The 203,516-nt window shown below is 32.6% G+C and overlaps 8 protein-coding genes and 1 long non-coding RNA gene across 11 annotated transcripts; 4 read left to right on the plus strand and 5 right to left on the minus strand.

Moving 5' to 3' along the window:
- The first annotated feature begins 8,384 nt into the window (after positions 1-8,384).
- LOC124537942 (alpha-N-acetylgalactosaminidase) lies at positions 8,385-84,973 on the plus strand. Its single transcript, XM_047114916.1, has 10 exons — positions 8,385-8,554; positions 44,410-44,780; positions 46,549-46,723; positions 77,259-77,352; positions 80,923-81,098; positions 81,574-81,735; positions 82,301-82,498; positions 83,572-83,736; positions 84,220-84,292; positions 84,671-84,973. The coding sequence occupies exons 2-10, from the start codon at positions 44,611-44,613 to the stop codon at positions 84,769-84,771; spliced, it is 1,314 nt and encodes a 437-aa protein (XP_046970872.1). The 5' UTR covers positions 8,385-8,554; positions 44,410-44,610; the 3' UTR covers positions 84,772-84,973.
- A 9,173-nt stretch (positions 84,974-94,146) lies between these two features.
- On the minus strand, positions 94,147-95,715 carry LOC124537962. Its single transcript, XM_047114956.1, has one exon. It carries the CDS (start codon positions 95,681-95,683, stop codon positions 94,481-94,483), a length of 1,203 nt encoding a protein of 400 aa, XP_046970912.1. The 5' UTR covers positions 95,684-95,715; the 3' UTR covers positions 94,147-94,480.
- A 10,600-nt stretch (positions 95,716-106,315) lies between these two features.
- Positions 106,316-109,949, plus strand: LOC124538060. The gene is made up of 3 exons (XR_006966959.1): positions 106,316-106,551; positions 107,797-108,140; positions 109,896-109,949. It is a non-coding gene; the product is annotated as an uncharacterized LOC124538060 (long non-coding RNA).
- A 381-nt stretch (positions 109,950-110,330) lies between these two features.
- LOC124537816 lies at positions 110,331-114,718 on the minus strand. 3 transcript variants are annotated; one of them, XM_047114737.1, is made up of 6 exons: positions 114,399-114,718; positions 114,153-114,208; positions 113,311-113,389; positions 112,733-112,901; positions 111,587-111,680; positions 110,331-110,789 (listed from the first exon to the last, which is right to left on the minus strand). In XM_047114737.1, exons 3-6 carry the CDS (start codon positions 113,373-113,375, stop codon positions 110,452-110,454), a joined length of 666 nt encoding a protein of 221 aa, XP_046970693.1. In that variant the 5' UTR covers positions 113,376-113,389; positions 114,153-114,208; positions 114,399-114,718; the 3' UTR covers positions 110,331-110,451. The 3 variants fall into 3 exon arrangements, with proteins under 3 accessions (XP_046970693.1, XP_046970691.1, XP_046970692.1); XM_047114735.1 differs by having other exon boundaries at positions 114,153-114,425; XM_047114736.1 differs by lacking the exons at positions 114,153-114,208; positions 114,399-114,718 and adding an exon at positions 113,483-113,717.
- On the plus strand, positions 114,192-136,973 carry LOC124537815 (WD repeat domain phosphoinositide-interacting protein 4-like). The gene is made up of 8 exons (XM_047114733.1): positions 114,192-114,380; positions 115,018-115,092; positions 116,918-117,095; positions 129,200-129,374; positions 129,936-130,147; positions 131,260-131,420; positions 133,461-133,546; positions 134,494-136,973. The coding sequence occupies exons 1-8, from the start codon at positions 114,326-114,328 to the stop codon at positions 134,521-134,523; spliced, it is 972 nt and encodes a 323-aa protein (XP_046970689.1). The 5' UTR covers positions 114,192-114,325; the 3' UTR covers positions 134,524-136,973.
- A 7,366-nt stretch (positions 136,974-144,339) lies between these two features.
- Positions 144,340-146,063, minus strand: LOC124538027 (gastric triacylglycerol lipase-like). Its single transcript, XM_047115027.1, has one exon. It carries the CDS (start codon positions 145,954-145,956, stop codon positions 144,424-144,426), a length of 1,533 nt encoding a protein of 510 aa, XP_046970983.1. The 5' UTR covers positions 145,957-146,063; the 3' UTR covers positions 144,340-144,423.
- A 2,186-nt stretch (positions 146,064-148,249) lies between these two features.
- On the minus strand, positions 148,250-158,319 carry LOC124537983 (GDP-D-glucose phosphorylase 1). The gene is made up of 7 exons (XM_047114984.1): positions 158,274-158,319; positions 152,358-152,681; positions 151,693-151,831; positions 151,117-151,264; positions 150,346-150,448; positions 149,305-149,602; positions 148,250-148,396 (listed from the first exon to the last, which is right to left on the minus strand). The coding sequence occupies exons 2-7, from the start codon at positions 152,526-152,528 to the stop codon at positions 148,287-148,289; spliced, it is 969 nt and encodes a 322-aa protein (XP_046970940.1). The 5' UTR covers positions 152,529-152,681; positions 158,274-158,319; the 3' UTR covers positions 148,250-148,286.
- Positions 158,320-158,921: 602 nt separating this feature from the next.
- On the minus strand, positions 158,922-160,291 carry LOC124537875. The gene is made up of 3 exons (XM_047114826.1): positions 159,816-160,291; positions 159,440-159,544; positions 158,922-159,284 (listed from the first exon to the last, which is right to left on the minus strand). Exons 1-3 carry the CDS (start codon positions 160,089-160,091, stop codon positions 158,958-158,960), a joined length of 708 nt encoding a protein of 235 aa, XP_046970782.1. The 5' UTR covers positions 160,092-160,291; the 3' UTR covers positions 158,922-158,957.
- A 3,719-nt stretch (positions 160,292-164,010) lies between these two features.
- Positions 164,011-183,135, plus strand: LOC124537943 (probable cytochrome P450 301a1, mitochondrial). The gene is made up of 8 exons (XM_047114917.1): positions 164,011-164,530; positions 178,288-178,481; positions 179,150-179,351; positions 179,910-180,072; positions 180,810-180,979; positions 181,464-181,542; positions 182,089-182,286; positions 182,932-183,135. The coding sequence occupies exons 1-8, from the start codon at positions 164,055-164,057 to the stop codon at positions 183,043-183,045; spliced, it is 1,596 nt and encodes a 531-aa protein (XP_046970873.1). The 5' UTR covers positions 164,011-164,054; the 3' UTR covers positions 183,046-183,135.
- Positions 183,136-203,516: the final 20,381 nt, after the last annotated feature.

Raw genomic sequence — 203,516 nt, forward strand, 5'->3', positions numbered from 1 at the left:
TTTAATATATTCTCTCAGCCCATAAACCCTACAGGGTACCATTGAAAATCAGCGTTGGGTTCTTGGAACCCAACTTGGAAGCTGAATGGTACACTTTTAGGGCACGTTAAATATCATGGTTTTGTTTTCTTTCACGTACTTTTAAAAAGAAAGCTTTTATCACAGTAGTATTTTCAGATTTAGGTTACTTTAAAATTCGTTTTATAATGCTTTAGAATAACAGCAGTTGATTGAAAAGTATATTGTGATAAATATTTATTAAGGGGACTACATGAGCTAAATGCAAGTTTTAAAATGCCAAAAAGTATATAATCCAATGCAATAAACCAAATGAAAAAAATATATGTTAATCTTCAGGATAGATGCTAGTTATTAATTGTGTTGAAAACATGATGTAATTAATTTGGTACGATAGAAAAAAATCGCAAAGTTACCTCTAAAAAAGTCTTTTTTTGTTTTTTAACTACACTTATATACCTTCAATAATTTTGGTCTTTTGTCAGATTATTCTACAAACAATATACTAAAAATTTATTATGTTAATTATTTAGTAAAATCAATAGATTTTTTTTAAATCAGATTTTCTTATTTTCGACCAAAATGCGTAAGCATGTGTGCGTGAGCGCCTCGTACAGACACTGCCGGCCGAGGCCTGTTGCTAAACAGACGTGTCGCTCTTTTCACCGCATCGTTGCGAATAAAATCTCGTAGATTTTATTTTTGTGTAAATTTAATTGTAAATTAATTGTCGAATATTATTCTTTTATGTAAATAAATATATTAAGTTAAAATAGTCTAGTTGTAGTTAGCCATTTATTTTTTTGTTAAGTTATTTTTTATAAAGTTTAATTTTGTAAACATGGGAAATAAAGTACAATCTGTGAGGAAAACTAAAAAACGTTAATATAAATTAAAAAGCCGAACATATGAAAGATAATATGAAAAGGTAAGAGTATTTAATTAGTAAACATATATATTTTATAAATAATGATTATTGGAAACATTTATTAAAAACAATGCAATTAGTTCGCATAGAATCAGATTTTTCGACAGATTTCTTACAGTCACCATGGAGTATTTGGTCAATGCAAGCAAGTCCAAGAAGAATGTGCAGGTTCGATCCCCGCACTCTGAACTAAAATTTTATTATTTTTAAAGGACTATATTTAAAAATATATATATATTTTATAATTATTAAAATTTAATTCCTAACAACTATGCATTTATTTTTTCAGAATTAAGAAAATCGAAAAAAAATAACACGGAAGCTATTTCTATTACGTTAGAGTTTAATTTTATCAATTTTGTGTATAATAGGAAATATAGTTATGTATGGATGAAATTTAATAATAAAAAAAATAAATAAATACAAATTAGCACATCACATGAATATTTAGTGGTGCTTGCCTGGGTTTGAACCCGCAATAAGATGCGCGCGTTCTACCCACTGGGCCATCTTGAAATATGTAATTTTTGTGAACCAAAGAACTAAAATATTTAGAAGTGTCATATACGTAATTCAATATTTTTTAAAGATTGGAAATAGTAACAATTGAAAAATTTTAGCTCGTAGCTTCAGTGAAAGTGGGTGAAATATTGATTGCAAGTATCCAAGATATTTTAATAACGAACGACGACGAACGAATAATTAAAAAAAATATTTTAATAAAAAAATTGAAACGAAATTTATTTGTTTTTTTGTTAAACCAAAAATAAATAAAAATATTTGAATTTAATTGAATCAGTTTTATTTCAAATATCAGTCAAAAACAATACAAATAATTCTAATATCCAAACTATTTTTATGAGATTTATGACTAAACCCACTGTGATTGACCGAGTTAACCAATAATTCTACTAAACTGACTTGACGATATTATTTTTATAGTAACTTTTTGATGCTGACTTTTTTAACATAATTTTTTTTCTTTGTGTACCGATATTAGTAAAACGAACAAACTCTACGCTTTTTGTCAGTGTACAAATTACGAACAGTTCCAATTTTATTTAATAAATCGCTTAACAAACTTACAAAATTTAAAAATAGGTACGATTTAATATTTAGTATTACAACTAATTGAATTGATACAGTAAAAATTAAAGAAAAAAATGTTTAAATTAACTATTTTTTGTACATAAAATAATAATAATTTAAGTTTAATTAATTCTGTTTAATTTTATCATAATTTTTTAAATGACACAAAGAAAGTAAAATAATTCTGTTGTCCTGTCTATTTTTATGAAATCTATGATTGATAGAATTGATAGAATTGACTTCGCTTCGCTTTCGCTCGGCGCGGCGCGCGGCGGTTCGGCGCCATCTATTGGAATATTCAGGCGTAACCTCGCCGCCTCGCTAAGCGTAGTGCGCGGGGGGACATGCCGTTTTTGTCGTTAGACCCGTTAGTGTATGTATGTGTGCGCGTGATTCTCAAGGGCAATTAGCTCCTGTAGTCCCCTTAAACCAGTTGTTTTAGGAATTTCTTTTATTAAAAAATAATATGCGTTTATAATATGCATCACAAAATAATATACATATGTTATTCCAGAGGTCGCATAGTGGTCGATTGGCTATAACGCCTTTTCGACGGAACTCGCCTTAAGTACTGTACCTATGTGTGGTAGTAGCATATTAATGAGTATGCATTTGTCGTAGTGTGCGTTGACTTACCAGCGTATGCGTGTTACTTCCGATAAAATATTTTGATTTTTATTTTCATAAATTCCATAATTGTTTGTTGTGATAAATATATCGATACAATGTATCATAATATTGATACAATTTCATTATATTTGAGCATCCTTGGTGGTAGGGCTTTGTGCAAGCCCGTCTGGGTAGGTACAACCCACTCATCAGTTATTCTACCGCCAAATAACAGTACTCAGTATTGTTGTGTTCCGGTAAGAAGGGTGAGTGAGCCAGTGTAACTACAGGCACCAGGGACATAACATCTTAGTTCCCAAGGTTGGTGGCACATTGACGATGTACGGAATAGTTAATATTTCTTAAAGCGTCATTGTCTATGGGTGATGATGACCACTTACAGTCAGGTACCCCATATGCTCGTCCGCCAATCTATAACATAGAAAAAAAAAATGATGAATTATTTTGGTTTCCAAGCACGTGTGCTTAATATCGTAAGTGTGTTTGTGTGTTCGTATGATTGATCACGAATTTCTCGAAAACTAAAAGCCGTATTGAGATGATCACTTTGATCTAAGTTAGATACACCTCATTGGGGAACTGTGTAAGTTGCATCAAAATCGGTCTTGTAGTTACATTTTTTTTAATTTTAACGACCTCCTTGGTCGAGTGGTGCGAACACCGGTTTTCATGGGTACGCCACTCCGAGGTCCCGGGTTCGATTTCCGAGCGAGTCAATGTACATTATAATTATTTTTCTATGTTGTTTTGGGTCTGGGTGTATGCAGTACCGTCGTTAGTTCTGATTTTCCATAACACAAATGCTTTAGCTACCTATATTGGGATCAGAGTAGGGAATACAATCCCGATCCCGCGGGATTCCGATCTCGCGTGATCTCGTGTAATTTTTCGGGATCAATCCCGACGATTTATATGACGAGATCCCGTTCGAGATTGACGGGATTGGGCGGCAGTGGTCAGCGTAAAAAAGAAATGGATTTGTTTGAGTGTGGAGGAACAAGGGGGCGATTTTTACAGTTTGCATATAATTGCTTCGCTACGCTGTTGCCAACCAGCGTTGAGTCGGAGAGGGCATTCTCAGCAGCGGGATACATTGCAACGGACATTAGATGCCGTTTAGCAGATGATTATTAATACCCTTTGTTTTTTAAGGAGTCATTTTCAAAATCACTCTTTTTCCTAATTCCCTTGAAATAAGCTTATTGTTTTGATTACCTAATTTACCTTCGTTAATTTCCTTACAACCTGATTATTATTTAGTTGGTAAGATTAAAGAATATAGGTTTTTATTTTCTTTCGAGTAAAACGTAATTTTAGTTAACTTCACTATCACAAACAAGCAGCTATTAGCTTTTTCAGTTATATGAATTTGCGATTGCATTCCCTAGATCAGAGTAACGTACGCGATGTTGTCTCATATTTATTATTATTTATATTATATTTATTCACATGAGGATTTTAATCACACTTTCATAACTCGTCTTTTAATTCTTCTGAAACATTATTAATTAGTTTTATTCTGTCTGTTATTTAACACATAATACATAGCGAAAGCAATTTAATTAGAATCGGTTTTTCCAAAACACTTGTTTTTTTTGCTTGTTATGAGTTGTATCTACACAGAATCGTGTCCGTGAAATATTTTGAGCATTATTTTTTTGTTTTATTTCGCTTCGTCAGTTGCATAGTTTATAATAATTCATCAATTGTTCCTCTTAATAATATTAAGAAGAAATAATATTTGTTGTCGAAACGCTTGGCTTGGAGTAGTGGGGCAAAACGCTTCATCAAAAGTATTCCTTGAGAAAGGTAGCCATGGCTGATGTCTGCTAAAAGGATTAAATCATATTCATTAGAATATTAAAGGTCTAAATATTCGTGTCTTATATCAAATAACTTTTTTGTTCCATTTGCTGTCGAAACGTTTGGCCCTTGGGGTAGTGGTGCAAAAAGCTTCATCAAAAGTATAACACCTCGCCTTGTTGCCTCCACTGGTGACAAGGGGGTTGGCTCGGGTTTTTGCCCAGAGGATCGGATTTGCGATTCAACGGGGCAATGCTGCTACCGCTGAAACCGGAGAGTACCTCCCCACTTTCCACCACGTGGGGGAAGCGCGTAAATGGATTTTCCAGCGAAAAAAAATAAAGGTAAGTGCCTATAAAAATTAGCGTTTTAAGAAATATTAACTTATTATTAGTCTATTTAATAGGTAATCTTTTTATGTTTATGTACTCCGTAAATATCACGCGAAAAGTGAGGCTGAAAAGTCAAAAGGTCCAAAATCGAACTAGCCTTACTTTTATGTTAGGTAAGTAAAGTAAAGTAACAGCCTGTAAATTTCCCTCTGCTGAGATAAGGCCTCCCCTTCCATTAAATTCCATTGCGGGTTGGTGGCATGCAAATGTGGCAGAATTTCAATGAAATTAGACACATGCAGGTTTCCTCACGATGTTTTCCTTCACCGTCGAGCACGAGATGAATTATAAACACAGTTAAGGACATATATATAGTGGTGCTTGCCTGAGCGTTCTAACCACTGAGCCATCTCAGTTAGGTAAGTTAATTACAAATTAATTCGCAATTTATATGAAAAGTGAGTTTAATCATCACATCGTCTTAAAGAAACCTCATGATTACTCAACCCGATACTCATATTTAGCACTATTCTGGTCTGAATTGCGTAAACAGCCCGCAAGCGTCGGATATGTCGTGGTGTGCTTTACCGGATATCTTACGTGTTAACTGTCGCTATCACGGATTGTATAGAGTCATTGACATTACAGAATAGCAATAGCAATTGAAATTGTCAAAAGAACCTGTCACTGTTATATAAAATAACAAGGGTTCTTTCACTGTGTGAATGTGACCTAGATGAAGGTTTCACAACCCATATCCTGTTCCTTTATCCTAAACTTCTAAATATATGTATACATTGTAATAAAACTAAGTTGTGAATAGTCCAATTGAGTGATATATCTTAGTATACGTAGTTTAGAATACTAAAAATTACTTGTTTTTTTTTGTTTGTTTTATGTTATGTTACAGACCGGAACACAACAATATTGAGTACTGTTATTTATTTAGTAGTGTATTACCAAATAAATACAACATTTTAGCACATTGACTTACAAGTACATACATAATCCAGTCCAATCAAGTTTTCAAGGTTGGTGGCTGTTGATGATGTGAGCTATGGTAACCATTTACCATCAAGTGGCCTAGTTCGATCAAGCGAACAGGCGTTCAAGAGGCATTGAATATTCTATTTCTGTGATAGGGCAATGTCTATCTTACCCAACTCATAAAAAGCAAGGTCATGTGTTAACGTTACAGTTTCGTGTCGAAATTATAAACATTTTTATTTGCATACGCAAAACGTAAATACGATGACCTGTATTCGTCTTTCGTTCGAGTTTTATGTAAAGTAGGTATATTTTGTTTAAGATTATATAATTTGTTTGATGTTTATTAGATTATAAAATGGTAACTTCGAAGATTAGTTTATGAATAAAAAATATTTATTACCTTGGAGTAGTGGTGCAAAAAGCTTCATCAAAAGTATAACACCTCGCCTCATTGCCTCCACTGGTGACCGGTGGGCTGGTTTGTTTTTTGCCCAGATGCGATTCAACGGGGAAATGCTGCTACCATTCTTTCCACCATTCCACGCGGTCAAGATTTATACAGTAACTAGTTTTAGTTCATTTTGTTCATGTACATATGTAAGCATTTAATGTTATTAATTAGTATGTTAATAAAATAAATATAAATTTATAAATAATAAGGGGCCCCAGTTTTATGTCTGTCAGGGCCTTCAGACCTCTAAATCCAGTTCTAGAAATTATAGCCTCACAATGCTAATCACTGAAACAAACATGTCATCCACACCGATCATTTGCACCGTGACGAATAATCACATTATGTATTATAACTAACGGTCTGTGATTCTAAATTACAGGTACAGTCGGGGTAAGAAAAGGTTCGTCACCTTAAGATCTATTTTCGCGTGCTCAGTATGAGCGATAATCTGCTTTACCGATTGAGAATGACTTATTGCGTCGCAATGATTTGATGTTTAGATTCAAAAGGTACTAAGAATTTGAGACTTGATAAAGGATGAATTTGAAGACTGATGAAGGTTTTCTTACTCTGACTGTACATTACAGTGAGTCGAGATGGCCCTGTGGTCAGAACGCGTGCATCATTGCGGGTTCAAATCCAGGCAAGCACCGCTGATTCATTTGCTTAATTTGTCTTTATAATTCATCTCGTGCTCAGCGGTAAAGGAAAACATCGTGAGGAAACCTGCATGTGTCTAATTTCATCGAAATTCTGCCACGTGTGTATTTCACCAACCCGCATTGGAACATCGTGGTGGAATATATTCCAAACCTTCTCCTCAAAGGGAGAGGAGGCCTTTAGCCCAGCAGTGGGAATTTACAGGCTGTTGTTGTTGACTGTACATTGAGTATAATTCAGAATATTAATCGTTCTATTAATATTTTAATCGCTGAGAAACAATTTACAATCGTATTATTACGAAGGATATAAATTAATTTTTAAATAAATCGTAGACGCGGATCTATGGTTTTTGTGTTCTTATTCATTATTTCCTAAAGAGATAAGCCACGGAATTCCCAGAAATATGTAAAAAATTGCTTTAATTTAAAATTACAGTCTTCTTTTATTACTCAATATTTTGGTTGGCTGGTTATTAATTGGCTGAGGTTAGTAAAGTAGAAGATAAAAAAAGGCCGTTTATATCCCACAGCTGGGCTTAATCTTGGTTTGGATAAGGTTAGGACAATAATGTTTTAGTAAACAGATATGTTATTAACGCGCAAAAAGTGAAGACTAGAAAACGTCCTAATTGGGACGTTTGCCTTTAGTTGTTTTACGTAGTAATACCTTATAATACATCATAATTACGTAGTAATACGTTTTGCGTAATTAAAACATCTAGTTATCCCTTTTACTTATTGTTTTTATCAAGCTATCCTTTTTACTTGTAACGAAATGTAAAAATAAACGGTCCCCGGCGCGGCACACTTTTTTCTATTGTTTAGTATGGGTATAACATATCTGTTTATTAGAATATCATTGGGTTAGGATTTCAAATTCGTATTCAAATGCCTTATCTTTATTCAACACATGCATGGTGATGTGTACCCACACTAGTTAGCACGCGATGGATCATAAACACATAGTAAGCTTATTATTATGATAATATACAGTTATTATTCTGATATTGCAACCCTGATAAAAAGAAACTTACACGCTTTGACTTGACACCGAATAACAACAATGACATTTCGATATGAGACATATTTCTGAACCGAATAAATGAGCGAAAAATAAAAGAGAAATTACTCTCATCTTGTATTTACTTAATAAATCTTTTAAGACAATGCAAGACATGCTAAGAAAATGAACGAATGCATTGTAAATATATTTCCCTGAAGCTATTTATTGTCGTTCAAAGTATACGTTAACATCTCGTGCGTGATCCGATTTACGATCTTTGTATAATAACTGCATAATTTATATTAAAAAATTACGATATACATTGCTCGTTTTGCTTGTAAAATTATTAACCATCCAATAGATAATCGGTAATGGTAAGTTTGTTTATTAAAGTTTACGAAATTCGAATGTAAGGGAACGGGTTCAGTCGCGACCTGCGTTGACCGATGCGCGAAGAACTCGCCGCGAACGATTCGTCGATCAGTCGACGTTTCGTACGGAACGCGACTGCACGCGCCCGAATTCATTCGCAACCGTTCATTCAAAATTCGAACGGTCTTTCAAAAATCGAAGTGACGAATTGTGTTTAAAAAATAGAACGGATTTTTTTTATTTGATAATCTGCGTATTGTCGTCTCCTATACGGTAAGTGAAAATTTATAAAATATTAACACGATATTGCGTGCAATTATTGCGTATAATAAAAAGTTTCGTTTTCGTACGTATCACGATTATTTATTAATTCATTATATTTTAAAATGATAGAAATGTTCATTTTTTTTTATTGTGAAAAAAAAGTAGACACAAGTTTGCTATCATTGGTCTTAATAAAAAAAAACCAAAAAGTTTTTAATCTGTGTATTTAAATATAATAATATGTTTTAATATAAAATACATGCTTCATTCTTGCGACCATTCCACGCGGTCAAGATTTAGACAGTAACTATTTTTAATGTATATCTATATATATTTAAGAATTTAATGTTAATAATTCTTATATAAATAAAATGTATATCATCTATAATATATATATATGTATTAGAGAATATTAAAATATTGAGAGCACTAAAATGAATTGCGGAAAACATTAAATATCTTTCACGGAATACGGAACAAAAAGCTACTTAATGGATTAATTAATATATTAAGTGTATAGTTTGAGATAACATTAGCAAAATTAAATAGAAATATAAAATAAATATATTAAAATGAGATAAACATTTAGTGGCTGTCGATGAATTAATTAAAATTAATTTGTTTAAATATATTTGACTAAATTAACAGAAATATGTTTATAAAATATGATTATTTTATAATTTTTTTCATATGTATAAACAACTCTGGTGGTGATTTGTGGGTGGTAAATAACAATAAAAAAAAATCATTTTATTGTTTTTTTTAATATAGTTTGAAATGAAAAGGAAAATATTTATAAAGCCAAAAGGTTTTATATATAATTCATTATATTACTCGTGTAATATTATGTGCGATAGAAAAGATATCAACGCAACACGCATGCGCGTTACCTAACAATCGCACGAGTTGTCGTTGCTACTTGTATTTTAATTAAAATGTTTTAATAATTGCATATTTATTTATGTAACTTAGATATCGTTCGCCGGCTTCTAGATCTTAATTTAAAAATATGTCTGTTATGTAATTCGTTTAAGTGTTGACATACAAATAATAATTATGCTTTTTTTTTTTAATTTGACGTTTGTTTTGACGTTTACCATCAATGTTTTCAGACGATCGAGGAAATACATGTTTGTTAGACAATTACTAAACGTATGCTTTAGAAAAAGAGACAAAAATAAACTGATCAATAGTAGGTATTTTGGTACGTTTGATTATTATTTAAACAAAATTAGGATTTTGTATGCGATCCATTCAAGGTTTTTTTTTTAAATTATATAATATAATAATGTAGCTTATAATGAAGAGATTATTAAATGTCTTTTCAATAAACATTTATGAAAAAAAAATTGAGGCGTTCGATGGTATCGGATCGCTTTATTATTGTTAGCTTATATATATGTTGATTTTGGCGGTTCACGCACTGTCGGAACTGAAGTTTGGGAAATGGAGTAATTTCAAACGAAAAGTATCGTGAATGGAAAGTAGTGTAAAGTGTATATAAATTTTAATTAATGTATTAATATGGAACGTGCCAATGATATTCTAATAAACAGATATTTGCAGTGTTCGTGGTCACGGGTAGACTACCCGTGACCTCGATAATAGTTTTATTTAAATGTGTAATAATCGCGAAAATTTAAGACAACATTATATAAACAGATATGTTATATCCATACTAAACAACAGAAAAAAGTGTGCCGCGCCGGGGACCGTTTATTTTAGTTTACTTTTACATTTCCTTAAAAGTAAAAAGGATAGCTTGATAAAAACAATAAGTAAAAGGGATAACTAGATGTTTTAATTACGCAAAACGTATTACTACGTAATTATGATGTATTATAACGTATTACTACGTAAAACGACTAAAGGCAAACGTCCCAATTAGGGCGTTTTCTAGTCTTTACTTTTTGCGCGTTAATAACATATCTGTTTACTACAACATCATTGGAACGTACACTAATCGTAGGGACACTAGCGGCGCAAGATCGAATCTTAATATGGGCAAGATTCAGTTTTCGAGGCCCTATTTTTTGGTGGCCCACACCACCCACGCCTTACGCCGCCTCTGTGTAGACAGAGGCGGCGTAAGGCGTGGGTGGTGTGGGCATCAGCCGTGCTCTTAGCCCTACGTGTAGACGTAGGGCTAAGAGCACGGCTGATGGCTTTGATTATTTTCTAAGCAATTAACTGAGTATCTACACGTGCTGAAATTAAGGCTATTATAAAAGCTTTATTTCCTTACATATGCAGAGCAGTTTTTGATATCACAAGTAGGTATATCACTGTTTACACTGCCGAAATATTCTGCTTTTGTTTGTAATTCAAAAAAAGTCTTAAGAATTTACATAAAATGCATAAGATATTGTGAGTTTGTTTATCTATAGCTCTTTTTGTTTTATTCATAAAATAAAAAAAATATATACATTTTATTCCATTGTGATAAAAATAATAATGAATTAAATGAGATGGAATTGTTACGTAAAAATTTAATAAATTAGATTAGAATGTTGTGTCGTTTTTTAAATTGAGAGATTTAGTGTCAAATATGCAATAATTTTATTTTTATATAAAACCTTATTTTGTGTTATTAGGACTAGCAAAAAAAATAGCATATAGCATATTTACATATCACGTTTTAAAACGAAATGGTGTCACACAAGGTTGACTGTTAAAGTCAGAATGTCATAGCGCGTCAAGTGTAAGTTGGCGTGTGGCAAAAACATGTACTCATTTTTTTTTGTTTATTTATATCTTATTTGTTTTATTTACCCTTATTAAGAAAACTTACCCAAAACCTATTAAAAATGAGACGTAGAGAATTATTTTCTAGGGAGATATTGGTAAAATAAACAAAAAAGTGGCAAGACAAAGGATGTAGCAGGTGCTGCCACAGGAACGCCAACTTATACTTGACAGTCTATAATATATTGTGAGACAGAATTTATTCTTTCTTTAAAGTATAATTTGAGTTCAATAATGGCCGTCTTGTTATTGAAATGTCCCATAATATGAGTAGATACACAATTATTAATAGAAAAAAATCTCATTCATACTGGAATAAAATGTAATTAATTTTTTTATTATTATTTGGAACACAAGAAAAGCACTTTCGATACTGTAAACAAGTTTTTTTCTTCTTCGTAATTTTCATTTGATTTTTTTTTTAAATTATAAGTTAAGCCTTATACCTTTAATCATCCGTCAAAAAAATCTGATGTTATACTGTAGGTATTAAATATTCTGTTACGCAAATAAAATAATATTTTGACAATAAATAACAGTTTAGAAATTATTAAAGAAGCAGGTTGAATAACATTACGAAGTTCTATGTAATTTATAATCTGTGCAACGCGGGAAAATGTAAACAAAAAAACGGTTATTGTCAACGGTAGATTTCTTTGAATACAATTATTTCCATTTACAGAAATCAGATGATTTAAATAACAGAACTGGGAAAATTCATACAAACGATGCATTTACTTATAAATTGTTGTTTTTGTTTTGATTATAATTTAAATTTTTAATGGTCATAATTGAGAAAATCAATTCGGATATTTTCTGTAAATTATATACATTATGTTATTAGATACAATAGCTAAAGTTAGTCGCTAATATGTACAATTTATAATTGAATTTATAAGATTAATTTATTCAATTTTAATTAGTTTTTAATTTACATTTATTTTTAAGTAGTTTTAAAATTAAGAGGCTTCATTAGTTTAAAAATTGATTTTTCTTGTGCATGCTGTGTTGTTCTTTTAGTAGTTGACACTTATAATAGAATTTGACTTCTGTTATTTTATATTATTTTATCACTTTACACATTGACGAAGACCCAAATAAAATAAATAAAAAAACAACTACCTATGCGTTGACACATAGCTTTTGCATTTTTGTATGTTAACTCACTTATCATACTAAGTGATATCTGTATACGTGAATTAATGACGAGGTTTTTTGTATCGCCCAACTTAAAAACTACTAAAGCGCGTTTCAGAAAAGGTTTTCATTATATTCTTGTCATATGTAGTCTTTTCCAGTGGAAGTAGGTAAAGAAAGCTTAAATTACGTATTATCATTAGCTAATAACTGAGCTATATTGTGCACTAATAAAAGTTTATGATTCATCTTTATTTATAATACAACACTATTGCACTTTATTTATAAAACTAACCCAGGCAAGCACCACTATATATATGTGCTTAATTGTGTTTATAATTCATCTCGAGCTCGGCAGTGAAGGAAAACATCGTGAGGAAACCTTCATGTGTCTAATTTCATCGAAATTCAGCCACATGCGCATTCCACCAACCCGCATTGGAACAGCGTGGTGGAATATATTCCAAACCCTCTCCTCAAAGGGAGAGGAGGCATTTAGCCCGACAGTGAGAAATTTACAGGCTGTTACTACTTTTACTATTGCACTTATTTCCACTTTAATATATCTTTAGTTTAACAAAAGTTTTGTCGAAGTTCAAAACGCCATTTTTTCGCAAATCCATAGAAAATATCATAGATTAATCAACCTATCAACCTCGAATGATATCGCGTCAATCTGCTGACAATTATTGTTTATTTGACATTTTTCCTGTAATGATTGGAATTGAGTATAAGTAGTTGTGCCATGCAATTTTACCCGTCTTAAATTTAGTTTAAATGTAATCCCATATACATATATGTCTGTATGTATAAAGCATATTTTATAAGGACGTGTTGCCTTGCATTGAAATTATGAATAACAAGAATATTTATAGATATAGTACAAAAATTTGGAGGTAAAAATACAAAGAAAAGTGATTTTTTAGTGTCAATCTTGGTCAAAAGTCATTTAAGTATGTCGTTAACCTTCCAAATCTTTATAAAGGTTTCAACATTAAAACCTCCTTGGTACGAAAAAATTTCGCTCACCTTCAACACGTTCGGTTTATTCAAATTATTTCCTTTGACAAATTACGTATATATTAACATGTTAACGAATCATTGACGGTTTTGTTTGAATATACAATACTGTGCACTTGGTAATGAATGCATGTTTAGGGTACATTTTTAATCAGTTTTTCGTATGCGTGCTGTGTCGAACTTTCTAAATATGCTTACGGAAGCGGGTGGCCGGAATTGTTTGTTGTACAATCATTTGAGCAATCGTAAAATTTTCTTTGCAAATTTATACTATAGTAGGCATTATGAAAGTTGCTTAGATATACTTAGTTTTTCAATCAATAAAAAAAGGATATTGTTCGATTTTTAAATTCATTCAAATCATCTGTAAATGTCAACGTCCTTTGCGTGTTGCAGGAGAAAAATAATGATTCATTTAAAGTGAATACATGTAAAAAGATTGGTGTTAAATTTCACATGCGACTTAAAATCGTATGGTACAACAACGAAGCTGTAGCTATTATATCTTTGTAAAGATCACCGCGTCGAGAGTTAGCATGTTTATTTTTAATTAAGAACATAACTGTTAACTTTGGTAATAAATATTATTAAAAAAATATTTGATGAACAATTTAAACTTCTGTTTTTATTGTCGACTAGGGATCAGCCTCGGCATTACTCGTGTACAATTTGTTTATAAAGAAGGTTATACTATAGATTTGTATAAAAAATATATATAAAAACATATAGATATATATAAAGACACCGTTGCAGAAGTCCATGGGCGGTAGTGATCGCTTTCCATCAGGTGAGCCTCCTGCTCATTTGCCCCCTATAACATAAAATTAAAAAAAACTCGTTATCAAACATGATGAGAATCAATATAGAAGCTAAGTCGATCACCTTCGTAATATCTCCTTTTTGAATAATCCATCAAATATGTCTTTTCGGTCACTCGTTCTACGTCATACTGACGGTGCCATGTACGATTTAATTAATATTATAGTGATTTTTTTTAATAATTGTCTGTTCCACACAGAGACAATTTTACCCCTTTATGATATGAGTCGAGATGGCCCAGTGGTTAGAACGCGTGCATCTTAACCGATGATATCGGGTTCAAATCCAGGCAAGCACCGCTGATTCATGTGCTTAATTTGTCTTTATAATTCAACTCGTACTTGGCGGTGAAGGAAAACATCGTGAGGAAACCTGCATGTGACAAATTTGATAGAAATTCTGCCACATGTGTATTCGACCAACCCGCATTGGAACAGCATGGTGGAATACGTTCCAAATCTTCTCCTCTAAGGGAGAGGAGGCCTTTAGCCCAGCAGTGGGAATTTACAGGCTGTTGTTGTTATGATATGAGTATATATTCCTCGTCAGTCTATATCCCGAACGGCTTTACATAACTACGTTGGTATAGCCTTCTTAAATGAACTGGATATCATTTGAATATTATAACTAGGCAATTTATGTAAATAAAAAGTTCAAACAAACGTATTAAGACTCCAATTTAAAAAAGGTTTTGGTTGTGATGTTAATCTTAACGAGACCTCGTTACGTGTTGTATTTTGATAAAGTTTTAAAGTCGCTGATAAAAAAAATCACGTTCGAATTCCTAAGATATACGTATTTTTAAATATACATATACAAATAAGGCTGTTACATGGTATACCTCGCCTTTTAGAAGTCGTCAGGTTATGTATAAAACAACGTCTTATTTGAAGTTTGAGATTGAGGTTATACATCAAATTAGGTTGTGCAGGTCGATTCTGTAAAGATTCACTTCGTATTTCACTTGAAATGTTGACAACTTAAAGTGATACAATTTTGATATGTCACATTTAAAGTTCTGACATTTTACACTCGTGTTTTCGGTGAGATTCGAGTTTCTTGTTACAGAATAGACCTGCAGTTTTTTGGCCGTGAAAGGACAGGACATACAGAGTTACTTTCACATTTATTATATTAGTAATAAATGTATTATTAGCGTTTATTCCGGATTAATCGTCACGACTTTTCTAAAGCGGACTGCGAGCCAAATATTTATCGGCTACTTAATCAAAACAGAAAAAATATATTAAATTCAGTCTCTCTATATAGAGTTACTATTAATGTAGATAACAATAATAACTATTAAATAGTGGGTCTCACAGAACTTGGTGTTTATTCAAAAGATTTTGTAGTATTTTTATAACATTTTTCATCTTTCTAAAATTAATGCTTTGTTAAATTGTAACAATTAAATAAATTGCAATCAAGAATCCTCTTTAACGTTATGTATATATGGCTGGAACTCTTCAAAATCAGACCATAAGCGATTTTCTATGTGGATCAATCGTCCTATAATCACTGGGACAAAAATTCCTACGCTATTAATATTGAGAGCTGGATGCAAGTAGCCGAAGAACGATCATAGTGCCGTAGAATTGGAGAGGCCTATATCCAACAGTCAGTGGCGGATTTACCAGTAGGCTAAGATTTAGAGGGGGCGGCAAATTTAGCTACATAATGGGTTGCAAAAATAAACTAGTAACTGACAGGTATATTACCTAGTTCATAATCATACTAATAACGGGAAAAAGCCGATGTAATGAGGACTATAGAAAACAAATCATAAATTTTCATTTTCATAATAAATTGTGATTGTGAACTAAACAAACGTATCGAATATTGAAAGTCAGTAGGGGCGGCAAAAATCGAATAGCCTACTAGCGGCAAATTTGTACATTCACCACTGCTAGCAGTGGACGAACATAGCGGTTGATGATTAATATATAAGATATCGTCAGTTTCCTTTTGGTCGATTTATCTTTGGTTTGATGTATCGTTCATATATTTTCTCACAAGTACGACCTTTATACGGGCAATATAATTGAGAGTCTCGTATTACATTGTCACCGCAATTTACTAATCAAGAGCTGTAATTAATACATCACGTTGGTATCCTTGAAGTGTCGTTTCATTTGATTATTATTTGAAATGCCCTTTTGACCGTTTCCGGTCATAGACAAACGGATCAGATTTTACAGAGAACTAGGCAAATTCTAAACATATTTTATTCAAGGAGTCTTTTACGAACTCTTTTAGATTACTCGGTATGTGTATTTAAAAAAAAAAAAACTAACTAGTTTTATTTCACCGATTTTTCTAAGTAAGGGTCTAAATCCCGAGACATTCGACAAGTTAATGCTGTTTTTATTTTAAATAATATAAATAAATAGTAAATAATTTTATTTATTATGATCTGTAAAGCCGGTTCGGGATATAAATATGTATATAGTAACATAGAGTTCGACTCAAATTTGAACCCAAGAACACGTATTTTGCAGCCTTACAATGTCACCAGAACAATGAAATACAATAGAAGTCATATAAAACAATCAAGAGCGTACTCCTTCCTTAAAGGCCGGCATCGCACCTGCAATCCCCTGGTGTTGCAGATATCCATGGGCGGTGGTATTCACTTTCCATCAGGTGTTGCCACTTGTTACATAAAAAGTTCATATATATATGTATATATATATATATATATATATAAAAGTATTATAATCTATGGTCGAAAATTATTATTTAATAGAATCATAGCGTGTGATCAAAGTAAAGGGCTGTGTGAACTTAATATTACTAATACCTTTAAATGCGACTGCGGTGTTTTGATATTTGTTGCACAAATCGCGTTCAATCGACTGGACGAATTCTTACGAAAGACAGAAATTTATAAGTCCATTATATCGTAGGACGTTAAATACTGTTTTATTTATTAAGCTTCTAAATACGAGCTCATTCAGGTAAGCCTTTACAATTGATCTAATGCTCGGCGGTGAAGGAACACATCGCAAGGATTTTAATTGATATTAGGCATGCGTGCATGTCTAATATCAATTAAATTCTGCCACATGTGTAGTCAAAGGTAGAGGAGACCCTAGCTTGGCATACAGGCTGTTACTATTGTTTAGTTAGTAAATAAATTACATATAACAGTATACTACATTGAATTAACTAAATCATCCTGCCATATGCTACTCGAAGGACTATGTAATCCATGATTCATATACATATCCAGTGGTAGTCTACTTTCCATCAGGTGAACTTCTATGATCGTAACATAAAAACATACTTCTGTATTCCTTGTCGGTTCTGATCGTTTGAATCTGCATTCCTTCATTATTTTAAAATTAGATTAATCTTGTTAAATTATTAGTATTTTCACTTGATTTGAATAAATCTCTCTACTCTATATAATGACGACTATGACGACCTCCGTGGTCGAGTGGTGTGTACACCGGTTTTCATGGGTACGCCACGCCGAGGTTTGATTCCTGGCCGAGTCGTTGTTGATTATAATTAGTTTTCTATGTTGTCTCGGGTCTGGGTGTTGTGCTCGTTACTTCTGATTTTCCATAACACAAGTGCTTTAGCTACATACCTTGAGATCAGAGTAATGTATGTGAAAAAAAAAATTATAATATGTACGGTGTAACTAATATAGCTATTTATATCTAATTATAAATGTTCTGTTTCAATAAACGTGACTATGTAGGAGCGTGCAATTATTTGTCTCTTAACATGTTATTTAACAAGACAGCGTACATTTTCATCAACAGTTAACATCTACAAGATAATACGTTTATATCAATACTAGATAAAAACACAGCTTCGTTCGTGTAAAATATAAAGAACTAAACAAAATCGGTCACTCGGGTAATATAAACAAACACTAAACAATGACGGTTTATTACTTTTCAGATACCATAACTTTTTCAAAATAATAAAAACGGGGAAATGCAGCTAGCATTCTTGCTAACATTCCACGCGGTCAAGATTTGTACAGTAGCTAGTTTTAGTTCACATTTGTATATATTTAAGCATTCATTGTTATTAATTCTTATGTTAATAAAATATCTTGAAGAAAAATATATAATATATAGAGGCGAGAAAATTATCGTATAAAAATTAGCTTGAGTATAAAAATTGATATCGATACATTTCGATTATACGAATTTTGGACACACTTGGTCGACTTAAAATACATTATTTTTTAACGATAAATAATGTTTATTGTAGACCTGCACGAAATTATTTATATATATAAATATTGATTAATGTTTCTGAATGAGTGTTTCTAACGTTCCTCATTATTAAAGTTAATTGTCATATGATGAAAATGTATGAAGACATTACAAATAGAAAATTTTCGCTACAGAACAAATTAATTTCAAACTTTAATAACACACGAATTCGAGACTATGCATAAATGTCATTGCCGTTCCATTTTTAAATTTTGTATTATTATTTTTTTTTAATGATCGAGGGACAGTCTTGACTTTTTCGTTTAGTTTTATCTAAAAAGTTTTCATATGTATAAAAAATTCGAATTTAATGCTGTGCTTAAACAAATACATAATAAATGATATCAGTTTGGTTTTACTATTTATTTGTTCAGGAGAAAGTGTTTCTAATGTATCGAAATGAATGAAACTGGTCAGAAAGTTGGAATAAATCATTGTTATCTGATTTAAAACACTACGTCAAGTATTGGTTTAACAAGTACAATGACTCCACAAATATCTTTAATTAAACGCAACTAAAATAGCCACTTATTAAGCCGAGTAATCATGTGTGAAATTGTATTGCAAGTGATTCGTTTATTTCGTTTAAATATCGACTTAATTGCTCTAAACATAAGGTACATTATGTATATCACCAAAACTTTTCATTCAATAAATATTCATATTAACAAAGCGGATGTATGGGAAATGTTTTGTTGCAATTTAGTCCTTAATACGAAGATAATTAGATTTAAGCAATTTAACTTTATATTAAATTTATTATTAGTTAAAAATTATGTCGTCAATGCTTATGCAATGATACACAAGTGATATGACTGATAGTTTCGATCACGCTTTTAAGTATCATTTTGCGCTTACTTGAGCAAACCTTTTGCGCAGACATGCGATTTTGAAGATTTTGAAATAAATTCTCCAAGGTTCCCAATATTATATTTGGGTTGGTTAACAGTTAAGGCGGTTAGTACTCTAAAATACAGTGTAGTAAATGTAAGTTACAGTAGTATTTATTAGTACATAAATATACTTACATATTGTATAATGATATTGTGTACCTACGGAGACTATATTAAATAAACAAAATTGATAAGTTACAGAAGTTTATATTATTCATTTATTGCCTTCATTACAAATTTTGCGTCTTTTTGAAAGACGTGGATTTCTCGTCAAATTGGAAAATGTAAAACATAAAATTCTTGACGTTAGTTTTTACTCAGTCATACGCTGAAATGTCTGAGTATTTCTTAGCCATTCAAGTAACAATCGCTTGCGTTATTTGGAGCAATTGCGGTAAAGTTCACTAGTATTATTACAAATACATTTAAAATATAATTCTTAAGAATGTAATTGCGCAAACGTCAACATCCATAAATTTATTTACTCAATGAAACGATTGTACTTTTACTTTCACATTTATTTTCTTAACGTTTATTAAATAATATTCTCATGTTAATACATATCCTTGATCTTTTTCTATTTATTTGATATGTTTACTCGTTATATACGTCAGATTTTACTCGGCGCTGTAATTAATTAATTGTGTTGTATATTTTTAAAAGAGATAAGAATCATTTGTTAACCTTACCAGTTACATATTGAATGTATTTCTAATCAAACGAATTTTTCTTTAATAATATATGAGTGTTTATATAATATATTAAATACATTTATTTAATATATTAATAGTTCCGGAAATTAGCCAGAACAAACAGAAAGATTAACAAAAATTGTAAAAAATATGATATTTTGGTATATTTACTTTGTACATAAGTATTTATTATAAAGCGGTTGTTTTAATATGACAAACAGACACTCTAGTTTTATTGTATGTATAGAAGATATAGAGTAGGAGTGTAGATTATTAATCATACTAAGCAAAACGTTATAACGGCCTTGTAACAAACTTAAAACAATTAATTTGTAAGCCTCTGATGGTGGGCGTCTGTCGGGAATCTTTGAATAATTACTGAGACCAGAACAATATGATGTAATGTATGTGTTTCGCAGTCATGTTTTTATTTTGAAGTTTATTGAAAGTTTAAAACACCTGACGTAATAATAAAGTAAAGTAAAGTAAAGTAACAGCCTGTAAATTACCCACTACTGGGCTAAGGCCTCCTCTTCCGTTAAAGAGAGGGTTTGGAATATATTCCACCACGCTGTTCCAATGCGGGTTGGTGGAATGCACTTGGCAGAATTTCGATGAAATTAGACACATGAAGGTTTCCTTAGGATGTTTTCCTTACCGCCGAGCACGAGATGAATTATAAACACAAATTAAGCACATATATATAGTGGTGCTTGCCTGGGCTTGAACCCGGAATCATCGGTTAAGATGCACGCGTTCTAACCACTGGGTCATCTCAGCTCATTTTACTGTATCCTTATATGAAATTATTATTTGTAATATACTGAACGCATCCGTAAACGTCAAACATGGCCGCCCGTTGTACTGTCATGTGATAGAATCAATTTATAAATTTATTATTCAAATATCTCGGCTATTCGAATTTTGCATTGACGACTAAAATTTTATTATTTTTTAACGATTCATAATTGTGGAAAGGTTTCGATCGGTTCTATCGTAAACGTTCACGTAATTAGTAGCTGAAGACGTGACAAACCATCAATAAAAAAGAAATAAATTTAACGACACGTGTCGCTCAGTGCATCGTAACGTATAAAAAAATTATTCCAAATTATCACTATTTTCTACATTTTTTTATGGTATATGTTGGCGGACGAGCATATGGGCCACCTGATGGTAACTGGTCACCATTACCCATAGACAATAACGTTTGGTACCTACCCAGACGAGCTTGCACAACGCCCTACCACCAAGTATGAAGATAGAAGTACATATGTAGAATTATACAGATCTATCGTAACGTAAATACAGGAAGGTTATATATAATATTTAAAGACGAAAACCGAATACACATATTTTGTTCTAAATATATTTATAAAATATAATTAAATCGCTTCATAATCAACCAGCTTAAACCAATTTCTATATTAATTCAATGGTATTTTAATCTTAAAATATATAGTTATTAATTATAGATACAGCTATCATTATATCCTAATTATAACATTATAAAACCAGGTAACAATTGCTGTGTAAGAACAGTAATTAATAAAAATCTAGGTTAGAATAACAAACGATTTAAAAGCAAAAAAAAAAAAACAAAGAAAATAGCAAGGCAAAGGAATTGAAGACTCTAATCAGCTAAATTATAAAGTGCTAAATGAGGAATGTGTTTTAATGCTAATGTTTTTTATTTTATTTAGAACTTGCATTTTATTTCAATGGCGCAACGGTATTCGGACCAATCATATAAATATATATATATATATACATATAAAGTCAAATAATAGACTTTTCACTGAAAATTAGTTCACATTATTTAAAATCTCAAGTTGATATCTAATATTCTTTTATTGCTTGTCATGAATTTTTCAAATATTAGTTTTCGTTACTGGCAACACTGAAGGTAAACAACTAACAAAAATAAATCTTGAACTAAATAGAATATGCCACTATATTGTTTTGTCTTGGCCTTTTTAGTATAGATATTTAAAAAAGTAATCTATATCCTTTTGCATAAAGTAATCGACTTTTCATTGAAATTTTATCACACAAAGTTTCATATATGATATTAGTAAGTTAAATTTACGGTCAAATGTCAAGTCATTACAGTGTTCCAGCAAATAAATTTCGATATTACATTATTATGGTCATCATTAAAATATAATCAATGTTATAATGATGTAAAATTCGAAAGGCGACTTTATATCATATTAATAAACGGACTATACCTACCTCAAAAATTGTCCAACTAATATATTTTTTAAATTGATTTTACATAAGTCATATTTTAAATAGCTTTATTTTTTAAAATATGATATAGGTATATGTATATCAGTTTATTCAAATGGATAAAATATCGCCTGATCGCAAAGCTAGCAACAAACATACACATATGACGTCATAATGTTAACGTGTTCAATCATACGAACTGTCTGTCAGACTGAAATTTTACATTGTGTGTGACATATGCATGGGAAAAATAATAATAATTGCGATGATGATCCATTGGTAACAATGTGAAAAGTGACTCTTATTAGACGGTAGAATAACTGATGAGTGGGTGGTACCTACCCAGACGGGCTTGCACAAAGCTCTACCACAAAGTAAAACCTTTTTTCGAGGAGAAGTAATCACAGTGTTTTAATTTGAGTATTTCTGACAAAAAAATATCAGTATAATTTTCTTAGCTATGTAATTACGATGAAACATAAGTGAACATGATAAGGTAATTTAGATTTGTTTTTAAAATTACACATTCAAATTAATGTTATTCTGATATAATGTTATGCTAAGCTAAGCATGTAGGTTTGATATAATTATATAACAAGAACTAAGTTTTTTTGTATAAAAATATGTACACATTATTATTATAAAGACAGTTATGCAAAAAGTTTTTATATATTATTACGAAATCACTATTATTATAAATGCGAAAGTATATTTCTTAGCTTATCTTTCTTTGCAGCATAATAAGGTTATCGTGATTTTTTTTCGTTTACAAAGTTTATGAGATAGGTTATATATATTAAACAGATCTGCGCAGGATCAGATTTTTTTTTTGTTGTATAGGTTGGCGGACGAGCATATAGGCTACCTGATGTTAAGTGGTCACCATCACCCATAGACAATGAAGCTGTAAGAAATATTAACTATTCCTTACATCGTCAATGTGCCACCAACCTTGGGAACTAAGATGTTATGTCCCCTATACCTGTAGTTTTACACTGGCTCACTCGCCCTTCAAACCGGAACGCAACAATACTGCGTACTGTTATTTGGCGGTAGAATAGCTGATGAGTGGGTGGTACCTACCCAGACGGGCTTACACAAAGCCCTACCACCAACTGCTAGAGATTTACGTATTCCATGCAATTTTCCATACAAATATCAAATAACTAACAAATCTTGATTTGTATCTGTATTTATAATACAACACTATTCCAGTAAACTACTTACTATTTACATACATTAGATTTACTAACTTATAAAGTTCTGATAAAAATTTCGTCCACATTCAAAACGCTATCAAATTAAATCAAATCGAAATAAACTTTATTCAAGCAGGCTTTTACAAGCACTTTTGAATCGTCATTTTACAATTAAGTGAAGCTACCACCGGTTCGCAAAGTAGATTCTACCGAGAAGAACCGGCAACAAACTCAGTAGTTACTCTTTTTTCGCAAATCCATAATTAATATCATAGATTATTATAGCACTCGGAGTCTCTCTCTTAGGATGGACTATTTGGGTCTATGGTTACAGTCTTGTGGTTAGGTCTCTTTGCATATAAAGGCAATACCTACATCGTTTTTTTGAATATGTAGGTGTTACTTTTCACTGTAAATCTAGAACTGAATGTATGGGATTTTATTGTTGTGTACAATGTACAATTATTATTTCGTATTGAATATCAAGTTAATTTCACTGTTAATAAATAAATAAATAAAAAGTCAGTTCAGTCCATCTTACAATTCTAAAGAAAAAGCAAGGAACAGTTTTTAACAAATTGTAAGTCGCACCAATATTGACCCTATAGTCCACGCCCAAAAAATGAATTAATGTCGGTTTAATTCCGTTTCGCGCGCATTTGTTTTTTTTATTATTATTTTTTGTTCTAGCCAGTTGTATGGGTAAAGGAATCCCCTGAATATATAATATGAGGAACTGCCCTGTTTTTGCACAGGTGTAAATTATGAATATACTAAATTATGTGCTATAAATAAAATCCTAATAAAAAACCTATAATATTTAGGAGTAATGCAACTTTCCTGTGAAAAAAAAGAAAAGATATCATTTTCATTAGTTACGGATTACCCAATACTTACAAAGAGATACAATTTTATAATATTAGTAAAGAACCATAGCCTGACCTATACTTGTATCGGGAATTTAATAATTACAAGGTAACACACCAAGGCAACTGAACTTATTTACCTCGTGTTCAGTTCGGAAGGAAAATGTCGTAAGGATACCAGCTTATAGAAGGAAATAAATGACTTCAAAACATTTTCCGAGATAGGTGATCTTAAATCAGTAATCGAATTTAATTAATCCTTGGTAAGGCTTGATGCAAGCTCTACGTAGATACCATATTATATATTCTACCACAAAACAGCAATACTTAGTATAATACCACTATTTATAGGCGGTAGTGACCACTTACCAGCAGGTGGCCTATTTACTCCTCTACCTTTGTATATGCATGTAATAAACAGGTTTTTGACGAGTGTGATAATGATTCATATTCTAAGGTAAATGGCAAAAGCAACGGCTTTATTCACAGGGAAATTAGTGCGTACAGAATTTAACGCAAGTTAATTAAATTAGGTTGAATTTAACAAGGCAGAGTTCTCATAAACCTGCGTATTACTGAAATGCAAGGAAACGTTTTAATGTAAGCAGAATTTAAAGCATAATATTTGTTCTATTTTTAAGTTAAATTTCTTTAAAGATCAATTTCGCGCTTAAACCTTGCCTGTTTGTAAGAAATAAAAGCAAATATTATAAAAAAACAACCACTATTATATACTTATTTTACGAAATGAGTAAGTTTTATGTTAAACTAGTTTTAGTCCGCGCAATCGCTCGCGTTTAATTCTTGGTTGTCATGTCATAATTGTGTTAGCCAAAAAAGTAGGCTATGTCCTGTTTGTATATGTATGTAGGTTGTCTTGGAGCTCAATTTTGCTTCATAAAGAATTTCATTAAATTCGGTTATATGGTTTAGTAGTGAAAGAGTAACATACAGACAGATAGATAAAGTTACTTTCACATTTATAATATAATTGATATAGATTTTGATTTGTATCAAAGAAATCAATCTTTATTAGGCTTGCACACGTCGTTAACGGTATATAACAAAAAACCAATTAACATAGTGTTAGAGTCATCCAATTAAATATATACTATGAGTTATTTTAACTATTCATCTTGCTTGCGTTTTATAACAGAGCAATCAAAATAAACAATCATATTTAATGAATATGGCAACACATAAGCGATTTATAATTCAAAGTTATTCTTTTGTTTTGATAAAATGCATTCAAATGATAATTTTATTCAGAGGATGAAATAAAGTAACAAGGAAATGTCGTTACAAAATTGTTGACCTTTTAACAAAAAAAGTGCAACTTTATTAGTTATTAAATAACGAAATAGGTAATAACACTTTTGCTTCAATCTTGAGAAATAAGAGCTTATCATTTCATTTGCTTGTCCTACTCTGATTTAAATAATTTATAATCATCTTGCATTATATTATATGAGTTACTAGCTGTTACCCGATTTGCTCCCGTAGAAAATATGAATATATTTACAAATTAACTTACAATGTGACATTGATGTAAGACCTCTCTAATCACAATTCTTTTTTTCAATTAAAAAGTAGCCAATGTCTATTCTCTAGTTCAAGACTATTTGTGTACTAAATTTCATTAAAATTGTTCCAATAGTTTTGGCGTGAAATCGAGACAAACAAACAGAGTTACTTTTGCATTTATAATTTTAAGTATGGAAGTATAGATTTTTAAGAGACTAGGTCATAAGCTATTACAACCTACGTTCACTAACGACGCGCCCCTCCATAGTAAATCAATTAATTCTTAATATTTTTTTTTTACTTGCCTTAATCTTAGGTGTCTCACACAAAGACATCTTGTTAGCACGATTGTAACTCGTACTCATGCATACGAATAATAATGGAGGGGAGGAATCGTGAAGGGGCGCGCCTTGACAAAACGAAATCGCGTATAAATAAAGTTAAAAATATATGATTATTAAAAATGTGTTTCTGTTTGTGTCCATCGGCGATTTAAGATCAATATTGTTAAATAAATAAATGTCTTACAGCAATAATACCTTAAGGCGGTGATGGACAAGAAAAAAAGCTTCGTTTAAAAGTAGTCATTAGTATTAGTATACATTTCTTAAAGTGTCAATGTTTGGGCAGAGGTGACCACCAGGTCAAACAATCAGACATTTGTATATGTTGGTAACAACCAACATATACAAATGTTTGATACATAAATATGCCAGTTATCGTATGCAAAACAGAAGACGTAGAATCGTATCAATATACACCATATAAGATGTTTTTAACAAAAGAATGAAAAAAAATTACCTAACAAATTCAAAAAAATAACACATTTCGAATTAAAAAAAAAATGTCACTTAATTTATAATCTACATTTTTGCGATTGCATATAAATGTGAACGCGGTCTTATCTCGTAAGAATGCGTCACATGTAGAGTAGAGCGGTTGCGTCACATGGCTTTGTTTTCACCGCTTTCGATTTTATGCGCTTGCGCCGATCGCACGAACTAATGCTCACAACTGGAAACGTTGATATCGAGATATATCACTATCGTTCCTAATTAGTTCTGCAACATTCATACAAATTATTCGAGATATTATCATGTAATAATACATAATTTAATTTAAAATCTTTACTTAATCAATTTATCAATCAACGTCTTTCATTAATATTAATAAAAAAAACTTTAGACACAAAGCGACGTCGCTTTAAAACAGGAGGACGTCGGAAACTATTCAGACTGATATAGAGGGTTGTAATGCTCTTTTCTACCTGAGGTTACGTAAATGTGTTCTAATACAAGCTGACAGATGACTAACCAACATTCCACCACCAGGTAGAATTCAAATCTTCTCCGCAAGAGAGTATCAGGAATAGCAGCCACAATTACGAAAACTTGTAATCATCACATAGTATAAAACAAAGTCGCTTACCGCTGTCTATCCCTATGTACGGTTAGATCTTTAAAATTACGCAACGGATTTTGATAAGGGTTTTTAGTAGATAAAGTGGTTTGAGAGGAAGGTTTTTGTATATAATATAATGGATGGAAAATTTAGTGCTGGTCGCTAGTAATTAATAAAAAAATAATAATTACTAAGAATATCAGATATGCGATCGTCAGATGTTTTGGAATGCGAAATATTTTAATAAGAACGAGAAATTCTCGTTATAGAAACTTATATAACACTATGACAACTTATTCAAGATAATAAAAAGAACAAGTTTGATTCTCTTCGTACGTAATCGTCAGCACTCGTTAGGAAAGCCTGTCAACAAACGTACATATACAGAAAGGCGGTTCACGTTTTATATATATTTTAAAGAACTTCCTACATGGCATGTATACATGTAGCTGAGATAGCCCAGTGGTTATAACTCGTGCATCTTAACCAAAGATTGCGGGTTCAAACCTAGGCAAGCACCACTATATATATATCCTTAATTTGTATTTATAATTCATCTCGTGCTCGGCGGTGAAGGAAAACATCGTAAGGAAACCTGCATGTGTCTAATTTCATCGAAATTCTGCCACATGTGCATTCCACCTACCCGCATTGGAACAGCGTGGTGGAATATGTTCCAAACCCTCTCCTTAATAGAATAGGAGGCCTTATCCTAGCAGTGGGAAATTCACAGGCTGTTACTTACTACTACTTTACCTTTTTTTTCTACGTGGGAGTTCTTTAAAATGTATTTAGAACTTAAAATTATTTTAATACCTATATTTTGATATCTTTGCACAATAAAAAAAATGCGTGTTAACAGTGATACATCTCTTGCTGCCGTTGCAGGTTAAGAAAAAAAAAACTCGTGCAACTATTTACTTGACAGTGACATCTGCGATTTGACAGTTACACGATTGAATACATATAATTTTTAATGCAAATTTATACAAATGATTTGTAAATTACAATCGTCGTGTGAGTTCATTTGACAGAAGTGCGTATCGCGTGCGAAATATACATGTACAGATTCATATTATTGATAATGAGATGTGATCGTCAATTTTTATTTTAATATTTAGTGTTATTGATCGAAGGTATATATTTTTTTAAATATTTATAATAGCTTATAAATATTATACTATATACTAAAGAATGTAAGGACTTATACAGATACCAGTTATATTTTTGAAATATATTTGTAAGCAATCATTAACAAAAGAGCTCATTTAAATAAATATAAATAAAAATGTTAGCTTGAAGGTGTGTGTCATAATGGAGGGGAAAACAATAAAACAAATATATGACATTTTTTATTAATTAATCAAATGACATTTTTAAATTAAATTTACTTGATTATCAACTAGCTGTGCTTGCGACCACGTACGCGTTTGAATTTAACAAAAAAAAATTATAGTAGCCTAAGTTACTCCTTATTATATCAGTTATCTGCTAGTGTAAGTCCCATCAAAATTCAGACGTTCCAGAGATTAGTCGGAACAAACAGACAGATGGACAAAAATTGTAAAAAAATATTTCGGTATATGTACCGTGTATACATATGCATTGATTAAAACCGCTAATGTCACTTCCACCGGGGACAAAGGTGTACCTCATGCGTCTGTAGTTACCCCTGTGTAACTGTCATTCAAATCGAAACACAAAAAAAAACAAACAGTAGACTGCGTGATGAGACTCGAACGAAGCTTGCATAAAGCCCAAAGAAAACAAACAGTGAAGCTTATAAAAAAATACCCGAAAAAAAAAAACAATATTAATGTTTATACTATGAAATTAGTTTTCTATTACAATTTGCGCATTAATGACATGATTCGTTAAAAATGAGGTATATAACTTTCGCTAGTATGTTTTCTATTGCGTGAAATAGCGGAAAGCGAGCCATGAGACAGCACCTCCACCAACTACGGGTTATTACTTAACTGTTTACATTAAATATCGATAAACACAGCCTTTGCAACTTAACAGTCGAGTATCATTATACAGAATTAATGTTTTCCTCAATTTGTTAATTTTGTTAATATTTAGCGACAAAAATCCTGTTCAAGATTTGTCTTTTAATTGGATTATATCGGAAATGAATCATACCCGTTTTCTATATATAAGTGTCTGTTCGTTTTGCTTACGGATACAATTGTCTATCATCGGCCTTTTATAGTACGACACAATTTAGATGTATCCCAAATTACTAATATTTATTCCTTATGTGAATACGATCTTTACACAAACGCAATAACTTGTAATATCATATGACCTAATATATTCGTCAATTTGACACGTCGATTTACATGCACTTGCTTTCTCGGGTTGAACTGACGCGGGAATCTATAGCGACAAATAGCGTCGAATGGCGCGATAGGGAAATATTTCTGTTGGTTGTAAAAAACGGCAGTAATCGGTTTGATTGAATTTGCCGTTTCTACATCGAAGTTGTGTCGTACTATATCCGCACCAAAATTAATTGTAGTTTGAATATAGTATTCCAGTTTTAAATTGTGATTTTAAATATCAAGTAGCTTAAATTTAAAACCGCTCAGAAATCTTAATTCAACACATCAGTCAGACCGCTATGTTGCCTAACCTGTCGTTGATAAATTGCCTTAGAATATATGCCTTATCAATTTATAACAATCAGCGTCTACAAACTACAAACTTTTGCACATAGTAATCAAGGCCATGACGTAATAGATCACTAAAGTTCATTCAGTCTTTCGTTCATTCAAATCCTGTTAAGCTTGTACGTTATGTTTACAAAGGTTTTATTAATACAAGATATTCTAATTTAGATACGGTATACAAAGTAGTTAATGCAAAATAAAATAAATGTATTTGATATCTTATTGAACAGTTTGTTTACTGATCACGGCTTATGTTACTCATAAGTAATAAAATAATAACACATTCGATTTAATTTAGTGTTTATATATGTTAATTAACATACTGCCTTAATTGAGTTAGGAAGCTTGGGACTATTCTACGTAATTATGATACGTTCATGATTATAGTCCGATTTTTCGATTATTTCTGATGGAATACCTTCAACTTAAATGTAACTAATAAAAAGGGGTTAATGGCAACGATATTCTAATAAACAGATATGTTATACCCATACTAAACAACAGAAAAAAGTGTGCCGCGCCGGGGACCGTTTATTTTACATTTCGTTACAAGTAAAAAGGATAGCTTGATAAAAAACAATAAGTAAAAGGGATTAGTAGATGTTTTAATTACGCAAAACGTATTACTGCATAATTATGATGTATTATAACGTATTACTGGCATAATTATGATGAAAACGACTAAAGGCAAACGTCCCAATTAGGAGGTTTTCTAGTCTTTTGCGCGTTAATGACATATCTGTTTACTAGAACATCATTGGTTAATGGATTGTGTTTCAAATCATCTTCGAGTTCAAACGCAATTGGTTTATTTTGTTAATAGAATAGAAAAATCCCTGAACAGAAACAATTGCGCTTCGATGCAATTGCGCTAAACTTGCAATTTAATAGTAAAATTGACGCCCTTATTTATATAACTCAGCTTCTTCCCAGCGCTTTCAAATATAACTACTTAATGTCTCTTTATTTCATGTAGCTCTAATTAAGCGCCATATTTTGTTTTTTGGTATCTAGTTATTATTCATTTATTGTTGTAGCCTAAGTTACTTATGTCAGCTATATGCCGGTTCGACAGTTCCTTTATATATATATATTGTATAGATTAAATAACTTAATAAGACATTATCAAACCATTCTTAAAGGATATTATAAGATAGACCGATACACATGTGATTGTACAGTTAAATTAGTTGCCGTCCAGACTTCGGTTTTGGTGTTGGTCCTCTTGTTTTAGATTTATAAAAAGTAACTTCCAGGAATTTGTTGTAACTTAGTGTATGTTACACATATAAATTTAGTTCTTAGAGGTTCAAACCAAATCAAATCACAATATACTGTATTTTATTCATGTAGACTTTTACAAGCACTTTTAACAAACTACTAAGTGAAGCTACTGATTTGGAAAGCAGTTTCTAACGAGAAGAACCGGCAAGAATTCAGTACTCCATCTTTCTCAACATTTAAAAACTTGCTTGCATCATAGCAAAAATAGAAATAATATAGCATTCAGAATACTGAAAAAAAACCTCAAAACATTATTTAATGAAGTAGGCGTTTATAAGCACTCAGCCATTTCATAGAACTTTACTTTAGTGACGCTATCAATTTTCGGAATGTTAATACATATAACAAGAAACAATTTTAGTTACAATTAATTGTAAGAAATATCTTTTCAATGTACCTTTTTGTTAACAGACGTAAAATGAACATATGTACAAGATTTTATCGGAACCATCACTTCACTACATAGTATAAAACAAAGTAGCTTTTTTCTGTCCCTTTATTCCGGATTTTTATGCGTTTTTTTTAATAGATACATAGATTGATTCAAGAGGAAGGTTTTTGTACATAATACATGGACAATATAGTAAAGAAACACTGATAACTTTTTTTTTTTTAGTTTGTAATATTATGTCGAAAGTAAACTAATTCTATAGTATATTTTCGTATGAGTACCCGTACAAAGTCAGGACTGTAAGTTTATTGTTCATAATATACTAAACTAAAGGTATTTGGTATGTGTTAGTAATACTGTATAAAAGTATACCTATATATATATTTATTGATAATGTAGTTATTAGTTGAATGAAATACGCTTCGGTATATGGTGTTATAATAGTTGGATCTGACAAAGGCATTTGCAATAAATCGTGGCATACATAATGATTGCTTTGTATAATATTTTATTGTAAATTATATAATAATACATAACGTAATCTATACTAATATTGTGAATGCGTTAGTTAATCTGTTGCCTATTAACGCTAGAACAGCTAAACCAATTAAGATAAAATTTAGAATGAATATAGTTCTAGGAGTCGAGATGGCCCAGTGGTTAGAACATGTGCATCTTAACCGATAATTGCGGGTTCAAACCCAGGCAAGCACCGCTGATTCATGTGCTTAATTTGTCTTTATAATTCATCTCGTGCTCAGCGGTGAAGGAAAACATCGTGAGGAAACCTGCATGTGACAAATTTCATAGAAATTCTGTCACATGTATATTCCACCAACCCGCATTGGAACAGCGTGGTGGAATATGTTCCAAACCTTCTCCTCATAGGGAGAGGAGGCCTTTAGCCCAGCAGTGGGAATTTACAGGCTGATGTTTGTTTAGTTTAGTTTGTTGTTGATAGTTCGAGTCCTACTTCTTTTAATTTCATTCTAGGGAGTTTAATGGGAAAGTTTATAATTTTCAAATAATAAATAATAAATATTGGACAACATCACATACATTACTGTGATAACAATGTAAGTAGATAAAGCACTTGTGTTATGGAAAATCAGAAGTGACGACGGTACCACAAACACCCAGACCTAAGACAACAAAGAAAACTAATGATCTTTTTCTACATCGACTTGGCCGGGAATCGGAGTCCGTACCCATGAAAACCTGTGTACACACTACTCGACCATGAAGGTCGTCAATTTCATAAATTTTGCGATCTTAAAGTCACAGGTTGAACTAGTATATAATAACTCTATAGTCTACATGAATTTAGTTTGAAACGTGACGTTATTGTGAGGCTCTTAATGTAATAATTATCTTTGATAAATTATTATATTCATTTAAAATAACCTATATAATTAAACGATCAGAGTATTTATTAATTCATAATTTATTATAGTTAAGTCTTGTTAAAATTGTTTTAATTATATTATGTTCCTGATTTTTACTACACACGACACAAACTGTTTTGTGGTTTTTCTCGTGTTTTAGGGTTAGTTACCAAGTGTTATGTATAAAGGCCTTACCTTACGGGGGATGGGGATGGCCATCAAAATGTAACAGATATACAGAGTTACTTTCTTATTTATAATATTATATCTATGTTGTTTTATCATTTTAATTGATACAATAAGGCAATTTTGCCAATATTTATTTTATAAATATGTTTGCCTCAATGCATATCTAGTAAGAATGAGTATCGAAGAATCAACTATATAAGAACCATTCAAACCATATATACACATAAAATATATAGAATGTTTGACATTTAGTTCTGATTTTGTGTGAAAGTGCAAATTAAATAATTGTTTTCAGTTATTTAGTAGCTTTTGCCCGCGACTTCGTTCGCGTGGACTTCAGGTTCGTCCCGTCTAGTCTAGTAATCGCTTAAAATCGCTTCGTAAATAAGTCATTATTTCTCGTACAAAGTAAAGGATAAAAAATGGTTATTGTGGGTTATTCCTAAGAGATAAACATATACCATCACGGACTTTTTTGTAGACCTTTTTAAGTTGTACAATACTGTAGTACATTGTTTTGATCTATCTTGTAGGATTCAGTCAGCGTTTGCAATGTAAGCGCAAAAAATGTGTTTTTTTACGACCTCACATTAGAAACCTCAAAATTTGTAGCCTATGTGTTATTCTGATGTATAAGCTATATTGTAGTAAAGTTTCATTCAAAACCATTCAGTAGTTTTTACGTGAAAGAGTAACAAACATCCATACATCCATACATACAAACTTTCGCCTTTATAATAGTAGTAGGATAGGTAGATGCATCGCAGACTAATTCCAATGAGCTGGAGTGCAATTTCGAGAAGCTAAGATAGTTACTCTTTATACCACCGAATATATAAGATAATGTTTTAATAAAATACAATTTAATTTAAAAAACAAAGAAGTATCTATGTATATGTATCTTTACATATACGTATCTATATGAACTACATCGATCATAACCTTGTCTTGAAGTTTGATAGTTCTAAATATCAAGACTATTCTAGGTGCACTATTTGATAAATAACATGCTTTAGAAGTCACGATCAAGTAATATACGGCTAAAAAATAATGCACCAATTCCAAATAAATCGGGATACTGACATTATGGCATGATGCGATGCCTATTTGTTTTTGTATTATTATAATCAGTCGTTTGGTAAATAAGTTAAAAGTTAATATGCATTCTAAATTTAAAATGTAGTTTATGTTCTATAAAATAGAATTGTTAAACGAATAAATTAAACAAAATATAGTATACGTCCTTTCTTGATCGTATAAGCGCGATATCAGTTGGGCAAAGTGTATATTGCAAAATGACATTGTACAAAGGGAACGGTCGGTGAGGCAGAAAGTGTACGAGACCGGTTTAATTGGCACATATAAATAACCAGTTCAAAACATTCGATAAAATTTAGTACGGTCAGCATAAAAATATTTTTTTAATATAACTTAAATTTACGAAAAGAACTTCACACAGTCTGATCTTTTTAGTATATTGTATGTATATATTTATAGTATCTTTTTAGTTTATTGGCTAATTTTACAATTATTAAATGCCCAAATATATACAAATATGAATTAAAACTAGTTACTGTATAAATCTTGACCGCGTGCAATGGTGTCAAGATAGTAGCATTTCCCAGTTGAATCGCAATTCCGATCCTCTGGGCAAAAAACGAACCAGCCTCCTGTCACCAGTGGAGGCAATGAGGCGAGGTGTTATACTTTTGATGCTTTTTGCACCACTACCCCAAGGGCCAAGCGTTTCGACAGCAAATGCAACAAAAAAGACACGACTATTTAGATCTTTTATATTCTAATGAATATGACTTAATAATGATAATGGTGTTGATAATGGTGTCCCCCTAGCAGACATCAGCCATGGTTACCGTTCTCAAGAAATACTTGACAAATTGAAGTTAAATGGATTCCACAGAGCGGCTGGTTCGTTTTTTGCTCAGAGGATCGGAATTGCGATTCAACTTGAAAATTCTTGCCAGCATTCCACGCGTTCTTGACTTGCACACTTACTATTTTTTTTTAATATAGTGAAGGAATTAATGATAAAAATTCCTTTGTGAAATAATTTGATTTGATTTTGATGATTGCAACATATATAAATGTACATTATTCTTGTACATGAATGTTTATATACTGATTAAACGAAAGAGGTTTTAATACCTTTCGACGACGTCCATGGTCGAGTAGTGTGTACACCGGTTTTCATGGGTACGCCACTCCGTCTACGTCTACGTCCGGGTTCGATTCCGGGCCGAGACGATGTAGAAAAAGTTTATTAGTTTTCTATGTTGTCTTGGGTCTGGGCGTTGTGATATCATCGTTACTTCTGATTTTCCCTAACAGTGCTTTCGCTACTTACACTGGGATCAGAGTAATGTATGTGATGTTATCAAATATTTATTTATTTTATTTAATACTGAATTAGGCGGTTTATTTTTGCGACAAAATTATATAACTCTATTTACTTGCGTACGCTCTTTAAAAGAGCTATGAATAAAATCTTTGACCCTCGATTATCGGCATATACGAAGCTTTATATGACTCATGCACCTGGTACATAAATATTGATCTCGAATCAACGTATTTTTTCGTATTAAATATAATATGTATAGCTGTACTTCAAACTAGTACCAGTTTTACGAGCGTTGATTTCTGTTTTGGATCAAGTGTTATATATTTTATTGTATACTAGTGTGCGCCCGCGGTTTCAAGAGACAAATATATATATGAAATAAGATACTCAAATATGTGAAAGTAACTCTGTCCGACCGCTCTTTCACGACCAAACCAATGAACCAACAACAACAACAGCTTGTAAATTCCCACTGCTGGGCTAAAGGCCTCCTCTCCCTTTGAGGAGAAGGTTTGGAACATATTCCACCACGCTGTTCCAAACCCTCTCTTTATTGGAAGGCGAGGCCTTATCTTAGCAGTGGGAAATGTATAGGCTGTTACTTTTCTTTACTTTACTTTACTAATGATGATATGAAAATTTTGCTTTGGTTATTTAGGTAATGATTCTCTGTCTAATTATTGTTATTGTATAACACGTATAAGATAAAAAGTCACCGATCGCTTCAATTATAGGCTTGAAAAGGAAAGCATCCTATTACATAGGATACAAATCTGTCAATCCAGGATTTCCACGTGTACGGGCAATCATCATTATAAATAGAAATTTGTATTTTGATACTTATTGCTCGTAGGATAAAGAATAAAATAGCATGAATGAATTAATGTATCGTATAGAATTGCCGAGTGTACGGTGTTTGGACGTAACAACTGGACCAAGCAACATGTTGGCCGGTTTCTTACATAAAATTACGTAAACCCGTGGGTTGAGCGCTCTAACGTCACGTGACTCTGTAATTAATTATTGCAAGCAGCTCGTTTTTGTATATTGAAGGAAATGCGTTTTTTTCTAACATGGCCAAGGTACATTAGCGCTTTATTCGCGTATAAGTTTGTGCATGATTTTTGACACTATACGTGGAAAGACGGTTTAATATGTCTGTAAATTTCTCGTTGTTAGGCTATGGCCTCATGTTCCTTTTTGAGGAAAAGGTTAGAAGAATATTCGATCATGCTGCTCCAGTGCTGGTTTGTGAATTCACATGCGGCAGAATTTGTTGCGTTGAAATTAGACACATGCAGGTTTCCTCACGATGTTTTCCGTTACCATTACGATATCAATGTGATTGTAGGTACCCCGCTGTTGAGCTAAGTTCTACTCCATTTCAGAAAAGGTTGCAGGCTAACTTCCGATATTTCACCACCGAGCACGCGATGAATTATAAATATTAATAAAGCACATGAAAAATAGTGGTGCTTGCTCGGGACTAAACTAAAGTATATAGTATAATTACATACTTTGGTCAAATTTTTGGATAAATTTGTGGTCTAACCTAGTCTGTTAAGTCAAACCGCCACTGAATCAGAAAAAAATTATTACATAGTATAAAACAAAGTCGCTTACCGCTGTCTGATCCTATGTATGCTTAGATCTTTAAAAATACACAATAAATTTTGATACGGTTTTATTTAATAGATTGATTCAAGAGGAAAGTGTATAATACATGCACAATATAGTATAGAAACACAGATCATTTTGTAAAGTGATGTCATCAGACGCAGCGGTTTGTATTATCTAATTACTGAAAAACTGTGAACGTTGAAGGCATTTTGAGTCATAAGATTTTGAATTAACATGATTATCTTATAACGACCTCCATGGTCGAGTGGTGTGTATGCCGGTTTTCATGGGTTCGCCACTCTGAGGTCCCAGGTTCGATTCCAGGCAGTCGTTTTTTCTGATTTCTATAACACAAGTGCTTCATCTACTTACATTGGGATCAGAGTAATATATGTGATGTTGTCTAATATCTTTATTATTACAGTTATTAATTACGGGATATTTACCATGTTTCATTGTTTAAACATGGTATATATCCTGTTATTAATAACTGTAATTCTGTGGTATATTTAGTATCAGATTATAACACGAGATTTTTATATCGTAAACATTGGTTTTATGTTTAAAATGATATCCATGCAAATGTTTCATGTAAATCAATTAAATCAGTAATATAAGTCAATCAAATATAATTTACGACAACGGATGGGCAAAACATTCATTTTAAATAGTAAATTACACATACTTTTTAGTATGACCGATTTGATTGACATTTATAGGTTAATTTTCGAACATGCAACATCAAATGTAATTACGTGACGTAATGATAATGGTTAGCGATGCTTTTATTTTGTTACTGGCAACACCGGTCATGCGTTGTTTTGGCTGTTTTACAATGAACTATATTGTGTGAATGTTCATGAATAATATCTGAAACATGCTGAATATAAAGCCCATTACACAATAAAAAAATAAGGTATAAGAGATAAGGAATAAGGAATAGCGGAATCCAGCGATATAGCGATATTTTATCTCAAAATATTGAAACGTTTAGAAAAACTATATAGAGATGTTCTTAAATTCAATTTGATTTTTATTGGATATTATTTTTATGTCATACATTCATTATAATTTACTATTACATTCAATTAAAAATTAATTAAATAAATAATAACAACAGCCAGTAAATTTCCCATTGCTGGGCAAAGGCCTCTTCTGGGATTGAATCCGCATTCATCCTCAACTCAAGAATTAATTAGAATTTATTAAAATTGAACTTTATACTTATTTTGTATTATGATGTAGAGCCAAATGAAGTCAGATAAAAAGAGAGGCTTCTCATTGGTGCGGCTCGTATGTGAGAGCAACTAACGCACGTTCCTGATACAACTAATCCAACCCTGGGATACCGTTTTCCTTCAAAACATCTATGATACCTGACTATGTCACCTTTCAAAACCATCACAGCTCGTTAGATAATGAAATGGTAAATACAACAACTTTTCAGGTCATACCTACATAACCATTGACCTTATTTAACTTTGCAATGTGTTATACTTATAAGATCACAGATTAAAAATTATGATTGTACAGCCTTGGATGGTTTTGCAACTAATATTGCGGAAGCTAACGAGAGTTACATTTGAAAAATCGTAAATCAAAATGATTTATTGTATGATAAAACCTTCGATACTAAAAATATGTTACAGTTGAAACCGCAACTAAATTTAAAAATTAAAAAAAAGAAAAAAACAAAATAATTATCATAATTTTTTTTTTATTTTGTTGTTGTATTTAGGTAAAGAACTCTTTGATTGACAAGCTAAGGTATTAAAGTTATTTCAATATTAGAACTGAAATTATTATTCTTAGCTAAGACTAAAGTAATTTCTTAGTCTATATAAGTAATTGAAAAAGGGAGTGCATGGAAGTTCATACAAAGCAAATTTGACATTTTTAAGCCGTTAAATGTCAACAACGAAATCATTATAATTTAATCTGAATTGTTATTGGTCGATGACAGTGGATGACGTGATATACGACCAATGAGCATTCACCGATCAATCATGATCAGTATTTAGGCAGATTAGTAAATTTAAAACAGTTAAGCTGTTTAATTCAGAAGTCGATATACGTATGAACCATTAATGATTACTTAAGTATCGGACTGTATTGCTTCACATATTACCTTGCACTACACTCAGCTATAAAATGTATTCAATAATAATCCTTATTATTATCATCGTAAGGATGGAACTGCCATTCACTTCTGACTGCAATAACTTTAAAAGGACAGTCTAGTAGGTTTATGACTGTTTGAAATTTCAGTTTTAAATTTCGAACGTCCGTTATTAAATAGCGTAACGGTTTTACCTACAAATTATGAAGGTGATATAACGTAAGCAATTTTGTCTCATTTTATCTAATGTCAAATCAATGATGCTAGAAAGAGATAAATATATTTAACTAAACGCCGCTGAATAAGGTTAAATTAAGTCGAAAATGTATATGTATTGAATGGAAACTTGAGATCGGGCTGGCTGTGTTTACTATATGTATAAATTTGAAAATCCGATTTACAAAAAATTAATTTCCCTTTCGTGTTCAGAACGCATTTGTTTTCTATCTGCCTTATCTATTTACTTGGTGGTAGGGCTTTGTGCAATCCCGCCTGCGTAGGTACCACAAACCCTATAGATATTCTACCGCTAAACAACAATACGCAGTATTGTTGTGTTTGGGTTTGAAAGGTGAGTGAGCTAGTGTAACTACATGCACAAGGGCCATAACATCTTAGTTCCCAAGGTTAGTGGCGCTTTGACGATGTAAGGAATATTGAATATTTTATACAGCGTCATTGTCTACGGGTGATGGTGACCACTTACCATCAGGTGGCCCATAGGCTCGTCCGCCAACGTACTCCATAAAAAAAATATTATGACATATCTGTCAATTTGTAACACTATAAAAAACGAACTAGTAAAAATATCAGTACTTAATCTTTTCCAAACATTTTATGTATTTTAATAATATATAGTAATAGAAATAAATAATTTACACTAAAATCGATATTAGTGGAATTATTATATACTTGATTAACATGTTTTGAATTTGCATCGGCTATAACACTTCAATCTTAACCGTCAGTGTGCAAAGGTCTTAGCCCAGCTGTGGGCTATTTGCATGCGTTCACCCACTTATAGTTAAAAAAACAACTTTCCAGCAACTTGAACTACATATGTGTTACCTAAAATTCAGATTAAAAATTGAATGGTATTAATATTTCAATGTAAACGACTTATCCAATGTCAAAGCGCGAATATTACACATATATTATATAGTTAGTAGCAAGACAAAACATAAGATCACTTTTAACGAGGTCAAAATTTATTGCAAACTTAACAATTCATAGCCAGAGATACTATCTATACTAGGTACTCAAAATTTTACATATTTTTCGATTTGAAAGATTAGTGAGGTAGCACATGTTATGTTATATGTATTTACACAAACATATATGTGATTGATTAATGTTTGTTGTTTCGTCAATACATATTATTTAGTGTGATAGTGCATGGTGAGACTACCTGTGTATGTAAATTGCCAAGATAATTTCGAAAAGTAATTTTAATGCCTTTTTGAAAATAAAATAAAATGGCCAAAAGCAAGACAACAATATTATATGTTAATATTGAGTTTGTACGATAGTAACAACAGCCGGTTTTGTTTTTATTAGTTTCTACTAGCAATCTGACGGTAAGTGGTCACTGCCTATAAAATTGTTACAGTAAGAAAATTCAACCATTTCTTACTAGAGCAATACACTGCCAACCCTGAAAACCAAGATGTTTTATCCCCTGTTATTACATGAACTCACTCACACTTTCAAACCGGAACACGACAATAATAACTATTACTGCTTGGTGCTAGCTATAAGACGAGCCGAAATATATAATTATATCATTATGCACAGAAAAAAAATGTAACCGAAACTTAACCATAGAGTATAAATAACTACAAAAAAAAACCAGTTTCTGATTACACAGATTAGTCATCAATCGCATATTAGATTATATTTCTTATAATGTTAGTAATCCGTTACAGTTCTAAGAATACGTCAAATTTTCGTTTTATTTTGAAGAGATATTGAAATATGATCTCTATCAAAATATTATAACAAAGAGATTATATATCATGATCGCAGGAAACGAAATATGTACTTTAAATATCATATAAATACTTCAATATGAACAAACAACAACAACAACAACAGCCTGTAAATATCCACTGCTAGGCTGAATGCCTCCTCTATCTTTGAGGAGAAGATTTGGAACATATTCCACCACGCAGTTCCAATGAGGGTTGGTAATATAAATCTTGAGTCAAAATATAAACTGATAATTTCAAATGCATAATTTAAAATTATTATCTAATTGTCTAATTGAAAACTATTAATAATTCGAGAAAAAATACACTGAAAAAATACTAGACGGTTTTTTCAATCAATCAGTATAATAAAGAATCTCTACATATATAAATTCAATAATCCCATCAAAAGTTTTGCGCACAAGCGCACCTTAGCTTCTCATAGAGTTACTGACTCTATGCAATCGAGTAACAGGACTAATTAGCTTTTGTTTGTTCGTTGCACTAATCACATTTTGTTACATATTCATAATATAAACAGTTGAACAACGCTTCAGTATAAGTGAGTCTTTAGCGAAGGTATATTTAGTATAATTATTAAAAAACATACAATAGGAAAAATGTACTTAAACAATAATATTTACTCATTAAAAGTATAGCTTATATATTTGTTATAAAGATTAAAATCTATTTTCGTTAACAGGTGTACAATACACGTGTGTTTAAGCATCTACTCGATTACACGCCCTCTGTAGTTTGCTTATTAATACTCTAAAACGCGTTTGTTCATAATTTTAATGTTATGAAATCAAAAAGATTGTTCTTACAAATAAATAGAGTTAATACATTACTCTTCACCGTTGTCGGATAATAATGTATTCAAAACTCTTATATATTACAATAAACGAACATAGAAACACAATGGCATGTCATAATATGAACTACATAAATCATACCATTATAATTATGATAAGAAAAATATATACATAGAACAAATTATTCCAGCACATAAAAAGCATAGTATGAATGATTTACGTACTTTAATATAATTATAATTGTTTTATTGAAGTCTCTGTATTTGTAAAGGTCCGGTTATACGCTCGCTTTACGCTTATTTGCGCAAACCGGTTTGCGCGGGTAAGCGCTGTATGAAACTGAAAGAAAATTCACACACTCATAGTTTGAATTTCATAACTCTTAATTTTAATAAAATAAGCTTAATAAATAAAATCTTATTTGTATTGCAGTCTTTACTCGTAACCGTCTCATGCAAACTAATACATTTTCCTATAGCTCGCCTAATATAATCATTTTTAATATAATAATTTACAGTAGACAATAGCGCCTTGATTCATAACTATATACAACCATGACAAAGCTACAATAACATTAAATTGTAGGAAAAAAATTACATTAATATTCTTATTTAAAAAACACAAAGTCAGCACGTGTAACCGGACCATTACATAAGTTTTTTTTTTAATGGATTTAATTCTACCATATGTTTGATGGAAGGAAATCTGATAACTATAGTTGTTATAGATGAATCATAGACAAGAGCTTTTAAATGTGATATTATTATCGATATAAAATATATTATCGAAATATTTCCATAGAAATTATTATTGTAATGTTAATAATTTATTTATATACGGTATAAAGAGTATATAATGTTTTATCGATACATTTCGTTTTTTAGATTTTATAGATGATAAAAAAGCGTGGAGTTAATACCTGTTGACTTCAAAGCAGGATATATTAATTTAAATAATTGTATTTAACTAACTTGACTTTGTATTTTTTAAATTTTGAAAAAGTGTAACTACTGAGTTTCTTGCCGGTTCTTCTCGGTAGAATCTCCTTTCGGAACCGGTGGTAGCTTCACTTTATTGTAAAATGACGATTCAAAAGTGCTTGTTAAAGCCTACTCGAATAAAGTTTATTTTGATTTATAATAATAATTCATATATCTTAAAACAAACATTATTTCTTTGAAGTAAGTCTTGTATCAGCTTTTCATGCTGTTTATTTCCTGTGTTATGATATTTTTTTAAAGATATATCGATATAAAAATTCAAATTATAATTAAAAACATCAGATAAAGGTTTACGAATCTATATATCTATATATTATATATCTATATTACGTATACGTTATCCAAACGTCTTAAGATATATATTTTACATAAACTATTATTATTGGAATTTAAATTTTTCTTAGCATTCGACATAATATCGACACAGTTATGTAAATATATTATATAACCCGTACCAATGCCGTGGATGCTGTATTCGTAATATGATAACACAATTGAGGTATTTTTTTATTTTGGTATATACTTTTACATACGGAGTATAATGTATTGCGCATATATTTTTAATATAAAAAATATATATTAATATATAGGTACCACATATGAATATAACCACATGACGGTTATTACTATTAGCGAGAGATTTTAAACATTTCTCATTTTTTTGTAATAATAGCTATAATACCCCATTACAAGGAATTCGTTGCTCCTCCAATCCAGCTTAAAGCCACTACAATAACAAATACCTAAGGGATCAAGATCGAACCTACGACTTTTTATATAGCTACATAATTAAACCACTGAACAATTAACATCACTTCTATTTTACTTGATCTTATTGGTATTCCAAATCATTTCTTCGTATTTAATATAATTTTTTAAGATGACACAAAATTCTTCAGAAATTGCTTGAATAAAATATCTTATTTTTTGCAAGACTTTTGTTGATTCTTTTCACTACAGGCAGCTATTAACAGTAACTACAGTTACTGCTGTTCCTTTGTGTTTTGGCATAAAATCTTCCTCAAAAATGCGTCAAAATTAGTAAAAATAGTTATTCTGCTGTCTAGTTAGATAAGCAGACATACAAATACCCGAACAAAATTCTTGTAATATAGTATAGTATACATACATACGTTCATGCAAAGGTCGAATCGTAACTATGATTATTAAACGTAAACATTTATTAATAGATAATTGCATTCGCGCCATTGACATTTGTAACAGGAAATAATATCTGACCCAAATCGAGTTCACGAATTGTTTACAATTAATAACATTTACTTTTATTTGTTACAGATAATCTCTGAACTTCGCATCACAGATAAACTATTTAGAGGCAAACTCCTTGCTCCAACCTCAAAGCGATGACAGTACAGTGACGAATAGTGACAGTATCGTAACGTACGGTATCATAAAAAAAATTCAATAAAATTATGTGTATAGTTTCCTTTAAAAGGTAGTGATTGAAAATTTATAAAGTTTTCCGTTGAATACAAAATGGCGTCGTGGAAATCGTGTATATGGACAGTTTTCGTTGTGGTGTGTCTGTTAGGGAAGATATCGGGGTTGGATAATGGGCTGGCTCTGACCCCACCGATGGGATGGCTGGCGTGGGAACGCTTCAGATGCAACACTGACTGCAAGAATGACCCTGACAACTGTATAAGGTAAGTTGGATATATTAACTCATTTCAATAATACTATTTTTTCTAGCATACATTGAGTTGTGTATGTTTACTTAGTATAAAACAAAGTCGCTTTTTCTGTCTATGTCCCTTGCTTAAAAGACTATTTTTTCTAGGATACATTGAGTTGTGCATCTTTACATAGTATAAAACAAAGTCGCTTTGTCTGTCCCTATGTCCCTTGTACGCTTAAATCTTTAAAACAACGCAACGGATTTTGATGCGGCTTCTTTTAATAGATAGAGTGGTTCGAGAGGAATATTTGTGCATATAATACATGAACGATATAGTAAAGAAACACTTATCATTTTAGAAATTTTCAATGTGATGTCGTAAATAAACAAATTCTGTAGTATATTTAGCATTAGTATTGCACCCGTGCGAAGCCGGGTCGCTAGTTATTCTTATTAATAATGAAATCATCAAACTAATAAATTATTTAGCATTCACTAGAGAAAATTATAATCAATTTACTGATCGTACATGTAACAAATTATTCGTTTTCACTTATAACAAAAGCGATGACAGTTAGAAATGGTTACCGAGAAATATGTATTTCATGCAATAATAGTACTTTGTGTCTTATTAATAGTATTGATACTTTAAGAGTTTATTTTAATTATTATCTGTTTTCATCTGTCATCAGAGTGTTATTGATAAAGATTTCACCTGATAAAGTTTGTAACGAAATACGGATTCCGTAAATTTTTGTTACCAGAATTTAACCAGTGGTTAGAACGCGTGCATCTTAACAGATGATTGCGAGTTCAAACCCAGGCAAGCACCGCTATGTATATGTGCTTAATTTGTGTTTATAATTCATTTCGAGCTCGGCCGTGAAGGAAAACATCGTGAGGTAACCTGCATGTGTCTAATTTCATCGAAATTCTGCCACATGTGCATTCCACCAACCCGCATTGGAACAGCTGGTGGCATATGTTCCAAACCCTCTCCTTAATGAAAGAGGAGGCCTTATCTCAGCAGTGGGAAATTTACAGGCTGTTACTTTACTTTATGTTTAAACTAATAACAGTTGTAAATATGGCAGATAGATAGAGCATGGCATTCTCTTTCTTTGAGTAGAAAAGTTTAGGAGATAATTGTCGTGGCTCCAATTTAATTGACATACAATAAAATGACGTACAGGTTTCCTCACGATGTTTTCCTTTACTGCTGAGCATGAATTTAATTATAAACATTCAAAAGCATATCGCGATCAATTAGTGGTTGAGGTTAAGAAAAGGGATACTGTGCCATATTTCTAAGGGCCTTTACTAAAATATTCCAATGCTTAGTAAAGACTTTCTCCCACACAATTTGTCACACATATAATTTGATAAGCAGTATCGTATCGTATGGTTGAAATTTGTTTTAAACTTTATCGCTGCAAATACGTTTAACAATTAATTTAAGACCAGTGACGTAGCTGGGTGAGGAAAGGCCCCGGTGCATAGAAAAAAATCGGGCCCTCACCCCCTCTTTAACCCTTTAAAATTATAGATACCAAATAAGAAATTTTGTGCGCAGGGTCGTGATTTGTGACTAACTACAGAAGTTTAAGGTTTAGTTTTGAGGGCCCCCTGAACTCCAGGGCCCTGGTTCACTGCACCTTTTGACCCCACGATAGCTGCGCCACTACATTTGACCTCTTCAAAATGACTATAATTTTAAGCTTCACTTAAGGCAGATAGGAAAATAAGATTTTATAAAGTGTTCCCATTTAAGGTCTCATGATGATATATTTTCCCAGTGATCGTCTGTTCCGTACGATGACAGACATCCTCGTCAACGAGGGCTATGCGGCTGCTGGCTACGAGTACATCAACGTGGACGACTGCTGGCCTGAAAGGGAACGTGACCCCAGAGGGCGCCTGGTGCCTGACAGGGAACGATTCCCCTATGGAATGAAGAGCTTGTCTGATTATGTGAGTACTTATTTCTTTATTTAATGAATAAAGGGGATTGTGTTCATATTGTGGTTGCCAAATCTATATCAAGATCAAAATCAAATAATTTTATTCAATATAGAAGTATTACACTTTCTTATTGATGGTCAATTGAAACAGTACCACCGGTTCGGAAAGAAAATACCCTGACCTGAGAAGAAACGGCGAAAGAAACTCAGCGGGTTTTTTTTGTCTCATATATCATACTCGTATAAACAATTTAATATGAAATGAAATAGCCAGGAGGCGATCGTTTCATTCCCAAGGTGTGCTATCGATCATAAACTCATTAGTTGTATAATAATCTTTTGCACACAAGTGTTTTAAAGTAATAATTCACAGAGCCGGATTTAGGGAAGGGTAACCCGGGCAACTGCATTGGGGCCTCCACATGAGTTGGGGCCACAATAATTTTCAGCGAGTTAACAAATACCGAGATATAGTCAAATTATAATAATGTTACTACTTAATTAAATAAATCATAGCTTACTGATTGAAATAAAAAAAAAGCTTATTAATCTAAAATATAATTATTAGGGTCTCCACGCTTTTGTTGGTCTAGGGCCTCCACTGATTTAAGGCCCCAGGGCCTCGAGAACTATAGATCCGACTCTGATAAATCATATGAAATAAAATAAAATTGTTTCAAATTATGACGAGCGTGTCATACAATCAACTTATCATATTGTTGTGTTGCGTGTGCGCAGTTATTGTCTCCGTATGGCATTTAACGATCATTATTACGAGTAAATCACTTAAAGAGATGCATTTCAATGACATAATAAACGTACGTTGATCTTAATCATTCGCGACGATAAAATCTCCATAATTGTATTTTTTTTTCATTTATAAATTTGTACCTAGACTACAGTTTGCACTTGTAAGTTACTTTGCGTTTTTTTGTCTACAGAAGAGTGTATTCTCATTCTATTTTTAAATCGATGTAAAACAAACATTCGCCAATCACCGTATCGCCGGTGCGATGCTAAAGCATTGCTCGATATACATTGCGTATTTATTTAGTAATCAGTTAATATTTCTAAATGTATTTCTTTTTAAGTTTTCAATTGTGGTTGGTTGGTTTCAATGGTTTTTGATCAATTAAATATATCGTCACTCGGTCTATTTCAAGTCTTCAAAATTCTCTGTTCCCAATTCAATGAGCCATGCGGTACACTTTTTACTATAAATGTTAAATCAAGGACCCTTTAAGGTTCATATTTTTTGTTGTATCAGCATCTATTTCTCTGGTGGTATGGAACCCTTCGAGTCGAGATGGCCCAGTGGTTAGAACGCGTGCATCTTAACCGATGATTGCGGGTTCAAACCCAGGCAAGCACCGCTGAATCATGTGCTTAATTTGTCTTTATAATTCATCTCGTACTCGGCGGTGACGGAAAACATCGTGAGGAAACCTGCATGTGACAAATTTCATCGAAATTCTGCCACATGTGTATTCCACCAAACCGCATTGGAACAGCGTGGTGGAATATGTTCCAAACCTTCTCCTCAAAGGGAGAGGAGGCCTTTAGCCCAGCAGTGGGAATTTACAGGCTGGTGTTGTTTGTTTGTTATGGAACCTTTACTACACGGGTCTAACCAAGACAAAACAGGCGGTTTTTGTCATATATGTATATAAAATATAAGATTATATAACCAAGATTACATACATTTTCACTTTCAACGTTCAATGTCAAAAGCAAACAGTAAAACTTGTAACAACGATACAATTTCTTTTCTGCCATCCGTGAGAAGTGTTCGCAACAATAAGATTCTATGAATCGACACGACAACAATGATTAGGGTTAAAGACCGAATCATTCCATTCCGTTCAGTTCACTTGAATGAGTGATGTAACTCTAATATTGACAACAATGGAAAGAAATAGGTACTTTTTGTAGTGAATGAATTTGTAAAGTATTTTTGTTTGTGTTTGTATTTTTAGTTTAATTATGCAAGTTTTGCTCACGGTTTTTTTAGCGGAGAGGGGTAGTGTGATGGCTTTTGCAGTAGTTAGGGTTAACCTTGTATTCCAGGCATTATATATTATATTATATCTGGATCTGTTTTGCTATACTTGTGTGGTTGCATACCAATAACGCATTCAATGTTACGAATTTATAATAAAAATAATAGTAAGATATATATATATATATATATATATATGTTACTAGCTGTGCCCGCGACTTCTTATGCGTTTGAATTCAACAATAAAGATATTTTGGTAGCTTAACTTACTCCTTATGACATCAGATATCAGCTATTGAAAGTTCCATCAAAATCAGTTCAGCCATTCCAGAGATTAGTCGGAACAGACAGACAGACAGCCAAAAATTGTAAAATATATTATTTGGTATATGTACCGTGTATACATACATATGCATTGAGTAAAATAGGGCTATTTTAATATTACAAATAGACACTCCAATTTTATTATATGTATAGATTAAAAAATAAATTATTTCTACATATAGACCTAAATGATACCTATTTTAATGATATGAGTATTAGTTTAAAAAATTTAAACGTATTTTATATTTAAAATATACATATATACGTAGCAAAATATAAACCAGTTTATCGAAGCTAATATATATAATATGTATATTAGCGATTAACGAAGTATGTTATTTTGTTTTATTATGTTTTTATTGCTCAAAAATAGACATATAATGTTATGTCTTCATAAAACGTAAATTTTATTTGATTATCTTTTAAATTGATGATAATGAGGTAAATTTGTCATTATAAGACTATTATTGGCTACATCCTTGTAATATTATTTAGTTTATATTCTATTAGCTAGCCTATCGTAGCTTGGCACGTGTAGAATAAAGGTCTAAAGAAAACAAAACTGAGTAGCTTCACTTAAGATAGTTGTTAAATGATCAGAAGTGCTTGTAAAAGCCTACTTGAAAAGTAGATTTTGATTTTGCACCAGCTTATGTTTCATTGATCGTGATAGCTAGACACACTAGTGAGTCGAGATGGCCCAGTGGTTAGAACGCGTGCATCTTAACCGATAATTGCGGGTTCAAACCTAGGCGAGCACCGCTGTTTCATGTGCTTAATTTGTCTTTTTAGTTTTTTTATAATTTGTCTTCATCTCGTGCTCAGCGGTGAAGGAAAACATCGTGAGGAAACCTGCATGTGACAAATTTCATAGAAATTCTGCCACATGTATATTCCACCAACCCGCATTGGAACAGCGTGGTGGAATATGTTCCAAACCTTCTCCTTAAAGGGAGGCCTTTAGCCCAGCAGTGGGAATTTACAGGCTGTTGTTGAGACACACAAACTTAATAAACAATGTATTTCCGTCGCCGTCATCATGACAAATACTAAAATCTTTTTTTGTATAGAGATTTTGACGTTTTTATACATGGTACGAAAGCCTTAGCCTGTTTTATTATGTATAACAGTGGTGTCTACTATAAGTACTCGTTTCTAATGCAACGTTATACAATTTTGAAAGCTGAGGAATCGCGGAGTCGATAAAGTTGACTGAAAATGTTTCCGAGAGCAAATAATTTCATGTTAATATTTAATCGTACTCGGCTATATTATATTTGTCTAATCACTATATAATATAAAACAAAGTCGCTTTCTCTGTCCCTATGTATGCTTAAATCTTTAAAAGTACGTAATAGATTTTGATGCAGTTTCTTTTAATAGATAGAGTTTTTGTATATAATACACGGTAATATAGTAAAGCAACACTGATAATTTAAGAAGTTTGTAAAGTGATGTCGTAAGTAAACAAATTCTGTAGTATATTTAGTATCAGTATTGCACCCGTGCGAAGCCGGGGCGGGTCGCTAGTTAGAAGATACAGATCTCGCTTTATATTCATTGCTGGGAAAGTAAATTTTTAAACTTCTACAGTTAACTTGGACTGATTGTGTTAATGATTTCGGTGAGTGTATATAAACGTTGTAAGTGAAAATTGTACAAGCTTAAAAACTTTTACTATTAATGACGCCTTTGTTACTTCACAATGGTAACGTGGTACCAGCTCTAACATTGTGTAACGGAGAAATTGTGTATTACGTCACGACATTTTAAACTGGCAATTTATTATATTCTTTTTTTATTTAATAGTAATTTAGGCGAACAAATGAGCTACCCAATAGCAATAGGCGCTGAAGACTTTTTTATTATTCCTTACATATCCAATACACCACCAGCATTGGTAACTAAGTTATTACCTATATCCCTGTCTGTACACTGGCTCACCCATCATGCCGGAAGACAACAATACATACTATTCCTGATTATATAGTAGTTCAATCAGTGCATTCTCCACCCACGCGAAAATCAGAGTTTACTTAGAACACAAATTGTCACCCTTTATTTTACCCCTACGAGGGATGAATTAAAAAAATACCCTATGTTGTTCCTTGCGACTCAATTTCTACGCCAAATTTTATCTAAACCATCACAGCGCTTTGCTTTTCGCACGTGACATCGATGAAACAATCTATGCCCACTCGGCATAAAAAACCACAATTAAAAAAAAAAGAATAATTTTATACAATACATGAGTTAAGTTAACGTTTCGATGTTTAAGTAAACATTAAACGGTTATCAGAAATAATTTGAATTGCAATTTTTTTAATCAATATAAACATCTACAACTCGTGCGCATAATTGATCCTTATACTGTAATAACGGTATCGAATTACTTTTTTATTAATTTATTCTAGAAAACAAATGATAAATAATATTACGCAATGGCGTTACACAGCTATAGTACGACACAAACTTAGATGTAGCCTCGGCAAAATTCGTGAAACCGATCACCTACGAATTAAGTACGCTATCCCAAATTAACAATATTTATTTCTTATGCGAATATAATCTTTACACAAACGTAATAACTTGTAATATCATATGAACTAATGTATTCGTCAATTTGACAAGTCGGTTTACACGACTTGCTTTCTCACGAGAATCTATAGCGACGAATGGCGTCGAATGGCGCGATAGGGAGCTATTCCTATTGCAAAATAAAAATAAAAAAATCGCGAATCGATACGGTGAGTTTCGTCTGCAAAACACGGGATCGAGTGTCGAGTGTACATAAAATAAATTCAACTAGTGACAATGGTAGGGGTGAAAGTGACAATAGTAGCGGTGACCGGTGTTTACGTAGCAAGCGTACGAGAAAGGAGGTAGTTCGATACGGACACCTCTAACATTATCAGCATCTACCCGCAAACTTCAGTCTCGTGAACAAGACATTCGTAGACAATGTCGAAATATCGAGCTCCACCGAACAAAAATAAAAAACATGGTAAATATCCCGAAATTAATAACTTTAATATTCCTATTGGTTGCGTAAATCGGCAGTAATCGATTTTATTGAATTTGCCGACGCCACATCTAAGTTGTGGCGTAATATACACGTGAATATACGACGGAGGGATAAATCACTCGCATCATGGTCAAAGGTCGAGAGTTCAAACGGTAGCAGGTTCTCCGATAAATTAGCCAATTACGAAAACGCAAACCCTATTTAGGTAAATATTAAACTTTATATTAATATATTATAAAGAATGTAACAAAAGTTTGAAAGATCAAATACAATGTAATATTTAAATTAAACTTGCGACCTGGCGAAGAAAAACATCGTGAGTAAACCTGCATGTGTCTAATTTCGTAGAAATCCGACCACATGTGTATTCCACGAACCCCCATTGGAGCAGCGTGGTGAAATATCGTATAATCCATCCCCACAAAGGGAGAGGATACCCTTAGCCCAGCAGTAGGAAATTTACAGGCTGTTCAAACTAACAATCAGTACCGTATCCAAATACTTTCACGGCATCAGCGGTTGAATGTATATGAAGTACGGTTAAAATCTATTAACTTGAACAATTTGCGTTTGCGGTTTGAATGATTTAGTGCATCAAAGCTGAATCTAACGGAAATAATTGCTTCCTAGAATTATCGTTAATATTAAAATTCTTTTCATACAATCTAAATACCTTATTGGGGAAATCTATCGCCCTATTAACACATTTTCATTCACTTCGTTCGTGAATGAAAAATTATGTTTGTGATACTATGTCGTAAAGTAGTTACAGTCGTTTTTGGTAGCGTTGTAAGGGTTGGGCATACTAAATCAATGAAAATAAACTATATTCAAGTAGGCTATTACAAGCACTTTTGAATCGACATTTAACAACTATTTTAAGTGAAGCTACCACCGGTTCGGAAAGTAGATTCTACCGAGAAGAGCAAGAAGCTCAGTAGTAAAGAAGTAGCCGTGTCCTTCTTAGGATTTCAATCATGCTTCATATCAAATTTTATTGTTCAGTGGTTTGGTCGTGAAAGAGCAACAGACACAAACAGAGTTACTTTCATATAAGTATAGATAAATATATTTACCTTTTTTTTTCTTTAGGCGTCAATCACTTGAATGTATACCTATGTATGAAAATATGAGGTTTCGCCTGTAAATGTTTATTTTCAAATTTCAAATAAATTTATTATTAATATAAATTACAAACATCAAAGAGGCCCTATACTTAGAACTAAGTAACTAGGTATCTTAGGGGCCAATATATAATATAGGTTGTTCATTTTATTTCATACCCAACAAAGCGTTAGTTACTAACGCTATATAATGTGTACCGGTAGTTTTTATGTTATAAACTAACGGTTAGTTTATAACATAAAAAACTACCGGTACACATAAATATTCGGTTTTTGTTGTTCGAAGCACAGAAGGAGAGATTTAGTCAGCTATAAGTTTTTAGTGTTTACAACGCGTTGTCAGTTTGAAAAGCTGTATAGTTACCTTAGTATTGTGTATGGGCGAAAGTAAGAAAGTTAGGAAAATTAGCGTTTGATAACAGTTCGCATGTGAAATATCAAGAGAAATATAATATGTTTATTGTGAATTCTACGTAATAAAATTATTTAGTTTATTAAATATTGTATTTATTAATTTAATTATTAATAAGTAGTTGTGTTATTTATATTATAACATATAGGCCACCTGATGGTAAGTGGGCACCATCACCCATAGACAATTGCGCTGTAAGAAATATTAACTATTCCTTACATCGTCGATGCACCACCGACCTTGGAAACTAAGATGCTATGTCCCTGGTGCCTGTAGTTACACTGGCTCACTTACCCTTCAAACCGGAACACAACAATACTGAGTACTGTTATTTGGCGGTAGAATAACTGATGAGTGGGTGGTACCTACCCAGAGGGGCTTGCACAAAGCCCTACCACCAAGTTTGTTTGTGTTATATATTAGTTCTTTATTTCATAATGTAATAATAATACATATTCAGGATATCGAAAATTATTTTAGTAATTTTCATAGTTCACAATACTCATCAAATAAAATTAATATAATAATTAAATGAACAAAACCGCGAGTAATACATCGTTAAGACCGCTCGCCGTATAGTAAGTCAATCAAGAAATTAGTCCGCAATCGCGTTGAACGCCCAAAGCGTTTTTCAGTCCAATTTTAGTGAAAGTGTGTTTAATGTTGTTACGAAGTAGCAATTTGATAATACAAACTTATGAGACTCACAATCGCACTCGAACAGTTTACACTAGACTACTTTTACTTTTCAAGTATTAATCGTATTAAATTAAGAAATTCATCGAATCCATTGTGTTTCGAGAAAGTTCTAGAATTATTTTGTTTTTTTTTTCTTCCCGTTTTATTTGACTTTGAAATTGAGGCTTGGATATATTGTTCTTTTTTTAAAATGTGTCAATCGATAATTCCAATAAAATTTTGAATTTAGACTATTGGAGGATAAATGTTTTTTGATATATTTTTTTAGACTGGCAAGTATTCATAAATTGTTTTCAAGTATTAAATAAATAAATACCTAGTTTAATTCATAAGTTGGGAGTTTATACCAATCAATTAATTCTCATTCAACCGTTAATTATTAAGTTGTTTGATAAATCATCGAATGAAAATAATTATGTCAAATATAATCTGTATTCTATGATGACTGATATTTTCTTTCTCTGTCATTTAGTATATCGTGAATGATCTCTTTTGATCAATCGACCGTTGTCCGTTGATGAATCAATCATTTTCGACGGTCCCGTCACTTATGACTGACGTTATTGGCTCACGATTATATAAGATGATGATCAATTGATAATTTATCACTTATACGAATTTGTATAGGTCTTAATAGACACTTAAAAATTGAAAACGCGACGAAAAAAATTGTGCTCGTTACAAATAACGCACACTAGTACTACACAACTTAGATGTAGCATCGACAAAATTCGTAAAACCGATCACATCCGAATTAAGTACGCTATCCCAAATAATCAATATTTATATCTCATGCGAATATGATCTTTGCCCAAACGTAATAACTTGTAATATCATGCGACTTAATATATTCGTCAATTTGACACGTCGATTTACATGCACTTGCTTTCTCGGGTTGAACTGACGCGCGAATCTATAGCGACGAATAGCGTCGAATGGCGCGATAGGGAGATATTTCTATTGGTTGTGTAAATCGGCAGTAATCGGTTTTATTTTCATTCCATTGCATTTTCCGATGCTACATCTAATGTGTGTCGTACTATAAAGTAGTATGACGTTTGGCGAGTGTCAAACGTAGCTGTCACGCACACCAAAATAATAAAGTTGCATTCGTACATGACAGCGGCGAAATAATCGTTGCCTTTTTGGGACATTTAAAAAAAAGGTTTACTTATTTGATTTTGTTAATGTATGGCAACAGAGTCGAGATGGTCCAGTGGTTAGAACGCGTGCATCTTAACCGATGATTGCGGGTTCAAACCCAGGCAAGCACCGCTGTTTCATGTGCTCAATTTGTCTTTATTTCATTATTTGTCTTTTGTTTTTATTCATCTCGTGCTCTGCGGTGAAGGAAAACATCGTGATGAAACCTGCATGTGACAAATTTCATAGAAATTCTGCCACATGTGTATTCCACCAACCCGCATCGGAACAGCGTGGTGGAATATGTTCCAAACCTTCTCCTCAAAGGGAGAGGAGGCATTTAGCCCAGCAGTGGGATTTACAGGCTGTTGTTGTTGTTGTTCTTGTAGGGCAACATCTCATTAAATATATGAATAATCTAAAATAAAAGTAAAATTACGAATAATGAGTACCTATAGTAAATTGCCTAATTAACGAGTAAAATTTTTTTGTCATCTTTATGCACTTACTAGCCGTTATTGGTAACTTTCTGATTCATAAGTAGCATAACAATGAACTAAATAAGGATTAGTAGACACTTCTATATACATATCTTTAAGTAAATGGAACAATAATTGGACATTAATCAAGTTAATTGACAAAGCACAAACGATTCTTCACGGTTAATTTGAATATAATTTATCTCGTGTTTAGTTAAAAGAAAATATCGTGAGGAACTATGTGTGTCGGATGAAATGGTGCCACGTGTGTATTCCCGCATTGCAACAGTGTGGTGGCACGAAGAGCAATTATTCCACAATCTGTAACTTGCATATCTAATATACATCGCATAAATCATATATTCTGTACGCGTTTATCTTGCGAACATATAAATTGATTCGCAATATCGTGATAACTAATGCATAATATTAAATAGTTAATTACGTAATTATCTTTGCTTAAGAGACGAGATGGTCCAGTGGTTAGAACCAGTGCATGGAAATCGAAGATTGTGGGTTCGAACCGAAAGGGCACCGCTGAATATTCATGTGCTTAATTTGTGTTTATGATTCATCGTGAGAAAACCTGCATGTGTAATTCGATAGAAATTCTGCCACACGTGTATTCCACCAACTCGCATTGGAACAGCGTCGTGGAATATTTTCCAAACCTCCTATAAAGAAGAGGAGGCTTTAGCCCAGCAGTGGGAAATTTAAAAGACTGTTGTTATTGTTGTTGTATTTATCTTTAACGCTTTTTTGTAATTAATTAACAATGAATCTTGAACCTTGAACTTAACAGTTTCGAAGGTGAAGAAACTTTGCCGATGGTACACGATTCACTTTGTTTTGTCAACACATTAGCGCTAATAGGTAAACGACCATCGAAGTATTTGTCATTTGTCACTCGATATGTTTATTTATATCCGCTCTTTCTAACTTACTATATGTAACGGTATTGACGTAATTTTTTTTATGGTATAGGTTGGCGGACGAGCATATTGCACCTGATGGTAAGTGGTCGCCCATAGACAATGACGCTGGAAGAAATATTAACTATTCCTTACATCGTCAATGTGCCACCAACCTTGGGAACTAAGATGTTATGTCCATTGTGCCTGTAGTTACACTGGCTCACTCACCCTTCAGACCGGAACACAACAATACTGAGTACTGTTATTTGGCGGTAGAATAACTGATGAGTGGGTGGTACCTACCCAGACGGGCTTGTACAAAGCCCTACCACCAACTATATGTGTATTTTTTTATATAGTATATAAAATCGAATGAACATATGTCTGTTTGAAATGAATATATTTCGATATCAACTACATAACATAAAAAGTTATTAATTTCGGGATCTCGTGAACAAGACATTCGTAGATAATGTCGAAATATCGAGCTCCGCCGAACAAAAATAAAAACATGGTAAATATCCCGAAATTAATAACTTTAATAATAAAAATAACCGTGTTAATTTAAAATCTTGACTATATAGTTGATGATTGATTGATGATCGGTTACCATGAAAGTTATTAAATAATATATACCAATATAGATGCGAAAGCATGTATGTCTGTGTTTCTTTCACGGCCAAGCCATTCAGACGAATTTGATTAGATTTGGTATGAAGCAAGTTTGAACTGCAAGGTTGAACAATTACCATAAGTTACTTTTTTAAATCAAATCGAATGTATTTTATTCAAGTAAACTTAAAAGTAAAGTGTTTTTATCGTACACAAAAAAAAAAACGAATATCAGATGTTTTTAACAATAAGTTTTCAATAAAATCTACGTTTGTTATATAGTTACTCGTTAAAGCATATGTACTTTTATTTACTGTTGTCGCTTAAAAGTTAGAGAGATAGTTTGAAAAAACAGAAAATTTACCTAAACTGTCGAAGCATTTCGATAAGTTGGTGCTTCAATAAATTGTTTGATTATGTAAAAGAAAAGACTAAAACCTCCTTTCTTTTTTAATAGTCAGATATTGCACCTTCGACCACCTTTATAGCAGACATGTTTAACATTTTAAAAGTCGATCTGAAGTCTGAACTAGTTGTCATAATCATGAGTAATGCTGGCTGGAAAATCGTTTCAAGAAATTTTTAACAATAAAACAAAGGAAATAAGCTATTTTTACTATCTATGATTAAACCGCAACTTTGTTAGGATGCGATTGTAATTATAGACGGTGATTATGATTGTTTTCGTTCTGTAAATATGCGACCTGGAGTTTAATCAATATTAAAGTGAAATTTTGCAATCAAAATTGACAACTTAAATTATATCTATTTTTTTTTTTAATTTCCCCTATAGAATGTATTGTAACAAGAACAATTCATTCAACAACAATCCATTAATTATAAAAATAAAATTATGAATTAAACTGTAAAATAATATATGTGTAAAATGAATCCTTTAGTTTTCATAATACTTTCGCTTTATTTACGAAATTTGGATACGGATTTTGGTTATTTTTCTTCTTAATTTAACCTTTTATATGTTTAATATATATATAATCAGGAAACTGAAAATAAATTACTGATATTAATATTGCTTCTAGCAATATAAAGCCTATTCTGAACCAAACGTCATAATTATTTTAATAAACGTAATCTTATTTTTATTATAATTATCATAAACATACATTAGCGACTGGCACGAAATACGTCTTCCAACCGGTTTCCGCGTGACATAAAAATTACATTCGCTTACATAAATTTTATGGCTTCCTAGATATTACTGTGATTTATGTAAGAGAATGGATACGAAAATTGTTGTGTATAAATCAGCTTTGGAACTGTTTCATTGATGTTGATTAATAATTTGGAACACCCGTTATTAAAATTTATTAATGCTAGTTTTTCATATTTTTTAGAATTAGTTGAACTAAACTATGTTATTACTAGTAGTTTTGCCCGTGGCTTCTCTCGTGTTTTAGGGTGTTGGTTGTCATGTGTTAGGCAAGAAAGTAGCCTGTCTCCTTTCTTGTGGATCAAGTTTGTTTCATACCAAAATTTCATCAAATTTTTGTTGTTGTTTGCGGTCTTGTCGTTGAAAGAGCGACTGACATACAGACAGTTACTTTCACATCTATAAATAAATAAATAAAAATAAATATGGGACAACATCACATACATTACTTTGATCCCAATGTAAGTAGCTGAAGCACTTGTGTTATGGAAATCAGAAGTAACGACGGTACCACAAACACCCAGACCCAAGACAACATAGAAATCTAATGAATTTTCTACATCGACTCGGCCGGGAATCGAACCCGGGACCTCGGAGTGGCGTACCCATGAAAACACACCACGGAGGTCGTCGTTTATAATATTAATATAGATTTACTACTCAAAAATCAAAATCAAAATATACTTTACTCGAAAAGGCTTTAAAAATCACTTTTATTCATTTTACAAAATATATTAAGTGAAACTAACAACGATTCGGAGTGTAGATTCTATCGAGAAGAACCAGAGAAAAACTCAGAACTCATTACTCATTTTCAACATATAACACTCTTTTATGTGTAAAATTGTAAGGGAAGGAAGGGGAAGATATCGATCTAGGAAGACATGGATCTTAAGGGTGTAAGAAATGAAGGAGGAATATGATAAAGATGAAAGTGAATAAGAGTGAATAAAAGTCGAGATGGCCCAGTGGTTCGAACACGTGCATCTTAACCGATGATCGCGGGTTCAAACCCAGGCAAGCACCGCTGATTCATGTGCTTAATTTGTCTTTATAATTCATCTCGTGCTCAGCTGTGAAGGAAAACATCGTGAGGAAACCTGCATGTGACAAATTTTATAAAAATTCTGCCACATGTGTATTCCACCAACCCGCATTGGAACAGCGTGGTGGAATATGTTCCAAACCTTCTCCTCGAAGGGAGAGGAGGCCTTTAGCCCAGCAGTGGGAATTTACAGGCTGTTGTTGTTGTTGTTGTTGAAAGTGAATGATCAGACGACGAATAGAGGAGAATGATGGGGAAAAAAATACTACTACTCCCTCTAATATTTTAGGACACGGGCTGGAAGAAGTCGAATGCCTAACTTTAACGACAAATCCCAAGAACCTGTTATCATTTTCTTGGTGGTAGGGCTCCGTGTCTTGGTGGTAGGGCTCTGTGCAAACCCGTCTGGGTAGGTACCACCCACTCACCAGTTATTCTACCGCCAAATAACAGTACTCAGTATTGTTGTGTTCCGGTTTGAATGGTGAGTGAGCCAGTGTAACTACAGGCACAAGGGACATAACATCTTAGTTCCCAAGATTGGTGGCACATTGACGATGTAAGGAATAGTTAATATTTCTTACAGCGTCATTGTCTATGGGTGATGGTGACCACTTACCATCAAGTGGCCCATATGCTCGTCCGCCAACCTATACCAATAAAAAAAAAATATATCGTTGGCCAGACCAATGAAGTATTATTGAGTTTTTCTGATAACAAATAGAAGCAACCAGAAATTTGGCAAGGTGCACACTCTTGTGCTTTGGAACAGTCATCGTTCCAGCCTGGGAGTTGTTGACACATTGTATGAGTGAGCGGGTAAATGTAGCTGTGTTCGAACACAAACTTGTGCATTATATATTATCCTGTGCGTGTAACATTATATGCAATTAAACATGTGACCTTGATTTATTGTATTCACTTTATTTAATTTATTCAAGAGTTAGTTTTAATTGGTCATTATGATATGTACACAATGTAGTCATTGATTTTCATACAGAATATATAAATTTAATTGCATATAAAATATATAAATAACATATATATTTTAAATGATCGATGTAAGAAGATTAAGTAGTGAGTGTCTTGTCGGTAGGTCTTTAATTTTTGCTAGAAGGTCATTTTATATCATTGTAAATTAATAGAGTCGAGATGGCCCAGTGGTTAGAACGCGTGCATCTTAACGGATGATTGCGGGTTCAAATCTAGGCAAGTACCGCTGATTCATGTACTTAATTTGTCTTTATAATTCATCTCGTGCTCAGCGGTGAAGGAAAACATCGTGAGGAAACCTGCATGTGACAAATTTCATAGAAATTCTGCCACATGTGTATTCCACCAACCTACTTTGGAACAGCGTGGTGGAGGCCTAAAGGCCTGGGCCTGAGCTAAAGCCCAGCAGTGGGAATTTGTAGGCTGTTGTTGTTGTTGTAATGAAACCTTTTTAATTTTTTTTAAGTCAATTCATTAATTTTATATAACCGGCTAGTAACTTTTCGCCGTTCTCTCAAATTAATCCTTTATTAAATTTTTAACAATCAAGAATTTTCTTTAATTTTCACATCGCTCATCTTCAGCTGGAACTTTTCAAAATGAGACCATAACCATAAGATTTTACCACCTCAAAGACCATACTAGAAACATATCATATCACTATAATGTATGTTAGTCCATTTGAATGCGATGCAACACCACTTAGAATTATATTATGTTACAGATTTACTTATAAGGATCATTTCCAAGTCTTCTTATAATTAATTAAAATAAGAATGACAATGGTACCTCGTGGTACATTTCCATGAATACTGTCATCATTTTCTCTAGTAGCAACTGTATGCAAATCTTTAGCAAGTCTCCAACAATTACATAATATTGATTTAATGAAATAAAGATCTTTTACGCAGCTCACAGAAAGAGTGAACTTGCAGTCGTCAAGTAAGGAAAATGTCCCTTACAAACTTATCTAACCTCTCTTTCTTCTTTTCACTTCTTTTTTTCTCTTTGTTTCTGTCTCTTTCTATTGTTCTAAATAATGTTATTCGATCTATTTTTTTAATATTGATCTTCCTTCCAACCGCGTGTCCCCCGCTTTTATTTAACTTGAAATATAAATATTATATATCTTGTAACTCAATTTAGAAGTTAATATCTTTAACCGATTAAGATGAAATTTTGTATACACTTTTGGTTTGGATGACAAAACATGATGAGATGTCATTCTGAATCCAACATGGCGGCATACCCAAGATGGCGGACCAATTATTTTTACTGCACTTCTACAATATGGATATCAAATAAAAGGACATACTAAGAATAACTCGAATATTTTTCGAGACGTATTTGTGACGTCACAATATACCAATATGGCGGACTACATTTTAATGCTTGCTTATAATATGGGTTATCAAGTAAAATGGATTACTGAGAATATAAATGCGAGTTCAAAGTTACGTTTAACAATTAATTTTCAAACATAACATGGCATATTTATAAAATAAGTGCATAAATAGAGAATTATATATAATTGTCTTTTACGAAGTGTTTTCTTACACGTGTTGATTTGAAATTCTCTGCGCGTCGTTTTATCCGGTATTCAAGTCAGCTTTTAAAACGATAAGATAATTTTAATTCTATTGTGAACGTTCTTGTATTTTTAATTCCTTTTATTGTTCGTTTTTTTTTTTATTTATTTATTTAAAGAAGGCAATGGTCCACCTAGAGGTCGCCCTAAAATGTTGATATATTAAAATATTTTTGCAAAGACGTGATAAGTTAAAGATTATGTTTTAAATGTAAATGTGGAAAACTATCGGAACAAAAACATCTTCGTTCCGCATTATGGGTTCGAATTCTTTATTTATTTATTTCGAATTAGCTGAAGATCTGGCTGGCTTTTCTTAGGAGAACTCGGTTTCTGAATCGCACTAACGTTTGGTTCACCTAACTATATATAGGTTCTCGTCTTTTTAAATATTGAATATATATCTATCCCGCCCAGTGAAGAAAGGTTATTAGGACTAACAGCAATTCTCATTTAAACGAAAATATAATTTGAATTTTTAGAGCGTGGTTTTTATAGCAGTTATTATGCGATATAACTTAGTAAGTAATAGTAAAAGGTTTCAACCGGAACTACCGACTACGGATGTTGTCTGTATATCGTGAGTGTACAAGAGTATGAAGCTGGTGTCTATTAAAGAATGAAACATTAATTTTATTTTATTAATATATCTGAAAAGAAAATATAAATTATTAGTCGTTTGTATTGTTTATAAGTAACCTGCTTTCCATCTAATCGAGCGTGTTGGTTCCGAATCTAGAGGTTTCCGAGCCCTCGTTAGATACGCCGAAGGCAAATTGCGTTTTGTGGGGAAACTTTCTTCGTGTTGGCTGGATTGTTATTGTTGCAAAATAAATGCGAATGATGAGACGGAACTGGCCTATTTAGCGGTAGCTGTGCTGTGCGTTCGTGTAATGATTCTTTGTGTATTCGAAAATAGAAACTTTTTTTTGTTTATGCTTCATGGAGTTTGTTAAAAATGATTGCGTTGGTTATCATTTAAGTGACATTTCTTATTGTTTTTTTTTTTTATATACGTAAATAGAAATCGGCTGTGTGTGTGTAGGTAATTGTACTCTTTAATGGTTGCAAAGATTTCGATTATTTTTTTTGTGTCTATTTGAGTGAGTTTCGAATGGTGAGAGTACTATCGGGAAATAAATAAAACTCTTAATAACTTCTAAATCGGGATGAGCAGTTTTATGACAATGTTTCATTTTTATTGTTACCCCATTACAATTAAACATTGTAAATTGTTGCGGGCAGTATACACAATATTTTTTTTTTCTGGAACGTGCGAATGTTTTTTTGTTTCTTTTTTTAAAAATCTCATCTTAATAAAACAGTGTTGTTCAAACAGATACAAAATAAAAAGTACATTTCATACATGTTTTTGGGTTATTTAACTCCAAAGTCTTTGTTTTTTAATTGTTACTATGTTCAAAAGCACTCTATTTTTTTTTCAATTTTCAAGATTGTTTATAAATAATACCTCCTACACGTGTTACATTAGATAGATATGCAGATAGATAAGATAAAGTACATAAAATGAGACCTACATTGCAGGCGACCCTGACAGTTCACTAAATCCGTAACACATTTTAATTTTAATACAGCCGAGATGGCTATCGCCGTGGGAACGTAACGTAGGCGTAGGCGTTGCGATATTACATACACCTTCAAACGTTTCAATAGCTTGTATCAAAGAGGGCGTATATTTAATCTGTGTAACATTTATAATCTGTTCTATTATTAAGTACGATTTGTTAATGAATGAAATGATCATTTAGAATTAGCATGTTGATCTTGTGATTAACTTGTTGTTTGTCACTTTTGAAATTTGAGTTACCTTTTGATGAATGGAAATTGTATTGGTCAGGAAAGCTGCATCTGTTGTTTGAAATGCTGTCACATATAGGTGACTATCGAAGTATATGTCTCGAATATATCACTTTTATATACTAATATTATAAATGTGAAAGTAGCTCTGTATGTATGTCGCTTTTGACTACCAAACCTCTGAACCGAATTTGATGATATCTGGTATGAAGCAAACTTGACCTCCTGGGAAGGACATAGGCAACTGTTTTCCTAACAAATGATAACCAATGCCCTAAAATGCGAACGAAGCCGCGGACGGCAACTAGTACAAGAAATTTTAGATAGATAGTAAATCTACTCACTTACAATAGGAACAAAATTTTATATGTGATAAAAAAGCGTGGAGGCTAATACTTGTTGACTTCCAAGCAGGATATATTAATTTAAATAATTGTATTTAACTAACATGACTTTGTATTTTTTAAATGTTAAAAAAGAGTAACTACTGAGTTTCTTGTCGGTTCTTCTCGGTATAATCTACTTTCCGAACCGGTGGTAGCTTTACTTCATTGTAAAATGACGATACAAAAGTGCTTGTAAAAGCCTACTTGAATAAAGTTTATTTTGATTTGATTTGATTTATAAGGCGTGCCCCTCTACTGATGTCACGTAAAGAGACTTTCTTGCTTACGACTAAGTATAGATAAATACAGAAATAGCATACAAATCGTACATGCTGAGTTAATTTTATTAAAAAAAAAATAACATGCATTTGCCTTCGTCAGTGAATATATTGGCTTAATAGATTTTTTGGTTACGAAAAAAACGTCTAAGTTATTAATACTAACTAAGTTTAGCGAAATTCTGCCAATCAGCCAACCCGCAATGGAGCAGCGTGGTGGAATATGCTCCAAACCTTCTCCTCATAGTGTGAAGAGGCCTTAGCCCAGCAGTGGGAAATTGACAGGCTGTTAATATAAAATATATGTTATAGATTGCAATTCAATGACCTTGATTCTATATAGACTGTTTTGTCTGTGACCGAGATCGTATCGACAGCGCCGGATATCACACGTATCATTCATTCATTGTATCGATACGTTCGGTATTCCGGTGCGAATTTAATTCACAGCTGTTTTAAGTTCAATGTCGAACCCGAAAATAGCGTGAGAAACGAATCCGTTCAGTAGAGCCGCGTAACGAAGGTCACGTCCGCGGGAAAAAGTGTAAAACATCTAAACTGTATCAGTGTTGCCATGAACAAGGAAAATTAAAAATAATATTGTAAAATTAAATTAAAGCAACAGCCTGTAAATTACCCACTGCTGGGCTAAGGCCTCCTCTTCCATTAAGGAGAGGGTTTGGAACATATTCCAATACGCTGTTCCAATGCGGGTTGGTGGAATACACATGTTGTACAATTTCGATGAAATTAGATACATGCATCTTTCCTCACGATGTTTTCCTTCACCGTCGAGCACGAGATGAATTATAAACACAAATTAAGCACATGTATATAGTGGTGCTTGCCTGGGTTTGAAAACGAAATCATCGGTTAAGATGCACGCGTTCTAACCACTGGGCCATCTCAGCTCTTAAAAATAATATTGTGATAATTTAAAATTGATATTTAAAAGTCATACATTTATTCATATCCATTTTACAGTACATTTTTTTAGGAGTGTTATTACAAGATGTGGTCGGAATTTTTAAATAATTGTGTAATCATTTCATATTCGATTACAAAAAATAACGTAGAACACACTATATAACAAACCATAGGGATGCTTATTGTTAATAGCATTTATTATCTGTCAACCTTAGGATGTCTGTATCGTTTGTTTTTTTTTTAATATTTATTAAGTTGCGCTCCAGTTACAGTGCGTCGATGACGTCAGTGATCTTTACGCGTTAAGTATTTAACTCGTATCGAATACAAATTGTTAATAGAAATCGAGGTTAATATGCGGCGCGTTAAATAGAGATAAAATAATATTTCCAAATTAGCATCGACAATCAAATTGGCAACACTGCATTTGAGCCGCCGAGCGCCAAACGGTCGGACAGGTGAACTAGGTCAAGTGCATTCTCCCGCCATATTTCGATTCGATAAAATTCAATATTGGAATGGAAAGCATTCGTTCAAAAATTTATATGAAATTATTTTTTTAATTGTGTCCCAAAGGTTTTTTGGCTTTCCAATTTTCAAAAGTTTGGAGAAGTCGTTGGATTCGTTTACATTCGACCATTCCGACATATATATCATCTTTAGCCCCGTTTACACTTATCGTATCGAACATTTACGCCCATTATTTAATCATTGTCGTCGACCATTCGACTGTATTATTATATATTCGATCTTATCTAAAGCAAACCTACTGTTAAATCGAATACAGTTCAATGGAAATGTTATTATACATCAATAGACTCATTAATTATTATTGTGAAAGATCGTGTAAATTGAACAAAGTTACAACTCGATGTTAAACAAATATTTCTATGTGTAGTACGACACAATTTGATGTAGCATCGGCAAAATTCGTAAAACCGATCACATACGAATTAAGTGCACTATCCCAATTTATCAATATTTATATCTTATGTGAATATGATCTTTACACAAACGTAATAACTTGTAATATCATATGACCTAATATATTCGTCATTTTGACGCGTCGATTTACATGCACATCCTTTCTCGGGTTGAACTGACGCGAGAATCTATAGCGACGAATAGCGTCGAATGGGTGCTATTTCAATTGGTTGTGTAAATCGGCAGTTATCGGTTTTATTGAATTTGCCGATGCTACATCTATGTTGTGTCGTACCATACTTTGTGAATACTATTCTACAATTTATTACATTTAGATAAATATGGATAATGTATGCAAATAGATGCTCGTTATTTATGCCGAATTTGGCATCAAAGTGTTTAGATAGAGTCAATTGTTTTGATCTGTAGACAAGAGGTCTTGAGAAATCTGTGCACAAGACTTTTGGTCAGTCGTAATACGTAAAATTTAACCGATGTTTGCGTTACTGCCCTATAGTTACTCAATTCCGTTTATCAACACTTTAAACGCGGAGCGAGGTCTAATACGCCCCGTATGTACCCTTGCGGTGCGATTAAGAAAAATATGATTTCTCCGTCCTGTGGAGATATCATCTATTTGGTATATCGCAGGAAAGTGATAAATATATGTATTTATATGACGCCTATTGAAAACAGAATGCTATGGTGCACCTAAGGTCTTACGGGGTCTCTTTGACCACGTACCGCACTGCAATAATAAAATTCGATCACATCATATCGAGTTTTAGTTTCTTAAACGTTACTGGGTCTAATAAGCGCCGTACCGGTATTATGATAGTTTTCATACGAAGTCTTAAAAAACACGTACTGCAGTGTTGGAGCAAAATTAAACTACATATTATGCAAGCGTCAACGTGTTAATCCAAAATACATAAAATTTATGACAGAAATTTCAAATATTCTTTAGTATCTTTCATGGTCGATAATTCATTTATTTCTTTATTGATCTCCAGGAGGATTTTATCGTAAATCTTTCATTCAATCTGAACTAAATATAAGTAATGAAACTAATTCTGATCACTCGCTATTTTTTAATGAACGAAACTTTCTCAAATCGATGACCAATACAGATTAAACGCATTAAATGTAAACAAAGAGCTCATTCATTTACGTTCCATTCACTATTTAGATGAATGGTGAAACTGTTGCGTAATAGTCTTTATAATATTTGAAAATGGAACAGCATAATATTTGAATGGCGGCCTCATAAATTTTTGTAATCGAATAATTTTCTGCTCAGAAATTAGAGCCATAAAAGCAGGGCCGTATTTAGGGGAGGGCAACCGGGGCAACTGCCCTGGGGCCTCCACATGACGGGGCCACGTCAGTTTTCAGCGAGTTAACATTTACCGAGATATAGTCAAATTATAACAATATTACTACTAAGTATTTTAAAAGTTACCGATACAAGTAAATAAATCATAGCTTACTGATTGAAATTAAAAAAAAAAAAACTAATTAATTCATAATCATATAATTATTAAGGTTTTCACGCTTCTGTTGGTCTAGGGCCTCCATTACTTTGTGGCCCTGGGTCCTCCAGACCTTTAAATCCGACTCTGCATAAAAGTCTATATAAAAGATTATCTAATCAACGCAGGATATTATAGTGCAAAAGTTTGCGCAAACGTAATAGTGAATTCTCTATTCCCGAAAGTGTAACATAAGCAAAATTTTAACTTGGCACTTGATATTACCTACCAGCAATTAGCAATTATATTTTATCTAATTATGATTATTGTATTGTTTTAGGTTATAGGTTTTCAATTCGTCTGCTACTAATGTATCTTCAAAATTAAATTGAGCCTGTAATTTTGAACGAAGCGATCATTCTCTATCGTATCTTCTCCATTGCAAATGACTTTGCCGAAATATCTATGCCTTCTTGGCACGAAAAAGAAAAAGAATTTGACCTGAAATTTAACACAGTAAAACTTTCTTGATATAAATAAAACTTCTTGACTCAATCTTTTGAACTATTGAGTTCGAATGATAAAATATAATAGCATAACGATTGAATGATGAGTAAAAAACTCGATTCCCGCGCCCGTCGCGCCGTATATCTTTTCTTTCTCGTTTCTTACAACCTCATTATATCACAATCGTGTGTTGAAACGAGCCCTTGCTATGCGAAAAGTCAGACAATGATAGAACAATATGTATAGTTTTATATCTTTGAATGTATCGCGAGATTTATAACGACCTTCGCAAAGGATCGGGCGTGGGAATATCTCGTAACAGCAAATACGTTGACATTTTATGTGTTATACATTAACGGTACGTAATTGTAAGGATCTAGATTATATGTATTATAAAGTATAGAAATATTAATATTTATTAGTGTTTATTTAAAGTTTATTAAACAGATCTATTTAAGTTAGATTAATTTAAAAAACCACTAATTCATTGCGATGATAGCGCGTTGGTCCCTTTTGAAGATCTGTTTTGTCATATAGCTACTCTAATTGGCGATTGTGTACGTAGCCTATGAATTCACACGACAGTATTCCTGATTCTATAAAAAAAAACAAATTGAAATAATGTACGATGGATTGCTTGTCTGGCTTACAGCGTGAAGCTCATTCGTGTGATTCGACAAAATTGGATTAGTAATCTGCCGAAAACCATTTAATCCAAAAACGTCTAAGCATTTTAATGATAAAAGGTCCTTTGATTATTGTTTTTTTTAGCCAAATTAACAAAAGTATCGTCAAAAAATTTTAGCCAACAATAGCCCACTACGTATACGAACACAAGTAAAGTAGTATGACGTTTGGTGAGTATCAAGCGTAGCTGTCACGTTCAACGCTATATTCCGTGATCTACAGACTATAATATTTATCAGTAAATGGGCTATTTAACGGAAACATATCAAATCAAAGCCAAACCTTGACATTAACGTTTTCAAACGAATTCCTCAGCTCTATAGCGTATGTATATAATCTTTCTACACAGCTATTCAGTATTAATTTCTATTATACGTTTTACAAAATTTACATAAGCGTTAATGAATAGATCTATTTCCCACACGTTTTAAGACAATGTATGACATTCTCTACTTGATTGGTTTATATGCAAAGCATACTGTTTTTGTTTCATTGTATACAAATATATCCTTATTATATTATTAAGAGACAAGGTTTAAAAGTAATATCCATATCGACATATCTCCATAACCTATGTGTGTTATATGTCAATGTATGTATTCTGTGTAACATTAGATATGCAGTGAAGAGTTGAGCTGTGATCAATTAAATATATCCCCCCCCCCCCCCCCGTGCCGAGATGGTCCAGTGGTTAGAACGCGTGCATCTTAACCGATAATTTCGGGTTCAAACCCAGGCAAGCACCACTATATATATGTGCCTTATTTGTGTTTAAAAATAAATAAAATAAATATGAGGCAACATCACATACAGTACTCTGATCTCAATGTAAGTAGCTAAAGCACATGTGTTATGGAAAATCAGAAGTAACGAGGGTACCACAAACTCTCAGACCCAAGACAACATAGAAAACAAATGATAATATACATTGACTCGGTTGGGAATCGAACCCAGGACCTCAGAGTGGCGTACCCATGAAAACCGGTGCACACACCACTCGATCACGGAGGTGTTTATAATTCATTTCGTGCTCGGCGATGAAGGAAAACATCATGGGAAACCTGCCTGTTTCTAATTTCATCGAAATTCTGCCACATGTGCATTCCACCAACCCGCATTGGAACAGCGCGGTGGAATATCTTCCAAACCCTCTCCTTAATGGGACGCCTTAGCCCAGCAGTGGGTAATTTACAGGCTGTTACTTACAATTAAATTCCAATCATTATTATTAGGGGGGCGTTACCTAAAGTATTGGCTAAACTTTGTGGGGATGGAGGAAGTCATTAAGTGTTACTACAGTGGCAGATAGCTTTGCTTTCGTAAGCCAGTCGCAACCAAACGATTCTCACGCGGTTGCGATACGCACGGGGCTCTGTGCCTACGATCTAGATAGCGCTTGTTTATTTAATTTAAATATTAAAGGCCTTATTTGTTATTGTTAGTTGTTCAGTCAAACGTTGGTTTATCTCTTTCTATCTTCATTGATTTTACATTCGAATGAAGATGACAGGGCATAAAGTAATCATCTCTCTCCAACCTCATTTATGGCTAAGGCTAAAGTTATTTTAACTAGAGGGAGTTTCTATAAACTTCTCGTTTATTCAAAAGAGATATAAAATTAAAAAAAAAAATAGGGAAAAATGTAACCTCTTTGTCGATATCTTATACAGCTTATAAGGCTCTCATGTGTTGTTAATAAAAAAAAATTTTTCTTTTTTTTTAGATAAAATAATTATTTTCAAGATTATTTAACAATTTATATTGATCACCTCACCTCACATCACCTTAAACATTAAGTATTATTCTTTCACGAAGGCGGCGAGCGTCTCTCGTTTATTCAAAAGAGTTTTTAGGATTTTGGTACGATTTTCCCTCCCTCTAAAATTCTTTGTTAAATTGTAACAATTTAGTTAATTTCAATCACAGATCCTCTTTAATTTTATGCACATGTATAGTTGGAGCTCTTCAATTCGATTTTTTATGTGCAATTGTCGTCCCATAATGACTTCGACAAAAATCGCTTTACGCTATTGATGTATAAATTATAGCCCAAAAATCTTGTGTATTAAATCTTAGTATTGTTGTGTTCCGGCTATAATGGCGTGAGTCTATGTCAATAGATAGTAAGAGATATGTCATCCTTTACGCGGGATAAGATGTGATTAATTTTAATTAATAGAAAAAAAGAAACCAAACACTTCTACATATTCTTAATTTTATGTTTATAGTTCAGTTTCAAACTAAGGTAGGCTGGCTAGGCTAGGGTCCAAAGTATACAAAGTAAGTAGATTTCGAGAAATATATTTATATTTTTATAGAAATATTGGAATAAGAGCACATTCACATGTCTCTATTTATCTTGTAATTCGATCTATTCACTCATAAAGGAACCCCCCTCCCCCCTCTTCAAGTTTAATTATTAGTATGCGTGAGTGACGTTCGTTTACAAGATGTCTTAGTGGGCGTGAGACTAAGAGTAAGGACAGCAAAAAAATACAAATTGGATTTTATTTCATCGGTTTATTTTATTAAAACATTGCATTTAACGTTGATTGCCGTGTCCTCTTGAATGAATAGATCTATCTATTATTATCTATGGATCTATTTACATTTGAAAGTAACGAAAACGTTCGACACGGTAATGATCCGGTTTTTTTTAAAAACGTTCTGTTTCAGCCACCGTGTCTAATTTGCTTTTGAAATTTTCAACAACGTCACGAATTAATAACAACAGCCTCGTTTTAATTGTTTGATAAGATTTGAATCTTTTATTTTTTTTAAATGTATTTTGGTGAAGACATTGTTTAATTAGACATTAGGTTTTTTTTGTTAGGTAATGATGCTTATTTCATAATTGTTTTTTTTTAATATAAATATGATTTAAAGCTGTGCCCGCGACAGTTAGTGTATATAAAATAATTCAGTTGAACGGTATGGAACTTAGTGAGCAACGCCATCTAGTGGCGAGTTGTAACAAAGTCGTTAATACAAAAAACTCAAATACGTGTCCTCTTTACTACTAATCTCAAACTCACTTAAAAAATAATAATAACTTAATTCCGGAGGTTGGTGGTGCATTGGCGATGTAAAGAATGGATAATAGATCTTATGACTCATATGTATATGGACCAAATTAGCGTCACAACATCACAATTTATGTATAACATTTACTAAAATCATTCGTTTATTCAATATATCTAAGTTAAAAAACGACGTAAGTGCCAATAACAATAGTAAGAAGTGCCTCCTTAATCGAATGAACGATGCTTGACCGTTTACTTACAATAAGAACGAAAACAAGCAATTATTTTCATATATAATATAATTATATGCTTTATTATTGATTTACTAAGTTCTTCTTTAATGCTGTAATCGAATGCATCAAATTCGATACGATGCGTTTATTTTGAAAATGGAATAACAAAGAAAAAAATCCTTTTTTTTAAATAGTCCGACAGACGTTGAAACAGGACAATTTTAAAAACCAATGTAAACTGCTTTTACTGAATGAATGTTTTCTGAATATTTAAATTGAATGCATTTTTCGTTCGCACCATCGACAAATAATAATTTGTGAAAAAGAATGGAATCAATAAAGCGGTTCTCAATATATGGTGTTGATTAATTTGTATACATATAGATTATACTTTTACCAGTAAATGAATGAATGTTCAGAGATAATTATGTCAAAAATAATAACAAAGGTTTTCCTCGAAGAGATTTCTTTACCGATTATTATTTATATTGAATATCGACTATTATTTATTTATCTAATTATATTTTATTACACTATGGTTATTTTTATGCTATCCTTACCAATAATGTACTTGAAAAATTATAAGTGTGCGTGTTTTTTTATAATATAAATCATTATATTATTATTAATTTTGATTGCATATTAAAAAAAAAACAGTTTATTTCCTTAAATTAATTATTAAATAAACTCAGAACAAAAAAGGATATTGTAACTTACAAAATGTTTCAATATAATTGTCGTTCGAGTTAGAGAGTAGAAAGGTTTCTTCAATGAAATTTGTTATAATTGTTTTTATTTTATAATATATGTAACCTTATTATACATTTATTATTATATATTAAAAACTTTATTATTGCAATAATATGTGCAGACAATGATACGTTTTTTCGTTTCGTAACACTTAACCTTGGGGCGGGCAAAAGTGAATGACTCGCGTTTCGTGTATCGAATTAACGATTTTATGATTTTTTTCTAATGTTTCTCAATAACTCTACTTAGCATCGTTTAAAGTATTCAGGGTTGAAAATTTTAGATGTATTTTATTTAGAAAACGTAACAATATAGTGCAGTTTATTTATAATAAATAAATCGATATGAAGTACATATAATTTATAATCTGTAGCGCTCCGGAATTATGTAGCAATACCAGTGAATAAAAAAAGAATTGTATCACTAGTTCGGGAACTATATTACGTCCAACATACAAACAAACATTTTATTTTCAATTTACCTCCTCATAATATAAGTATAGATTAATAATTCAAGTACAAGCAATATTGTTTTTTTTTATTACATTATTTCCCGTCTCTATCTTTGACGGTATCTGCTATCAAAATGACTGTTGTAAAAGCGGTACTAGTTTCTTGCCGGTCCGGTTCTTATCGGTGATTATGTGTAGAATAGATTGCAAACTTTACCAAGTTGTACAATCGAAAGGTGCTTGAATTCAATTTATTTCAAGTATTATTATAAGCCTAGTATATAGTATATTGCAGTATTTTAGTAATACTGCCATTGCAGTAAAATATTTACTAAAAATATTAAAGTATAAACTCTTGTTACAAGATCCAATCAAAATCAAAATATGCTTCATTCAAGGAGGTTTTTACAAGTACTTTTGAATCGTTATTTAACAACTATATTAAGTGAAGCTACCACCGGTTCAGAATGTAGATTCTATGTAGGCAAGAAACTCAGTAGTTACTCTTTTACAACATTTAAAAAAACACAGACGTGTTAGTTTATATACCATTATATATGTATGTAATATATCCTGCCTGGAAGTCAACTACATTGCTTTGTCATTACCCTCTGTTGGACTATAGTGATGGCCATTCCTGGGACTATGCCCTACCTACTGCGGTGTCCTGTTCGTCGTCTGTTACTAAGGACATTTTAACAGCATTGATGAGATTGTCACTACACATACTTCTGTTAAAATTGAATAAAAAGGCTACTAGCTGTGATCACTTAAAGGGCTAAGTAACTTAAATATATTTTTAGAACCAGAAGTAGGAAGTAGGCTAAACTCTAAAACAATTATCTTTAATTAACAATAACAAACAACCTACCACTAAAGAAAACCATTCAGTAAACAACACAAATAACCATCAATAATCCATATTACACAGTGATAATCATAATGGCGATCCCAATGTGTCAGCCGCAAATCTCCCGCCTTTTTTTAAGGGATGTTGTACGACTTGACGCAGATGTTGCTTGTTAATTCCAATAATATATATAACTATATATATACATAAATCACCATATAAATAATAAAGACTTCTTAATTTGACAACCTTGTATACAGGTTATGGTTGCTACAATAAAAAGTTCCATTTAGCTTTTGTGTATATTATAATACGAGCCATTAAGATGTAACAATGATTTGATAAATTACACGGAGCGATATTATTTCGTATGATATGATTATTACGTCATAGTTATTTGAAATGACAGAAGAACAAAGGGAACGATTTTTCTCTCATCTAGTACGTGTATGTCGTTATAATTATGTGACGTCATACTAAAATGATAATTTGTTGTATAAATTATCATGATTAATTATCGCGTGTAACCTAAATTCCCCACTTTTATTTTGTTTTGTTTTCTTGTTAAGGCTGATTCATTGTTCGAATTAAACAAGACTAAAAAAGGGTAAAGAAAAGTATTCTTGTCTGATTCTAAAGAATTTGCTATGAAAGCTTTTTCCCCATGGACGAATATAGGCTAGTCTTTATGCCTTACACCTGAAGTGTAACCCTCAAAATGAGTGCGAAGCGACGGGCGACTATTCTTGTTGAATATATGTTTGTTGGTCTCGTGATCTATGTATTATATAATTGGTTTTCATACATTAACAGTTCGTAAATTTCTCACTGATTGGCTAAGGCCTTTTCTCCCTTCGTAGAAAAGGGTTTTTACTTTTTAGCGTTCCAACACGCTGCTACAATGCGGACTAGTGGATAATTATGTACGATGATTATTTAAAAAAAAAACTATTCTTTTTTATTATGTTAAAATTTAAAATACATAATAATAAGGATTACTAAATATATGAACGTATAAAGTCAATTATGTATTTTAATGAATTATATATAATTTTAACTTTAACTTTCTCTACGCGATGTTATAAGATTATCTCAGATAAAATAGCCGAAAGTAAAAAAAAGATAAAGAGTCACTTGTTTAAGATTACAGCTCTCTGTTGCGTTTTTATCTTATTTAGGAAATAACTATAAAAATAGCCATAAAAGTGCTTTAATTACAAATAGAGTTGTATGACATTTTGGTGACATTTAGTCATCGTTTGATTCATCGGCTGTCACTTTTGTAGCTACAAATATCAGATGTCATCCGCATTCTTAGAAGATTCTTTAATTGAATCACCAATCACATCTTTGATTTGGTTTTAGAGAACTGTTATCTTAAAACAGCTGTTTACTTGGTTGTACGGCTTTGTGCAAGCCGGTCTGGATAGGTACCAGCCACTGATCAGTTATTCTTCCGTCAAATAACAGTACTCAGTATTGTTGTGTTTCGGCTTGAAGGGTGACTGAGCCAGTGTAACTACAGGCACAAGGGACATAACATCTTAGTTCCCAAGATTGGTGGCACATTGACGATGCAAGGAATAGTTAATATTTCTTACAGCGTCAATGTCTATGGGTGATGCTGTGAACTTATCATCAGGTGGCCCATATGCTAGTCCACCAACGTATACCATAAAAAAAACGCTTGATACAAACATTCGCCATTATTTAGTACTAGTTGTCGCCCTCGGCTTCGCCCGCGTTTTAGGGGTTGCCTGTCATATTTTACAACGTCTTTGTCTATGGGTGATGCTGACCACTTATCAACAGGTGGCCCATATGCTCGTCCACCAAACTATACCATAAAAAAAACGCTTGATACAAACATTCGCCATTATTTAGTACTAGCTGTCGCCCTCGGCTTCGCCCGCGTTTTAGGAGTTGCCTGTCATATTATGTCAGGCAAAAATAGTAGCGTATGTCCTTTCTTGGATTTCAAGTTTGCTTCACACTAAATTTCATCCAATTTGGTTCAGCGGTATGGTCGTGAAAGAGATACAGACAGTCAGCGTTACTATCACATTTATAAAATTAGTATAGATGTATGTCGGGTCGACCTGTAAAAGAACTTTGAATTTTTCATTGCCGAAATAAGTTTGAAATATCATATTGATTTTTAATGTGATATTATGTATAGTGGTAGTAATCTAGTTAAATAAATAAGTAGGCTTCAGTAAACTATCGGACTAACAACTTTAATTTTAAAGACGCCGTCTTATTCTTTAGTTTATTTTAATCTTAAGATTGATATCTAATGGCAGGACCGTCGTACACTTACATCCTCATGATTATGATACGATATAATTGAGGTGGAGCTAAGATGGCCCAGTGGTTAGAACGCGCGCATCTTAACCGATGATTACGAGTTCAAGCCCAGGCAAGCACCGCTATATATATGCGCTTATTTTGTGTTTATAATTCATCTCGTGCTCGGCGGTGAAGGAAAACATCGTGAGGAAACCTGCATATGTCTAATTTCCTCGAAATTCTGCCACACGTGCATTCCACCAACCCGCATTGGAACAGCGTGGTGGAATATATTCCAAACCCTCTCCTTAATGGGAGATCCTTATCCCAGCAGTGGGAAATTTACAAGCTGTTATTTTACTTTTTTTTATAATTGATGTGTTTTTAATATGAGGCTAATGTTATCTTTTCTATAACTTCAGGTACACAGCAAGGGTCTCAAGTTCGGTATCTACGAGGACTACGGTAACTTTACCTGCGCTGGTTATCCGGGTGTTGTCGGCCATCTTGCTGGAGGTAAGTTTGTCAAAAAGTATTCGTCTCAATCAAATCAAATCAAATCAAAATAAACTTTATTCAAGTAGGCTTTTACAAGCACTTTTGAATCGTCATTTTACAATTAAGCGAAGCTACCACCGGTTCGGAAAGTAGATTCTACCGAGAAGAACCGGCAAGAAACTCAGTAGTTACTCTTTTTTAACATTTAAAAAATACAAAGACATGTTAATTGAATACAATTATTTCAATTAATATGTCCTGCTTGGAAGTCAACAGGTATTAACTCCACGCTTTTTTATCATCAATGATATACTTCAAGCATCTATATTAGATATAAATCTATATAGACGATTATAGATATCTATTTGAGATTATTAGACTATGATACCGTTGAATCGATTTAAATATATATGTATAGTAAATTTGTTAGTCGTTCTGGTATTATACTATATTCGACTTTATAAGTACTTAGTAGTTATATAAGCTCACTTCTTGGTATATATTTTTATTATTCTACAATGAACGAGCTGTATCTATAATAGAAGATAATATAAATCATTAATAACATATATTACGCTGGTGCGAATTATAGCTTTAATTAAATAAATTATTCAAAATTTTATTGTAGTTTTCATCCCCTTAGATTAATGTGATGTCCATTTTAACCATTTCTTAAATCGCAAAAGCTGGTCACCTACCAAATCAGAACCTAATAATACTAAGCATTACGATGAATGGAACTACCTCTTGTGTGTGTTTACGAGATATGGGATTTTAAACAGTCGCAATTAATGAAAAAATCAACCTTTTACAGCTATAATTGTAATACAAATCCAAAACTTCGAAAAACACAGCCCTACAGAAATTGCATATTAAATTAAAAGGTGACAACCCTAATTTATATACATTACAAGTGAAATAAAATGATACTGTTACATATAAAGTGTGCAAAAGACTATTACAAATGTGTCGAGTGCGGTTATGTGCAATGTATCTAAGCAATGTTGAAATTAGCGATTGAATATGCGGTAAATACGTCAATGTAGTAATAATTGCAATATTACATTTTATATTCACAAAACATCGTCGAGGAAAAAGTGTACCAAGAGTCGTAATGATGGATGTGATGTAAAAAATCGCATCGAAACTAACATTGAAATGGCTTCCCGACCTCGTAACGCCCGCTTCGCCTACTAATGCGTATTTGATTATTTCGTACGATTCTAGACGGTTGACTATAAATGTTATATCAATCTTAGATAAGAACAAAAGTCAGTTTAATAGGGGAACATCAAAATTCTACTATATTGTTCATGTATTTTATACAAAAACCTGACTCTGGTATTTGTGAATGACTCTATCTGATAAAAAAGGTAACATATAGGATATCATAAATGATTCATATTTTTCCAAATTCTAATTTTTCCAATAAAAAAATCAGACTAAGGCTATTTTCATATAACACAAATTGAAATGTATATAAAACAATTCTTCTAATATATACATACAATAAAATTGGAGTGTCTGTTTGTAATATTAAAATAGCCATTTTTACTTACACGGTACATATACCAAAATAACAATTTTTACAATTTTTGTCTGTCTGTTTGTTCCGGCTAATCTCTTCATCGGCTGGACCGATTTTGACGGGACTTTCACGGGCAGATAACTGACATAATAAGGAGTAACTTAGGCTACAATATTTTTTGTTAAATTCAAACGCGGTCACAGGTAGTCGTAAGTAAAATTAGTTTAAATCGTTTTGTTGAGTAAAGTAACTATGCTTTAGTTCTGAAAATGTTTTATTATGATCTGTCAAAATAACGATTAAGATTACAATGAAACAGACAAATGATAGAAAATGTAATGAAATCACAGGCAATAAATAACAATACATTGTTCTCATCATAATTTCATTTCTAATTATAATCAATTACAAATCATTTATTGATTGATCTATTATCATCCATTATTTATTATTGATTCACTTCGATTTTATACTTATTGTATTTTAATAGCTGTGTGTTGTAATATGTAAACGCATGGGACTGTTATATAGAATTATTACTACATAGTTGTATTGCCATGAAGTAATCATTATCATTAACATTACATAGTATAAAACAAAGTCGCTTACCGCGATCTGTCCCTATGTATGCTTAGATCTAAGACGCAACGGATTTTAATGCGTTTTTTTTAAATAGATAGAGTGATTCGAGGGGAAGATTTTTATGTATAACACATGGAAAAGTAAAGTAACAGCCTGTAAATTTCCCACTGCTGGGCTAATGGCCTCCTCTCCCATTAAGGAGAAGGCTTGGATCATATTCCACCACGCTGTTCCAATGCGGGTTGGTGCACTGTGGCAGAATTTCTATGAAATTAGACACATGCAGGTTTTCTCACGATGTTTTCCTTCATCGCCGAGCACGAGATGAATTATAAACACAAATTAAGCACATACATATAGTAGTGCTTTCCTGGGTTTGAACCCGAAATCATCGGTTAAGATGCACGTGTTCTAACCACTGGGCATATCTCGGCTCATAATACATGGACGCTATAAAAGAATTAATAGAAAAAAAAGTATATTTAGTATCACCATTGCACCGTGCTATGACGGGGCAATGGTGATACTAAATATGTATATCGCTGTATAATACACTAATATGTCGACATAAACTAATATGTCGCTATTATATTATAATTACTACATGCTATACATATATGTATGTGTGAAATCGTTGGTTTAACTATGTACGAGTATGTTGATGTGCTGCACTATCTAAGGGTGATATATAACACCAACGACTCTGTAAAACATTAAAATATTTATATACGTATTTATGTAACTATTAAACCTACCTACGAATGTCTTGTTACGTAGATAATGTCGAAATATCCCGAAATCAATAACTTTAATAATAAAAATAACCGTGTTAATTTAAAATGTTATGTAACTGTTGTGCGTATATCACTTCATAAATGTTTGAATCGATTTTGAAGGTTTTCTTTTGTTTAAACGTGTTGATCGGGCTATAGAAACAGAATGTAAAATAAATAAAAACGTTATTTCACTCGTATGAAGATGGAACGAATCACAAGTAGATAAAATACACGCATAAGATCTACTTTAATGGGATTTTCTAACTTTTATTGTAATCAAATGGTGTCTAAGTCTATTAACCCCAAATAGATATACCTACGTCCAATAAACAATACTTCCTATGTACCTAAAATATAATTTACGGTTTATCAAATTTTTAAATACGAACGGTTCTAAATTTAAAAAAATCTTTGTTTATATATAAATGAAAGAGTACATATAATATATATGAAAGAGTACATATATACATATACTGTTTCTTATCAAACAACCTAATCCAAAATATCTTTAATATAAATATTGCAAACGTCACTTATGGAATAACTTAACGTACATTGATAAAAAAATAGACCAAACTTTGTTTCCCAAAAAATCGTTAAGCAAAAAAATTAGTCAAAAAAGATCTAATATTACAAATAAAAAATCGGGCGTAAAAAGCAATGGCCTGTTTTAAATATAATTCTTTTATTATTGTTGTCTAGACGCGTCAACTTTCGCGTCCTGGGGCGTGGACTACGTCAAGCTGGATGGATGCTACGCGCTGCCAGCTGATATGGACCACGGTTACCCAGAGTTCGGGCGACAGCTCAACCTGACCGGTCGGCAAATGGTATACTCTTGCAGTTGGCCGGTCTACCAAATTTACGCTGGCCTACAGGTAACAGCTAACACATAAACTATAAATTACCCGGTTGTTTTTATAGAACGCAAAATATCCACTCAAAATAATATTAGTTTTCTTAAACTTAAACGAACAAAAATGATTAAAGAATAACTACATAATATTATTGATAATCATCAGATAAATGTGTACGAACAGAAACGCTTTTAAGTTTATCTTTCTCATAATTGATTGATTAATTAAAAACTGTTTGCAAGCTTTGATATTCAAGCTTTAATTCCCCTACTAAAGCTTTCGAGGATTTAGAACCTATTATAAGCAATTCCACACATTCATCAAAATCATTATAACATTTACTTCTTAATTGGTTAAGTTGTTTTTGATATATTTATCGGAAAACATACAAATTAATAGAAACACATCGCTCTTATATATGTATATCCATTGAATACGTAGCTTTGTATTTGAACTCTTATGGAATTTAAATATGGTATTTTTTTTTTCGAATTAGCCCAACTTCACATCGATCATCGAGCACTGCAACCTGTGGCGTAACTTTGACGATATTCAAGACTCGTGGGCCTCCGTCGAGTCTATCATAGACTACTACGGAAACCACCAGGACGTCATCGTGCCCAACGCTGGACCAGGACACTGGAACGACCCAGACATGGTGAGCTACTTTACTTATTTAAACTTGGTGGCAGGTCTTTGTATAAGCCCGTTTGTGTTGGTACCACCGACGCATAAGATTGTCTATAGCCAAACAACAGTACTTAGTATTGTTGTGTTCTGGTTTGAAGGGTAAGTTAGCCAGTGTAACTATAGGCACAAAGGACATAATATCTTAGTTCCCAAGGTTGGTTGCGCATAGGTGATGAAAGGAGTGGTTAATATATCTAACAGCGCCAATATCTGTGGCCGCTGATGATCACTTACCATCAGGTGGTCCATAGGCTCGTTCGCAAACCTATAGCATAAACAATATTCTACAATAGATGTCTCTATATGTAACTAGGGCTATAACGATAATTAAGAAATCATGTTCATTGCCCATAAGAATTTACGTTTTAAAGGGTAAGCGAACCAGTGTACAGGCATAAGGGCATAACATCTTAGCTCCCAACGTTGGTGACGCATTGGCCCTGTAAGAAATGCCTCGTATTTCTTATGGCGCCAATTTCTATCCGCATTGGTGACCACTTACCTAGCTTTACATAAAAAATGTTTTGTTTCAGCTTATCATAGGCAACTTTGGCTTATCATACGAGCAAAGTAAGACACAGTTCGCGATATGGGCAATCCTAGCGGCGCCGTTGCTCATGAGTGTGGACCTTCGCACCATCAGGCCGGAGTACAAGGCTATCCTACAGAACAGGAAGATCATTGAAGTCGACCAGGATCCTTTGGGCATACAGGGAAGACGGATATACAAAGTGAGTTTATTTGATCGAGTATTTGCAACTACGAAGACAATGATAAAATATAATCCTTACCCATCGAAAGCTTATTAAAAGCTAATCTTGATCATATTAGATCTACCTGAGTAAGTGTCGATAGGTAGTTTAAATTAGATATTTATTATCATAATTATCCCTTTAATCCCGCTGAGTTTCTTTCGCTGGTTCTTCTCAGATCCAATATATTAATTTTTAAACCGGTGGTAGATGCTTGATTGTCAATAAGCAAGTGTTATTCTATAGCGATTAAAGATTTTTAACTTTAAATAGTTTACGTAGCACTGTTGTGTTTTCGGTTTGAAAGATGAGTGGGCAATTGAGCTAGGTACCAGGAACATAACATTTTAGTTACAAAGGTCGGTGGTGCTATGGTGTTTAAAAGAATGGTTATATTTCTTACGACGCTGATATCCATAGACGATGGCGACTTATCAGACGACTTATCTGGCAATACATTTTGTCAATGGCTAACTATTTCACAAAAAAACACAGCTGAAACTAAAATAGAGCAATTCAAAGCGCTGATAACGTCCTCTTGACCGATTTTGTTCGTGGCGGTCAAACTCAAAAACTTCTGAGGATATAATAGTGGGTGTAGCGTGTGAACAAACAAAGATACTACGCTCTCTTAGTCTGTGGCAACTGGCAGTATTCATGTTGCATACTGTACACGAGGAATCCATGAATTATAGCATGACACAAATTAGATGTAGCATCGGAAAATGCAATGGAATGAAAATAAAACCGATTACTGCCGATTTACACAACCAATAGAAATAGCTCCTTATCGCTTTACTCGACGCTATTCGTCGCTATAGATTCACTCGTCAGAGAAAGCAAGTGCATTTAAATCGACTCGTCAAATTGACGAATATATTAGGTCATATGATATTACAAGTTATTACGTTTGTACAAAGATCATATTCGTATGAGAAATAAATAATGATAATTTGGGATAGCGTACTTAATTCGGATGTGGTCGGTTTTACGAATTTTGCCGATGCGACATCTAAGTTGTGTCGTACTATAATTACGTCTTGTCTTTTTAGCATCGAGGTATCGAAATCTGGTCGCGACCCATTCTCCCCATCCACGGACAGCACTATTCGTACGCGGTTGCATTCGTCAACCGCAGGACCGACGGTACCCCATCCGATGTGGCGGTCACTCTACGAGAGCTCGGACTCAACAACCCGGCTGGTTACAGGGTCGAAGTAAGCATAAACAATATAAATAACAATCTCTTTATGATTTGTACTATTTGTCCAAAATTTATTGGTATGTAGCAGTGTCTCCAGAAATAATTGTTTTTTTTAACGAGCATAACTTCATTAGTTGTCCTTCTAACTAATGATTAAATAATTGATTATGATTTGAGGGTAACCTTAAATTTAATAAATAACAGCCAGCAAATGTGCCACGGCACTAAGGCCTTTTAAAGAAACTCTTTGTAAGTTTTGACACTTATTTAACCACGCTGCTCCAACGCATGCTGAGAGATAAATTTGTGCCAGATTTTTTATTCGATTTGTCATTAATCACTACTGTTAACCCTTTGGTATAATAAATTTCAACTATTAATAATAGACACTTGTTAAAGTGCTGTATATACTGCTATATTTTAGTTAAACTTGCAATTCTTATTTTAAAATGTAGGTTACTAAATATGTACTAAATGTTTTATTATTATTTTATAGGATTTATATGAAGATGTCGACTACGGTGTGCTCTCTCCCCAAACCAAGATAAAAGTGAAAGTCAATCCATCAGGTATTAAAACACGATTAATTTTAAATGTTTAATTCAGTAAATGGACCAATTGTTTCAATGTTTAAAGCCCAATAACAAATTATTTAAGAAAATATATGTATGCTTCTAATATTGTTAAGTAAATTTAAAGGATTGCATTTTATTTTAATTTAAATAATCAATAACAGTAATTGCATTCTTCTAATGTCTTTGAACCTAAGTACCGTATATGGAACAGTACCTTTGAAATTGAATTAGTTTCTTTCTGAAAACTTTATAACTATTCCTTATGTTAAAACTATATTATGTGATTACTCTTATTTTGCTTTGTTAACTTCGTGTTTATATTTGGAATATTAAGTATAAAAGCAGCCGTTAAAGTGTGACGTCACTCCGCAGGCGTGGTGATCCTCCGCGCGGACGCGCAACCCGCCTTCGCGTACAACGCCATCCCCACGCGGACGCCCTACAACGACGTGTTCCGACTCGCGCGCAAGTAGCGTCCTCTAGTACGATACATACTACAAGTACAACGTAAACGTCGCCACACTCAATCCCATTGATGTCATATACAACTAGATCGTTTAAGAGTAATCAATATATCTTGACAATAGGCTATTTGACAATGCGAAAAATAAATTGTGAATTATTGTAATCACTGTATATTATGAGTTTAAAAATGGTTATTTACTAACGAAACTTGAAAATAATACTTAATTTATTCAAAAATCAATAAATAAAAATTCATTTTTGACCCCTTTGCAGAGCCATATTGTCCAAGTAGCGTTTTCGCGCGTTATTTAAATATGGAATTTTTAATATGATATTTTTTGGCAAATATGTACTAGAAATAAAAAAATCAACTTTTGCTGGGTTCCTTAACTTCTACTAAATAATATAAAATGGATTTTAAAAACCAGTCAAATAGCCTATTTTTAGCCTCAAGCGGGCTACGACCGATTGTGACTATGTAATTATCTAGTAGCGCCATCTAGCGAACGAACGAATATGCAATGTAATTGTGAAAATAATGTTTTGACTGTCATTGTTGGTATGCTTTAAAGTTATTTTAATATTCAATTAAAGTAATTTAAAACGTTTTCAGTAGTTGCAGAGGATATTAAATAATTATTATTTAATCTATGAAATCTTATTTATTAACAAGATTCAGTGTAACGTAGTTTGTGAGTATAAATTATTTTGATATAATACATCCGACAACGCCATCTAGTAGAGACTTAGAAAAAGATAACGTAAGCATAATATAGATGTCGCTACTTGTCCTTATCGTTATGGAAAAGCCAGTCAAGTAACAAATTAAATAACAATATTACATCTTAACTAAATTAGTTATATTTTAAATGCGAATATGAGTTTATTTGTTACACCTTTCGTCTGAACTACTCAACCGATCATGAAATTATACGTATTAGTATCAGGAGTAGGTACATCTTCGTTAAAAACGTAGATGAAGCCGAGGGCTGAATCTTGGAACTTAATTATTTAAAGTCTTCACGAAAGAGTATCCGTTTATTCTTTCCAAAATACAAGAATATATGACGTTCTTCTCTCTCTCAATATTTAATAAGCAACACTCCTTGTATTTTATCAATATTTTTTTTCGATGTCTTTCCAAATATAAATTAACCAACAATATATATTTTTTAAGAATAGTTTTAGGGTAACTTCTTGATAACATAAAATCGAGTTTTTATGACATCGATGTTCCGATGAAATTATTAGTAGCATTAACTTCAATGTATATTTATAATACTTGAAAGGGATGGACCGAATAATCGTTTTTTACGATTCAAAACCTTGAATGAATGAATGAATAAAGTGGATTTTTGTTTTTGTTTTGCCAAATATTTACGTCAATTAAAAAATTTGCTCCAGATTAGTGTGCTACACATTTTTTTTGTATTATTTTATTTCTGATAGACATAAATATTGAATATAATAATTAGTCTATTGATTAAAAAAATCGATATTCGGCCCATCACTAAAATACCCATGTATGTGTTCGATCTCAGTTCACTGTCTGAATATTTCTAAATAGAAAAACTTATATTGAGATTTAATTAATGTTCGAATGTATTGTGGATCGTAAAAGTTACCAGTGTTTGTCCATTCGAGAAGAATATTTTAAAAAGTAAACAAAAATATGACGTCACAAATTTAATGATAACAAATTATATTGAACATTGAATAGTATCACTTTTGATTACATTTTTCATGACTTTAAACGAATCGGATAATAGTTTTCTAACACTTGCCTTAGCTAACATTTTTTTATTTATATTTCTCTAGTGTGATCGGTGGATAGTTATATGATAATTGATTTTGCCATTATGATTTACCTAGGATAAGGATGTACATTTTATTTGTCTCTAAATATAAGATTTTAGTAAATAAAATAATTTTATAAATACTTGGGTCATTATTTATTTCCTGTAACGCTCATTTTCATATAGCACCTACCTACCTTTTATAAAGTACCCACTAGCGACCCGCCCCGCTTAGGTATAATACTAATACAAAAATACTACAGAATTTGTTTATTTACGACATCACATTAAAAACTTTTAAAATTATCAGTGTTTCTTTAATATATTGTCCATGTATTATTTATGACCGCGCTAAGCAATTTTGGTTTAAACTATGTAATGATAGTGATGTAATTGTTATATAAAGTTAAAGGATAATCATAGTGACAAGCACGGTTAGAAAAATTGTATTCGATAGCTCGATTATTGAGAAATTATTTTACTTATTTATTTTAGTTTGCTATGTGAATATTAAGAGAATTGTAATCATAATTGTCAAGCGTACGTCATATTGTGCGTAACCAAAAAACAGATAAAATATATTATGCAAATGACGCTGACGGTTACAGAAACCCTGGCCGCAGAATATCCAGACATAAGAACGGATGGCTTGGGAATATAACATATCTTTTAAGAGCTGTGGTCCGGCGACTCGTACAGAGCTGTCAAATTTCGAAAGGAAAAACGATTCAAAATTCAAATAAAGAAGACTCATTATGTCACAATCGTTTATAAATATAATCCAAATTTCAAGCTGGCAGCACAGTGGAGGTCAACTGGGGTTTAAATAATTAACATTATACAATTTCGTAAACATATATAATTAATAATTTGTGACATTTAAATATTTATACAATAATCAAATAATTTGTAAAATCTCTGCGACATAAAAACAGAATTAACAATAGCATAGTAACTTATGATTAATATTTAATTATGTATATTTTTATAAATAAAATCGGAATGTATTGAGTTATCTCGTCCAGTGTATCTGAAACCTGATGAAGTGGTCGCAATACCTTCCTCTTCTATAATGTTAACGCTTCTGAAACAAAAAATTACCACTGAATAATGCTTAAATGTTATTCTATATTATTGAGTCGAGATGGCCCAGTGGTTAGAACGCGTGCATCTTAACCGATGATTGCGGGTTCAAACCCAGGCAGGCACCGCTGATTCATGTGCTTAATTTATCTTTATAATCCATCTCGTGCTCAGCGGTGAAGGAAAACATCGTGAGGAAACCTGCATGTGACAAATTTCATAGAAATTCTGCCACATGTGTATTCCACCAACCTGCATTGGAACAGCGTGGTGGAATATGTTCCAAACTTTTTCCTCAAACGGAGAGGAGGCCTTTAGTCCAGCAGTGGGAATTTACAGGCTGTTGTTTTTGTTGTTGTTGCTATTTTATAAAATTGCCTCAATTACATATTGCTAACCTATTGTAAAATCAATTTAACATTCTGTCAAATTAAATTAATATTTTTGCTTTCAGTCATTAGAAAGTAAAATGGATCGTCGTTAGAGATAATTCCAAAAATTTGTAAGTAATTAAGATTTTATCTATCATTATAAATAAATATAAATATTGGACAACATCACATACATTACTCTGATCCCACTACAAGCAGTTTGTTTTATGGAAAATTAGAAGTAACGATGGTACCACTAACACCCAGACCCACAGAAGACTAATGAACTTTTTCTACATCCACTCGGCCGGGAATCGAACCCGTTGGAACGGCGTACCCATGAAAACCGATGTACATACCACTCGACCACGGTCGTCGTCATTTCGAAACGTACACTTTATTTCTGAATTTCTTTTTGTGTACAAAAATAAAAGTTTATGTTTAAAAGCTTTCCTATATTTTCCTATATCTCCAATAAGGCTCCGATCTTAGAAGTGAGTTGTTATGATCATTGTGCTCTTATTTACACTGGCTCACTTACTCTTCAAACCGGAACACATCAATACAAATACTTTTAATGACTGCTGTTTGGCAGTTCAATATAATTATGCGTACTTAGTACCTACCCCGACGGGTACAATATTATCAAGTTAACACATAAAACTACAAATAAATTTAAATGAAATACCTTTTAAAGCGTATGCTATCTATAGCTTCATCGCTTTTCAATCTTGAGTTTATTTTAATTCTCTCATTCTCTATAAAACTAAATATATCCGGAGTTATTAAATTGATACTAGTTGTAGACTCAACTCGATCATTTACAGATGTTTTATTTCTTTCTTCTAAAGATAATTTTATCGGTCTAGGATTGCCAGTATCATTTATAAATCGAATGATTCTATTCGATAGATATTGGCTTCCAAATCGTTCAAACATAGAATGAAAATTATCTTTTTTAAATATTTTTTTAAGCTTGCAACACCTTGTGAGACATTTCATGTATTCTCTTACACCTTTGATCAGGATGCTTTTAATTTCCAAACGTGTATTATTTCCTGTTAATTTCTTTGTATTATTTCTATTTGAGTTATTTGTATGGTGATTCAAACGTGTTTTATTGATGTGTTTGTCAAAATTATTCCTGATGTTTATATAATTGATATGAGATTTGAATGTATAATTATTAGTTTTGGTTATATTTGTATTATTTGCGTACTTTTGCGGTTTTCTCGTTGGCTTTGTATTCTGACCGCGTCGATGGTTGCGGTAATTGTTTAAAGGCGCTCTAAATATTTTCCGTCTATTAACAGAGTTCTTGCTACGTCGTTCTATTCGATGTATCGTTTTATCTGTTTCAATAACTGATGCGGTATTTGATTCCGACACATCAGTCTCAGCTGGCTTACATTTTATTATAGTTATTGTAGATATCAAAATAAGTATCTGAAAAAGAATATATAACAAAATAAGTTATGTTATTATTATTATTAATATCTGTTCATCTTGCCAGTTCTTCTCAGACTTGAGATGTTTCTTTTAGAACAAGAGATGTAAAGATGTGACAGATGACATATCTATTCAATACGAATAGATATGTCATCTGTCACATAAGTGATTTTGAATTGAATATGTGAACAGTCGAGGTTACAAATAAATTTAATTTATTGGAGGACAAAAAGACATTATTAAAAAATTCGAAATTTAAAATTTGGATTTAATTTCGTTGATAAAAATTAACTAATTTCGTTCACATACGTTATTAATCCTAATAAACTAACTTTTTTGACTTCAAATTGCATAAAAGGTTACCAAGTATGGTACCTAAGGTATTACTGTTTCAAGAGACAAACATATTTAACTTAGTATATAAATAGTCCATATGTGACCCAAAGCGAGTTGTCTGTCTCATGTTAAAGAATATGGTTTTGTAGCTCATTGAACTAAGCTCTTTGTCAATCTACATATTTACCACTCTGCAGTTTAGTTAATTAATACACAAATATAATTAAATGTGAGCAATTTTAAGAGGCGTATGATTGTTTTGTTAAGACACTATCAAAAGAGATTATACTAGACAGCTTTTAAAACTAGAATAATGTAAGTAATTATACTGACATTATCCTGACGATAAGTTCATACATAAATTAAAGATATATATTTTTTTAATGTTATTAGTTGGCGGACGAGCATATGGGTCACCTGGTGGTAAGTGGTCACCACCGCCCATAATCAATGCCGCTGTAAGAAATATTAACTATTCCTTACATTCTCAATGTGCCACCACCCTTGGGAACTAAGATGTTATGTCCCATGCGCCTGTAGTTACACTGGCTCACTCACACTTCAAACCGGAACACAACAATACCAAGTACTTTTGCTTGGCGGTATAATATCTGATGAGTGGGTGGTGCCTACCCAGACGGGCTTGTACAAAGCCCTACTACTTTATAATATAATTTCTCCATCGCACGTGACATTGGAGAAATAATCTGCGCCTTCTTGGCACAAATAAAAGCCATGTATAAAAATATATATATAATATGATTAACATAATTAAAAAAGATGCATAACTGTCTTTCTGTCTCATTACTTTTCTGCCTCTCTATCTTGCAAGAGCAATGCAACGTAATTATTAAAATATTCCATTATTTTTTAATAAAAATCACAAAATACTTACCCACGCTAATTTCATAGTTATAGTAAAATATTTAGTTACGAAACAAGCTAACACAAGCACACAACTCGACGTAAGACATAATATTGTAAATTAAACTTAGATACACATTATGATTGATACATATTCCATATCTGCTTCTAATAATGAGCCATTATTTACAATCATTAATTTATTCGTGGAATCATATTGTCTGTTTGATGAGTTGTACGAAAATGTCGTTATAAAGATTTGACATCATTAACAACTCGACCCGACTTCACACGAAACCATTAATATGGATCGTGAAACGTTTATAACAACAACAACAGCCTGTAAATTCCCACTGCTGGGCTAAAGGCCTCCTCTCCCTTTGAGGAGAAGGTTTGGAACATATTCTACCACGCTGTTCCAATACGGGTTGGTGGAATACACATGTGGCAGAATTTCTATGAAATTTGTCACTTGCAGGTCTCCTCGCGATGTTTTCTTCCACCGCTGAGCACGAGATGAATTATAAAGACAAATTAAGCACATGAGTCAGCGGTGCTTGCCTGGGTTTGAATCCGCAATCATCGGTTAAGATGCACGCGTTCTAACCATTGGGCCTGTCACTCAACGTTTATAAACAAACATACAAAGATATGTCGTGATATTTGAGACTTCTTTGACGAGCACGTCGTCAAAGTTTCATCAAAATCTGATAAATAAGATTTTAAATGAACATGGTTATTTTGATCATCACAGTTATTAAAAACTGAATGTTTACTTTGTTCGTTATTTAAATACATACAATACATCGTAATTATATAAAAAACACAGTAAATATCCCATTTTTAATAACCTATAATCTGATGAATAGTTTAAGAAAGCATAAATGATTATAGCATTAAGTTATTTAAATGTAATACGAATTCAAATTTTAATTTTATATATTACATTTATTTTTGATACACATTAATTGTTTATTAATAGTCTGAAATAAATGCTTATTATTATTATTATTTACTTATTAAACGAAAACAAGAAGTGTTTTGATACATCCGGTAGGAACTAATTTGCTTATTGTATATACATATAATGTAATGAATATAATAGTAAATATAACAATAGAAAATAATTAAATGACCATGATAACATTCTTATTAAAAAATCACGTGAAAGAGATAGACAGAAAGAGGAAGAGAGACGAGACGATTTCTGTCAGTTCAACCTAGTGAAAAAGAATTTCAGTCCCAATATCTATTTTTTAATTAATATTATATATTAATAACTGTAATATTAGATTTTATATTAACATGGTTATTTTTATTATTAAAGCAAACTTTCAACAAAACAAAAACAAGACATTCGTAGACAATGTCGAAATATCGAGCAACACAGAACAAAAATAAAAAACATGCTAAATATCCCGAAATTAATAACTTTAATAATACTGTAATATTATTTTGTTAAAGACTTCGTTGCTTTATAGGCTAACTTGTCAAGGACAGTCAACACTGTGGATTTAGTGCCTAGGAATCTGAGATAATACGGTTCTTCAACCCCCAGGAGTATTAAAAAAGATAGTGACTAAACTAATTAGGCTACAGACCATATGTTCAGCTTACAAGCTCGGACAAATCAGTAGGAAATAAGTCCAGGGTTTGGGCAGCGATAGTAGGCATTATACTACGTAAATTGTTGGTATTGTGCTGAAGCATTCGCTCGGGATAGATTTATCGCTACTTGGACGTGAGGGAAATGAGTATCTTGTCCACTATTATGTGTATGTGCATCTATAATCCTTTGAAAATGCCCAAATATTTCATACATTCTGAATAAACTACCGACCAGTCCCAGCTTCACACGGGTACAAAAATATGTATATTTACGACATCACAATAAAAACTTCTAAAATTTGTGTTTCTTTAATATATTGTCCATGTATTATACAAATACCTTCCTCTCGAAACTCTCTATAAAAAAACCGCATCAAAATCGTTGCGTAATTTAAAAATTTAACATGACGGCTGCTGCGGCATAATGTTTTTATTTTTTTCCATTCCTGCTGTGCTGGGTGTTTAAGGACGCGTATGAAAACAATCGTAATACCGGTATGGGGCTCATTAGACCCCGTAACGTTTAAGAAATAAAAACTCGATGTGATACTGTTCTAACGTAATCGAATTTTATTTCACCAGTGCGATACATGGTCGAAGGAGAGAGGAGAGGAGTATACACCATAGCATTCTGTTTTCAATGGGCATCATACTAAGAATATCACTTTCCTGCAATTTGACATCTACATGACAGAAATCTATGTTTTTCTATACGAGGCTAATTAGACCTCGCTCCGCATTGAAAGTAATAAGGAGACATAGGAACAGATTTCTGCAACCGACTTTTTATACTATGTAATGATAATGATGATGAACGTACAACACGAAAAATGAATTACTGTGAACTAGAATTGATAATTATTTATGGTTATTAATAATTTAAACGAAATTGTTTGTTTTGTATACCGTCTTTAAATACTGTTTTCAACCAGATTTTTGAGTTAAGATCCGTGTGCTGAGTCGAGATATCCCAGTGGTTAGAACGCGTGCATCTTAACCGATGATTGCGGGTTCAAACCCAGGCAAGCACCGCTGATTCATGTGCTTAATTTGTCTTTATAATTCATCTCGTGCTCAGCGGTGAAAAAATATATTTTTAATCTTTATAATATACCTAATATGTAGTATGTTAGTATTGTTAAAATGAGCGAATAATATAACTAGCAACTGCTAGTTTATAGTCTATAGACATTGGGACTATACTTCATTATCTTCTAAATAAAATTTATGGTATATCTTGTAAAATAAAATTACGTATATAGTAAAAAATAATATTTATTTAATAATTAAATATGATAATAGGTATCACGATATATAAATGTGATATTAAAAAATGCGGAAACATTAAAAAACTACCATAATTTATTAAATCAATTTCTTATAGTATATACAGTTTACTATCAAACTCAAACAAGACGCTGCTAGTTATAGTAATTATTAAATGTGAGTCAAAGTTCACACTGACACGTCCGGTCTGATAGCGCTTTGCATCGAGGACATTCACCTCCAGTAAAGATCATGAACCAAAATACATTATTTAAAAAAAAGAACATTTAATAATTAAAAAGGAGGCGTTTTTATAAAGTACCGGAAAAAGTAGCACTGACTATACATAATATATATATCAGAGGGCAAAAGTCAAATAAACAACAGACATCGAACTGACGCGATATAATAGGACAATTGAATGATCTATATAGTTTTAAAAGACAAAAGTGCTTTTTTTTTCAGAGGCACCTGATTGTAAGTGGTCACCCATAGACAATGACGCTGTAAGAAATATTAACTATTCCTTACATTGTCAATGCGCCACCAACATTGGGAACTAAGATGCTATGTCCCTTGTGCCTGTAGTTATTAGCTCACTCACCCTTCAAACCGGAACACAACAATACTGCGTACTGTTGTTTAGCGGTAGAATATCTGATGAGTGGGTGGCCTACCCAGGCGGGCTTGTACAGAGCCCTACCACCAAGAAAAGTGTTTGGATCTTTGAAAGTAGAATTAAAAGGATATAAGTAGTTAAGTGGAGTAGTGCTCAACTATTTGAACAAGAACTGATAGTGGTGTCATTATGTGACCTATTAACGAATTTGATGCAATAATTAAATCTAAAGTTTGTACATCTGTATAATATCCTCGATTATAATTGGCTACAAATACGTATCGTAGTTTCACCCAATTTCAATTAGCATCGCGAACAGAAAATTTCAACTCAAAACACTCACAACTTCAAAATCTGGTAGGTGTTGAATTGTATTCCTAAAATCAGGTACCGTACAACAGAAGGCATACCCTTCACTGCTGCTATCCGGATGCCATGATAACCAGCGAAAATTATTCTTCCTGCAGATATCATTACAAAAGAACAACTCACGAGCTTCATTCGCATTATAATATGGATTATTAATGCCGATAAACGCGATTCCTTGCTTCGTAACGCGCTCGTAAACAACCTTATAATAATACATTGGCACTGGTATTACAGGATTATTATTAACATCAGTGTGTAAATATAGATCGACTCTCTGATTCCTGTGATCGAGGAGCTGTGTCACACCAAATGTACCCGTGTATACTATCGTATCGTAACCTGCGACGTGTATGTGATTCCTCAGATCAACTTCCAGTGTATTCCAATTACCGCCATTGAAGCCCGTCCATTGAGGAGCGCAATTCACGTAGTGGAATGTGGCTCGCTCACCAAACGCAAAGACGAAATCGGTTTTAGCGGCCAAATGACCTCTCGATAAATGCTGCTGTTCATTAAAGTAATTATCGACCAGGTTACCGACCAATTGAGCGACAGCTCGCCTTTGTCCCTTTGGAGAGAAAATGGAATTGACCGGTGCGGATCCAAAGTGACCATCGTCTATGAAGAACGGACGATCTACCTTAGTTTGGTACAAGGCGTTGTATGGTTTCTGAGTATACTTTGAGTATATCGCGTTTAGGTTGCCATGATTGAAGCAAGACTCGAATACGGGATAGAATTGATTCTGTATCCTGTAGCCGACTTCTATTATTTGATTACCTTCGAAGCAAGTTCGGTTAGTTCGTTGACTCGTGTAATTAGGGGGGTACGGACATTTAAATAAAGAAAACCTTGCGGGAGCTGATAACCAGTCGTCGTTTCTAAAATTGTCGCCTCCTCCACACATGATGGACGCAACTGCATTAGCTTGTATAGCACTTGGATGAATAATCGTTCCAGCACCTTCGCAGCTGAGGATCATACTGTCTCCGTAATCCAGTTCCACGTTGCCATTGCCATCGTCAGGTTCCAGCAACATACCATTTCTTAAGATTACTGGAAGCGGTTCTCCGAAATGAAATCGAGTATTAAGTATGCACTTTTGATTTTGTTGTATGTTAAATATACACAATATCAACCAATATATGATTTCAAACATGCTGTTGTAAATAGTTTTTTTTTTTCTATTGATTTTTAATTGTAACTGATAATTTTTAGGCGTGTCATCGAAACGTGTAAATATTTTTGCGTCATTTTGACAGTTCTTTCTGTCAAACCACAGACTTAACGGTCTATTTTGGAAATTTATCACAGCGTTTTGGTGTATGAATAACGCCGATATTTTAGCAGATTTCAACATGAAAGAGGTTATTAATTCAGCGGTTTTTATTTAGATTTGACGAAAGTTAAATTGATTTTAATAATTATTTTTATAAACGTCAATTTAAAGTTTTTATTGGATTAATATACTAAGTGGAGATGGCCTAGTTGTTAGAACGTGTGCATCTTAACCGATGATTACGGGTTCAAACCCAGGCAAGCACTGGTGAATATACATGTGTTTAGTTTGTGTTTATAATTCATCTCGTGCTCGGCGGTGAATGAAAACATCGTGAGGAACCCAAGCATGTGTGTAATTTCACAGAAATTCTGACACGTGTATTCCATCAACCCGCATTGGAACATCGTGGTTTAATATGTTCCAAGCCTTCTCCTCAAGGGGAGAGTAGGCCTTAGCCCAGCAGTGGGAAATTTACAGGCTGTTGATGTTGATGATGTTGATGAGTTAAGTTTGTAGCGGTCGTAATCGTAAAACGTAAAAATGTATAAATGTAGCCTTCATGCCTATAATCATAATTCAATTAGCTGTCGGTACCGAATAATAGTCAATGCTAATAAAATATAATTATGGTATAAAGTTATACTGAATTCATACAGGCAGTGCGGGTAATTTCTTAATATTATAAGTAATTATATCATTATATTACACAGTTATATTCTTCATATTTTAATTTTATCACGTCGTAATAAAATAACACGTACAAACGTAAGTTAATTTACTATAAACGTGTTATTCAGTAACTTTTCTACAAGAAATTACAAAGATATCGACATATTTTAACTTTATAGTCTAATGAAAATTGAATTAAGAGATTGACTCAAACTATTGTTTTAAAATAAAATAGGATTTTTTATAGGTATCGTAGCATTTGTCAAATCATCATCACTATACATACATAGTACATTGTACAAAACAAAGTCGCTTTCTCTGTCCCTATATCCCTATGTATAGAGTGATTTAGGGGGAGGTTTTTGTATATAGTACATGGACAGTGTAGTGAGACACTGATAATTGTAGAAGATTCTAATATGATGTTGTAAATAAACAAAGTCTGTAGTATATTAAGCATTATATGGCCTATTTCGTTCGATTTTCAGATATTCTACAGCCAAACGGCAGTACTGACTATTGTTGTGTTCCGGTTTAAAGGGTCAGTGAGCCAGTGTAACTAGAAGCACAAGGGATATAACATCTTAATTCCCAATGTTGATAGCTATTTGCGATGTAAGGAATTGTTAATATTTCCTTCAACGCCATTACCTATGGGCGGTGGTGACCACTTACTATCAAACCCATATGCTGTTCCACCAACAAATTTCATAGTAAATCTGAAATTATCAGAATAATTCACAGAAATAATTTAATCCCCAGTCAACTTAACAACTGCAATGTTCATTCTCTTGGCAGGAAAACGACTCGACACGGGGTCTGAACCCAGAATTCTACGTTCTAGCCTACGTTCTAGTTTAGCCAGTATACCAATGACCACTTATATTCGTACATAAAATATTAGTGACTAGTTGTGGTCTGTTTTGCTTTCTTTTTACGGGATAGTCGTCAAGTATTAAGCATAAAAAAGAAGTCACACAGATACACAACCTTTTTTGTTTCAATCTTGCCTGAAAGAGTAACAGCGTTACTTTGTCATCAATAATATTAGTATAGAAACGTATTAAAGTATTATTCAATAATAATTGTAAACGTAAGTATGAATACATTAATAAAAATGTAAACAAATATCTCACGTTAATCGTAGAGCTTCATAGTATATACTAAACGCTTATACACACAGAAATGAAAGGGTCTCAGTGTTTCATTTTATTTCCTTATATCATTTAATTGAGCTGTCATTCGTTTCATGTCTCATAGTCATAATACATACTCATAAGTATGTCAGTTGTCGTGTCGGACGGACGTGGATTTTTTCAAGGAAATCATGAAATGACATTCCAATAAATTAAGTGATAATACCATGAAAAATATTCGTTGTAATGTGATATTAAAACACCATTAAAATGTTGCGAATGGTAAGTGTTGTTATATTAAAAAATATATATTTCATTTCATTATTTCATGTACCCGGTTATTATAACCTCTTTGTAGAATTAAATTTAAATTTATTTTTATTTGTAATTAACTAATATTGTTCTGAAATTAGTTAACGTTTATTTAATTCATTTATTAACCATTAATTAATAATTTAACAATATTTATTCATTTAAGTATATCTTAATAATTAATTAATGGGATGATTATTTGGAATGTTGTTGAATTATACGTTTTTGGATGATTGAGTTAAGAATTTCTTAGTCATTCCATTTAAACTAATTACGGCACTTATTCTGTGTCCCAATTTAGATCTAAAAATAGTTACGTATAAGCATGTTTACGATTATTTTTTGTCAAACATGATTCGAACAAATTCGTGTAACGATTTGTTATCGTTCTAATATCCAACAATATTCGTTTATTTGTAATAACGTTATAATGACGATATATTTATAACTATGTAGTGTTTGCGTTTTAGGGAGTTGTTTTTCGTATGTTATATATATATGTATGATCGACAGCACACCTTGGGATTGAAACGATCGCCTCCTGGCTATTTCATCTCTTATTAAATTGTTTATATAATATATGAGTAAACAAGAAAAAAAAACCCGCTGAGTTTCTTTCGCCGGTTCTTCTCAGGTCAGGGTATTTTCTTTTCCGAACCGGTGGTAGTGTTTCAATTGACCATCAATAAGAAAGTGTAATGCTTTTATATTGAATAAAGTTATTTGAGTTTGAGTTTGAGTTAGGAATAAATGTAGCCTGTATCTGTTTTTGTAATTCAAGTTTCATTCACACGAAATTTTATCAAATTAGTTGCATTGATTTGGTAGTGAACGAGCAATAGACAGGCAGAGTTGCTTTCAAATCTATAATATTAGCATAGAAGTATAGATTAAATATCTAAATATCTACTAAATGATATTTTAAAATGTCTGACGTCCAAGCAAGACAACTTTAACTAACTAGGTAATATGACGAAATTTAGCGCAGGCATTTCTCATAGAATGTAGATTAACGTTAGGATTTTTTTTTAATTTGTATGGAATTCCGAATGATGTTTAAAATTAATTCGATAATTAGGCATATAATGAGTTAAGCAGAGTTGTTACAATTTTTTTATTATTTATAAATCACCAAGAATTTTAATATTAAAATGAAATTAATATGTAAATTTGTACAATGGCTGTTTCTCAATGACAGCTGTTTAAGTGTTTTTGTTTGTTTTTTTTTAATATAATTTCATCACCCAGGAGATGAAATTGGGGATGAAAGTTTGTACAAAAGTACGCCATTTTACAATGTTTGAATAATGTATCGTTGTTTAAACTTTTGTTTATAAGTAAACAACTAACACGACATTGTTATTGAATGTTCCGTGGAATAGGTATATTTGTTTCATAAAACAAAAACAGTCACGATCAAAAACATACTATGCTCTTAAATGATGTCACAGACAGTAAAATCCAGTATAGTTATTTAAATTGTTTTTTTTGTAATAGAATATATGAGGAGGAAATTTTTGAAGTCACATTGTGTTTTTTGTTTGAGGCTATAGGTTAGTGTCAATGACACACTGTTATGTCTGTAGTTAGTGAGTATGTTGCATACGCTTAAATTTATTTTAAGGCTCTCAAATTATCGAAAAGAAAACTCAGTATGAAACGTTAACAAAATAACAATCAATTCGAATGCAAATTTCCGATAGTATTTAGCAATTGACAGTTAATTACTTTAAATAAATTCAAAATGATCTTTACATAGTATAAAACAAAATTGCTTTCTCTGTCCCTATATCCCTATGTATGCTTAAATCTTTATAACTACGTTTTTTTAAATAGATAGAGTATTTCGAGACGAAGATTTTTGTATATAATACATGGACAATAAAGTAAAGAAATACTGATAATTTTAGAGGTTTGTAAGGTGATGTCGTAAATAACAAATTCTGTAGAATATTTAGTATCAGTATTGCACCAGTGCGAAGCCGGGGTCGGTCGCTAGTATTATATAAATACGAATGTGTTTATCGCGAAACTTCGCGTTTAATCAAAATATTTTTTAGGTATTTCAAATCCTATGACATATTACGTTTTGATTTCATTTCATTGTGAACTGCAAGTCATTCATCTAAACAAAATGATAAAACTTCTTTTAAACTTTTGACGACCTCCATGGTTGAGTGGTGTGTACACCGGTTTTCATGGATACGCCACTCCGAGGTCCCGGGTTCGATTCCCGGCCGAGTCAGTGTAGAAAAAGTTGATTACTTTTCTAGGTTGTCTCAGGTTTGGTTGTATGTGGTACCGTCTTTACTTCTGATTTTCCATAGCACAAGTGCTTTAGCTACTTACATGTGGATCAGAATAACGAGTGTGATGCTGTCCAATATTTATATTTATTATATATATTTTTTAAATTATACTTTTGATATCAAACAGTAGATATAGTTTAGTTAGTATTGGTGTTTGTCGAAAGCAATTTACTTTAATTTTGATTGCGTTTTCCATTTTTTCTTAAACATTCATAAAGTCTGTCTCTAACCGGACTGTAAACTTTTTAGAAATAAATTCTTTATAAATTCATAAAAAATTAGTAAAACGACTACAAGAATCCTCTTTCATTTTCTACACATCGACGGCTGGATCTCTTCAATATGAGGCCATAATCGATTTTTTACGTGCAGCTATCGTCCCATAATCACGGGGGGAAAAAAATCGAATAAGATTCGATTTAATCTTAGTATTCGTTTTTATTATTTTTATGTTCCATACTCCCCATCTACCTTTTGTTTTATAATCTGAGATATTGGTATAATATAATAATTTTTATATTGTATATCATTATTTAGTATAAAACAAACTTGCTTTCTTTGTCCCTATGGGATATAGGATAGCTTTCTCTGTCCCTATAACCCTATGTATGCTTAAATCTTTAAAACTACGCAACGGATTTTGATGCGGTTTTTTAATAGATAGAGTGATTCGAGAGGAAGGTTTTTGAATATAATACATGGACAATATAGTAAAGAAACACTGATAATTATAGAAGTTTCCGTTTGGGTGTCATATCATTGCAACCGTGCGAACTCGAGGGTCGCTAGTGTACTATTTGAAATTTTAATTTTGATACAACAATTGTTTGCTAATTTAAAATATGAGTTCAGTCGGTTAAAGATATTTACCATCTCAGCTCCTAAATCGAGTTACAAAATTTCAACCTACATTTAAACAAACATTTTTTTTTAAATTTTTATGGTATAGGTTGGCAGACGAGCATATGGGCTACCTGATGGTAAGTGGTCACCATCACCCATAGACAATGAAGCTGTAAGAAATATTATCAATTTCTTACATCGTCAATATGCCACCAACCTTCGAAACTAAGATGTTATGTCCCTTGTGCCTGTAGTTACAGTGGCTCACTCACTCTTCAAACCGGAACACAACAATATTGAGTTCTGTTATTTGGCGGTAGAATAACTGATGAGGGGGTGGTACCCCTACCCAGACGGGCTTACCTACACAAAGCCCTACCATCATACTTACATTGATAATTAAATAAGATCATGTAAAAACACATTGATATATTATTTAGTAGGTTTAAGATAGCACGGTATCTATCGGTAGACTACGTAGCTATGTTTTTTTTAAAAAATATATTTTGTCAAAACTAGTCTAAACAGTAAGAGCCGTAATGGCCCAGTGGTTAGAACACATGCATCGTAAACCATGATTGCGGGTTCAAACCGAACAAGCACTGAATATTCATGTGCTTAATTTGTGTTTATAATTCATATTGTGAATCGGCGGTGAATAAAACATCGTGAGTAAACCTGCATGTGTCTAATTTCATTGAAATTCTGCCACATGTATATTCCACCAAATCGCATTGGAACAGCGAATATGTTCCAAACCTTCTCAAGGGGATATCGGGCCTTGTAGTCTTAACACAGTTAAAAATAAAACTGATAAATAAACACCTCATTTCACAGTTACTATCAATTTGTGAATTTTGTATGTTCCTTAAGCTAATAAATATTGTTTGTTTCAGATAACTTGGATTATATTTGCCGTATTACTATCCGACATCGTAATTTCATCCATCTTACCAACGATACCAGACAACATGGCGTCCGATGAGAGGACAAATATGACAGATGATTACAAGAAATATAGCTATATCATAACGACATATTTATAGTGAATACTTTCCTATATATTATTAAAAATATATTTATAGCCTTTTGTACAAAATGTATATAATATAAAATATTAGGTTTAAGTTAATAGATATATGACTGTTATTAATTCGTAATAAATATAAATACTTTTTTACTTGAAACAGTGTTTTGTTAACCTTACATTTTAATTATAGTTTATAAATATACTCAACATGTACAGTCAGCTTCAAAAATATGTAATTTTTCATTTATTGTTATGTAAACAAATGTGCTGTGATCGTTGTTAGTGTAGTTGTCTGTACTTAAGTATTATCTAACAAAAATTAAAATAAAAAATAATAACATATAAGTAACATCGATCGTAAGCGAAGTTCTATTTTAAAAATATATAAGAGGTGTCACCCACGGATTCGCTCGCTTTTTAAGCGTTGGTCAGCTCCTATATATAGTAGCTTAAGTCCTCCCTAGAAGTTCCAGTTTCATTCATACCAAACTTCATCAAAATCGATACAGTAAAACCGTAAAAGAGTAAAAAAACAGTCCGACAGTGAATTTCTTATTTATAATATTAGTACAGATGAATCCACACGTATCAAATAACGTTCAAAAACATATTTGCGATCGACAGATTAAATATAAAAGTTTTTATGATGACATAGTATGTTCTAGAAAATTGTATATTTTTGGATAAGTGTAATCGCACGAATAATATGTACCCTACTTACTTTAAACTAAGCAGACGGGTTGATAAGAGGTCATAGAGTTAGTAGTTTTGTGGGCACATACGGTTCTGCGATAAAATCCCAGAAAGCAATTATGTATCCGTTGCTAAATAAAAAAAAAATGTTAATTAGTTAATTATTTATTGTTTATAGGTAATAGTTTTTACGTATATTGGGAATGAAACGATCGCCTCCTAGCTATTTCATTTTGAATACAATAAATAATAAAAATGACAAATAAAATAAAAAAAGACCTGCTTAGTTTCTTTCGCCGTTTATTCTCAGGTCAGGATATTACCTTTCCGAACCGGTGGTAGTGTTTATTGTGACAATCAATTAAGTGTAATTTTTAGTATATCCGGTGAGGCATATGACTCCACTCCACCTGATGGTAAGTGGAAATGGAGTCCAAACGCGAAGAAGACTAGTACGCAGAGCAAGAATGAGCTGCACTAGTCACCCTCGCCATGCCGGCCCGCAAGATGCCTCTTCACTCCTCGTTTGAAGGCACCCAGGTTACAAGAGGAGGGGAACACGTGTGCTGGTAAAGAGTTCCATATAATGCTTAATAGGCTATTTGACTGGTTTTTAAAATCCATTTTATATTATTTAGTAGAGGTTAAGGAACCCAGTAAAAGTTGTTTTTTTTATTTCTAGTACAAATTTGCCGAAAAATATCATATTAAAAATTCCATAACTAAATAACGCGCGAAAACGCAACTTGGACAATATGGCGCTGCAATGGGGTCGGTAACGTCTCTTTGCTGTATTTTAATCTGTGGTACATATAGTAGAAAAACAAGGTTTACGAGGAAGTGACTTCATCATAAGCCCGGCCAATCAGGAGCGTTTTGTGTCACGTGACAAACGTTTGAAAAAATGCATTTTTATTTATTGATTTTTGAATAAATTAAGTATTGTTTTCAAGTTTCGTTAGTAAACAACCATTTTTAAACTCATAATATACAATGATTACAATAATTCACAGTTTATTTTTCGCATTGTCAAATAGCCTATTATATGGTATTATATTATATGGTAATGCTTCTATTATGATATTTTTATAATAAGATACAGAGAAATATAATCGATTTACTATTTACAAATTTTAAATAGTTTATTCGGACTAAATCAATAAATAAATCGTACTTATTATTCATTAAAAGAGTAGCTTCTTTTTAGAAAGAAACCCACTGGAGTTAGGCTCTCTCACTAATTACTGTAAATAACAGTATTGTAAATCTGTTTATATGAAAAGAACAACTATGTGAGTTTCTTGCCAGTTCTACTCACTGGAGGTTGCTTTCCGAAACGGTGGTAGCTTTTAAATATAGACAAATCAAAAACGCTTCATTGTGAAGTTGACTTAAATAAAATGTATTTGTTTTGATTTGAATAAAGGAATTTGAGTTTGAGGATACAACCACAACAACAACAGCCTGTAAGTTCCCACTGCTGGGCTAAAGGCCTCCTCTCCCTTTGAGGAGAAGGTTTTTGGAACATATTCTACCACGCTGTTCCATTGCGGGTTGGAGGAATACACATGTGGCAGAATTTCTATGAAATTTGTCACATGCAGGTTTACTCATGATGTTTTCCTTCACCGCTGAGCACGAGATGAATTATAAAGACAAATTAAGCACATGCATCAGCGGTGCTTTCCTGGCTTTGAACCCGCAATCATCGGTTAAGATGCACGCGTTCTAACAACTGGGCCATCTCGACTCTCCTTGAGGATACACACAAAATATATTGTGTTAAAGTATATGTACATCTAAGGCTGACTGTACATAATTAAACATGGCAGAGCAATATTACGACTTTCACGTAATATAATGGAAGCTGCGTAATTTTATTTTTTGTCGTCGTTAAAATAAAATTTCTTAGTATAATATTATTTCTTTAATATAAAACACGGGTAATCTTGTTTATATATTCTTTATCAACTGTGTTTCTAAGAATTAATTCATATTATTGTTTTTATTTAACTTCTGTTTATAATTTTACGCATGGCGGAATTGGAAAATTTCGTGAGAAATCCTGCACATGTCGAATTATATTTAAACATCATTTAAATGCAATTTAAAATTGTATGTTGTTGTTATTTTAAAATATATGAAGAATTTTCTCGAATAGTATATATTATGTTAATAATATAAATGCTAAATAAACTATGTATGTTGCTGTTTTACAGATAATCTATACAGTACAGTAACAGCCTGTAAATTTCCCACTGCTGGGCTAAAGCCTCCTCTCCCTTTGCGGAGAAGGTGTGAATATATTCCACCACGCTGCTCCAATGCGGGTTGGTGGATATACATGTGACAGAATTCCGTTGAAATTAGTCACATGCAGGTTTCCTCACGATGTTTTTCTTCAGTACCGAGCACAAGGTGAATTATTAACACAAATTAAGCACATGAAAATTCAGTGGTGCTTGCCTGTTTTCGAACCCGCAATCATCGGTTAAGATGCACAAGTTGCAACCACTGGGCCAACCCCGCTCTTTACAACCGAATTTGAATTGAACCTAGTTTAAACCTCAAGGAAGAAAACAGGGTATTATTTACCTTAACTTCCTCTTAAAGGGCGGGCGTAAACTAATTACATTCATAAAAGGAATATATAAGATAAAACTGTTCAATATATAAGAACAAACTGTTCATATAACAAAATATATACCTTATGTATTAATATATGTATATGACAAAAAATAATGAAATGTATGTAAACAGAAATGATTAAAAAACCATTATAGTTCACCATTCGCAATCTAGTTCAAAAATTATGAAATAATGACGCTTAGTATTAGACTCATTCTCAGTTGAATGAATGAATGGCAACACTTAATAGCTAAATTATAATTATACAGAACTAGCTATTCCTCCTTACTTCGTTCTAGTACGTAGAACTTTGATATCGTAATACTTGTAATCATTGGTTAGGAGGCGCCATTAATGTTTCTAAGTAACATTTCTGGCAATTTATAAAAAAACCCTAATGAGTTATAAAGTTATTTAATACGGGTTATTTACCATGTTTTTTATTTTTAGTTGGTGGAGCTCGATATTTCGATATTATCTACGAATGTCTTGTTCACGAGATTATTAAAGACGTATTAAATAACTTTAGGAGTGGCGTAGCTATCTTAGAGCAGGTGGTAGTAAGTATTAGTAGTAGTGGTAGTGTACTGCAGTACACTAGGGCCCCGGAGTTCAGGGGGCCCTCTAAACTATACCTTAAGCTTCTGAAGCTGGAAAAACACAACCTTGCCCACAAGATTATTTGGTATCTATAATTTTAAAGGGTAATTATTCGTAAAAGAGGGATGGGAAAAAGGGGGCGAGGGTCCGATTTTTTTTCTATGCACCGGGGCCCTTCCTAACCTAGCTACGCCACTGAGGTTTAGTGATAAAAATAACCATGTTAATTTAAAATCTTAATGAGGTATTCATCTAAATCTATTTAGTGAATCGCTTGGTGAAGTAATGAAAAGCGTATGAAAATAATTGTGACGGAAAATAGTTTTGGAGTTCAAACAGACAGACAGCGGCTAATTATTTTATAACGTGTAGTGATTATCGGAATTCCCTAACGATCACTAATTATACAACTGTATAAAAAGAATTGCTTATTGTGTTTTTTATTTAATACGTCACAGACGAAAAAACAAATGCAATCTATTCAAACGGCTTCAAGAGTGACGATAAAAAATGTCCTTCCTGACGGTGAGTGTTGATTTTTATTTAAACATTCTAAAAGTTAAATATATCATGCTTTTTGTCTAAATATATCTGTCGACTGTGCTTTCGCTTTCTATTTTAGGGTCAAAGGTCATATATGTTCTTCCTTAAAGTTCATGCTTGTTTCGTCAAATTCGATTCAGTGATTTGGCCGTGAAAGCGCTACAGACAGACATACGTTGACTAACATGCTCTTTGTCTAAATATATCTGTCGCCTGTGCTTTCGCTTTCTATTTTAGGGTCAAAGGTCACATATGTTCTTCCTTAAAGTTCATGCTTGTTTCATCAAATTTGATTCAGTGATTTGGCCGTGAAAGCGCTATATACAGACATGCGTCCACATTTATAATATTAGTATAGTTTAGGTTAGTATTACAGTCTAACACTGAACCTATTCATTAAACTTTTTTGTGTTCCTTTGAATAGTCATGTGTAGTTAATAGACATTTCCATTGTTTCGAAATGTTATGCTTTTTTTTTCTTAAAGAACTGACAAGCACTCAAGTCATATAGGTAGTCATATATAGTTTCATAAAACAATGATCAAAGCTATAACAATATTAGACTCTAAAACAGGAATAATAATAGCCCAAAGGTACTCAAAACGAGCTTTGTATTAATAATTTATTTAATAATTTTCTAATATCTATTTAAATCATTTGTTAATACAAGACTTGACGTAGTTTTAATGCCTTATTAAATAAAGCTACTAAAGCTATAGCTGTCTATATGTCAGAATTTGAATTCGCAGAGAAGTATTTAATAAATATTATTGTTACATGATGCTGCGCTTCGCTGGTTAACCCATTTTTAATCCAGACAATTGATCTGAAAAGTGACTTGCTATCAATGATGTTTTAGTAAACAGATATGTCATTAACTCGCAAAAAGTGAAAACTAGAAAACGTCCTAATTGGGACGTTTGCCTTTAGTCGTTTTCATCATAATTATGCCAGTAATACGTTATAATACATCATAATTATGTAGTATTATACGTTTTGCGTAATTAAAATATCTAGTTATCCCTTTTACTTATTGTTTCTATCAAGCTATCCTTTTTACTTTTAACGAAATGTAAAAATAAACTAAAATAAACGGTCCCCGGCGCGGCACACTTTTTTCTGTTGTTTAGTATGGGTATAACATATCTGTTTATTAGAATATCATTGCTTGCTATAATAACTCCTATTTTCTACTACTTATATTATTTTGTAATTAATTTATTACAGATTCTCATTCTACTATCTATCGGAGTCAACCTTGGTAATGCTTTAAGCACCGGCAATACAAATTTGAATCCAAACACCGGATATATAAAAGATAATCAAAATTCACACTTAGCTGTAACGCAAGAAAAACGCAATACTAGTGATGAAATGACTAAGCAACATAATTTACTCGATACTTTAATGAACACGGTTGCTCATTTGATGGAAATAATAACGTACAGGATGTCAAAACAAAGTTGGAATGTACTGTCAACGATTTTTTCGTTAATAGTATCGGTAGTCTTTGGACCCTATATTAGTATACTTTGGCCAATTTTCACAAATGTAGTTGTTGTGTTTCTAAAGTAAGTATAACATTTCTATACATTTTTTATATTATATAGACCAATGATATTCTAATAAACGGATATGTTATACCCGTACTAAATAACAGAAAAAAGTGTGCCGCGCCGGGGACCGTTTATTTTAGTTTATTTTTACATTTCGTTAAAAGTAAGAAGGATAGCTTGATAAAAACAATAAGTAAAAGGGATAACTAGATGTTTTAATTACGCAAAACGTATTACTTCGTAATTATGATGTATTATAACGTATTACTACGTAAAACAACTGAAGTCAAACGTCCCAATTAGGACGTTTTCTAGTCTTCACTTTTTGCGCGTTAATAACATATCTGTTTTCTACAACATCATTGATATAGACGATCGAATCATTGCTGCTGATCGTATTTTGTTTTAGAGAGTCTTAGGATGACTATAGCTACTCAATTTAATATTAATGGTTTGAATATAATTGATTGTATGACTTTTTTGGCATTTCCATTAAGTGTTGAAGCTAGAGCATTGTATAAGTTAGCTAACAAGTATTTTAGGTTAAGAAAATAAATATGTAACGTTAAATAACAGAGCGACATAGTCGAACATGGTGACAAAGGTCTTTAAATAAAGAAAAATAAAAATTAGTAGAGTTCGCAAAGCCATTAGTCAATGAGAGTGAAATAACAGTAAATTGGATCAGGAGAACATTAGCAAATTGTTGATTGTTGTTGTTTATAAAAATACAAAGCAAAGTACCTATGAGTAAAGTCATAATACACAAAGCCCTTTCTTAAGTATATATAATTATAACACTTATTGCGTAGAATGAGGTTAAGTAAACAAAGTAACATATAGAACGAAATATTTACATACAATAAATGGCACAATACTGCATGCGTTTTATCAATGTATTGCTTTTAATTACTTTATCATATGTGACTCAATCATTACGTTTACTTTATATGATTAATAATTATATTGTCTCAGAAAAGTCTATCCATAGACACGTGAATCTTAACCCATGATTACCGATTTCAAACCAAACATACACTGAATTTTTATGGGAGTAATTTGAGTTTATAATTCATCTCCATCAGGGCTATTCTGTAACAATTTAATCGAAGTGAATCGTTTTGTTGAAAATGATATTATTTTATCATATAGTTGGGTGGACGAGTAAATGGTCCACCTAATGGTAAGTGTTCACAATCTCTCATAAACAAGGACGTTGTAAGAAATATTAATCATTCCTTACAAAGCCAAAGCGCCACCAACTTTGGGAACTAAGAAGTTATGTCCTTATGCCTGTAGTTACTCTAGACTCTTCAAAACGGAACTGTAGTAACACTGTCTCATTTGCCCCTCAAACCGGAACACAATAATACTCATTACTACTGTTTAGCGGTAGAATGTCTAATGAGTGGGTGGTACCTTCCCGACGGACTTACAAAAGCTCTATCACCTTATAAGTGACATTTGAAAGGCGATCCCTCATAATGAGAAATATTTGCCCAGCTGTGGGACACTTTCTGAATTCTATGGGACTTTATAGTGACGTAGCATTTGGACATATATAAGAAACGCGTGCATATATATAATCTAAAAAAAAAACCAACATCAGGTCGACCAATCGAGCCCGGCTATAACTTTTGATTTCTAAGAAAAATAAAGAAATAGATACTAGGTATATTATGCAAAAAAAAAGTTAATCATTTCCATATTTGTGGTATATAGGTTTCAATATATATTCAAATTTAATGAGTACTATTATTTTAATTACAGATTACTGACGTCGTGACATCTCATAAAGGTTATTTCCATAAGCGAAGATACTTCAGTTGAAGCTTACCAACACAATTTATAATATATTTTACAAAAATAAATTAATCTATAATATAAATATTAAAAAAATAATTATAATAAAATTGGAGTGCCTGTTTGTAATATTACAATAACCGTATTTCACTCAATGCACGGTACATGTATCAAAATATCATTTCCTTTTAATGTTGTGTCTGTTTGTTCCATCTCTGGAACTGAGCCGATTTTGGAGAGACTTTCACTGGCAGATAAGGAGTAACTTAAACTAACAATAACTATCTATGGAATCGCTGAGGTGATTTTGACGGAATTTTCACTGGCAAATTAAGAGTAACTTAAGCTAACCACAACTTCTATTTCAATTCAACGCTAAAAAGTCATGGGTACAGCTTAATAATAATAATTCAAACACAAGTTATCTTCCCTTACTTTATTGAAATTCCACAATCACATTGTTAACTGAACGAAACAGGTTCTAGATCTTAGATCTAGAGACATGGCTGGAAAGATCCCAGGTCTAAACGCATCTATCATCTGCCCTTCTCCTAGTCGAAGGCATTGGCTCCTTGAACCGCTGCATAGACCTCCAACAAGCCTTCGCTGCGGAGCTATAGGTGTCCATGTATTCCGTTCTGCCGGGGAACTCTGTGAACCATCTCTGGACAGACTTAGGAGCCACGCCAGTATGAACGGCACCTGGGGGATTAATGGTGGGACGGACTGTCGGTGGCTGTTCCGAGAAGTGAGTGGGATCCTTGTAGCAACGCAATAGACCCAGTTTATGACTTTCCACTGGTATTGGAGCACTTGATTGCGCAGCCGCCATTATTTTACGATAATCCATTACTGGGAATGCTGTAAGTAATAGTTACATTAAGATGTGTTAGTGTATATAATATAATACCACTAATATTTTGTTTGTAATTGAAGTATTGGGCGATGAAAGAAAATATCCTAAGGAAATCTGCATTTGCTAGATGAAATCATATGTGTATCCAAAATTGGAGCAGCGTGATAAAATAAATTAAAAACTCCTTTTCTAAATTTGAACACAAATTTTGATTTAAAAAGTTCCCATGCCAAATAGAACCCAGAATCTTCTGTCTAGATACATATTTTCAGCACTGGGTCATCTTCATCGTACTTCATCTAAAGGGTAACAACAGCCAGAAACAAACTTTGAAACATACAACATAAAATACAGGACCAAAGTACTAATTTAAAATGGTAACGATACGTCCCCGATTCTACTCCTTACAAAAATAAACTTTATTGTAATATGGATCTTAGCAGGGGGCAATTCTACTATTTTATAATTCCAATTTCGACCGAACCACAACAAAGAACTATTGTCAGTAGAATTGCAATAAGTTTAAATAAGTAGTACGATTTCGTTTTTATTCGGCTGCGATATCGTGACAAATTATTAGCAGAATAGAGCCCATTTTCATATCGAGTCCATTGTCGATGGTTGTAAAGAAACACTAACATACAATCCTACAAACAAAAAAGAGCAAATGCAATCTACAGGGTAATTGTCTTTCGCAATCTCGACTGCATTTATTTTTAGATTGTTTTCAATTTGTGATTGCCAGTTGCGAGGCAATTAGCCTGAGAGTGACGCAAGAAAAAGAACATATATTTAATCTTACATCTCTTTTGATACGTGGCTTGATACATAGTTGTCATCTTGCTATCAAGATCGTCACACGGATGATCCAGTATATCATTAGTAACGTCTACCATCTAAAATGAAAGTTTAAATACATGTTATTTAATAAATAAGTGCAGAAACATGTGATTAACAATATGATCCCTGATAATATGTACGCCTCGTATGTTGATTCTACTTTAGGGACATATCATATAGTTCTGAAACCCGGTTTCCCTCATATTTTAGGGGATGGTCGTCAGGTGTTAGCTATAATTATTAGGCAACCTTATTTCTTGGAGTTCAATCTTACTTTATAACAAATGTCATTAAATTCGTTTTAGCGATTTGGCCGTGGAAGAATAACAAACAGACAAACTAATTATAATTAGTAAAGATAAGTAAGAAGTATCAATTTTGTCTATGACTAAGTCTCGTTGTCTTTGATTATATAAAATACAGATAATACAACAATTTATACAATATGACATAGGCTATGTTACGAGTGGTCTCAGTAGTAATAAACCAGCCTGTGTATATATAGACAACCGTGGCGGTTGAATAATACATATAGACATTGATGTGTTGAATGAAGAATTTGATACTATAAAAATTAAAAACCTCTGAGTCACACCTACACATGAATCTCGGAAAGACATTTTTTTGGTGTCAATAATGACTAGTGTATTATAATATATGTTGTATTAGTCTTTTTGGAATACTGGATTTTTCAGCTGGTCTGGATGATATTTGGCCAGTCAATCCATAATCTAATAATCTCTATTATGGATCGCATTTTGAGATTGTAACCCAGAATCCCAAACAAATATTGCATGTGCGTGAAAATACACTTTATATTTTCATAACCGATTCAGCAGCGATCAGACAAGAGAGTTCGTCTAACAGTATCTAAGTAAGTACGAACAATGTCAACTAAGTTTATTATGATAGAATCATAAATTGTATTCAATATCTTTCGATTGGGTTGACACAAAAATTAAAGAAATGTTTTCGATTAAAAAATTTTTTTTGGAAGCCTATTTACGCAACTGTCCACGTTCATTTATATATGTATATACATATTTAATATTTAAATTGACGTTTTAAGAGCGTAAAGTTTTAAAAATAAACATTATCGTCAAATCACCTGCTTCCTCAGCTGTTCATAATCTTGACACAACTTCTGTTCTTTTTCAAGCAGCTGTTTGTATTGCTCAACGCGCGGTGAATAGGAATGCGCGTCACAGTGGCAGTACGGGGCGACTGGGGCTGGCCGAATATTTTGTCCTGCATCTGGTACTGGCGGCTGGCATGGTCTTTAAAATATTTTAAGTAAAGAACACGATATTAAAATATTTGCATTCAAGAAATATTATTTCGTTCCATTCATTCAGTACATTCTTTTTGCATTGTGAAAGAGTATACACTTATACAGCCAAAATAGTTGTAACCTAATTATTTTGTTTTATTAAATTAAGAAGTATAATTATCAGTATCAGCACTTTGATCATAATAAATATCGAGTGTTATTTTATATATTATTATTATTATTTTTTAATTAATAGTCTAGTAAAGGCACTAGCCATTGGGAATTGACAGGATGTAACTGTTTCTTGTGGGGTCAAAAATTGTGAGAGAAAAATATCATATCATATTTTTTTATCGGTAGCTTATTTTCATAGGTAAAATAATATGGTGAAATATTTAAAACTTAGGTATACATACTTTCCCACGATTGGTTTTGGAAATGGCCAATGATAATCATTATTCGTTGTCGTATTAAAATCCATTGTGTTTAATTAATCTGAAACAATGTATATATAGAGTATTTCAAACACATTATTTATTAATACGTAAAAGTATTAAAAGTCAAATGAATATTATGACTGACGTATACCTTAGCTTATAACGTTAATATTTTTTAAGTTTAAAATGATTAATTTTGCTAATTGACACCCTACATAATTTAAAACAGCTTTAGATACCAAAAATTTGACCTGTAATATAATTTCTTCAAAGAGGGAAGATAAAAACATTTTGATGTTTTCTTTTTTTTTTCTTTACTTTACATTGAGGTTGAATACGAAACAAGTAATGTAAAACAAATGTACACTGAGCATAAGATGAGATGATAAATATAAAACCTTGAACAAATAATTATTCAATTAATAACAAATTATTTAATGAATGATTTACTTACAATTTTACATCATCTTTTTACGGAGATTTGAAATAATCTTTAAGATTATTAAATTTATAATTTTCGTGTTTAATTAAAATTAATAATTGTATCCCACTAATGATATATTTTATTTTTAAAAGGTGCTAATAGTAGTTTATATGCTAATAAATATTTAAGAACTGTTTTCCCTTGAAACCAAATTTGATAACAACACCAACACTGCAATCTTAACTGGCGAGCATATATTTTTTGTTTGTGATGATATTACAAAGAAAACTTACTATTCTTAAAAAAGCTTACATGAATAATACAACATTAAATAAAAATAAATAAAATTATTAAATAATAAACGCTTGTAAGTGGCAATATATTTGTTTTATTATACCTGGCAGCACTTATGTTTTTCTGTCAGCAGTCATCAAATCAGCTGTGTATCACACACTGGGAACATGTAACATAACAAATGTGCGTATTTAAAATTTCGATGTGAAAATGTCCACTGAGACAATTTTTAAAAAAACAACTCAATGTTTATGATAACTTCGTTGTTGAAGAAACATGGCGCGCCGGAGGAGCAGCGGTATCACGAGCCTGGGATTTAACCAGGATCAAGGTAAGGTTTGTTACTTACTTCCTAGTTCGTCAACCTGAGTTCTTTGTTCTCGTTGGCTGGTATTATTCATGATTTGGATGATCTAATTGTCCCTACGGCGCGTTATTCGACTCGAGGGTGATAGCTTTGACGCGATATTGCTCGTAATATGCGTGAATTGCGTTTCGTGATGCCCAGTTGCCACGCTCAGCGCGTTCGTCATAACTCCACGTGTTGTTTATATTTATAGTTGTGCACCCACGCAGTTCGCATTTCACGAACACACACTATTGTTTGGCCTTTTGATTTAGCCTTTGTGGTTACTAAATGCTTGTTAGTAATTTTGCAACCTATTAACAATATTGTTATTGGCATTTTATTATTCTTTGCACTTTATGACTCATCAATTAGCAGATCTTAACCCATTGAGTTCATCTACATTAATACAGTTAATAAAACAATATAAATTGCCTATATGTTCATTAAATTCATACTCAGTATGAGTAATATAATATTAAATACAATCCAAGAATATGTGTAGTCAAATTGAAGTGACAGGGTTATAAGCTAATTTAAGGCCTTTGTTTTCTGTGACTTGTAAGTTTGAATTTAGAACATTGTATTGCCAGGTCTAATTATTTATATAATTTATTATCAGGCTGCTTCACATGCTGCCTAACATCTGGTCTGCGGGTCTACAATGTGGATCCTCTTGTGGAGAAGGCGCATTACAGTAAGTTAAATAAAGAAAAATTTACACACCTAAATAAACACAATATTATACACATTGATTTATTTATAAGATATATTATTCAATGTTCATCCGAATATCTTTGTTATTTTTATGTATTATTGAATTGTTTTGAACATTATTAATTATTTAACTTTAATAAAGTTGTAAAAGAGTAAATACTGAGTTTCTTAGTACCTGATTTTGTCAGTAGAATCCATAATTTTGTAAAACTACTGATTCGAAATGATGATATACAATTCTAAAAAAGACAAACAAAAGTTTTCGTTATGTTTGGTGAAGTTATTGTTACTAAATCAAATAAATAAAGCATCATAATTTCTAAAATGAATACATATCTAATACTTATCCATTAATGCTAAAAATTGTTAGAGGTTTGATCATCTGAGTCTTATCACTGAAAGAATGCTGGTATTAGTTTTATAACTAATATATTATTACTATAATTAAAATATAAAATAGATGAAAGTGTATATGTGTTATGACAGTTGTTAATTTAATTAATTTTAGATCATTGTATGACAAAAAGCTTTTAATTAATCAAGGTTAAATATTATAATGGAATTTCAAATTATTCCACATCACTAATGTGTTTTAGTTTTCTATAAAATTTTCTATAAACTCTAGTGTATACAATTCTACATCATTACATGTATTATATGATAGATTATGTTTAAAAAGATGGTTTTAAAATCAACTTGTTTTATTATTCTTGCATATATGAGTTGTCTCTAATCAAAATCATAAATATTATCTATTTATCTGAAATATAACTCTAATCTATCTATTTGAAATATCTTATATTAGTAATTTGAAAGACTTCGAAACACAGTATATTACATATTAATATTCTCACCGTGACTGGCAATAAATAATTTATTGGAAGCAACTCTGATTCATACTTTTTTTTTACCATAAAATAATAAATATTTATTATTATGTAAATGCTGATTACTTTATTGAAGTTTACTGATTTTTGTAAGGAACAATAATTTTGTACCTTTGTCATGAATGAAATGAAATAATTTTTCTTTTCGTCATAAATTGTTATCATCATTGAATTTTCAATCACAAACAATAGTAATTGATTTTTTTTTAATGCCTAATGTTGCATTGTTTTATTTTTGATTGAATCTGATCTAATTATGAAAAAGATTAATAAATGTTGAATTTATTGCATGCAACATTGGCAGAATATTTTGTGGAATATGTCGGGGAAGAATTAAAAAAAAAAGCAAAATAGAATTAATTCTATTTTTGATATTCTTGGTAGTAGGCTATTGTGTAAGCCCATGTATGTATGATCTCGTCATATATTCTACCGCCAACCAGTAATACTTAATATTGCATTAAAATCTTAGTTCCCAAGGTCTGTAGCGCATTAGTGATATGAGAAGTCAAGATATTACTGTACCACCATCTATGGGCAGTGGTGATCACCTACCATTAGGTGGTCCATTTGATCGCTTACCAATGCCATATAAAAAAGTTCGTGTTTACAATCTAAATGCATCAAATCCAAGTATCTGACCTATTGGATTACGAAAGTAAAAAATGAGTATTCAGGTACTCCATTTCAGCCACATTCTACGTATCTACTGTTTTAGAATGATAGAAATGATGGTTTAGGATGTAAACCAGATAAATTATTACTATAATTAAGATTTGCAATTCAATTCAAACCAAACACTAACAAATCCTTTGTTCAATATAGCATTATACTTATTATACAATCATATGGCCCATATGCTAGTGCACATATGACATAATATATATATTTAATTGTTCATTACGTTTAACTTTCAAGGCAAAGAAGAGCTTGGTGAAGTGTCACTATGTGAAATGGTGTTCCGGAGCAACTGGCTTCTCGTTGTGAGAGCGCGCCGGCCCTGCAGTCTCATGCTGCTGGATGATCAGCAGCGCGCCTATAAAGCTGAAGTGTTGTTCAAATCGCCGATAAGAGCTCTGCGGGCTAGGAAGGACAAGTTAGTACCTTATCATCATTCATTAACAAAACGAGGTATATTATAGGTCACCCAGGTGGAGTTTACTTGGTTTTAGGGCTTTGTGCAAGCCCGTCTGGGTAGGTACCAACCACTCATCAGTTATTCTACCGCCAAATAAAAGTACTCAGTATTGTTGTGTTCCGGTTTGAAGGATGAGTGAACCAGTGTGACTACAGGCACAAGGGACATTACATCTTAGTTCCCAAGGTTGGTGGCACATTGACGATGTAAGGATAGTTAATATTTCTTACAGCGTCATTGTCTATGGTTGATGGTGACCACTTACCATCAGGTGGCCCTTATACTCGCCCGCCAACGTATACCATAAAAAAAAACGGAGTCGTTTTCGCTATATGACAACAACAATATTAACAGCCTATAAATATCCCACTGCTGGGCTAAGGCCTCCTTTGAGGAGAAGGTTTGGAGCAAATTTCACCACGCTGCTCCAATACGGGTTAATGGAATACACATGTGGTAGGTTTCTTTATGATGCAGGAAAAAATCGTGAGGAAAACTGCATGTATATGATTTCATAGAAATTCTGGCACATGTATATTTCACCAACTCGCATTGGAACAGCGTGGTGGAATATGTTCCAAATCTTCTCCTCAAAGGGAGAGGAGACCAGCAGTGGGAAATTTACAGGCTGTTGTTGTTGTACACAAAAGTATAAATTACTGAAGTCTAAAGATTCGCAAGAGAATTATTTTTTATCATTAAATACTATTTAAATTATTGATAGCATACTTTGTTTGACTTTGCAATTGTTCGCAATTTCTGTTAATGCGTAGTTCAACGATTTTGTTAGTTGTAAACAGCGATTTGCGTTTGTGTATAAATAATAAAGGAAGAATGACGAACGTATATATTTGCGTAAATTAAATTAATATGTAAACATGGTGTGTTGCCGAATTACAAATAACATTTAAATAATTATTTAATCCACCTGTGTTTGTTATGCTGACTGTACTTCTATATTGTTTACTACTACTAACGAAAAAATAGATCCCGCTGAGTTTCTTTCGCCGTTTCTTCCCAGGTCAAAGGTGTTAATTTCCGAACCGTTGGTAGACTTTAGACTATAAATGAGTGTAAACAGTTCCATATTTAAGAAATATTTTTGACTTTAAATTGAATTTGACTACTGCTGAGTATTTTGTTGTAATAATCCTCCTGACTAACTCCTGGAGTCGGGAATTTGTATCAGAACACACCCAAACATCGTTTATCACGTGAAACAGTTGTTCCTGCGCCTGAATTATTTCCAGATGTGAGACAGATTTGCGGTGTTAATGGATATTATGAGTAAGGTCATATAATCAACTTTTCTTTCACTGTATATTCCGCGGATTTATCTCTATGAATTGTACGAATGGCAAAAATTAATCAAGAAGAAGTTTTTAGGATGTTTGAACAGAGAAGACATATTTAAAGCTGCGTCACATGTTTACAATATTGCTACGTAAATTAAATATTCACTAAAATAAATACCATTTCGAATAAAAAAGCGGCTATAGTTCTATTGACAAATACGAGTATGCATAATCACCTAAAACAAGAGAGAGTTATTAATTTTAATTATATATGTACTATGAAGGGTCAGACCATTTTAGCCTAAAATTTAAGGTTGAAAATTAGGCGCCACTGACGAATAAATTAATTGATGTGGTTTGAAAGAATACACCGTTCGCCAGACCGGTGTAAACGAAATTTATAATATAATTAAAAGGGGGTACATCACCAAAGTTTCCAGCTACACGTGGATACGGACAACGGCTTAGGGAACAGGCTTGCCGCCCTTGGAGTTGCACCAGCCGCTATCTGGGCACACTCAACCAGGAACCTGGAGCTGTTCACTCTTAATATTTCCATTCAAGAAGTCCACGTGGTGGGTAAATCCGATTAAAAAAAAAAACCTCCTGTAATACGAAATATACAGGTTCAATAAGTTAAGCAAATAAGCAAATGATAAATACCTTTAACGAGAGATGTAAGCACGAATTTACCTTCTGGAGGTTCAAAGTCCTGCTTACACAAATTGACGATCTCAACTCCGGAGAACCATTTCAAAGGGTCACTGGAAACCACAATTTACACATGACTACGACTTTTCGAATTGTAAACCAATGCATTTAATCAAAAACAAGAATGAAAGACTTACAATTTCTTACGAGTCGGTAAACATGATACAAAGTTCTGTCAAACTTCAAAACTTCATTGTTAATATAAATTCTGAAAAGATAACTGCTATTAAAGCACTGAATACTAAACAACCACAAATTAAGTAACTCAATTATTAAGACAACTCACCGATATATTCACTATATCGAATTAAAAGTTTGGATTCGGTGTGAAGCCGATAGTTGCAAAATTCAAAAAGAACGAAATCGAAAGTTCACGAACCTTTGAAAGGTTAACGAGTGTGACCAGTATCACTACCAAAATACCCTTAATGAAAAAGGAATTATATCCATAATTAAATCAAGGAAATAATTATGGAATAATTATTAAAATTAAGAAAAGCCAAATATGAGGCAAAGTAAATTTAACATAATTAGACTCCGACACCTACATCGAAGAACTAACCTTTAAACTGGAATTCAGCTATTAAATTAATCTGAAACGATGTGAAATGACTTCTAATAAAATTCAACAAACGAATTGGATGATTAAAATCTTATTTTAGTAATTGTTTTAATGCACCTTTAAAATAAATGTAATTTATTTTATTAATTAAAGTTATAGAAAATGCCAAGTTGAAGCGTTATACTAGCAACACCGACATAAATTAAGTTCGAAATGGGTCAATGGCACGGAATTTAGCGAATTGACACTTTTTTGACGTTTTATATAATTATAAAAAAAAGTTAAAATTATGAAAATAATTTTTAATGTAACAGTACCTCCCCTCCCGGAAGAATTTTGCGAGGATAAACGAGAAAAATTCGAGCTGGCCCTCCAGCTCAGAACCTCGAACCACACAAATAATTAATTGAAATAACATTTCAAATGTGAAATATAAAATGACAAAAAAAGTGGAAAATCCAACTTAAGAAAACTACTACTCACCACAACTCATTTATTCGGCTACAACCAAATAAAACAAACCGAGCTCCCACGAAATGTGCAGGATAAACTCCACCAAAGCTTAAGCTCAACAAAAGCTTCGCTGCATGCATAACCAGACGCATGAACAAAACTAATATCTGCTCTAACACAGATAATATAAAAATAATGCTTCTCATAAGCATCTTAAAAAAAATAACTAGTAGTCTATGCCACTAAATAGAGAATATAATTAACCTCTATAAAATAGTATCACGACACCAAAATTCGCGAAAACAATATAACTAATTAACTATTCGAACCCACGAGAAGTTAACAGTCTTACCCATAACACACTATACAAAAAAATATACAAACCAACAGACATAACAAACCTTAATAAAACCAACCGTCAGGACTGATGGTACTCACATATAAGACTCTCTACTGACCAGACGAACGACAACACTTGTTAGGTAATATGGGATGGGAAAGGAATATTAGGAAACCAAACAGATACCACGCCAACACAGTGGACACTGGAAGGTGACAAAATGTCAAGGAATAGTATTAAGGCTTATTTTTACAGAGTCACAAACCGCTCTGAGTCGTAAGGCTTATTTTTACAGAGTTACAATCCGCTCTGAGTATTAAGGCTTATTTAAGGAGTTACCAACCGCTCCATAAGGATTTTAGGGTGAGGAAAAGGAATAAAGGATGCCAAACAGATACAACACCATCATAAAGTTGATACTGGACGGTCACCAAACGTGAAGGAATAGTTTTAAGGCTTATTTTTACAGAGTCACAAACCGCTCTGAGTCGTAAGGCTTATTTTGACAGAGTTACAATCCGCTCTGAGTATTAGGGCTTATTTAAGGAGTTACCAACCGCTCCATAAGGATAATAGGATGAGGAAAAGGGATAAAAGGATGCCTAACGAACACAAACGGAACCTAAAGACACTGCTATCCATACCATAATAAACCAACTGTCAGGACTGATGTTTCATACCAATAAACTCAGCTGTCCGGACGTTCACACTTTGCAATACCTAACGACACTATCGTACCTTAATAAACCAACTGTCAGGACTGATGTTTCACACCTCACCTCTCTGCTGTCCGGACGTTCACACTTTGCAATACCTAACGACACTATCATACCTTAATAAACCAACTGTCAGGACTGATGTTACACCCCTCTCCTCTCTGCTGTCCGGACGTTCAGGAGACAAGCAATAATAACGCTGCCCAATGGGTGCCGTATCACCCGTATCGATCGAATGTGTTACAACATCCGTTCGACCTAAGCCCTTCCTTTCGAAGGAAACCTCCTCAAACTTACCAAACACCTCCTTCGCAATTACGCTTTGCGAAGAAGATAAATCCTCAAGGGGATGTAAGGGGATGTAAGAACTTCACTCCCGAAACTACATTCGTTTCGGATGAATCAAAGCTTACATCAAAAAAAAATAAGTTTGGTGCTAAACCAAACCTACACCAAAATTAACCCCAAAAATTAAGGGTGTTGTCACACTAGGGACAACATAAAATTTGATTACGTTAGTCTTAGACTTCAGCGTAACCGGTAAAAATAAATAACCTGACACACGGGATCGTGCATCATTAGCCGATAGCTATATAAGAAATATCAGATGTGTCATACATCTGAACACCCTGACCGACAAAATATTGACCCAAATTAGACCCTACGATAGATATAGATGAACCGGAATCTAATAAACCACAAAACTGTTCATCAAAAATAGAAACCGACAAATAAGGACGAATGTCATCCGGAGGACGCTGCATAGCCGCTACACTATGAGTAAAAAGTGAGATTCGTTTTAAATACTTCCGCCAATCGTCAGGATCAAAGTTAGCGGAACGACTTGACGGAAGGCTTATCCGTTTTATGGATCAGCAGATTTACAATTAAGACAGGACTTAACGGTGATGCCCTTAGTACCACAACGAAAACAGACAATATCCTTAGACTTACAAGTACCCAAATCATGTCCCTTAACCCTACAACGAAAACAAAACAAACCAGGTTTACTCTTGCCGCGAATCATCTCGACTTTAAAAGATTTACTACATTTGAAACTTAAATCAGGAGCTAAAGTATCAGCATCAATCTTTGGTGGATCCCTAAACTCTTTTACTTGTTTAAAAGTAAATTCTAAAATTTTACATTTATCCCGAAGTTGCTGCAAATTATCAATATTCTCCAGCGCTAGCGCTTGCGTAAAACACGGACGTAGGTTTTTACGTATAATCTTTAATTTATCCCTTTCTGGCAGTGAATATGAAAGTCTCGAAAAATAATTAATCATGACCGCAATAAAAATTAAACAAGATTCTGACTGACCCTGCGTTCGACGACGAATCTCAGATAACAGCTGCTCATCATAGTCCAAAGGTGAAAAATCTTCAATCAGCCTCTTCTTTAAACTCTGCCAGTCTGCGACTTCCGAACGAACACTGCGGTACCATGTTAAAACTTCATCCGAAAAAAGTTCAACAGCTGACTGAAATAAAATGTCATCAGAAATACCTCGAGCTAGACAAAGTTCTTCAAGCCTAAGAATAAAGAAACGGACACATGATTTGCCATTAAATTTTAAATTTAAACGAGCAATAGACTTATCAGACGAACAAGAAATTTTAGAAATAGGTAAAGGATTAACCAAAGCAGGTGAATGATCAGTAGATTGATCGTTAGCAGCTTCTTCAAAGGTTTTCCTAAAAGATCGAAACAAACTATCCACTTTAGAAAGACAATCCTTAAGTTTCACATTCAATTCTTCCTCTTTATAAAATAAATTAACATCCACTTCAATCCTACTAAATCGATGGAAAAGGTGATGTGCTATAGCTCTTAACCGGTTAAAACTTTTAAATTGAGGCTTAGATGACAAGGTGAGTAAGACTTCATCCAGTTTAGACTCAATAATTTCAAACTCGCTGGCTGGATCCAAAGATGTTTCTAAAATCTCATCAGCAGGAATTGAATTCACTAAGTCCCGAATCTGAATCCTCAACTCTTCAACTGAACCTTTAGGTTTAGCATCCCTTATCTCAACTTCATAAATAAGTTCATCCTTCCTAAGTAAGTGATAAGCTATAGGCCTTTCCATGATGTAAGAAAAAAATATTTCCCAAAAAAAATATTCTAAGTGTAAGCTATGAATGTGACAACTGGTTTTATATAGATATAAAACAAAATTAAAAAAACTATTTGGAAAAAAGTTCAGTAAAAAAAATTGTATTGAACCAGTATAAAAAATTTGCAGAACCCTAAAAGTTGTAATACTAAAGAACCACACAAACAATATGAATAAGGTTCAAAAACAAATAAATTTGAATCAAAGTTCAGATAAAACTAAATGTGTAAAAGTCCAAAGTGCAAGTAAAATTAATTGTCATATTAAATGCTGATAATAAAAAGTTAAGTCGAGCTGGCTTCACAATATAATAATATGTAAGTCACTTAATACTAAACCTGTTTAAAATATAATTGCCTCAATAATTTAAATTAATCCTCTTAAACTAATAATTATTATATAATTAAAGTAATATCACAGTATGATAATTTACTTAAAATTTACTACCAATGCAATATGAAATGTTGTAAAGTTAATTTGAAACACATAATAAAGGAATATAATTATTAAAATAGTACTTGTTAAATCTTTATAATAGTTTTTATACAATAACAATATTAAACATTGATTTTCAAATGCCTTATTTCAATATAGCAAATACAGACATACTGACTATCCCAAGTCACGCCCCTACCGTTGTGGTGCCACTGTTACCTTTCTGGTGGTTGGGTGTAAAGAAACAATATTAGGTTATAAAATTTTTAATGCACAGTAACTTAGGATTATAAACAACCAATTAATTAATTTACTAGTTACTTATGTTACTTCTTATAATGACTAATATATAAAAATTATGCCAGCTAGACTCAGCGTGGGTCACTTGGGATAAAAGGCAAGCTTGAAAATTCAATGTTACTAATCTAAAATTTAAGGTTGAAAATTAGGCGCCACTGACGAATAAATTAATTGATGTGGTTTGAAAGAATACACCGTTCGCCAGACCGGTGTAAACGAAATTTATAATATAATTAAAAGGGGGTACATCACCAAAGTTTCCAGCTACACGTGGATACGGACAACGGCTTAGGGAACAGGCCTGCCGCCCTTGGAGTTGCACCAGCCGCTATCTGGGCACACTCAACCAGGAACCTGGAGCTGTTCACTCTTAATATTTCCATTCAAGAAGTCCACGTGGTGGGTAAATCCGATTAAAAAAAAAAACCTCCTGTAATACGAAATATACAGGTTCAATAAGTTAAGCAAATAAGCAAATGATAAATACCTTTAACGAGAGATGTAAGCACGAATTTACCTTCTGGAGGTTCAAAGTCCTGCTTACACAAATTGACGATCTCAACTCCGGAGAACCATTTCAAAGGGTCACTGGAAACCACAATTTACACATGACTACGACTTTTCGAATTGTAAACCAATGCATTTAATCAAAAACAAGAATGAAAGACTTACAATTTCTTACGAGTCGGTAAACATGATACAAAGTTCTGTCAAACTTCAAAACTTCATTGTTAATATAAATTCTGAAAAGATAACTGCTATTAAAGCACTGAATACTAAACAACCACAAATTAAGTAACTCAATTATTAAGACAACTCACCGATATATTCACTATATCGAATTAAAAGTTTGGATTCGGTGTGAAGCCGATAGTTGCAAAATTCAAAAAGAACGAAATCGAAAGTTCACGAACCTTTGAAAGGTTAACGAGTGTGACCAGTATCACTACCAAAATACCCTTAATGAAAAAGGAATTATATCCATAATTAAATCAAGGAAATAATTATGGAATAATTATTAAAATTAAGAAAAGCCAAATATGAGGCAAAGTAAATTTAACATAATTAGACTCCGACACCTACATCGAAGAACTAACCTTTAAACTGGAATTCAGCTATTAAATTAATCTGAAACGATGTGAAATGACTTCTAATAAAATTCAACAAACGAATTGGATGATTAAAATCTTATTTTAGTAATTGTTTTAATGCACCTTTAAAATAAATGTAATTTATTTTATTAATTAAAGTTATAGAAAATGCCAAGTTGAAGCGTTATACTAGCAACACCGACATAAATTAAGTTCGAAATGGGTCAATGGCACGGAATTTAGCGAATTGACACTTTTTTGACGTTTTATATAATTATAAAAAAAAGTTAAAATTATGAAAATAATTTTTAATGTAACAATATATATTGTTTCGGCGATTGAACCCAGAACCTCGGGATTTGTCTACATAAACTTACCACTATACCAACGAGGCAGATAAGTAATAATAATGATAACAATCATCTTTTCAATAATCCGGTTTTATTGGATTTGTTTTGATCGTTTGAAGTACTAAAAAATGTGTACGAAAACAATTTAAAGTTCGAAAGATAGCAACTTCCTCTATACGTCACAGACGGTAATACATATTGTACGACAAAACTTAGATGTAGCATCGGCAAAATTCGTAAAACCTATCACATCCGAATTAAGTACGCTATCCCAAATTATCAATATTTATTTCTTATGTGAATATGATCTTTACACAAACGTAATAATTTGTTATATCATATAACCTAATATATTCGTCGATTTACATGCACTTGCTTTCTCTGACGTGAGAATCTATAGCGACGAATTGCATCGAATGGCGCTATAGGAAGCTATTTCCATTGGTTGTGTAAATCGGCAGTAATCGGTTATTGAATTTGCCGATGCTACATCTAAGTTGTGTCGTACTATACTTCTATTTGATTAGATAAAATACAACCTTAACCGACTGACCTGGTATATTTTAAATTAATACGTCATTTAATGGTTTCAATAAACAATATAATGATTTGAAATTTAAACAAAACAGTCTATAAGATTTTCTTAGTCCAACTACATCACAATTTCTCGTAACTAAGAGCTGATAAGTATACTCCGGTATGGCGTTGTCCACCCAGTCTGGGTATCGTACTTAGTAAACTAAAGTAGCCAATCAGATTAGCTCAATTATTAGCTTCTTCACTTGGATGCTGATAGTAAGATTTCATATTCAATATACTAATATGTATTTAAGTCTGGGTCGACTGGGTAGGTACCACCCTCTCATCAGATATTCTATCGCTAAACAACTGTACGCAGTACTGTTGTGTTCCGGTTTGAAGAGTGAGTGAGCCAGTGTAACTACAGGCACAAGGGACATAACATCTTAGCTCCCAAGGTTGGTGGCGCATTGACGATGTAAGGAATAGTTAATATTTACAGCGTCATTGTCTATGGGTGACCACTTACCATCAGGTGGCCCAGCTGCTTATCCGCCAACCTATTCCTTAAAAAAAAATTTAGTTTGACAAAAAATGTCCCGCTGAGTTTCTTTCAGCGGTTCGTCTCAGGTCAGGGTGTTTCCTTTTCCGAACCGGTAATAGTTTTTAATTTGACTCGAAGTCAGTAATCCTTCCATATTGAATAAAGGAATTTGAGTTACATTTATAGGTGTTATGTCGTATTTCGGTTTTTAAGTAGGTATTACTATTTATTTTAAAAAAAATGAAGAAGGGTCAATTCTAATAAAAATTGTCACTTTATCGCTGTCGTTCGCAGTTAGATCGGACTAGAACCGAACGTATAATCGTTTTAAGTTCGTAGAATTGTCCCCCAGTAAATCGCGTTATGCTTACCGATCGTTACCGGCTAACTTAACCTTATATATGAACTCTCACTTAGATCCAATTCTTTAGAATACGCGTAATGGTTACAACGCATTAATTTCATAATAATAGTCATAATTAATGTAACGTTAATTATTATGTTGTACTTGGATTAATTTCTTTATTATTTAGTTACTTAATAGGCTATTTGACTGGTTTTTAAAATCCATCTTATATTATTTAGTAGAGGTCAAGGAACCCAGTAAAAGTTGTTTTTTTATTTCTAGTACATATTTGCCGAAAGATATCATATTAAAAATTCCATATTTAAATAACGCGCGAAAACGCTACTTGGACAATATGGCGCTGCAAAGGGGTCGGTGACGTCACTTTGCTGTATTTTATTCTGTGGTACATATAGTAAAAAAGCAAGGTTTACAAGAAAGTGACTTCATCATAAGCACGGCCAGTCAGGAGCTTTTTGTGTCACGTGACAAACGTTTGAAAAAATGCATTGTTATTTATTGATTTTTGAATAAATTAATTATTATTTTCAACTTTCGTTAGTAAACAACCATTTTTAAACTCATAATATACACTGATTACAATAATTCACAATTTATTTTTCACATTGTCAAATGGCCTATAGATTACTTTTAACGTGTGACATCTTCCCTCTCGCTTTAATGCAATCGGTTGATTTCGTGATGGGACGGAAGTGTGTAACAGTCAGAAACATCAGAGAACATTTTGATTTATCAATGAACGCGGTACTATGGCGGTCAGATGCTACCAACTCATTTTTAATTAGAATTTTAATGATCCTTATTACCAATTTGAGTTATCAAATGTTACACAACATATGTGACTATAATTGAAGGGCTCGCTTTTTTTTAACCGACGTATGTCACTTGATTGATATTTTATCAGTTCTATAGGAATGATTTTTTTTTTCATTTCATTATTGTTATAATATTATAATAAATGTTTTACTCAATACTCAGTTACTTATTACTTTGATTATACAATCTATTCTAATATTATAAATGTTAAAGTAACTCTGTCTGTCTGTTGCTCTTGCTAAATATGATTATATTTGATAGAAAGCAAATTAGAACTCGAAAGAAAAATAAAGGCTACCTTTTTTCCCCTAAGACATGACAACCAAACGTTTTTATTAATTAATGTTCCAATGGCACCGCTCGACTCTGTGCAAAAATGTTTTTTTCATTTATATGTATATATGATTAATATATTTAAAATTCAGTATGAGTTAGCAACCATGCATACAACTTTAATAATAATTAAAGTAACCCGTCGCAATTGTGTCTGACCCTTTACCACTTAAAAGTAAATTGATTTAATATGTACTAATTAATATATCATATACCTATTGTCAGTAATTTAATTTATTTATCCACCTTGCATTCTCGAGTTGGTCTATCTGCTAGCTTTTTGACGCAGGTCCCGAGGTTCTGAATTAAACCACAGATTAGGGCCTATTAAAGGTCACTAACTTCACTTTACTACTAGAAACCCTTTACTTTGGATAGCAAGTAAAGCCATAGGTTTAGTACTTAAATTTTCGGATTGTATTTTCATCCCGTCAGATTATAAGAATGTAAATTCACTGTAAAATATTCTACGCAATTATGGAGTGTCCGATAGCCGCTTGGCCCAAATCCGTCAAAAGCACTTCAGCATCATCAAATAAACAATGTTATAAAACGTAAACTAGCGCCAAAAATACATAATTATTTAGAACGTTTATTACGTGCTATAAATAGACCTTCAATAATTTGGATATAAAAATATGTTATTTTTATATATAGTTATATAGTTATTTTCGGGAATGTTATTACTTTCTAACAACCTTACAAAAGAATATGCCCAAATATACTCAACGAACAGGGCCCTCTTAAATCTTTTAGAGGCCTTAGGTATATTAGACTGATGGGTCCCTCTGTGACTTTGACAGAACACTTTTATTAGAATAGACAAAGAAACATTCATTGTTCCTCAATTTGAGAATAATGCTTTTTTGAAATACCTAGTTACTGAATAATTAACACCTTTGTATGTTCTGGTTGTATGGGAAAAGACAATATCTTTATTTTGAAAATATGCAGATCTTTTTATATGATCTGAGGGGGCCCTTATCGATTGTGGGCCTCTGGGCACTTGCCCAATGAAGTCAATCAAGGAGGTTAGGAAGACGACCTACATAGTTTCTTGACTAACACACATTCACATTTTCACCTGAAACACACTAATTATAATTTACAGGGTGGCTGTAGTACTCCCCTCCTCTATACAAGTGTTATCACTGCCGTCGTTAGCGCGAGTTGCATTGCTGAGGACGCCGGCAACCGCGCGACCCTTGTGCGCGATCGCAACAGATCCGAACGCACTACAATTGCTCGCTGCGCCCGCGCATCGGAAAGGCTCACTGCAGCTATTGGTTGGTATAACTGTATTTTTTTAAGGTATCTGATGTTTAACATAAATTGATCATGCAAATGATCATTTCACATGTACTTCTATAAATCCATGTTAAATTAAAAACTTGTTTGGATACTATGGTATAATAGTTTTCCATAGGCTATTGGGCGCCTTTAGACGTCATAACAATAACCTATTGTGTGCCCTTATCGCAACTCTACTTGGGGTCGGCGCAGCATGTCTTCTCCTTCCATACATCTCTGTCGGACGTCATCTCACAAGTAACATTCTTTCTAACCATATCACACAATCCATCCGTCATTTCTTTGGTCGTCCTATATATCCATCCATATCCATGTTCAAGACCCTATTTAAAACATGGTCCTCATTCCTCCTCATAATATGCCCATACCGTGAGAGCCAGACCCTAAAACTGTTAAATAGCGTCAAATTAGTAATTTTATCGCAGATATCTTCGATCTCACCTACCTTATGCATTGAGATATGCTCGACATTTTAAGGGATCACAGTTAGTTGCAATAACGACTGTAGCACAATCATATAATTTATCCTTTCTCAGGATGTATCCCGCGCAGTTAAAGGTGCAGCTTCAAGTTCCCCCGCCGTCGTTGGTTGTCATCAAACAGATTTAGTGTGTATCAGTCTATCAGCTAACGGCGCGAAGCTCGCCACAGCCTCCGAAAGGGGAACCATCATACGCTTATGGGATACCACGACAAAGCATATGCTGCACGAGTTGAGACGAGGCTCCGACTACGCTGATGTGTATTGGTAAGTGGTAAATTGACTTCTAAAGTACTCTATCAGGTATCAATGGGTTTTATCTATAATATTTAATGGTGTTTCAACATTTACATATTGTGTATTTTTTTTAAAGTAGATATTTTCCAAGCAATGAAAAGAGACCTTCAAATATCTTTGAAGTTCTTTAAGAAATTCTTTCTTAAGTTCTTGAGTCGAGATGTCCCAGTGGTTAGAACGCGTGCATCTTAACCGATGATTGCGGGTTCAAACGCAGGCAAGCACCGCTGATTCATGTGTTTAATTTGTCTTTATAATTCATCTCGTGCTCAGTGGTGAAGGAAAACATCGTGAGGAAACCTGCATGTGACAAATTTCATAGAAATTCTGCCACATGTGTATTCCACCAACCCGCATTGGAACAGCGTGGAATATGTGGAAATGTTCCAAATCTTCTCCTCAAAGGGAGAGGAGGCCTTTAGCCCAGCAGTGGGAATTTACAGGCTGTTGTTGTAAGAAATTCTTGACTTAGATAACATGTAGATGATCACGGAAGTATAAATGTGTCTTTGAGTAATTAAATGTCTATGGACTGTCAAATTTAAAGCTGACACGTACCCAGACAAAGTAGTATGACTGATTGGTTCGTCTGTGTAGTGTGGGTGTGTTTCAAATGTCTTCCAATAGAAATAAATATAAATAAATATGAGACAACATCACATACATTACTCTGATCCCAATGTAAGTAGCTAAAGCACTTGTGTTATGGAAATCAGAAGTAACGACGGTACCACAAACACCCAGACCCAAGATAACATAGAAAACTAATGGTAATCTACATCGAATCGGCCGGGAATCGAACCCGGGACCTCGGAGTGGCGTACCCATGAAACGGTTTTCATGGGTACGCCACTCCGAGGTCCCGGGTTCGATTCCCGGCCGATTCGGTGTAGAAAAACTTGATTACTTTTCTAGGTTGTCTCGAGTCTGGGTGTTTGTGGTACCGTCGTTACTTATGATTTTCTATATCACAAGTGCTGTAACTATCACCATTGGGATCAGACTAATGTATGTGATGTTGTGTACACACTCGACCACGGAGGTCGTCAATATCGGGAGGTTACAGTGGTGTGTGTGTTCAGCATAAACTTCAACTGGTCGGGTTCGCTTGTGTGCTGCGTGTCGGACAAGGGCACGTTGCATGTGTGGCTGGCGCGCGGCTCGTACGCGCACGTGTGCGCCGCGCCCGCCGCGCCGCCGCGCCGCGCGCTCTGCGCCTTCAGCGACGACGCCAGCGCGGTCGGTGAGTGCGCACACGCTCTAACTCACAGTCACCACATTACCGTTTTTTTTTTTATGGTATAGGTTGGCGGACGAGCATATGGGCCACGTGATGGTAAGTGGTCACCATAACCCATAGACAATGACGCTGTAAGAATTATTAACTATTCCTTACATCGTCAATGTGCCACCAACCTTGGGAACTAAGATGTTATGTCCCTTGTGCCTGTAGTTGCACTGGCTCACTCACCCTTCAAACCGGAACACAACAATACTAAGTAATGTTATTTGGCGGTAGAATAACTGTAGAATAACCTTACCGTTCGATTTCGATTACACCATCATAATTCATTTATTTATTTGCAAGAATATGGTACACAATACAGGTGTTCATTAATATAAATTCTCATATTCTACCGATTTATCGGTGTGCAAAATATTAAACATGCAATAAATAATAATTTATATAACATTAACAAAAGCAAGACTACCATAAATTCAATCACATTAAAATAAAATAATAAAATAAAATTAAGGAATAAATAATTTAGATTACAAAAAATAAGGATTACATAATAATACAAATAGTTTCAATATTTTCATAAATTTTTGTCACATAAATATTCATTAACGTTATAGTACAATTTATTCAAAAGCAAATCAAATACCTTTTTTTTAAACATAGTAAATGGTAAATCCTTTAAGTGGTCGGGAATATTGTTTGCATTGTCGGACCGCTGGGATTCACCAATACTAGTAGCTCACTGGATACGACTTCACGTAGTCCAGTAGAATAGTTTAAAATTAGTTTAAAAAAAAATGTCATACATAAATAATTAAGTAAAATTGCTTTTGTGAACTTACTAACCAATTTAGGTATTAAGATTAATTAATTTATTTTTACTAACACTATATGGATCTATGTAAATTATGGTCTGAAATAAATGATTATTATTATTATTACTCAGTTGTTTTCAACCGACTTCAAAAAGGAGGACGTTATCAATTCGTCTGTAATTAGTCGGTGTCAGCCACGAAAACTCTACAATACGAGAATACCTTTTATACAATAATATACTGGATCAATCAAGGGACTCGTATCGCTTCTCTCTTATAATTGTTGGGGCAAGGGCACCATGGCTGACACCGGCTCCAAATATAGCAATAATTATAACTCCATTATATAATCGTAAATCGACTTTTAAGTAGTCTAATATTTTTCATTTCATTCTACTTAGGAGGACTCTAAAAAATATGTTAAATACACAATTATTTTTAATACTTTTTAGTGCATATTCATTTGTTTTAAAATAGTGTTTTGTTTGAAGTCGGTTTTTCTTTTTGTTAAAATTTTTATGGTGGCTAAATATAAGGATTCTTCTATCAAAAGGTTGTCAGTTATCATTGGTATCAGTCTCATCCAGGAGTCTGGAAGTTGAAAGTGTAAAGCTCTTGGTCCTGCGTCTGAAATCTTTCCGGTCGTATCAAGTTTGTCGTCCCATCGGATTATGAGAATGACGCATGTGAATTCGAACCTGTTTTTGCGGATATAATGATATTTCCAACATTGAGTTGGTCGGTCTTTCTTGAAATTGGCCATTTTCACGAAAGTCGGTCAGAAAAACATCATCATCATCGCCAAGACGTTACCATGCGTTACAATACGCTAGCACAAGTTCCATCACATCTCCAACCCTCATTGGAACAGCGTGGTGAAATATACTCCTAACCTTCACCTCAAAGAGAGAGGTTTTGGCTCAGCAGTGGGAAATTTACAGGCCGTTTCTATTTAATCATATTGCTTCTAGCCACAACTCATTCAGACAAATTACGATGACGCTGTCTGAATAATCATTGTTATCTTCTTTGGAGCCTAAATACAACAGGCCATTTGAATATACTAATAAACAAACAGACTTAAAAATAAACGAATGCAAATCCAACACTTACACACACATATCCTAATGGTATCCCTACTATGACTCCCACATACATAATTACTTTAAAAACAATAAATAAATGTATACAATATAAATATGTAATAACATTCTCCATTTTGCAGTCGTTAGCGAAGACGGAACATTTCATAAGTTCACATTTTCTGCCGAAGGTAACTGCCATCGAAGCGATTTTGAATATTTCCTACAGGTACGTAATTCGTTTATCATGTAATCGTATATATTTTTTTTATGGTATAAGTTGGCGGACGATCATATGGGCCACCTGATGGTAAATGGTCACAATCACCCATAGATAATGACGCTGTAAGAAATATTAACTATTCCTTACATTGTCAATGTGCAATCAACCTTGGGAACTAAGGTGCTATGTCCCTTGTGCCTGTAGTTACACTGGCTAACTCACCCTTCAAACCGGAACACAACAATACTGAGTACTGTAATTTGGCGGTAGAATAACTGATGAGTGGGTGGTACCTACCCAGACGCTCTTGCACAAAGCCCTACCACCAAGTTATAGTAATTTTTGACTAGTTATATGTTTAGATAGAATTTCAACGTTAGAATGCCTTGAAAAATCGTGGCTAACGATTTGTCAATATGAACACGCACACTAGTAAATTATTTTGACGTTTGGCGAATGACAAGCGTACCTGTCACGCACACATAGATAATAAAATTGGCCATTTTGTTTTGGTTTCTTTTGACATTAAATAATCTAATAAGATAATAATCTACGTATAATACGACACAACATAGATGTAGTATCGGCAAATTCAATAAAACCGATTCCTTCCGATTTATGCAACCAAGAGAAATCAGCTCCCTATCGCACCATTCGATGCTATTCGTCGCTATAGATTCTCGCGTCAGTTCAACCCGACAGAGCAAGTGCATGTAAATCGACGTGTCAAACTGACGAATATATTAGGTCATATAATATTACAGTGTTGTTTGTGTTAGGATTATATTCACATAAGAAATAAATATTGATAATTTGGAATAGCGTACTTAATTCGGATGTGATCGGTTTTACGAATATTGCCGATGCTATATGTAAGTTGTGTCGTACTATACAATATATACAAATTGTTTAATTTTTCATTGAGAATATTTATATATTTTTTCTTCTTACAGGTAGGCGATGATGACGAATTTTTGCATTAATTATAATATCGCTAGATCAGAAAAACAGACAATAAATCATATGAAAGTGATTAAAAGTGAATTACAAGTGATAAAACACAGTTATTTAATTTATAGGATACTTCGGATCTACACGATTGTGTATTTTTGGTACATTATGATTGGCTAATTATTTTAAGGTTAATATAAGTATTCAGCGCAAATGTGATATTGTTAATTTTGAAAAATTGCGTACTATGTAAAAAAAAGAAACAATTTAATATTTCGAAATAGTAATAAAAGTATAAAAATAACGGATTTCTCAAGACTGCGCTTAAATAAACTATAAAATACAGATACAACTTCGTACATTAGTACTTATATTACCCTTAAAACGTTATTTTTAAAATTCGATTTTATGTCTTAATCCATAGACAATATAGAATGGTTATAATTCCGCCTCAAGCTTTACTAACTGACGTTATGAAGCTGGCTGATTCCTCTCTTTCTATGATTAGTAATTTGACGTTTGCAAGAAAGAGACAAAGCATCGTGTAACTTTATAACCGCTACAGAATGTTTATTGGCAAATATTGTCCTTAATTTTCAGTACTATATATTTTGTTATTATCCGAAGACGTAAAAACCATTCTATACTGTATAAATTTTGTATAAAATTATAATATGTCAATTTTTCTTAATTATTTCTAGCACGATGGAAATGTGTTTAAAGTGATTTTATTTAATGAAACGTTCATTTAAAGTTATATTTCATTCGTAATTAAAATGAGAGCAACGAAAAATTCATCAATACAAATTGACATATTAATATTAAGTCATAGAGAATGAAAATAGACTGTCGTTTGTTTTTTAATGTTTCACATACCTTATTAATTTAAAAAGACACAAAGGGCACTAAAATAGCATTTTTTATAATAGCTTTGGAACAGTATGGATTATAAAGGTTTTTTTTAAAAGAATGAAGATCTGACTGCCTGAAAGAATGAATGATAAAATTGCAATATCTTTCTTAAATTGTAATTTCATAGGGAATTTGTTTTGAAATAATAATATTATTTCTAAAGTCACAAAGCTTATCATAAAATGAATTAATGTACCTGTTTGTAAAAGCTTTTCTTGCTATATAACCTTATAAAATATATTTTGTAACGCAAACTTCAACCGATCCCTTGTACTTTTCTAAATTCTATTTTCATTGTACTACTCATTTATAAATAATAATTAGACAAAAAAAAGGTAAAATATTATAGTTAAAGATGCTACTAAAAACTAGTTATGTTAACATTTGTAAATCTATGAATACCATACAAAATACATAAGTCTTTAAAAATGTATTTTGAAATAGGAATAAATTCGAAATTTAAAATTAATTCTTTTTAAAAAAAACCATTTGCATGATAAGGGTGCTATTAATATATGAATCTTAAACAAGTCTCAGAAATATTGCAATAAACAACATTTATTTAATTTTTTAAGATATTAACATAGTAATATTATTATTTACCTAAATTATAGTCTTTAACGCGCAATATGTATAGAATCATGTTTGTGATTTCAAGTGTTCGAAATGTATAATGATTATTAGAGGTTTTATACGATTAATATATTTAATACAAATAAAACTAATTATAAACGTATCTCGCTATAATGATACTAGTAATAAATATCTTGTCATCAAAAATATATTTTTAATTTTATTTCATTTAAAGCAAAATAAAAATTTTTAGATTCTAACGCTCAATGTACCTTTATGCATTTGCTCATTTTTTTTATGGGAATTCGAAATCGTTTTAAGTCACATAACAGGTGAATGAATCAGATAAGTGAATGGATAATATCATTCAGTCAATGTAAGTCAACTCATTTTATGTAACTCAATAAAAATCTGATAGTGTATGATATTGAATGATCTATTTTAGTTGTGTGTTAATTATGAGCATATAAATATTTAATTATGATGTTAGTTAAATTTGAACTGAGAGATATAGGTTAAAACTTTAATATATAGAATAAACATTAAAACCATGAGTCGTTTTCAAATGTGTATAGCCCTGTAAATACATAGGCGCATAGCTTTTATATATCGACGCTAGGAATTTAGTGAAAAATCAATGTGTCCGCTGATTATTACTTTAAATAGGGTAATGACAACACTATGTTTGAAGCTAGTAAATAAAAGTATGTAAACATAATGGTACCCGTGAAATGTTTTTAATATATAATAGTTGATAGTTTTATTACTTTCCGTTTACTGATTATTTACTAAGCATTGTGTGTCATTATACTTAATTAAATGTATCATTAAGATTCATACGTTCTATCGGAAAGTGAGCACCTTTTGTAAATATGAAAAATTAAGTTTATTTTTTTAATGGAAATTGTAACATGATACTCCACTGTTTTGTAGCCAAGTTGTGGAGATGTAACGGTATAGGATTTGCAATTTTCACAATAAAAAATATTTTTAATCATTGTTTTTTTTTTAAACTTAATTTATATTCATGAAAAATTCATTCAGCCAAGTTTGTTTTACTTATGTTTTTTTTTTCTTAATAAGTGCGGCAGACGTTTGTGGTCTACTGATGGTAAGTGGTCAGCACTACCCATTGGTACTGTAGGAAATATTACTCTACACACATGTAAGATTGTATGTCTTTTGTCACTGTAGTTACCTATCATACCCTACTTTGCACAAAGCTCTACTACTAAACAAGAACTTTGAAAATCCTTACTAGATTTTGTTAGTAAAAAAAAGGTAAAGAAAATTCCAAACCACGACCAAAAAGTTAAGTCATTTATGTTTTACAATTTGGTCAATTTTAAACCTATTTAAATATCTGTTACTCTATTTTGCTAATTTTTATTTATTGTTGATGCAATTTTCACAAATGAAATTGAAAACAAAAAAAAAATTTGTATTTTTTATTTTAAAAACAACTACTTACATTAATTTGAATACATTAACTATTAAATAATCCTATGTAATTTATTCACTCTGTGGCTTTTTGCGGTCAAAAGGATCTGACCAGACTTTCATATCTGAAAAAAAAATAAGTTTGTTACAAACATAGCATTCATTTTACCAAAATATTTTTATTTGAATATAATGTAGATAGATAGCCAGGCAAATATTGCATATCAGAGTCCGAGTGAAAGGCCTGGACACCCTGGGGTAACAAAGAAAGCCCTAGAACTACAAAGCTGTGGAGAACCTAACAATTATAATAATTTTAAATTAATTAATTAGGAAGAATATTTAAATTTCAATCAGTAAGCTATAATCTATTGACTTGAGTAACTTTTAAAATAGTAATTAGTTAAAAATTTATAATTCAACTATATCTGTATATTCGTCATCTCATTGAAATCTTAGTTTGTGGCAAGATGTCTCTTATGTGGAGAACCTACCCTACCCTAAATTTGGCCCTATTGCAGATAGTAACTGAACAGTATGGACACACAGACACTGAAATCTTTTAAGCATTTAATGACTATCAACTTTGGGAAAAATAAGGTATGTCTATTGTGCCGGTAGCTACACTAGCTCACTCAATCTTTGAAAAAACACATCTGTGTTCATATTTATTACTGGCTAGCAGCAGAATATGTCATGAGTGGTAACTTTAGCAATTTAAAAACATAGTAATTTGGGATTTTAGGATGTATGCTTAGTGCAATAAAAACAAAAAGAATTATTACTTCCTGGTTGGATATCCTCTTGTCTTATATTCTTTCTAGTTTCCTTTTGAATCTTTTCTGAAAATAAAATATGCAATTTTGATCAAAGACAAACATTTGAAACGGAATTTTCATTAATAACTGGATATACTTAAAAAATAAAAAAGTAGTTCATCACTTGGCCACATTTTTTTTTTTTTTTGAAGTACACACACAAGTATATGTATAATAGCACATCTGACGAGTGTCAAATGTAGCTTTCACGCACATCAATAAAATAAAATTGGCACATTTATTTTAACTTTGTATTGGGACACTGTTTAGATATATGAATAATACCAAAAGGTTATTTTAAAGGTAGGTGCAATTGGAAATAAAAAAGGGTAATTCATTAATTCATTCATTCGTATTTATGTAATATAATGTTACGAAAAAGATGAATGGTAATCTGAATTAAAGTTATGAAATTATTATTTTATCTTACTGTATTCCGATGGGTCTATCATTGGACTGATAGCAATAGGGTATAAAGTCAGTCCTAGCAAACCGACAAATCCGCCAAGGAATGCCGCATATCTCCAACGCCTATAAGCCATTTTCCGTATTTTTATTATTATTTATCAAATCGTTGCATCGGAAATATATTTCGTTTATATTATTTACTAAATGAAATTTTTTATTTGACATTTGTCATTTTGAAAAATGTCACAGGCAGCGTGACAATGACAGTCCATCGGATATTATAACAACTATTATAAAAGAGACTGCGTCAAATTCAGAAAATTCAGATATTCAGAAAATATATACATACAAACTAGTATTCATCTTTAGTTTTGTTTTTTAACATTATTTTATAAATTTTAGAAACTAGTTTAGTATATCAAGTGATTAAAACAATAAGAAAAAGATATAAACGTACAAATATTTAAAGTTAATCAAAAAAAATAAATAAAGACTGAAATAACAAATAATACGATTTATTTTTCAATACCTAATTATTTAAATAGTAATTAATCTATAAATATTTAATTGTAGGGCACGCATCACAGTTTTTAAAGTATAGCGATAACATCATTATGATTTCTTATGGTTTCTTAGCTATGGTCCTGTGGAATTTAATACGTTCTTATATTCATAATATAATTATATGATTTCCGACACAATACTGTTTTATTGTCAGACAAAGGCTATGCTAACACATAAGCTTTTACGGTGACCCGAGGCGTTTCCTTTTCTCTATTTAATTTATTAATAGTTTTTATTTAACAAATAAATTTAGTTAGATGTTTCTATGTCTAATGAAAAACCAACTGAAAATAAAAAAAAAACATCGTTATTGCCTTTCCTCAATTAACTGAAAAAGCACCCTCAAGGAAAGGTAATAAAGGGTGAAAAATTAGAAAATCAACCATTTATTCTGATGTACCAGAGATTTACAACACGTCAAAAACTGATAAATGTTTTAGGAGTATTAAAATCTTAAAGATGAGTCATCAAGATTTTAATAATTAAATACACATAATGTAATATAATTAGTACCTATTAGTGTTATATGAAACATGTTTCATTAGTGTTTATTGTATTATTTCTAAACGTTTCAACTCCCTCAATCGCTGTTTCAACCGCCCCTACCATGGGGACGGTGAGAAATTTATCTCTTTTAAATAAGACAAATAATTCACGTTCTATGCAAAGGCAAATTTTGAAGTAATTGTTTGTATAAACTTTAACCTTCATCGGTTTTAAAGGATTTGTAAATATTCTTAGTAACTTCACATAGGCGACTTATAATTATATCAACAATTCTTAGAAACGTAATTACTTACAGCAACGATCAACGATTACGAGTTGTTAGTAATAATAATAAAGTGACACCAACAATTTATACTAAGCTAACTAGAATTTTAGTGGAAATCGTTTCATTATGCTAAATTTCTTAAAATATGTTATTTTATCTGTATAAAATTAAAGAAATACACAAAATTAACGAAGTTACACATTTTATAAAACGCTCACTGAAGGCAATTTATGAAAACATTTACTTAAATTACTCTTACAATTATTAATTAATTAGTAGAGTATAAATTGTTAGTGTCGAAATAATAGTTATTGGAATATACTCTAAAATTAAACTTAAATAATTTGTTATGTTCGTATGTTTTTTTAAATACATTTTAATGATTTACCTACGTTGTTTAATTAAATACTCTAACAGGGTAAAGTCCAAATAGACGCTGGATTCAGAAGGTGCTTAATTTGGACAAAGTTCAATGACATATGCCAGAATATGTTCGAGACTGAATAAATATCAAGGAAAAAAAAAAAACAAGAAATAAATGTTTGAAATGGCACTGGTTAAAATACGTGCCACTAAAATAAAAAATGTAACCGACTCAGAAGCCCTGGCCTCTTCTTTTGTGCTCGATAGACCAGGAACGATTAGTGAAAACTTAAAAACACTTAATTATATATGATAAAATTGAATCCCGATTTTATTTACTATAGCGGTATGCTCAGCGTGGTGGAATAAGTTTAAAACCTAACTCAAGAAAAAAAAAACAAAAGAACTACCTTAAGGTTACTCTAACTTTTATGGGCAATTTGATTCAAGTATATACATATAATATAATTGGAATGTCTGTTTGTAATATTAAAATAGCCCTTTTTTACTCAATGGATATGTTATACACGGTACGTATACCAAAATAACATTTTTTACAATTTCTGTCGGTCTGTCTGTCTGTTTGTTCCGGCTAATCACTGGACTGGCTGGATCGATTTTGACGGGACTTTCAGTGGCAGATAGCTATTACAGTAGGGAGTAACTTAGGCTACAATAATATATTTTATTGTTAAATTCAAAGGCCTACAAGGTACACAGCACGCAGCAGCGGGCACAGCTAGTATAGTATAAAATTACCATGAACACTCTATGTATAAGTAAAATGATAAAAGCTAAAACTTGAAATAATCAGGCTTCACTTTTAGTAAGGACACAGAGAGAGATAAGAAATCAGGGGCAAAATTCTACTAATTAATGTATTCCTGATTCAATTACGATGCAACTTCAACCATTTAGATTCATGTATGTCGTTGTGTAAATATTACGAGTCGATTCGATTGCTTATTTTGTGTGGAATAAGTTGACGGACGTGCAAATGAGCCTGATAGTAAACACCACCGCCCCCATAGACAATGGCACTGTAAGAGATACTAACCATTCCTTGTATTACCAATGCACCACAAACCTTGGGAACTAAGATGTTATGTCCCTTGTGCCAATAGTTGCACTGGCTCTCACACCCTTCAAACCGGAACACAACAATACTGAGTAATGTTGTTTGGCGGTAGAATATCCCTATCACGAAATGCGATAAATTAGCAATTTATTAGTAGGATTGCCCCCAAAATTTAATAACTAAGCAACGCTAAACAACGCTTTTAAGCTATCATTTTATGGCCCATACGTTTTCATCTTATCTCAAGTATTCTTAGTTGATAAGTGATAACATTAAGTTAACTCATTCACATTAAAACGCGTAATGTTTTTAACGATTTACTATCACAAAGTTCAATTGTGTTGTGATTCATTGCGTTTTGTTTTGCATTTTGTATTTATATAATATCAATGAATCATAATTTGTTTAAAGACATTATGAACTTTGTTTTACAAATGTCAATGTTGATCGTTCATATTGATGAATGTATTTCATTGTTATTGGTAATGTGTATAATAGTTTTTTTATCAATAATAATAAGTAAGCGGACTGACAAATTGCCGAGATGTCCCAGTGGTTAGAACGCGTGCATCTTGACCGATGATTGCGGGTTCAAACCCAGTAAAGCAGCATTGAATATTCATGTTAATTTGTCTTTATAATTCATCTCATACTCGGCGGTAAAGGAAAACATCATGATGAAACATGTGCATTTCACCAACCCGCTTTGAAACAGCGTGGTAGTTATTGACGGCGAACTCTGTATCTGTTGATCAATTTAAAGTGTAATTAGTTAAACAAGAGAAGAATTCATAAGTAATAACAACATATTATTTAGTGCTAATTTTAATAGATGATAGTAAACTATGCTTTTTCTACAAGTAATGTTTAATTTCAAGGTGTTTTAAATCTTGCAAATGATTTTAAATCGATAACCATGTAACTATAACAACAACAGCGTTTAAATTTCCCATTGCTGGGCTAAGGTTTTCCCTTTGAGGTGGAGGCTTGGAACATATTCAACCACGATGTTCCAATGCGGGTTGGTTGAATACACATATAGCAGAATTACTAGAAATTAGACACATGTTTCCTCACGATGTTTTACTTCACTGCTGAGCTCGACAATTATAAACACCAATTAAGCACATGAATATTTAGTGGTGCTTGCCTGGGTTTGAAGCCGCTACCATCGCAAATTGAATTGGTTCTACCCACTACTATATGAATATAAAATATATTAAGCTACCATATCATAAAAACATAAATAAACTTGTATATAATTTATGAAACGAATTGTTCTAGGCTGTTTGATAGATAGTCACGGCGTTAATACATTTATTGCTGTTTTATGGAATAAATAACACAAACAACTAATTGTGTTACAATAATCTTATTATTAATTAGTTATGCAACTGATTTTTATTTCTTTTAATTTTTTTATCTCGTTGTTATTGTATATTTAATTTCATAAATGTTGACAACGAAAACCGATGTACGGATGAATCCAATGGGGTTTTTGTTACATCGTTCTTAGTTTTAAATACAGTAGAATATTAAAAAATAAATATTCAATAAATAAAAAATTTACCAAAAAGAAAAACTGACTTCAAACAAAACACTAATTTAAAACATATAAACACTAAATAGTAATAAAAATAATTGCGTATTTAACATATTTTTAGAGTCCTCCTAAGTGAAATGAAATGAAAAATATTCGACTACTTAAAAGTCGATTTACAATTACATAAGGTACTTATAGTTATTGTTATATTTGGAGCTGGTGTCAGCCAAGGAAACCCTACAGAATATCTATCAAGAGATCTACGAGAATACTATAAGAAAGTTTGCAACGTGATTTCGTAAATAAACAAATTCTCTAGTAAATTTAGTTTGAGTATTACAATCGTGCGAAGTCGGGCGGGTCGCTAGTTGATTATTTAGTTGATATTAATATTTGACTATGACAATTACATGAACATAACCACGTTACGAAAGGTGACTCAAATATCAATAGAACGTATAAATAGAAGATTCAGCCGAGTATCACTAACGTGCTCCTCAGAATTGTTCCGTTCCCGTCCGTACTCTTACTTTGTCATGGATCCTAAGCTCATCCTAACTCAGCCAACCTTACCAAACATTCACCAAACTACCCTTGAAGTATATCCTTTAAAATAAAAAAAGAATCATCAAAATTGGTTGGCGCAATTTTGAGCTATTCATCTATTTATCGCGCACCTACATAATGCAAATTTAAGACTTTTATAGTTTTCATATGGTAACATCAGAACTGGACTAAATTAAAATGGGACCACACTGGAGGCACTAGCTTTCAAACAAAAAAAAAATAATCCAAATCGGTCCACCCAGTGAAAAGTTATGACGTGACAAACATAACAAAAAAAATACAGACGAATTGATAACGTCCTCCCTTTTGAAGTCGGTTGATAAAATTGATGAGCTGAGGATGGCCCAGTGGTTAGAACGCGCGCATCTTAACCGATGATTGCGGGTTCAAACCCAGGCAAGCACCATTATACATATGTGCCTTATTTGTGTTTATAATTCATCTCGTGCTCGGCAAGGAAAACATCGTGAAGAAACCTGCATGTGTCAAATTTCATCAAAATTCTGCCACATGTGCATTCCACCATTGGAACAGCGTCGTGGAATATGTTCCAAACCCTCTCCTTAATAAAAGGAGGCCTTATCCCAGCAGTGGGAAATTTACAGGCTGTTTGACTTTAACTTTTACTTTTAACAATAAACGAAAATTAAAAAAAAAAACTGATTACACTGTTGAATTGAAAATATGCAGTGTCTTGTTGATTCGTAAGGCAGTATAAATAAAAGTTGGTCTTTAAACACATATCTTTTTCTATCAAATCTCAAACAATCACTTATAATTAACAGTCATTCAACAATAAAATACAAGATTATTTCTGCATTGTTTTTATTTGACTAAAATAACAATATTACTAAATTAACAAAACGGAACAATGTTATACATACATATATATGTCTAATGAATATCGTGTGAATTGGTGTTTATATCACGAAACGGCTTAGTGACTCCCTCCTCTAGTAATTGAAGTAATTTAGAAAACACTAATTTGGGTGCATCGATCGCATAAAGAAAATCTATATGATTAAACTCTTTCAAAGGCACTATGTAATGTTCTATTGGATTTATGAGTTGTACGTATAAATTCGTAACATCAACGTCACTCGCTAGCCAATCGTTTTCAGAGCTAAATAAAGCGATCGGTAGTGTTATTTTATGTACAGGATATTCGGGAGGCGCAAGCGTTCCATACTTTATTAAATTTCCCTCAGTGCCATAGTCGAATTGCTGAAATCGGCCCACGTTTTGAATTTCTTGCGCGTAGTGAACTAAGGTCTTCGTCGAAGCACCGGCTGGGACGTGTCCCAGTATTATCGGCAACAAACTCCTATTAAACTGACGTTCGTCGTGTCCGCACAACACGAACATCGAATTCTCACAAATCGCTTCCTCGTAGTGATTTATTTCACAAGCGTGTTTCGATAACCATCGAAGAACGGCGTTTTGGGGTAAAAATTCGTTAGCACCGAGAAGTTTCAGCAGATATTCCAAATTGTTGCTGTATTTCGCGAGCAGGCGAATAGGACTCTTAATGTCAGTCATGTAAGCAACAGGGGCTAACGCGAACCCCGCTCGTAGTACCTTATTGTAATGTGTCTTCGTGGAAAGCAAAGCGAATAGAACAGTCGTCCCCATCGAATGTCCGACATAGTTTATTTTCGTATCCCACCCCTTTGTATCCATGATGTAGTCGATAACGGCTGGCAAATCGTGTTGGCTGACTTCGTGAAATGTGAAATTCCAAAAAGCGAAGGTATCGACGTTAAGGGACACATGCGCCCTGGAGTACGTATTCCCTCGAACATTCGCTAACCACACATCGTAACCGGCTTCAGATAATATATACGCTAGACCCTTCTCTGGTCCTGCGATGATCCAGTCCGCTGAACTTCCAAGGAGGCCGTGATGAAGCAGAACCGTTTTACGGGGATTCTCCTCACGTTTAGCGTTTCGGGAATGAGGTATTCTGTGAACTGTGAGGATGTATCCATCTTCTGTGACGATTGTATGTGACTCTGATGTGTAACCGTGTAGTGCGATCAGCTGTGGAGTCGTCATATGAATGCTCGGGTCATTATCATTACACGTATATTCCAATTTTTCAGGAGCAATTGCATCGAAAATCTTCTCGTCATTGGCTTGGGCATCTTCGACGTAATCTTTAAATTTCCTCTTAATCCTCGCTTGGTTATCAATGTGATCTTCAACGGATGTTTGATTATTAATACCAAGATATGACGTTATTTTATTTCGAACATTTTCAACGTAAAACTGTTTAAGACTGCGTCCCTTTGATCGAACGTAGTTCGTTAACTGAGATGTTCTATTTGTGAATACGTCGACAAGATTCTGCGGGAACCAGCCAGTGTGCCGACTCTCGCTGCATTGTACGTAAATAATTAATGTAAACACAATTAGTAACAGCTTCATGTCTGATGAGTGAACCGCTCTCGACGAGAGCTGTACTTGCGACTGAAGTTTTTAACGGGTCAGCAATGTATCCCGGTCCGTCGGGTCAAGGGGAAATGACTAATGAATGATACTCTAGTAAACACTGAATTTATAGCAACAGATAAAGCGTTTAAAATCTCTAATCGAGTTGACTATAATGTTTATTTATTTGATATCTGTGACTCAGTGTGGTCAGCGTTTTTATAATTACCGACGTTATTTGTCACTATTTTATTTAGTTTATTTTTTCTCTGTTATGTCATTATTCTACAATTATATCAATTGACATTACATAAAGCCAGATAAAAAAACGATATATATTTTTTACGCAAATATGTTGATGAGTACAATGATATTATTTAGTTATCTGAATATTTTTTCTCTTTTATAACATTATTATAAATACGTCTTACCAAAGATGATTAGTATAGGCATGTATTGAGTGAGTACAATATAAAAAAAAATGGTTTCCATATAGTTACAATGATGTCACTGTAGTAAAATTCATTTTGGTGTTTTTTTATTTACGTTAGCAGGTTTATTTTTTTTTTAATCAAAAATCCAAGGGCCAAGTATAAATAATGGCTCTGCATTTTTCCTAAGGTATCATCAATAACGAATGTCAAAAATGGAATTTTCTAATTACGGCTACGTTTACAGGCAAGACAATAAATAAAACTACTTATTATATCCTAAAAACTTTGACAGTCGAACGAGTGAATTCTTATGAAATCGATATTGTCGTGATATACCACAACAGATTATATTATATCATTTGTATCTATACATATGTATAATAAAATTGCAAGGTGCAAATAATAATAAAAAAATGCTTATCGTTCCGAGTGGTACACTATGCATACTTTATATTTGATACATAAAGAACACGTTGTCTCGCGCAGCTGGGTTCGCGTTTTAGCGTTCACCAGATGTAAATACGTATAAAAAACTAGCCTTCATTGGGGTACAAGCCTGCTTCATAACATATTTCCAGTAGTGTAGCTATTGTAGGACAGGTGGAGCAATGCACCAGGGCCCCGGAGCTCAGGGGGCCTTCTAAACTAAACCTTAAGCTTCTGAAGCTAGAAAAACACGACTATGCGCACAAGATTTCTTATTTGGTGTCTATCATTTAAAAGGGTAATTATTAGAGGGTATTATTAAAGAGGAGGTGAGGGCCCGATTCTTTTTCTATGCGCCGGAGCCCTTCCTTCTCTAATCTGTCATTTTAAAGGGTATTTATTAGTTAAAGGGGTGGTGAGGGCCCGATTACTTTTTGGCCCTTTCTCACCTAGCTACACCACTGCATATTCCATCAAATTCCGTACAGCCTTTTGTTCGTATAAAAAAAATCTATATAGGTACTTACATTACCACTATACTTGTAATCTTTATATATATTTCTACGAATAAATATATTTTTCGATACGCACTGGAATACATTCACATTATGTACGTAATTCAAGCCTCTTTGCTATACATATTTACTAACCGACAAAACTCAGTAGTTACTTAAATTACATGCAATTATTGCAAACAATTAAATTTAAATCTGTATAGAGCACGTGAATAAATAAACTTTACCCGTTCTTTATTATTAATTTACATAACATTAATGAGAATATTTACTATGATATATAGTTATCGAGAAACCTTCTCCTTAAAGGGAGATATAGATATGTATAAATATATCATATTAAATCAGCAGTGGGTAATTGACAAGCTGTTAATGTATGTCTGTATGAATCGAGGATAAAAATATTGTTCAATCAAAATTATAATTATTCTGTAACACATAAAATATATAAACACTTTTATAAGGTAACCCAGAGCTTCGTCCACTTTGAATTCTATTTAATTTTTTTCCCAAAACTACTCCCTCAAGGGGTGAAAAATGTAGCCATAGGTCAGATTTCTTTTATACCACTGGGGTAGATTACGCTGTAAGAAATATTAATTAATTATTAATATTACATCGTCAATGCGCCACCAACCTTGGGAACTAAGATGCTATGTCCCTTGTGCCTGTAGTTACACTGGCTCGCTAACCCTTCAAACCGGAACACAACAATACTGCCTACTGTTGTTTAGCGGTAGAATATCTGATCGGTGGGTGGTATCTACCCTGACGGGCTTGCACAAAGCCCTACCACCAAGTAAATATATAGTAATACAATAAAAAAGTATTTTCAAAAACATCATCACAATAAAACGAAATTATTCTTAAAATCCATTTATTTATTTTGTGTAATACTTCCATACATTATTTAATACTTATTCTAAATAAATAGAAAGAGATAGATTTTAAATCAATACAACAGTTTCATTTCTTCACACAATTCATCAAAATTATCTATCTTCCATTTTCTCAATTCGTTTATTAAATTTTCTTCTTGAAGATTTTCATATTCCTCAGAATCTAAAAACAGACTTCAAATCAGAACGTCACTTAACATTGGATAATAAATAAATACTAGTATTTTAATCGTGAAGACACTGGATGTAGTTAACAGTTTGTTAATTATATCAAATCGATCCATTGATTTCTTGGTCTTTCGTGCACAAACAGACAAAATTGACATCTGCGCTACTAACTAACTGAAAACGTGCAGTCGACAGAACAGAATTGACTCCCTTAGGGGAATTATGACGATGATGGTGATTAATGGAGTTTCACCACGGCAGTTATCAAAACACAAGTTTGTTTCCAACATAGATAATTCCAGTATTTTGATAGCCTAAACGGACGAAAATCTGACAAGGGCGTTATAAGATCAGGCAGAAGAGTTACTTAAAGACTTTATGTACTAATTAATTGAACTGAGATGTCCCATTAGTTATAACACATGCACTGTCTATTCAAGTAATATCTAAATTCGAAGGGACAGCAATCCGACCTGGAAGAGTTTCAGCCTTTCATAAAGGAATGTTAACTCTTAGGTTATAGAGAACTTCTTAACTAATATTATGACTTCATGACAAGTGCTGTAAATAGCTTTTTCTGAGCCCTGGGCGAGCTTCTATAACTGCGCCCTATTTAAGCAGACCCTTTGCCCATTTTACTGTCTCACTCACTAAAACTTAACATTAACGATAAACATCAAAAATGAGACCGATGTATGTTTTCAATGATACTAGCATGTAAGCACGTTTGTATTGGAATCGAGTACTAGGGGCTCAGCGGAATCTTAACAAGAGCAAAACGAAAAAACAATAGTCCTGCCCAGTCTGTTTATTTTTGCGCCCCCGAGAGTCTACGCCCTGTGCCTGGGCACCGGTGGCACATGACCCCAAGTTTAGTGTTTTTCCTAATTAAATAATACTTACCATAGATAGGAAACCATCCACTCAATTCGCAAACAGCGACATTGAACGCTACCAGCTGTTTAGCTCCCATGCTACTCTTTCGTGGCCACACAAGCACTCTGACCACTTCACCACTTGCCTCAATGGCACCCCCCCTTGTCATCATGACATTATGCGCAATTGATTTTTTTAGCAAGTAATCCAACAGTATGAAAATTTCATCTACTTTTTCCGAACCCTGAATAACTTCGAAGCAAAATGCTGGTACTGGGTAACTATCGTCAAACTTGAAAAGCGGTCCTTTTATTTTTTTACAATACTGAAAATAATGCATAGACAATATTGAGATGTTTATCTATTGTTTTATAGTATGGACCATCTTATAATAGGCTATTTGACAATGCGAAAAATAAATTGTGAATTATTGTAATCAGTGTATGTATGAGTTTAAAAATGGTTATTTACTAAAGAAAGTTGAAAATAATACTTAATTTATTCAAAAATCCATAAATAAAAATGCCAGCCGGGCTTATGATGAAGTCATTTTCTTGTAAACTTTGCTTTTCTACGATATGTACCACAGATTAAAATACAGCAAAGTGACGTCACCGCCCCCATTGCAGCGCCATATTGTCCAAATAGCGTTTTTGCGCGCTATTTAAATATGGAATTTTTAAAATGATATTCTTCGGCAAATATGTACCTACTAGAAATAAAAAAACACAACTTTTACTGGGTTCCTTAGCCTCTACTAAATAATATAAAATGGATTTTAAAAACCAGTCAAATAGCCTATTGTAAAAGGGTAACTTGAAATAATTGAATCCGAATTTCCAATAACCTTTAAATTAAATTAAATAGTTTCAAATATACCAAGAAAACTCCAAGTTTACATTGCATAATCATTGTTCATATCAGGTTATAACAGAAGCATGTTTGTTTAATATGATACTTTTTTCCACTTAGTGCCACAAGTATACCCCTCTGATCAAGCTGGGCCATCGGTAGTTAAAAGATTGGACAAAATAGCAAAGTTTCCTGTACATCAGTCTGTATATTTACCGCATTTTCCACATAAAGACTCTGTTCCTCAATAAACAAATGGTAGTGTAAATGATTCACTGACGCGAAAGCACACAAGCTATTGAATCCGATTCTTAGAGTTCTGCAATAAAAATATACATGTATGAATACTATAGAAAATTTCCTTCCATTTCCTTGCAAAGTCTAATATATTACAAGTAACAGTCCAGCGGTCTTATAGATCCACTCAATAACAAGCTACGGTTATCATAGGAACACACAAAAGAAATTTTGGTCAAAAGCATCTATCACTACCATCGACCATTATTAAGCATCACAAACTAAATAATTTATTTATCTACAATGCAAGTGTTGCACTATAAATGAACCAAATCGAATTTATTATGTCTGTGTGCGTGGCAGCTACACGTGACTGTCGCCAAACTTACAACTTTATTAGTGTGCGTGTACTTAGTGCCAAGTGTTGGCTACTATTATTGTTCGATGCATTCTCATCTTTGACAGTCTATGTAAACATATAAACAATCAAAGAGTATGATTTTTATTTATTTTATTGCCCAATAAATAAATAAACCCTCACTCCATTTTAATTTCATTAATTCAACAAAATTTAACTAAAGGTAGATAATATGATAAGGGTAATTATAATAAATTTTAGTAGGTAGAAAGTCTCATGCAATTTCATCAAAGGTCTTCGTTTTCTTTCTCTAAAGAAAAAAACTTAGAAAAAAATCTTTTCTATATTTAAAATAAAAATGTTCATTAAATGAAGCTTACTTGCCTACTCACCGATCCTGAGTTAATAGCATTAAATCTATGGCCAATTTCAAACTTTCCTTAGTGATTACTTGTGGCAGACATTTGTTTATAGACGTGCATAGTAGAGAATGATATTTAGATATTGGACTGATATTAACAAGTACAGCATGGTTGTCTCCTAGAATAAATTAAAATAAACTCGATATAATACCATTGTCCATGAAATTTTATAATCAGATTAGCTGTGCCTTTGACTTTATGCAGTTCAGAATAGTATTTGGACATTACAGGGGATATTATTATTATTTTATAAATAATTCAAAAAATATAAATAGCCTAAGTTACTCCTTATTACATCATCTATCTGCCAGTGAAATTCCCATCAAAATACAAACAGATGGGCAGACAAAAAGCAGCAGCAGTTATATTAATATTACAAACAGACACTCCAATTTTATTACATGTAGGGATAGTGTTTATTAGTAATTTCCATTTGTGATTCATCAGAATATCACATTCCCTTTGTTCCTTATTTTCTTTATTTCAACCTCTATCATTATATTAATTTAATTACTAACAATACAATTAATAGAACATTACAATTACCTTCATCATTTTCTTTAAATGTGAATATAATTTCTTCTTTAGAAACTTTTGTAAAATTAAACCTCTTTTCATCAAATGGTTGACATATATCATTTATTTGTTCTGGATGCCTTCTGTTGCTTTGTCGATTTGGGTTCAACTACAATAGATAATTTACAAAAACTTAAACCAAGTTCAAAACTAGAAACAGCTTGTGAATAAAAAATAAACAAATCTATGAAACTACTACATCAATTTTAATGAAACTTACACTATTCCCTAAGTTGAAGTAACAGTGTAAGTTTCATGAGATGATAATTTTTAATCTAAGTTTGCCTAAACTTTGATTGAAAGATTGAAAAATGATCATCTCAATATGATTTTTTACAAATGAGAAATTCATGGCCACTGTAATAAAAACATATAGTAACGAAATTAAGCACAAGTGCTTGGAAGCCTAAATGGATCATTATACTCGAATATAATTAAATTCTAACAATGTTACATACTCATACATACATAAATGTTATAATGTGATAACCTCATTTTTTAAATTGATTAAAAATAAAATTTATATATTTGTATTTCGTCACGATTATTTTGTAAAATTATAGAATGCAAATCCTATAATTATAATTTTTTTTTCTATTTGATGTGTTATGTATTATTCACAGTATAATACCCACCTGTAATAAATACTTTTCATTCAACAACCTCTCTTGTAGGTTCAATATTTTGTATCTAAATACATTCGCTTTTGAATGAATATCATTCCATTTTGATTTAAGGAGTGGTAAGAATTTGGAAATCTTCTCTTCGATTATTTGTTTTGATTCAGAGTCATAAATTTGAATCATTTTGTTGATAATACTTATGACGATAGTATTTGATGAAGATTAATAGTAAATATTTTCCATTCTAATTACGTAAACACTTGTTATTATCTATATTGACAATTGACGTATATGTATTGTAAATAAATTAATTATTTACAAATTTATTTGGTTTATTTGACGGCGTTTCCGTCCTATATCAGGTTGACAAGCTGTCAACCTAGCGAAGCGTCATTGTTGATGGAAGGCGAGCAGCCATCTTGAACGAGACGGCGCCCGTTTACCACACTTATGACGAATCGCTGTGATTGCCGCCATATTGCCGTTTTGTTTAAACTATTTTAGTTGATTTTTGTGTGAAAGTGCTGTGTATTCGAACTATTCCTGTGACTACAGTGATTATTAAATTGTAATTAACATTTTGGACTGGATCGTTTATTTTACCACGCCCATCTACCCGCTCTAAATAAAATGAGTTCTGGTGACGGCCCTTCTTCTGGTGAAAGCCCTCCTGGCCTTTCATCAGAAGTGGGATTCGATGGTGCCCAAGTTGAGAGTCAACGGACAAAATCGGATGCCGAAAAGTTACTAAGCACTATGGAGGCGTTGTTATCTCGGGTTCTCGCAAGTCAGCAAACACCAACTGCTAACACTACTCATTCTACGCAATTGCTACCTTTTAACCCAGACGACGAAGAATCTGACGTTGAGGCTTGGTGCAATATAACCGAAGCTATCGTTCTTAAGAAAAATTTAAACGGAATAGACTTGCTCATGGCCCTTACCAGCGCCTTGAAAGGACGAGCTGCAGCCTGCATTACTAAAGTGAATATAAACGAAATGACCTGGACTGTGGTCAAGCAATGTCTACTGGCGAAATTTTCAAAACCAAAGTTGCCGCAGGATTACTTCGACGACATATTACGATTTCAAATCGCTGCCAAAGAAACAGCTTCCGAATCTGCACTACGTCTGTGGAGCTTGATTGAACGGATTCCGAAGTGCACGATGCCTGAAGAAGTAGTTACTGGATTTGTGATATCAGTACTGTGTAAAAAGGATGGACTTATACGTCGCGAATTAAATGCTCACAATATTACGACTCGCACTCAACTATTTCGAGTACTCGGAGGTGTGTCCTTAAAACGTCAATCGGATGGTGGTGGAGATACCAGTGAGCCTGAGACCAAGCGTTTCCGGTCAGTTGATAGATTCTCAGGCAGATGCAGCTTCTGTGGAATAAGAGGACATCGCTTCGCAGACTGTCGAAAACGTCGTGACAACTTCGGATCTGCATCTCAAGAGGTACCGAGCTCGTCACAAACATTGGAGAAAACAACTTCCGTGTCTTGCTACACTTGTGGAAAAAGAGGACACGTGACAACTAACTGTCCTGACAAGAAGAATGGAAGCAAGGCTGCGGTCAAGGAGGTCCAACATTGTGAGCACCGTCCGTCCAGGGGGATTTTGAAAACATCTTCCGGTGAGTCTGTCCCTTTTTTATTTGATAGTGGATCATCTTGTTCGCTTTTAAAAGAAAGCTATTGCGATAAACTTTTGGGTACTGCGCGTAAAGACATTGTTTATCTTAGTGGTATCGGTGGCAATGATCTGCTATGTACTACACAAATTCTAAGTGAGGTTGAAATCGGTGATCGCCTTATTAGTTTGCTCTTTCACGTAGTACCGGATTGCAACATATCAGATCCTATTATAATTGGCAGAGATATTTTTGATTTAGGGTTATGTGTTAAAATTGACAATGATAATCTTGTTATATATGCCACAGAACAATCAAATTTTTGTAATAAATCGGATCCTTTAGATTTATATCAAATTGATACAGATTTACAAGGGTGTGATAAGGATATGTTGATTTCAATTTTAAGAAAATATTCTGATAGTTTTATCGAAGGTACACCGACTAAACGAGTTAAGACAGGTGTATTTGAGATAATTTTGGTAGACCCTCAAAAAGTAGTGTATAGACGTCCTAACAAACGCGCACCTATAGAGAAACAAATAATTAAGGAACAAGTCCAAAAATTGTTAGATGCTGGAGTTATCCAAGAGAGTTCCTCTCCTTTTGCAAGCCCGATTGTCCTCGTTAAAAAGAAGGACAATTCGTATAGGCTTTGTGTAGATTATAGGGAGTTAAACTCTAATACTGTACCGGAACGTTACCCTTTGCCCCGCATTGACGAACAAATCGACCAGCTTGGTGGAGCCAACTTCTTTTCTTCTTTGGACATGGCTGCTGGTTTTCACCAGATCCCTGTCCATCCCAACTCAATTCAGAAAACAGCCTTTGTCACAAATGAGGGCCAGTACGAATACCTCGCCATGCCATTTGGGTTGCGGAACGCGCCTTCAGTGTTTCAGAGATGTATCACAAAGGCATTCAGCCATCTTAAAGAAAAACCTTTGATATACATGGATGACGTGTTGGCCTATTCAGTGGACATTTCTGAAGGTTTGCAGCGCCTTGATGAACTATTGGCTGCACTATCAGAAGCTGGATTTTCAATTAACCTAAAGAAGTGTAAGTTTATGAAACAAAAGATAGACTACTTAGGATATTCTATTTAGTCTGGTGAAGTTAGGCCCAACTCACGAAAAATCCAAGCGTTGATAGATGCCCCAGAGCCCAAGTCAGCTACAAATGTTCGACAATTCCTCGGATTGGCATCTTATTTCCGAAAATTCATCCCCAATTTTACTCATATAGTTGGTCCCCTCTACCCACTTACGAAACTCAAAGGACGTATTACCTGGACTCTAGAACATGAAAGGATACGTAAACAGTTAATAGACATTCTTACATCCGAACCCGTACTTACCATATTTGACCCAGACCTTCCTGTAGAGCTGCATACTGACGCTAGCTCCGATGGGTATGGAGCGATCCTCTTGCAAAAGAAAAACAACCTTCCCCACGTAGTAGAATATTTTAGCCGTCGGACGTCGGATGCGGAGTCGCGCTATCACTCTTACGAGCTAGAAACTTTAGCAGTAGTAAGAGCAATAGAGCACTTCCGACATTACCTGTATGGCAGGAATTTTGTGGTTGTTACCGACTGCAATTCATTAAAAGCGTCAAAGTCTAAGATGGACTTAACTCCTCGCGTATATCGATGGTGGGCATATTTGCAAGCCTACGATTTCGATATCGTGTATCGTGAAGGCAGTAGGATGGAACACGCTGACTTTCTGTCTCGAAACCCTTTACCGAATCCAGATTCTGACAATACCACAGAATCCGAAAAATCTCAAATTCAATCTGTTCATTTTATCGAACTCCACCACGGCTGGCTATCTGTTGAACAGAAACGAGATGCCGAAATCCAAGACCTTATTTCGAAATACCATAACAATGGTTTTCCTGAGACTGTAGCCCAAACTTACGATGTTAGGGAAGGCATCCTTTACCGGAAAATTGTTCGGAATAAAGTAGTGTCCTGGCTGCCAGTAGTTCCACGATCTCTTATCTGGACCCTTATAAATCATGTTCATACTGAATTACAACATCTAGGTAAAGACAAAACGCTTGACAAGCTTTATGAGAAATATTGGTTCCCGGACATGTCTAAATGTGTCCGAAAATACATAGACTCGTGCATCATTTGTAAGGCATCCAAGGGCCCATCCGGACCTCAAGCCGTTCAGCTTCACCCGATTCCAAAGGTACCTGTACCTTGGCATACGATTCATATTGACTTCACGGGAAAGCTGAGCGGAAAGAGTGATCGGAAGGAGTATTGTTCAGTAATCATAGACGCTTTCACAAAGTTCGTTTTACTAGAACATACCTTGTCTCTTGATGCGAAGAGTGCGATCAATGCACTACAAAAAGCAGTTAATCTTTTTGGAGCACCAAAAAGAATTATTGCAGACCAAGGTCGTTGCTACATCAGTTCTGACTTTAAGTCATTCTGCAATGAGCATAAAATAGAACTTCACTTTATAGCGACGGGTTCCAGTAGAGCAAATGGTCAAGTTGAGCGAGTAATGCGTACTCTCAAGAGCATCTTAACTATAGTAGAAAACGACCCTAACAAAACGTGGCGTGATGAACTAGGAAATATCCAACTAGCCCTAAATAGTACCAAGTCCGCTGTTACTAAATATTCACCATCAGAGCTTATGTTCGGGATTAATTCCGATTCTTTAGGTATGGCCAAAATAAACTGTATCGATAACAATAATGCGGTTCGCTTGGATTTCGATTCGATTAGGGAGGATGCTTCGATAAATATTAAGAAAGCTGCTGAATCTGAAACTGTTAGATTTAACCACGGCCGCGCAAAAATTAAACCATTTTCTAAAGGTGATTACGTGTTCATTAAAAACAACGAACGCAATAAAACTAAATTGGATAGGAAATTCAGAGGTCCTTTCGTAATTACAGAAGTTTTAAATAATGATCGTTACGAACTTAAAAGCATAGCAGGTAGTTCCAATCGAGTTCTTAAATACTCTCACGAGAATTTGCGCGCAGTGCCCCAGGGACATATCGGATTACTAGAAATCGCGACTAGTCTTTTGAATGAGGATGAGGCCGAGACGGCGTCTAATAATGAAGGCAATATAGGCTTTAATAATGAGAACGAGTCATTAGACCGTCTAGACACCTTGACCGTATGCTCAGATACCGCTTCCGCGGACTCACGTACTATGTCAGCCAACTCTGACACAATGAGTGCTCATTCAGACCCCGAAACGTGGGACGTTATTCACGAAGTTGAAATACATTGAAACAAGACAATTCACCATCATAGGTAGGTATTTGTCTACTTACAATACTTACTGCCAGGTGTTGAATGTGTAATGTACGTCGTGAATATTTTGAATGTTTTGAAATTTGTTTGATTAGATGATGCACTTCTTAGTCCCAGAGAGTAGACGAAATTTGTCGTCCGAGCCTCACCCATGCAGAGGGTCAGCTTGTCATGTGATGAACCTAGCATCATCTGACGAAAATTGTCGTCCGAGTCGGGTCCGTTACGAGGGCTGACTCGTCCTGGATGATTGCTAGTTATAAGTGAGACGAAACGTGTCGTCCGGGCCAAATTCTGCCAAGGATTGGCTTGTCTGTCTATTCATAAAGACGAAAGGTGTCGTCCGGGTCATATCCTGCCAAGGATTGGCTTGTCTGGCTATTCGTAATGACGAAAGATGTCGTCCAGGTCATATCTTGAATGGGATAGACCTGTCAGGATGTTTAAATATGTGAAGTGTGGTGTCAGAGACAAATTTTAGATAGAACATTAAAATTTAGGTGCATATTTTTAAACGATTGGTCTATCTGTGGTACTGAGTAGTTGATAAATAGCATTAAGTCAGGATGAACGAGCAGATTACGCAGTTAACTTAATTTGTTTCAGATTAAACGCCCGTGGACGGTCGAATGTCAGTCTGGCCGTGACGGCGTTTCCGTCCTATATCAGGTTGACAAGCTGTCAACCTAGCGAAGCGTCATTGTTGATGGAAGGCGAGCAGCCATCTTGAACGAGACGGCGCCCGTTTACCACACTTATGACGAATCGCTGTGATTGCCGCCATATTGCCGTTTTGTTTAAACTATTTTAGTTGATTTTTGTGTGAAAGTGCTGTGTATTCGAACTATTCCTGTGACTACAGTGATTATTAAATTGTAATTAACATTTTGGACTGGATCGTTTATTTTACCACGCCCATCTACCCGCTCTAAATAAAATGAGTTCTGGTGACGGCCCTTCTTCTGGTGAAAGCCCTCCTGGCCTTTCATATTTTTATTTGTCTGGTGACAGCGGTGACCAGTGACCACAGACAGTGTTGCCAACAACGCATTACGCAGTGGAAGACTAAGTGTCGCCATATTTCATAGTTTATTATTTTTAATGTACCTGTACGTTGAGTATAAATTATACTCAAAATTTTTATACTATCATACTAAATGAAAGAACGTATCGAAATTTCCCTTCAGAAAGAAAAACTCAGCTAAATTTCAAAGATAATCTAAGATATCATGTAGATGAGATAAGATTTTTAATTTGTTGTATTATATTCCCCTTTTGCTCGCTGGAAAAACGCGTATCGTATTTTCTCCGCGTGAAGTTGGATGTTACTTTTGTGGAACTCGCTTGGTGCCCGGTAGGCGGTATCCCTAATGTTATAGTACCCCGGAAACCCACTAGGAAACCAACAGTCTTACATACTTATTTTTTCTCAAACTACAATGATTTTTATTTTGTCAAGTTAGGTACATCACATTAATTAAACTTCTTTTGATTAAATTGAATATAAGTTGTTTTAAACTTATTTTATTGCATCATAATACATACATGTGTATAAATATTATACTAGGATTTCCTTTAGAATTGTATTTTGAAGTGTTTTCTCATATCAATTGAATTGGATACATTTTGAAATGAATGATTTGAAATAAAATGTAAGATTTAAATATAATTTATTTTATATACATTCAGTCTTTAAACAGTTTGGATTCAATACATTATTTTTATCATAAAGGCATAATATATCAATTATTTGTTGTGTCATCTTCGCTGCTTCAAAGGAACTCATTTCATTTAACTTTTTAGTGACAGCTTTACCCACTTTAGCATACTTTGAGTTATCTAAAGTAAAGGTGTCACTTTGTACAGCTTTAAATACTGATACTAAACTCTCCGCTATGCCTTGGCAAGTAATATTTGAATGTGTTGAATTATTATCGGAGTATTGATCACTGTTGTAATCGAGTTCATTTTGAGAATCTTTTTCTTCTGATGTAAAGATATCCTAGACAAACATAATATAACATTATATTTAATTATTAAGGAGATCCCATAAGTAGATCTTAGATTAACATAATACAATTAAGTACTTTTAGAAATTTTTGTTTTCTGACGGAATGAATATATTATTAAATAAAATTCTTATAATATATAACTCACTTTTTTTTCTTCAATTTCATTGTCCCCTGCACGAAGCTTGACGGCTCTATTAACTTTTCTAAGGAATTGACAAGCTTCCCATAAGTGCCAGTTAACTCTGTATTCCTATAAATACATTTAATGTTATCATTAACAGTATTTCATTTTATATTAAAAACTTTTTTGTTTTTTATTTATATCTTTTTGTAATGGGATTTTTTTTATTAGTACATTACCACAGGTTTAATATTTATAATCGGGGAAAAAAAGGGATTATACATTTAAAGGCTAATATCTTTTTATTCAGAAAATAATATTTGAAATAAATTATTTGATTGATTTTCAATACCAATATCAAGTGTAGTAAGTAGTATTATAAATACACTATGGCACTAACCTCCCCATCACTTTTAGCTCGACTAGCCTTTATTTTTCTTAAATAATTAGCAAAAGTAGACCTTATATTTGTCCATCTATCTTTCACAGCTTGGCCTGTAAACTCGTTGCCGTATTTTGCTGCAAACTCTGCATATGTTCGATCTCTGTATTCAACTGAAGTATATTTTGGGTGTTTTGGATTCCATATATTCGGTCGGCTTTGTATAAACTTTACCAATTTAAGATTCATTTTTCTAGTCCAGAATACTTTTTCTTTTGCGAATTCTGTTATCATTTTTGTTTGGTTTCTTAAATGATCTTACAGAGTGCATTAATTAATAAATAGTTAATTTGAATCGTTTCAGATATTTGTTTTATTCAACTTTCGAACTCATTTTGCCTATAATTCATTAAAATTATCCGAAAAACATTAACTTGAATATTGGTGTAAAATTTATAAATATTTTGTGTTTTGTCAAACTTTGTCAATTTGACGTTCGTACTTCGTTTACACTTCACAGAAACTATCGATGCTAATAATGAAATCGATCCATTTTATATTAGTCTTTTTAATAAATAATTCTAAATCTTTAAATCACAAAAATAACCATAATTATTTTAATGGTTTACGTATTTGCTTTTCAAATTATTTTAAATAATGGGCAGTTTATTTTTATATTTTTTGGGATGGCAGCACACCATTATGCTATTTGACGCTAGGGGCAAAATTTGAATATTAGCAAAATCACGCTAAAACGCACCATAATTTTCAATGGTATGTGTTAATATTGACTTGAAATGATGACTCAACTATTTTAGTTCACGGGTACATATTATCAAATAAAAAGGTCGAAAGAGTGCTTCATATGTTATGAGTATTAAATAATAACACTAAGTTCATAATATGACCTTGTTCGTTTTTTTTTCAAATTTCTTCTAAGTATTTCTTTACTGCGGAATATTGTTTAAAAAGTATTGTATTGTATTCGTTTTGTTTTACGTAATTGTTAGTAAGAGAGGAAATGTTAGGACGGTAAAAAAATAATGTTGTATATGGTACAAAGACTAAAAACTTATGCTGTAATATCACTAAGATGTTTACTAACAATTTTTTTACTTTTTTACTTATTTTACTCATTACAAATGTCGGAAATGTAAATTATTGCATTAAATACACATATAAAAAAATAGCTTATTGATAACATGATTATTTTAAGTTATATTCGAGAAGCGAATAGGCACCGTGCAGAAACAATAGAGGGCGTTATAATCCCCACACTAGAGACACCGTGCGAGTAAAAACAGAAACTTCCCAGGCACATCAGTGCAGACTGGCAGCTGTCAAGTCTGTAAATATAATTTTACAATGATTATATTATATGATATTTTATAATTAAAATTATAAAATATGGTTTTTTTACCAATAAACAACGATCGGCAGCAGGGTCAAAATGTATCAAAAGCAAAAAGCTATTCGAATCAGGACATGTTTTCGATGTCACAGAAACAGTTGGCCAAGAACAAGAAACAATATTAACTGGAAAAATTGTTGCTCAGACAAAAATTTCAAATGTATATGATGTTAAGATAACAGTAAGTACTTTTTAAAATTAATTGTTAATACAATATCTTTTGAAAACCATTGTTTTTATTTTATCCCTCCTTTTTCAGCTTAATTGCAATACATATAGCAATAACAAATAATTAGATTATAACAAATAATTGGAACATCAAAGTTGCAATTTGTCAATGCAAGGAAGGTCTATCAGGACAATGTAAGCACGTCTGTGCTTTAGTCTATTACGTGAATTCTGCAGAAGGTGCAGAATCGAAAACTAATTACGCACAAGAATGGGGCAAACCGTACAACAATTACTGGGTTATGATAAAGGAGTGACAGTAACATTTTACACCCTTAAAGTTGTTTTTCGATGTTTTACAGCATCCAGAACTACAATACATTTCGATAGGTCAAATTAACAAAAATTGACACGAAAATTCAGAAATTTTTTTCGTCGTTTGACAGTAGAATTTCTGACATTGAGGATAAAAGTTTTGAATATGAGTCACGAGATGGCAGAGTCATCGCTACGCACGGTGCCTATAGTTTTTTCTTTTTGTAAATTAGGTGTGACTGACACTGAGTGTATTTTGTTATTATAATATATAAATCTTCGAATACCAAAGGGTTTAAAAGTCAATAATCAACATATTACATTATCTACTTATGTATTGTCATGTTACGGGAATACATTGATTCACATTCAAGTTAATACCGGCTGTAACCAGTTCAGAATGAAAGGTCAACCGAGCATAATCTGCAAGAAACATAGCTACTTTTTACAACCATGTGATGAGAATCTTTCGCACATAATAGGAAGGTATGTAGGTGTCGCTGGTACCTGGTGCGCCGAAATACATACTAAATAACCAACGGCACCCAATCCGTATCTTTACGGCGTCGTTGGATCACTCGTGCATGCTAAAGTGACGCCCCAAGACGTTAGCGATAATCTTGACCTACCTTAATAATAGACAAATTGGTGTTGATATCGCTATCGAATTAAAATGTATTTTTTTTTTTTAATTGAATTTGTTAGGTAGACAGCATTAGCGGCGTGAGAAATATTAACCATCCCTTTTTTTTGTCACTGTGTCAGTAACCTACGGAACTAAGTCATTATATCCTCGTACCTGCACCTACACTGGCTCAATCACACTCAAAACTTTTTTGTTACGTAGACAGCATTATGTCACTGCGTCAGCATTCTACGGAACTAAGTCGTTATATCCTCGTACCTGCACCTACACGGGCTCACTCACCCTCAAAACTGGGACTTAACAATACTAAGACTAAGTACGACGGAGAATGAATGGATTTTACACCCATATTACACACCGTGCCTTGGAAAACATGTAAAATAAACACATTCCGGTCACACGAGATATACTATACCGTCCCATCGGATTGCGAGAGTGTGGGAATGAAGAATATAATTGTGTTAGCGCACACTCTTGTGCACTGTAATAAGACCTTTTTAGTTGGATCTCTTTTGAGATCGGCCGTTATAACTGAAATCGGGCAGAACATAATCTTGTTCATAATGTCTCATTTAAAAGAGCTACAAAATTTATTTCAGTTTTGATTTTTTTTTATTCAAATATATATTATTATTCAAATTAGGTACTTATTTATCAGTGATTTGTGATATTATGAGTGTATAAGTTAAAATGGACACATAACGGTGTTACCACATTTTTATTCCAAATGATATCTTATTTGAATTTATAAAAAGCATGACCCGAATACTTGAGTCAAAGCCTGTTTTACTGAGAGTTTTGAACTTATAAATTAAAAGGTTAATATCAATAGATACTTTAATATTATTTCCGTTATAATAATAAATAAAAAAATACTACAAATGTACAAATTTTACCCGCGTTTTTGTTTTAAAAATGGAATAATAAAATATCTGATAACATGTATCAAAGCGAATGTTATCTAACTCCAGAATAAATTGTATGAAACTTTATAGTTTTTAATGATTTTGGCCGATATCTTTTATGTAATGGTTGGACGGCCCAATGGGTTAAATTATGGTAAGTAGTCACTACCGCTCAATAGATATTTATGCTGTAACAAATATAAGGTATTCTTTACAACATACTACCAACCAACCTTGGAGCTAAGATGCTATGTCCCTTGCGCATTATAGTTGCTACAATCAACTTTTAAACCGGAACACAACAATACCAAGTACTGTTGTTTGGCGGTAGAATATCTGATGAGTGGGTTGTACCTACCCAGAGGGGCTTGAACAAAGTCCTACCACCAAGTGTAAAGTTAAACTTTCAACCGTTTAGAAGATTGCCGTCTGTCTACAAACAGCCAAATGAAATCAGTAGTTTTATTTTGGGCACCTTGCAAATAACTATATCATATGTAGTATAGGCCATACTTCAATTTACGATGCACTTGACGTTGGACTTTATTTGTTTGATCGTAAAATTATTATAAATTGAAAATTGTAATTAAAAGTATTAATACAACGCAGAACAGGCATTGTTTTACTTCCAGTGCAAAACGAGAACAAATCGCAAATAACTGTAATTAAAAAGCGCCAGCGCGAAAAATAAAAAAAAGAGAATGTATGCGAGATCGACGTCCGTGACAGCGATACGGCGAGCAACGGTAAATGTGCGATCTCCGAGCCGAGTCGGGCTCAGCTGGTCAGTCGTCGGTGCGGCCTTAACCGCCATGGGTCGCTCGCTCCACGCCCTATCAGCGTACACTCGCCCATTCGCCGCGAAAAACTCCCGCCAAGCGACAACAGGATGTCCATTTTCAAAGCGACAACGCTCACAAATCGCCCCAGCCGCATCCCTAAATGAAGAGATATTCGCAAATGCTAAACCCTATTCCGCTGTCCCAGGCCCCAAGCCCATTCCTCTCCTCGGGAATACGTGGCGAATGGTACCTGTTATAGGACAGTTCGATATTTCGGAATTCGCGAAAGTTACGAAGTTGTTTTTGGAGAGGTACGGTCGTATCGTTCGTTTGGGTGGTCTGATCGGGCGACCGGATTTGTTGTTTGTGTATGATGCAGATGAAATCGAAAGGATGTACAGACGGGAAGGACCCACGCCCTTCAGACCAGCTATGCCGTGTCTTGTGAAATATAAATCGGAAGTGAGAAAGGATTTCTTTGGTGACCTGCCTGGTGTTGTGGGGGTGTAAGTTATTTACATTTTAGTTTTTTATCCTTCCATCCTTATTTTAAATCCAATATAAAAGGTCATGATGATCAAATAGAAATTTCAAATCTTGTTTTGACATTTTTTTATTTTATGACCTTTTGTAATTGTGTTAAAATATCTCTGTATGGTTGCATTTCTTGGCAGTGTAATATAGATAATTATTTAAATTTACTTGTTGCGTTATAAATTAAAATCTTTCCACTCTTCAAACTTTGAGATCTTACAAAAGAGTTGATGTTGTAATAAATTACACTTACACAGAAATTCTGAGTATATTTGTATTTATTTTATACATATGAATATAATTAAAATATTGGTAAATAGTAACATTAATTGATCTAGGGCAAACTGAACATTGTGTAAAAACGCTGTTATTAAAAATTGTTTCCGTTTTTCTCAAGCTATACGCGATTATATAATTAGATTTCACATAATAGAGTTTCTCTGTAACTCAACTCTACTTTTCTCTAGAAGTATATTTATGTAGATTCCATTTTCTCTTCAACTTATATTTGGTATACACAAAACATGCTCACAAGATGGTCAACTGCTATAAGATATAATACGTAAACAATGGATTAATCGAAGCTGAATTCTATATCGAACATAAGATCCTTTCATTTAAAAAAACTTGCAATTTAAGTTGAAAGTTGCTACAAATATTTTTAGGTCAAAAGGTTAATGAACTTTATAATTTGTTTACATACTTTAAATATAGTCACGGTGTATAAATTTGACTGCGCTGCCACCAAGGCTTCGACGCTCGACCTTTCATTTTATTAATAACTAGTTACCGCCCGCGATATCATTCGAGTTTTAATGGTAGGTTGACAAGTGTTAGGCATATAAAAATTTCCTATAAAGGACCAACAGACGGGCAGACAAACAAAATTACTTTCTCTTATATCATGGGTAATCTTTAATTATAGTACGATAAAGCCTACTACCTACTACATCTACACTATACCTAGAGAGAATATAATTTTCTTTATTAATAAATTAATTATTCGCGAAGCCGGGCGGGCCTCTATATAATAAAATAATTGACAGTAAAATGAAATAAATCTATTGCTAAAACAATGACGATTAGTAACAATTGAAATACTTTACAAAAGACATAGGTACAGTCAGAGTAAGAAAACCTTCGTCAATTTTCAAATTCATTCCTTTATCGAGACTTAGTACTTTTTGAATCTAAAGATCAAATCATTGAGATTATCGCTCATACTGAGCACACGAAAATAGATCTTAAGGTGACGAACCTTTCCTTACCCCGACTGTACATAGCACTAGGTTAATTACAAAACCTATTGCGCGACAGTCCACTGCCTAGGTCTAAGCTACGTCCTCGGGTTATATTACGAGCATGACATAGCATATTTACAAGGTACATGACCATCACTATTTGACATAACATCGATACATCACAATTACTATTACGAAATTGTTGACATTTTTGAACGTTACTCTTATAAAAATTGGTAAATTCTATGATTAAATTCAAGAAAAGTAGGTAGTCAATAAATAAATGTGAACCGATGATGGCGGGTTCAAACCCAGGCAAGCACCGCTGATTCATGTGCTTAACTTGTCTTTGTAATTCATCTCGTGCGCAGCGTTGAAGGAAAACATCGTGAGGAAACCTGCATGTGACAAATTTCATAGAAATTCTGCCACATCTGTATTCCACCAACCCGCATTGGAACAGCGCGGTGGAATATGTTCCAAACCTTCTCCTCAAAGGGAGAGGAGGCCTTTAGCCCAGCAGTGGGAATTTACAGGCTGTTGTTGAGTGTCGTTATGAAAGCATTTAAACATTAGCATTATATTTATGGCACAGATTCGAGAAAAAGCTTATGGTTCACTTGATGGTATGTGATCACCAACGCCCAGTTACATTGGTTTGGAAACCGGAACACTGCAATACTAAGTACTGTTGTTTAAGTAAAATATTAGTTGAAGGAGTGGTACCTAACCGGACGGGGTTGCACAAAGCCCTACCAAGTAAATTATACTAAATAAACAGGTTCAGAAAGTATTTAATTATGTATTAAGTAAAATCAAGTCAATCGGCATTTCGGCAACGCACTTATTACCCGGTGTTGCAGAAGGGTGGTGCTAGTCATTTTCAGGCCAGCATCCTGTTGTTTACATAATTAATTATATACTATAAAGAATATTTAAAGTACAGTTGTATGCAATTTCAATGAGTAATGTAAAAAATGTGTATACCATACGATAATATTTCACGGTCAAAGTTGCAACATAGGTTAGTTACGTCGAATAATTCGCACGTTGGTGCTAAAATATCTGACAATGGCTGTCATTGTCATGCTGCCCCAGATTGCTATGATCCTTAGCACATCACAATACGTGAGATAATTGTACCTGAGATCACTCATCTGTGAATTCCCGTTTGATTCATTGATTTGTAAGCCTCGATGCTGTGAAATTAATAACGGATTGATGCTTGGATTTTGTGAAAGTTCTTTTGGGTAGGTACTATTCGCCTATCATATATTCTACTTTGTTTTGTTTTTGATAGTGTTATGTATTTACGCAAAAACATAAACGATTTTTCGTGATTTTATGACCTACATTCTATTAATACTAGGAACAAGAATAAACTTGTTACTCCAAGTACCCGATTACAAAGGTTTAGTACCTCTTTTTGGGGGAATGGTTACGTTTTACAACAGGATCATAGAAATCTTTTTTATTGTAGATATAACATGAAGTATAAAAAAGTAAACAAAAGAATATCCCGCTGAGTTTCTTTCGTCAGTTCTTCTCAGGTCAGAGGTGTTAAATTTCGAACCGGTGGTAGACTGTTAACCGGTGGTAGGTTTATTACTGTATATTGTAAATTGACATTAAAAAAAAAGGTCCCGCTGAGTTTCTTCCACCGGTTCTTCTCAGGTCTGAGGTATTTCGAACCGGTGGTAGATTTTCGACAATCAATAAGAAAGTGTATACACTTCTATTTTGAATAAAGGTTTTTGACTTTGACTTTGACCATTGACCAGCAGGCGGCAATCGTCATGGCATCGTCATTTTGCATACACGTTTTCAAGGGTACAAATGGATTTCATCCAAGCTGAAGCCGTGGGTGGAAAGCTTTTATACCTATTTACTAAATATTGCTAATGGAAGGCAAATATTGCAATGTTTTTTTTTTTGTAGACATGGCAGGGCTTTTTGCAAGGTCTTTAGTAGGTTCCATTTACACGATCAGTTCCACTATGAAGGATGAGAATTTCTAAGAAAATTAGACATATGCAGGTTTCCTCACGATGTTTTTCTGCACATTAAGCACATGTTTATCATATAATATTCAGTAGTGCTTGCATGGGTTTGGACCCGTAATCATCGGTTAAGATGCACGCGTTCTAACCACTGGGCCATCTCGTCTTATTTCGGCTGTAGTTCAGCAGTGGGAAATTTATATCTTGCTTTATCAACCGACTTCCAAAAGGAGGAGGTTATCAATTCGTCTGTACTTCTTTTTTTTTTTTTTTTTCATTGTTTGTTACCTCATAACTTTTCACTGGGTGGACCGATTTTGATAATTTTTTTTGTTTGAAAGGTAGTGCCTCCCGTGGGGTCCCATTTTTTTTTTATTTTTTTCCGATGATGGTATCCATGTGAAAACGTCATAAGTCTTAAATTTGCATTATGTAAATGCGCGACAAATAGGTGAATAACTGAAAAGCACGTTAACCAATTTTGATAATTCTTTTTTTATTATAAAATATATACTTCAAGGGTAATTTGGTGAAAGTTTGGTAAGGTTCTGAGCACAGGATCCATGACAAAGTAACGGAACGGAAGGGAACGGAACAATTCTGAGGAGCACGATAGCGATACTCAGTCGAATCTTTTATTTATAGGTTATTTGGATATTTGAGTCACCTTCCGTAATGTGGTTATATTTATGTAATTATCATAGTCGAATATTATAATCAACTAGCTACCCACCCCGGCTTCGCACGGGTGCAATACTGATACTAAATATACTACCGAATTTGTTTATTTACGACATCACATCGCAAACTTCTAAAATTATCAGTGTTTCTTTACTATATTGTTCATGTATTATATACACAAACCTTCCCCTTGAATCACACTATCTTTTAAAAAAAACCGCATCAAAATCCGTTGCGTAGATTTAAAGATATAGGGACAGAGAAAGCGACTTTGTTTTATACTATGTAGTGATGGAACTCCTATACGGCTCGCAGTTAGGGTGCGATATGGGGCAGAATTTTTTACTATCTTTAATCAAATTTTGTGTATGTGATGTGATGTCATATGATGTACGAAATATAGTTGGTCTTTTTCAAAGTTTTTTTGCTGAGTTCGATTACAGCTCTTTCGAGCGATCCTTGTAGTTTACGCCGCGTGACGTATTAAATCCGCATTTTCGAAAGTCTATTTTTGCTTTATTCGCAAGTTTCCTTTGAAATTATCCTCGAAGTAGTTTCTGACTCATATAAACGGAGAGCTTAATCTATCCATATTAAAAAAAAATAGCTAGTCAACATCAGCTTCACTTAAAATCAAAAAATAAATAAAAATTTTAACAAAAAGAAAAACCGACTTCAAACAAAACACTATTTTAAAACAAATGAATATGCACGAAAAAGTAATAAAAATAATTGCGTATTCAACATATTTTTTAGAGTCTTCCTAAGTTAAATGAAATGAAAAATATTAGACTACTTAAAAGTCGATTAACGATTATATCATATAGTTATAATTATTGTTATATTTGGAGTCGGTGTCAGCCAATAAAACCCTACAGTATATCTATCAAAAAACAATACGAGAATACTTTAACAAACATGTTTTTTTACAAATTACCTTTTACACAATAATATACTGGATCAATCAAGGGGCTCGTATCGCTTCTTTCTTTTGATTGTTGGGGCAAGGGCACCGTGGCTGACACCGGCTCCAAATATACCAATAATTATAACTATATGATATAATCGTTAATCGACTTTTAAGTAGTCTAATATTTTTCATTTCATTTAACTTAGGAAGACTCTAAAAAATATGTTGAATACGCAATTATTTTTATTACTTTTTCGTGCATATTCATTTGTTTTAAAATAGTGTTTTGTTTGAAGCCGGTTTTTCTTTTTGTTAAAATTTTTATTTATATACTTGATACTGTTATATGTTAATTAATATTTAAATTCACTATGACTATAGACGTTTTCTTTCACTACGTTACTCTATTTGTGTAAATCATAAATTCAACTAGTTTCTCTTGAGCGGGAAAACGTGAAAGAATTTTAAATAAGACATCGGATGTTACTCAGATGTTTATCAATTATGAACCTTACCGTTCAAGAAATAAGTCGCATTTTCGTTATTTTTACGTTTCATCAGGTCTCGAAATGTGGTCAAAACCGGTGTAGGTTCGTCATAGCCTTATTTTCTCAATACGATTGTACCTTCGCTTTATTTTTACTTTTTTTTTACTATAAAAAAAGTATATGCATAAAGTTTACTAAAGATAATAAGATTTTGACAAAAATAAACAAAGGATTGACTTATTCATTATATTTATACCTCTTATATTTTTGTTTACATATTATAATATATTATTTTATTTTAGTAGTGAAACTTCTTTCTAAGCTGCCAGTTTGTGTTTCCGGTAACTCTACATCATGACATACTTTAATAATTTGAATAGAGAATATTTTTATTTCTTTTATCTTGAAATTAAAAAAAATATATAAATTATTTTTTTAATTTCAAGATTTTTTATTCCTAACAGATCAATCAAAACGACAATAATTTTAGTACCATATATTGACTATATGTGATGAATATTATATCAATGAATGACACGATATATATAAATAACATAATAATTAATATATCTATGATTATATGACACACTTGGGAAGTAGGGCAAAGCGAAAGCAACTTGTCTATGTGTGAGTGTGTGACGTGATCTGCATACACACACAAATGCGATCTCCTGTCACAGTTTCCGGTAATTTTGTAGAGTACTATAGTTGTTTAAAAGTGATTTTCACTTATGCGTCAAATGTGTATAGTTTGTATTATCGATTTTAGTAGTATGATGTATGTTTATTAGGTGATCCAAAGAAATCGTTTTTTTTTTTTTTAAATGAATTGATAATCGTGGTATTTAAAAACGCTAAAATAGAAGTAAGTACATATGATAAATTAGTACATATATAAATAAATAGCTACAATATGGTGGTTTTATTATAAGACGCATAAACACAGACATTTTTCCGTTGCTAAAAAATAAATATACTTGAATTAAACAATACATATTAAAAAAATACTTTAACGAAGTTTTTTTTTTAATAATACAAGCAAAGACAACTTGTTAGACATAATCCTAATAACGTATCACTATCATATAATAATAAAATTCCGCAGACATTTTTAACTTTGCCGTTTCATAAATTCAAATCGTTTATAAAAAATACATTGTTAAAAAAGGCGTATTATTCGATAAAAAAATTTGTAGATGATAAAAAAGCGTGGAATTAATACCTGTTGACTTCCAGGCAGGATATATTAATTTAAATAATTGTATTAACTAACATGACTTTGTATTTTTTAAATATTGAAAAAGAGTACCTACTGAGTTTCACGCCGGTTCTTCTCGGTAGAATCTACTTTCCGAACCGGTGGTACTTCACTTAATTGTTAATTGACATTTCAAAAGTGCTTGTAAAAGCCCACTTGAGTAAAGTTTATTTTGATTTTGATTTATTGTCATGTTAATCATATACCTAATTAGGTTCGTTTATCATTATATATGTTAGGCGTGGGTGCGATGGTAGCTCAAGGGGTCAGGATTGGATATGCAACTTTCACATCGTTATACGAAACGAGTTGTGCTGCGATTTCGAGTTTTTATAATATCTCGATTTTTTTGACAGATTTCGCTAATGGCGGTCTTTCTCAACGATGATTAGCCATCTGTTGAACACAGATTACTAGGGTGTGTATTACTAATTAAAATGGAGTAATTTCATTCTATAGTACTGTTTCAGCGGTTTGAACTGTGCGAAATTTATAAAACTTAAAATACTTTTTATTATTATTTTATATAGGTTATTTAATTAGCCTAGTTAGGATAGACAGTACTTAATATGTGTTTCTTTTGATGACTGTGTTATAATAAATTGAGGATTTTGTGGTAGTTCAACCATGTAACTGTTTATAAAGATTATTTTTGTATTTATTATTATTAATTTTGTTTTGAAATGTGGACCTAGGAATCAATAGACTTATAAATTAGATACTAATACGAATGAGTTAATGTTGAGTTATATTTGTATAAAACTAGCTATGACCTACGGCTTTGCTTGTGTAGAATATGAAAAATTACAATTTAATTTAAAATATTACCTTGATGATTGATTAAAAAGAGGTCTTTGTTCTTGCCCTTTCTTAGGCTCTAGACTATATTTTGTGTATCAAATTTCATTTAAATCGTGTGAAAGCGGGACAGACAGACAAAGTTACTTTCGCATTTATAATATTAGTATTAGTATGGAATAGTAAGGATTACATTATAATACTATATAAATATATACACATAAAGTGTCATATATTTATCATTAATCATTAATTCATATTCATGCTATGTTTGCTCATTTTAAATCCCACATATAAATACGTGTATTATAAAGCTTAAAACTATTTTCTTTGATCATTTGTATTTCAAGATGATGAATAACTTTGTGTTTTACATATTAAATCTGGGTATTTACAGACACAACTCACCAAGTTAGTATAATGCTATGTAAACATATAAACATCATACATACATCCAATCTAGGTCTGGTTAGTTAAAACATCATTTTAACGCCATATAAAGTCTACTAGTTGTCGCCCGTGGCTTCGCTTGCGTTTTAGGGATTATTTGTGGTGTGTTAGGCAAAATATATAGCCTATGTCCTTTCTTAGAGTTTAAGTTTCCTTCATATCAAATTTCATCAAATTCGGTACAGCGGTCTGGTAGTAAATGACAGACAGACAGACAGAGTTACTTTCACATTTATAATATAATTAGTATAGAAGTATAGATGCTAACTACAACAGGAAAAACCAAACCAAACAACATTTGGCAACAATTTGACACGAGATCATTGATTAAGAGCTTGATTTGCGAAAAAATGGAGGAACTCCGCAAGTAATAATAAAGTGAAAATAAGTAATTAAATGTATTAGTGTTATATTATCATCACATAGTATAAAACAAAGTCGCTTACTGCTGTCTGTACCTATGTATGCTTAGATCTTTAATACGCAACGGATTTTAATGGGGTTTTTTTAATAGATAGAGTAATTCGAGAGGAACATTTTTGTGAAAAAAAACATATATTATATACAATACATACATCATAGCGACCTCGCGATGCCGGGTCGGGTCGCTAGTAAATAAATATATATAATAAACAAGTGATTAGTTTTCTATGTTTTCTTGCGTCTGAGTGTATGTATGTGGTACCGTCGTTACTTCTTCGTTATTTTCCATAACACAAGTGCTTTAGCTGCTTACATTGGGGTCAGAGTAATATATGTGATGTCTGACTTGTCTCATATTTATTTATCTAATACAGACGAAAATTCTTATTGAATCCTTAAGAGTTTTAATTTTTACATTCCGTGTTAATAATTTTCTGACATTCCACGATCGTGTTCAGTATGGAGTGTTAAGTTTGTTCAAATAGAATACCATTACAGTCCTGAGAATCAAATATAAGCTTTGCAAACACTACGCAACGCAAACACACTTTAGCTCACGTAATATAATGATGTTTGTTTAAATTACTTGGATTTGGTCTTTAGCTTTAGTTGACCAATAAATTCAGAGAGATAAATAAATTCAGACAGAGTACAATATTGAAAACATGCTTTGTCATTATGGGAACGAATACAAGTATTATTTTAGTATTCTTTAAAGGATAATTGCTGCTTGCTTCCATCCCACGCGGTTAATATTAGTACAGTACGACACAACTTAGATGTAGCATTGTAAAATTCAATAAAAAAAGATTACTGCCGATTTGTACAACAAATAGAAATAGCTTCCTATCGCGCCATTCGACGTTATTCGTCGCTATAGATTCTCACGTCAGTTCAACCCGAGAAAGCAAGTGCATGTAAATCGACGTGTCAAATTGACGAATATATTAGGTCATATGATGTTACAAGTTATTACGTTCGTGTAAAGATCATATTCGCATAAGAAATAAATATTGATAATTTGGAATAGCGTACTTAATTCGGATGTGATCGGTTTTACGAATTTTGCCGATTTTTACAATATACTTAATCTTATTTTTATAAGTATAATTAAAGCGTTCATGTTAATACATTTTGTTTAAATAGTGTTCATTGTTATTTGTAGGCTATAGAGGTAAGAAAGGGTTCGTCACCTTAAGAACTATTTTCGTGTGCTCAATATGAGCGATAATCTGCTTTACCGATCGAGAATGACACATTGCCTCCCAATGATTTGGTGTTTAGATTCAAAAGGTACTAAGAGTTTAAGACTTGATAAAGGAATCAATTTGAAAAGTGACGAAGGTTTTCTTACTCTGACTGTACTAGATAATATCACAGTCCGGCTCGTGTAAGTCAGTAGAGCAATGTTGCATTGTCTCACGAACAGACGGACAACCAATCGTGTTAAAGCTGTATCTATTTTCATTCCGTGTGCGATTTCTTCATAGCAATGCGAATGGTTTACATTTTAATATAAATCATTTGTTTGTTAAAACAAATGTTATGTGCTGCGTATAGGAAAGTAGTATAAGACGAGAAAAATCGTCTTTTTTTTCGTAAATAAATTTTTGTTTTTAATACGTCACATGTACAAAAGCTATACTTATTCGAAATTTAAATTTGACTTCCACTATGACCATAAATTTCAACCATTCCTAACAACCTTGGAAACTAAGACTTTATACCCCTTGTGTCTGTAGTTACAATGGCTCACTCACTCAAAAAAAAAAAAAAAATCAAAATCAAAATAAACTTTATTCAAGTGATCTTTTTACAAGCACTTTTGAATCGTCATTTAACAATTAAGTGAAGCTATCACCGGTTCGGAAAGTAGATTCTACAGTGAAGAACCGGCAAGAAACTCAGTAGCTACTCTTTTTCAACATTTGAAAAAATACAGTAATGTTAGTTCTTAAACGGAAAACAACAATACTTAGGACTGCTGATTGGCAATAGAATTCATTATGTTAATAGATAAATAAAAAAATTAGCACAGATTATTGACCTCATCTTTTTGCTTCCGTGATTGATTCTTCATTTCGCCTAGAGTTGGAATGCTGCTGGCATTCTTGCCAACATTCCACGCGCTTTTGTTTTGTATTGGTATTTTTATAGGACGTGTAAATGAATCCTTTGCAAAATCGTTGTGATTTATCCGTACACGTGAGTATATTGTTTGGGTTGCTTAAAGCTGTGAATAAGATGGTGAATGTTTATAAGGGGATTTAAATTTTTCGTTAAGTTACGATTAGATGACTTTTGTGAGCCTTTTCTCCACCTTATTAATTTTAATAAAATAACATCTCTGTATATTAAAAACAGTAATTTATTGTTGTAATTATAAAAGAATCAACAATTGAACTAAAAAAAAAACAAACTGAAACTTTACAAAAAGTTGCCCTGTATACATTATTGATGTCACATTTAAAAAAAAAACAATTATTAATATCAATACATAATTTAAATTTAGAACGTTAGTTTAATACATCTTATAATAGTCCAGAGTCATTAGTCGTAACTGCAACATATTGTAGCGCTAATGACAGTTATTATATTCTCTGTATCTGTTTTTATGTTTTCTTAATGTCCTGAAAAAAAAAAATAAAAAAAATTCTAATTTTGAAATTATTTACTCCAAACACAATCTTATATATTAATAGTATAAGCTAATTTTTATCCAAGTGATTATGGGACGATAGCTGCACAAGCTGTAGAATAGATGTAGAAAATAGTTTATGGTTTTATTTTGAAGTTCCGTAGATGATCAGAAAATAATAAAGATAATATTACTATTTACTATATTGCTACGATGTAAGAAAGAATCAATTTAAGAGAGCGGAAAAAAGTAACTGGCCGGCTAGAGAAAGGCGCTACTCGCTTTAGATATTAAAAAAAAAAAACAAATGAAAAACGTCAGTTTACAATGAATTAAATAAAAAAAAAAATTGTCATAGTTTCGATATTTATATAAATCTGTTGAATAAACGTGAATTTTCGCGTACTACACATTAGTCTACTATTATTTACATAAGAATTATTAGTATTAAGGTCTCAACTACAATACAAATAAAAGTTAACAATATTTACTGTACAAATCGTGACCGAACAGAGGCAAGAATTCTAGCAGGATTTCCGTTGAATCGCAATTGCGATCCTCTGGGCAAAAAACGAACTAGCCCTCCTGTCACCAGTGGAGCCAATAAAGCGAGATACTTTTAATGAAAATTTTTACTCTAATTATCCTAACTGTCATTTATATTTTACTGGTTTTCGACGGCGGCTTTGTCTACATGCGATGTGTGGTTTTGTATATCTTAATTTTTAGCCTTGGTTTTTGTGCAAATCTTCAAAATGTTTGTTTAGAATAGTAACAAATAAATCAATCATTAATAATATATTATTTAGTGTAAGTTGTGATCGCGAATTCACTTGCGTACATTTTTGTTTTTAACAGCGGTCATCATTATAATTTGTTTTTTTATCTCCAGTAGTTGATACAGGCTAAAATATAACAATAATAATTCTTAAATTAAAATATTTTTTTATAACTAGCAATCCGCCCCGACTTCGCGAACAATGCTGAGATAAAATATACCACAGTATGTCTGACTGACTTTATATAAGATACCCTTATAAGATTTTAAATTAACATGGTACCGTGAACAAGACATTCGTAGATAATGTCGAAATATCGAGCTCCATTAACTAAAAATAAAAAAAATGGTAAATATCCCGTAATTAATATAACTGTAATATATTATAGCCTTTGCAAGTTCTAAACCTGTAACTTGTCAGTTCTCATTTTATTATTTCGATTTTTTTTGCCGGTGGAGACTATCCATCGAAAATAATAATTCATAATTGAGATCTAGCCAAGTTAGACCTCACATTACAATATATTTTCCTAAGTTATGGAAATAAATGATGTTTTATGAAGTTATAAATACATTTAGGACTGGCCATATAACTTGGCACCCATTTAGATGTCACTTCTTTTGTCGTTGAAGTCAACAACCAAAGCTTATATCATTAGTACTTAGTTCTCATTTTACATTTATGTTTTTGATGGGATAGTCTCAATGAAATATACAATCTATAGTTTTATATAAAGTATATATGAATGACATAATAACATCAGGTGTTTTATTGAAGTATTCGCGTTTGATAGCTTTGTTTAGGATTGCATGTCGTGATTAAACCTTGGAACCGTGTTAATGATGGCTCTTTGTCGCAAGCGGGTTTCGTTGGCCATGAGTATTACGAAATGTGTATTTATTGTAAATTTAACCATATAATCTGTTGATGTTTATAGGCTTAACAAAGATTTATTTTTAGATGTACCTATAAGTAAATAATACAGTAATCGTTTGCGGGTTCTGCTTGTTGTGTTTATACATTTTTACATTTATTCATGAGATCCAATGTAAGTATAGGTCCGAGGGATATAATAGATTCGTTCTCTGTGCTAGTATGTATAAATATTTAAAAAAAGTGTAGCTTGAATATCTCATTTAATAGATAACTTTTTTAGTCAAATCGACTTCAAAAAGTCAGTAACACTTTTGTGGGGTATCGTGTTCTACAACAGGATTAAAGAAAGCATGCCTCTTTATCCAAATAAAAAAAAATGTTAAGGAACGCTTGCGTGCGAAAGATACAATGTTTTATTATTGATAGCACACCTTGGGAATAAAACGGTAGCCTCCTGGGTATTTCTTTTCATATTAATGTTATTATATTGTTAATAATAAAATTGCAAAATAGACTTGCTGAGTTTCTTTCGTTGATTCTTCTCAGGTCAGGGTGTTTTCCTTTCCGAATGGTAATGCTTATTTTGACTATCCATTAATGATAATTTCAACCTTTGATATATAATATAATGGATAACTGCGAAGTTTAAATGTCTATTACACTTAATAGACTATTTGACAATGCGAAAAATAAATTGTGAATTATTGTAATCAGTGTATATTATGAGTTTAAATTAATTAAATAATAATTAATTATTAATTAATTCAAAAATCCATAAATAAATATGCATTTTTTCAAACGTTTGTCCCGTGACACAAAACGCTCCCTGATCGGTCGGGCTTATGATGAAGTCACTTTCTTATAAACCTTGCTTTTCCACTATATGTACCACAAATAAAAATACAGGAAAGTGACGTCACCGACCCCGTTGCAGCGCCATATTGTCCAAGTAGCGTTTTCGCGCGTTATTTAAATATGGAATTTTTAATATGATACTTTTCGGCAAATTGTACTAGAAATAAAAACAAATCAACTTTTACTGGGTTCCTTAACTTCTACTAAATAATATAAAATGGATTTTAAAAACCAGTCAAATAGCCTATTGTATTATATATATAAAAAACTGTTTTTGCATAATTTTTTTGGTATGTATAATAAAGATTATTTAATTAATAATTAAATTTCAGTCACGGTGACAAATGGAGGCAGTTCCGGTCCAAAGTTCAGAGGCCGATCCTGCAGCCGCAGACAGTTAAGAAATACGTGGCACCGATCGAGATGGTGACTGAAGACTTCATCAGTTACATGGAGAAGGCGAGAGATGAAGTCGGTGACCTACCACACGAGTTCGACAACGACATTCACAGATGGTCTTTGGAATGTGAGTGGCGAACCGTTTCATTGCTTTTGTTTTACGTCATTCTCTAAATTTCCTTTGGAAAACGTTTGAGTAATAGAAGTAAATTTTCATTTACTAATTGCACTTATATTTTAGATCATATAGGAGATAAAAACATAATCAAATATTGTATACCTTTTGGAGTTATTCAGATACTTCTGAATAACTCCTACTCCTACTACTTTACCATTTTTATTTTACAACCAGTCCGGGCCAAAAGTTGCCTTGTAATAGCGATAACCTGATGTATTCATGAAACTTTTGTTAAATCCATATGTCAAAATTTAAATTTAATTACTGGTACAACGAATAAATATTCTCTTTCACGACCAAACCGCTGAAACTAATTTGACGAAATTTGTTATGAACCAAATTTGAACTCCAAGGCAGGACCCCAAAAACGCCAAAAACGCGAGCGAAGTTGCGGGTGACAACTAGTAGTAAATAAGTAAAGAAAGAATAATTTAGTTAACATACCAGAAACCAGTCGACTCTTGATCATCGTTCCCACTCCTCACGAAAGAGATAAGCATAAGAGGACGGTTAAATAGGAATATTAGCAATTCCTTATTTAATTAATTTGGGGCATTGCTAATATACTTTAACAAAAAAAGGTGTCCATAAATATTTATACTTATTACTTTTTCCAGGTATCGGTCGGGTGGCTCTGGACGTCCGGCTTGGTTGTCTCTCCCCCAACGTGACCACTGACTCAGAACCCCAACGCATTATCGATGCCGCTAAATATGCTCTGAGAAACGTAGCCGTACTTGAACTGAAGGCCCCTTACTGGAGATACTTCCCGACTCCACTTTGGACCAAATACGTCAATAATATGAACTTCTTTGTTGAGTAAGTACTTTTTCTCAGGTTCTCGAATTTAGTATTTAATCGTTGATAGTTGGAAGTTGTCTTTTACAATTTAATTGGTGGCGCTTGTCTGGGGGCCATGATGTCCTAGTGTTAGAACGTGTGCATCTTAACCACAAGCATTACAGAATTTAAATGTGATTAATCTGTATTTATAATACATCTCTAGGCCCGCGATGAAGGACAACATCGTGAGGAAATCTGCATGAATCATGTGTATTCATCGTTACAGCAACGTGGTGGAATAATCTTTACATCTGAAGCTTTTTTTATAGGCTGTAAATGTTCTAGTACTGGGCTTGTTATTTACTTATTTATTTTATTCAAACCTTTGTTCCAAAGTAATACCACTAAGGAATGTACCTTTACCAAATACGGCCCCTTTTTAAAGATTTATTTCATGAAGCGACTTCACATATTTGTGGTATTGTTTGGAATTTTGGATCTGTTTTCTTTTAAGATTAAGAAGTCGATCAGGATCAGGAGTTTCGGTTCTTCCAAGTTTATTCAGTTTAGTAATTGTTATATACTTTATCAAAGGTTATGCTCACGCTACATCAACGAAGCTTTGGAACGATTGAAGACTAAGAAGGTAACGTCGGAGGACGATCTTTCTTTACTGGAAAGAGTTCTTAAAAGCGAGGGAGACCCGAAGATTGCAACTATCATGGCTCTTGATCTTATACTTGTTGGAATTGATACGGTAATCCTTATTTGGTTTAATATTTACTTATTTTACTGTAAAGCGTGTTTAGTTAATCATGAGATTTATTAATAGTTGAATATAGTAAGAAATATTTGTCCAATTCGTTTGATCAGAATAAAAAGACCTTTATTATGTTATACCGTAATTATTTATTGTATGTTTGTCTATCTACACTGTTTGATGTATTTTATGAAGATTTGTAGGAACAAAGTTGAAATAGGATTTTTAAATGTAACGCAACAGATCTTACATTTTTTGAAAGTTGCGGTGTTCCTCAGGGTATATTTTTGGGCTCAGGAAATAATCTTTAACTATCAACTGCTATGATCAAATTAATTTCAATCAATTAACGCGTGAAATATTTATTTATTTATAGGATCGCTATCGATTTTTACACAAATGTATATTTAAATAACGTTACATATAAAATTAAAAACATGCATAAACTGTGTAAAATCAGTTAAAAGCAAACACTGCATGCATACATAATTCTTTATTTTAAGTTTTGTTTGATAAATATAAATCTAAGAGTAATGAATAGCAATTTACATTATATATTAATTAAAAATAAAATTAAAATAAGTTCATAAATATTCTAAAAAAATTAAACAATCATAATGCGGTTTCTAAAGCAAAACAGTTATGATAAAAGTTATATAATATAAGATTAATTAATTGAAAATATAAAATGACATATTCGATATTATTTCCAAAAAAATAGTATACTATTTCAGATATCAATGGCGGTATGTTCAATTCTATACCAAGCAGCGACAAGGCTAAAGCAACAAGACAAAATGGCGGAGGAAATAAGGCGAGTGCTACCGGACCCGAGCAAACCCCTCACTTACGCTGATTTGGATAAGCTTCACTATACCAAGGCCTTCGTCAGAGAAGTGTTCAGGTAAAGAATATTTTGATCTGATTTTGATAAGCATTTCAAAACCATTAAAACGGCATTTCTTTCATTTTAAAATGATTATAATTCAAACATAAAAAAAAATCGAATTTAAATAATACACTATTACAAAAGGAATTAATGTGCACCAAAAAGATGCATAAATTGCTTATTCAAAATATTTCTTAGAGTTGTCCTAAGTAAAATGAAATGCAAAATATTAGACTACTTAAAAGTCGATTTACGATTATATAATGTAGTTACAATTGGAGTCGAAGTTCGATAATAATGGGATACACACGGAAAGCATTAGATTTCAAATAAAAAAATATTGAAAGTTATGAGGTAACAAAAATAAAAAATACAGACGAAATATTTTATATATTTACAAAGACGGGCTATGTACTGAGCCACAAAGACCACTTATAAAATGTAAGCAAAATTTTAAACAGTTTTACTTTATGGCATAAAGATAAATCTTCAATTTCAGAATGTACTCAACAGTCATAGGAAATGGAAGAACTCTTCAAGAAGATGACGTCATTTGCGGCTATCATATTCCGAAAGGGGTAAGAGGTTTAAATTGTATAATTTATATTTATTTTTAACAAATTTTGAGTTATGACTAACTCATTGACATAGATAATATTTTTACTGATCATAATTAAATTTTACTCAGTAACAGTAACAGACTCTAAATTTTCCATTGCTGGGTTATGACCTTCTCTCCCATTGAGAAGAGGGTTTCGAACATATTCCACCACGCTGTTCCAATGCGGGTTGGTGGAATGCACATGTGGCAGAATTTCGATGTAATTAGACACATGCAGGTTTCCTCACGATGTTTTCCTTCACCGCCGAGCACGAGATGAATTATAAACACAAATTAAGCACAGATATATAGTGGTGCTTGTCTGGGTTTGAACCCGTAACCATCGGTTAAGATGCACGCGTTCTAACCACTGGGCCATCACAGATCTTACATTTCAATTTTACTCATGATAAATGAATGGTAAATCTTGATCCTTGAGTTTATTATTTTTTATTATTGCATCCTTCATGGAAGCAGTAATTTCTTGGCACATTGTGATTATTTTCCTCGTGTATATTTATAGGTTCAAGTAGTATTCCCGACAATCGTAACGGGCAATATGGAGCAATTCGTGTCCAACCCTGAAGAGTTCAGACCGGAGCGATGGCTGGAGAGCAATGGAAGACTTCACTCCTTCGCTTCCTTGCCGTACGGTTTTGGAGCCAGGATCTGTTTGGGGAGAAGATTCGCTGATCTGGAGATTCAAGTGCTTTTGGCCAAAGTATGACATATTTTTGCACATTTAAATGTTTACTAAAAATCAATATAATTTACTTAATTCTGTCCCAAACCAAACTAAACTGTGTAAAACAATTTTTCGTTTTCAAGACCACGATCTGATGATCATCTGCGAGAATAATTTTATTAGGAAATTAACCCATCTTCCTAACTCAAGCTTTAAGCTTAAATGGTGGGGTAAATTTCTATATACTAGTAATGTTTTTATTACATTTCTTCTATTATTTATAAAAAAAATTATACATAAAGAATATTCAAAATTTCTCAAAATATCATTGTTTAACCATATCAGTCTATGTCCACTGAAAATCAAATGGCTGGAACATCGAACTAATTTATTTCGATTTTCGACGAGTTTCATTTCTTAACCAGTCTATATTATATAAGATTTTAAATTAACATGATTATTTTTATTATTAAAGTTATTAAATTCGGGATATTTACCATGTTTTTTATTTTTGTTCGGTGGAGCTCGATATTTCGACATTGTCTACGAATGTCTTGTTCACGAGACCTCGTGAAGTCTATAACAGTCTATATTACTTTGTTTTCTTTATCTGTACGCTTTTGTATAAATAGAAGTTATAAAGTATGTCTATAATTTTGATATATTTGAAAAATGCTTCAGTTGCTGCGTCGGTACCGTCTGGAGTACCACCACGCGCCGCTGGAATACGCCGTCACCTTCATGTACGCGCCCGACGGACCGCTGCGCCTGCGCATGCTGGAGCGACCGGCGTAGCTGACATAAAGATGACGTGTGTGAACACTACTTTAGTCGTATCTTGGAAACCAATGCATGTTTTAAAATTAACTGGACATTTTCAAATAGTCTTTTATATGGACTAACTTCCAAAAATAAAGATTTTGAGATTTGAAATGTCGTTAAGATATCATAATCATTAGCCTAGATCCTGATAATTTTGGGTCAGGATTATGTTGTTTTTATATTTGTCTAATACTTAATAAAAAGAGAAGTTTTTTTGTACATGAATATTTATTTTAAAAAGCAAAGGTAATAAAGGACGCGTTTATTTTAAAACAAAAAGTCTGAAAAGAATAAAATTATTTTTCTTTTAATTATTATTGGATTATCAGCCAAAATTTAAATAAAACATACATATATTAAATTTCTTAAATATATATTCATTTAAACTGAATACACGTACAATAATAATTATTTAATAATAACTACATAATAATTGATTACTTTTAAACGTCGTGTCTAACAAATTATTACTTATTATTGGGAAATGTATACATTTTGTAAATAAATATTATTACATTTTTTGCATTCGATTTATTTCAAATACCCATTCACACGTTGACAGCGGCATACGGGGTGTATAAGACCTCGTGTAAAGAAATCTATCATACCGGTACGGGGTTTCCGACCCCGTAACGTGTAAGAAACTAAAACTGGGTGTGATGTGATCGAATTTTATTTCTTCAGTGCGGTACAGTCAAAATAAAAAAAAACTTTATTCAAGTGGGCTTTTATAAGCTTACTTTTGAATCGTCATTTAACAATTAAGTGAAGCTACTACCGGTTCGGAAAGTAGATTCTACTGAGAAGAACTAGCAAGAAACTTTGTAGTTAATCTTTTTCAACATTTAAAAAATGCAAAGTCATGTTAGTTGATACAATTATTTAAATTAATATTAATATATCATACTGTCAAAGATATCCCGTGTTAAAGCAGGGACACCATAGCAATTTGTTTTTATAGGAAATATTGTAGTGCACAAATCTCTGTGCAAAAGTAATCTATCTTTACTATTATATATTATATATTTTATTCTTTACCGTTTCTCATAATGAGAGGAAATCTGACAAAATAAAATTTTCAGCCCTAACTTACTGAACGGAAGGTAATCGGTGAATGAGAATGAATGATAGTATACTTCGTCTTTCCTGCTGCTAAGTTTTGAGGCAAGGGACGCTTCCGCAAAATGACGAGGGAACGCTTTGAAGACTTTCAATATATTTATAACATCATATCATGTCACATTTTAGAAAATGTCATATTTTAACATTAGCTATTTATAAAAAATTGATAAGTGTGTTAAGTTTAATCTACACATAAATATATTTGAGTTTCGGGAAATGTTTTTAATATTTGACAGTTCATTCGTAACCCAAAATCTAATATAAATATAGTTATGCATTATTATGGCCAGCATTGTCTCGGCACACTCAGGAGCTACACGTTACGGAGATGAAAATACTGAGATGGATGTGTTCCGTAACGCGGGCTGACCGCATACGAAACTCATACATCAGAGGCAGTCTCGGGGTCCGTGCCGTAGCGGATAAGCTCCAAGAGCGTCGTCTAAGGTGGTATAGTCATGTCGCGGAGACCTAAGGACTATGTCGGGAGAAAGTGCCTTGATATATTTGTACCAGGAACTAGGCCTCCCGGACGCCCAAGGAAGCGATGGCTGGATGTCGTGAAGCAAGACACGAGAACCAATGGACTCACACAGAATGATATTAAAGACCGTGCAAAGTGGAGTAGACTTAGTCGGAAAGCAGACCCTGGATATAGCCGGGATTAATAAATGCCAGGCAGAACAAGATTAACCTAGAAGAAATATTCAACTGTTATGAAACAAACATAAATTTGGTGTATTTCGATTCACTCTTTTAAAACAAAAATAAATATATTAAACCTTTTCAGTTTTTGGACTTCAACCTAACAACATTTAGGTTAATTTACGAATGCTTTTTAATAATATTCGTAGGAAGGTATATGCCCCTGCTAGTAAATTATAACTGGAACCAAATTGGGAACTAAGATTCTATGACATATTTAATTTCCTTATGTATTCACTGGCATTTTTGTAACTGAATGCAACAGTTCTAAGTTTTTCTGTTTTTTCATCAAATATATGATGGGCTTGCTAGCAATATATTCCAAACCTTCTCCTCAAAGAGAGAGAAGGACTTAGCCCAGCAGTGGGAAATTTACAGGCTGTTGTTGTTGTTGCAAGTAAGATTGTCTAAGTGGGTGTACCCAGACTTACACAAAACTCCACTACCAACTAAATTGTGTGAAATAACAATTTAAAAATATTCTTGAGAACCTATTTCAATAAATTATACTATTTTCATCCGAATATCAAATATTTTTTACAGTTTCCCAATAATCAAGGCGCGGTTAGTGCACCGGTAGTCGTTATTAATTCTTGCGACACCGTGCGACGTGATTCCAAGCGTTTAAGCAACAGAATTAGGTTTAGTGCGACACAACTTAGATGTAGCTTCGGCAAAATTCGTAAAACCAAATTATCATTATTTATTTCTTATGATGATCTTTACGCAAACGTAATAATTTGTAATATATTATCTAATATATTTGTCAATTTGACGCGTCGATTGATATGCACTTGCTTTCTCGGGTTGAACTGACGCGAGAATCTATAGCGACGAATAGCGTCTAATAACGCGATAGGGAGCTATTTCTGGTTGCATAAATCGGCAGAAATCAGTTTTATTGAATATGCCGATGCTACATCTAAGTTGTGTCGTACTATATTTATCTTGAGCGTTGCAATTTAAGTTATTTACTCTGTGGCAAGAGCCGTGCCTTTTTACATTAAATAGCGAAGCGTAACTTTGAGGGCAATGACCTTTTATCATTATTTAGTAAATAAACTTTAAATATTTAAAGTAGATAGAACACGTGGATCCTGACTACAGGTTACGAATTTAAATTCGGTCAAGCGCTAAGTTATTCGTACACATTATGATTATTAATCATTTGGCGTTCGCATATGTAAATAATACCGGATGAAAGTTACATTTTTAGGTCAACTTTTAGGAGAGATGAAATAGGATATTAAAAAATATATTTTTTGATTTTTTTTTTAGGTATATGAACTAGAGATAATAAATTATTATGCTATAAACAGAATGGTTGATTATTGAATAATTAAAATATATAAAATATTAGGTACAATATATTTTAGGTATATGTATACCTAATATATAAAAAATAAGCTAGTCATTGATTAAAATTAATGCAAACGCTTTGAAATTTTCAATACGAAATTTATAGTTATGTGTATTTTTTAACTAATTCTCAATTATCTACCTGCTTCAATCATATATTATTTTTCAACCGACTTCAAAAAGGAGGAGGTTATCAATTCGTCTGTATTTTTTTTTTTTTTACTACATCACGACAAAATCCTACGCTTCGAATACCCTTAAAACAACTACAAAAGGTAAATCACAATTAGGCGTAACTTTATATATTTATATTTTACGTTTGTTTTAAGACGGATGTAACCAGTGCTAATTATCACACGTATATGTTTTATTACTGTCAACATAGTATGAGGTAATTTGGACAATTGTTACAGAATTGTTAATAAATATTCCAAGACTACCTGGTTATGTAATTCATCGCGTATGGCTTTGCTTTAAAAAACTATTACGTCCCATAGTTAGATTGATAAGAAATTATAGACGCATGAAACATAAAAAGACTTACATTTTGAAAATTTTATTGGTCTTATAATACCATTTTGACGAATAATGGAGAATAATTTGTAACTATAATTTATTAAAAAAGTACTGTTGTTCGCTGCGTTGATTATAATATACAATAATTTAAAATGTTACATTAATTTAAGACATATATGTATCGCAAGAATAAAGTTTCATGTTTCTAATTTAAAAAAGTGATTTACATGCAAATGTTCAACCATTATTTAACCCCCTTAGGGGTAGAAATTCCAAAATTATTTCCTCACCAAAACTCACCAAATGACGACCCTGACATTAATAGTTTTTGCTCAGCAATGATGAATCTGATACTAAATATAGTAGAGAATGTTTCTTTACTATATTGTCCACGTAGTGTATACAAAAACCTTCCCCTTGAATCACTCCATCTATTACAAAAAATCACATCAAAATCCGTTGCGTAATTTTAAAGATCTAAGCAAATATAAAGACAAACAGCGGTAGGCGAATTTGCCAATACAATTACAAAGTAATAATGATATAGATTATCATCTCAGCTTATGATAATTCCCAAAACGCCACCATTAAATATTTCACATCAAAACTTAGTTAAATTCCTTGTCCTACTCAAAGTCTTAACGACTGTAATGTAATAGGTATCACAAGGTTGTTTCGTGGGAGTGTAAAAACAACGGCGTTAAGTCATCATTAAGCACATTTACAATAGACTGTGTTTGACGATTTAAAAGATTGATGGCAACATCACTGACTTTTGCTTAAATATTCACGTTGAATAAAATATTCTTTTAAATATTTCTGTTAGATTTAGATATTTTTAGATACATTTTATTATAATTTATCGGGCTCAGTGAGGTCCGACTTTCGATTTGATGAGACCCATAAAAGCTATTAATGATTCTACCACGGATTCGTTTCAATTCGAGTGGATAATAATCGTTATAAATATATCAAATAGAATGCCGACAAGCTATAATTGATATCTGTATCCTTTAATATCTGATTAGTAATGGAGTTTCAAATTCAGACAATTTTAAACGTGATATTGATATCATTATTATGATGATAAAATTCTTGTAGTTGGGCCGTGACAAATACAAGAATATCCATATGATAAACTGAAATGAATAAATCCATATGATAAAATGACTTAAAATAAGTACCTGTCCTGTAGTAGGAAATACACGATGCATCGAAGAATACAAGTGTGAAATATCGTAATATAATTTGCAACAATGGCTATAAATTATAAAATTGATAGCATAAACGTATCAAAATGAAAAATGTCAATAATGTGATACGAGTGAGATTCGAAAATAATTCTTATAGAATCAGAGGCAGTTCCAAACAATGACAAAGGGCAGTTAATGTGTATTCCTATTTGCGTCACACTTTTGTACTTCTCGAGACCGTACCTTAAAAAGTTACGTAAAAATGACGGTAGTTATGAATTTGTTCTTGTAAGCCTTCAAAAAATATAGCAAAGTTTGTTCTCAAGTACGCGTGAGATGTTTATGTATTAAACATCAGTAAGGCTGTCTACCTACTGAAACAACTAATATCTAGCTTGAGAAGATTATGCAAATTGACAACTTGACAATGACTAACTTGACAGTTCATTGGTATCATATGGCTCACTTCATGATGTAGTCGTAAAATCAACTTGAACGCATATCATAAAAAAATACAGTCTGTGTCCTATGTGCACAACTAAAACCCAATAAAATAAGAAAAAAAAGCCAATAAAACGCACTAAGAGAAGTATGACCTAAAAATAAATTGTACTGTTTAAATTATGATTTTATTTTATCTTCGAAATGTTATACATAAAATGTAATTGTAATAAGACAACACCGTATAAATGGCTTTATTCTACATAAAATAGTACATAGTTCTTAGTGTGACATAATGACATTAGTTATAAAATAATATAAAGTAAAAAGGTTCAATATTATTACAGTAATAAAATTTTGATTAAAAACCAAAGCTTTACGTACGCTATATTAAGTGGATATTGGTGCTAACTTATGCACTTTCTAGCTTTGCATACAACAATTATTTACAGAACTGGAAATGAAATGGAAAGTGTATTTGTGTATCACGGAAAACTGGTCTTTCGGTGGCCTTGTGTTAATATTTAAGTGCTTTATAATCTGTTATATTTACTTATATATGTCACCTTTTTATTCTATGAAAGTAATAATTAAATTCAAATTTATTTGTGTTAAGTATAAACAGCTTTTTTTCCATATTCAATCACAGATAAGCAGAGTGTCACCTAGCCATTATACAAAAAATATTTTTTTCGATAGAGTTATAAGTATTGCATATTTATAAAGAAATAATTTCGCAGAATTTAGTAAAGAAAAAAATAATACGACAAAGGACTCGAGTGAATTATTTTTTGATTTTTTTAATTGTGAATAACATTCTTAGTTAGTGGCGGATTTACCAATAGGCTAAGTAGGCTGGAGCCTAGGGCGGTAGATTTAGAGGGGCGGCAAATTTAGCCCAAATTTGTTATTACCTTACAGAAATTAAAAAATATGTGTAATTATATACATACATATATATAATCATACTAATAACGGGAATAAACCGATGTAATGAGGACGATAGAAATAAATGTTGCAAAAAAAGTAAATTAATAAATTGTAAATCCGCCACTGTTCTTAGTAGATGTGATTCTTTGTATTAAAATTCCTCTGGTGTATATTACAGATTTTTTAAAATATATTTTTCTTATAATGGCTACATAATGAAAAAATAGCAGTTATTTTTTATTTTGATATTCTTAGGGACATATGAAATTAGTAAAAATCGGTTAAATTATCTATGTCTAGATGTAAATCTCATTTTGTTTGATTGGTACGCATTAAGTTAAATGAGATTCAATTAAGAAATATCTGTTAATATTATCACTTGATGGTAGGGCTTTGTGCAAGCCCGCCTGGTACAAGGTACCACTCACTCATCAGATATTCTACCGCTAAAAAACAGTATGCAGTATTGTTGTTTTCCGGTTTGAAGGGTGAGCGAGCCAGTGTTACTACAGGCACAAGGGACATAACATCTTAGTTCCCAAGGTTGGTGGCGCATTGACGATGTAAGGAATAGTTAATATTTCTTACAGCGTCATTGTCTATGTGGTCCACTTACCATCAGGTGGCCCATATCGGCCGCCAACCTATTCCATAAAAAAATTGCAATGTTCTTTAGGAATCTTTTTTTTTAAATTTATGCACCTTTTTCATCACCGCTGATTGTATATATCAATAATATATTCTATGTTGTAAAATTTTTATCGCGACGAATTTATTAGATGTTGAAATCCATGAAGCTATAATAAATATTAATATCACATATTGAAATATACAACGTTTATCTCCTTGACATAAAATATAAGAATTAAGAATACTTTAATCAATACATTTCATCAATAGTTAGAAGTTATTACCGAATATATTATGTATATTCAGGGTTTTTGGTAATCCTACACATTCCCGTTCGGAGGTAATAGGGGTGACTATTTGCAATCATTTTAACCCCTCTGTGCATCGTGTACAAATGAACTAATTTTAAGTTATCAGGTTTTTTATATTTAAATAAATCTAAAATGAAATTTCAAAAATGTATTATATGAAAAGTATCAATTAGGTACATCTAGTTTTTTCTTCTGATTTATAAAAACGATACAAGCCAAACAATAATTATTGGTACAGATTTAAAAACGCTAGATGGAAAACCATGTTATTTAAATTTTTTTCCCGCCTATTTCACCCCCTTAGGGGTAAAATGTCCAAAATTCCTTTCTTAGTGGGTGTCTACTCAATAAATTGATCCTACTTACCAACTTTCAAGTCCCTAACTCTAACACTTTATGCTCGGCGATGATGAATCAGTCTGTCAGGACCTGTTATCTTATATATATATATATATATATATATATATATATATATATATATATATATATATATATATATAGATAGAAGGTATAGTTTTCTACATAAATCTTATATATTTTAAGACATCAAAAGGGCAGACTCGGTGAGATCACGTTTTAAAAGTAGATTTTCAACCGACTTCAAAAAGAAGGAGGTTATCAATTCGTCTGTATTTTTTTTATGCTTTTTGACTCCATGGCTCGCTCGAACGAACCCTAGATGGGAATAGTGAACCTCCATTTCACCAACAGCAGGTGACGGAGTATACCTGGCAGTAATATGGAGCTTGCTACTATAACATAAGTTTGCCTACCACTGTCACTGTATGCCGGTAACTACAGATACAAGGGACTCAAAATCTTTGTTTCGAAAGCTTGGTAGCGTATTGGGGATCTATGGAATGGTTAATGTTTTTTAAAGCACCGATTTCTATAAGCGTTGGAATTATAGCATTAGTTGGCCCATTTTAATTTATTTAGTTTTCCCAACGCTTATAGATATAAAAAGGAGGAAATATTTTCATTTATAATATTATCATCACTTTGTATACTTACTTATACTAACATTGTATTTTACCATTTAAACTATTAATTTTGCTACTTACATACATTACATAGATTATACACAAGAAAATATTTAAAGAACACAGTGTAGGTAGCAAGGGGTTCATCTCAGTATAAGCTGTGCTAATGCACAGCACTGATTTTCAGATGGCCCCTGACTATTGGGTAAACATAAACACATGCGCGCACACGAAAATGAATAAATGAAATTATAAGAACAAAAAACTAAAACTAAAAAGCCCTTATCCTTAAGAAAAAAAAAAAAACATATTACACAAGAAGAAAAACATTTTTTAATATATCTATGTATTAAGTAATGGCTGTGTTAAATGATTGGATGCAACTTTGTAAAATATGATCTGACGTGCAACAAGAAACAAGTTGGGTTAGGTTAAGTGAAATCCGCAATAGGCAGGCAGGCAGGTTTCCTTTTTAGATAGCTAACTTATAAGGACGCTTTCTAATGTACTTACACGAGAAATACATTTTTCATTTGTAGCGGTTTTTACTGGAAATCGCGTCTAATGTTACTTGGTATGTGTAACTAATTACTCAGCCTACGAGAAGTATATCAAGTATTCTCATATAAATACATATGTATATTTATTAAAAAGTAAATATTAATGACCTATAAATTCTCAAAACCCAACTTAAAAAAGTAGCTTGTAGTATTTTTTATGAAATAATGTATATCTATTTGAAAAAATGTGAAAAAAAAATATTACAAACTTTAAAAAGTTATCGTAAAAATAATGTCTTATGTATTATTATAATCCATAATTCAATAAGAACATATTTTTATAAACTTCAAGAAAATGATATGAACCATTAATTTTATTGGTAATTAACTGATAAACTCTTATAAGTTATTTGATCTCGATTGTTCTAGGCGAAATATTTTGGAAATATTTTTTAAACATATATTACTGGGAACTAAGATCTATGTGCCTTATGTATACACTGGCATTTTTCAAGCGAATGCAACAATTCTAAGTATTTCTGTCAGCTGGTAGAACATATTACGATGAATGTTTGCAAGCCTGTAACACACGAAGTAAATTTTGTAAAATAATAAACTAATGTACTCTTGAGAAACTTTATCAATAAAAGTAAAAAAAAAGTAACAGCCTGTAAATTTACCACTGCTGGGATAAGGCCTCGTCTTCCATTAATTAGAGGGTTTGGAACATATTCCACCACGCTGTTCCAATGCGGGTTGGTGCAATGCACATGTGGCAGAATTTCGATGAAATTAGACACATGCAGTTTTCCTCACGATGTTTTTCTTCACCACCGAGCACGAAATGAATTATAAACACAAATTAAGCACATATATATAGTGGTGCTTGCCTGGGTTTGAACGCGCAATCATCGGTTAAGAAGCACGCGTTCTAACCACTAGGCTATCTCAGCTAATTTAATAAAATAAATTATACTATTTTTATTTGAAGAGCAAACTTTCTTTTGCGTTGAGTTGCGTTGCACTGCCTTACTTTGATGGATACTGTATAATCTTTGATATAACAATTTCAACGTTAATTTATTTTCTTTGTTCTATATGAGTTATATATTGTAATACATATAACGTTTAGAATGTTAATTTATCTCAAAATTGACGGTTATTCTTTCCTCGACTTTCTTCATTACAATTCAAAATTACAAGTCCACGATATACGTAAACATTAAAACCTAGATTAAGCAGGTTAACAAGAGCAGTGCGCTGAATAACAATTACGAAGGTCAATATAATGCGTGGTTTACACTTGCGTTGGTTTCGTTTTGATAATATATCTACAGCGACAGTTTGAAATATACAATAAAAAGTTAGACGACAACAGCAATAAAAACTTTTTTGACTAAAAGACTAAAAACTTTTTTGTCTTTGGCCTTTTTTCAATTTGTTTGAACATGATATTTAATTTTAGTAATTGGCAATGCTGAATTTTGTTAAAGAGTCGTATATTAGGATATGTTTATTTTGTATGTTTACTAGCTATACCTGATGGTGAGTTGTCATCACTCCCCATATATTTTGGTACTGTAAGAAATAGTAATTAATTTGTGCCTAAAATTACCCAAATTTAGATTAACTCAAAGTGTAATAAAACAAGAATATATAATTATAGCTGTTTAGGGATATACTAGCTGTGCCCGCGTCCTTGTAGGCGTTTTAATTTAACAAAAAAATATATAATTTCACCCTGAGTGACTCCTTATTATATTAGCTATCTGCCAGTGCAAGTCCCAACAAAATCGGGCCAGCCCTTGCTGCGGTTATTCGGAACAAACAGACAGACAGACAGTCAAACAGATGAAAAATTGTAAAAAATCATATTTTGGTATATGTACCGTATACATATGTATTGAGTAAAAAAGGGCTATTTTAATATTGCAAATAGACACTTCAATCTTATTATAAGTACAAATGATTATTTATTTATTATTACATTAGAAGTATTAGATACTAGTTGCTGCGCCCGCGGTTTCGCTCGTGTTTCATGTGTCAGGCAAGAAAGGTAGCCTATTTCTTGGAGTTCAAGTTTGCTTCACACAGAATTTCATCAAATTTGATTCAGCGGTATGGTCGTGAAATAGCGACAGACAAACAGAGTTACTTTCACATTTATAATATTAAAATAATAAAGATTTGAATAAATGCATGCGAGACACGGGCGTGTGGTAAAATATTCAGCAGCTTCACATTTGGTACATTCTAAATAATGATTAACATTTACAGTTTACTGTGTAAAAACATTTTTAGTTTTGAAAATACGCAAGTCATAATGACTTATAACGTTTTATTTTTGTTACGGTGATACGCCATTTTGAAACGTGTGTTCTATAAATTTTATAACGATTAAAGTCCAAGTCGCATATGATATTCTGATATCTTACGCTCTTTTTGATGAGTTTCGGGCTTTGCAAAATGACTCCATAAAATAGATTTAGAAACATCGTAATCATTTACAATTAGTAGAATTACACTGAGGAACATTTAAGATGGAAGCAACAACGCTTATATAGTCGATATAAAAATTAATTGATTTACAAATTGAAAAGATAAAATATATTGTATAGAATTGAATTAATCCCTTATATAATAATTAAATGACATAAAAACGAATGTTGCCATAAAATATTATTACAAAATCGATTTGTTACGAATAATTACGTGTGGCAATATATTTTTGTAGCATACGAGTACATGTTTTTTAAACTTTCTACTCAACTTATGTTATTATGTTACAGCGAATTACTACACTTGCTCTGGTTTTAAAAACTTTAACGTTCATAGTCCTTGGACGTGTTTCCATAGTCTTACGACTTACGATTATTAAAATATTATTACAAACTGGCAACTCATCCAGACTTCGCATTTTTTTGTTTCTTTTTCCGACATGTTTAACAATTGTCAACTTATTCACACAAAAAACCTTTATTATAATTATATACCTAAACCTTCGAAATGAATAACTCTGCTTATTTGTGAAAGAATCATAAAAATCATTTCAGTAGTTTTGGAGATTATCGCGAACATACAGACAGTCAGACGCGACCGAGGGACTAGTAACATGAATAAATCATTGAACCGATTAATGTAAGGGACCTTCAAATCAAATCAAATTAAACTTTATTCAAGTAGGCTTTTACAAGCACTTTTGAATCGTCATTTTACAATTAAGTGAAGCTACCACCGGCTCGGAAAGTAGATTCTACCGAGAAGATGAAAATGAAAAATTTCACCCGACAAATGGCTTAGGTATTTTCACACTGTGATCCTTCACAGTCGATTATAATAATAATTGTTAAATACAGCTTATGTTAACTTAAGTAACTTAAGTTTTGAATTCTCTACAATGTCAATATGTATGTTTTTAAAGTAGGCTTTAACTAACACTTTGGAATTGTCATTTGTTTAATCTTTAGCTTACTTTTTATGTTTTATATTATATTTAAATTTCGAATCATTGTGTTAAAAAAAATAATCATTACTAATTAATCGATATTCTAATAATACATAAAAATTTGTGATTATAAATTTATCTCGTGCTCGGCGGTGAAGTAAAACATCGTGAGGAAACCGACATGTGTCTTATTTCATAGAAATTCTGCCACATATGTATTCCACCACGCATTGGAACGGCGTAATGGAATACGTTCCAAAAACCTTCTCCTCAAAGGGAGAGGATGAATTCGCCCAGCAGTCGAAAATTTACAGGCTGTTGTTGTTTGTGTATAATCGATATTAATATATTTAAAATAATCGATTATTACATATCGATTTTCACACTTTCTCCGCACTATTGTTTATATTGTTACAAGTATATCGTTTGCTGAAACATCGGCCAAGTACTTTCAGTCTCGTTACGAAATGGTATCGATAAAGGGAACAAGTCACGGTGCGGCTGGCGTATCAAATTATATTCCGTGTGTGCGTTCGCATTATACCCATAGTCATTTTTGTGTAAAAAAAATCATTATCATTGATATAAATAATGACATATACGCTTAGCACGATTTTATTAGGCATAAAAAGTAGTGTATGTATATTCAAGAAAGTCTTGAATTAAACGTTTGTTTTAAATTTTTCATATTTACTTGACATACTTTGGACAATTCACATAAAATCATTATGAAATATAATTACTGTTTTATTCTTATTTATAAGTTATATTATTGTAATGTTTCATTAAAATACATTCAGTATTTTTGTTGTTTTGTGAAAGAATACGAATCCATCCAAATACTTCCCAAAAATAATTTGACCGTCGTTGATACTATAGGCTAGAACGTTGAAGGTCGAAATATTTGGAATTTATCACATAACTTCTTATGATATGAACTCATAAATAAACATTATAAAATAAATAAACATATATAAGCTACTATTACTAAGTACAAAGTCCTCTCATTATCATTATTAATAAACTGCACTCATACGAAAAAGTGTTATAAATAAAAAAAAATGGCAATAACATCATCTTAAATTTCAAACCTGTAATTAAAGGACTCAATTTTAAAAAGTATATATAATCTGTCGTAAATAAATGTATTTTTGTTTATATTATATGGTATAATGGAAACGTATCAAGAAAGCCAAACCGCGGTTGTATATATGGAAAGCGTCCGCGGTCAGTTCGTCCGTGGCGTGCGAAATACTAACACAATACAATTTTTTTTATTTCCTAAAATAATTTGTTTGTGTGTGTGTGTTTAATTGTTGTATGTGTTGCGTACTGTAATAAGGAAGTTTATTGTTTTGCAGTGGTATGTTTTTAACTTAAGTGAATCAAAGGTAAGGATGTAATTAAGTTACGTAAATTTTTTTTTAATTGTAAATCTCAAGCATTTTTATAAAATACATAAAAAAGCTAATTTGTTTCATAAAAAAAACTTTTTTATTATTAAACCTTATGTTAGATTATGTGTCGTATTCTTCATATATTTTAATCAAATTAAAATTACAAGATCTTTTTTTAGTGAATATACTTATTATAATATATATATTTATTATATAAATTTTGAACACTTTTTGTTTAAAAATACTGTAATGTTGCTTCTTTTATACTTTATAAGTAGATAGATATGTATTTGCCTTAAAAAATAATTAAAAGGGCTAATTAGGGCCTATAGACCTCCCCCTAATCATACAGCATATAGTATCAACATAGAATCATAGTACTTATACTGGTCAAGGTAGAACGACTCTTAGTGTTTATAATTTCGTAATCCCATAGCTTAATATACTAAACGACATTGAATTGAAACGGGTGATTGTTTTTAATATACGGCTATTAATAATACCTACACCTGTTACGATTTTTTAACTAAGTAAGTATACTTAGTTGTGTTATGATAATTGATATGTATATATATATATGTATTATATGCTATGTTACGCAAATGGACCGTAAAATGGATAGTACATCGTAAGTATGCACTAACCTTTGAAGTTTTAAGTTAAGACATATTTATCATCTATTTATAATCTTGGAGCTAGAGACTCTCTTCGGGATGTTTTTAACAAAGTAGGAATACTCACTGTTGCGTCACAGTATGTTTACAACAATATTATGTATATTCACAGTAACATTGGTATTCATTGTATGTGCACTAGAAGTAAGGATAAGCTTATAACGCCAGTTTCCGAATCCGCAAAATCAATAAATCCTTCTTGGCGAGGTATCCGTTTCTATCATAAAATTCCGCAGACATTTTTAACTTTGCCGTTTCGTAAATTCAAATGGTTTATAAATAAATATATTGGTAAAAAAGGCATAGTATTCGATACAAGATTTTATAGATGATAAAAAAGCGTGTAGTTAATACCTGTTGACTTCCAAGCAGGATATATTAATTTAAATAATTTTGTTTACCTAACTTGGCTTTGTATTTTTTTAAATGTTGACAAAGAGTAACTACTGATTTTCTTTCCGGATCTTCTCGGTAGAATCTACTTTCCGAACCGGTGTTAGCTTTACTTAATTGTAAAATGACGACAAAAGTGCTTGCAAAAGTCTACTTGAAGTTTATTTTGATTTGATTTGATTTGATTACAACGCCATGGCACCACTTATCTTAGGAATTAAGGTATTATATCCCTTGTGCCTGTAGTTACACTGGCTCACTTGACCTTCGAACCGAATCACAACAATAACTACCTATTGCTGCTAAGTTAAATATATAACAGGTGTACCTTGGGTAGGTGCGGGTGTAGGTGGGTAGGATCACCAAGTAACGTATATAAATAAATAAATAATAATAAATAAACATTAGACAACATCACATACATTACTCTGATCCCAATGTAAGTAGCTAAAGCACTTGTGTTATGGAAAATCAGAAGTAACAACGGTACCACAAACACCCAGACCCGAGACAAATAGAAAACTAATGAACTTTCTCTACATCGACTCGGCCGGGAATCGAACCCGGGACCTCAGAGTGGCATACCCATGAAAACCGGTGTACACACTACTCGGCCACGGAGGTCGTCGTATATTTTCATAATAATCATAATCAGAACATTTTACAAATTTAGATAGAAAAACTATAAATTACGGTATAAATATATGTACGAGTATAATTATATTTCCTGGGGTACGGTGTTCATTATTGTTTGAAGTGTCGTAATACGTACAGTTGCTAGTAGCGACTTGCCACGTTTTGTTGCAAGCGATCTAATTTAGCCTCAAAACGCGCTTAAAAATCGTGCTTGTATCTACACAGAGATGTCGCGTAGGTGGGTTATGGTTATACATTTCTATAGTTATTTATCACATGGTGTTTTTGTTTAATTTAAAACACATGTATAATAATTAAATGACTGTAGTATCGACGATAAAAAGTGTAATGTGGGTAGTCGTTGATTTTGAGCAGAAATTGTTTTAAAATTAGTTTTTTTTTTTTTTTTTACATTAACATCATGTAAATTTCCCACTTCTGGATTAAGGTCTTCTTTCCCTTTGAGAGAAGGTTTGGAACGTATTCCACCACGCTGTCCTAATGCGGGTTAGTGGAATACAAATGTGGCAGAATTGCGATGAAATTAGACACATGCATGTTTTCTTGCGATGTTTTCCTTCACCACCGAGCTCATGATGAATTATAAACACAAATTTAGCTCATGAATATTGAGTAATGCTTGCCTGTATTTGAACCCGCAATCATTGGTAAAGATGTACGGATTCTAACCACTGAGCCATATATAAAAAATAAATTAATTGCATTAAAATAACTTATCTATGTAAAAAGTTGCAAAAGAGTAGCTAACTAGTTTCTTGCCGGTTTTTCTCGGTGTAATCTATATTCCGTACTGATGGTACCTTTTTTATACGTACAACTCAATGAATCTCCTTAAAAAACTGTAACTTTTTTTAAAGTTGGTATTTTTTTTAATTTTTAACTGTTTACTTGGTAGTAGGGCTTTGTGCAAGCCCGTCTCGGTAGGTACCACCCACTAATCAGTTATTCTACCGCCAAATAACAGTACTCAGTATTGTTGTGTTTCAGTTTGAAGGGTGAGCCAGTGTAACTACAGGCACGAGGGACATAACATCTTAGTTCCAAAGGTTGGTGGAGCATTGACGATGTAAGGAATAGTTAATATTTCTTACAGCGTCATTGTCTATGGGTGATGGTGACCACTTACCATCAGGTGGTCCATACGTCCGCCAACCTATACATAAAAAAAATTCATAGCGAAATATAATTAATGATAGTCCAACTGTTTTGCGATCTATTTATTTGATAAAATGAACGGGAATCCGATTCAATATAACGATAGTAATATTATGAATGTGAAAGTAACATTGTCTATCCGTAGAGCTTGAGAGAGCGAACTCGAAACTCACAGATCGTTTTCGTGAAATGTCAGAGAGTGTAAGCGATATTGACTTTAATAAATCGTATATTTAATATTCAATAAAAGCCGTTTTGCAATATTTCAACGAGTGACTTATTACATACTAACTCTAGATGCGTTTGTAATTACTATCAAAATTAATAATTAATGTATACATATACAATTCATAAAATTAATAATAGATTTATACATGTACATATTATATACAATTAAATTGAAGCATCTATTTGTAATATTATAATGTACCAAAATGACGGTTTTTTTTAAATTTATTGTCTGTATACTTGTTCCGGCTAATCTCAGGAACGGTTTAAAATATTTCGGCGGGACTTTCACTGGCTGGCTAGCTGATCTAATAAGGAGTAACTTAGGCTACAGCAATAACTTTTTTGTTTCAATTCGAAAGCGCACGAAGTAGCGGGCACATCTAGTTGTAATCTAAAATCTCTTAGTTTAATATCAAAAGTCAAAATCGAAAATCTTAATTCAATATAGAACTGTTACACGTGTTTATATATATCAAAAACCTACTTTCATTTCAGAAACAATTATTTTGGAACTGATAAGTTTTGGCGAAAGATAATGAGCGATTTTTTTTTTAAATATACAATTTATCAATATTTTTTCATACAATAGCAATAAATACATTAATTATTTGGAAATGCTTGGAGGTGATCATTTCATTCCCAAGGTGTGCAATCAACTGAAAAGTCATTAGTGTTGTAATATCCTTTAGCATACAAATGTTTTTTAACGATTCTTTTAAATTTTACTATTGAATATTTTCGAACGTTTTCTGGGATCCTGTTGTCAATTGCTCCACAAAAGAGTTACTGAGCGTATGTGATCAGGTACTTGAAGTAACAAGTTTATACTTGTTCCTAGTATAAATAGTGTGTACGTCACAATTTCTGACAAATCATTTGTATTTTTGCGTACATAAATAACAAAAAATATCAAAAACCAATAACGAAGCAGGTCATTATTTTAATTCATTTAAATTTAGATCTCAATTAATATTTTTTGTATTCTAGGATACATGCCTTTTTCACAAAGGCACAACTTGTTTTATTCTACACTAGCTGTTCCCACGATCTTTGAATTTAACATAAAAAATAAATATGATTGTAGCCTGAGTTACTTCTTATTATATGCCAGTGAAAGTCCCGTCAAAATCGGTCGTAGAGATTAGCCGGAACAAACAGACAGTCGGACAAAAAATGTAAAAAATGTTATTTTGGTATATGTACCGTGTTTACATACATATACATCGAGTAAATAAGGGCTATTTTAATATTACAAACAGACACTCAAATTTTATTAGATGTATAGAAAATATAATATCACCTTAGGAATAATTATTTTAAAGTAAAAACAAAAGTATATGAAATCACATTAAAAAAAAACAAATTTAATCTGTTAGCAAGATCACAAGATTACACTGTACAATCGAAATTTACATCGAAATCGCTTTACGATCTTATTAAATTATATGTAATCCTATTTGTGAGCTCAGCGTGTGACCTTAAAATTTGGACCTCGTCAATGGGAACCGAGAACTATGAAAAAAGGTTTTATTTTATGCTATAGGTTGGTGCACGAGCATATGGGCCACCTGATGGTAAGTGGTCACCACGGTTCATAGACAATGGCACTGTAAGATATATTAACCATTCCTTACATCGCCAATGTGCTACCAACCTTGGGAACTAAGATGTTATGTCTCTTGTGCCTGTAGTTATACCGGCTCACTTACTCTTAAAACATGGACACAAAAATACTAAGTACCCACTGTTGTTTGACGGTAGAATATCTGATGGGTGGTACCTACCACACATAGCCCTACCATCAAGTAAGTGAGATATAAGACTATGAAAGTATAACTTGATACAGATATGATGGAAAAGTATTAATATCCCTGTATCTGACACCGAGCATTGTGAAAACGCCCAAGTTAGCATTGCGTTACGTCACGACGGTAATGAGATATCTTTGTCAATAATTAAAAAAAAAACGAGGCACACTTTGCTCATTTTCTTATGTTCGAAGTTTAAACATTTAACTCATAAATCAATATTGGTATACCAACGTAAATGGTTCGTGCGTTAATTATGTAATGTGTTGGGTAATTAAAAGGGATGTGACAGATATTTGCTTTATATTTGATACTAGCTGTGCCCACGACATTGTAGGTGAATTAAACAAAAAAAAATATTATTATAGCCTAAGTTAATCCGTGTTATATCAGATATCTGCCAGTGAAAGTCCTGTCAAAATCGGTCCAACCGTTCCATAGCTTAGCCGGAACAAACTGAAAGACTGTCTGTCTGTCTGTCTACAAAAATTGTAAAAAAATATTATTTTGGTATATGTACCGTGTATACAAACATATGCACTGAGTAAAAAAGGGCTACTTTAATATTACAAACAGACACTCCAATTTTAATATATCTATAGACTAGCAACTCGCCCCGGCTTCGGTACAGTCGCAAGGCTGATACTAAATATACTACAGAATTTGTTTATTTACGAAATCACATTAGAAACTAAAATTGTCAACATATTTTTAATATACTGTTCATGTATTATACATAAAACCCTTCCTCTCGAATCACTATATATGAAAAACAAAATCGCATCAAAATCCGTCCTGTAATTTTAAAGATCTAAGCATACACAGTGGTAAGCGACTTTGTTTTATACTATGTAAATATATCTTGGTGGGTGTGTTATAAGGCTACGGATCCCAAGGTCCTTCGACCACCAGGTTAGGCCGATAGAAAGTTATTACCAGTCCAGAGTCTGCTAGTTGAAATTTTTGTACAATCTCGTGCCTCGGAAAGCACGTAAGGTCGTTAGTCCAGCACCTGAATTATTTCCGGTGATGTTGGATTTACCGTCCCATTGGATTATGAGAGTGAGGTTACAGAAAGTGCACCTATGATTCTCCATACACTTTTCCTTCGCAAGATTGTATATTTGTTTTTCCATACACTTGTACTGTGCAGGATCAGTTAGGTCAACATCATCTGGGTAAAGAAGCAATCGAATTATTATTTTTTTTATGGTTTAGGTTGGTGGACGAGCAGATGGGCCACCTGATGGTAAGTGGTCACCATCACCCATAGACAATGACGCTGTAAGAAATATTAACTATTCCTTACATCGTCAATGTGCCATCAACCGTGGGAACTAAGTTGTTATGTCCCTTGTGTCTGCAGTTACACTGGCTCACTCACCCTTCAAACCGGAACACAACAATACTGAGTACTGTTGTTTGGCGGTAGAATAACTGATGAGTGGGTGGTACCTACCCAGACGGGCTTGCACAAAGCCCTACCACCAATTACGAATAATTTATAAAATTTAAATATTACACACGTATATGTTTACTTTAAGCTGACGAAAAAACTATTTAGCGAACACATCGATAATTATTCGATCACATATCACACATTTTATTTAAGTATTAATTTGAATGTCATTGAAACATATTCCAATATAAAGCACTTAACAATTATAACGATAAATTTGTAACTTTGTGTGATACGCACTTAATTCCATCAAATTCGCGTTTGAATTTAACTAAAAGATATATAGCCTAAGTTACTTTTCACTACGTCAGCTTTGTGCCGATTTCTGAAAATCCCGTCACAATCGGTCTAGCCATTCCAGAGTAAACAGACAGATAGACTGACAAAAATAGAAAAAATAACTCTTTTTTCGTATATGTATCGTGAATACATGCATATGCATTAAGTAAAAAGTGGTTCTTTTAATATTACAAACAGATAACCAACACAACACCAACTTCAATATATGTATTCGATTATTCGTCCGACTAATCGA

Source organism: Vanessa cardui, chromosome 19 (assembly GCF_905220365.1).
Source record: "Vanessa cardui chromosome 19, ilVanCard2.1, whole genome shotgun sequence".
In the NCBI taxonomy this organism is placed as follows: domain Eukaryota; kingdom Metazoa; phylum Arthropoda; class Insecta; order Lepidoptera; family Nymphalidae; genus Vanessa; species Vanessa cardui.

Bases quoted from the DNA above. Each gene is read 5' to 3' on its own strand.
- LOC124537942 (XM_047114916.1), top strand. From the start codon at position 44,611: ATGGCGTCGTGGAAATCGTGTATATGGACAGTTTTCGTTGTGGTGTGT. The intron at 46,724-77,258 runs GTGAGTACTTAT...CTATAACTTCAG, and splicing joins TGAAGAGCTTGTCTGATTAT to GTACACAGCAAGGGTCTCAA. The intron at 77,353-80,922 runs GTAAGTTTGTCA...ATTGTTGTCTAG, and splicing joins TGTCGGCCATCTTGCTGGAG to ACGCGTCAACTTTCGCGTCC.
- LOC124537962 (XM_047114956.1), bottom strand. From the start codon at position 95,683: ATGTTTGAAATCATATATTGGTTGATATTGTGTATATTTAACATACAA.
- LOC124537816 (XM_047114737.1), bottom strand. From the start codon at position 113,375: ATGGATTTTAATACGACAACGAATAATGATTATCATTGGCCATTTCCA. The intron at 112,902-113,310 runs GTATGTATACCT...AATATTTTAAAG, and splicing joins CCAAAACCAATCGTGGGAAA to ACCATGCCAGCCGCCAGTAC. The intron at 110,790-111,586 runs GTAAGATTAAAT...TATTACTTACAG, and splicing joins AGCCACGTATCAAAAGAGAT to CATTCCCAGTAATGGATTAT.
- LOC124537815 (XM_047114733.1), top strand. From the start codon at position 114,326: ATGGCGCGCCGGAGGAGCAGCGGTATCACGAGCCTGGGATTTAACCAG. The intron at 117,096-129,199 runs GTTAGTACCTTA...TATAATTTACAG, and splicing joins CTGCGGGCTAGGAAGGACAA to GGTGGCTGTAGTACTCCCCT. The intron at 131,421-133,460 runs GTGAGTGCGCAC...TCCATTTTGCAG, and splicing joins CGACGACGCCAGCGCGGTCG to TCGTTAGCGAAGACGGAACA.
- LOC124538027 (XM_047115027.1), bottom strand. From the start codon at position 145,956: ATGAAGCTGTTACTAATTGTGTTTACATTAATTATTTACGTACAATGC.
- LOC124537983 (XM_047114984.1), bottom strand. From the start codon at position 152,528: ATGATTCAAATTTATGACTCTGAATCAAAACAAATAATCGAAGAGAAG. The intron at 151,832-152,357 runs GTGGGTATTATA...TATCTATTGTAG, and splicing joins ATGAAAAGTATTTATTACAG to TTGAACCCAAATCGACAAAG. The intron at 151,265-151,692 runs GTAATTGTAATG...AATTTATTCTAG, and splicing joins ATTTAAAGAAAATGATGAAG to GAGACAACCATGCTGTACTT.
- LOC124537875 (XM_047114826.1), bottom strand. From the start codon at position 160,091: ATGATAACAGAATTCGCAAAAGAAAAAGTATTCTGGACTAGAAAAATG. The intron at 159,545-159,815 runs GTTAGTGCCATA...ATGTATTTATAG, and splicing joins GAGCTAAAAGTGATGGGGAG to GAATACAGAGTTAACTGGCA. The intron at 159,285-159,439 runs GTGAGTTATATA...ATGTTTGTCTAG, and splicing joins ATGAAATTGAAGAAAAAAAA to GATATCTTTACATCAGAAGA.
- LOC124537943 (XM_047114917.1), top strand. From the start codon at position 164,055: ATGGGTCGCTCGCTCCACGCCCTATCAGCGTACACTCGCCCATTCGCC. The intron at 164,531-178,287 runs GTAAGTTATTTA...ATTAAATTTCAG, and splicing joins CTGCCTGGTGTTGTGGGGGT to TCACGGTGACAAATGGAGGC. The intron at 182,287-182,931 runs GTATGACATATT...AAAATGCTTCAG, and splicing joins TTCAAGTGCTTTTGGCCAAA to TTGCTGCGTCGGTACCGTCT.